The following is a 243,793-nucleotide window of genomic DNA, read 5'->3' on the forward strand; positions in this document are numbered from 1 at the left end:
ATAAAATATGGTGAGAGGTGGGATCTGATAGGATGAAGTCATCCTGTAAACAGCAAATTAGGGTTTGGCAGGGTTCATTTGAATACTGCAACATCTGGCTTCCCCCTGGGCCAGACTTTGTGTGTGTGTGTGTGTGTGTGTGTGTGTGTGTGTGTGTGTGTGTGTGTGTGTGTGTGTGTGTGTGTGTGTGTGTGTGTGTGTGTGTGTGTGTGTCCTACACTGAGGCATGTGAAGCTTTCCATTGCTTAAAATTCACTTTTACTTAAAGAAAAAAACAATACAGATGCCACATGTTCTTTTCCAGCTTCATAACTTTTGTTTAAAGTTTAAACACCAAAGTTTCCGAACACATAGGATCATATCTTTTCTCACTGATGTCAAGCTGTGCAGTTACTGTGCGTGTCTTTCACCTTATTTCAACTCCGAGTTGGTCTCCACCAGCTGATATTAGAACAGAAGTCCAACCAGAAATCATCTGATGTTAAGATTTCACTGACTAGCTCTCCTGTGTCCATTCTCTGCAAATCATCTGTCAAAGGTCAATGTCTGCCCAGTCACATCTCTTCACAGACTTAAAATCTGCCTCTTTATCAAACACAACAACAACATAACCACATTTTTCAGACACTTAACATCCTAACTGTCGTTTATTTGCCACAGCCAAGACCTTCTGCTGACTTCAACCTTATGAAACCGCCATAATGTTTCTATCTGTGGTGGTGAAAGGGGGGCTGGATGTCAAAGGAATTGGCTAAATAATCAACAGCTGTTGGATGAGCGGAAGAATTTCAGTTACGTCCAGCTGGGATCTTATTAAATATATGTCAGAACCATAGACTGCATATAAAGATGGATGGAGCATTTCCACTTTCTCCCATTGTCCAGAAATGACACTGAAATATCCCAGATACAAATGTTGTCATCTTACACATCTGGAGCCAGAGTCTGTGCAGCAGTGATCGGGGGATGGAGCCACGATTGTGAGTTCCCCCACAGCTGTAAAACATGTTGTTTAAACCCATTTTTTATAATAATATATAGGTACTTAAGAACAAACTTACCTGAAACATGACCTAAAGTGCAGCCAGCCACCAGGGGGCGATTGCACTGCTTTGGCTTCAGTTTTGGGGAGCTAATATGTCATCCATCTTTATACACAGCCTGTGGTTGTTGTTGCATGGAACTTTATCGGAAGAAAACTAAAACACAATTCTACTTACTAAATAGTGAGCTTTTGAGGTGCCTATCAGATGACAGATTTATTTATTTTTGTCTTGTCTTGTGTTTATATGAAGCTAAACTAACGGACGTGGATGTTGATCTCTGAGAAACAGAAGAAAACTAAATAAATATCCAACTATAACCCCATAACTTTTTTGATGTCTAAGAAAGTGAACAGGGTATGGAAATATACAGATATTAAGTTGAGTCTCTAAACCGAATGAACTCCTGTTTTGTGCTTTGTTGCTTTGAGTCAACATCCTGTGAATATACGAGATATAAGATGAGACAAATGAACATCTAGTATAATATATCCTCTGTAGTTCACGTCTGCTAAGAGTCTCCATATTTGAACAAACCAAACAACACTGCGAGAAAGAGACTCATTACCAACAGCAGGAGAACATATATAAATCAATGCAGTGCTATTGCTTCAACTCTCTCATGGGCATGAAGTTTGGATCAAAATTATAGGAAACAGATAACTAATCATAGAGTGAATTAGAGACGGGCAGACACCCAGACTGATTTGGCTGTGGAAATGTATTGAGGGGTCGATGTGGATTATGTTTATGAGCTTAAACCGCTGCACTGCGGTGGCCTGGGCGGTCGGCTTCGGACTGAAATCAGAGAGAGCATGCTGCACGCTCATTAGACGGACGGGTGCTCAGACAGCGTGGATGCACTTGAGCACACAGTTCAATAGAGAGGTGATTGGAGCAGGAGACTTTTGTTTTGGGTTTATTAGAGTCGCTAAAAATAAATAATCACAAATAATTAAAATGGTTTTCAATTGAATGTTCTGCCATTGTGGTGTCAAATGACAGATTTTTTTGGGGGAAAGAATTACTCTGCAGTTCATCCTGTCTATGAAAAGTACGATTTGATGTTCTACAATTGATAATTATTATATACACAATCAATCATGATAGTGTCTTGGTGCTTAAAAGCAAACTAGTCATAGAAAATGGAAACCTCGAGGAAGATGACGGAAATTAGCTCCTCCGACCAAATGAGTCACTTAACTGCTGTTTTTATCTTACAAGGGCCCAGCAGCTGCCTCTTGTTAGCTTGTGCTAATGAGCGCATGCAGACATACATTACTGTTAGAGGTATAAGTGTCTGAATCAGGTGCCTTGTGGCGATGACAACAGAGATTTATTTTGACCACTCTGCGATTGAGTGAGAAATTTGAAAGGAGTCAGATTTACCAGCCTTTCGGCTTCATGCCCACTCTGCTCTGTCACTCTCCTGCTTGAAGATCAGTCACATGTTGGGTCTAATCACTGACTTTCTATCTTAATTTTCTACTTCTTTCTTTTTTCTCTGTCTCACTCTGTAAAATCAGCTGTGCCCTCCATTCTTCCCGTGACTCTATAGAGAGGTAAAGTAAAATGATCTGCAGCGCTATGGGAACACGTCAACAGGGATGAATTAGACAGTGAAAAGATGAATTAATGAACCAATTCTCTGCTGGCAGCTCCCGCTTATGTGACAGTGAAGGATGGCTGGTGCTGAAGGGCGGAGACCTGTCCGAGTTTATAGCCCTGTTCCTCACTGCCACCACAAACTGTGCATCTCAAATTCATATCTAAGTGTTACCTTCCACTTATGTTGAACTGTGGACTATAATCTGTCCCTCCAGAGACAATCAGTCCTTCCACGTCTCTGCTGTTTGTCACATGACATCACCCCATTCAAAGTAAATGAGCAGCGTTTCGGTTGAAGCCTCCAATGCATATGTGAGTCCAGTCAGCGTGAATGATCATAAAATCCAGGCCAGCAACGATCTGTTGTTAACACAAGCTGTAAACACAGTTGTTAGTACCCAGAATAAGAATCAGCAGTAAATACTCAGCTTTAAAACCAGTTAAAAATAAAATGTGGACTCTCATATAATGGAAAAAACCCATATCTTTTAAAACCGATTAAAGCGTCCATTATTATATGTTTTACCTGTTGACATGTCTCATAGAAAGACCCAGAGCAGTTTGTCCGTTACTGCAGACTACAGCCTTTTAAATGGGTCACAAGTTTTATTTTCCACAAAAAGTTCAATAAATCAGGCTTTGATACAATAAGAGATCTTAGTTATAAAAATATGTTATATTTATAGACTAATTATTTTGAGTCATTCTACAACAGATACGTTTCCTGTCTAATAAGAATTGAACTGGTGTCGGCTAGAGCTTCACCCAGAGCTGCAGTAGCTGGTTCTACTTATCTCTTCAGAGTGAACAGTGAATGCTACTATTTATTTTTAGCATGATTCAGCATAATTGGCACTAACATTCTATGATTACCAGTTGTTTACAAAAGCCTTATTTAACTTTAATTAATCTGGCACACAAATAAATTCTCATGCACAACTGCTAATTTGTTGCCAGGGGTGCGTTCATCCTGTGAGACCTGAGAGAAACTGTGGGAAATGAAAAAATGGATGTTTCTCTGTCTTAGTTAATACGAAAACAAAAAACTGGTTATGAGCCTGATCGCATGCTGGAGCTGCTGTTTGTAATCACTCCTGTGTTGGAGAAAATTTGGAAGAAATGACTCAATGCTTGTTTGACATCTCAGATGTGTAGTTTTAAGTAACTTCAGCTGTACAACCATTCGGCAAACCCAGTAATTGAACAGGAAATCCAGCAGAGTTAAGCTATGATGCTATTAAAAGTTTTTATGAGGTTTCTACGTAAAGATTGGTGTAGTAATGTCACTCTGAGCAGAGATTTAGGTCACGGTCCGTCTGTGTGCATTTATCAGAGCCTCCCTGGTTCTTGTTTTAGTAACCAGTCCAGGACAATATTGTGTCCGTGCACATTAGTGCATGTGAATCCATGTTGGCCCTCCCCATGTTTATAACTGATACCTCTATAGTTCTGATTGGTAAAAGCATGCCACCCATTTGGACACGCTCAGACAAACATCTATCACCTGTCCACAACCCTCTGGAAGTGTATGTCCCACTTTACTTCCCGAGGCTCAGCTGTTTGTGAGCCAAGGAAGGACCCGTTAACTTTGAGAGTCAATGAAGGAAGCAAATCCAGGATTTTTTCTCTTTTCCCTCAACGTTTTTGTGAATTTATCAAGAAATAATGTGAACATTCTTCATGAAAAAAACCTGGCATGTGAGTAGTGCTAATATCTTTGAACAGGTGTAATTTGGTGCAGATACAAGTGTTTCATTGATATTCACCTTAGATTTTTAAGTTTGTTATTTGGCAGTTTGAATAGAATAAACCATGATGTTCTAATCATTGTTTTTGTTCCTTGCAACATTCAGAGAATGTATATGTTGCTTGTGTTCACTTGCAGTCATTTGCAGAAAATATGTCTGAGATGCTGGTGCTAGTGTGACGTGTGGTGGCAGTGAACAACAAAACTCTTCAGTCCAGTCGTTAGAAAAACATCTCTAACATTTCCCCGGTTTCTCAGCAGATAAACACTCACTAAACAGTGTTTATCCTGTTTGGAGAAAGTCCTTCAAGGCTTTTATCCAATCTAAACACCAGGGTCACACTGTCGTTTTTGGGGCCAATTTTGCCATCATGTCTGGATGGCTCGATTGGGTAAGTGCAGCTGGGGTTGTGATGTTTCCCCACTTTGTGCAGCAGGAATGGACACTGAAGGGGAAATTAAAGAATAAACCCAAATAATGGTGTTATGGGGAAGATAACAGGACAGCGTGGGCGGCCACAGTTTTCAAAGTATTTCCTCAAAATGTGAAAAAGAAGATGTCATTATGTTGAGTCGAGCTTTATGGAACTGTGCATGCAGCTTCACGTACTTCTGTTTTGCCTGTGATGAGACAAATGCTATTTAAAAAATACAGATCAAGTTAATTTCCTTATTTATTAGTTAATATGAGGTTTCAACAATTTAAGTTTGAAGAATCCACTAAGTATCTTCCAAAGTTAGTGTTTTTAAACTCTTTTTATCACTGGGAACTAAAGCACTAAAATAAAGTCAGTCGACTAAACTTCTCAACCTCAGATAAACATTTTAATGTTTTTGCACAGAAGGACGATAATGGAGTTTGACCCCATCACTCACATGAAAAGTGCATTAGTAAGAAGAAGCTCTCTCGGTGTTCACATGCACTCCTGACTGTTGTTTTGAGACTTTTTTATGTGGATTCTCTCAACCACTGAATAACAGCTCGAACCTCCCACTCCCACACCTGACGTTTATGTGGCTGTTTTGTCCCAACAAACACGGACACGTTTGATGACTTCCATCTGAATGTCCCCCCAGGACATTCTGCCATGGTTGAAACATTATCACATGGACTTCTCTGCTAAAGTTTATGGATAGTTAGATTAGATTTACCAGATGAACGCTTTAAAAACAATTCTAAAAGAAGTTTCTCTATGTATCAGAGCTTATTTGAAATAATCAAAATAATACATTCTGATATACAACGTCTAACCAGGGCAAATGAAACAGATGATCTACAACAATCTGCAGCAATTAAATTCTTTAGACCCTGTTCAGACCTGATATTAAAGGGATAGTTCAGAGAAAAATGAAAGTTCACTCATTACCCACTCACTCACTTTCTGTTTTTACATTTTTAGAATCGGTCACCAGTTATTTCAATAACCCATAATCCCATAGTCATCGATAATGAGTGAACTTTAATTTTTCTCTGAGCTATCGCTTAAACAACCATCCTCAGTGAAGTGGACAGCGATACGTAGAAGTCTGAACGCACCTCGATGTATCTTTAATGTATCTTGAGGTCCGATCTCTCAGACCACATTAGGCCACATTCTTCTCACAGTGATAATGCAAATGTGATCTCGGCCACATACAGTACGAAGGACTGACATCCTCTGACATGCTCAGTGCCCCTTAGTTAATTTGTTTGTGGTCACAATATACACATTATTCACCATATAGTAAATAACATTAAATTTTTCTATGGGTAAAATCATATTCCATACTATAGTTGTGTCCTTCCTGACTCTGCTCTCTCTTTGTCTCTCGCTCAAGCTGACACATAGACACACACATCTGTGAACTCAGAGATTATTCAGTCTCTTCAAACAAATGACGTACATTTGTGTTTGCCTATAGAGCAGCAACGTGCGATCCGATCACAAGTGGTCACAAGAGACACATTCAGGACAAATTTCACTGCCAGGTGTGAACAAACAAACTTAGAGCTGACCACTTATGATCGGATCTCTGAGGACGGATGTTAATACCAGGTCTGAACAGGGCCACTGACTCCATCTGATGCACCAGTTTCCACCAAGGGGCTGCAGTCAACAGACTCCAGAACAGCTGCTCTGAGGGAAGCAGGGGCTCTTAATCACTGAACTTTTCATTAGCAGGAGCCCCACAGCGTTATTTCTGCTAGGCCAGCTCTCCGCTCTTCAAGGTGGGATGATGCTCAGCTCGTATCAAACATTAAGGAATGTTGCGAAATGGTTAGAAGCTCATGGCCATGAAATGTTCCCCAAATGAACCAAATCATTTAAGTGAAAGTGTTACCACATGTGAACCACTGGTCTACATACAATATGACAACATTTTCATAGCCATAATAAAAAGCATGAGAAGGTATCAGACCAGATGTTTGTTTTATGTGGAGAGGATGTCTCTTTGCTTGCAGCCATTTCACAAGCAATAAAGACAAAGGTAAAAGTTTTATATGACAAATAAAGAACAGATCCACTGTACGGAGACATTCTTCCAAGTGTTTCAAAAGGTTTTTCAATGTGATCATCTGTTAGCAAATATTTCCAAACCAAACCTACCTGTCCTCACATTAGTTCAATAATGACTTTACCCTATTTTCTCGATTCCAGTGTTGAGAAACATCATCACTGTTCTACTGATGTTTGCTCAGATTTGTCTCAAAAATGTCCTCAGATTTCAAATGATACCTTTTTTTACACTGTCCTTCCAAGTAGATCAGCAGCATTAGGATGCCAAAATTAGTTTTTAAGGCGAATGATATGGTCCGATGTGTTTTCCTTCACTGAACAAAAAACAATGTATTTTATCAGATACTGTGTTCTTATCTAATGCAGTTACCTTTAGTATTTTAAGTTATCTAAAAGAAAACACTTTTAATACTTGGGCCAACAGCTCCAGCGAGATGACCATCTGACTCTAGGAGGAAATTTAAACAATGGAACTTTTTGAGTTCAGCCTTTGTGAGTTATTAAGAAACTGCAGTGCTATCAGCTGCTTTTGCCTCTTTCTTAAGAGGTACATTATCACAACCTCCTCTACCATCGCAAAGTTGTCAGGAACTCTTAACTGTGCTGATCTCTAGTGGATGGTTTGATGAACAATAATGTAAATCCAAATGAAAAGGGCGTACGTGGGTAGTGTAGGTTACATCCTTCAAAACGGAAAAAATGAAATAAAAAAAGTTTTAAGTCTGAAACCTGGTTGACCAGTTACAAGATGAATTGTGGCCATAAAACATTTGAGTCAAAGCAAACAAAATATTGGAAAACAATGAACGGCGAAACTACGCATCCCATGAACCATTATGAATAATCCCTAGAGTGCATTTTAATTCATCCTTGTTCTAGTTATTTTCTTCATTTCTTAAAACACATAAAGGGAAATCATGGTTGCTCTTTGGTAAATGTTATGCAACTATGAACACTCTGATCCTAGCTGACATGATTTTCATGTTTTTTTTATCAACAATCAGAGAAGACGCTAGTACTCCTTAAGAATTGTGGGTAGTGTAGTACTTCTCCATGACATAATGAATTTACCTTGTATTCTTAAAATGAAGTTAATTTCATACAGACTTGTGGCTTCTACAGGAGCAATTAACATTTTTCAGTTTGTGGTAAAATGATGGTTACAACATTATGGCTGATAAAGTCTCTACACAGAAGATGAATGGTGGTGATCCAATCACATGTGGGAACTGGACACACGTGTGTAGAAACATTCTATTGCCTGGTGTGAAGTGACGCACTCAGATCTGTCAACTTGTGACTAGATCACCACAGACATGTTATTGGCAGGTGTGAACAGGCTCAATATTTGAGTCACTCAGGCTTAGAATATTTCCCTGTGACGTCCCCCAACACCTCCTTTGAGAAATGAAGAAAGCTGTGTGACAGTTTGATGAGGCAGCTACTTGATTTAAATGTGTGGTTACTCTATGACTTTCCCAAGTACCATTTTATGGCACGTGATAAAGTTCCCATGACCGGAATTTATCAGAATGTGTGTAAAACATGAGACGCTTGCAGTTTGGACACAGTGGTCACAGATAAACCTGGGTGCGTTACTTACTTATAAAGGACACTCTCTGCAGTTAATACACAGTTTGTATTTCACTCTTAATTTTTCCATTTACTGCTCAGTGTCAACTGGGAAAAACATCTCGCCAGTCATATGCAACTTCAAAGGCCAGCAGGGTGGGTCTGTGATCTGTCTGTAATTTGGGATGGGACCCACTGCACTCCTGCAGCTTGTAGTGATTTAAACTGACACAACCATTTCATGATCAGCTAAACACAGCCATGACTTTGCTCCAAAGTTTATCAGGTTTTGCATGACCTCGTACGGCCTCGAACCCAGTTTGCATCCTTCCGAATGGTGGCTCTAGGAGCTGGTGTCTCGTCTGTCGAATCTTTTTTTCCATCACTGCACCCATCTGTCCTGGTCCTGTGTTTGCGGTCCACATCCTGTTCAAAACTAATGAGCCCAAGGTGCAGACTCCATCGTCTGTTCCAATCTGCTCCGGGTGTGCACTTAAAGAAAAGAAATCCAAGCAGCCATCAACCCAAGAGGACAGAGCAACTTCCTGGGAACGATGCAGCCAGCCGTTCAGCTTATCAGTTGTGCAAATGTCAAAAGTTTCTAGCCTGTTCTGGAAAAGAGAAAAGGACATTTTGCAGAACCAAACCTTTTTTTGGTGTCTGTGCTACCGCTGATATGGCAGTTGACATTTTAGACTAATTGTGAAAATGCTGGAGAGCAGTGGTGCAATGCATCATGCACCAAACATTAATCACAAACTGGTCAGTGACAGATGAACAGACAAACATTTCAAGAGCCAGCTTTCGTTCTTTTTTTTAGCTGAAAGTGAACTCAACCTATTCCTGTGTCTTTTTGCATTATTAGAGGTAAGAAGTAAAGACCAGGAGTGAAGATTAGTTTACACCCTCTGTTCCCACTGATCTCATAGTGCTCTCATGACACCATACACCCACTGAAACCCAGCAGAGAAAAAAAGCATCTCAGTGAAACATCCTGACAAATGGCTCACAGCTGATCACATAAAGCAGGAGGTCATGAGAATTTCTCTGTGTGTGGAGGTGTTTGCTTTTTTTCAGGGAAACCCCTATGAGCTTGGAAAGAGACAATTTAGAATCTTCCGCTGTGGGTGACTCTTTCCCCAGAGTTTTCTTTTCTTTTCTTGTTCCTGTTGCGTCATGTTCAATGTTTAGAAAGCACCGACAACTGACTCGCTCTCTCACCTCACTGTCATGCCAAATTAGAGCTTTGACCCAGGTATCATGTTTCCTACACTGCTGATCGGAGCCAGAGCAGATTTAAACCTGTTTGTGCTACAGAGTCATTTGACCCATGAGTGAATTCTGATTGCATCCATTCCCATTGCAGACAAAAGCCAGATGTTAGTGGGTGTGAGTGAGTTTTTTGACCAGTTGAAAAGAGGATTTAGATTAGCCGCAAACAACAATACAGAACAAAACAATACAGCACCAAGATACAGACATGCAAACATCTGCAATAACACAATAAAACGCCAAAACGAGCTGTTCGTTGTGTAGAGATCAAAGTGCAATTCCTTTGAAAAATACTAGAAGTCATAATAAATTAATAAATAAATCCACATGACTGCAGCTTTGTGTCTGTGTTAGGGCTGTCACTTTTTATTTTGAAATTCAAACCAACAGTAATGACCTGTTCAAATTTAAAATATACAGTCTAGAAGCACATTAGACTGTCTTAAACAGTTTGCCTCGAGATCCAGGACCCTAGCATGCAAAGCCATCCTAATAGGACACTCATAACACCAAAGCATCTAAGAAATGTCATCTGGAAGTGTGTTGGGTGTACATCCAACATAGGAAACAACTGTCAAATTTATTCAAACTTGATTTTCTCGAATCACAGCCTCTCCTGCTGTATAAACATGAACTGATAACCAGCAGATGGAGCTGATTCTTCAGTTGCTGCCATTGATCCACTGTAGAAGAAGAGGTGATAAAAGAGCTACAGGCAGAACTCAGATGATGAAAACCCATGTGGAAAACATGATGGAAATGTTTCATCTGTTAATGTGGGGAAAGTTCCTATCTTCTCATTGCTACACACATATCTGACGTCTTCCCTTCTTCATGCTTCATGGATGCAAGACTTTATTGGAACCATCTGTTTCCATTTCACTACTTTTGTTCCATTTCGTCTGTGATACATCAAACTTTTTCATCTCAACCAGCATTAAAACTTTACTTGGACATTTTTCGTGGAAATTTCAAATGTGACAGGTGGTTGTCTCTGTCAGACTGGTGAAATATTAGCAGCTGGATTTTCAACTGTCTCTCTGAATCTTTTACTGACGTTGTGAACTTGGAAATGTTTTCCTTCATTTGTTAAATTTTTCATCTCTTGTTCTCAAATCCATCATCGTATATTCAGACACGCACAGCTGCACAGTTGTGGACATTATTAGTTCACACAAACACTGGAGACGCGACAGGGTTCCATTTATTATTAAGTGTTAGTAAGCTGAAAATAACCACTGCCACTCATGACTCAAAGTAAGATTCATTATATCTGACGTGTGAGAGCAGCAGACAGTCCTTCTGAATCCTTCATCAAACTGAAGCTGAGGTGATTTCTGCTCCAACTTCCTGTCTAAAAGTCAGATCATTTCAGCTACTTCTGTTACCAACATGACTACCAATACTAAATGTGTCCAGGTGTAGGCAACAGGAAAAAATATCATCTGTAAAGTACATCCTGAAGTCCGAGCTGCAGGCTTAGAGGCAGGAGAGATGGGTCGGCTATGATCGGGATCGTTTTCATTTAAGAGGACTGGACTTGTCTGCTGTAACTGAATGAAGGTTAGGGTGCTTTCACAGCTTCCTTGTTTGGTCCAGTTTCTCAGACTTTTTGGACTTTCAGACCAATTACAGGAAGTTGAGACAGTATTAAACAATAGAAATACATCCTGACTCTGAAGACCTGGAGCAGGGACCCTTTTCTTTGGGACCACCCTTGCTTTTGCAATGAGGTATAAAGACATGAACCTTTATCAGCATATGTCCCCAGTTCCTGATACGTTTAATAAAGTCACTACTTTTCTCTTAAAGTTTTACTTAAAGACATAATCTGGGAGGAGACATGAGTGATTGTGATGCATTCTGCACGGTCAGTGAATAGACGTCAGAGTGTACATTGCTCATTAATACAGTTTCCATTTCACATTCTGACTAAACAGAGCAGCAGCTGCTTATTAATCAGCTCTAAATTACAGGCATACATGTGATGTGTGCTCTGGGACCCAGAAACATGGCGTCTGTGATTGACACCAAGCTAATGGGGTAAAGTCAACACCAGAGTTAATACTGGTTTGTGGTTTGTGGAAATGGCTGAAGTGATTAGTGTATTAATGTGTACACACTTACACAGTTGTCTGTCTGTCACCGTGTGTTGGCAGGCGCATGACATTTAAGGATAGTTTGTAACTCACTGCCAAAAACACAAACCCGCTGTAGCTCAGCTCATTGAACGTCATGGTTACCAAGCAGAGGGGGCTCATAAGGGGCAAGTCATCTTCTCTAATGGCCCAGTAATAGACGGCTATTATTGTGATTATTACCCAGTTTGAGCCCACCTCTGACAGTAATGAGGCCAGTGGAGCTATAATCAGTTCACAATGTAGTGAGGAGCCCTGGCACACAGAGCAACAGTTGGAAAAAGATGGAGGCAGAAGAGAAGAAGGACACAGGCTGCAGGAGGAAATTAATTCATTCCCAGAGGATGTGTCATGTAACACCAGTGTACACACCTCTGCTCAGCCCCTGAGCAGCTCGGTGGGAACAATGCAAAACACCACACAGTACGCAGCGCGTTGTAAGTGTTACCACCTGCATTGCCCGGAGGCATCAGTGACGCTGTATATCAAAGTCGAGCCGTCCAACTTAATCAAAAGACACTGCAACAGGAGGGCAAACCAGAGCCTGGACTGTGTTCATAGGATTAAGGCAGGAGGCATGAACGTGTCTCCATGTTTACATGTAATCCATCAGGCTGCATGTACAGTGTGTACAGTCTGATCCTTAGGTCTGCTCAGTTACAAATCCAACAAAACAATCAGTGAGACCTCCATGTAGGATTGTGTGTGTCCAGTGGACTGACATATCAGTCTGGACATGGGACGCTTTATTCCAATAGTGTGTCCAGTGTTACAATATTCCATGGTGTCTTATTCCAGGACAGTCTGCTCCAGTTTGGAAGCGTGGGAAAGTAGAGCTGCTGTTTGAACCAGGCCAGTCAGGGGACCCCTGAGGTTTGTGTGAGTGTGTCTGTGTGAGAGTGTGTGTTGCAGCACCAGCATCACAGAGAGTCCACTATATCCAGTGACATCATCCAAACCCTAACACAACAAGAGCTGTGTATATCAGGCTTCTGTGTGTGTGTTTGTGTTTATATTGTGTTTTGTGGGGCGGGGGACACTAACCCACGGGGACATAAATTGAGATCCCCAATGCTTTTTTGGGTTAAGAATTGCTTTTACGGTTATGTCAATGACATATTACAGTGACAGTGAAACAGGTGTGTCAGCTTATCCAGGTTTGCTTGGAGTATTGAGAAAGTTAATAAAGTAAGTTTAAAAGTATGGTTGGATGACGTTATTGTTGATGTGTAAAGTGAGCTCAGATCAGTGGGGGAGTGAGGAGGGAGGACCTGCGGCAGGGTAATACAGCACGGTACAAGGTACCCGGGCTGCTGCTGCAAAATGTACACTGCGACATGAAATGGAGAGAACTCTGACTGACTCTTTGCTATATGCCTGTCACTGCTGGACAGGATTTGATTTTGCAAAATAACTACAGCCTATTCATGGTCACTGTTTCTGTAGAAAATACTTTCAACATCTAATTTTAGTCATGAGGGAGCAAGAAACACAATATGAGCTCAAATCTTCAGTGAAGTGGTCAGAATATCTCTCAATCAACATTTGTGTTTCCCCTCACAGCTGTTGAGGGATGTCACTAGGCCTTTTTGTGCAGCCTGGTCGAGGCATAAAATCTTTATTCCACCCTACTATTCTGTGTAAAAGGTAAGAAATGCAGAGTTAAAGTGGTAGTGGCAGCGGAGGTAGCAGATGGGGCAGGATGCTGACTCTGTTGTGTTACATGCCACCTATTGGCTGGCTGCAGTTTAGGTCATAAAGGAAGAGGAGGGGTAAAAGTAAAAAAAAAATCTCCTGCTCCACATTAGACACCACTGACGTCCAAATAGATAGTGGGAGATAGTGTGTGTCGAGTGTCGCCCATCTTTATTTATAGTCTATGGTCATGCCTCTGATTATTGTGCTCCAGCCTGCTAAAATCCTGCTTGGGCCAGCAATATGTTGGCTTTGTTTGGTTCAGTGTAAACTATGAACCTGTTGATGGCCCATTTTTATAAACTCCTCAAACTCATCACGAGGGAGCAGCAACATCTCTTGACTTCTAACAAGTTTCTGTAGTTGGAGCCACTCAACAAAAAGTTCTGTATGTAAGTGTTCTGTGCTCAGGAGTCCGTGGAATGGAGGCTTCATCTTGAGGCTCCAGAGATCCAAAACACTGACCACACCCAGTAATCAGAAAAATGATGGGGTGAAGTTGTGAAATGATTGGCTGTCATTTCTGCAAACACAGGATTTTTGTAATTTTTTGTAATGCAGAAAGAACCAGCATTCAAATAAAAAGGACATTTTTTATTTCAACGATTACAACTTGATTGAAACGTCCCCTTTTGGGACGAATATCTTTTGGGCTCTGAGTCCAGTTTATAGAGTCACAACTTACCATTTAAATAAACTCTGAGGTTTGTCAAACAAGGAGGAGCAGAGAGCAGAGTGAGTCATTGTCCTGCTACTTATGACTGAATGTTGTCACTTTTGGACATTAAGGTATAACTATAACATTATAATTTAAAGTTTGATTTCTGCATGTTCCTATTCAGCTTGTGTTGTTTTTCTCTGGGCAATTAATAAACCAGCCTTCACCAAGATAAAAAGCCAGACATCAAAACATTGCAGAAGCTTATCTCTCTGAGAATAACGATAATGCCGGAGTCTTTGTCTCCAGGAACAAATATACACATGAAAGAAAATACATTTACGATACTGGGCATTTCATTTTAATTGTCACAAAACTATTGCTATGTCCAAACTTCATGTTGTCTCCAGCACTGACATTTACTTCTGACATATTCAGGTATTGTCCCCTGCCTAAAACTTGCTGGCTCTTTAACCTTTAGATGAGGCAGGGTTTTGTTTTCCTTCAGTTTGGCTTTTCTCACAATCATTAAGCGACCACTGTTCACGGGTGATTATCATTTCTGACAAAGAGAAAGCAATTAAGTGAATGTGAGAGAGGGAGAATTGCTGGTATCAACACAGAGACAATCCTGAGATGACAAATGAAAATCCACTGGCTGCTGTCGGCTCTGCTTTGATGCTCTTCGATGGTGACAAATTGATTCAAAAATCGAACCTGGTTTTAACAATGTCAGTGTAATGGAGGTATTTTCATTTGCAGCAGAGCTTCAGCGTGTCTCAACAGGACATGTCGTTTTCACCACAGGTGGAACGAGAAGGGTTTTCTGTGCCGCGAAAGAAAAGCCAAAATGTCATGCATTAATATGGGAACAATGAACTCTGGGTGCTGAATGTATAGAGCATGTTCAGTGCTTTACAGTACAAGTCAAATTTACCCATTCAGAGCATTTACCCCATGCTCTCAGCATCAGAATAAGTTTGAAATATTTTTCAGACTTTTTGACCGAATCGTCTTCTGAGGTGACATTCACTGAAAACTAAAGGTTATATAGTCCACACCCCTCACCAGCTGGTGCCAACCACCGATGAACCTCAAAAGAAGAAGAAGAATGTTGTGCAGCAGAAGTTGGGGTGATTTCTACTGGAGAGAAATCCTAGCTGACAGAACGCAGCTGCTTTTTATAAATATACTTTTCTAGTCTAATGACATCTCGCATGGGAAGGTTTCACAAAGCATCTCCCTGCTGCTGCTTCTGCTGCTGCTTTCACTTGTATGTTTTCTCTAAATTATGGAGAATTTCTCATGGTAGCTTCTCCCACGGCCACTGACGTCAGTGGTGTCAACAATTGGACCAACAGGCAGGTTGGAGCTGAGGAAATGCATGGAACTAATTCCAGATCAGGCACCACGTTGATAGAAAAGAAAATAGTTCTCCAAGTCATGATCAACTCTCACAGGCCACAAAATTCAGTTTAAATGTGAAAACAAAATGTCAGACCTACAAAAGCAGCCAGAAGCACTGTTGGATGGACTGTTACTTATTTTTAGTGCCAAGCTGTAGAAAACTAAAATGCTTTTTAGTTGTCAGTGTTGTATTGTTGTTGTTGTAGCACTTATTGGAACTTGTTTATTTTGTTTGTATTTTACAAAGTGGTTTATTCAAAGGTCCTACACTTTCATCACACAGGCAGCACATAAGAGCAGTAAACACTTTGAGTGAAGAATTTACACACAGCACATCACAATGAGATGCCATCACTCAGGTGTCGGAGAAGAAGAAAGTGACGACCCAGTAGGGTTTTCTTTGTCCTTCTGTTCGAGTGCTGCGTGGTTACATGAACAGCTCGGTCTGACCAAAGCATCATGTGGCTCTCATCAATTATAAGCTAAATGTGTTGCTGATTTAGCTCAGTGGTTTCTAAAGACCCAGAGCCCATAATTTAATCAGCAAATGTAATCATAGCTCATGGAACAATGACTCCCCATTGGAGGAATGACCTTCTCAGCTCGGTCGTTACCACACAGGCAGCAGATCCCTTCGTCTCAGTGCGGACTATAAACACATCTCTTGAGGAGAAGTGTCCAGTCTCACTGTCCATCACTGTCGGATGAAGCTGAAACCACAGCCTCTCCCCGCCTCTTGTGTCATCTGATTGGAGGTATTGAACATTCCTCTCCGTCCGGACGCTCAGTTCCCCTCGACCTCATTTCATCATGTGTGTAACGTAGAGATGTTCCAATTTTTTCACTTCCCAATACCTATTCCGATACGTGGACTTTGCTTATTGGCTTGACACAGAGAACTGTTCTGATAATGGTGCAATTAAAAGACTCTAAGCAGCTGTATGCTACTAACCCTGTATGGAAGTGATGATTGCTATCAGTGACTTTCCACCAGTATTCTGACTTTTGACCTTATTCTTAGTAAGACAATATTTCAATTATAATGTTTACAGGAGCTGCTAAAACAATATTCCATTCATATTCCTGTTTACATGTTACAGAGAATAGCCCAATTATGGCTCATGCCATATAACACCTAATGCTATTCCGTTAGTTTTGAAATCCCAACCTAAAATATTGTATTATATGATGCTATAATTTTGGGTGTTCTCTTCCAAACTTTGCAAAAGCTACAACTCCTTTTTATTCTTCCATCTTGTTTACACCCAGGCCATGTGTCGTCAATGAGACAAATATAGAATACTCCTCATGTCTTAAAGGTTTATTGTGTAAGATATATGTTAAAGGGATCTATTAGCAGAAATTTAATATAATGCAGTGTTTTCACTAGTGTGTTTTATCAAATTGTACAAATGGAAATCTTCTTTACCCTAGAATGGGCCCTTTATATTTAAATACTTTATATTTACATCAGGAGTGGGTCCTCTCTCCAGAGGCTGCCATGTTTTTTTCCAGTAGCCCAAACTGGACAAACCAAACACCTTTTTAGTTTTTATGAAAACTGAAGGCTACCACAGTTTCTCCTCCATGTTTCTAAGGGGAAGGTTGAGGTGAGGGGTGTTCAGCTGCAACATCGTCTTCACCATTAGACCATTGGATTGTAGACCAGGGTCTGCCATTGTTGAATTTATTGCGTTTTTTAATGGAGTTTCTAAAGATTGCTGCTGCAGTTCATTCTTTTGTTCGCCTTTGTAAACTCCTCATGCTCTTTCCTTGAAATGCTTTTTGAGATTGCAGTGTTAAATATTATTCTTTCCGATAGCGGTATCAGCACTACTCCTCTTGTTCATCATGAGTCAGCTGCACAGAGCCTAAAATAAATGTGTAAAAAGCTGATTTTAGGACGAACAAAACAAATCTTTTAAGGCATCATCAGTCAATTGTTGCTACTTCAGTTGTGAAAAGTCACTTCAGAAGCTAAATGGCTGACAGTAGTTGGTAAGTGGTGGAATTCCCTGTGGTGCTTCTCATCTACCACCCGTCCTCTCTGCTTCCTCTGTTTTCCTTTCCTGTATTTTCTTCCTATTTTATGTCTACATCCTCCTCCTCTCGTCACATGGAGGGGCGCCTCGATCGGCCTGATTCAGCCGTCCCTACGTGAGAAAGAGCTTTTCGATGGAGGAGCACAGAGAGTAAATTATAGATGGATGGATAGAGACTGAATAATTAAGAGAACCTGAGGCAGATGGGATTGCTTTTTGGACGAACAGACACCTCTCCTGATGTTCAAGCTCACTTCCTCTTATAGAAAATGTGGTATTGGAACTTTGGGCGCTTTGTGAGTGTGTGCGTGTGTGTGACAGTGAAATTTGCTACATATGCATTAGGCTGTGTGCTCAAACATTTATGTCTAGTAATTGTTCAGGCGTGATCAGGCAGACTGACTGTTTTGCCTCCTGCAGCGACATGTGACAGACACAGCGGCCCGCTCACTTCATGTGTTAACACGACTTTAGCAACTAAAATCAAAAACAGAAAGAACAATAGAATGGATTAGCAATGAAATTAATAATAGAATAAATTATAGATTGATGATGTATGAGTGGTGATTGTGTGTTTTTGTGTCTTCGGTGCGGTTGGCTTTCTCCATCTGCAAAGCAACTGAAATAAAAAACAGAAAGAGCAACACACTGTTCATACACAATAACACACTGCAAATACACACTACACAACCAAACATACAAATACACTGCAAATACACACTACAGCCCTGTGATAAAGTGAGGGTCAGTCTGTTGCAGCCTTTGTAAATATAATTAATTTAATTGAAATATAATTTAATCATACAGTATTCACCATATGAAATCTGAATTAGTCATATTCTTTGTTAAGTGTACAGAATCAGGTTTGATAAATGGCCCAGAGTAAAAGTCTTCTGTTGCAGCGTCTTCCCTCTGCAGGAGGAACAGTGTAAGTGTCCTGACAAAAGACACTCGAGCTGAAGAGTTCTCAGGGAATCCAGCCTGACCTCACATATACTCACCAGACAGATAAACTAGAGATGTAAAGAGAAAAGCTGCCGTCACTGTTTGAGCAAACATCCTACAGTGGAGACAATGGATGACACATCCCATGGCCTGTCAGGAGACGTCCCTCTCTCCCGCACAGCAAATGCTCCAAGGGATTAACTGTAAAAACAACACCTTCTGTTTCGCTGCAGGTTTTCAGTTTGATAAAACCTGATGAAACCTCCAACTTTTACTTTACTTTACAGGGCAAAGTCCCCAGGAAGCTGCTGCTGTTCTATACTGTTCAGATACCTTGGCCACAGTATTTCAGCTTTTAGTCTGTAACATAATGTATGAAAATATTACAAATATATACATGTAAATCCATAAATGGCATATTTGTGTGCGTGTGTGTGGTCCAGGCATCTAGTTCCCATAACGAAAATCATTACATTTTTATTTCATTAAAGACATTATTTTTATGATGACATTATTTAAGGTTAAGTTTAGGTCCAGATTAGGGTCAGACAAGAAGTTACTATAGATTAGGTTAGTGTTAGTCTCTAGGATGTCATGGAGACACAACTGTGTGTGTGTGTGTGTGTGTGTGTGTGTGTGTGTGTGTGTGTGTGTGTGTGTGTGTAATTAGGTTTGCCACGTGGCTTCCTGCTCACAGAATAGGTCAGAGACATGAGTCACAGACAGTGACTGGGAGATTGTTATTGATGTGAGTCTGAGACAGACACAGGGAGAGGGTGTTGTGCGCACTTTTCATTTACTCCCATGGGTGTGTGCTCACACTGTGTAATTACAGAAAGTTGTGTTTGTCCAGTTAAACCATGTATTCACAATGCAGTAAACAAAAACCACATCACACATAACAGCTCTGTCTTCCTCAGATCATCTCAGCCAAACCAAAATATGAGCATCATTCCTGTCTCCATCTTTCTATTCTTGACTCTGAACAAGAGTCAATAACAAGAAGAAAACTTTGTGAATCTAATGTTTAACTGAAAGACTTGACAAATAGCTGTTGCATTACATTCCATGTTGGTCCTTGACTTAGTTTTATTGCCAAATGTGGTTTAATTTGAATCTACAGTATTAAGTAGAAGTTGATCCATCCATCCATCTATTACCCATAACGCTTATCCTTTAAGGGTCATGGGGGGCTATAGCCAATCCCAGCTGACTATGGACAAGAGGTAGGATACACCCTGGACAGGTCATAGAGCATCACATGGGCAACATACAGAGACAAAGAACCATTCACTCCTACAATCAGTTTAGAGTTTTCAATCTTTGGACGCCGAGGTGAGAAAACTGGTATCAATAAAATAGATTGTTCAGAAAATAGAAGAACCATTTGCCCATTTTCTGCAAAGCACCAAATAACCTCCACTGAACATTTTTCTTTCGGTCACAATGACAACTTTTATCTAAGGCTGCAGATTTATATCTTAATCTTTTTGACTTGACCCAGAGTTGATGCTGTCAGCCGCTGGCGTGACTGGTATTGTTTAGCAGGGGGATTATTGACGAGTCACAACACTGTCAATGCTGAGGATGGAGACGTCACGGTCTTGTACATTCATCAGACCAGAGACAGATCCAGAGCAGAGCTGCCAGTTTCACTGGATGCAACAGGATCCGTGGCAGAATGTGTGCAGGTTCACTCCCTCACTCCCGTCCCGTTGAGCAGCTCCATTGATGATCAGACAAAGCGTTGCAGTGTATGAATCGCTTCCTGGTTCTGTGCCTGGCATTTGGAGACTGTATCATGTTCAAATCGAAACACAGCAAAACACATGTGATTTCTACAAGTCTGGAAAAGTAGACAGTTCTGCACAGTATCCATTATAGCCATAGTGGATAAATCCACACCTTATGATCAACCTCCAATGGCAACATTCAGTGCCAACGCAGGAAGTCGTCCACCCTCTTCTTACCACAACCACAGTTCCTCTAAAATTTGCAGAGCAATAACTAGCAGGACACTTGGAGACTATGGACCAGGTTAAAGAGAAAAAAAAACTCCTGGATCCACATGTTTATCCGGATCTGCTCCAAAATGTAAAAAGTAACCCTGCTAAATACAGCAATGAAAATATTATCTTCTTGGCTTCATATAAAAAAGTTATTAGACACAGTGTTGGTGTTTGGACATTAACACTTTATCGTCTGTAGTTTTTCCCTTTCACGAAGTTTCATTGAAATCCGCTCAGTAATCCTGCTGACAAAGAAATAAACAAATAAATGGACATGAACATGCCTCTGTTGAATGGGGTAATAATATATCCTGAAGTAGACAAAACAACAAAGTCCAAATCAGACTATTTCTGACATTCATGAAACCATAAGGTGTCCAAAGTTCTCCAGTATCAGATTCTCTTTCTGATCATCAACATTTATTAAAAGTCAGAGAGCGAGCTATCCTAACCCCCCTGCTAAGCCATGCGTAGCTTTTCAATGACGAATCCTCCAGCACTCTGGACCTGTGTCCTCTCCAGGCCGACTCGTGCATGACTACTGCAGAGCTCTGCCTCGTAGCTCACAGTCTATTTCAGAGGTTCAGTCCTGGACAAGCTCAAAGAGTCTGCATGCTAAATCAATGCTTATACATCTGGTCACACTGAGGCCAGCGTGCAATACAAAACCTGTGGTGTCTGCATTCGATTTCCTTCTTATGTTGCTGTTGCATTGGTGAGCATAACATAATAATGGGTTTAAGGTTATTGCACCTCATGTGAGACAGGATGAGCTGTGTTTGTCAGTGACACTAGAGACTAATGTGTTTATGCTGAGCTGTGCTCTTTGAATTTCTCCAAACCACATCCATGGGACGGGGTTTCCCCCTCTGCTGGAGTCTCAGGGGGACATGTTGTTTTTTTTAATTCCACCAAAATAGAAATAGAAGTGCTCCATGAATTTAATGTTCTTCTCTTTATAATGATCCCATGACGCACTAAAAAGCAGGGGCCCACTGCCCCTACACTGTCATGAATGATCAGTATATGTTGAAAAGGCTTTCATCCCCAAGCAAACAATATAATTAGTCAACATGGGTGGTTCATCTTGGGTAGGAGTTTATATTTATATATGGAGTTTGCATGTTCTCCCTGTGTTTGCCTGGATTTTCTCCCAGTACTCCGGCTTCACCCCACATTCCAAAGACATGCAGATTTGGTTAAGGTTGATTGAAAACTCACATGATTGAAGCTGTGAACAGAGCTGCTCCCTCCTCTACCCACTTAGCATCAGCACATCACTGCATGCTGGGATCTCAGCAGCCACAGACACACCTGGGGCCTGGAACACTGGTCCTGCTGTGAAGACTGTTTTTCTTAGTGGTAAATTAAAATCCAACAGCTGATGAAGACAGGGAATATGTTCCTAAGGCCTCCTTCAAAACAGCATTAGTCACAGCAATTACAGTATTATTGTAGATTAAATGCTGCTCTTTTGTTGCCTTCAAAGTGAGGTCAGGCATGCTAACCCCCCCTCCCCAGTCACAGTGTACTGGCTGTAGATGTATGTACAAACTGAAACCTTCAAAGATGATCGGGTCCGTGCTGAAATAAACTACAAACAAACTGAGAGGCTGCCAGGTCTTCATAAAAGTTGGCAAAGTCACAGAGAGACATCAGAAACGTTAAGTAAAAAAATGTTGCTGTTTAATTAAGAATAATCTGATCTTCTTAAAATGATGGCTGTGTGTTGGTGGCCTTTCACTGTCGGAGACGATAACAGTCATCAGTCTGTCATCATGAATAATCACAGTGATGCTGATTCCTCCTCCACACATCCTGCTCCTCCAGCATCATCATATCAAATGCATTCACGACCAACTCTTGGGGCGTCGAAGTGTTGGATCAAATTAGTTTCAGGTTCGGCCAGGCCCAGAATTTGCTGCGTAGCTTTAAAGCTATCATATCAGAAACAGACCTGCTCTTTTAGCGATCCGGAAAGAGATAGAGCCACTCGGCTTCACCTCACAAAGAGGAAACGCTCCGGCCCCTCCAACATTATCCACTGTCTTGCAGCAGAAAATTGACACTGGAGCAGTCAGTCGATGACATAAGTTGTTGGGATGGGCACTGCTGATAAGAGCTGTCTGACTAAAGTTGGGAAGTGAAAAGTCCTCCTGACAAAACAGTGGGTAAAGTGGAATTAGGGCTGAGTTTTGTTCCAAGTCCATGTGCCACTTTCCCTCCGTCATGACAGCAGGGGTGGGGGCTTTGCCGGCTTATCCGTTGGATCCAGAGACACTGATTGTTTCTGCGATGGCCTCAACTGTTCTCATGTTTTTTTTTTTTCTTGCCGTTGCTGTGATTTTCCTCAGAAAGAACTGGAAGCAGTCAAAGGTCAGTCCTTTTGGGAAAACAAGGCAAACGGTTTCACTATCACAAGCAGGGGACTTGGGAGGATTCTGTAGCCCAGTCATGTCTTTGGGGGATTCTGGGGCAATGAGATTGCTACTAAAGCCATTTAGAGCTTTATCAGCACCAGCCAATCACTGTGGCCAATGTGGAGGACCATCCATCACAGCAAAGAGAGCAGGGCCAGGATGCCTCTGTCACTAGATAATGCCGTGTGAGGAGAAAGAGGAGGGGGTGGCATCTCCAGAGGACAGAGAATGTCCTCCACTGTCCTTAAAGGACCTGTCATTTTTCACTCTGATGAAGTCCTTTACTGTTGGCATGTCTTGTATGGTGCAGCCGACAAAGGAGTAAAGAAATATGTCCATAACAAGCAACAAAAATACACAACCTCAAACCCTTTCATGGAGTGTAGAGGTAGCAGCCTAACGCCAGCAACACCAACAAGGCCTGAGCACCTAGAGACAGAGAGCTGTGTCCACCATCACTACCCAGGTTGAACCAATTCACAACACTCATGTCAGTGCAAACTCTCCCTTCCCTATGAGCAGACAACCGCTCAACACCACCACATAGCTACTTGTTCATCAATTTGAATTTGAGACTGGGACAGTGGCTGATGCGCCCCTCCTTCAATTGGTCACTTTGAACACTTCAGCCCCCGCTGATATACTAACCTCCTATTTTTTTGGAGCAACTGCAAACATTGTAACAAGTTGGAGAACCACCTGGACAAAAACAAATTAACAAGGAGTTGCGAAAAACTCTTTTTTCCATGGCCCTTTTCCAGACAGCAGCAGGAGCTGTCTTTACGCTGGAGGACAGACCTGGCAGCGGGACGGGAGTTTACGGCCCACCACTACCAGAAAGAGTCGAGTCCTGATAAAAAGAAATCTACCTCAGAGATCAGACTGATGAAATTTCAACAGAAAAGGAGGCTCTGCAGCAGCCAATCTGAGTGCAGGGGATGTTTTGTCTGAGTCCAACGCTGATACATCAGGTCTATTACATTGCCTAACAGCCAGGGTACACTTTTTATTATTGGCAATAACATCTGCCCCATATAGTACGAGAAAAGATAAAAAAAATAAATAAAAAAACAAGCCACCCTCAATAAAAGTGTCTATCAGATATCTGTTCTCTCTGATGGGTGTGCAAAGAAACCACAGAGTGTAATCTTCAGCACCGAGGCCTCTGACACCAGAGAGGAAGATAACATTCACTCCGCTGAAGAATATAAGAGATCAGTCCTCCTGATGGGAGCAGACATCAGAATAAACACTGTGACCAGACACGAACACATGATGACAAACAACATCAAACCCCCACATGAGAATATGCCTTCTCTGTCAACAGTAGCATTTTATTATCGCTATTATTAGTTTGTCAGAATAAAATGTAAATAACTTAAAAATCAGAACTAAGGTCTGTGTTGATATAAAAGCTCTGTGAATTACAACTCAACCATATCAGTTTAGTTTAGTTTACTTTAAATCTCACAACATAAATACATTAAATGTTTTGAAATGTTCAAATATGTTAGAGTTGTGGAAGAAACCAGTAATGGCTTATGTTCTAAAAACTCTTGGTCCAGAGCTCAGCACCAGGGGGCGTAATGCTAGTGTTTCAAATGAAAAAATATGAACCTTAATTCATTTCACTGATTGTGTTCAGAGGCAGATGGCGTGTGAACCCTGCAGCCTCACTGTGAGGACAGGATTTCCAAACTTCACTGGCTGTGAATGTTCATCAGTTTATACTTACGCTGCTTTCAGACGTTTTACCCAAATTTTCCAGATGGGCTGTAAGTGAGAACGCAAACGTCTGAGTCAGTTGCTTACCGACATTTTCCAGAACTTTTCCTACCAGCCCCACAGTAAAATGTAAGAATGCATTGGGAAAATGTCTGAGGCAAAACATACCTAGCATGCAATGGACACGAAACCAGAGAAATTGTGATATCTCAGAATGAAAAAGAGACAAAACCGACATAGATGTCAGAATTTATTCATTTGTCCTGCCTCCTGCATCTTCTTCCCAGATGCGACCCCTTGCCTGAATGTTCCGAACATTTTCTTGTCAACACGTCTGACTCTCATGTTACGTTCTGTAAAAGTCCAAGTCTGGAGAGTGACCAGACCCAATGTTTGGACATATTCCTGGAGTTCATGTCTGAAAATGGCTGGGCTGAGTAACTAAAGTAATTTAATGTGTTATGTAATGAAGTACTAGGTCTTTTAAGGAATATAATAATATATATATTATATATATATAATAAAGTACTTTATTGCATAATTTGCTGCTATCAAAGCTACAGGAAATATTTAAAGAAGAGATGATGTCTGCTGTGTACTGGTTAATTAGCTTTTTCATTTTCCTCTTTGATGAGATTATGCTTTGGGAAGTGTTTTGTTAGCTTGAATCAACAGCTGGTTTCAGCCTGGTCACCCCACTAAACATGCGTCGTAAATTGTAAAAGAAGAAAATGAAAACTGGAATGTTCGGTTCCTGAGAAGGACACCACGAGACACGATGCTGTGAGAACCACCACAGTCGTCGTGTTATTTTCCTGACACTGATTGACGTCTAAGTAACGCGGGCCTGGCATCGCATACTGCCGCAAGAGAAAAGTTGTAGATTCACGTGACCGCGCTGTCACATTTAGATTCAGATTTCACCAACTTTGGGTCTCATTTCACTTGTCCTGAGGATTTCTATTTCTTCCTCTCGTTAGGTGACCGAGCCGAGCACCACTCTGTAATTTTCTGTGCCCCGGGGAACTTGGTCTCTCTCATGTTTCACCACCAGACTGGAGGCACTCCACTGGCAATTGCTGAGTGAGGAGTTCATGCACTCGCAACAAATGTCACCGTCGCCTCCTTTGGCCTTTTGCTCAGCACTTAAATGACTTGCTAGCTTAGAAAAAGGAAATGAAAAGCAGTGTGTCTTGCTTGACAATGAAAGCTGTGCAGGGTGCTGGTGCACCTTACCCGTCCTGAAAGACCCTCTACCTTAGCTGACCCTCGGAGCGGAATGGGAATCATTTAGTAGCGCTCCACATGATGACTCATTCCTCCTCTGCCAGAGCCAGATGAGAAGGGAACTTCCCTCCTTTCCTCCTTCAGCGACTCCTGTCTCTCCAGTCCTCTCTCACTGTTGATGTTCCCACAGCATGATGGGCGTCCGTGTGATATTTGTGTCCTGCTTCTCTTTCCACCTCCCGGCACACTGTCAGACATGTTTAAATTAAAAAAAGAGACCTAGAGAAAATCTTAAGGGAAGGGGGGGGGGGGGGGGTTGTAATCTAGAGGGATATTGCATTTCCACCACTGTACGGCTGCAGGAGGCCCTCATCACTGGACTGGCCTCAGTGCTAATACGCTGCTTCCCAGCACCTGTTTCATATTGGAGAGTGACGCTGTGTGTTGTTCACTCCATCAGAGCTGTGGCATGGACGTTATAGTTACCTGCTCCATGTCCTTGGCCGGCACAGCACCTATACACACATCTTCTCGTATGCATATGCTGCTGCCTTACAAGCAGTTCTCCACGGCACACAGGTCGAGCAAGGACAGCCGATGATTTGACGCCCATACCATCTATAAAGGCAGATTCTACTCTGTGAAGACACGCAGCAGATTCAGCTTGCACACAGGCCACATTAACAGAGATGAGGTGGGATGGTTAAATCGTTTGCCCACAAGACACATATGAGTCCCACCCAGAAGTCTGGCAACACATCTTTGGATGGTTGCAGTCTCTGTAAAACACTTGCGTACCTGTGGTCCTTTAGGCCTCTGGTTTCTTGGAAAATTTGGGGAAGACCAGAGCTAAGAGGCAAAACAGAGCATTTGGAAAGATGCATGCCTTTGTATAGGGGTCATAAATAAAGGGTAGTTCTGTTTTTTTTTCGGTTGTTCGGTTCTTATGTTTGTTCTTGTGCTTATTGATCCTATTTGTATTAAAGGCGGAGGGTAGAAGAACACAAACATTTGAATTGAATGGCAAGGAGAAGGAAGGCTCCTGAAACTAAATGAAATTCATCCATCACTCCTTTTATTATGTAAACCTGTGCTTTTCCTACTGAGACATGTCGAATATTCACAGTGGAAAAACAAACCTATGTAACACGTGGTCATTAACAACCTGACCATTGAAATTGTATGGATTTTTTTAGCTGAGTCAACATCTCCCTGTGGTCACTCTGCTTCATGTAGGTCCAGAGTTAAATGTTCTTATTGGAATGTATTACTTTGTCACTCATTGAAATATGCTCTCATGCACCTTTATGATCGCCTGATTAGCATAAACACCTGTGATGGCCCAAAGAATCTGAGCAGTAGTTATTGGAGAATAGAGCCACAGTATCAAGATCCTGCCTATACATCAGCCCGACCTATCGTGGGTCAATGACATTTTATTTTTGTACCATCACATAACTAATTAAAACAACTTGAAGACACATCAGAATAATAAGATCTACCTAGAATGACATAAAACATCTTTCGGAAAAATATTTGTAACATGTTATTTGACTTTTTGGTTTGGTTCATGTCGCCCCTGCTAACATAGAGGAGGCAGAGTTTATGAAATGTGCTGTAGCCAGCCACCAGGGGGTTATCCAGATGTTTTGGCTTCACTTTTGGGAGCTGTTATATCATTGATTGGTCTGTATGTGTGGTTGAATACAGGACTTATCTTCTTTTCTTGTAGATGGTAGTTTGGTTTGTTCTTGAAAGTGATGACTTACATACAAGGTGATTTTTAATACTGTTGTATGCTTTACCCATAATGTAGAAGGTGAATGCATGAGTGCATGCAAAAGAATTCAATCACTTTCACTTCTCAAAAGTGTTCAATAATATTCTGTTGACTTGTTTGTTTCGTGTTTCATCTCAGTTTGATCATTTGTGTCACAATGTTCTCAGATCTCAGCAGTTACTTGACTGAGTCATCATCATAATCATTCAAAACAATGACCAAACAAAACAAACACACTCGGTGGGGAATATATTTTTAAATGTTATATATAATCCTGTGAGGACCAGAGCTCTAAACCACAGTGCAGTAACCAGGCTATAGGAGCCCAGCTTCTAGACCACGAGTCATTGTGTGACTTACTGCATATTGATCACAGCTTCTAGTTGAGTGGACAATCACAGACACAAAGCCAGAGCAGGCTGGCTATTACATTTCCATATCCACTCTAACATGATGGCGCCTATTGATTGTGCTCATGCCTTCGGCTGCTAATAAATAATCTGTTGCTTTAGCTGCTGCAGTTTTTTTCCCAGAGCTTCTCTTACATATGGATCCACGATGCTGTTTCAATCCCCCATTTGCTCTGAGTGGGACCACCTGCCATTACATTTTAATAAAGATGAAATATATGATGTATAAAGATGTAGGATCTTGGATGGTGGTGTCCAGGCAAATAGATGGATAATTATAATGGATGCTTTTAAGAATAGCAGAGCCATTAGCTCGGGCAGGGACACACTAAGGAAATGAATTGCTGCTGTAATTGTGTGTCCTCTGAGTTTGTGTGTATGTGTGTGACAGAGAAACAGACAGAGATCTTACTTTGCCTTGACAGCAGTCAGTCTGGCAGCTCTCCATCTGTTGAATATCTTTTTCTTGTTTTACGCAGCTGACAGCTCCTCTTTCACTCAGAGTTGTGACAAACGACTTTACACGCCGAGCTGCTCTCTTGGTCGTTGTACTTTTGTGTAGATGTCGAATCCATTTTGAAGATCTACTCAGTCATAGTGATCCCAGCACTGATGCATTTCCACGAACAAAAAACCAAAACCTTGCAGAAATTCATTGATAAAGTGGTTTTGATGTTATTTGTGTTGAAATGATGAATTGATGTAGGCACACTTTTTTTCTCTCAATCTTTAACTTGTGCCAGTGGTTGAAATATCTTAGTGACTGACATAAATCCAAATATTAACCAATTATTGTTTCAGTTATTTTAGGTAGTAGTTACCACGGCTCCATCCCCCCAATCACAGAAAAGAATGTGTCTCAAAATACTTTTAATAACCGTAGTAATCGAACTTCTTCTAGCGCCACCTTAATGTCCAAATTAAAACATTTTGACTTTGGTTTATGGCTTAATACCTAATGACATTCACACAAATGGTGGTAACATTGACTTGCTGAATATTAGCACCTGAGTATTGTTATTATGCTGAAATTAGCATTTAGCTGTAACAGTTTTGTCTAAACCTCACAGAGCTGCACACCTGCAGCACATGACTGTAAGGACTGTTCTGGTTGGTATGTCAGAATGCCAAAATGTTGTTGTTTTATTATTATCATACATTGTCTCATGTGTGAAAATGTGCTGCCATAGTAGATGTGGTTAATTGTTTAGGTTTTTCAATTTATAGGTCAATATTTAATTATTCAATTTGTGTATTTCTAAAATTAAGAACACCAAAAAAAATTCCAGTACAGCTACTCTTTAATTTATTTCTTTTCTGTGCTTCAGCAATTACACAGTGATTTCCTAAATTTTTTGAAAATTCATCTTTGACCTGAGAAAACTGCAGTGCTGACACAATAATCACCAGGAGTCTGATATTCTGGGGCTTTCAACCACATCTCACACATCCTGTGTTTTTTAATGAACAAATGGAGCTTCTCACTCAGATGACAACTCCTGAATCAGGTTTATTCACTGATGACTGTGACCCATGGTTAACCACTCACTAAAATCCAGTTAGGATGCAACGGTGAGGGAGAGAAGGAAAGGAAGCAGTGATTTTTCTCTTGGTATCTGACTAACATCCTGATGCCTGACTGTTTGGAAAGAGGAAATGGAAGTGGAAAAAGACACAAAGAGAAGGAGAGGTGAATCATTAAGACACATGAAAACAAATCACACAGAAAATCAGCGTTAAGTGCAGACAAAGAAGATTCTTTGCTGGTGTCATGTCTTTTGTCAGAAAACATCCCTGAGGTTTCGCTAGGATCACACACCCAGAGCCTGTGTACCTCTGGACATTGACAGTGAGCACCGTGTCTGGACACCCGTCCCATGCTGTCCCTGAAAAGACACATCGTCCGCTGTGGTCTGGACAGGTGCTGGGTCCCAGCAGGAGTGCGGTGGGGGCAGGCAATGTATGCAATTCCTGTCTGGCAAGCAGTCAGGCTCTCACGGGAAAGAGGCACAGGAAGTGTGTGTGTGTGTGTGTGTGTGTGTGTGTGTGTGTGTGTGTGTGTGTGTGTGTGTGTGTGTGTGTGTGTGTGTTGGGACTCTTGCCTCTCTGAAAGTGAAAATCTGGTGAGGCAGCAGGTGTAGATGGAAAAAACTGCAATGCTCTTGGATGTGATATAAGGTCAGCAGTACTGTATAGGCACACAAACACACACACACACACATGCCATGAATGCCTTTGAGCAGGTCTGTGGTAAAAGTCAAGTGTTGCATTTGAGCCACACACTGCACCTCCTTCTGCATGAAATGGATTCAGCTCACATACATATTTCAATCAAAACATTCTACAACAATAAACTCTGTTTGTCTCTCCGCTGACATTTCTCCAAACAGTGTAATCTTCTTCTCCAGAAAACCTGCTCATCAGTCAGAGATACAGGCAGTCACATTCATTTCAGCACGTTGAATCCAGGGGGTTACAAGGTTGTAAAGTTCTCTAAATCTCTGCGACTGTAAAAGGCAGCTTATGGCATCAGCTACCTGCCACATGGACAATAGAATTTAAACGACCTGTAAGTAATACAGGCAGCAGTATCTGCCTCCCCTTGGTGTCTGGTTGATTTCAAGTTCTCAGGGCTTCTGATGTTCAGTCTGACCATGACAGTGTGTTTGTAAGGGAGAGGGAAGCAAAGAGTGTCGTGCTCCTGGATTCTGTTTCAAAGGAGATGGCATTCTGCCTCATCTCCCTACAAATGACCTTAAGCTTAAATTTATACTGTAGAGCTGTGTGTGGGCTGGGCAGAGAGAGTTTTCCAACATCTCTGGGTTTTCTCTGGGGGCTCTGGTGTCCTCTCACAGTCCAAAGACATGCAAGTCAGGTGAAATGCAGGTTTAAGTGTGAATAATTGTCCAGCTGTGGTGCTGGACCTGTGATCGTCTGGAGACCTGTGCTTTGTGCTTGATAGGCTGGATTGTATAGTATACATGTCTTTTATAAAAAAAAAAGTAAATGTGTTCTCTGTGATCTTGAATTAATTTGATATCTGTTGCATTTAAATCTGCACCAGGCCTCAGTGTCTCCTTCACAGTCCTGGAGGTGCATACATTAAACTATAGTCTGTGTTGTGGCTCCACCATCTCACTTTGGACTGAAACGATCCTCCGGGGCAGTGGACTAAGTGGAAGATGAAGCGTAGGTGCAGGGTGAAGGAGGAGTACAGAGGATCAGACCTGCTGTCAGTAAAGTAGATCAAGTCGATGCCAAGCGTCACAGGAGCAGGAGGGTCTGTTAAACCTGCTGGCAGTGTTGTGGAGCAGACTCAATAAGAGCTCTGTGGCTGTTCATCACAGGTCAGGTCTTCGGACAGTGTAGCACCAAAGTGGGTTTCAAACAAAGGCATAAAGATGTAACTGGAGTGTCAACTATCACCTTTAATTCCAGCGGTTTTAAAAATAAATCACTTGAATTGTTTAGGAATTGCAGGCGTTTTTATAAATATCCCCCTTTGTTTTCAGAAACTCTACAGTAACTGGACAAATAATCAGGATTATTTTTAACACTGGGATAAAAATACACTCCCTGATAATGACCGCCTGTAGTCGAGAGCCCATGGACAAATGCCAGACTGAGGCTTGTTTGTGGGATTTTCTGTTTTGAAAAGCTGCTCGGTTTGGTCGAGGTCAGCAGACCAGCTTGGTCACTGGGGAATATTCTCTTTGTTTGCTTTTTAGAAGCTCTTGGGTTGCTCTTGCCGTGTTTTTTGGGTCATTATCCATCCGCACTTTAAAGCAAAGTCCTGTCAGTTTTCTTGCATTTGGCTGAATCTCAGCAGATCATTTACAATGGCCCTGTACACTTCAGAATTCATCTTGCATTCACATCATCAGTTGACACCAGTGATCCAGTGTCTGTGCCATAACACTGGCTCCATCATGTTTGACAGATGAAGTGGTAGCTTTGGATCATTACCCATTTGTTTTCCTTCTCCAGACTTCTCCTCCCATCGTGCTGGTACACGTTCATCTTGGTTTCATCTCTCCACAGCTGGACAGTATATTTTCTGGCCAGTGGTTTGCACTTTGTGGTAAACCCTCTCAGTCATAAAGGCTTCCCTTGATTCTAGACTTTGACCATCTAAAGGTTTTTTCTGGCCACAACTGCCATGGAACTGAGAGTCAATTGTCAAATTACTTCTGAGCATGTGAGAATGGAAGGAGTGAGAATAATTGTGATATGTTCAAACATTAGTTAGGATTATTTCCCTCATGAGACCCCGAACTTGGGGCTAGAGCCTATTCCAGCTATCATTAGGTGAGAGGCAGGGTACACCCAGGTCCCTAGCATAACAAAGGGGCAAAAAAAAACAATTCACACTCACTTTATCCACAAGACAAAACCCACACAGAAACGGGTAGAAGTCCACACAGAAAGACCCCGATCACAGGTCATGTGGAGGCAATTTCAAACTGTGTTTAACCACCTCCAGATAAACCATTTGATCACTTATTTTATTGAGATAACACCAAGTGAGGGAAAGAAACATTGTCTTGTCATTGTGGAAATGTTTTCTAAGTGGATTGAAGCGTTTTCCTTCTTAAAACAAGATGCAGCTGCAGTTGCAAAAGCCTATATTTTTTTTTACAATCACTGTAATCTGAAGTCATCGTTACTTAAAATTGGTTACTGTTGTCTTCTCTCTCCCGCTTCAAATCGATGCTACGTGCTGTGACCAAGGTTTCACCTGATAAAAAGCCTTTGAACAAACGCAGTAGTTGACAGGGAGCGACGTGTTCTTGTTCCACGTTTTTGAAGCTGTAGTTGATGGTTACCACGGGTGACAGTCCAAAAGAAACCACCATTTTAGTCGTGAAGTAACACAACCAGTGGTCTCTTGTGCTCTGTGTGCTTTTCATTTGTGCTACTGGTGTCTACACGCACGTCTACAGAGCCAGCGTTGTGTCTTATTGGAAAATATATTATGTATTATTATACATAATGTATTATAAAGAAATACATTTGTCCCTTGTCAGGTAGTTTATGTCAGAATTGTTTTTCAGCACAGTCGCACATGTGAGCACATGAAATATTCAGTATGTGAAAGTAGCACTCAAGTGTTATTTACGCATTTGCCCACTTGAGGTGCACATGCTGCACCACAATAAAAACAAAACAGCATTTTATCAGTCTGCAAGCAGCGGCTGGAGGCACAATATGTATCCTCAAGCTGAGGTCAACTTCCTGTTGTTACTTGCTTTATCACATAAAAGGCTTTTTACAGCACCACTCAATACACTGTTTCACGCACATGCACTCTCACAGGCTACAGTATGAGGCTGTGCTATATTCCTCACAGATAAAACACACACACGCACACAGAGAGAGACCTGACAGATTACAGTTGGCATCCGTAGCCTAGATATGAAGATAGTTGGTGCTGCAGCTCTTATCCAGAGGAAGTGGAGCTCAGCAGCCCGGAGCCAGAATGCAGCTGGAGCTCGGAGAGGAAGAGGGAGGATATTATCATCGTCTCCATCTGTGGAGGGTAGCACAAGACAAAATGAGAGAAGCACCTTTCATTAACCCTCACCTTCCTCCGCTTGTTCTCACGTGTGCATGTGTGCATTTGTGTTTACTTGGTGATAAAACGCTGGTAGAGGGTGTGGGAAGTTACTGAGAGTGAGATGTGTGTGAACTCTGCTCTCAGACATAGAGACACTTGAGATTTACTTGTTACGCTGTCTACCTCCATGATTTTCAGCTCATATGGTTGTAATTACTACTGTAATTTCAACTCTGTTGGTGGGGCTTTTTCTTCCTGTTTAGTGTTGGTGACCATTAAATTTAGCTTTAAGCCATGAATTGAATCCATTCCCAACAATGTAGCACTTGCAATGTTGGAAACTCCTTCACACATTTACAGCAATGTCTAATTATCTTCAGCCAACATTTCCTGGCTCAAACGTGAATCTACATCATTTGAACCAACCTGATAAACCAACTAACCTGTTTTGGAAAAAAATACCAGAACCTGAAAGGACTCATACAACCAGCAGTGTAAGTGATGTCAATGTTATGTTAATCCTCCATAGACTGAAAATGATATTCCACCACGGTTTCATTTCAAGATCAGCGACAGGTGTCACGCGCTACACATTGGTGTGATTCTTTAAGAGTAGCGTGACTCACACGCAGGAGATGCACCTGAGACGCGTGTCTCTCGCAGGCAGTGTAGCCCCTCTTTATATACAGTCTATGGTAACCCCTCTAATCTGACAACATGGGTGACGAATTGCAAAGCACACATCCAGTGTGGCCCGTGCGTCAGTATGGCTGCTTTCTACTGGTTTAGCAGTGAGAGAGGTTTAGTGCTGCTGCTTTTTCACAGGGCTTTAATCTCTTATACACATCAGGGATGTTGCACACTGTTGACGATGAATGTTGTTATTATTGCTGTCATATTGTAAGATAGTTGTAAACTTATATTTATGTCGTCTGCTTCTTCTATATCCTGAGTGTGATTGCGGCTGTACTGTCCACAGCTCCCCACACAATATGTGCTCCAGTCTAATTCAGGAAGCGTTGACCCAGACACTAATACATTTCAGCAACAGTTGACCTTTGTCAGGATGACAGTGTTTTGATAAGGAGACCTGTAGCTTAATGCCGGATGACAGCCTGGTCATGTAAGATGTGATTGCTGCCACAGGGTGTGTCAGAACCTGGTTGAAAAAACAGAAGAAAGAAACTGGGTTGTTAACATTCATGGGAAATGATCATGGTGTTAAAGGCTGAGGCCATGTGTCATCTGTCACACTGGCCTTTCTCTTTATCCCTCTGATGGATGGATAGATTGATGGATGGATGGAGTTTCCTTTCGCCTGTGTCCACTTTTGTCATAAGTGACACAAAAACACATTCACTTGATTATGACTATGATTATCGTTGCAGATCAGATGAGAAATAGTTTTTCAATCAGATCATGAACACAAACAGCTAATAAATGACAAAATAATGCAGTTATACTATTGTTTGATCTGGAGAGATATATCAAGAAACAAATGAGGGTGATTAAAAGTTACATTAGATTTATTTTGAATAAGATAAGAGACTTTGACGATGAGGACCCTTTTACACTTTGGTTTATTTGGACCTTCTGATTTTTCAGTTTAGTTTGAACCAAACAAGTGTGAAAGGTGCCTCTCACCAAGGATCAAATTAAGTATGTTTCAGATCCTCTGCAGTGTGAACAGTTGAAAAGTTCAGACTTTTGGACCAATTGCAGGAAGTCGAGACATCATTAAACAGAAGAAGAAGACAAGAAAGCGGAACCGGCTTACAGGATTTCTTGCAGTCTCCCATTATATAATGTTTGAATGATGAGGAAGTTCATTTGGAGTGTTCGGACAAGGGTTGAGTACTGCGGCTGATGTTGGTGATGCTGGTAGCGTAATGATATTACATCAATATAATGATATGAACCGTCAAACGGACGTCAGACACATGCCTGTCTACAAACCAATCAATGTCAAGTATAGGTAGATGCAGCCCACGTATGTGATGATGACAGGACTTATCTATGTCATACAAAAGTCTTTATTCCAATCTCTAAATAGCAATGTGAAGCCAAAACTGACCAGAATGTAAACACAGTGAACCTTGGTTTTGACCATGGTCTGGACTTTCAGGTGTGAAAACACCCGTAGAAGAAGATCATGTCTGAATAAATAGCTTCCTGGTGGATTTGGCATCATGAAGCAGAGAACTGTTATGTATTAGCATATCCCTGCTCTTCAACCACCTGTCCGTCCCACCTTCTGTTCAGTGGGCGGCCCAAAGCACCTGAGCTGCTGGCCCTCCCCTGCCGCCCTGCCACCCCTCTGTTGTGAATGTGAGCTTTAATGGGCAGCCTAAATCACAGACCTGTCACTTTGTGCCTTCATTCAGATTAATGTGCACTCCAATGGTCCAGGCATTAAGCCCCACAGGGCCTCTCAATGACACACCTCAGTGCTCTGTGGCTCAGCACTCATAACACAAACTCACACACACACACACACACACACAAGAAAAAGCCAATACAGCAGTGCACTGCAACCTTGGGAAGAGAAGAGATGCTATGGAAAGAGTGAAACAATGGGAATCAAATGCATCTGTGGATGTATCCAATAACAACACAGCCATGTCCTCACTCGTTACCTCATCTCACCCTCCTTCAGTCAGCAGCCGATACACACACGACATGTAGAACATCTTATCTTGATTCATAACATCAGTTTTCATTCAACAGTCCAGCAGATTTTAAGTGAATTAGTGATGTGAGACAAAAGTTGTGACAAATAAGAGGATGATTTGCAAAACTACGAACAAAGAAATGCATGTGGTGTTTATTAGTCAAACACAGTGGATGGACACTTGTATATTCAAACATTTTCCTACATTAAAAACTGTTTTTGGAAACATTTATGGAAAATGTTCATGAAATGTGTCTGCTCTGTTTATCCTGAACAATTTAATTATGTGTTGTTGACACCCAGAGTCTCAAAATTCCCATTCATTGTCCAAACACGTCTAACCCAAAAGATTTAGCTGTGACAATGAATTAGTGGCTCTTACTATTTTCTTGGGACAACTTCTGTAGTAAAAACAGATGTTGTTGTGTCTATTAGTCACACTGGTGTCGATTCTTCTTTGTTTTTACTCCTGGAGTGATTCTCAGTGGCACTGGGGTGATTCTATTGAAAATACTGTAGTTTCATCATCTGTTAGAAAGAAGCTGAAGGGGACATATGAAAGGATGTTCTGCCCCCATTTGGTAGGAGGGAGAAGTGCAACTCTCAACATTAAGGGCTGTGACCTGATATAGCACCAATGCTCACTGCCCAGAAAATATTCAATCTTTTTATTTGAGTAATCCAAAACACAACGTATTACACATAGGCTGAGCATTGTCAGAAAGAAACCTATGTAAGATAGTTCTATCTATAGTATTTATTTATTTTTTAAAGGAAGAATATACATGAATCGATGTTGAAATAATTGTAGGCACTGATTATTGTTGATGTGAGGTTCTGAAAGAAAACACAGGATTGACTAAATGCGACGTTTCTGCCATATTTTCTGTAGATGAAGCCAGACTTGATTAGGAGGAAGTAAAACCCAATCTTTTCAACTAGCCAAGCATTTCTGTATTAGATGAGGATTTTGTTGTTTTATTTGTTGTGTTGGTTTGTATAGAGCCAGTGATTTTAAGGCTGTAGACTGTATTATATCTTGTTTGCCAAGACATTAGGTGATTTGAAAAAAAGCCTCTGATTTATTATTTAAGAAAGGTTTGACACTTAATGCTTGTTGAGACCTGTTGTCTTTGTCCTGAATTGAGACTGTCTCAGACTTCATCTGTGTTGTGGCTTTTATAGAAAAACAAACAAAATGTATTTGACACGACCAGTTTCAAACAATATAGATAAGGCCAGAATGTGCCCTGTTGTAACCTCTTCTGCATTTTTTTCATGATTGAAAATGACTGTATCTTAAGCATGTGATGTAAAATTTCCCAGATGCAAAAAGCTAAGCTAATAATTTATGTATATGTTGAACAGGACCTGGGCCCAGTACAGAGCCCTGTGGGACACCTGTGGATTGACACGGAGGGATATGATCCATGAGCCATGATCATTGATTGTGACAAGGTAAGAATGAGAGGTTGGTAAATTTGAAATTCAAAAGTTTATGCATGTTAGGATTAAAAGCCCATTAATCAGATAAACCAAAGCAAAATTATTCAGTCAGCTACAGTCAAGCTCACCCTCTAGGCCTTTTCTCTATACCATCATGTTGCCTCGGGTCATTCACTTTTAGAAGCAGTAGATGTGGGCACAGGACTTGTCTCTAATATTTCAAACACTGGGTTAAGTGCTCTCTTTTCAAGGACAAGAAATAGTCCTTCAAGCAGCCTTTTCTCAGAACAAATCATTTCCGTCCTCCTCTCCACTGAAGAGAGACCCCTTACACAGTACCGAAGTGGTGCTTGATTTTTTTATGGCATTGTTAAAGGTGTAATCATAGTGTCATTTGCCACTGTGAACTGGCCTCCCTTGGTTAGACCTTGTTATAATTTCCAGACCCCTGGTTGAGAGCAAATCTGTATTGCACCAATTAGAGTGGTGAGTCATATGTTAGCGGCCGCAGGAGAATTCAGCCTCTTCCACTTAGAGCTATAAATTCATATCTGGCTGTTACACCATCAAGGTCTATTGTCGCTGTGCTGGTGACTGACAGGTGGTAGTCATCTGTGTGTGTGAGGGACACGGTGAAAGGTCTGAGTTTTTAATTCAGTGTTCACCCTTAAACACTTTCTTTTATTCTGCTTTCTGTGACTAATGTGTAATATGAGAGTAACACACTGAAACTTCTTCAACAAAGCAAGTACGCTTAAGTGTCTCTGCACTTTTCCATCGGTGCACAGTGAGTAAACAACAAAAAGACCAATGTTTCCCCCCTTTGAATATCCATCCAGCTCTATTGGAGTAATGTCAGGGACTCGGCCTGACCCCCAAGGCTTAATTAGATTAATGGAAGAGGAGCAGAGCATCTAATGACCTATCTCTCTGCATCACTGGATGGCGGAAAGATGGGGAACCTGAAAAAGTGCATCAACTCTCACCAGTTCCTCCTCCACTAGCCCTCCCCTCAGCCCCAGACAAGTCAATGATCCTTTAAAACGCTTCAAGATACATTACATGAAGCCCACGGCTGCAGTCGAGCCCCATCTGCATCACTGCAGCATTTCACCACTCGGTCTCCAGTGTGACAAGAGGAGTGGAACAGTGAGGATATGGGATGGGCAATAGAGGCGTAATCAGATTCCAAATGACTCGAGAGAGTCGGGCAAATGTCTCACGGAGATAAGAGATAAACAGAAACAGGAAAATATGCAAAGATAATGAAAACGACAGCAAAGAGAGATTTGTGAGCAGAAATGGCCAAATGTACAGTTTCTCTCTGTATCAGCTGTATCAGTCTATTTCATGTTGCTGAGTCCACATACAATGAGTCATTGCTCAACTATCTGGCAGCCTCATAGGTTTAACAAAGTACATTATCTGACCTAACGAGTAATGAAAAACTAACAAAAAAACTATTTTACCAGAGGAAGAAACACATAGAAACCTCAAAGAGTCACAAGTGCTGGATCCCTCTCCCAGGATGGACCGAAGTGCAATAGATGTCCCGTATGAGAACTTCACACTTTGATAGTGCTGATGCCAGAACTGTAATACTCTAAGGTGTAGTTTCTTTAATGGCCACTAGATGCTAGTACCAAGAAAACTACCTGTGCTGAAGGAAGGGTCTTCTTCATTTGATGAATATTAGCTTTGTGACACTTTTTTCTTCACTGAAATGGTTTTACACAGCAAACTATTTCCATCTACTGTAATTTAAAATCTGATTATCATTTTTATTACAATTAATAATAATGATGATGATAATAAAATAACAATAATAATAATAGTAATAATAATAATATTATTATTATTATTAAACTGACAAATACATTTTATGTCAGACTACATTTAATATAAACCTACAGTCTTTTCTTTACTAAAGGCTGTGCTACTGACACACACACATGCTCAATAAGCAGACATATGTTTTGTTTTGGGCCTGTCACTCAAAACCTTTACAATAGATCTGAACATTGTTTTCTCTGTTTCACTCCAGTGATGAAGAGGTCATCACATAATGTCTGCCTCAAGTCACAGAGATCATTTAGATCATTTAGTCAGGTCGAGTAGTAAAAGTGCCAGGTGCATGGATGCATTTCTTGCTGCAAACTGAATCTAGTAAGACTGCAAACAATCTGTGCTGCAGAGTTGGCAACCAGATGCCGAGCCTCTGTGTGCTCCTCACACATTCACTCACATGCATTTAGTACAGGCGGTGCTTCAGGGCCTCAGCCCAGCTTTAGTGGTCACCCATAAGCCTATTGCGATCTCTTATGAGATGGTGATGTGCTTAGATGTCACTGGTGATGGTGGGGGCTATTCTGCGTGCTAGAGTATTAGTGGTGCTAAAAGCAGTAATACCATCAGGACCAGCATGGTTATGAGGGCGTGGTGCTTTAACAGAGGGAGAGAAGAGGAAGAAGTAGAGGTGGACAGGCAGAAAAGGGAGGGTTAAGCCCGGAGGAGGGGATCTTGTAGGGCAGGAGGAATCCGTGCATTTCCCTCGTACAGGTGGCAGAGAATACAGCAGATGCAACTTTAGGTTTCTAGACATGTTTGGTAAATTCAAGGGTCTCCTCAGTGGCCCACAGGTGCCACCAGCTCCTGGGACCACCAGAGTGGCCCCGGACCCGGACCCGGCTCCGGCTCCGGCTCCGGCTCCAGCTCCGGCTCCAGCTCCAGCTCCGGCCGAGGTAAGACCTGCCTGAAAGAAGGAAAAAGTGTATTTTATATTCAGTTTCACAAGTTACTGATCCTTTCATTTATCCCTGCTGTACTGAGAGCTATTGTATTCTGCAGAGCAGCTTTCATACTGTTCACTTTGTGCCAGTAACAGCAGCAGCAGCTGAAATCACAGCTGTGAAAAATGAAATCCTGCTTCCAGTGTGTAAACCAGAAGGTTTTGTTACATTTGATTCTTGTGGTGAAATCACTCTTTGCCCATTCAAATTCACTTCATCTCGCTCGTTTAAAGAAGTCTCCATCAGGCGAGGCAGTAATTTGTCAAATGCAAAATTCACTTTTCTTAAAAAAACGGCTGTAAATTAAAGTGTCTCTCTAATGATTGTGGTTTGAGCAATGAAGCCGAACATGTTGATCTGTCTCGTAGGATGCGAAGGCAGCCGATAAGGGGAATGAGGCCAAACCGCAGGGTAAGTCATCGTTTATTTGAGAGGCTGAAATGACACAGAGAAGCTGAATTAGTGCACAGATGTTTTTGTTCAACTTTGTGTCACATGGGCTGTCTTCAGCTTTCTGCCTCCTGCTTCCCTGGATGTTTAGTTGTTGTGATGCTTATTCTGGTCATTTTTAGTTGCTGAGTATTGTGAAGCTTCAGATGGCTGTGATTAGCTCTTTCTGCACTTATTGATCAAGAAGACATGTATATTGATTGATTGATTGCCATGAACACACATATATATATATATATATATATATATATATATATAGATTTATCAGATTCATTGAATCACTATGACTTGTTGCTGACTGTGTTGCTTTTGGTTTTGTAGAGTCAAGCACAATAGGTGGGTCATCCAGGATAGCATGAATGTGAAGACTATAAATATACCAACCAAGCCATTAAATTAACTAAAGTCAGGCTATCCCCTGACTGTTGCACATCTGGCTTCATGGACATTGTAAATCATCACATTGATGGTTGTGATGTCTTTGTTACTCTCTCCTCGACAGTTCTCTTCTTCTGTCTCAGGCAGGTAGATAGGTAGGTACTTTATTTGTCCCAAAGGGGAAAAAGCCAAGTCAGCTACTGTCAGGATCATTTCTAAGGTTTTTCAAGATAATGACAAGATACAAAGTGCACGACTGTAAAACAGTCAGAAAAAACAACACAAAACAAATATCAAATATAAAACTACATAAAATGTTCAAATTATGGACTGGAAGGCTTTGAAAACTGAATTTTGAAGTCTTCCTTTAGAATGTGTTGAAAAATTGAGTCGAGGCACCAAGTCTTTGGATGTAGTAGCTAAAGTTACAGAATAAGATGCACTGAATAAAATTAAAGTCTGGTGGAGATTTTAAAAAATCTTTCTGTTGTGCTTTCATAGAGTCAGCTCCGGCCCCGGCCCCCGCTCCCTCTCCTGCACCTGCACCTGCCCCAGCCCCAGCCGCTGCTCCAGCCCCAGCCCCAACCCCTGCTCCAGCACCAGGCCCTACAGCAGCTCCAACCAACCCTAATCAAGCTGGACCTGATGGGTAAGTCCTTTGTGGTCTCTAGAGTTATCAGTTGATTTAACAACACAGTTGTACAAGTGGTTTTCTACCTGAGCTGTTGTGTGGATGCATAAATCTAGGACACAAGTGTAAATTAAATTAAAGAGAGTAGATATAAAGTATTATACTCTCAGATTTAACCTACAAAACACTCCTGGAACAACACTGACCCAACAAACCAGTATCAAATTAATCATCTGTCAGATTCCCTGGCAAGATGGCAGAGAGAGACAGAAACCCTGAGAGATGAACCAGCATGTGAGATCTTTATCCCCTGGTGCTATATGCATGTTAACAGAGGGATGAACAGAAGTGGATTAAAAGCTTTTCAGCTTTTTAGCGTTAAGAAGCTCACCATAGCTACCTTAGGTCCAGCAATAAAAACGATGAAGTGTGACAAGAGATTTGATGCTCACAGTCTTAAACACTTTTTCAAATGAGAAAAACATGTAAATGTTTCGTAAGTGTCAAATAAGGGGGGTGGGGTGTAGGAGCTAGGGGCTCTGCAGTTAGAAACGACGCCTGTAGTCTTAGTGAGGTGTGGAATAGATAGCATGAGAGCGGAGGTAACAGGTGATGTACTGTACACCACAGCAGGGCGAGCCTGGTGTGAGCTCATTATTGACATGTTACAAACAGACCTCATTTATCTGGGATGAACACAATGCAGTGCTTGATGATAAAGATCGCGTGTAATGTTACAAGCAGCAATCTGGTCCAGTGACAGAGTTATGACCTGCACTGGCGACCATCAACATGTCATTTGTTTGTTGTTTGGTTTTCCAACTAATTACAGAATAGACCACATTGGGCTTCTTTCGTGGTGTCTGACTCACAAGTTATACTGCAAACTAAACTTTAATCTTCAAGATGTGTGGTCATGAATTTAGAAGAAAGTAGTGCAGCACAGAACCAGTGAGTAAAATTATTTGACTCCTTTTACTTTGTATTCATAAATAATAATAAAACCCACTTTTCAGCACTGAGTTCAACAGCAGCATTGAGCTCTAATACCCACGTACCCACCTTTTAGGTTCGTGTCTCTTCCCGTGTCACTTGTTGTAATTTAGAATAAGCCTGTTTTAATTGATTTAGGAGCTGGACTCAGACATGTGATAGAGATTGGCTGTGGAGCGATCTGTGCAGTCACTCCAGGCTCCTCTCGTCAGCCAGATGTACTGCTAAAGTTTGCCCACTAGAAGGTGACACATAAACACAGACCTGCTGTCTTTTTTACACAGTCTGAATGTCTTTATTTGACCCTCAAAATGACACCATAGCTTTTGCTTAATGGTGCTTCTCAATAAAACAGCTACAGGGAGGGTTGAGCAGGGATAAGTGAGGAGGGGGAGCAGTTTGGGGTGGAGGGGCAGGTATGTGTGGGAGGTTGATAGCTTTTCTCAGCAGTAAGCAGCTCTGGTGAAAACTGTAGGACAAATTCTTCTAATTCTGTTTCATTTTTAGTGTTACTTAATTCATGAACATTGGCTTTACTGTCTAAATAGATTCATGCCACCAGGGAAAAGCATCAACATTTTCTTGAGTGATCAGGTGATCAGGTGAAGTCAATACTTTTAGTAACCTCTAATAATGTGTCACTGTAAATAAAAATGCTCACCTGTTCACTGTGTAAAAAGCTTAGGTCAGTAAGTCAGATCACATCATGTCACATCAACAGTTTGAAATCATTCATCCTCCCTTTTAGATCTGTACGGTGCTCACATTGGAATTTATAGAAAATACGTTCCTGAATGAGCAAAAACACAAAAAAATGCGTAAAATACTGCAGCCCTGAAATGCAAAATATAGCAGCAAATCACATAAAACAATGAAACACAATGACAAATAAGAAAACATGGCATTCATCTTTAACAGCAAACCAGGTTCATACCTGCTATAAACAAGGCTCATTGCTGATTGGACAGAAGAAACCTATTTTGTGAATTGTTGTGTTTTGATTTGTACTTCAGGGCCTCCGTACAAATCTTAATACAAATTACAGGACCTGCAGAGTCTGTCACACGATTGCACATTTGAAATATTGGTGAAGTAGTAAGAATCGTACCTTAATGCCTGACATCAGACAAAAAGATGGTTTCTCCATCCTCATTACATCAGAAACCATCCTCCACTACATAACTTTATAAAGCAAATGAAAAGTTGTTGTGATCTTTCTGATGTAGGTGGTGTTCTGTATTTTCCTCAGAGCGGAGCAGCCCCCTCCTCCGCCCCTGCCCATCGTCATCAATAGGTACTCAGACGATCAGCTCCGCGCCATCATCAAGCTGATGAGGGAGAGACAGGAGCTGTACAAGGAGAAAGTGGTGGATCAGTACGCTTCTTCCCCTGAGATCACCCCCCCTGTCAGTGAGTACAATCTAGCTTTACTCATTCGGGTGGAGGCCGGGTAGAGCTCCTCTACAGCACCAACCAGATGTTATCTGATTCTTAACATTGCACTCAGTCTTAATATCTCTCTTTTCAGCGCCTCTGCTCCGCAAGGACAACTACGCAAAAGTCATAGAGGAGCGGAAGAGACAAGCTGAGGAGGAGCGGATAAAGAAGGAGGAGGCGGAGAAGAAAAAGAAAGAGGAGGCAGAGAAGAAAAAGAAGGAGAATGAGCAGAAGAAGAAGGAGGAGGAGGAGAAAAAAAAGGCAGAGATGGAAGCTGAGAAGAAGTTGGAGAAGGTGGACATGAAGACCAAGATAAAAGAAACCGCGTGGCGCACTGTGGACACCGTGCTGAAGCCGTTTGAGGACAGTATGGACTCTGTGCTGGGGAACACCATCGACCCTTTCACAGACCGCCGCTACATCGCCTGGCTGAGCCTGGTGACCCTGGCCTTCAACTACAACACCTGGTTCATCACGGCCCGCCAGTGCTTCCCGTACCACACAGCAAGCGCCATCCCATACTGGTTCGCACTGGACCTGCTGGCCGACCTCATCTACCTCACCGACTCCATCATCTTCCAGTCCCGCAAGCAGTTTGTCAAAGGAGGAGACATCATAGTAAGTGGGACTGGTGGCGAAAAGAACATTTATACAAAAGAACATGTCTGACAGAGATGAAGGGAGCAGCAGTGACAGTTGTAATGATAATGGTATTGTCAGTAACAGTAGTATATGCTAGTAGAGATATTGTATAGCCAAGCAATCTAGTTGTAACATGATCCGTGATCTGCTAAGGCACAAGAATTCTGGGGAGGAAGTGGAGTCAGTAGCATGTATTGATGAGATACTGATATGTGATGAAGAGGAGGAAAGAGAAGCTCCTTGTGTCATTGTTTTATTTTCTTCAAGCACTAATAATGATTATAGATCTGTATCATGTGTTGAGTTTTGTTGTTTTCCCTTTACCTCTAAACTCACTGTTCTCCCTTTCAGAAAGACAGAGAGATGACTAAGATGAACTACAGGGAGTCAGATAGATTCAAGGTATTGTAACGTAAATTCTTTGACCTTTGGAGGTGACTGTGAACAAACGCCAGCTACCGTCCTCATCCTGTCTCTTATCGTCAACAGATGGACATGATATGTCTCATACCTTTCGACTTGCTGTACTTGCAGTTTGGATTCAAATCCGTTTTCCGAGCCAATCGTCTGCTGAAGGTGAATTTACTCTTGTATTCACTTTGTGTTTTGAGAGGTTTTAATCCGACAACACTACAAACACACTGAGGTCATTTTGTTTGCTTCGTCATCGACCTTCTCATTATTCTCATCAAGGCGGATACATTCTTTGAGTTCAGTGACCGTCTGGAGAGCATCATGGCCAAGGCATACATCTGGAGGTGAGTCACATGACAGGAAGTCAGAACCTATGATAACACCATTATTGTTGTCATTGTACACACTTCATGCAGCCAGTGATTTATAGAGAGCCCTTAGCCCATGAAGGATGGACCAGTGGAAAGATGGGGGGTTTCACTGGGACTATTTCCTCAGCAGAAAGTAGTTTGGGTGAAAACTGTTGTGTCTGGATTTGGATTGTCCACAGAAAACATGACTCTAATTTCTTTTTGTTCTTTAATGTTCTTCTCAGCACAAATACTCACAAAACCTCTCTGTGTTAATCTACTGTATGATGGTTCATTATGCTGCCATAGTGGTGAAGCAAAGAGGAACCGAGCGCAGTGATAACATCTTTCCTCCTCTGTCAGAGTGATTCGCACCATTGGTTATCTGCTCTTCATGCTCCACCTCAACGCCTGCTTCTACTACGTGGCCTCAGAGTACCAGGGCATCGGCAAAACTAAATGGGTCTACTCCGGCCTCGGCAGCGCGTGAGTACACTGCATCTGTCTTCCTGCTTGTGTTTGACTGTATGGGACTAGTTTGTCTTCCCTGCATAATGAACACTAGTAATAGTAATGTACAGAAATCACCTGTCAGTAAAAAATAAATATAAAATAAACATAAGTAAATTTCCCATTTACATTCAATTCAAAAAACTGAGTTGGACAGAACTAAAAAGATGAGGGGTTTGATGATGTGCCTCATCAAGTAAGTTGTTCAAATTTCCTAGGATTCTGGGTCTTGCATGGGTCAGTGATGCTATTTAAAACACAAATTGTGGAGGACCTTCCTCAGGCAACCACAGAATCAGCTAATCCAAACAGGCTTTAATAAACTTGTTTTTTGACAAAAAAACATTAACTTTTACATGTAGTGATGTAATTATTTTAAGATTACTCTACAGCCACATGGCCTCAGGTTTGTTTTGATGTATCTGTTTCCCTCTTGAAACTGTGCATTAGAGGACTTGACATTATATACAACACAGACCTTATGAGAGTAACTTCAGAGTTGGTTGCACAGTAACAGAGTTTTTAGTTGCAGTTTATAAAACCTCCATCACTGAGGGATCTCAGAGAAAGTGACACGTGTTGTATGTTCCGTCTTTGCTGCCGCTGCAGTTACCTCAGCTGCTTCTTCTATGCTGAGAAGTCCCTGCTGATGATTGCTGAGCTGCCATTTCCAGACACCATGTTCGGACAGATCTTTCAGATGACTAACTACCTTTTTGGGGCATTCTTTATGTCCATCATTCTTGGCCAGGTAGTTTCTTTGTAATGTTTTTCATTTTTAATAATTATTTGGTCATGTTTTGGCATATATAACGTTTTTCTTTTCTTTCTTTCTTTTTTTGGGGGGATTTTCATCTAATCGTCGTAATAATTTTAAATTTCTTTCAAGAAACCTAAGCAACTGTAGGTGTCTTGAAAATTTGGCAGCAAAGACATCAAGAGAATTAAACGTGGAAAAAATCTGAAAACTAACAATAGAAAATGTGCAGAGCTCTTGAAGGCCGAGCTCCCTTCGAATCTCATGCACGCACACACACACTCTTGTTTCTTCGTCGGGCCAGTGACACTGAGCGTAGTTTGTGATGACCCGTCTAACACCTCCACCCCCCCCCTCTCCACAGGTACCTGCGTTGTTACTACCACGCTGTCCGCAGTCTGATCAACATCGGGGGTCTTAACGAGCCCCACACCGTCTTTGAGATTACCTTTCAGATGACTAACTTTTTCACGGGCGTCTTTGTGTTCTCCAGTCTGATCGGACAGGTAACATAGAGACACACTTTGTCCGTAGCATGACTCATCACAGCGTCCTCAGTTCGTCTGAAACCCTGGTAGAAACGAGCGTCACTAAATCAGCTCGTCTTCGTCTCCTCTTCCATTTGTCTCGTTACTATGGTGATGTAGTGATAGATGAAGGAAACCTGTCGTGGTAGAAATGTCGATGATCATTAGTCGTAACACTAACACCTCACCATCCGTTGTTTTCTGTAATGGTTTCCTGTGGAGTCTTACTATCTAAATGTTTGTTATTCATTAATCCAGTTCCACAGAGGTCTTCCTCTGTTCATATATTTGTTGTTTCCGCCTTCTCACTTCAGATGAGAGATGTCATAGGTGCAGCCACAGCCGGTCAGACATACTTCCGAGCCTCCATGGACAACACAGTGGACTACATGGTGAGCAACCGCATCCCATCGATGGTGCAGAACAGAGTCCGCACCTGGTACACGTACACCTGGGACGCTCAGGGCATGCTGGGTCAGTACACAATCAACAAAGCGTTCAGTTTGGTTTTTCTAAAAAGTCACAATGTCTTTAATGACAAACCTCAGCCAGTGGCCAAAGGTATTATGTTTCTGGGTTGTGCATACTTTGGTATGTCTATCCCTTCATCTGTCTCATTCTTGTGAACACTGAAACTGCGCTTGGTTGGTGGAGTAGTTATCAAAACATGGATCTGCTTCCCCTCCCGTGGCTCCAGACTCATGTGACGCCCAGATTGGCCTCAGATTAAACTCTTTCTGTGTCATCTTCCTCCTTTCAGATGAGTCAGAGCTGCTGGACAAAATGCCTCTGGTGATGAGAACCGCCATCGCCGTGGACATCAACCTGGCCACCTTTCAGAAGATTGATCTTTTCAAGGTACAGCCACATGAAAAGACACTGAAACATATTGAAGCAGTGTGTTTGCAGGTTGGACGTCATGTCAGATGTGTTTTTTCCCTCAGGGCTGTGACCAGCAGATGTTGGTGGACATGTTGCTGAGGCTCAAGTCAATCATTTACCTCCCTGGAGACTTTGTGGTGAAGAAAGTGAGTGTGGATAGAAATGACTAGAAATATAGTTGTGAAGTTATTGAATCACTCTTAGAGATGACTTCCTATGCTCAGATTTGGGTTCATTATCTTATTTTGGGTTATTGCTTGTTTGTTAAAATCCTGGTTTCTTCTTCTGCCTGTGCAGGGTGACATCGGTAAAGAGATGTACATCATCAAAGGAGGAGCGGTGCAGGTGGTGGGAGGACCTGACAACAGCATTGTGTTTGTCACACTGAAGGCCGGCTGTGTGTTCGGAGAAATCAGGTCAGATGTGGTCCATACTTTGTTTTAAACATTGTGATAAACATCAACAGTGATGTTTAACATGATGAGGAGATTATTCATTACGAATCACTTCGACACCAAGAAAAAAAAATTCAGTGATGATTTATTGATGTATTTTCTCGTCTCAGCCTGTTGCAGTCTTCCAAAGATGGAGGAAACAGGCGCACAGCTAACGTCAAAGCGTACGGCTTCGCTAACCTCTTTGTCCTGGAGAAGAAGGACCTGTTTGACATCCTCGTCCACTACCCCGAGTCTCAGAAGGTTCTCGCCAGGAAGGGAAGGTGAGTCGGTTTTTATCCTCTGTTATTACAGGTGTTTTTGGTATTCATTTATTTCATTATCAGTTGATCTTTATTTTTGAAATAGGGACACAAGTAAAGTAAAAGTCTCACTCGACACTAATTAACTTTTGGAGTGGATTTGATTAAGGAGCTAGATAGAGGATTTTTAAAATTTTCTTAAACATTGTGAGATTGAAGAAATAATGAAAAATCAGATGCATATTGAAAGTTAATTACTATGAACAAATAAAAATTTGCTGCAGATCCGGGTAATGATCCAGATGTATATGATCTCAATTCAGTGGCCAATCATTGGTAGAGGTATCTGCTCTTCGATTGCCCTTCGTGTTTGTTTATTTTTTTTCACAGAATTACTAAAAAAACTACTTAACCGATCTATTCCAAACATGGGGGAAGGATTGGGTGTGTGGAGAACCAATTCAAGTTTTAAGTTTCTTTAGCAACATGTGATGACAAATCAATCATTTAGGTTTTCAGACCACTTCCTGTTCTTTTTTATATTTCTTAACTAGAAAATGTGCAGGATTTTTTTAAGTAGTAGTCATGCTCTCCACTGAGTGCCATTCTAGTTTTCTAATGGTTATGAGACATTTATTTATTTTAATTGTCTCTGCTCATTAGGTTTTGCAGTTCATATAGTATCAGAAGACATTTTGGTCACAATGTGTGTGTGTGTGTGTGTTGTGTGAGTGTAGGAAGCTAATGAAGGCCAAGGGTCCTGCAGCAGCGAAGGCAGAGGAGGAGAAGAAGAAGGGACTGGCTCTGTTTGGACCCAAACCAGCAACGCCCAAACTGCTGCGAGCTGTCGGAGGAACGTTCAACAGAAATATCATCGAAAGGATGAAGGTAACAACACTTCATTTATCTTTTCCTGCCAAATCAAAGCAGCTACATGTGATTATGGGAATTTATTTAACATAACAAGTAATTCCTTTTGGTTTGGTTTCCTCTGTGTTTCAGGCTGCTTCTGGTGGAAAGTGAACACACACTTATTTCCGTTTCTTATTTTCTCTTTTTTGAGAGTGAATGTACAGCTTTATTTTCAATATCTTACTTTTTTACTGAGTATCTTTTTCTGTTGTAGCACATTCAGAGTAAGTCACATTTTTGGAAAAGAAAATTGTAAATGCCACATAAGACTATATCAGGATAGTCCGACGAATTATTACAATACAAATCCCACAGAAAATACATTTAAACAAAAAGTTCATTTTACATATGTTGAGATATATATGCTAATTTTGAATCCAAAGACTGCTGCCCCTAGTGGATACTGCCACATATACTAAAGGAATATATATTTTTGTTTATGAGCATTTATTGGCTTTGTAATCACAGTAGTTAAATGAAAAGCTAAGCAGAGCACCCTTCATTCTAAATACTTTGATTCATTTTGCTCATACTGATCCCTGTCTGTATCTGCTTCAATAAATGACCCTGCTACTTTACAACAGTTCCCTCCCAGAATGATCATTCCTTCCCTTTTCGCCGGTTGTGTTAGTTGTGTTAGTTGTGTTAGTTGTGCGTCTGTGTCTCTCTGTGCGTTCAGGTCTAATCCTGTTAGCCAGACGGGGACGTTGCAGGGACTAATTAACTAAGTGGTTGTGTTTGTGAAGTCTGCAGCCGGGAGGGACTGAAATAATCTACGTACGGTCTAATTTTACACAGACTACTGAGATTCTGTTCCCACCTTCATCACCACATTCACTGCTCATTCTGTCAATAAACCATGAATGAAAAAAAATTGTTTCATAAAGCTTAATGGCAGAATTAATAACTAGTAAACACACTTTTACCAGCAAATATATTTTTTGTAATTTCATTCATTTTTAATATAATTTTTTATTAACATTATAAATAATTTTTTACAACAAATTGTCCAGTAATCAGGCCCCCTAAATGTTCCTTGTTCTGGACTGGAGTCAGCCCTACAGTTGTGTTGCCTGGTGGTGATTGGCAGCTGAGATACTGTGGCTGATCTGCTGTTGACTCCAGGACGAAGAGGAGTGCCCAGAGGGAATTAATGATTCTAAGAAATTTAATTGCCTCAGTCTGGTGTTCGAACACTTCGTGGTAACAGCAAGAAGTTTGCAGGTCGGCCTGTTCGCTTTAGCCCCACACAGACGCGCACCATGTTCAGCAGGTTGAAAAGACTTATAGGGGCTCCAGAGCCGCCCCCTGCCCCGGTTCCTCCGGCCTCGGCTCCACCAGCTAAGGTAAGGCCCTGCTTTCCTTCTGATACCTCAAATATACAAAGTAAATGAAACAGTAAAATTATGTTGTATTAAAAGTTGTGTGTTTCTTTTACTCCCATCCAGAATAAAAGTTACACGATAAAAATGTGTTGATTAGAATTAAATTAAAATAACTGATCTAAAAATAACTTTGAATGGTTTGAGCTTAATTTGAGCCTTTTATTCAATAAAGAGTGAGTTAAACACATTTTGTGGACAGTTCTTATGTTTAAGCATGAACATTATGATTTGTTTTATATTTATTACCTTAACATGTACACAGTAACTTATGTGTAGAATTATATGGGAACAATATATAATGAAGTTTGATTTGGAAAAAAAATTCACTTTATACAGTTTAGCTTCGATATAATTTACATGTTGCTTCTGTTTTAGTTCATTATCAGTAATCACTTTAAATTAGATTTCAGACATGAGTATGTGTGGCAAGATGCTATTTGATCTGACTTCAGTGATAGTTGAAATCAAACCAGCATTAAAAACGTGTTCACTTCTTTACCTCTGTATTCTAACGTTATATAATTAATGTACAAAATAAAGAGTAGTGGGCCTCATGCTGAGCCCAGAGGAACCTTTATTAACCAAAGTGAATTAAATTGAAAATATAAAGGGTGTAATTAAAAAATATTGTCGACTCTATAAACAGCCTTCATACATGCTCCATTATTAAATATCAAACCAATCAGCCTCTTGCCACCTGCTTGGCACACGGGTTCATAAAGGTTATATTAAGGAGAACCAAGGCAGGTGACTGAGATCGGTGAAAGCCTCTGAAGCAGCTTGGCACTGATGTGGAGAAGATGAAGCACCAGCAGGGAGGGGGAATCTGCAGGGCTGGAATTACTGTTGTTTTTAAATAAACTGCAGGATCTCTCCTAACGTTGAGGGGGAGGATAGTAAGGATGAATTGTGAGGGTCATTTGGTGAATTAGCAGCTATAAAAAAAATTGAATTTGGATTTATTACAGTCGTATTTTTTGGCTTAAGCATTTTTTAATAAATTCTTCACATGAACCAAAATAAATGAGTCTCATCATGTAAGGTTGAGCTTTGTCCTATATTTGTTTTAAGATTGTTTTAAGGTGTTTTACCAGTGTTTCGTGTTTACAGGAAGAAAAACCTCCCGAAAAGAAGGATGAAAAGGAGCAGCCAAAGGAAGAGGAAGAAAAGAAAGAAGAAGAAAAGAAAGAGGACAAAAAAGAAGAGGAGCAAAAAGAAGCAAAGAAAGAGGAGGAGCCAAAGCCAGGTGAAAAAGTATTCAGAGTTTGTTCAGTGTTAAACCAACAATAATGTCATGTTAATAATTACCACATGTTTGTGTTACATTAACCTTTTAACACACGTTGACCAGTGTCATTGTTTCCTAATTCTCCCACTAACACTTCACTGGCTGATCATATCAGCAAAAGAACAGGCAGCAGTGAATTAAAACACATATTTGTACAGCAGCACTTTTTTTCTATGACACTGTTCACTGCCTGCACACAGTCGTCAAGGGCAGTTTGGGTTTAACACACTATCTTGCCCAAGGACACCAGACTGGAGAAACAGGATCGAACCACCAACTTTCTGCTGCTTAGCTGCTCAAAACTAAAATTCCCTTCTCGACTGTGGGGGTTAATTTTGACGTAACTTAACAGTCATCTTTTGGCAGCAACTGTCTTTCACAATTGGACTGATTTTATTATTGCAGAGTCAATTCTGACTGGTCTTTGTCTGATCAGCTGCTGACGACACCTTTTATTTTGTAAATTTTTCAGAAAATGCATGACACATTCTGTTTTCATTTACAGCTGCTCCAGCTCCAGCTCCTGCTGCTCCTGCTCCTCCTGCTGCTGCTGCTGCTGCTCCTTCTGCTGCTCCTGCTCCTGCTGCTGCTGCTGCTCCTCCTGCCGATCCTGCCAATCCAGAGGGTGTTGAGGGGTAAGAATACATCATATATGTTGTGTACCTCACACAATATAATCTCGGGTGGGGTCTGCCTCCCCCAACCAACCGTGGAACATGCTTCGCAGACCTGATTGATGTGGCTGGAGTCACTGGAGCCAACATTCATTTCACATTTTGCACAGTGACATTTGTTTATTATCCCTTCACTCATTGTTCTTGGTGAGTTCACCAATGAAGCAGCTTCTCACATCTGTGTTTGCAAAAATGCAACCGAATTTTGAAGGCAATGACCGGCCAGCATCTAATTTTACAAACAATGGGATGGATTCTGATGCACTGGTGTTTGTTTTTTGAGTTCACTTTGGAAGCAGCTGTAGTTGTGAAACAAGGTTTTGCAAATGCTCGTCAGTGATTAATTGTTAATGTATGGAAGGAAGGGGGACCAGTATTATATAGGTTTCACCACCATGGCACTGATTTAGATGAGGTGACGATAGAACTTTTACCTCAATAGATAAATTATAAATTTAAGGCAAACAAAGGAAACAATTTCAAAGCAATTTGAAGATCATGCAAAATTAGTGCAGAGATACAGAAATACAAGAGGAAAAGAGAAAACATTCAAAACAAGATAAAATTAGATAATAAAATGATCAATATAGTTGAGATTGTTAGTAAGATCAGAATTGAAGAAAGCACACCTATAAAATAGGATGAAGAGTTTTCTAAACGGATCTCCTCAGGGATAGAAAAGATCAGGGCTAGAAGGGCCTTCGCTGAGGATCCCAGGTCAGTACAGGGCCCATATGGTGTCAAAAGACCACTGCAGCTTGATCTCGGTCTGTCACAGGAAACCATTGTGTCCCTATTATCCAGGTTTTAGAATCAGCTTCAGCCAGTTACCATGAGCTGTTACAGGTTAATCTCCATACATTGTGCACAAGTGTTTGAAATGATGACACAGATGGACAGTTTTCGATCTGCTCCACCTCCACCTCCACTTTCATGTTTCCTCACAATAAGCACAGTGTGTGTGGACTGAGTGTTTGCTGCAGTAACAGCAGCCATGACCACACGGTGACTTACAGCCTGTGACTCCCAAAGTAGAAAAGGAGCTTATGGGAGCTTAGTGGTATTTGTGACTGGGAGTGATCAGTGAGAAGAATTTATAAAACAATTTGTTTTGGTCTTTGCAGACCACTTATGTAACTTTTTAGGCAATAATTGAAATTTGCAGGTCTGTATCTCACAACAGGGATTTTATTTCTCACTAAAATGAAAAAATCCTTTTTCCAAAAACTGAAAAGTCTTGCTAATAAAACGCAGAGCTGCTTGTTATTCTGTAACAGCAGGATAATAACATGACACTGCCACACAAGAAGGAACTGTCCAATTTCCAAACCTGCCTGTTTGAATGGGCTGTTAGCTTCTCCTGTGTTAACGCTCCTGAGCTACTTCACGATGTTTCCTTGTCATTAGTGACTCCTCCTCAGACACTTCTATAATATGTCAGAGGTCTGTTAAGTAATCAACACAATCTTCAGACCCAAGGTCACTTTTTAAAATAAAAGCTGACATCAAGGAAATGAACACTATTACCTTGAAGACATCTAAAGGCTAACGTGGAAGGGATTCTATGAATGTTGTTGCCATGACATAAATATTATTTGCTTTTTGCTTTTTATATTTTCAGTGAACAAGCTGAACCTCCTCCTCCACCTGTTGTCTACAACCGCTTCACAGATGACACACTCCGAGATTTGATCAAAAGGTTAAGAGCACGGACAGAGATGCTCAGAGAGAAAGCCATAGATCCTTATGCCACTTCTCCAGAAATCACCCCACCTGTCAGTAAGTACAGAAAATATCCAACAACAAACAAAAACGTTGAGACTGGATAGAAGCTCATAGACATGGAGAAGGGGCCACTTAACCCACCATCACTCCCTTTACTTGTTTAGCACCTATCCTGAAGAAGGAGGACTACATCAGGTTGAAGGAGGAGGAGCGGATAGCGAAAGAAGAAGCGGATAAAAAGAAGGCAGAGGAGGCAGCTAAAAAGGCGGAGGAGAAGAAGAAGAAGGATGAGGAGAAGAGGCTGGAGGCTGAGAAGAAAGCTGAGGAGGAGAGGCTGGCGGAAGAGGCCAGGAAGAAAGCAAGGTTCCTCCCGGAAATCAGCTGCTCCTGCTTTGACGTCCTCTTCCAGCCGATCGAGTACAAGATGGACTCGATTTTAGGAACCACCATAGATCCTTTCACAGGTAGGTGAGGTGCACACAGACGACCTGACGGCTAAGTCCGAATGAAAGACGTAAAAAGAAAAACTGTTCTGTGTTCTGTCTCCAGATCGCCGCTACATCGCCTGGTTGACTGTGGTAGCCGTGGCGTACAATTACAACATTTGGTTTTGCCCGGTCCGGCTGGCGTTCCCTTACAATAACCAAACTACTAACCCTTTCTGGATATTTTTTGATGTTCTCAGTGACCTAATGAATGTGATTGACATTGTCATTTGGCAGCCCCGCCTTCAGTTTGTGAAAGCTGGCGACATCATAGTGAGTCACAATCTCTGTTATTGACCTGTGTCTGTGATTGTTGGCTTTTAGTTGCAGTGTTTTACTGCGTGTAACCAACTAAAATCCTGTCACCTACAGAAAGACAGAGTTATGACAAAGGTTCACTATCGGAAATCACAACGATTTAAGGTAATAAAGCAAAATCACTTCCAACGATGTTGGCTACTCACAGGTTTAACTTATTTGTACTTTGTACAGTTATAATTTGGAGCCCAACCCCCTGGTTGGAAGTCCATCTGTAGTGTAACAGTAAAATATGTTTTCACAGACGATTAAATCATGTGAACTGTAACACTCAAGTATTTTTTCTTTTGTACTTCAGTTAAGTGGAATTGTAAATTAAGTACTTTAACCTCTATTGGATAATTGGCTACACTGTCAAATAAGTGTCTTTTCTAGACAAACACTTCCTGCATCTATATAAATTGATTTTTTATACATATAAATAATCTACAACTCACTGTAACCTCCTAGTGAGAGAAGTTGTGTGAACATAAGTGTTTTTATTCTTATTCCTGTGTCTATATAGATTGATATATTCAGTATCCTCCCCTTCGACCTTCTCTGTCTGTACTTTGACTTCTCTACCATCTACAGACTCAATCGGTTGACGAGGGTAAGCAGGCAACACATGATTTTTACAAATAATGGAAAAATGGGGAAAAAAATCTGTTTTTGTTTGACAAGACTAAAGTTGTCTCTCGGTTTCATTCTGTGTTCTAGATTGACTCATTTTTTGAATTCAGCGATCGTCTTGAGAGCATCATGGCCAAGGCTTACATCTGGAGGTGAATGCTCATGGGTCAATGGAGCAAATTCACACTGTCATTTTTTGACATTTCTTTCAATTTAATACAAATTCCATCGTATAAAAAAATATTATATTATCATATTATAAAAGTAAAGTGACATTAGTCATACTATAAACATTTTAAATTCATAACATCATGATTCATAATAATGTCATAGCGTCACAATTCAGAAAACTGCCACTCTATAGTAAGTAAATGTATATAGAAAGGAATAAAATGGCATTTATCATAAGGCATGACAACAACCTAGTATCAAATCAATTAAAAGTTGTATTATGATAATAAGGCCATTAAAATGTAAGAGAACTGTTGTAGTATAAGACAAATGCAGTAGAATAGACAGTCGTGTTATAATCTTGGTACAATCTCTTGTGTCTTGACATCATTTGCAACAAAAATTCTATTTTAAAATCTAATTGGGTATTCTTCTGTGGTTGCGTGTCTGATGCAGAGTGGCTCGCACCACAGGCTACCTGCTCTTCGTGCTCCATCTCAACGCCTGCATCTTCTACGTCGCCTCAGTTCACCAGGGTCTTGGATCAACTACGTGGGTTTATGACGGAAAGGGCTCGGCGTAGGTTCTTCTCACTTTGTTTAACCGTTCATGATAAAGAGTCATTTTGATGCGAGTGGTGTTGCTGGAGCTGTCCATGGTGCTGAATAACTGAACACCCTGTCCCTGTCCAGGTACCTGCGTTGTTACTACTTTGCTGTCCGCAGTCTGATCAACATCGGGGGTCTTCCAGAGCCTGTGACCACCTTTGAGATCATGTTTCAGATGACAAACTTCTTCATTGGTGTCTTTGTGTTCTCAAGTTTGATTGGACAGGTAGGAGGACAGTTTTTACCTTATTTCTTTACTTATATCTTTCATGCAACACTTGTGTTTTGTTGGTTATTCTTTTTAATACAAGATGTTCTTTGGGTGTCTGTATTGTGTTGTATATTTTAACCTAACTTTCTTTCAGATGAGAGATGTCATTGGAGCAGCAACAGCAGGACAGACATATTTCAGGGCATCGATGGATGGCTGTGTTGCCTACATGAACACATATACAATCTCCAAGATCGTCCAGAACAGAGTCCGCACCTGGTACAACTACACGTGGGCCGCACAGGGCATGCTGGGTAAGTTTAAAAAAACTGACAGAAAAAGTCAAGACCCACAAAGAAGACCTTCAAGTGTGTGTACACAGATTAACCTCCACTCATGAAAACACACTCTCTGTCCTCTCCAGATGAGTCGGAACTTCTAGACAAGATGCCTCTGGTGATGAGAACCGCCATCGCCGTGGATATCAACCTGGCTACTTTTCAGAAGATAGCACTGTTCCAGGTGACGAAGCTTTCACTTTGTCCTCTGTTAGGAGTGTGGTCTTTAGTAAGATCTGGCAGCAATAAGGCCTGTTTGGTCCAAGACAAAACAACCAAAGCTACAATAAAAGGAAAAATACAAAATAGTGACTGAGGTCACGTGAAACCAACCTTTCTGATAATACCATTCATTCATGTCAGTCATTTTAAACAAAACAATTGAGGTTTTGCCATATTGCTATATTGAAAGTTATATCAGTAGTGGTAGGTAAAAAAACACCCTATAAAACAAAGTTTCTTTAGATACTGCATTATTTTGCAACTTCTTTTGTCGTCTGATATGATATACAGTATATGATAAAAAAAAGTCATAGGTTAGCATGTCTTCTGAAATATGATTAAAAAAAAGTCATATGTTAGCATGTCGTCTGAAATATGATAATAAAGTCATAGGTTAGCATATGTTCCAAAATATGATAAAAAAGTCATAGGTTAGCATGTCATCTGAAATATGTTAAAAAAGTCATAGGTTAGCATGTCGTCCGAAGTGTGATAAAAAAGTCATAGGTTAGCATGTGTTCCAAAATATGATAAAAAAGTCATAGTTAGCATGTCGTCTGAAATATGATAAAAAAGTCATAGGTTAGCATGTCGTCTGAAATCTGATAAAAAAGTCACAGGTTAGTATGTCGTCCGAAATATGTTAAAAAAGTCATAGGTTAGCATGTCGTCTGAAATATGATAAAAAAGTCATAGGTTAGTATGTCGTCCAAAATATGATAAAAAAGTCATATGTCTTTATTATGTCATCCAAAATATGATAAAAAAGTCATAGGTTAGCATGTCGTCTGAAATATGATAAAAAAGTCATAGGTTAGTATGTCGTCCAAAATCACCTAAAAAAGTCATAGGTTAGTATGTCGTCTGAAATATGATAAAAAAGTCATAGGTTAGTATGTCGTCTGAAATATGATAAAAAAGTCATAGGTTAGCATGTCGTCTGAAATATGATAAAAAAAAGTCATAGGTTAGCATGTTGTCCAAAATATGATAAAAAAAGTCATAGGTTAGCATGTCGTCTGAAATATGATAAAAAAGTCATAGGTTAGTATGTCGTCCAAAATATGATAAAAAAGTCATAGGTTAGCATGTCGTCCAAAATATGATAAAAAAGTCATAGGTTAGCATGTCGTCCAAAATATGATAAAAAAGTCATAGGTTAGTATGTCGTCCAAAATCACCTAAAAAAGTCATAGGTTAGTATGTCGTCCAAAATATGATATAAAAGTCATAGGTTAGCATGTCGTCCAAAATATGATAAAAAAAAGTCATAGGTTAGTATGTCATCCAAAATATGATAAAAAAGTCATAGGTTAGTATGTCGTCTGAAATATGATGAAAAAGTCATAGGTTAGTATGTCGTCCAAAATATGATATAAAAGTCATAGGTTAGCATGTCGTCCAAAATATGATAAAAAAAAGTCATAGGTTAGTATGTCGTCTGAAATATGATAAAAAAGTCATAGGTTAGTATGTCGTCTGGAATATGATAAAAAAAAGTCATAGGTTAGCATGTCGTTCCAAATATGATAAAAAAGTCATAGGTTAGCATGTCGTCTGAAATCACCTCAAAAAGTCATTGGTTACTATGTCGTTCCAAATATGATAAAAAAGTCACAGGTTAGTATGTCGTCTGAAATCACCTCAAAAAGTCATAGGTTAGTATGTCGTCCAAAATATGATAAAAAAGTCATAGGTTAGTATGTCGTCCGAAATATGATAAAAAAGTCATAGGTTAGTATGTCGTCTGAAATATGATAAAAAAAAGTCATAGGTTAGTATGTCGTCCAAAATATGATAAAAAGGTCATAGGTTACTATGTCGTTCCAAATATGATAAAAAAAGTCATAGGTTAGCATGTCGTCTGAAATCACCTCAAAAAGTCATAGGTTACTATGTCGTTCCAAATATGATAAAAAAGTCATAGGTTAGTATGTCGTCCAAAATATGATAAAAAAGTCATAGGTTAGTATGTCGTCTGAAATATGATGAAAAAGTCATAGGTTAGCATGTCGTCTGAAATATGATAAAAAAAGTCATAGGTTAGTATGTCGTCTGAAATATGATTAAAAAAAAGTCATAGGTTAGTATGTCATCCAAAATATGATAAAAAAGTCATAGGTTAGTATGTCGTCTGAAATATGATAAAAAAGTCATAGGTTAGTATGTCGTCTGAAATATGATTAAAAAAAAGTCATAGGTTAGTATGTCATCCAAAATATGATAAAAAAGTCATAGGTTAGTATGTCGTCTGAAATATGATAAAAAAGTCATAGGTTAGCATGTCGTCCGAAATATGATAAAAAAGTCATAGGTTAGTATGTCGTCCAAAATCACCTAAAAAAGTCATAGGTTAGTATGTCGTCCAAAATATGATAAAAAAGTCATAGGTTAGTATGTCGTCTGGAATATGATAAAAAAAAGTCATAGGTTAGCATGTCGTCCGAAATATGATAAAAAAGTCATAGGTTAGCATGTCGTCCGAAATATGATAAAAAAGTCATAGGTTAGTATGTCGTCCAAAATCACCTAAAAAAGTCATAGGTTAGTATGTCCTTCCAAATATGATAAAAAAGTCATAGGTTAGTATGTCGTCCGAAATATGATAAAAAAGTCATAGGTTAGCATGTCGTTCCAAAATATGATAAAAAAGTCATAGGTTAGCATGTCGTCTGAAATATGATAAAAAAGTCATAGGTTAGCATGTCGTCTGAAATATGATAAAAAAGTCATAGGTTAGTATGTCGTCCGAAATATGATAAAAAAGTCATAGGTTAGCATGTCGTCTGAAATATGATAAAAAAGTCATAGGTTAGTATGTCGTCTGAAATATGATAAAAAAGTCATAGGTTAGCATGTCGTCCGAAATATGATAAAAAAGTCATAGGTTAGTATGTCGTCCAAAATCACCTAAAAAAGTCATAGGTTAGTATGTCGTCTGAAATATGATAAAAAAGTCATAGGTTAGCATGTCGTCTGAAATATGATAAAAAAGCCATAGGTTAGCATGTCGTTCCAAATATGATAAAAAAGTCATAGGTTAGTATGTCGTCTAGAATATGATAAAAAAGTCATAGGTTAGCATGTCGTTCCAAATATGATAAAAAAGTCATAGGTTAGTATGTCGTCTAGAATATGATAAAAAAGTCATAGGTTAGTATGTCGTCCAAAATCCACTAAAAAAGTCATAGGTTAGTATGTCGTCCAAAATATGATAAAAAAGTCATAGGTTAGCATGTCGTCCGAAATATGATAAAAAAGTCATAGGTTAGTATGTCGTCCAAAATATGATAAAAAAGTCATAGGTTAGCATGTCGTCTGAAATATGATAAAAAAGTCATAGGTTAGTATGTCGTCTGAAATATGATAAAAAAAAGTCATAGGTTAGTATGTCGTCCAAAATCACCTAAAAAAGTCATAGGTTAGTATGTCGTCTAGAATATGATAAAAAAGTCATAGGTTAGCATGTCGTTCCAAATATGATAAAAAAGTCATAGGTTAGTATGTCGTCTAGAATATGATAAAAAAGTCATAGGTTAGTATGTCGTCCAAAATCCATTAAAAAAGTCATAGGTTAGTATGTCGTCCAAAATATGATATAAAAGTCATAGGTTAGGATGTCGTCTGGAATATGATAAAAAAAAGTCATAGGTTAGTATGTGGTCTGAAATATGATAAAAAAGTCATAGGTTAGCATGTCGTCCAAAATATGATAAAAAAAAGTCATAGGTTAGCATGTCGTTCCAAATATGATAAAAAAGTCATAGGTTAGCATGTCGTCTGAAATCACCTCAAAAAGTCATTGGTTACTATGTCGTTCCAAATATGATAAAAAAGTCACAGGTTAGTATGTCGTCTGAAATCACCTCAAAAAGTCATAGGTTAGTATGTCGTCCAAAATATGATAAAAAAGTCATAGGTTAGTATGTCGTCCGAAATATGATAAAAAAGTCATAGGTTAGTATGTCGTCTGAAATATGATAAAAAAAAGTCATAGGTTAGTATGTCGTCCAAAATATGATAAAAAGGTCATAGGTTACTATGTCGTTCCAAATATGATAAAAAAAGTCATAGGTTAGCATGTCGTCTGAAATCACCTCAAAAAGTCATAGGTTACTATGTCGTTCCAAATATGATAAAAAAGTCATAGGTTAGTATGTCGTCCAAAATATGATAAAAAAGTCATAGGTTAGTATGTCGTCTGAAATATGATGAAAAAGTCATAGGTTAGCATGTCGTCTGAAATATGATAAAAAAAGTCATAGGTTAGTATGTCGTCTGAAATATGATAAAAAAAGTCATAGGTTAGTATGTCGTCTGAAATATGATTAAAAAAAAGTCATAGGTTAGTATGTCATCCAAAATATGATAAAAAAGTCATAGGTTAGTATGTCGTCTGAAATATGATAAAAAAGTCATAGGTTAGTATGTCGTCTGAAATATGATAAAAAAAAGTCATAGGTTAGTATGTCGTCCAAAATCACCTAAAAAAGTCATAGGTTAGTATGTCGTCCAAAATATGATAAAAAAGTCATAGGTTAGTATGTCGTCTGGAATATGATAAAAAAAAAGTCATAGGTTAGCATGTCGTCCGAAATATGATAAAAAAGTCATAGGTTAGCATGTCGTCCAAAATATGATAAAAAAGTCATAGGTTAGTATGTCGTCCAAAATCACCTAAAAAAGTCATAGGTTAGTATGTCCTTCCAAATATGATAAAAAAGTCATAGGTTAGTATGTCGTCCGAAATATGATAAAAAAGTCATAGGTTAGCATGTCGTTCCAAAATATGATAAAAAAGTCATAGGTTAGCATGTCGTTCCAAAATATGATAAAAAAGTCATAGGTTAGCATGTCGTCTGAAATATGATAAAAAAGTCATAGGTTAGCATGTCGTCTGAAATATGATAAAAAAGTCATAGGTTAGTATGTCGTCCGAAATATGATAAAAAAGTCATAGGTTAGTATGTCGTCTGAAATATGATAAAAAAGTCATAGGTTAGCATGTCGTCCGAAATATGATAAAAAAGTCATAGGTTAGTATGTCGTCCAAAATCACCTAAAAAAGTCATAGGTTAGTATGTCGTCTGAAATATGATAAAAAAGTCATAGGTTAGCATGTCGTCTGAAATATGATAAAAAAGCCATAGGTTAGCATGTCGTTCCAAATATGATAAAAAAGTCATAGGTTAGTATGTCGTCTAGAATATGATAAAAAAGTCATAGGTTAGCATGTCGTTCCAAATATGATAAAAAAGTCATAGGTTAGTATGTCGTCTAGAATATGATAAAAAAGTCATAGGTTAGTATGTCGTCCAAAATCCACTAAAAAAGTCATAGGTTAGTATGTCGTCCAAAATCACCTAAAAAAGTCATAGGTTAGTATGTCGTCTGAAATATGATAAAAAAAAGTCATAGGTTAGTATGTCGTCCAAAATCACCTAAAAAAGTCATAGGTTAGTATGTCGTCTAGAATATGATAAAAAAGTCATAGGTTAGCATGTCGTTCCAAATATGATAAAAAAGTCATAGGTTAGTATGTCGTCTAGAATATGATAAAAAAGTCATAGGTTAGTATGTCGTCCAAAATCCACTAAAATAGTCATAGGTTAGTATGTCGTCCAAAATATGATATAAAAGTCATAGGTTAGGATGTCGTCTGGAATATGATAAAAAAAAAGTCATAGGTTAGTATGTGGTCTGAAATATGATAAAAAAGTCATAGGTTAGCATGTCGTCCAAAATATGATAAAAAAAAGTCATAGGTTAGCATGTCGTTCCAAATATGATAAAAAAGTCATAGGTTAGCATGTCGTCTGAAATCACCTCAAAAAGTCATTGGTTACTATGTCGTTCCAAATATGATAAAAAAGTCACAGGTTAGTATGTCGTCTGAAATCACCTCAAAAAGTCATAGGTTAGTATGTCGTCCAAAATATGATAAAAAAGTCATAGGTTAGTATGTCGTCCGAAATATGATAAAAAAGTCATAGGTTAGTATGTCGTCTGAAATATGATAAAAAAAAGTCATAGGTTAGTATGTCGTCCAAAATATGATAAAAAGGTCATAGGTTACTATGTCGTTCCAAATATGATAAAAAAAGTCATAGGTTAGCATGTCGTCTAAAATCACCTCAAAAAGTCATAGGTTACTATGTCGTTCCAAATATGATAAAAAAGTCATAGGTTAGTATGTCGTCCAAAATATGATAAAAAAGTCATAGGTTAGTATGTCATCCAAAATATGATAAAAAAGTCATAGGTTAGTATGTCGTCTGAAATATGATAAAAAAGTCATAGGTTAGTATGTCGTCTGAAATATGATTAAAAAAAAAGTCATAGGTTAGTATGTCATCCAAAATATGATAAAAAAGTCATAGGTTAGTATGTCGTCTGAAATATGATAAAAAAGTCATAGGTTAGCATGTCGTCCAAAATCACCTAAAAAAGTCATAGGTTAGTATGTCGTCCAAAATCACCTAAAAAAGTCATAGGTTAGTATGTCGTCCAAAATATGATAAAAAAGTCATAGGTTAGTATGTCGTCTGGAATATGATAAAAAAAAGTCATAGGTTAGCATGTCGTCCGAAATATGATAAAAAAGTCATAGGTTAGCATGTCGTCCGAAATATGATAAAAAAGTCATAGGTTAGCATGTCGTTCCAAAATATGATAAAAAAGTCATAGGTTAGCATGTCGTTCCAAAATATGATAAAATAGTCATAGGTTAGCATGTCGTTCCAAAATATGATAAAAAAGTCATAGGTTAGCATGTCGTTCCAAAATATGATAAAAAAGTCATAGGTTAGCATGTCGTCTGAAATATGATAAAAAAGTCATAGGTTAGCATGTCGTCTGAAATATGATAAAAAAGTCATAGGTTAGTATGTCGTCCGAAATATGATAAAAAAGTCATAGGTTAGCATGTCGTCTGAAATATGATAAAAAAGTCATAGGTTAGCATGTCGTTCCAAATATGATAAAAAAGTCATAGGTTAGTATGTCGTCTAGAATATGATAAAAAAGTCATAGGTTAGTATGTCGTCCAAAATCCACTAAAAAAGTCATAGGTTAGTATGTCGTCTGAAATATGATAAAAAAGTCATAGGTTAGCATGTCGTCCGAAATATGATAAAAAAGTCATAGGTTAGTATGTCGTCCAAAATATGATAAAAAAGTCATAGGTTAGCATGTCGTCTGAAATATGATAAAAAAGTCATAGGTTAGTATGTCGTCTGAAATATGATAAAAAAAAGTCATAGGTTAGTATGTCGTCTGAAATATGATTAAAAAAAAATCATAGGTTAGTATGTCGTCCAAAATATGATAAAAAAGTCATAGGTTAGTGTGTCGTCTGAAATATGATAAAAAAGTCATAGGTTAGCATGTCGTCCGAAATATGATAAAAAAGTCATAGGTTAGTATGTCGTCCAAAATCACCTAAAAAAGTCATAGGTTAGTATGTCGTCCAAAATATGATAAAAAAGTCATAGGTTAGTATGTCGTCTGAAATGTGATAAAAAAGTCATAGGTCAGCATGTCCTTCCAAATATGATAAAAAAGTCATAGGTTAGTATGTCGTCCAAAATATGATAAAAAAGTCATAGGTTAGCATGTCGTTCCAAAATATGATAAAAAAGTCATAGGTTAGCATGTCGTCTGAAATATGATAAAAAAGTCATAGGTTAGTATGTCGTCTGAAATATGATAAAAAAGTCATAGGTTAGCATGTCGTCCGAAATATGATAAAAAAGTCATAGGTTAGTATGTCGTCCAAAATCACCTAAAAAAGTCATAGGTTAGTATGTCGTCCAAAATATGATAAAAAAGTCATAGGTTAGTATGTCGTCTGGAATATGATGAAAAAGTCATAGGTTAGCATGTCGTTCCAAATATGATAAAAAAGTCATAGGTTAGTATGTCGTCCAAAATATGATAAAAAAGTCATAGGTTAGCATGTCGTTCCAAAATATGATAAAAAAGTCATAGGTTAGCATGTCGTCTGAAATATGATAAAAAAGTCATAGGTTAGTATGTCGTCTGAAATATGATAAAAAAGTCATAGGTTAGCATGTCGTCCGAAATATGATAAAAAAGTCATAGGTTAGTATGTCGTCCAAAATATGATAAAAAAGTCATAGGTTAGCATGTCGTCTGAAATATGATAAAAAAGTCATAGGTTAGTATGTCGTCTGAAATATGATAAAAAAGTCATAGGTTAGTATGTCGTCTGAAATATGATAAAAAAGTCATAGGTTAGTATGTCGTCTGAAATATGATAAAAAAGTCATAGGTTAGTATGTCGTCCAAAATCACCTAAAAAAGTCATAGGTTAGTATGTCGTCCAAAATATGATAAAAAAGTCATAGGTTAGTATGTCGTCCAAAATATGATAAAAAAGTCATAGGTTAGCATGTCGTCTGAAATATGATAAAAAAGTCATAGGTTAGTATGTTGTCCGAAATATGATAAAAAAGTCATAGGTTAGTATGTCGTCTGAAATATGATAAAAAAGTCATAGGTTAGCATGTCGTCCGAAATATGATAAAAAAGTCATAGGTTAGTATGTCGTCCAACATCACCTAAAAAAGTCATAGGTTAGTATGTCGTCCAACATCACCTAAAAAAGTCATAGGTTAGTATGTCGTCCAACATCACCTAAAAAAGTCATAGGTTAGCATGTCGTCCGAAATATGATAAAAAAGTCATAGGTTAGCATGTCGTCCAACATCACCTAAAAAAGTCATAGGTTAGTATGTCGTCCAACATCACCTAAAAAAGTCATAGGTTAGTATGTCGTCCGAAATATGATAAAAAAGTCATAGGTTAGTATGTCGTCCAAAATATGATAAAAAAGTCATAGGTTAGTATGTCGTCTGAAATATGATAAAAAAAGTCATAGGTTAGCATGTCGTCCGAAATATGATAAAAAAGTCATAGGTTTGTATGTCGTCCAAAATCCACTAAAAAAGTCATAGGTTAGTATGTCGTCTGAAATATGATAAAAAAGTCATAGGTTAGCATGTCGTCTGGAATATGATAAAAAAAGTCATAGGTTAGCATGTCGTCTGAAATATGATAAAAAAGTCATAGGTTAGCATGTCGTCTGGAATATGATAAAAAAAGTCATAGGTTAGCATGTCGTCCAAATTATGATAAAAAAGTCATAGGTTAGTATGTCGTCTGGAATATGATAAAAAAAGTCATAGGTTAGCATGTCGTCCAAAATATGATAAAAAAGTCATAGGTTAGTATGTCGTCTGGAATATGATAAAAAAAGTCATAGGTTAGCATGTCGTCTGAAATATGATAAAAAAGTCATAGGTTAGCATGTCGTCCGAAATATGATAAAAAAGTCATAGGTTAGCATGTCGTCCAACATCACCTAAAAAAGTCATAGGTTAGTATGTCGTCCAAAATATGATAAAAAAGTCATAGGTTAGCATGTCGTCCAACATCACCTAAAAAAGTCATAGGTTAGTATGTCGTCCAACATCACCTAAAAAAGTCATAGGTTAGTATGTCGTCCGAAATATGATAAAAAAGTCATAGGTTAGTATGTCGTCCAAAATATGATAAAAAAGTCATAGGTTAGTATGTCGTCTGAAATATGATAAAAAAAGTCATAGGTTAGCATGTCGTCCGAAATATGATAAAAAAGTCATAGGTTTGTATGTCGTCCAAAATCCACTAAAAAAGTCATAGGTTAGTATGTCGTCTGAAATATGATAAAAAAGTCATAGGTTAGTATGTCGTCCAAAATATGATAAAAAAGTCATAGGTTAGTATGTCGTCTGGAATATGATAAAAAAAGTCATAGGTTAGCATGTCGTCTGAAATATGATAAAAAAGTCATAGGTTAGCATGTCGTCCGAAATATGATAAAAAAGTCATAGGTTAGCATGTCGTCCGAAATATGATAAAAAAGTCATAGGTTAGTATGTCGTCCAAAATCACCTAAAAAAGTCATAGGTTAGTATGTCGTCCAAAATATGATAAAAAAGTCATAGGTTAGTATGTCGTCTGAAATATGATAAAAAAGTCATAGGTTAGCATGTCGTTCCAAATATGATAAAAAAGTCATAGGTTAGTATGTCGTCCAAAATATGATAAAAAAGTCATAGGTTAGTATGTCGTCCAAAATATGATAAAAAAGTCATAGGTTAGCATGTCGTCTGAAATATGATAAAAAAGTCATAGGTTAGCATGTCGTTCCAAATATGATAAAAAAGTCATAGGTTAGTATGTCGTCCAAAATATGATAAAAAAGTCATAGGTTAGCATGTCGTTCCAAAATATGATAAAAAAGTCATAGGTTAGCATGTCGTCTGAAATATGATGAAAAAGTCATAGGTAAGTATGTCGTCTGGAATATGATGAAAAAAAGTCATAGGTTAGCATGTCGTCCGAAATATGATAAAAAAGTCATAGGTTAGTATGTCGTCCAAAATCACCTAAAAAAGTCATAGGTTAGTATGTCGTCTGAAATATGATAAAAAAGTCCAAAATATGATAAAAAAGTCATAGGTTAGCATGTCGTTCCAAATATGATAAAAAAAGTCATAGGTTAGTATGTCGTCTAGAATATGATAAAAAAGTCATAGGTTAGCATGTCGTCCAAAATATGATAAAAAAGTCATAGGTTAGTATGTCGTCCAAAATATGATAAAAAAGTCATAGGTTAGTATGTCGTCCAAAATCACCTAAAAAAGTCATAGGTTAGTATGTCGTCCAAAATATGATAAAAAAGTCATAGGTTAGCATGTCGTCTGAAATATGATAAAAAAGTCATAGGTTAGTATGTCGTCCAAAATATGATAAAAAAGTCATAGGTTAGTATGTCGTCTGAAATATGATAAAAAAGTCATAGGTTAGTATGTCGTCCAAAATATGATAAAAAAGTCATAGGTTAGTATGTCGTCTGAAATATGATAAAAAAGTCATAGGTTAGCATGTCGTTCCAAATATGATAAAAAAGTCATAGGTTAGTATGTCGTCTGAAATATGATGAAAAAGTCATAGGTTAGTATGTCGTCTAGAATATGATAAAAAAGTCATAGGTTAGTATGTCGTCCAAAATATGATAAAAAAGTCATAGGTTAGTATGTCGTCCAAAATATGATAAAAAAGTCATAGGTTAGTATGTCGTCTGGAATATGATAAAAAAGTCATAGGTTAGCATGTCGTTCCAAATATGATAAAAAAGTCATAGGTTAGTATGTCGTCCAAAATATGATAAAAAAGTCATAGGTTAGCATGTCGTCCGAAATATGATAAAAAAGTCATAGGTTAGCATGTCGTCCGAAATATGATAAAAAAGTCATAGGTTAGTATGTCGTCCAAAATCACCTAAAAAAGTCATAGGTTAGCATGTCGTTCCAAATATGATAAAAAAGTCATAGGTTAGTATGTCGTCCAAAATATGATAAAAAAGTCATAGGTTAGTATGTCATTCCAAAATATGATAAAAAAGTCATAGGTTAGCATGTCGTCCGAAATATGATAAAAAAGTCATAGGTTAGCATGTCGTCTGAAATATGATAAAAAAGTCATAGGTTAGTATGTCGTCAAAAATCACCTAAAAAAGTCATAGGTTAGTATGTCGTCCAAAATATGATAAAAAAGTCATAGGTTAGCATGTCGTCTGAAATATGATAAAAAAGTCATAGGTTAGCATGTCGTTCCAAATATGATAAAAAAGTCATAGGTTAGTATGTCGTCTGAAATATGATAAAAAAGTCATAGGTTAGTATGTCGTCTGAAATATGATAAAAAAGTCATAGGTTAGTATGTCGTCCAAAATATGATAAAAAAGTCATAGGTTAGCATGTCGTCCGAAATATGATAAAAAAGTCATAGGTTAGCATGTCGTCTGAAATATGATAAAAAAGTCATAGGTTAGTATGTCGTCCAAAATCACCTAAAAAAGTCATAGGTTAGTATGTCGTCTGAAATATGATAAAAAAGTCAAAGGTTAGCATGTCGTCCGAAATATGATAAAAAAGTCATAGGTTAGTATGTCGTCCAAAATCACCTAAAAAAGTCATAGGTTAGTATGTCGTCCAAAATATGATAAAAAAGTCATAGGTTAGTATGTCGTCTGGAATATGATAAAAAAAAAGTCATAGGTTAGCATGTCGTCCGAAATATGATAAAAAAGTCATAGGTTAGCATGTCGTCCAAAATATGATAAAAAAGTCATAGGTTAGTATGTCGTCCAAAATCACCTAAAAAAGTCATAGGTTAGTATGTCCTTCCAAATATGATAAAAAAGTCATAGGTTAGTATGTCGTCCGAAATATGATAAAAAAGTCATAGGTTAGTATGTCGTCCGAAATATGATAAAAAAGTCATAGGTTAGCATGTCGTTCCAAAATATGATAAAAAAGTCATAGGTTAGCATGTCGTTCCAAAATATGATAAAAAAGTCATAGGTTAGCATGTCGTCCGAAATATGATAAAAAAGTCATAGGTTAGTATGTCGTCTGAAATATGATAAAAAAGTCATAGGTTAGCATGTCGTCCGAAATATGATAAAAAAGTCATAGGTTAGTATGTCGTCCAAAATCACCTAAAAAAGTCATAGGTTAGTATGTCGTCTGAAATATAATAAAAAAGTCATAGGTTAGCATGTCGTCTGAAATATGATAAAAAAGCCATAGGTTAGCATGTCGTTCCAAATATGATAAAAAAGTCATAGGTTAGTATGTCGTCTAGAATATGATAAAAAAGTCATAGGTTAGCATGTCGTTCCAAATATGATAAAAAAGTCATAGGTTAGTATGTCGTCTAGAATATGATAAAAAAGTCATAGGTTAGTATGTCGTCCAAAATCCACTAAAAAAGTCATAGGTTAGTATGTCGTCCAAAATCACCTAAAAAAGTCATAGGTTAGTATGTCGTCTGAAATATGATAAAAAAAAGTCATAGGTTAGTATGTCGTCCAAAATCACCTAAAAAAGTCATAGGTTAGTATGTCGTCTAGAATATGATAAAAAAGTCATAGGTTAGCATGTCGTTCCAAATATGATAAAAAAGTCATAGGTTAGTATGTCGTCTAGAATATGATAAAAAAGTCATAGGTTAGTATGTCGTCCAAAATCCACTAAAAAAGTCATAGGTTAGTATGTCGTCCAAAATATGATATAAAAGTCATAGGTTAGGATGTCGTCTGGAATATGATAAAAAAAAGTCATAGGTTAGTATGTGGTCTGAAATATGATAAAAAAGTCATAGGTTAGCATGTCGTCCAAAATATGATAAAAAAAAGTCATAGGTTAGCATGTCGTTCCAAATATGATAAAAAAGTCATAGGTTAGCATGTCGTCTGAAATCACCTCAAAAAGTCATTGGTTACTATGTCGTTCCAAATATGATAAAAAAGTCACAGGTTAGTATGTCGTCTGAAATCACCTCAAAAAGTCATAGGTTAGTATGTCGTCCAAAATATGATAAAAAAGTCATAGGTTAGTATGTCGTCCGAAATATGATAAAAAAGTCATAGGTTAGTATGTCGTCTGAAATATGATAAAAAAAAGTCATAGGTTAGTATGTCGTCCAAAATATGATAAAAAGGTCATAGGTTACTATGTCGTTCCAAATATGATAAAAAAAGTCATAGGTTAGCATGTCGTCTAAAATCACCTCAAAAAGTCATAGGTTACTATGTCGTTCCAAATATGATAAAAAAGTCATAGGTTAGTATGTCGTCCAAAATATGATAAAAAAGTCATAGGTTAGTATGTCATCCAAAATATGATAAAAAAGTCATAGGTTAGTATGTCGTCTGAAATATGATAAAAAAGTCATAGGTTAGTATGTCGTCTGAAATATGATTAAAAAAAAAGTCATAGGTTAGTATGTCATCCAAAATATGATAAAAAAGTCATAGGTTAGTATGTCGTCTGAAATATGATAAAAAAGTCATAGGTTAGCATGTCGTCCAAAATCACCTAAAAAAGTCATAGGTTAGTATGTCGTCCAAAATATGATAAAAAAGTCATAGGTTAGTATGTCGTCTGGAATATGATAAAAAAAAGTCATAGGTTAGCATGTCGTCCGAAATATGATAAAAAAGTCATAGGTTAGCATGTCGTCCGAAATATGATAAAAAAGTCATAGGTTAGCATGTCGTTCCAAAATATGATAAAAAAGTCATAGGTTAGCATGTCGTTCCAAAATATGATAAAATAGTCATAGGTTAGCATGTCGTTCCAAAATATGATAAAAAAGTCATAGGTTAGCATGTCGTTCCAAAATATGATGAAAAAGTCATAGGTTAGCATGTCGTCTGAAATATGATAAAAAAGTCATAGGTTAGCATGTCGTCTGAAATATGATAAAAAAGTCATAGGTTAGTATGTCGTCCGAAATATGATAAAAAAGTCATAGGTTAGCATGTCGTCTGAAATATGATAAAAAAGTCATAGGTTAGCATGTCGTTCCAAATATGATAAAAAAGTCATAGGTTAGTATGTCGTCTAGAATATGATAAAAAAGTCATAGGTTAGTATGTCGTCCAAAATCCACTAAAAAAGTCATAGGTTAGTATGTCGTCCAAAATATGATAAAAAAGTCATAGGTTAGTATGTCGTCTGAAATATGATAAAAAAGTCATAGGTTAGCATGTCGTCCGAAATATGATAAAAAAGTCATAGGTTAGTATGTCGTCCAAAATATGATAAAAAAGTCATAGGTTAGCATGTCGTCTGAAATATGATAAAAAAGTCATAGGTTAGTATGTCGTCTGAAATATGATAAAAAAAAGTCATAGGTTAGTATGTCGTCTGAAATATGATTAAAAAAAAATCATAGGTTAGTATGTCATCCAAAATATGATAAAAAAGTCATAGGTTAGTGTGTCGTCTGAAATATGATAAAAAAGTCATAGGTTAGCATGTCGTCCGAAATATGATAAAAAAGTCATAGGTTAGTATGTCGTCCAAAATCACCTAAAAAAGTCATAGGTTAGTATGTCGTCCAAAATATGATAAAAAAGTCATAGGTTAGTATGTCGTCTGAAATGTGATAAAAAAGTCATAGGTCAGCATGTCCTTCCAAATATGATAAAAAAGTCATAGGTTAGTATGTCGTCCAAAATATGATAAAAAAGTCATAGGTTAGCATGTCGTTCCAAAATATGATAAAAAAGTCATAGGTTAGCATGTCGTCTGAAATATGATAAAAAAGTCATAGGTTAGTATGTCGTCTGAAATATGATAAAAAAGTCATAGGTTAGCATGTCGTCCGAAATATGATAAAAAAGTCATAGGTTAGTATGTCGTCCAAAATCACCTAAAAAAGTCATAGGTTAGTATGTCGTCCAAAATATGATAAAAAAGTCATAGGTTAGTATGTCGTCTGGAATATGATGAAAAAGTCATAGGTTAGCATGTCGTTCCAAATATGATAAAAAAGTCATAGGTTAGTATGTCGTCCAAAATATGATAAAAAAGTCATAGGTTAGCATGTCGTTCCAAAATATGATAAAAAAGTCATAGGTTAGCATGTCGTCTGAAATATGATAAAAAAGTCATAGGTTAGTATGTCGTCTGAAATATGATAAAAAAGTCATAGGTTAGCATGTCGTCCGAAATATGATAAAAAAGTCATAGGTTAGTATGTCGTCCAAAATATGATAAAAAAGTCATAGGTTAGCATGTCGTCTGAAATATGATAAAAAAGTCATAGGTTAGTATGTCGTCTGAAATATGATAAAAAAGTCATAGGTTAGTATGTCGTCTGAAATATGATAAAAAAGTCATAGGTTAGTATGTCGTCTGAAATATGATAAAAAAGTCATAGGTTAGTATGTCGTCCAAAATCACCTAAAAAAGTCATAGGTTAGTATGTCGTCCAAAATATGATAAAAAAGTCATAGGTTAGTATGTCGTCCAAAATATGATAAAAAAGTCATAGGTTAGCATGTCGTCTGAAATATGATAAAAAAGTCATAGGTTAGTATGTTGTCCGAAATATGATAAAAAAGTCATAGGTTAGTATGTCGTCTGAAATATGATAAAAAAGTCATAGGTTAGCATGTCGTCCAACATCACCTAAAAAAGTCATAGGTTAGTATGTCGTCCAACATCACCTAAAAAAGTCATAGGTTAGTATGTCGTCCGAAATATGATAAAAAAGTCATAGGTTAGTATGTCGTCCAAAATATGATAAAAAAGTCATAGGTTAGTATGTCGTCTGAAATATGATAAAAAAAGTCATAGGTTAGCATGTCGTCCGAAATATGATAAAAAAGTCATAGGTTTGTATGTCGTCCAAAATCCACTAAAAAAGTCATAGGTTAGTATGTCGTCTGAAATATGATAAAAAAGTCATAGGTTAGCATGTCGTCTGGAATATGATAAAAAAAGTCATAGGTTAGCATGTCGTCTGAAATATGATAAAAAAGTCATAGGTTAGCATGTCGTCTGGAATATGATAAAAAAAGTCATAGGTTAGCATGTCGTCCAAATTATGATAAAAAAGTCATAGGTTAGTATGTCGTCTGGAATATGATAAAAAAAGTCATAGGTTAGCATGTCGTCCAAAATATGATAAAAAAGTCATAGGTTAGTATGTCGTCTGGAATATGATAAAAAAAGTCATAGGTTAGCATGTCGTCTGAAATATGATAAAAAAGTCATAGGTTAGCATGTCGTCCGAAATATGATAAAAAAGTCATAGGTTAGCATGTCGTCCAACATCACCTAAAAAAGTCATAGGTTAGTATGTCGTCCAAAATATGATAAAAAAGTCATAGGTTAGCATGTCGTCCAACATCACCTAAAAAAGTCATAGGTTAGTATGTCGTCCAACATCACCTAAAAAAGTCATAGGTTAGTATGTCGTCCGAAATATGATAAAAAAGTCATAGGTTAGTATGTCGTCCAAAATATGATAAAAAAGTCATAGGTTAGTATGTCGTCTGAAATATGATAAAAAAAGTCATAGGTTAGCATGTCGTCCGAAATATGATAAAAAAGTCATAGGTTTGTATGTCGTCCAAAATCCACTAAAAAAGTCATAGGTTAGTATGTCGTCTGAAATATGATAAAAAAGTCATAGGTTAGTATGTCGTCCAAAATATGATAAAAAAGTCATAGGTTAGTATGTCGTCTGGAATATGATAAAAAAAGTCATAGGTTAGCATGTCGTCTGAAATATGATAAAAAAGTCATAGGTTAGCATGTCGTCCGAAATATGATAAAAAAGTCATAGGTTAGCATGTCGTCCGAAATATGATAAAAAAGTCATAGGTTAGTATGTCGTCCAAAATCACCTAAAAAAGTCATAGGTTAGTATGTCGTCCAAAATATGATAAAAAAGTCATAGGTTAGTATGTCGTCTGAAATATGATAAAAAAGTCATAGGTTAGCATGTCGTTCCAAATATGATAAAAAAGTCATAGGTTAGTATGTCGTCCAAAATATGATAAAAAAGTCATAGGTTAGTATGTCGTCCAAAATATGATAAAAAAGTCATAGGTTAGCATGTCGTCTGAAATATGATAAAAAAGTCATAGGTTAGCATGTCGTTCCAAATATGATAAAAAAGTCATAGGTTAGTATGTCGTCCAAAATATGATAAAAAAGTCATAGGTTAGCATGTCGTTCCAAAATATGATAAAAAAGTCATAGGTTAGCATGTCGTCTGAAATATGATGAAAAAGTCATAGGTAAGTATGTCGTCTGGAATATGATGAAAAAAAGTCATAGGTTAGCATGTCGTCCGACATATGATAAAAAAGTCATAGGTTAGCATGTCGTCCGAAATATGATAAAAAAGTCATAGGTTAGTATGTCGTCCAAAATCACCTAAAAAAGTCATAGGTTAGTATGTCGTCTGAAATATGATAAAAAAGTCCAAAATATGATAAAAAAGTCATAGGTTAGCATGTCGTTCCAAATATGATAAAAAAAGTCATAGGTTAGTATGTCGTCTAGAATATGATAAAAAAGTCATAGGTTAGCATGTCGTCCAAAATATGATAAAAAAGTCATAGGTTAGTATGTCGTCCAAAATATGATAAAAAAGTCATAGGTTAGTATGTCGTCCAAAATCACCTAAAAAAGTCATAGGTTAGTATGTCGTCCAAAATATGATAAAAAAGTCATAGGTTAGCATGTCGTCTGAAATATGATAAAAAAGTCATAGGTTAGTATGTCGTCCAAAATATGATAAAAAAGTCATAGGTTAGTATGTCGTCTGAAATATGATAAAAAAGTCATAGGTTAGTATGTCGTCCAAAATATGATAAAAAAGTCATAGGTTAGTATGTCGTCTGAAATATGATAAAAAAGTCATAGGTTAGCATGTCGTTCCAAATATGATAAAAAAGTCATAGGTTAGTATGTCGTCTGAAATATGATGAAAAAGTCATAGGTTAGTATGTCGTCTAGAATATGATAAAAAAGTCATAGGTTAGTATGTCGTCCAAAATATGATAAAAAAGTCATAGGTTAGTATGTCGTCCAAAATATGATAAAAAAGTCATAGGTTAGTATGTCGTCTGGAATATGATAAAAAAGTCATAGGTTAGCATGTCGTTCCAAATATGATAAAAAAGTCATAGGTTAGTATGTCGTCCAAAATATGATAAAAAAGTCATAGGTTAGCATGTCGTCCGAAATATGATAAAAAAGTCATAGGTTAGCATGTCGTCCGAAATATGATAAAAAAGTCATAGGTTAGTATGTCGTCCAAAATCACCTAAAAAAGTCATAGGTTAGCATGTCGTTCCAAATATGATAAAAAAGTCATAGGTTAGTATGTCGTCCAAAATATGATAAAAAAGTCATAGGTTAGTATGTCATTCCAAAATATGATAAAAAAGTCATAGGTTAGCATGTCGTCCGAAATATGATAAAAAAGTCATAGGTTAGTATGTCATTCCAAAATATGATAAAAAAGTCATAGGTTAGCATGTCGTCCGAAATATGATAAAAAAGTCATAGGTTAGCATGTCGTCTGAAATATGATAAAAAAGTCATAGGTTAGTATGTCGTCAAAAATCACCTAAAAAAGTCATAGGTTAGTATGTCGTCCAAAATATGATAAAAAAGTCATAGGTTAGCATGTCGTCTGAAATATGATAAAAAAGTCATAGGTTAGCATGTCGTTCCAAATATGATAAAAAAGTCATAGGTTAGTATGTCGTCTGAAATATGATAAAAAAGTCATAGGTTAGTATGTCGTCTGAAATATGATAAAAAAGTCATAGGTTAGTATGTCGTCCAAAATATGATAAAAAAGTCATAGGTTAGCATGTCGTCCGAAATATGATAAAAAAGTCATAGGTTAGCATGTCGTCTGAAATATGATAAAAAAGTCATAGGTTAGTATGTCGTCCAAAATCACCTAAAAAAGTCATAGGTTAGTATGTCGTCTGAAATATGATAAAAAAGTCATAGGTTAGCATGTCGTCCGAAATATGATAAAAAAGTCATAGGTTAGTATGTCGTCCGAAATATGATAAAAAAGTCATAGGTTAGTATGTCGTCCAAAATATGATAAAAAAGTCATAGGTTAGTATGTCGTCCAAAATATGATAAAAAAGTCATAGGTTAGTATGTCGTCCAAAATATGATAAAAAAGTCATAGGTTAGCATGTCGTCTGAAATATGATAAAAAAGTCATAGGTTAGCATGTCATCCGAAATATGATAAAAAAGTCATAGGTTAGTATGTCGTCCAAAATATGATAAAAAAGTCATAGGTTAGTATGTCGTCTGAAATATGATAAAAAAGTCATAGGTTAGCATGTCGTCCGAAATATGATAAAAAAGTCATAGGTTAGTATGTCGTCCAAAATCACCTAAAAAAGTCATAGGTTAGTATGTCGTCCAAAATCACCTAAAAAAGTCATAGGTTAGTATGTCGTCCAAAATATGATAAAAAAGTCATAGGTTAGTATGTCGTCTGAAATATGATAAAAAAGTCATAGGTTAGCATGTCGTCTGAAATATGATAAAAAAGTCATAGGTTAGCATGTCGTCTGAAATATGATAAAAAAGTCATAGGTTAGTATGTCGTCCAAAATATGATAAAAAAGTCATAGGTTAGCATGTCGTCTGAAATATGATAAAAAAGTCATAGGTTAGTATGTCGTCTGAAATATGATAAAAAAGTCATAGGTTAGTATGTCGTCTGAAATATGATAAAAAAGTCATAGGTTAGTATGTCGTCTGAAATATGATAAAAAAGTCATAGGTTAGCATGTCGTTCCAAATATGATAAAAAAGTCATAGGTTAGTATGTCGTCCAAAATATGATAAAAAAGTCATAGGTTAGCATGTCGTCTGAAATATGATAAAAAAGTCATAGGTTAGCATGTCGTCCGAAATATGATAAAAAAGTCATAGGTTAGTATGTCGTCCAAAATCACCTAAAAAAGTCATAGGTTAGCATGTCGTCTGAAATATGATAAAAAAGTCATAGGTTAGCATGTCGTCCAAAATCACCTAAAAAAGTCATAGGTTAGTATGTCGTCCAAAATATGATAAAAAAGTCATAGGTTAGCATGTCGTCTGAAATATGATAAAAAAGTCATAGGTTAGCATGTCGTCTGAAATATGATAAAAAAGTCATAGGTTAGCATGTCGTCTGGAATATGATAAAAAAAGTCATAGGTTAGCATGTCGTCTGAAATATGATAAAAAAGTCATAGGTTAGCATGTCGTCCGAAATATGATAAAAAAGTCATAGGTTAGTATGTCGTCCAAAATATGATAAAAAAGTCATAGGTTAGTATGTCGTCTGAAATATGATAAAAAAGTCATAGGTTAGTATGTCGTCCAAAATATGATAAAAAAGTCATAGGTTAGTATGTCGTCCAAAATCACCTAAAAAAGTCATAGGTTAGTATGTCGTCTGAAATATGATAAAAAAGTCATAGGTTAGCATGTCGTCTGAAATATGATAAAAAAGTCATAGGTTAGCATGTCGTCCGAAATATGATAAAAAAGTCATAGGTTAGTATGTCGTCCAAAATCACCTAAAAAAGTCATAGGTTAGTATGTCGTCCAAAATATGATAAAAAAGTCATAGGTTAGCATGTCGTCTGAAATATGATAAAAAAGTCATAGGTTAGTATGTCGTCTGAAATATGATAAAAAAGTCATAGGTTAGCATGTCGTTCCAAAATATGATAAAAAAGTCATAGGTTAGCATGTCGTCTGAAATATGATAAAAAAGTCATAGGTTAGTATGTCGTCTGAAATATGATAAAAAAGTCATAGGTTAGCATGTCGTCCGAAATATGATAAAAAAGTCATAGGTTAGCATGTCGTCTGAAATATGATAAAAAAGTCATAGGTTAGTATGTCGTCTGAAATATGATAAAAAAGTCATAGGTTAGTATGTCGTCTGAAATATGATAAAAAAGTCATAGGTTAGTATGTCGTCCAAAATATGATAAAAAAGTCATAGGTTAGTATGTCGTCTGAAATATGATAAAAAAGTCATAGGTTAGCATGTCGTCTGAAATATGATAAAAAAGTCATAGGTTAGTATGTCGTCTGAAATATGATAAAAAAGTCATAGGTTAGTATGTCGTCCAAAATATGATAAAAAAGTCATAGGTTAGTATGTCGTCTGAAATATGATAAAAAAGTCATAGGTTAGTATGTCGTCTGAAATATGATAAAAAAGTCATAGGTTAGTATGTCGTCTGAAATATGATAAAAAAGTCATAGGTTAGTATGTCGTCCAAAATATGATAAAAAAGTCATAGGTTAGTATGTCGTCTGAAATATGATAAAAAAGTCATAGGTTAGCATGTCGTCTGAAATATGATAAAAAAGTCATAGGTTAGTATGTCGTCTGAAATATGATAAAAAAGTCATAGGTTAGTATGTCGTCCAAAATATGATAAAAAAGTCATAGGTTAGTATGTCGTCTGAAATATGATAAAAAAGTCATAGGTTAGCATGTCGTCTGAAATATGATAAAAAAGTCATAGGTTAGTATGTCGTCTGAAATATGATAAAAAAAGTCATAGGTTAGCATGTCTTTTTTAGGTGATTTTAGATGACATACTAACCTCTGACATATATAGAGAATTAGAGATAACAGAGATATTTGAGAAAATAGAGATAATTAGAGATGATAGAGATAATTAGAGATAATAGAGACAATAGAGACAATAGAGACAATAGAGATATTAGAGACAATAGAGATATTAGAGATAATAGAGATATTAGAGATAATTAGAGATAATTAGAGATAATAGAGATAATTAGAGATAATAGAGATATTAGAGATATTTAGATAATTAGAGATAATTAGAGATAATAGAGATATTAGAGATAATAGAGATATTAGAGATATTTAGATAATTAGAGATAATTAGAGATAATAGAGATAATTAGAGATAATAGAGATATTTAGATAATTAGAGATAATTAGAGATAATAGAGATAATAGAGATAATAGAGATATTAGAGATAATAGAGATATTAGAGATATTTAGAGAATTAGAGATAATTAGAGATAATAGAGATATTAGAGAATTAGAGATAATTAGAGATATTAGAGATATTAGAGATATTAGAGATAATTAGAGATAATAGAGATATTAGAGATAATAGAGATATTAGAGATATTTAGATAATTAGAGATAATAGAGATATTAGAGATAATAGAGATATTAGAGATATTTAGATAATTAGAGATAATTAGAGATATTAGAGATAATAGAGATAATTAGAGATAATAGAGATATTAGAGATAATTAGAGATATTAGAGATAATAGAGATAATTAGAGATAATAGAGATATTAGAGATATTTAGAAAATTAGAGATAATTAGAGATAATAGAGATATTAGAGATATTTAGAGAATTAGAGATAATTAGAGATAATAGAGATATTAGAGATAATAGAGATAATTAGAGATAATAGAGATATTAGAGATATTTAGAGAATTAGAGATAATTAGAGATAATAGAGATATTATAGATATTTAGAGAATTAGAGATAATTAGAGATATTAGAGATATTAGAGATAATTAGAGATAATAGAGATATTAGAGATATTTAGATAATTAGAGATAATTAGAGATAATAGAGATATTAGAGATAATAGAGATATTAGAGATATTTAGATAATTAGAGATAATTAGAGATATTAGAGATAATAGAGATAATTAGAGATATTAGAGATATTTAGAAAATTAGAGATAATTAGAGATAATAGAGATAATTAGAGATAATAGAGATATTAGAGATATTAGAGATAATAGAGATAATTAGAGATAATAGAGATATTAGAGATAATAGAGATAATTAGAGATAATAGAGATATTAGAGATAATTGAGATAATTGAGATAATTAGAGATAATAGAGATAATTAGAGATATTAGAGATAATAGAGATAAGAGAGATATTAGAGATAATAGAGATAATTGAGATATTAGAGACAATAGAGATATTAGAGATAATTAGAGATATTAGAGATAATAGAGATAATAGAGATAATTAGAGATAATAGAGATAATAGAGATAATTAGAGATAATAGAGATAATTAGAGATATTAGAGATAATAGAGATAAGAGAGATATTAGAGATAATAGAGATAATTGAGATATTAGAGACAATAGAGATATTAGAGATAATTAGAGATAATAGAGATAATTAGAGATATTAGAGACATTAGAGATAATAGAGATAATTAGAGGAAATACAGATATTACAACATTATGCCTTACTATACTGTATTTCTATGTTATTTTATTATGTTTTTAACTATGACATTTTAAAGAAGTTCTTACCACTGAAAACTTACCTGTGAACATCAATCTGCTCCTTCAGGGCTGTGACCAGCAGATGCTGGTGGACATGTTGCTGAGGCTCAAGTCAATCATTTACCTACCTGGAGACTTTGTGGTGAAGAAAGTGAGTACATGCATGTGTGTCTGTATCTCTCAATGATAAACTTTTGCTGAGTTAAACTTACAAATTGCAGTAAATGAGAACAGTTCCGATGTCTGTGTTCCATCCTGCAGGGTGACATCGGTAAAGAGATGTACATCATCAAAGGTGGAGCAGTGCAGGTGGTGGGAGGACCTGACAACAGCATTGTGTTTGTCACACTGAAGGCTGGCTGCGTGTTCGGAGAAATCAGGTTTGGGGTCAAACGTGTTAGTGGAAAGGATTACAACACTGTCATCAACCAACAATAGCACAGCTTGATATCAGTGAATGACGTGATAAAAACTCATACAAACATCGCAATATATTTGTTTCAGTTAACTGGGATGCAACCATATTTTTCAATTAAACAAAGCACCTTTACATGTCTTTCTTGAGATTGCATTTGTAATAATTATGAACAATGCAACACTCCTCTCGACAGCTTACTGCAGTCTGCTAAAGATGGAGGAAACAGGCGCACCGCTAACGTCAAAGCACACGGCTTCGCTAACCTTTTCGTCCTGGAGAAGAAGGACCTGTTTGACATCCTCGTCCACTACCCAGAGTCTCAGAAAGTGCTGGCCAGGAAGGGAAGGTGAGTCAATTCATCCTCCTAAAAAAACATATGAAAATGAATAAGCAGCTGATTATTGATTGTGTTTGTGACTGCAAAGGCAACTGCTCAAAGCCAAAGGTCCTGCAGCTGCTAAAACCAATGAGGAAAAGCAGAAAGGTCTCACTCTGTTTGGAACCAAACCGCAGACGCCCAAGTTGATCAAAGCGTTTGCCGACATGCGCAAAGGAGGCTTCCTGGACAAACTCAAGGTAAACTCAGCATACATGATCACCAGTCATATTTAGACTGGGTCAGCTTTGAACTTGGAACCGTGATATGATGTGGGTTTTTTGTCCTCTGTCCACAGAAAAATGCAGCAGAGCAGAAGTGAGAACAGGACGTTTGATGCCACAGATCTGCACTTTCTCAAATCTCCTTCATTCAGTAAGATCCACATTCAACCATTCAAAGTTCAAAGTGACAGAATTTCAAGCCAAAATGATTCTCGTTTTCATTTGATGCTCCTCAGCACAAATTAAACCAGGTTGCAGAAGTGAAACAGGACATCTGTAGTTAAACTAAAGATATTCACCTTCTTAACATTGGTTACTTGTCTTTAATAGAGATAGAAATGTCTCTTAAACCACATATTAATGTTTATATTATATTTTAAGTGTGTATATTGTAAATCATGTCATTTTTCCATATAAAGTTAAAAGAATATTTTACTACTAAAGGCTGAGCTCTTTTCTTCAGTCAGAGGTAACTTCTCTAATCATTTAGTTTGGATGTTTTAGATTGAAAGAATTTATTTTTTAGAATGAGCAGCAATGGCACCCATGGCTGAGCAGACAAGGAGCGCCATCTGCTGTTTGACAAAGTCCTGGTTCACACTGACAATGAGATGCAAATTGGTAAATCAGAAATTGAGGTAAAAATAATTATTGAATAACAAAGAAGCACACTACAAACATATTTCATTAATAACTTTTATTTTGGGTCTTTTATTAGAATTACATGGCAATAATCCAGGAACAGAGGGAAAAAAACCCAAAGAAAAGTTATTAATACTCCAAGAACAAGAGCGTGTTTGTGTGAGAGGTGAGATTTTCTGTCTGTCTTTTTCCTCCCTTACTGGATTATTGCCATGTAATTCTAATTATTCACTTGGTTAAATAGCTAATACTGTATATTCATGGTTTGGTGTTAAAGCAGAACAGTTTCTAGTATATCAATAATACCAAATAATTATCTCTTATCTCTTCCTGAAGCGCTAAAGGAAACAAACTGTCTGAATCAGAATCTCTGAGGCTTATGAAAGTGTTTTTTTAGAGGTAAGGAGCAACAACACCTGAGTACCATGAAGCTCTGAAACTTTGAGGCCACATTATAATAATAAAATGCACATTAAGCTAAAGAAACATAGTCACTGATAATTAAAAAATAACAACAGCAGCGTAACATGGTATATAGCAAATGAAAAAATACACATAAAAGTAAAATAGGCTGAAAAATAAGGCATATACACTATATAGTTTTCTCCTCATGCACAAAATTGCAATTGGACATTTTCTCTCAATGTGCAGACAGACCTGGTAAATAACGTGACCTTTAATCCAGTTTTGGATTGAGAACAGTTGAGAGAGACTTGTAACCTACTCCACCTGCTATGTGATACTGTAGATTATCAGTCCAGGTCTGTCATGAGTCTGTTCAGAGTCAGTGAGTCTGCAGGATACCTGGCCTGTGTGTAACGTTGCACAGGAAGTCCTTATCTCCATGATGGATTTGTGTAGAAACACATGGTTTAACTCTGAAGTTTCCAGAAGATCATCTGTCTGTCCTCTCCCCCTGTGATCACCGTGCTGCACAAATCATTTATCCACATCGCCGTGACAGCACCTGGACAAAGAGAGAGCATTTTTACTTTGACATATTACATATTAGAAATCGGTTGACAGTGGATTTTTTTAAAGTCCAAAAGCATAACGGTACCGGCGAAAAAATTATTAATTGTCCGATACCACCCCCCCCCAAACTTTGGAGAAGATTTAAACCAGATGCTATTGTATGTCAGACATGAAAATGATAAACTGCCCTCACAAAAGACATTCCCCTGCATTCCTATTTGTGTGGCCGTGCCCTTAGTGCACAACATAAGCAGAGAGAGAAAACCTCATCTAATGTGTCTGTTTTCAGAAGGGTCACAAGTACTGTAGAGACTGTTGTAACCAGAGATGGGCGGAACTTGTTCAATCTCAACACTGTTACAATTATGCTTTGAGTGCCACTGTAGTCAAATCAAAGGAGCTGTGAAGCATTTGAATAAATAGACAGACTTTTCACCAGGTGAGCTGTTATATCATGAACTGTACCTGAGTGTGCGCCGATCTTCTTGGTGACCGTGTTGCTGAGCAGGTCCCACAGCAGGAGGTCACCTGACTGGCCCCCGCACAGCACTGAGTTCCCATCCCAGCAGAAACACCTGAAAACACCCATACAGTAGAATCAGCAAAAGTCATCTTTCCAAGTTGACATCTTCATCTATGTCTTCTAAGTGTATGGCACCTTTCCTCCTGAGATACAAGTTTTCTTTTTCTTTTTTTTTACGTTGATCACATCATAGACACATCAACACGCTCACTCAACATTTTACTTCTGTTTTCTCACATGGCTCACTCTGACATTTTCCTCAGGGGCTGGAAATAATTCTCACACACAGCTTTTTTGGAAATTTCCAGGAAAATGTTCAGAGTAGGGATGGGCATAATTAATCGACGAATTGATAATTGATCGTTAAGAATTTCGTTGTTCACTTAATTTTTTTATGGATAAAATGCTCGAATAATGCAAATAATGCGCGGAGGTCCCTATGCACCCCGGCAACGTCAGTCCCCTCATGTTTTCTCGGCAGCTGGACTGACGGTCACCAGGCTGCGGTTGCGTCTGACCCCAGAGCACTTTAACATGCTTATCTTTATCAACAAAAATCAGTATTATGTTTTTGGTTAACTTATTGTTTAACATGATTTTTTTTATTATTATTATTTTAAAACAAACGAGGGTCAATTGTGTTTAAGAGCGCCGACTCGCAGCTGCAGGCTCCTCTGCTTTAGAGCACTGCAGCGCACATCTTCAAATTTAACCATTGAGCGTCAGTTTAACTGCCACAAGAGTTGTTCCTCTCGTAATAAAGATCTCATCGAGGAAAAACACGCTGTATTTTCATTACATTTTTAATATATAAAAAGTTAAATAATGTATTTTAATTAATACAATTTTTTAATGATTAATTGAAAATGTATCGTTAATTCTCCCGACAATTGATTAAGAAAATTGAATCGAATGCCCACCCCTAGTTCAGAGCATGTTTGAGAGCAGCTCCACTGTGGTGTTAGTAGTGTGATCTCACCTCTGCTCCTCCTCTGCTTTCACCGTTGAGATCACCATTCCTGTCTGGACATCGATAACCTTCATGCAGGAGTCGGCTCCGATGCTGAGAATGTGTCGACTATCTGAGGATGCAAAATATGTTCATCACTTCAGAGTGAGTCATGGTTTCCAGGTGATTCAGGGTAACTACTGTTAGTTTTTGCTTGTAAAGGCCTGTATGACTCACACAGAAGAAATAATTAAATAGCTGCCAACACTTGAAAGCATCGTGTTAAAGTGCTTTGTAAAACAACACAGCACTTAAAGCCATGCAGAAGCAGTTACTGAGCCCTGTATCCATCTAAAAGGAACATTTTGTTTTCCGCCAACTGCAGCACAGATTCTGAACCCTGCTAAAATAAGAGAAGCCACAAAAAGTTCTGTATGTACCAGGACTGAAGGCAGCACGGTGGATGGTTCCTGTGTGACAGTGAATTTGCTGCAGGGTTTCGTAGCTGCTCGTGTCCCAGATGGTGACGGCGCCGTCTTTACAGCCCGACACCAACAGAGTCCCCGCTGGATTCAGACCTGCGGTGTTTACCTGGACATGGGGACAGATAAAGCAACACAGCAGAGACGTGAATACGTTTTCATCATCTTTTGTGATCTCAGTGTAATGTGTGATATTATTCTCTACTGGGTCTTCAAAATTTATTTTTAATCTTTGAAACACTAAAATATTTTTAAAAATATCTATTTTTCTGCTTAATTAGTTTTTCTGCACTAAACACCAAAGCAAAGACCTCTGTAAAAACGATTTTTTTTAATACAAACTGCCCACACATGAAACCCAGATTTAACAGCCTTACTCACCCCAGTATCGTGTTCCAACTCAGCCAGCAGCTCAAACTGGGATCTCTTGTGACTGGAGGAGGCGTCACACACACACTGCCAAACCTGTCAGAACATAAAAACCCAATTCACTGCACTCACTTAGACGACAATATAAACCATAAAACAAATGGATGCACCACCTAGGGACCTGTATGTAGGAGGCACATTGCGTAATACATACTTTAAGATTTATAGGCCGAAATAGTAATGGTTTTCTTATCATTTCTATTTTTAGATGAGTTTTTATATAATTTTTTTTAACATATTTTACTTGTAGCAACATTTTATCCTATTTGTATCTTATCTATTTTTATCACACTTTGTTTATTTTATTCATTTATAACAATATTACTCTTGAATATTAATATGTCGATGCATGTGGTCATTGCTGCTTCATGGGTTCCTGACTTGGATTTCGAATCTTTTATTTTCACTTGGAAAGTACCTTGTGCTTAACAGAAGTATATATTATAATGTTATTTTACTAAATATGTAATCAATGTCACTGAAACTGTTTTTTTTAACATGTATAAGAAAAATATATGTAAGAAATTCTCCACAGCTCTATTCATGCCACACTAAGAGATGCCCCCTCTTGTTAATGCTGAGAAGTTTAAAACAGCTCAGTCACTGGGAAACAGCAGCTGCCTGATAGTTGATAAATGGATAAAAAGTGGCACATAAGCTGTCAAATAGGATTCAGAATTTTCACAATGAATGGTTAAAATGTTTTCTTTCTAAATTAATTTCACTATTATCATTACTTTCAATGACACATACAATATGCTTTACTACGTGTCTTACTTTTTTTTTCTTCCTCTAATAAATATGAGCTGATGTAACTTATCTTTGTCTTCTCTGATCTCCCAGTACTGCAGTTAACACATGATCCTTGTTCCCACAGAAAATCCTCCAACCTTCATATTTTCTTTTTCACTCACACGTGTGACTAAAATAGCATAAACTGATAAAATGTTATTAATTTCTTACCTTGACAGTGGAGTCCCACGATGCCGTGTACAGTCGGTCGTCATACCAACACATTTCACTGACTGCATCATCATGACCCATCAGCGTGTCCTGCCGCCTGCCGTACGGGATGGAGTAGAAATAACTAGGGGACAGAAACATTTTGGAGTCAGGAAAATATGTTAAAACACCTGCATCATATGCCGATACGAAATTGTACATACACGTTGTTGTCCCATGAAGAACACGCCACAGTTTTACCATCTGCCAGCATCAAACATGACGACAAGGCCTGAAAAACAAACATCGTCCAGAGAATGAGTCAAGGAGGAGCACAAGGAAAAATGGCGAACAGGTAAGTGAGGTAAAAGTGTGTACCATGTTAGAGAAGGACATGCTTCTCTGGAACTCCTTCAGCTCTTTGGAAAACATCTTCAGTGATGAGTCTGGAATGAAGAGTCAAACAGTCAAATGATACAGAGGAATAATATAGAAGTAAGACGTGGAAAACAGCTTTATTCTTCTAATCTATGTGAACATTTCTAAACCAAATCACTGTGTTTGTTCTGACCCTCTACAAAAATCAAATTTTATCTCTGTAGAGAAACAAAGAAAGATTTTTTCTGACCTTGGGATGTGGAGAAAATGGCTGCTCCGTCTCGGGTCACAGCAATGCCCGTCACAGCTCTGCACGTTTACCAGAACATGTGGAAGAATGGAGGATGTTTTAGCAAAGACAAAACTGACAAACATGAGGTTACACAAGGACTTTGAAACGTGAGATGATTTTGTCAGCAGCGACCTGTCCTCAGCAACTTCTGCTCTGAACACTTCCTCAACAATACATTCAGTGTGTTACTATTTTCAAATCACTAGGCAGATGAGAAGCTGCTGCAGCTGCATGTCGGATGTTTGCTTTGCATGAACTTCCTCATATTTCAACCAAAGCTTTCATTTCATATGTAGACCAGCTGTATCTGTGCTTTGTTACCAAGGGGATTATGTTTTCATCCCTGTCTCCCTTCCTCGTTGGTTGGTTTACTGGTTGGATTTACACAAAGTTCAGTAGAAGGATGTGGTATGGATCAGAAAAGAACCCAGATCAGACAGAGGATCAAGTTTTTTTTCTTTCTTTAACATTGTGACATGGGGTGAGTTTTGAAGTTTTGACTGATTTCCCAGGGAATAATTTCATGGATCTTGATAAAAGAAACAATCTGGCTCATGTAGGGGAGTGATATCTTCAAGTGTCTGCAATTTAAGGGGGCTATCGAGCCTTGGCGGAGGTATGCGCTACACTGAGTGCCATTCTAGTTACTACTGCAGCCAACTAGACACCTTTTCACTCACTCTTTATGGATCTTGTGGCTGGAGACCTGGGTCAAGGTGCCCATGTTTGCCCACGCCATCTTCTTGCTCTCCTCAGTCAGGTCCTCGAAGGATGAGTCCTCGCTCTGAGAGGCTGGAAAAACAACACAGGAGTCACTGCTGGAGGAACATGTGGATACCCATGAAAACGTTGAAGAACTGCCACTTCTTTCAGTCATGACTGCACACATGTAGAAAGAAATCCAGTCCTTTGCTGATATATTTATACATCAGTTGTTTCTGTGTTAATCATAATCAACTCGTGAAAAGAAATGACAGCTGTGTAACTCACATGGAGACAGTTCACTGACTGGTGAGTTGATGCTGGAGCTCCGAGTGATGTTGTGAAACCGTGGCGTGATCCTCTGAGGGTGGGGGCTGGTGAACAGCTGCGTGGGCGTCTGACCAAACTCCAGGGTCTGTGTCAGCATGGCGATTCTCTCGTCGGGGTCCTTGATGCTTTGCAGAGAGATGTCGAAGGGAGAAGTTTGGTAAACAATGTAGACAAAGTATTGGTATAATAACTCTTGAGGGATTTCAGCTGGTACCTGTCAAAGTCGATGCCACCTTCATAGGTCAGAGGGTGAAATACTGAAAGTGAATGAGACAGATGTGAGTGTTTGCCAGTTCTGGTGAGTTGGTGAGGTTGACAAACAGCATTTTACCATTATGAGCTGCTACAGCTTCACCGCCTCTCTGTTTGAAGCCAAACACCAGGTCAATCCACTCGTGAAGATGCTCTGACACGTACTGACTCTCCAGTGCCGTCCTGTGCTTCTGGAGAAAATCACCAGCATCTGGATCAAAGCGAAAGAGGATCAAATAAATATGCAGCAGCACACCGAGAAACAATAGTTGAATTATTAATAACCAGCAGCAGGATCAGGTGGATGCGGCATGGGGCTGAGGGGAGTTCAACCCAAAAGGAAGATACCTGAGGCCCACGTAGGAAGAGCGACATCCCCGACTAAGCTTCCATTCTGCCTTCTGCCCAAATCCAGACTCAGCTTGTTTTCCAGAAAGCTGCAGTCGTCCCCGTAAAACTCTGGAATCAGCTGCACGTCAGAGAAAAAACACCCACGTTATGACAAAATGAGACAAGACTTCTCTCATCCCTGTCGGAACTTCCTGTATTCAGACATACTGATGGTATTTTATCATCTATTTTATTTGTTCATGTGTAATATTTCCTAAAACCTTTACTGTTGCCATATGATGGTTTGTACCAGAGTTAACTGAAAGCTCATTTTTATCAGCAACATAAACATCATACAAAGTTACACACAGCAGTAGATCACACATGCAGTGTGTCAATACCAGAGCTACATCAGTGAGAGGGAGACTCAATGACATGAGATGATATTTCACACTGAATCTGTTATTCTGAATGAATAAATGTCTGATTAATAAAAATCTGTTTTACCTCTTTGAAGTCAGTTGCTCCCTCTAAGCAGTTTCTCCATGTTTCACCGATGCTGTGAAGAGGAAATATCATCATTAATTCCAACATGTATGTGGTCTGTTTTTTTTTTGTTTCTTAGTTTCTTTTGCCTGTTTGTACGTTGTTTTGTTTTTTTATACCAGTATTCTTGTTCGATTATGTAGTGATTGTGATATATGCTGAGCATCTCATAAATAAATAAATACATTTGAGACATATTGTAAAGAAACATCTAATGGTAACTTCATTATTTCTTTAGTTGTTCTTAACAGATCATTTACCAGTAAATTCAGTAAAATGTACAATACATCACTGATATCCTACAATTCAAGTCTAGTCAGATGAGAGTTTAAATTACAGTCAACAAACACACAGCATATGTTGGTAAAGGACCTGGACTGATCGTACCTGTTAAACATGCGATCTGCGTGGTCGTAGCGACCGTTCTGGAGACACAGCATGTGCTCTGGAGCTGCAGGCACAAGACATTTCATCAGATTAAAAGAACATCAACATGGAACCACAAGGAAACACAACAGGGAGCTATAAACAGTAACAGTATTATCATAATACCAACACCCATGCTGGCAAAAATGAAACAAGTATAAACTTAACATGTGATATGGACCCGTACATGCTGTGTTAATACAGAAGTGTGCGACGTACCAACTCTGGCCAGGTAGAAGAGGACGTAGCCTGGAGACGAGTAGTGACTGCCGTAAATGAAGCGAGGTTCAGGCATGCCTCTGTAGCGAGCCTGTGGACAAGAGAACATCTCTGGACTTACTGAGGAGCTGAGGACCACAGACGCTCACTGCTCAGAAACAAAGAGACATCAGTGTAGAGACTCACCAGCAGTCGTTCCAGACGCTCTTTGTTCAGAGCTCCCACTGGTTTACTCAGGTCTCTGAATGTGGCGGTGTTCGTCATGTCTGAGACACAGAAACGTGGATGGTTAAAGCTACATTTCAAACACATGACAGACACAAGAGGCCTGACGACTCACCTAACTGTGAGCTGGTGTAGTCGGCGACCACCCAGGGGAAGATGGGATACTGGGAGAGGTCGTTGCAGCTGCGGTCCGCCAGGTTGTTGAGGTGGAGGAGATACTGATAGTTACTGAGATGACCTCTCTGCCACTGCAGCATGTAGCTCTCTGCTGTGTGCTCCGTCATGTGGTTCTCTGAGGGAGACCAACGAGAGCAGCAGGGTTAAGTTGTGTAAATCATGAATTGTTAGGTTTTGCCATTACTAGTTGTTTAGATAGATGTTTATATAGATGTTTATATAAGCACATTGTGAATCATTGGGAATGACCTGATTGTAGGCATTAATCAAACATAGTGATTTTTTCAGAGAGAGCAGCTTCCTCTGTGGTATCATGCTACATGATCTGCATATTGTCGAAGTAAATCAGCTTCAATGATTCCTTAAAGCCTCCAGCTGATTCTCAGAGCTTCCTCTTAACCACACTGATGCTGCTTTGTGCCTTCTGAGTCAACTTAGCTGGACCAATGTGTGACTAGCCACACAACTCAATCCATTTTCCCCACTGTGAACTGACAAATATCTCATTTCTATTATTTGTCTGTTAAAGGTTAATAAAGATTCTGTTTTTTCATTATTGTAACTAAGATGAAGATCTGCTCTTTGAAGACAATTTCAAATATAAATACAGATGATTCCAAAAGTTCATTTTTCTTGCCAGTGTAATAAACTTTGCAACATTAGCTAAATTAACCACAGCAGGAAACATTTTGAAGATTTGAATTCAATCATATTCAGCTGTGTGGATTTTCTCACCCAGGAAAGTGGCGATGTAGTAGTAGATTTCATCTCTGTCAGCGGAGAGGTAAAACTTCAGGTAGATGTCGGAGCAGAAGTCGTTCTCAGTGCAGAATACCTCCAGACCCTTGGTCACACATGGACACACATGTACTCATCATACTGTACATATATATTAGACTGTGACAGTTCATGATATAAACTAACATCATTATGTATGTGCAAGATCCCTCACCAGTGGTCTGAGGCCATGGCGTCTTTTGTAGATTCTCCTGACTCTGTGGAGTTTGATTTGAATCACGTGTTTCTGACATGAGATTAGAAATTCAAATTAACTCAGTTATGAAGAAGTGACTGCTTATTTTACTGAGAGCACTTAAATGTGTACGCTCACCGGAAATCCGTTCAGCGGCTGGAAGTAAAGGTTTTCATCTGTGATGCAGACGTGACCTGGGTTGGACACCAGAGGCGTGACCATCTCCACAGCACACTCCATGTGAGGCTTCTCGGCCACGTTCTGAAAACTTCACAGCAAAGTATCGTCAGTGTCCTGTTCAGCTACGTGATCCAACAGAATAAACACTGCAGAGTCATATATTTGGTTATTGTATTGAATTTATACTCTAAAAACAGCAGTAAAATGTGACTTGAACCAGCAGGTGAAAACACAACATACCAGTTTTTGTCAAACGATGACCTCGCCAATCGTGACTGTAAATTAGCTGCAATCTGGAAAAACACAGGAAGAAAAGTATGTTTGATAATTGACAATAAAAAAGGACAAAATATTTATAAAATGGTCATGAACTGCAAGGAAGAAAAATATATGGAATGAAAGACTGAAAGAATCATTTAAGCTTTTCATTTACTGTATCTCCTCTTTTCTGCTTGTGCACCTGAACATAATGAACTGACTGACTCACCATTGCAGTCTGGTCTCCGAGCTTTTCCAGACACGATGCTCTGTGAAGCTGCAAGAACGGAGAAGAGTCGCAGAATTACAGCAACTCGTACAGTGAGAGTGCACAAAATCAAATTCAGCATAACCCCTACAGATGGACAGATGAAGGGAAATCTGATGGACTGGCGCCCAAACACACTCTGCTCAGTCCTGAGACAGTCACTTACCTGAAGTAACGTTTGAACGACGTCTTCAGTTTTAGTCCAAACCTCCAGTTGAAAATTAATTTTCTTTAATCCCTGTCGAAGACATATGAGAAGTTTATTGCCCAGCCTGTCGACTTGGCTGCACAAGCAGGGTACTGTTTCGTGCGTGTGCGTACAAAATAACCATGTATAACAAGTTTTCATCAAACTTGGTGGGGATACTACTTAGGATGATATCTCCAGACCAGTCAAAGGACAAGGTTAAAAATTAAATGATATGAAACACACTCTTTCCACCATATCTAAATGAATAGTGCAGTAATGCATTAATTTTAGCAACCAACAAGATTTGAGACACAATCTAAAGGTGATTTAGATTCAACAATTATCAACATCCTATGCTAATTATAACGTCAGAATCAAATGGAATTATTACTACAATAAAAACAGGTTAGTATGGCCTTAATGGTGTATATACAGAATACATGTAGGGTAGGCACCACTTCTGCATTGCTTTACGTTTCATATTTGAACACATAAACAAGTCTTGGATTCTTTCAGAGTAACAATGGTCACTGCTGGTTTACCCTCTGAAATGATAAGCTTGGCTCCACTGTAGCATGATAAATGCAGACGTGCTCTTCAGGATATGCATGACCAGATTTTCTTAGAACAGACACACAAAGAGTGTGAAAACTTCAGTGAACACACAAACATCAGAGATTTGGTCGACTCACCCTCTCATTTCTGTAAGGTGAGATAACGTTGCTTTCTTTGATGTAAATGACCTGAAACCAAAGAGAAATTTAAATTTTTTTTTTCACAAATCCAAAATAAGCCACCTGAGCAACAGAAGGATCTATCGCAGGATTTGAGGATCTATCACAAACACACACTATCACATCTCCATGGTAACAATAACTCACCTGTCCACATGAAACAGAGATGGCTGATGGTCGAGGCCTGTGAGGAAAACACAGAAGTGTTTGAGTAACATAAAATAGCGCTGTGCTCCATCACTTGGCAAGAGTTAAAGTTTTAACCAAAAGTTAATCAAAAAATAAAAACAGACTGAATTTAAAAAAGACAATTAAAGTTTGGTATTCTGCATTAAAAAACTAAATAAATTAGAGCCTGGTTAATACGGAGGCGATGCCAACACTATATCAGGAGGTAAAACATTTCTCATGGAGTTATTTTTTGTCGCTGTCAAACCCTTACGACAAAGAAATCAGGCTTTATAGTTTACAGTTAAATCATTAACAATATTATAAATAACTTTAAATCAAAAGTAAGTACAACCAAATATATTGAAGGGGAAATAATGAAATAAAAGTTTTTTTCTTACATCAAATATAAACATAAATGCAAATCTTTGCACTGTAGAATAAAAGATTTCATATCAACAAACAAAATGATGATGATAACAATATGTATGTAGAAGACTCATTTCAGCCAACTCATCTATCTGTTAGTTTCTAAACACCCATAGAACGTTGTATTTAAAAAGCTTAATGTTGGTTTCCAGGTATATTTAACATTCGTGTGTTATTTTGAAGTGACAATGTAAACTCACTCATTGAAAGGGTTGTTCTCTTTCTCCACAAACTCAATCTTCTTACAGTCTCGAAGAGGAATCTGCAGAATCAGAAAATCACAGCTTTCTCCTCATGATTTCTAACAGAACATTTTACTAATAATACTAATATTTCAAATTTATGACACCACTATTATTTAAAAAAAAACATTTCTTTGACAGGAAGAAAACTAACCTTCAGAATTGGCTCTGTGAGATCCTCAGGATCAAATATGATTGATCTGGAACAGACTTTAAATGAGCCTCTGCTTTTTCTGAAAGGAAAACATTATACACATTATAGTCACATTATACAATTACACTATTTATATTACTGCCACTTGTAATAAATGTATACAGGGAAACAGACATAAGGAAGTTATGTTTTTTAACAATTCTTTTTGAAAAGTTTTATTCTAGCAAACAATTTTTTTATAAATGGCTCTGTGTCAATATTCTGTCAAAAAAATATTTTCTTCCTGTAAAACAGATTCAATTCAAATATTACAATAACTAATATTAATTTACCAAGTGCTAATTGGTACTAATTTACATTACTTTACATGCCATATAGCTGATGCTTTTATCTAAAGCGACTTACAATACGTGCATTCATTGTATTCAATTTACTGGCAGTACCATACGGAAACGGTTTTAGAGGAAAAACAATCCCATACTTAATATGTTTCTGAGTTACAAATAATAATTCCATCTGACTTTTTTCATGTCTCAATAATATTGTCCCCTGAAACTTTTTGTAGTTTGTTAAAGGTACAGTGTGTAGAATTTTGTGATATCTAGTGTTGACGTTGCGTGTTGCAGCTGAACACCCCTCACCTCACCCTCTCCTTCCAAACATGAAAAAGAACCTGTGGTCACCTCCAGTTGTTACTCAAAACTCATAAGGTGTTTAGTTTGTCCAGTCTGGACTAATGTAAAGAACATGGCGGCCTCCGTAGAGAGGACCCCCTTGATGTAAATATAAAGTATTTAAATATAAAGGGCCTTTTCTGGGGTAAAGAAAACTACAATTCATATAATTTATATGAAACGAACTAGTGAAAACATCATGAGGATTATTCTACATTCAGTTTGTGCCAATAGATCGCTTTCACCGAAATCTTCCACACTGGACCTTTAAAGTCTTCACAACAGGATGAGATGGTGTTTGAACAGCTGTTTAGTAAAAGCTGCCGAGCTCCACTAACCTTAAACAAATATTAGTACCTGAAGTGTGACTGTAAAACACAGTTTAGAACTGGTTTATTTCTGGTTTTAACTCACGATGACCCTGAGAGGCGTCATTAGTCATAGATGAAGTGCTGCTGTTAATAATCAGAATTACCTCTCCTTTTTTGAAATGTTTGGGACGTGGTAGGCAATGTGCTGTTCAAAATAAAACTCCTCCAAATCCAGCAACAAGAGAGAAAACCTGAGGAGAGAACAGAGGAGAGATGAAGTGAAACAACTGCAGTGTTAAACATGGTGGAAACAACAGTCAAACCAGCACTGAGATAAAAAAAATGGATCACTGCTAAATTTACTGATTGGGGTCGAAAACAACACAACCACTTAATTATTAAATTGACAAACAAGCTGAATAAAACATTGTGTGGCTCCAGAGGGAGCATGTGACAGTTGTCATTTATTGAGACAAATGTTTCAATAACAGATAAGAACTTGGCTCAAGTTTAACTCAGCAAAAAACATAAGACATTTTTAAATATCCATGTTCAGTGTCGAATCTAAAGCTTCCACTGATCTGCAGGTTTGATCACAGTCTGATCACACAATTATCGTCATATAACTTTCTGCTCAGCGCTCCTGCAAGTGATTATTCACTCGAGTCTTTCATCCATCACAACATCCACGATGAGCTGAAAATTTGATTTAGATGAGTTCACATCATAGACTACAAACGACGATGGACGACATGACTGGTCCCCAAAAGTAAAGCCGAAGCCTTTCAATCGCCATCTGGTGGCTGCCTATAGAATAGGTCATAAATCGTGCATCCTCTTATGTTAGTGGATGGGACATGGACAAGGACAAAGTACAAGTCAACTATATATTTCTGAATGATGGTTTCTGTCTTTTTAAGTAGTTCTTATCACATTGATGTTTGTTCAAGAGATCATTTTTCTGGTACGATGTTAAACGGGGTGACATATCATGATTGACAGCTGAGACTGATCCGTGATTGGTCAAGCGCATGTATTATACATGTAAGTAGGACCACGATACTACGGCTCCATTCCTTCAATTGATCCAGATGGCAGTGTTTCTATACGCAGTATTTTGGCTTAGTTTCTTGATAGTGCATGTAAGTGCCGTCAAGCATATGTTAAGAGCAGGAAAGTCCATGACAAGACTCTAATTTTGATATTTGTATAGATTTGTCTGGGGCTCACAGGCAGAAAAGTCTGCAAATTGATGTTTGAACACTGAGCGAAAGGAGGAGATTTAACAAATAGGCAGGTGTTTGGTCACTGCAACACTGACCCAGAAACAGATCTTTACACATCACCAGCTAATCCAGACAGATAATGTGTGTTTACCTTTGTAACTTGACCAAAGAAGTTATGTTGTCATTGATTTCTGTTTGTTTGTCTATTAGGATTAGTCAAAACTGCTGAAACCACTTTATCGAAAACTTGATGAAATGGTTGTGTATGGGTTCATTTTGGAGAAGATTGAGTTCAGAGGACGTCTAGAAATTGTTTGTTTTTTCAATTTTTTTAACAATGCATTTGTTGTATATATAACACTAATAACTGGTAAAAATTTGATGCAGATCTGGAAAATGATCAAGATTCTGCGAATCAAAATAAATATTTTAAGGGGGTGATTTACACAGCTGAAATACATTAAAACATATTTCTTATAACTATATCAGAGGACAGATATTTTACCTGCATTTACTATGAGAAATCTGTAGCTGGTTTACATTGTTTTATATATGATCTCAATACTTTGATTGTATAAAATGTAAAAAGAGCCAAACACAAATCTAAATCCTCTATTTGGAATAGAAAATTACATCTACTTCTTTTCATTTCATTCACTGAAATATCCAGTAATATTTTTTTATGTAACAGTAAACGGATGGACACACAATATGCTACTGACAAAGTCCTTTGTCAGAGTTGTTCACATCCAATCGAATTAACAGTTAGTAAAAAGAAAAACATATTTTTGGTTTTGAGTTCCATGGTGGAGTATTCTGATGGTTTTAAATTATGGAAGAAGACACTGTTATGGGGTCATTACTCGCTACTCTGACCTGAGGTTTCTGAACGCATTTCATGAGAGAAACAAAGAAGTCAGTTATTTCTAAACACCACAGTGGAAACATCAACAGACTGATTTTCATTCAATTTTATCCAATTTATTTTCCTATCTACATATAATCCGAATCAACCCAACCACGGTCTAAAGACAGTTCGTCACAGCTGAGGCCCAAATTTCTTATCATCCGTTATCCGGAAGCGACTTCTCCTCTCATGGCAAGTTGGCTCTGAGTCAAACTGCCCTGACTGTGCACTTTAAACCACTGTCACATGGAAAACCATTTAAAGGCTTTTAGGGAATAAGCAACGTGGTATATCAGGATCATATGTCATTCTCTTCTCACTCAGTATGATGCTACTACTTTCATTTGTTCACAGCAGCTGCCATAGGGTTCACTGTGATGGACACAAAGGCTGTGAGATGAAACTCATCTATTATGAATAAGGCTGGATCACCGTGTGCACAATGCCCCTGAAGTGTTTTAGTGTTTATTTGTTACTAATTTGCTGTCAAGTTGTGTCTCATCAACTTGTTTTAATTTGTTGTGTGTGTCAGTAATGATCAGACAGAAAACCTTAGTGAGGTTTACAGCCTGACTGTAAAAAAAAAACACTGCAATACTGATATATGCCCGCAATATATTTTAAAAACTGGCAATTATTCCTTGTTGTTATCAAAGCCTTATGACACCTGGAAGGACGCACTAAGAACATACGATATATGGACAAACGTATTGGGACAAACCTCTTAATCACTGAATTCAAGTTGTTTCATTCAGTCCCATTGTTATTGATTGAACAAGGCCACTTAGTTCCAGTGAAAGGAAATCTAAATGCTTCAGCTCACCAAGACATTTTGGACGATTCTATGATTCCAACTTGATGGAACCAGCTTGGGGAAGACCCCTTTCTGTTCCAGCATGACTCTGATCCCTACTGTGTTCTCACAACGGAACCTCCTGGGCTTCTACAGACATTACACTAGAAGACCAGGTGAGTTCAATGAGTCTCTGAAAGCAGCCAAAGATGTTGAAGCTACTTTCACAAGAAACTAACAACTTTTCAAATTGTCTGCAGCAAAAAGACTGTTATTTATAACAAGGGTGCGAGGAGGGGCCCAAAGCACACTTTTGCCCCGGGGCCCCCTCAGGAGTTTGGCCTGGCCCTGGTTGTAGCTACATATACAGGAGTTGTGTGTGAGCCTGGTTCTGCGGGTCACTGCTCCCGACCAGCACACACACATTCACTGAGTGGCCCACAATGACGTTACACACAACAACACACACACTGACCAACAATGACGGGGTAACCATGGTGAAGCAGCACTGACCTCTCTTTGGTCCGTTCTTGCATCTTTAGAGAAGCCATCGCCGCTCTCTGCGTTCTTCACTGTTCTCCTCTGTTCTTCTCTGCGTTCTTCACTGTTCTCCTCTGTTCTTCTCTGCGTTCTTCACTGTTCTTCTCTGTTCTCCTCTGCGTTCTTCACTGTTCTTCTCTGTTCTTCACTGTTCTTCTCTGTTCTTCTCTGCGTTCGTCACTGTTCTTCTCTGTTCTTCTCTGTTCTTCTCTGCGTTCTTCACTGTTCTCCTCTGTTCTCCTCTGCGTTCTTCACTGTTCTTCTCTGTTCTTCACTGTTCTTCTCTGTTCTTCTCTGCGTTCTTCACTGTTCTTCTCTGTTCTCCTCTGCGTTCTTCACTGTTCTTCTCTGTTCTTCACTGTTCTTCTCTGCGTTTTTCACTGTTCTCCTCTGCGTTCTTCACTGTTCTTCTCTGTTCTCCTCTGCGTTCTTCACTGTTCTCCTCTGTTCTCCTCTGTTCTCCTCTGCGTTCTTCACTGTTCTTCACTGTTCTTCTCTGCGTTCTTCACTGTTCTCCTCTGCGTTCTTCACTGTTCTTCACTGTTCTTCTCTGTTCTTCACTGTTCGTCTCTGCGTTCTTCACTGTTCTCCTCTCTGTTCTTCACTGTTCGTCTCTGTGTTCTTCACTGTTCGTCTCTGTGTTCGTCTCTGTTCTCCTCTGTGTTCGTCTCTGTGTTCGTCTCTGTGTTCTTCTCTCTGTGTTCTCCTCTGTGTTCTTCTCTCTGTGTTCTCCGTATTCTTCGTTCTCCTCTGTTCTCTGTGTTCTCCTCTGTGTTCTCCTTTCTCGTGTTCTGCACTGCGACCCGACACAGACCAGTAAACACGGAAACCGTCAGGAAACCACGTGACGGCAGATTCTACACAGAGGTCTCACTCTGACTCTGTTTTCCGAGAACCGGCTTCTTCTCCGACTGCTGCCTCTGAGAAAAAAGGAAAAGGTTACATCATTTCCAGTGTGTTAACTCTCACATGTTTCATACCCTGAAGAAGTCCGTCTAATGCTCTTCCACTTCATTAATTCATGGTAAAAAAGGCTTTTTAAGTTCTGATACAGGAGAAAATAAGATTTGATGCAAAAGGGGTCAAGTCATCCTGAATTTTGTTTTTATATGAACTGATCTTGTATAAGAGTTAGTTTTAGTTAGGTTTGATATTATATATTATCATTATTGTCTTTCATGTATTTCAAAGACTTTCTAGCTGCATGTGACTGACGTGGACAGTATGATTAAAAACAATGACATAAATCTTCAGTCGTTATAGATAATCATTGAAATAAATGTCATATTATTATTATTTAATTTAAGTTTAAAGACAGAGATATTTCTCTCCTGAGTGAGGGTTGTGGTTTTAAATTCTCCTTTATGAGCAGAAACACTTGATAAACAGCAAAATATTGATCAATCATGTGTTTTACCTCCTTACTGTGACTTCACAATGCAGAGAAAAACACAGATACATATTGTTACCCTTATAATATTTCTATTAATTCAAATTATATTGCTGCATTTACGGATGTAGTTTTCTTGCCTAGCCCATGTTATATGACAGACCCCCAAAATTTGGTATAAATAAATAAATGAAGGAATAAATAAATACATTTAGAGATAGATAGATAAATAAATACATAATAGACATACTTCCAAGTATAAATAAATTAATGAATAATTACATGTGGGGAAAAATGAATAAATAAATATGTACATGTAGAAATAAATAAATAACTAGAAATACTGAAATAGCTTTTCTCATCACAAATTGTATTTATTTTGTCATTTATGTCTGCGTCTATTAGTTTATTTATACTTATTCCAATGAATCGAATCTGGGGATCAGAAACGATGTGGAGTAAGACCTCGGGCTTCTGATGTGTGAGTATGTGGAGATCTGGGCGGCTGCGGTGCATAGACGATCTTTGTGGTGACGTGTCACAGTGCAGGGAAGTTTGTGTACATGTGTGTGTTGTGTACTTTCAGCGGGACGGACACGCAGGGGATCGGACCATGATCATGACCCTTCACGGGTCAACATGTCGTGGAGACGTCACATCAGCGGCTGCGTCTTCAGCCTCGTCTTCGTTGTGTCTTATTTCACCAACAAGGTGAGAGTCGAGTTCGAACCCCACGCAACATCCCGTCATCACCGCTGTCCCACTTCTTCAGCTCTTCACCGCTGCACAAAGTCTCTTCTCGTGGAAAAAGTCTGCAACCAATCATCAATAATCAATAATCAGCGATCAGCGTCTCCTCAGATCGATTCACGCTGAGAATGTGGCTCATCAGAGCAGCACAGCAACACAAACAGGAAGTGACAAGCAAAAAGTTCAAACAAGAGTTGCTGTTGGTTGATTATTAATAATCAATAATATCTTTATGGCAAAATCAGTCGATGCTCCAATAATTACCAAGATAAATGTTATTGTTAGCTCAGCCAGTGAGGTGTTGTCTCTTTCTTTGTTTGTTAGCAGCTCTGCATGACAACAAGGACTGTTTGGCCTTGGTGGGTGTTTGCTCTCTACTGAGATCTATTCTCGTTTATTTGCAGTTTAAACACTGTTGCTCCTGAGTGAAGGTTGTGGTTTTAAACTCTTCTTTACAAGCAGAGAATGACAAACACTTGTGTTACACCTCCTCACTGTTCTTATACAATACACAGGCAGTATATCAATATATATTAAACTTCTGTTATATTGATTTTAATGCTGATATATATCACGATGATTATTGTTGATTTAATAAGTGATGAAGTGTCACGTCAGCTTTCCTCAGGGTTAGGTTGTGATAACTTGTAAAGATAAAACAATGACTTGAATCTAATTGTTTTTTCCCCTGTTTTCAGTTTGTCCTGTCTGTGTTAAAATTCACATATCCAACGTTATTTCAAGGGTGAGTAGCTCAATCCTGTCACAGTCATTATGGGCTGAAGTGTTAATACACCTGCTGCCGCTGTCATTAAAGGTCAAATGTTTGTGAGAGAAATATCTGTCCAGTTCATTGGCTGCAGTTTGGATATTTTTTATAGCATCAAATAACTAATTAAAACCAAACGTATTGGGAAAATGAACACATGAATAAAAACTTAAATGACAGAAACCATCTTTGAGACTTTTTTTAGTTTGGTTCTTTAAAATAACACGGCAGAGGCAGGACTTATGAACAATACTGCAGCCAGCCACTAGGTGGAGATAGAGACGCTTTGGGGGAACTGTCATGTTGTCCATCTTTATGCACATTCTGTGGACAGTATTGATTATGTTCACTTACCAGACAACGATCATGTCCTCAGATGGCAGACGTTCATCGGGTTTCTTCTTCTTCTGCTCTTCGGGAAGCTGGGATGGGTGGAGATGAGCCGCATCACCAGGTACTGCCTGTGGACTCATGAAGGATTCGTTATGAGGTGCACGCAGACGCTTTCCTTGGTGTGATGTGTTTTAACATTGTGTTACAGATCAGCAGCTCTGCCCTGGCTCCCGGCCTCCCTCCTGTTTGTAGGAAACATATATGCTGGATCTAGAGCCTTAGCACACATTGTACGTCCAAAAACCTCCCCCAGTTAAAATCATGGTATTCTTAAAGGATATGAAAGACTGTGGCCTTGCTCAGGATTGGACGAATCAGGTGACTGCTGCAGTGTTATAAGTGAAGAACGTGTTTTCTCTCCCCCGTGCAGGAAATCCCTTTTTTCTTCACACTCCAGAATTCCTCTCACGTTGTTAGCTACACAATTCTGAAGGTTGCTCATAGAGAGGTAAGAGCCTGCACTTTACATGTGAACCGGAGACTGTACATAAAGATGAACGACGAGAAAGCTCCCCAAAAGTGAAGCTTAGTATCTGGATAGTGAGAGGAAGCGGAGACGCGTCGTCCATCTTTATGTACAGTCTATGATATAAACACGTAGAGCTACACTCAGTAAGCGAGCAGTGCTGTGACACAACACTCATCATCATCATCATCTCTCTTCTCGCTTACAGAAGATGCGCTGGATGACATTCATCAGGTTTGTGCTTCTTTTTTTTTTTTCATCACATGACAGAAGTGTACAAATACTGTCCATTTCAGTCCTCACATAGAAAAAGTTACAAAAAAGCAACAGTGATTACTACAGATACACCATAGATTAGATATTAAAAAAGAAAAAGTAAGTTAATAAAAAGTGCCCTCAAGATTAAAATGTTTTTCTTCTCACAGCATCTGTCTCATGCTGCTTTCAGCCATCAACCTCCCCCTCTATGACCCGCAGGTAAACACACATCAGAATCAAATGATGAATATTTCTTATCAGTCCATCGTCAGTGTTTATCTAGTGTCGTCTTCACGTTTCCACTCTTTGTAGTTTGACAACAGCGGGTACCTGTGGGCCGTTGCTCATCTGTTCTGTGTTGGTGAGTAAAGTCTGTTTGATCTGTTCTGCTGTTGAAAATGGATTGAAAGTCAGACAGCATGTGAAAATGAAAATGGATTTGATTTTCAAAGAACACATCAAAGAACATCTGTTAATTAGATTGAAGACAGTTTCTTATAAAATAAATGATTAACTAAAATAGGTCTAACATGAGTCTGAAGCAGGAGACGTTCTGCTCCATGTTCCAGGTGCATACAGGGTGTTTCAAGTTCATTACAAGCCCAGTAATTTAAGGTAAGTGTGTCCCTGAATCCTTCTCACATCAAGTACAGACTCTACACTTGATTAAAGTTGTCAAACCAGTTCACTGACACTGTCTCACTCGCCACTGATGCTTTTATTTCTTTTAATTTTAGTGACCTTGAAATACAGTGCATTAACTACTTGTGCAGGTAAGAATAAACTACCTGAAGTCTGGTTTCAGACACGCTACGGAACATTTCTAGACGTGCTGTATAAAAACATTAAAGCATCGAAAGCCCAAATAACTCAAATTAAAATGAAACGCCTGAGTACGAGCAGAACATGTCTCCTTTAACATCAGCAGATAAACTGGTAGCTGGTGCAGCTTCAGTTGTTGTCAGTGACTGATATAATCTTTCCCTCAGTGTTCTGCTGCTGGCTGCTGCTGCTCATCCTACAGGTATGAACCACTCTGCTGATGCTCCCCATCATTTCTCATTTTACTTTAATAGTGCAGCACTACACTGTTTCTCTGTAGGCGACCTCATGGCTGCCATGGAGTTCCCCTCCCTTCAGTCCTACACATTTCACTGTGGCTGCTGTGCCAGGTATTTTGTGGCTTTGTGTCTAATTATTTATTATTATTTATTGTCTTGATCAAAATCCTCCAGGAACAATCGCTCTACCAAATAATGTCATTGGTTAAAGTGAACGGCATTTCTGATTTTTTATTTCTAGTCTCTTTTCTTTGGAAAATAATTTAAAAGAAAAAAAAAGACAAAGAATTGAATGTAATAATTATTATAATATAATTTTTGCTTCTTTATAGTTATCATTTGAAAGTCAGTTATAGTCTTTAATTACAGTCTGTGGTCCACAGTGCCCTGCTGGGGTTTTTGCTGCTGTTGGCCACCGTCAAACTAAAGACTGGACTCTCCCTCGAGCACTTTAGGATCTGGTGTTTTTTATCAAAGGTGAATATTGATCACGCTTCTATTCATATTTAATTATTATACTTTGTTTCAGAAGAATCCAAAAATTTGTATTTTTTAAATTAAGACCAAAATCACGGCTGGTTATGTGATTCAGTTCAGATAAAACCAGATTAAACAGATAACCCTAAATACATGTTTTATCTTTTCCTCTCAGGTTACTGCCGTGTGCCTCTCTCCGTTGGTTTTCTCCACGGAAATAACTGCTCCATCTCTGATTTGGTGAGTTGCTCGGCTGCTTTTATTCCCTTCTGGCTGATGTTTAGGTTCTGTGATGAAGTAGTGTCACTACTGAATGTGCACGATCAGAAAAAATATTCTTTCAAATTACTCAAAATAAACTTCACTGTTTAAACTTTTTGTCAGATTATGCTTTAACTCCAACTTCCTGAAACCTACAAACACCAGAACCTCATGGACCCTTATGAACCTGCAGCTGATGTTAACTGCTAATGTTGTGTGGTTTCAGTGTGCTCGTCAGTCATGTCGGGGAGGCCTTGCTGGTGTATTCTGACAGAGAACCTCAGCTTTGACAAACAGCACATTTCACTTCAATGAAGAGAACATGTTTATATTTTTTCACTTTTCTAATCTTTTGTGTTTAACCTGCCGACCAAATAAAATGATCTTTGTAATATGATGTGTCTTAGATTTCATCTGAAAATATTTCATCTGGATTGAAGTTTCATTGTAGAAGTCTGAAATTAGTTTCAACAGAAGAGACATTCTCTAAACATTCTAACGTGTGATTAATGAACTGCGAACTTTTCCTGTCGGCAAAAATATTTGACGACGCTTTAAAGGCACAAAGTAACTTTTATTTATCTAATCACATCACAAGCACACTTATCTACAGTCAGGTGACAGCTCCACTGTGCAGTTTAAATACAGAAACAAACTTCTTATTTCTTTATGTTATTTACTTGCTGTGGACCAAGTCAAACTTCTTCAGCTCTCTTGCTTTGGGGAGAATAAAGCATTCAAGGGTTGTCTCCTCCGTGAGCGAGCCTTAGGATTCTTCTCTTCCTTGATGTAACCTTTGAAAACAAGGGAAAAAGAGTTTCAATTTCCGCCTGACCTGACGTGCTGGACATGTGTGCAAAGTTATCAGCAATGTTGAAGGCCTCAAAAATACATCACAAGACAGAAAGGTTGTTGTTCTGGCCCTAATTATCTCAGTATACCACATAATGCATTGATTTCCATGTATTCTAAAGCACCATGGTGTGAGAGCATGGTTAAAGGTGCTCTTGTCTTAAGGTTAAAATGCATCTTTTAATGCTCCACTACAATACTGTACTGGTTTGTTACATTACCTCTTTCAATGCATGTTTGTGTGGATGGGAATCCAACTTCCCAGAAGTTTTCCGGAGTAGAAGGAGGAATGTAAAGAAAGCGGTGCCTCGAGCAGGCGGACAACTTATTTTGCTTTTCCTCCTCTGGAAGATGAGCGTAATACTGGAAGAAAAATAATCATTCTTAAAAACAAAAAAGGACAACAATTTAAGCATGTTTTATTTTATAATCAAAATACTTACAATTTCACATTCCTTGCAGGTAGCGCCCTTCAGTTTTCTTCTCTCGTCTTTCTTGCGAACTACGGCCACATGTGCAAATGTTGGGTGTCTGAGCCAGAGAAGAAAATTTAGGCTGTGAGAAACTGACAAATTCAGACCGTCTGTTCTTTCGTCCTTTATCTGTTAACCATCAAATATGACAAAGCATGACATTTAGAAATACAAGTGGACATCTGACGGGCTCACCGAGATTTGCTTTGACCTGGAGAGTTTTCAGGAGCATCTTGTTCTGTTTCAGGAAACAAACACAAGTTATGTTCAAGAGCTGGCCTCTTCTGATAAATTACAGGATGACTAACACTGTTCCTATTATATGAAATATATAATATGAAACCAACCATTTTCCTTTTCTTCTTCTTCTTCTTCTTCTTCTTCTTCTTCATCATCATCATCATCATCACCACCACAGTGATGGCTGTGGCCTACATGTGAACTGTTGTAAGACATGTATTCCCCACAAGCTGTGGTATCAAACATCATGTCCAAACTGTCATTGGCCTTCTCACCGAGTCCTGGAGAAGGAGATGAATGAAACGGTGTCTTTGATTTTATTCATTCATTTAAGATAGTTTATAAGAAAGTTGTGCTCACGTGTCAATTAAGAGATTTCTTTCTTCATTTTCTTTAACATTACGTTATGTTTTTCAACAAATCAGACATGTTTAGGGGCCTGACATTTATAAGTATGTGCAATCTGATGCCTGATCCATATAAAAATCCAGATCTAGTGAATTTAAATGTGTTTTCATGTGGGGACCGTTGGTCTTTGGTGGAGGTGTGCACTCTCTGAGTACCATTCTAGTTCTACAAGATTTGGTTTGTATTCTTACCTGAAACGCTGTCCTCTCGGGCCCGGTCATTCTCTCCCTGACGCTGGAGTAAACTGTGACTGACCCAGGTGCAGTCGGTGTCTGGGAGTTCTCCATGACACTCTTTCTCTGTTTGCTAAAATACAAAGAAACCCTGTGTGAGGCTCCATTATCCAGTACATGCAGATCCTGTTTTTCAAGGTTTCATTCAACATTTACTTTTAAACGTTAAGACTTGTGCCGATCACAGAAAACCTTCCTGAACAAACAGGAGCAGCAGTCGCAGGGTGACACACAACTAACCGGATATTTACCTTACAATAAGAACAGAACGAGACCAAGTACAAACAATATGAGGTCATGTGACCGTACCTCATCTCCTCTCCACTCACTGTCGTACATGGACAGGGCGAGCGCAGGGTCAATGCTCCACATTGGTTCCACTTTGCATTTCCTTTCCGCTGCGGTAGATCAAGTCAGCACAGTCACGTTAAATTCAACTGAATGGATACTCAGAACAATCAGAGACAAAGATTTTCATTTTAAACATTTCCACTGCGAAGGACAGCAACTCACCATTCTCTGCTTCATGTCGGTCACGTGACACGTCCTGCAGGGGGGTTCTTTTCCTCCCAGCGCCGTCCCCCGATCCTTTACACCTCACGTCTGGTTTCTTGAAAGCAGGACTTGCAGAAAAAAGACTGGGCTCATTTTGTCCTGAATCAACCTGTTGAACATATGAAACAGAACCGATATGAACATATTGGTAACAGGATATAGAAAACTCGGAACTACATTTTGTTCCTGTACAACACCTGTCTCTCTTTATCCTTGCTGTCCGGCAGCTGCTTCACGAGACTTTGATTTGGTGTTGAGGTGCGTTCGATCAGTTCGGGTTCTGTGTGTTTGCCTTCCTTCTGTGAGTCCACCCGCTCCTGGGTCCCATGTTTGTTGTCCTCTTTCCTCTGAATTTCCTCCTTCTTCCTTTTAGCTTTGTGATTGAAGCTGTCCGCTGAAAACCTCTTGACTCGGGGGAGAAGAGACGGGGAACTTTCCATAGTGGAGTCTGGACTGTGGATCAGTGTGGACGGAGAAGAGGAGCCATGAGGCCTTAAAACAAGAAACCCAACATGTTGATTCAGCACATTTCTAAATCATGTATTATCAGTGAATGTGAAAATTGAGACCAGTCTGTACATAAACTGTAAACAAAAAAATATAAACTGTATAAAACTGTAAATAAACTTAAAGCGAGCTCCTCCAGCTGCAGCTACAACATTAACACGCTCTAATAAAATAATAATAATATATAATCAAATATTATATTATATAAATCATATTGAATATAATATTATTACCAAACCAGAACTTTTCCTTTAATACTACCTATTGCTGATAATACTTAATCTTGATAGTACTTTCACCTTGCTGTAGTAGTGTTTCGAGATAAGCAAAGGATGTGAATATTTCTTTCACCAGCTGTACTTACTTTAAAGAAACGTTATTTTTCCAGAGAGGGTTCGAGCTCCTCGGCTGCACTGCAGCCACGTCACTTTTCTGAGGAGAGGGAAAATAACCAGAGGGAGAAAAAAATAACCAAATGAGTTACACTGTCTAGATTAAGATTCAATCATTGTTTCAAAAAGATACATGATGATTGAGCTCCACCTGTATGAGCCCCACCTACCATGGGATGCTTGACAAGTAGTTCAAAGGCGCATGTTTCTGCGATCACTTCTTCTCTATCAGGACTCGAACCGTCTGAAAGGACACAGAGACGTGTTCAACCTACATCAGTGCCAGGAGTCAATCCCCTGAGCCCAAATCAATGACAGCAGAGGAGTAAAATAAATTATGTCAGTTCAGATAAGTGTTGCGTGGTACAACATAGAATGAACTCATACTTGAGATTTGGGATGCGTCCAGGTCACATGTGTTGTGTACAAGCACTTCTGCTGTTCCAGGATTCTTTGCCGCATCGACAGGCTTCAGCTCTGAAACAAGAACAAAACAAGACTGAAGACATGACACCCTGGGGCGGGGATTCAGAAAACAGATGAGGGCATTACATGTTGAAATGTACGTTAAAGCAGACTGACCACTGAAGAGCGAGTTGTTACTGTGTGTTAAAGGCCGTTCTGTGTATCGAACGCGCCTGCTTTTGTCCACGTTTTTACGTTTCTTCAGTCTGTTCGCCGCGGGCAGCGAGCTCGGCATTACTGGTGAGTCAGGGATGACGCCTTCTTCCTGTTCTGGGGCTGAGACCTGTTGGAGCTCGGAGCTGATGAAGCAACACAGACACAGCAACATCTGACTGGGAACTTAGACTCACAGTGCCGAACAACACAGGTTACAAATGACGAATAATAAACCAGTGCTCCTGCACAAGTGTATGGAAAAGAACTTGACCAGAAATGAAATAACTGCAGGGTTTGTAACCGTTTTACACAACATAGAAAATTGTATTTATTTGAAGATATTTATAATTTCAAAGCAAAAAAATGATTTTAACATGGCTGCGATAAAGTAGAAATCTTACCAAGACATCTTTAAGTTCTGCACTTCAGCTTGTAGTTTTCTGTTCTCATCCTTCAGGACGTTTCTTTCATTCTCTGTGGAACACATTTTCCAGCAGGTGTCAGTGTATTGGACCAATTGATATTTTGTCTAGAGGCACTAGAGGAAAAGGGGGAAATCAGGGGATCTCCGGTCCAATGTTAATCTCTTGGTTAGTCGCTGCTCTATGTGACAGTAGAATAAGAACAATAACAATGAGTTGACTCACTCAGTTCAGCGATGAGACGCAGATTCTGCTCCTGGTCGTTTTTCAGGTTCTCCTCTAAAATGGCACATCGATCACATTCTCCTGCTCGGAGCCTGGAAACAGAAACAGAGTTAACTCTGTTCCATGGTTTCACGTGGTTGGAAGTTAACCTGGACTACAGGTAGTTACCTTTCCTCCAAGAGGCTGATGGCATCCTGCAGGCTTGTGTTCTGCTCCTTCAGCTGCTGGTTGCGACTGTAAAACACCTCAAGCCTCTGAGCATCTCTGTAGAAATCAAACGCAACAACGATTTTAGAGCTGCACTGATTAATAGATCCACAAAACCTATTTTACTCAATGATTAATTGCAGTAAATCTCTCTAGCTCCTCAAATCCAAGGATTTGATGCTGTTGTTTTAAATACATGATTCATTGGACAAAACAAAACAATTTATGGAGAAAATAAACCTAAGTTGCAGCTTAAGTCAGTCTAGATAATAAAGGCAAATATTAATAAATATAAAAACTCATCAAAGACCCACTTGTATTAGTAAAACTGTGATTAAACTGTTTTCTTTTTACACTTTTTCTTTCATGCTTTAATTAAACTGTGAACACAAACTTGTTTCTATTTCAGTCACTTCTAAAACATCTGATGAGCACATATATCTTTCCATGCTTGTATGTGTGTAAACACAAATAAACTGGACATAAATAATTTCATGAGGTCAAAAATGCTCTTGTGTGTATCTTCACCATGTACACCAGTGTACTCACAAACAGCGCTCCTTCTTCAACCTGCCCACTTTTGTCTCCAGTTCTGAAAAAAGGAAAGAAAAATCAAACCTCTAAGTGAATATTAATTCAGCATCTGATAATCAACAGGAGCCAGGAAAGAAAATACACATGTGTGCAGCACATCATGGGGTCAGTCACCTTGAAGTGCATTCTGGTGACACTCTCCGAGCTGCCTCCACAAGTCCTCGAAGAGTTCAGCTGGTCTGTTTGTCCCACTGCTCGGCCCTGGGCTGCTCATCCTCATAACTGGAGAGTATTTCCTAATGAAGGAAGAAAAAACAATGACACTCAAGAAAATATATATTTAAAGTCTTTTAAGTTAATGCTGCGCTCACACTAGAGGATAATCGGAGAGATATCTGGAAGGATTCAGCCCCTCCTAACAAACAGGTTTGACATTCACAATTTGAAGTGGGAGACAATCTGACCCAGTGGTGTAGCATTAGAGGAATGGTGAATGGGTGATATACTACTAGAGTTTAAAATAAGCATTTTAAATTAATTAAGGGATTTTACACAGACATTGTTGTTGTAGGTCATGATCTTGCGACAATGATGCGTATACTGACCCAGAGTCCTAAAGCATTATTCTGTTCACTGAGTCCCTATACAGTGAGTGAGGGTTAGTGGATGAGTGAAGGATTTCAGACAGTCGCTGTTTGTTAAAGTGAGTGAACCCACGTCTCAACTAACTTGTCAAATGTTTCATGATGAAAACATTAAAACTCTGTTACATCTGTCGTCTCCCATGTTTTTCACAAAAGGGTGAAATTTGAAAATGCTTCAAAATAATAAACTTTGAGGCTGAATTTCTTCTAAACGATACAGTAAATAAGCTTGATGCTGAGTGAGTGAACAGTCAGGATGGTCCTGAGGACAACTCCTGAAACCTTTGTCAGAAGTTATGGATTAAAGGGGTTTTACAGTAGCACAAAGATCGGCTCGCTCCGCACCATGGACTGCTCACTTGAGCGCAGTGTAAAAAGTCGGGAGAAAATACGAGGAGCAAACCGAAGCCATGTTTCCAAACCACTTAAATAAACGTCGACTGACGGACACAAACCACATTCACTGTATGTGTCTGTCAAACTTCCCATTCATGGCGCCTCTGCTGCTTCTTGCTGTTAATTCAAACTTTTCATCGGGATCGAAACAAACAAAAGCTACCGACGCTACGCACGCTACACACGCTACAGACGCTATACACGCTACACACGCTACAGAAGCTACCGACGCTACAGACGCTACACACGCTACCGACGCCGCCGACGGTTCGATTAAACGATACTTACAGAATGACGACGTCCTCCGTTTAAACGACTCCCACTCGTAGTTAATCCGTTTTAAATCACACTCGGCGACATGTTGTTGACATGAACTCTTCTTCTTCTTCTTCTTGTTTTCATCTGCTGCTGAATCCAAAACTAGCGCGTCGCGCTGCATGCTGGGAGGACTTCCTCTACCCCCACTTCCGGTATTTGCCCCGCCCACTTTGTCTACGTCATAGTGTTGCGTTCAACACAAGCGGGAAATTCAGGGTTTTTTTGTCAGTGGTTTAACTGGATGCATGTGATTGCACGTGCATGTGTGTATCTCTGTCACTGCTCGCACAGTTTGAATTAAAGAGGAAAAACAGAAAATTCAAGTGCTTGTCAATTACTAACCGGAAATGTTATTTTTAGAAGTTAGTGTTTTCAAGTATGAAACTAAATGTTTAATGTGGAATTATATCATATCATATTTATTTTGGATTCATAATTATTTGCATCTGCATGAATCTCTCTAGGAAAGTTTTTCTTTGAGGACAAAGAAAAAAAACATACAATTATGATACAAAAAAAAACATTTATAATTATATAGATTATATGTCTTATTACACATCCATACATCCGTCTTATTATACATCCATGAACTTCTTAATGCTTCATATCTGCCTGCCAGGTACTGTTTGGTGCCCAAAAATACACACAATAAATGGAAAACACTGTTTATTCTTATATTTGTTTTTATTTTTGGTCTTTCTTTAGAATACAAAACACGAACGAAAATCACAAAAGTAACATTTACAAAACAGATCGTTAAACTGAGGTGACTGAGGCAACATAGGAAAGCATGTCTGAAACAGTGATGTTGGTGGGTCAGCCTGGAACCTTGAGGTAAGCAATGTCAAAAAGGTCAAATATCTTATCAACTGTTTTTAATAATTAGTGCCTTTACTCAGTAGTGCTAATCACAAATTTTATGTGTTTGACCATTATTATCATTATGATTTCCTAACATGTCCACATTTAGCAGCGATTTAAAGATGTAGTGTTTCAGACCTAAGGACTAAATGACTATCATGACATGTAGGTTGAAAATTAATGTTGAGCTGTATGGCACTATTTTAATGGGTTTTATTTTAGTTGTCTAACACACACGTATACACCCACCCTCACACACACACACACACACACACACACACACACACACACACACACACACACACACACACAACTCTGTTTCTACTCATTCAATGGTTGCAAATGATTAAAAAAAACATCCTCTGCTTGCTCCCAAACCCAGAATACTTGTGGCTAAAATAAGTGAGTACTTTGAATCACCCAAAAGCGTTTCAAGCAGGGAACAAAAGCTGCTACAGACTTTGGGAAAAGTTAACGCAGTTTGTCCTTAAACGTGTGACAGGGCAGAAAAAATAAAACATGCGTAAAGCGACTAATTATTGGAATGGCCATCAGTCGAAGGCACAAACTCAAAGTCCCATCTTTCTCTTAAAATACAAAAAAAAGGTAAGACATGACAATGCATACGCCGCATCGCTGAAAGTAACAATAAAAACTAGCGTCACTCACCAAAACACAAAGCAGTGAAAATAGCACAGTTTAGTCTGCACTGGAGTGCGCAGGTATGGTTTTGCATGAACAAACATTTCTCGTCTTTTCTTATTTCACATATAAGACATGGTCACTGGTGATTCAGCATCGGAGATTATTACTTTTCTTTTTAGTTCCTTTGGATGTGTGCCTTTTTGTTGATTTTGCATCTGTCACTGCAGGTAGATTGAGCTAGCATTACTTCATATAGCTATATGTACACATGCATTCAACATCATTGGTGTACCCCAAATAAAAAAAAAACTCCCTTTTCACCACTTAAAAGAGTTGAAGCTATAAAAACCTGCATGACAGTCCACAAAAAAGTTTGCATGGGGGCTGTTTGATGTGAGATATGCAGCAGGTCGTAGAGGTGCTGGCGCTGGGGAGTGGCGTGGGATGCAGCCGTATTCCGTCAAGGGGAAGAGGGGAAGAGGGGAAGAGGATAATGAGGACAGGGCCGATTCTTCACCACCTCCTTGTCTGAATGGCGCCCTCTCTGTATGAAGTTGGGTTTTAAGATTCACATTATGCTGGAAGAGGAGTAACTGGTTGCAAACTCTGGCAGAGCAGGTCTTCACCAAGAGCAGAAAACACTGGAGTAGAGTGTGAATGCATATCTACCATCTCCTGACCTGCAGAGAGAACAGCACGCGCTAATATGATGTTGAAATCCACGTGTGACTCTGGTGAAATGTTTTGGATAAGCACATCATACTCACGCTTCCCTCTCTTCACCACTGCGGCGGCACATAGCTGTAGCTGGGTGTGCCGGGAGTCCGATATGTGGGCATCGTGACCGGGTGGGGGGCAACAGATGCTGGTGATGGAGTTGTCAACAAAGTCCCTGAAGAGCAGAGTGAAACAAAAAGTCGTGTAGTGTGAACTTGGCATTACTTTCAGACAAATTGCACTTAAAGCACATGTTGTCTTCACATTCACAATCTTTCATAAACAATGCCCATGCTGCTTGTATTTGTACTGCTCTATAACTTTCCTTAAATCTGAAATAATGTAAATCCTCATATTTCACTGCAAAACAATAGAGTTGCCAGAATGACTTAAGACAAAACCCTGTAGCTCACCAGCGGACATGGCCATGGTGGTGCCTGCTACCATCCCCATGGTGACGCCGTTGGGGCGGTGATGAGGGATGGTCTGGGCATACATGGCAGGCATCCCGTTCGGCTGGACCACCGTCGTGTGATGGATAACATGAGGCGGTGCAGCGTACAGCGGCTGTGTGTAGTAAGTGCCCTGCTGTTGTGAGGGTATTAATGCCTGGAGCACAGAAGAACAGAACAGCATGTTACAGCTGAAAACACAGAGGTGAAGCTTGGAAACCAGTGTCTGACAACACGACAACAAACTGGAGGCGTACTGACCTGTGCATATGGGTTCTGTTGGGGGTAGGTGCTCCTGACAGGGTAAACAGCAGCAGGGTAGGGGTTGGGCGAGGAGGTGTAGGGTGGGACTGTGCCCGTGTTGGGAGAGCAGGACATTTTGAAAGGAGTGCCCGGGGCGTAACCTGGAGAAGGACGCCTCACATTAGTGCTGCAGGTTTTAAATGTGCTGTCTCTTAAATCTAGTAGTGCTCTGCGTCATCTCCCTCTGATGTGACACGAGCATAATGCAGTTCAAATGACAAATAAGAGCACTTTTGGTTGTAAGGAGATCTTCACTAAAATCTAAAATCATTTGTAGCTCAGAAAACATAAGCGGTGAACTCCAGATATTCTCCTGAAATGACCTGGAGGGGCTGTATGACATTCCCTTCAATCTCTCCTGCCAGACCCCTCCCCTTAAAAATACTGAATAATATCTAGGTGTGTAACCCTCAACTAGTGTGAGAAAAAACTATTCTATGGTATTTTTACAGTTTATTTAGAAATCTTTGGATCAAACATGTAGAATTTGATCAATCTAATGAAGTGCAATAGTGTAAGTATGTATAAAGCATTAATCGCCACAATCTTATTAAACACTCTTTTTACCACTCGGGAAGGCTGCATTTGCTCCTGCGTAGATGTTGGGATTGTACGCTGGAGCAGTTGCGTAGCCAACAGGGAATCCAGCTGCCATGAACAAAGAGAAAGACAGACAGAGTTATGTTTGTTAACGTTTTGATATTTTCCTGGAGTTGAGATATTTTAGTCTTTAAGTTATTACCTGGGTAGCCTAAACCTTTAGTATTGGTAAAGGGGACCCCTGTTGGTGAAGGGCTGTAAACCGGATTCATTTTGGTCTCGTTCTTACAGATGCTGCAGAGAGAAGCACAGCATCATTTTAGAAACATGTTAAATTTAATGCAAGGCAGAGATAGAAAGACGACACTGAAACTCCAGAGCTTCAGCTGTTTCAACACATTGAATCTGCTGAAGAAAACCACACGACTGACGCTTCACCAGTAAGGTAACAACATCATCATTTTATATTCTTGTGTATTTATTCATTATTTACTACAAACGCTGACATGAGACTGCTGCTATGAGTGTGACAGACCACCAGGTGTCACTGCATTTGCTTTGTTTAAAGCTGCACTGATACAGCATTTATGCAATGATCCAGGTGGAATACATGTAAATCCAACACCGATCCATGAGCGGATCTCTACGTTTCCAAAGAAACATTCCCCCTCAAATATCAAGAAGGAAAAATGGTGAGGAAACATAATAAACACAGTCACCTAGTATTACAAATGATATTTCACTTCACATATAACAAATCAGTCTGTGTTGAACCTAATCAGACCTTGAGCTCTTTCTCCACATTGAATCAAACACAACACAGTGTTCATTATTTACAGTTATTTGTGTCATTTGTGTAAATGGCTCCAACAGCCAATGACCTTCGAGACATCTGGAACAAAGCGTGCTGAGCTGCTGTTATGATGAAGAATATTACGCATGGACATTTCTTCTTAAGCCTGATATAAATACTAATCTTACATTTTGCACAGCTCAACCTGAAACCCAGCTTTTCTGGCATTGTCAGCCGACTCTTAAAATTCTGGAACTATGACAGAAAGATTGAGGGAAAAGCTTTTATCATAAATTCATTGACTGTCCATGCCAAACTCTATACAGCCCACATCAATCAAAAGGTTTTGGAGGCAAATGCCCCTTTTTCTGTTTTCCATAAAGAGTACTTAAAAAAGAATAAATCCTGTAACAACATAAAAACAGTACAATATAGTTTATGTGTTGTGTGTAAACTATGTATTTTATGGATTCACAAAATGTGCCCTTTATTCATTTTCACTCACTTCACTCATTATTTACTTGTTTATTTATTTATCTTTCCTCCCTTGTGGTTACCCCTCTGCTTGTTTGTTTGATGATTTATTTAAATAAAAAATAATAATAATACATTGTAGCTCTATGCATAACGCTCTCCAATGGAGAAAATAAAGAACGTCATCACAACCACAGTCATCAGGAGGTAACATACACCCCCCCAAACCCAGAAAACCTTAACAAGCAGATGATTAAATGTCATCACAGTGTGCGTAACCATAGATTAAGTGTCTTCAAATCTGATTTTTCACTTTTAGATCATCTAATACACATTTGTGACCATTTTGAGTCTTTGTTCTCTCCATAAATGAATCCCATCTTATCCACACCCTGTAAACACTGGGAGACATCGCTCTGCTGCTTATTAGTGAAAGCTTTTGAGTTGAGAGCCAACTCTCTGTTTGGCCAAGTCTAAATTGTTGCCATGGAAATGCAGGGGAAATTTGAAAATTTGAAACTTAAAATAACACAAGATATCAGTCCACTCCCTAATTAACATTATAGTGAAGTTCCACAAAGTAAATGATTACAGATGGACAGACGGATGAACGGATATATATGCCCATGCATATTATAAAAAATAATTAAATTATTGTCTGTTGGTCTCATCCTGATCACCAGCTTTGACTTGGCTACCTCAGCTAACTGCTATGTAGCTCCAGCTTTTCCTCTGATACCACTCGTAATACTCGTACGACTGTAGCATTACAAGGTGCATCATAGGTTTACTGTGGAGAAATCTTATTTCATGGCTGCAGACAGGTTTTTATTCATCAGGAGTCCGACGATGGAGATTATCTAAGACATCAGTCGATCACTAGTCCAGGTGCTAAAGGATCCACAGCTCTTACACAGTTAGTCTTATTTCAGTGATGAGACGGTTTAAAAGTGACTGAGCACAAGATATAATTCATAGTGACGGGAACAGTGAGGACTGCCAGGGGCTTGTTTGGGATGACCTTGCCAGGTAACAGTCACTTTGTGCATTTATCTTTCCACACATATTCAGAACTGGAATTACAATGATTACGTGGAAGCTGGTTTGGTGTTTTGTATTTTATGCCTAATTTAACACAGTTCAAGAACAAGGCGTGGCTCTGCACGAGCTCTCACTGCAGAGCTGAGTTTAAAATATAAATACCAGCTCTAATCCATAAACATCTCACTGTTTTTTTGGCATTGTTGAAATGTTTAACTTTCTGTAAAATGCAAAATATCAAAAAAGTTAAATCAACTCTTCATCACATCAGTCATTCACTTTTACGAATTGCATTACACAACTTTCTTTGTACTGTTGCCAGAGGCTACCCTGACATCTGCTGTACACGATGCTCATTAGTAGAAAAGTACTCAGGTAGAATTTTGTCACTGTGCTGCGACATTATTACATCACTTTACCGGGAAATATAAAACATTTAATGAACAGTTCCACAGTGTAGTGAACTGACAGGGACTTGTTTCAGCTAAAAGGAGAGATCACCATACAGCAGAATAGGAGCAGAATAAATTAAGGTTTGGCATCTTAGCTCGGTTGGGCGATACGACCAAAATTATATCAAGATACAAAAATTCACATGAGTCTGTGTGCTTACACAATGCCTAAGCATTATATCGATATAAATTGGAATTTTGTTGTAATGCTTCTGATGAAAATTATATTAAGGAAAGCTGACAACAACAAACTTAAGAAGTTCATACTATCCATGTGTAATATTACTATCCATTTGCAATGCTACTATTCATGTGCAATGCTATTTATCATGTACAATGCTTTTTATCATGTGCAAAAATATTATTCATGTGCAATATTCCTATCCTTATGTAATGCTTCTATTTAAATGCAATATTATTCATGTGAAATATTATTCATGTGCAATGCTACTAATCATGTAAAAATCACTGTTTTCCCATCCGATTATCATTATGCTCAATATCATGTGCAATATTCCGTATCACTTGCTCCACTTATCATCACTATATACTGCCACTTTAGTTTAGTTTCACTGTCTCATGGAACTGACTTATTATATTCTCAATTCTATTGTTATATCTATTAATCAATGGTTCTGCATTTACTCCATATCCACATTTTATTTTTTACTCATAATACACTTTTATCTTTACTTACACTTATATTTTATATACTTAATACTTGCATTGCTTAATTCTGTTGTCTACTGTAAATTGTGATGCTGTAATCCTGGAGGAAGCTGACACAGGATCAATACAGTGTTGTCTTATATTATCTGGGATTATTATTGTTGCTGCCCAGCCTAATCTTGGTTTAAGAGTGATTATCGAATAATCGAAATGTGTCGAGCAATTTATTAATGAATCAGCTCGGATGCTTTAGCTTTCATTTAAAAAACTGCAGCTCAGTGAGCAGCAGATGTTTGACAAGGGGATCAGACCTGTGATGTTTGAGGATGACACACACACACACACACACACACACACACACACACACACACACACACACACACACACACACACACACACACACACACACACACACAGGCTGCTGTTTACAGGTGACGTGATGTTCCTGTACGAATAAAGATGGCAACCTGTCAGTGGGAGAGCTGAGCAGCCGCGGCCGGGGCTTTGTTACCACCAGCGGGCTCTGCTCTCAGTCTGCGGACGCCCTGAGTACATCCACCCCCCGCACGTACATCGGTCCCTGCGTCTACACTGACACCTGTCCGACGGCGGAGACCACCGCGTCCGCCATCCCCCGGGCCAGCAGCGGACAGATGGGGGGCAGCCTGTCCGCAAGGCCGCAGAACAGAGCGCCGACGCCGCTGTGTCCCGCAGACACCGCGGGTCCCCTCCCTCAACAACCACAGGTGAACACGCACCTTGTCCCGCACACATTGACCTCCGGTGAGTTACGGTACCTGTGCGTTTCGCGGCCGAGTGTCCCTCTGTCCTCTGCCGTCAGATGAGACGTAGCTGCCGCTGCTTTGATCCAGATGCTTCGCTCAACTCTTTTGAGCACCGCGCGTCACTTCCGAGTCGCGTCACGTGGTCCGCATATATTTATTTTATTACATTTCTATACAAATACAAACAATAAAAAACAGACACCTTCCTGTTTCCTCAATCAAATAATTCAGTCTCAGGTTGGGTGGAAAAAAAGAAATATAAAAAAAACACAAACACAAAATATAGATTTAATATTGTGCTTTGTTTAAATCCACTGATCAGGTGAATCATTTTTGTTTTTTTGTCTTTACACCTAAAACTTTGTTTTAGTTTCTCAATACAAGCACAATCTGTGTAAGACAGATGTGAAACAAAAATATATATTTTTTAATGTAAATTATATTTTTCAGAGCGGCCAGTGGCTGAACAAGGTTCCAGGTCCTTTGAGCTGTCTGTGCTGCTACACTGCAACACAGTTACACTACAAAAATGCCACAGTGTAATAAAGTAAGAACAGACAGTAACACTACTATATTATAACACACTGCTATTGTTACAGTTGCTACACTGTAATCACAGCTAATTGTCACCATGCTACATTGTAACACTGTATCACTGCTAACTGTCACCATGCTACATTGTAACATTGTAACACTGCTAACTGTCACCATGCTACATTGTGACATTGTTAGATTGTAACACTGTATCACTGCTAGCTGTCACATTGCTACAATGTAACACTGTACCACTGTATCAGTGCTAACTGTCCCCATGCTACATTGTAACACTGTAAAAATGTATCACTGCTACAGTTGCTACACTGTGGCAGCTCTTCCGCAGTGCTGCCCTCTGGTCCTGACAGGAATTAAAATACATTTGATTCGAAAGGGGGGGATCTCTTTATTTGACAGCGTTTCTCCACCGGTTATGACACAGTATGAATAAGTATGATATTTACTGTCGCTTTTTGTGTTTAACTACCACGTTTCTTTGTCAAACCCACAGTGAGTTCTACTGTTCTTCCAGGACCTTGACGCATCGCCTCCATTCAGCCATTGGAGTGGGGGCAGCGGGGTCCTCTCTGTTGTGGTTTAACTGCGATCTACGTGTGATTCCACAGCGAAATGTTGCCATGTAACCCACATTAGGAGCCATTCTGCGGTGTAAGCTCAAGCTGTTCTGTCGGCTGGCGTCGTCGGTGCGGAGCAGGGCTGTAATGTCTGGAGCTGTCGGTGGAGGAGGCTCCTCCTGTCTGGGCGCAGCGGCGGCGGCCAGTTGCAGCTCCGCCGGCTCTTCCTACGCTACCGCAGCCGGAGGAGGCGCGGGGGTGGCCGGGAGGCTGCCGGCCCGGGTCCTGGAGCACGTCTTCTCCTATCTGGAGCTGAACGACTTGATGCGGTGCTCGCTGGTCTGCTGGCACTGGAACAACATTCTGGCGGACGAAAACAGTGAGGTGTGGCGCAGCCTCTGCAGCCGGAGTCTGAACGATGAAGCTCTGCGGTCTGACATCCTGTGCAACCTGCTCACCTACAAGGGGAAAGTAGGTTTTCCCGTGCACCACCTATGTGTCTGGTTGAGAGAATAGTGGATACTCGTGACCTCAAGTCAGATATCTGCCTGTTTAGTGACACCTCTGTTCTGTAAACACCTCCACGGATCGTGGTGGATAATGGCCTGCACACTGCCTCCTGCACGAATCCACAAGCCATAGAACGTCCGAAGACCCCTCACATCCAGCCTTTTAGTTAACAAATACAAAATAATACATTAAATACATCTCTGTGTTTAATTAAAATATGAATGAAATTGGCAGATTTGAATTATGTGCACGGTTGTTTAGTAACAAAATGACAATTGTTGTTGTTAGCAGCATATATTCATAACTATGCACACCACATGCTAGGAAGTGATAGAAAGTAAATTCACAACAATAACTGAACGGGAATATCTGAGGGGAACTGTTTTCATGGGACCATGTGCATCCCCCTTAAGGACTCCTGCAGGTCCCCAGACCTCAATTTGAGCCCTGCTGGTCTGATAATACTGGATCAGATTCTACACCTTAAAATGGCAAAATCCAGCTCTAACCCCAGAGTAAAACCTCATATTTCTGCTTTTTCATGTGAACATATTGATGACCTCAAACTGTAACTAGCACTCATATTCATTGTTCAAGTTTTCCAAATCTCCAGGAATCACAATAATAAAGATAATTGCTGTTTCGAATATTCTGTTAGCAAAAAAAACTGATCAATCTCATGTCTTCTACAGCTCAAGTCTTTTCAACATGCCCTGAGCTCCCACGACTGCTCCCGCAATGTTTATGTGAAGAAGAACGGCTTCACCCTGCACCGCAACCCCATTGCCCAGAGCACGGATGGTGCACGGGGCAAGATTGGCTTTTCGGAAGGGCGGCATGCCTGGGAGATCTGGTGGGAAGGCCCCCTTGGCACCGTCGCAGTGATCGGCATTGCCACGAAGCGGGCGTCGATGCAGTGCCAGGGCTACGTGGCTCTGCTGGGTAGTGACGACCAGAGCTGGGGCTGGAACCTGGTCGACAACAACCTGCTGCATAATGGGGAAGTTAACGGAAACTTTCCACAGTGTAACAATGCACCCAAATATCAGGTGGGTTCTGGAGCCATGTCTGCATGTTGTTTGTGATGTTGTTATTGATCCAAATAGTGAGACATGTTTACTATATTTGTGTAATCCAACACCAACATATGTGATTATGTTTGTCAACAGATCGGGGAGAGAATCCGGGTGATTCTGGACATGGATGACAAGACGTTAGCCTTCGAGAGGGGTTTTGAGTTTCTTGGAATAGCGTTTCGTGGACTGCCCAAAGCCTGCCTATTCCCCGCTGTCTCTGCAGTATACGGCAACACTGAAGTCACCATGGTATACCTAGGAAAACCTCTGGATGGGTAGAAGCAGAACAACACGTGCCACATCGTTCAAACTAACAGGCCGCCAATGAGTGTAGGACTTTTTCCATCAACTGAGTGCCAGCCATGCTCCTTGCACCATGTCAGAAGGTGGTCATGTTTCTTCCAAGCAAAACAACTCAATTCATGTACAGAAAGAGAAGTACAACTGGACATGAAGCCAGAGTCAGGTTCTGGACTAAAGAGACTACAGGAGAAAAGGGAGGTGTGGGAAAACTCATAAACAAGTTTCTGGATCAATGTGGAAGCGTCTTCTTTTACAGTTTAGCTGCTGGACTTTTTTATTTACACGGCAGGGGGGAACATGGATGTTATGTCTGCTTGAATGAGGCCAAAACCATTCTAAACCGTGACAAATACTTTAAGATATTGTTTTAATGAGTGACACAGTAGTTGTTATAAATAGCTCAGATAATGGACTCAGAGCATTATGAATTGACACAGGTGAACTTGAATCAGAGACTGGATTATGATAGATGTATGCCAAATTAATATTACCTATAATGTTGTGTTTTGATAAAGACAACCCGAGGATGTGGGGACCATCTGTCATGCACTTGTATGGACGCTGGAGTGTGGACCGAAACATTTGTCCTTTTCAAAATCTCATCCAGTCTTGGTGGAAAATATACCTGTATCATATTAATGTTTGTCCTTTTTAATGTGCTACTGTAGTATTACACACTATTTATTGGTTTTATCTATGGTACTATTGATACTGTATGTTATAAGGCCTGAAAATAAAGTCTACATGGTGCCACTCTGAGAATAAAGATAGTTTGATGTTTTTTTGTTGCACAGAATATATGGTTTTACAGCACAGCCAGTAAAAGTCAGTTTGTCTGCATGTTCACAGCTGTCCAGTTACACTATGTGTTCCCAGTTAATGCCACATGAATCTAAACTTTAAACATTTGAAGATGCAGACTAAAGATCATCCACATGTTCTCTGACCCTGAAGCGACTTCACTGCATGCAAGGCATGGTGGTTTTATTAATAGAGCACATTTCATATACCCAGAGGTAGATTCAAGATGGTGTACAGGGACATTCAAAACAACACAGTCACTATTTTTGAGTTTTCAAGGCTAAAATCCAGTATCTGTCACTGTCTGACCTGCTGCAGTATCATCAACACTTCAAAACTGTGTACAGTCAGGAAAAAGGCTCAAGATATATATATTAAAAAAAGGAAAAATGCAGTAACAGAGCCAGCAACACTAAGTGCAACACGATATTTGGATGTTTCGTTGAACACAACAAAGCTGGTTTGCCTCGTTTGAAAAACAGTAATTATTATTATATTCTAATTATTCTTCGGCCACACTGCTGATACATTAAATTAAGCTTTCAGTTACAACATGATGTATAGAGGAGACTAATGAATGAGACATGTTACTGTTCTCGTCTCAACCCATGTGGTATATGTCCACTGTATTAATGGTCCTTCCAGGCAGCAGCTACAGCAGCGTTCTTTTTGAATTGGTGACAAAAGCAAAGTGCACCACTTACAGACGCTCAGCCTCCATCAGCAGGAAAAACCACAGTAATGGACACTGAGCTCATAAATTATGATCTATTGAATATGTGCTAAGAGCTTAATAGCCATATATCCAACTACTTCTCTGAGAATTTCCCTGTATATCCTAGCATCTAAAGCTCTCTGGTCTAATCTCAGCATCTTGTTTTGACCATACTGTGTGTCTGTAAATCTAATCAGGGGACTTACACTACCTGTGTCATTCAGATCACATCAAACCTACTGCAGCCGCCTGAGAGTGACTTTCTTAATGCATACTGATCCATCCCGTTCATGGGAAAAGACATAAGCAAGACTGCTGGTGTGATGATGTAGTAACGATAACTGAGTCAGAAGACTCAGTTATCAAACATGTAATATGTCCTATTACCACAAGAGGACAGTGATTATCTTGTGTTACGTGTTGTGCCAACAGATACGAGTCTTACACCACTGAAAGGCCTGATCCTGTGCAGTGTGAAGATAACAAGTCAGAGACTGACATGAGGTTCAGGGCAGAGGATTAACATGAGTTTAAAACTCACTGTCTGGATCCATGAGGTCGAACAAACTGCAGAATGTTCTTTCTCGTTAAACAATTGCAAAGCTACAGTATAGGTCATAAATCCCTACTCCTCTATGTTAAACTACTGGTCAAATCTTTTTTTACCCAAAGATGGCTTCTGTCATTTTAGGTCGTTTTTATCACACTGATGTATGTTCTGATGAGTTCAAGTTTAATTAGTTATTTGATTTGATAAAAATGAGGTGAAACATTGTGACTCTGGCTCCAAATGCATTTGATGGTGGTGTTCACATCCAGGATATTTCAGCTTCATATCTGTGTGAGGATAGGCAGATTTTATGTAATAAGGGGAAAAGGACATGCTGCCCTCAGCCACCAGGGTGCCACCTACATTCTTTTTCTGTGGTGGGTTTTGTTTTAAAGTGGTCATTGTTCTGAAGCATTGCTGCCACACCTGGTCACTGGTGGAACTGTCAGTGTTGCTGAGAGCAAAATGTGCTTATAAAATATATTTTCCAATGGACCCACGGGGAACCTAATGTTTTGGAATTAGATATTTTATTCATGAGTATATAACAGTATAGTATGTAAGAGTGGGGGTCGGAGTGTGACACCGAACAAAGGTCACTTCACAATCAGCTGATGCTCTCTTTCTCTCTCAGATGTTTTACTTTTGCTCAGAGGACATCAAACTCAGCATGGACAATTGTGTTGTCACTCAAAGTTGGAAAAGAATCAGAAGCGAGACCTACAGATGTCCAGTATGAAAACAGGAAGGACTCACCAACAAATCAATTCTCCAAGGACAGGACCATCACTTCCTGTTTCCTAATTCCCTATTCTTGCACCCACGTAGCAAAACGTTCAGAAATGGACTTAACTAAAAGACACAATAGACCTAGAGTTGCATTAAGAAGCTGGACCACAAACACACATAAGGGCAGTGTTTACTAAAGGTACTTGAAGCAGCCATAATATTGAAAATTAAACATTGGAGGACTTCTTTACTCACTTGGTGCATGATACTGTAATATTATTTGTGCCATCCATCAGTCATCCTCACAGTCCAAGAGCATTATGACCCCTCTGTATTTTACTCTATATACACAGAGTTCGCTGACTCTTTGTATGTATACATGTGTTTTGTGCAGCAAGAGGCCGAGAAGCAGGCAGGAAGGGTGTGTGTCGAGCAATTTCCTCTCTTGTAGGTTGACTGATCAGACTGAGGCAAGGGTGTGAAGGGTGTGTTCTCATTGGTTTCTGTGGTGGCAGTTGTGATACCAACTATAGTTGTCTGTTCAACAGCATTTCTGTCATGAGAGTTAAAAAAGAAAAAAAACATCTGCACTGCTGTTTGAAAACTGTTACGCCTGCACTCGCCTTCCTGTGGCCCTTGAGAACTTCTTTATGATTGCAGCTCGTCCATGTGACTTGGTTTCCGCTGCCTGCCTCCTGCTTCCGTGAATAGTAAAAAAAAGAGGCATCAGTGGTTCAGCGAGAGCAGTAGAAAGCAGCTGAACGTCACACACGAGGACGTGCTCTGCAACGACGAGTCAACCAGCGATATGGTCAGGGGATCAACCATCGGTGGCTTGGGAAATCTTCACCTAACCACCAGGGTAAGTACATGCATTGTAAACTCATTTATAGTAGAGCTGCATGCACATGAGCGCTGAAAGAAGCAAACATGCATGCTTTGTCTGAATTAAGAATATAAATGTATATTATCTTTCGTCTCCTTGAGCAAGACACGTGACAGAAGAAAATGTTTATGTCATTTAGTTTTTACACAGCATTTTCTAACTTAATCTTAACTCAGCATTAAAGACTGTTGAAAGAAATTTGCACAGTTATTCCATATTTATATGATGATTTGCTTAGAGGTGCATTGGAATGATGTCACTTGAATTATGTATTTTTTATATTCATGCTTGACTGCTAAATTATTAAGATTAATGACACAATATCACATCAATTTAATAATTCAGTTTTGAACTCTAGAGAATTGAAGACTTGAACGCTATATGCTCTGTCTTTGTGCAATATAACTTTGTGTGTTATTTTTATAGATCATGTGGTTTTCTTATAAGTGAGTTTTAAAAAGTCCAAAAAGACACTAAAAGTAGTGTTCTGTGGAATGTCTCTTCTGTGGTTGACACCCAACATTCTAAAGAACCAGAATTATGCTGATGCCTGTATTGAGCAGAATACTGTTCATCACTTTCAGCCATGTGGATTGGGTGGAAGTGTTTATTTAAGTTCTCAAGAACACAGAGATAAAGTTGTCTTAAACTTTTTCCCCTTTTAATTTGCTAAAATTAAAAAGTGTGAAGTTTGAAAACAGTTAAATAAAGAAACTCCATATTCAGTTTGTGTTGCCAACGGTTTGAGCATCTTCCCACACTGTGTAGGCTCATCTATATTTAACAAACATTACATCTAAATGTTGCCGACACGTCACATTCAGTACAGGACCTCCACCATAAGAGTGAAGTGGACGTATCACTCTCAGGTCATCATTAAAGCCTAAGATATGACAGCGAAACAAATTAGTTTAAAGATACAGAGATGTGTTCGCTATGACCCGACCATGAAACCTTGAAAATAAAGAAACTGACTGAAAATCTCATGTGTAAAAACCATCTCCATTTTGACAGAGATGTTGATTTCCCCAAACTATTCATGCACATACGATACCAGATGATACTTTGAAATTACAATACGCAGGTATTATGAAGTTTTAAATAGGTTAAATTAAAGAATCTAATGTAAAAGAATAATCCATCATTCAGAGTCTAATTTCTCTCTTCCTGTGTCTTGTTGTCAACAGTAAAGATGTTAAAATGCCGGCCCACGGACTCACTCCCATCCTGCTCTGCTTGTTACACGTCTCAATTATTCTGAGCCCAGCAACAAGTCATCCACATCTCAGCGAATGTCGGCTGGTAAGAGGTCTCACCTTTACACGATAGAGAACAAAGTTCCTATGTTAGTTCTTAATAAATATGGTTTGGTCTGAAGGCCCAGCAACAAAGAGTTTAAAGTGTAAATGGTTTAAAAGAAATGAACCCAAAGAAACCATCTTCACTTTGCTGACTTTTATTTGGATCCACACCAAATTGTAGACACTCATAAATATCGGTCCTTTAAACATATCAGATTTTTTTTCCATTTAATGGGCCCTATATTAAATAAAGTTAAAATGATTTACTGAATACTTCTTTGGGTCATTACCCCTCAACAACATTTCATGAAAATCTGATTCAGAATCGTTCTTGCATAATCCTCCTAAATAAAACACAAACAGACAAATGAAAACATAACCTCCTTGGTGAAGGTAAAAATTGGTGTGTTTAGCACATTTTTTGGACGGTCTCTGTGAATTAACAGCCGAGCTCATGGGAAACTATTTCAGATGATTAAAATTTAGAGAATCAAATATCATGAGGGTAATATGAAATCTCACTAACATTTATGTGAGACTATGAAGTGCTGCCTTGTGCTCTTTGTTCCTGAACCTGATAAAATAATGAATTGACAAGACTGACAAACTTCTTGAGCAATAACAATTCCTTAATGCAAAACATGGTAACTACGTGTGGACTTAACACGTAAAAGGCAGATGCTTAATTAAAAAATAAAATACAGTTGTCGTGCCCTGTTCCTGTCGGATTTCTGAAAACATTTTGCTCCCTTAAACAAATAATACAAACACACTGACTTATGTTTGGATTGCATACTTAAAGCTGGGGTTGGTAATCCTGGAAAAGAAAAAATGCAATGCAGAAAATGCAATTGATACATCCATCCTTCTATCATTGTCCATCTCGTCAAAGGTATACCCCTAAAACACAGGAACGCAGACTGTCTGACAACTGATAGAACCTTACCTTTAATTTGTATACTCTCCTTTTCTCTGCAGATACAAAGAACGGCTCTCTGCAACGATGCCAAGCTCAGTTATGTGCCTTCAGGATTACCACGCAACATAGAGGAACTTCAACTCAACTACAATCACATACAAACACTACAGGGCGACTCTCTGTTCCGTTACCCTTCACTAACTAGTCTGAGCTTAGCTTGTAACAGTTTGGAGAAATTAGAATCAAACACTTTTCAAGACTTAAGCTTGTTAAAAAGCCTCAATTTGGCAAATAACAACCTGCATATTGGTTACCCAGAAACCAGCCAGGCATTAAAGAAGCTACCTGGTCTCAAAGTTTTGGATCTTTCAGAGAACAAACTTGACGATGAGATGGCAGCCACTCTTCTCCAAAATCTGACATCCTTAGAGTACCTCAATCTTTCCGGAAACCTCTTGCAGAGATTGGACGAGACTTCATTCAGGGACCTTAACAAGCTAAAAGACCTCAACCTGCAGAGGAACATCATATTCGAGATTGATGATGCCTTCGGCAGCAATCCCAATCTCCAGCGGCTCAACTTGGCATATAATGATCTGCCTTGTCTAACAGACTTCCACATGACCCAACTAGTGGTCCTCAATGCCAGCCACAACTTCATTGACTGGTTCATCTCCAGACAAGACCTAAATGACACTTTCCAGATAGAGACACTTGATCTATCAGATAACAAACTGCTATTCTTTCCTTTCTTGCCCAGCCATAGTCACTTACGCAACCTTTACCTGTCCCACAACAGCCTTAGGTTCTACGAAAACCTGGCAGACAATGCCAAGTTCCCAAACTCAACCACAACTGTTGAGTTCTACAACCTGAGGAGGTATGCAGGCAATGTGACTGTGGACTTGTGGGATGACGGTCTTCATGGTGATGTCTCTTCTCTAGAGATTTTGGATCTAAGAGGAAACCAGGTGGAGTATTTCCCCCATGGATTCATCCAGAAAATGCCTGTTCTGTCAAGACTTCGAATGTGCGACAACTGTCTGGAATCCTTAAATCTAACTTCTGAACAGTTCTCTGGCAGCTTGTATGAGCTGGACATCAGCAACAACAGGCTGAACCAGGTTGTAGCAGATGAAGGGACGCTGACAGTTCTTGGCAATCTGACGTACTTTAACCTGAGCCTGAATGATCTTGAGTGGTTACCCTCAAGATTGTTCGCCTCACTGACAAGCCTCAGGTCGGTGGATCTCAGCTACAACAACATTGACATTTGTCTCTCTGAGGAAGCTGAGATCAGTACAGACCCTGTCTCAGATTGTGTGGATTGGAGAAATGTTGTGTCCCTTTGGCAGCTTTACCTCAAAGGATGCAACCTTAAATTAATTCCATCGTCTGCATTTGCAGGGTTGTCGCTAACACACCTGGAACTGTCCGATAACCCTGGACTTGTCCTACAATCAATACAATGCCTCAGCAGAACTTTGCAGCATCTAGGTTTGGGAAACACACACATACAAGACTTTGACTTCTCCCATTTTAAACATCTGAAGTTTTTAAACATTTCAAAGAACTCTCTCGCACACCTTTCACATTCACTGTTAAATCTTGATCTGAAAGTGCTCGACTTGAGGGACAACAGACTGTCCACTATCCCCCCAGGTCTGGCTAATGCATTAGCTCCAAACCTTCAGATTGTTTTCCTCACAGGAAATCCTTTCAACTGCTGCCAAACAGAATGGTTCAGGACCTTTGAATCAAACACAATCAAAATGGTTGGACTATCAGACATCGAATGTGAAGATCCCTTCGAAATGCAAAAACTGCAGCACTTAGAGTTATCTGTGTGTTTTAACGAAGGTGGGGAATCTATATTCTGGTACATTCTGCTCTTTGTATCCATATGTCTTTCATTTTTTGGCATTTCAGTTGTTGCTCTTCTCACGTTCAAGCCCAAAATGCTAAAACAATCTATTAAAAAGAGGTGTCTGAAGTCTACATCCTACTGAAAACCTAAAATAAAACTGTAATCTCAACAGCATATTACTGAGAAATGTTGACTGAATGTATTTTGGTAATGAATTGAATTATTTGTAAAGTGTCTGCATTAATGAAGGAGTAATTGCAAAGAGTATGTAAATTACATTGTGTTGAGTTTTTTTCCCATGGCTTTGTTTTGTTCATTGAAGTGTGGTCCTATAATCCTGACATCCTTATGTCAAACTGTGGCTGTGTTCTTGTGGGTACATGCGTGTGCTTGTGTGAGTGCATAAGCTTGAGTTTGGGTGTATGTGTGTCAACATATGCAGAAGTAATGTGATGCAATCTGTTGCTATAAGCAGCAGAGGAAACATGAAATTTCCTGTTTTGCTAAGATGTGCAGCAACTGCCCAGTTCTGTATCTCGAGGAGGAGGGGACTGAGGTTTTCCTGCTGGTGGCACTCAGATAAAACATGAAGTTCCAGGGTGTCATTTCTCCTGAGTAGATGGATCCATATTTTGATGTTTGTTAGTATATTCTGCTGTACCCTTGTCAGAAAACACAGTGACCGGCCACTAAGTTGTAACAAATAAGTCCATAGACCACGTGAGCATTAACAGGGGCAGCATTAGCCATGTGTCAGACACAGAGCAAAGACAATGCATGCCTCTCCCTTTGTGTTCATGTGTGCAGTTGCTCAAGAGCAGGAGTAGATCAGCATGTCGCTGTAGCAGAACACCGGAGGCCTAACCAGAGTGTAACCAGAATACCGCTGTGGTGATGCTCAGGGTCATGGTGGTTGGAGCTTTAAAAAAAGAGAAAGCCTCAAATTTTTACATGTTTTTTACAAAACAACATTACCGCTCAGCAGAGGGGGCAAAAGCACTCACATTCTTTACTTAAGTAAAAGTACAGATACAGAAACTTTGGTAAAAGTAGAAGTACTGACTAACTCCTTTATCAAGAAAGAAAGTAAGAAAGTGCAGGCTCTGAAATAAAAAAATGAAAAAAATATAAATTGATCTTTAATTTCAATGATGCACGATGCCTGTTTTGATAACTCTGCAAAATGAAAAAATTGTAGGAAAACAAAATAAGTTGATAGTTTTCCTCTTTTGTTTACAACCTGCACAGAGCTGGTAATGAGAAAACAAGTCACTGGACATAATTCAGTTTTGCAGCCTAATTTCAGACAGAATAATACAGACTGAGCTGAACTGAGGTCCTGCATGTGCACCTGGATCATTTTTTAAAGGGAATAAATGGATGGGGAATGTACTGGCGCTGATTAAGTCCCTGCCCTTTGTACACACCTCCCGTCGCTACTACTGATTACGTCTTTCACGTCATGTCTTCATCCATGGAGGCTGAAACAATTAACAAGCCAGTTTTGGCTTGTAAGGAGTAGAAAGTACAGATATTTGTGTTCAAATGTAGGAAGTAAAAGTAAAAAGTCATCAGAACAATAAATACTTAAGTAAAGTACCTGGAAAATCTACTCCAGTCCAACCTCTGCCACTCAGTCAAAGAGCCAAAATAGATCGGAGTGAGTCTTAGTTGTTATTGAGCAGGGCAGCAATGATTAAGCTTTATCATGCAAATAAGTTCAAATAAGAGAAACACAGTAACTCGGGACTTTTCATTTTCACCATTCACTTACTAATCAATGTGAACCATGGCTTTGTGCACATCTTCTTAATTCATCATGAATCTTGAAAAAGAAAAGATTCATACTGCTGATCTGATAAAACGCATCACGAGCCTTTTCACAGTTGAAGAGCTGCAGTCAAGAAAACATCCTTTGCGGAAGGTACTTTGACTCTGGTGACAAACTGTTGACCAAGAGGAATTTTATTTGATTACTCAACTGTATTAGGTCAGGAGTCAGAGCAGAGATATATGAAATATGTCAGAGAGCAACACTTGCACACACAGCGGCAAGACTTCCATAAGAACTTTGTTGCTAACACGACGTGAGAACGCACTGGATGCAATTACAGGGGACACAGGTGACAACATGCTTACTACATATGAATTACAGAACCACACTTGTGAGTCATTATATGGCTCACACAGTGTTGTTGCTGATCTGTCTTTGTAACACAGCATACATAATAAAGATACTCTCCACCAGCAGTTCAGTGTTTATTCCTTATCTTTTAAGTAGTGGTCACAGTTTCTCAACCATCAGTGCACATGTAAGGGAAGTGAAATTTGGCCTCAAGTGGTCAAATGAGATTCATGTGTGAATATGTGTGAGCTGTGCATATTTAGTATGTGTGGATATTACCACATTATAACAGAAAGTGTCAGGGTCACATGCAGTGGTGGGATGCAATCAAGTACAATAACTTTGTTACTGTACTTGAGTACATTTTTCATGTATCTGTACTTTAACTAGATTTATTTTCACATACCTTTCATGTTTAAACTATTATATATGTATATATTACTGGTACTAATCAATAAAGAGAGGGGAACTGATCTACTGATCCGATCAGAGCAGGCAGGTCACATTAGACCTCGCCTCCTGCAACGACAACATCATTAGTGAAGAAAAAACTGGAATGGATCCAGAACAGACGACAGATGACATTTAAACAAACTCAGTGTTTTTCTGCTATTTTTGAACCTCGCTCATTCTTCTCTCGTCGCTCTCTATGAGAGTTTCCTTGGAGTGTAACAGTCTGTTTTTAGACAGCTGAAGAGACACCACAGAATAGAAACCCTGTTCATCAAGTGAACTTAGAGCGAGTCAGATGCCACACAAGCGTTCTCTATTCTCTTGTGCAACATGGGAAAGAAAATAAGGACGGTGTAACGAGGACAGTTTTATTTCTCAGACATGCTGTCACTCATCTGATGAATTTGTGAATGAATTACTTTATCTGAGTGGGTGGGGTTTTTTGGAGTGATAAAGTGTCGGGACACTGTTCAGCTGTGGTTTCATGACTACAAACCTGTTTGGCTGCTAAGGTCAAAGGTTATCTCTGAATATATCTGACGTGTGCTGGAAAATAAAAAACTTCTCAGCGAGTTTTGCAAAACTCCACTTCCTCTTAACCCTTCCTGCTCTTATGACAGGCTGAGTCACTGGACTTCCTGATTAGGCAGGAAGCACTTCATAGCAGTTGTTCATCTTCTAGATTAAAGTTGCTGCTGGAATCTTGCTGTGGTCAGAGAGGAGCCCCCTCAACATGTTGGCTCAAGTAAAGCCGATACTACAGGATCTACAGTGCAGTATCTACTTAAATAAAGACATGATCAAAACGAGTCAGTCCAGAGTAACACCAGGGCAAATTAAAAAACAACAACACACACACTGCAGAAACAGCTTTGAAATGAGTTCAGAATTATCAGTGAAGACCAGTGTGAAGTCCACAATCAAAAGAATCTTTAATGTTTTCTTCAGAAAAAGAATCTTTCTCTTCCAGGCATTATTCTGTCCATAGCATTTGCTGATATCGTCTTTGTATTACACAATTGGGATGTTTGACCTGGAGCATGGTGCTGCTTGTGTTTACTGATGTCTCTCCTTGTCTCATTTGTTTCCACACACGAAATCCATTTTGTGTCATGAGGTAAATACTGCAAATTTGTTGCAGATCTTTAGCTCATTATTGAGATAAGACATATGCAAACTACCTATATACAAATTTACTTTTCATAATTTTGTAAAGCAACATTGGACTATTTAGGTCCAAATAGTTATTGCATAACTAAAGCGTAGCCATGTTTTGTATGTCATTTGTCTGTTGTGTAATTAACACTGTCATTTTTCCACGGAGCTGTGTCGGCCATGTCAGTCATACGTGAGACATTAGCAGGTGTCACCGTCATTTTTCATTCTCAGTCTCAAGTGATCCTGCCAATTCACACACTGGTTCAAATGAGTCCAATAGTATGTAGAACCAGGTGCACGTCACAGAACAGACACACTGATCGTGTTGCCTGTTCTGCCCCCCAGTGGTTCAGACCATGAACACAAAGGCTCAATGTGAAGCACTGAAAATTAACGGACATTCACAATAAAAAATGAAATCAATCATTTAAGTGATATTTCTTTTATTTAAATGCACAATATTATTTTACAATTGTATGCTTTTTTTTTTTTTCAGTTACACACATAACAAAAAGCAGCTGTATAGTAATATACTTAAATCTCCCAGAATCTAACAGGAGTTTATTTAAATGTGGAGTTGAAATGCTGGTTCAGGGAGAAACTGAGAAATGATATATGATGATGATGATGACAGTCAAAAAAAAAGCTTTGTCTTTGATGCCTTTTCTTCGTTTAGAGTAAACACAGCCTGAGGCACTAAACACAGATTGTGTGTTTATGGGTAATTCACTAATGAGTCATTTGATCAGAGAGCTGATAAATGTTGAACTTTTGGTTTCCAAATACAAAAAGAGGCGACAGGGATGAGTCTCAATACTGCTGGAGGTGCTGCAAAACAAGCAAATGGTTTTAGACTGATTCCCTGTGACAAGACACTTTATATCATGGATGACATTTGACTTTCATTTACTTCCACGTGGCTAAAGGAACAGTGCATTACTCACTGTGCAGTAAGGCTTCATGAGAATAAAGCTGACACACAACACATATGATACTGTTAAAAAAAATCTGTTCATACTTGGGAGATGACCATAAGAGCTACTGCACCATGAGATCATCAAACATAAAATAAGACTTTAAAATAATCAGCATCACTTTCTCCACTTCAAACTGAAGTGCTTTTTTGCCTTTAAAATTGAATCTACTGTTTCACTACTTGAAAAATAATAACCCATCAGATATAAAATATTGTAAACAAGACAAAGAGTTGAAGTTTGGGGGATGCTCTGGTACATATTGCAGATTGCATGGATTCAAACACAAAGGCATGGAAGCAGGTTTTAGAAATGTACTGCAGTTGCATACAAACACATCAGGGAATGGGTCCATTTCCTTTCCCCTCGCTCAGATTTATTCAATCCAGGTCGAGCCGTCTAAAAGCGAGACTCCCATCTTCTTTTCATACAAATAAAACTCATTGTAAAAATGACTGAAATGAAGAGAAGTGAGGCCTGTTCCCCGCATCACAAGATAAATATGGGATCACAATGGGAGCTCAGTTAAGCAGCTCCAGGTAGGTGATCGGCACTTTGCCCTTCTGGTTTCCTCGCTCACCCATCAGCCAGTCTGAATCCATGCCCGGGACGCTACTGACTGTGATCACCTGGACACACGGATACACAATTTAATGTACAGAATTATTATTTTAAATAGAGACTTTTTGATATCAGTATTGGAAACGCCCCCAATACCACCGAGATATAGGTTCTGGCATTGGAGAGTGCACTTCTCTATGTACTGATCTGATACCACGTCTTTTAAAGTATATTTGTTTTAACCAGATGAAACTGCAGTGTTCTTTTCCCTTCCACAGCTGTTGCACTGTGCTGCTGCTGACAAGAGCTGATTTTAGAGGTGATTTCTGGTAGTGTAGCACTAGCCAGAGCTAGCTAAAATGTCAACAATTTGGCAACATTACACGCTGGAAAGTAAGTAAGTAATAAGTAAAACAGTGATGTGAACCTTATGCAAGACTTCAGTCGTATGACAATAAAAGCAATCATCACTTCCATACAGGGTTAGTAGCACACAGCTCCTAAAATACGTCATCTAATACATATTTTACCTCATATTTATCAGGTATACGTAGATTTTTTAAATGCAACACATAAAAAAAAGCCTGAGAAGCTCTCTCAAAAAAATACAAATCACCATTTGTGCACCAATGCCTGGAAGTTCAATGTGCTTCATAACCTCGACAGTATCTAGACCGCCAAATAAAGAACAAGAAATGTGTGTATTTGCCCGGGTGTCATGTTTCCTTCACTGCTGATCGGAGCTGGAGCCGATAAAAAAAGAAACAGAGTTTACCACAGAGTCATTTGTGAACGCAGATTGTGTCCATGCCCATTGAAGACAAATGTGTTAGTGGATATTTTTAACAGTGGAAAAGGGGCTAAAGTTGTTCTTTAAAAAAATGCACTGGTGTCTGAAGAGTTTTTGGTATCGGCCAATATACAAAGTCCAGGTTTCAGAACTGGTAACGAGAGGGGGAAATCGGTATCAGAACATCTGTAATTATACAGTTTCTGTATCATCTGTTATCAATGATAAAGGCAACTGAAAATAAAATTCTTTAATGTGGCAAAGTGGGCTAGTGAAATGTGAGAGTTGACTGGAGAAGTTTTCTGACTGTGTGTATTTCACTGAAGGAGTAATGCTGAATCATTGGTAGTTAACCACAGGCTCGTTGTGGACAGTCGAGAGCTTTTTCCAGGAAAGGAAAAGGCTTATGTTCCACGGTACAGGAACTGCTCCAGTGCTGCAGCAGGGAGACGCTCAGGGAAAACTGACACATATCAGTTTCAGTTTGGGATTAACTTAGACTTCCTAATGTTGGTATCTGAATACTATAACACTAGCCTGTATTTAAAATCTGATTTTACGCTTATATTTTACATTTTGATTTTTCCACTGGATAGTAACTAATAAGCTGTCGTGTCAGACTCACCTCATCAGCCAGCAGGGACAGCTCGCTGCTGCTGGCAGCGTCGTAGTCGTAAAGAACTCTGGCTTTGCGACTCCCGTTCGAGCTACGCAATTCATTGAATCCGCCCGACACCGCAGAGCTGCCGTGGCCCCCAGACACGCTGGGCAAGGAGGCCGACACCGGGATGGTGGGCACCGAGATGCTGGCCCCGCCCGACACAGACGACTGGTTGTTGTTGGAGAATGACGTGGGGAAACTGGTGGAAGGGAGCGGAAGATGAGGAGTGCGGGTTGAAACAGCTGGGTGTTCTTCAGTGTTAACATCAGCAGGTACACTGGACAGTTTCTCTCCCGGTAAATGTTTCATTACAGTAGACTTCTCTGTGGATCATCTTCAGTGGGCATTCATCATTTTCCTCTTAAACTGAAGGATGAATATTTTCTGTATCCCTACATGAACTTACACAGCTTGCGTTTATTAAACAAAAATATTCAAAACATGCTAACACTTTTTCCCTCACAGAGCCTCTAAAGACATGTTGGATATTGAAGCACTTCAGAAGGAAACATAATTTACATCTGTGAACTGAGAGTGTTTGAGTTTCTAATGAATGCAGATTAAGTCTGAGGTTTTCCGGTGAGGTTTGTGTGACCCTGAAATGTCTCCCTCTATATAACATGACCTGTTTTGTGCCAGCTCATGTGCTGTGATAAGTGTCAGGTTGTATTTTACCTGCCCAGCTGCTTTTGGAGATCCACCATGTACTGGTAACACTGTGCGTAGTACGTAGTCTGGGCCTCCACAAAGTCATTCAAGCAGCGTAGTTGGTGTGCCTGGAAATGCGTGAGCAGAGGTGGGAGTTATATTTTGTATCAGTTTTTGTACATGTTTAATCAAAGTACAACTAAAGTACGTATTTAAGAATTTAAGAGATATATTTAGCTTCAGTATTTGAATTCTCAGAGGTTCCATTTTATAAATACATGTAATCAATTTATTAATGAGGGATCAATTTACTTATTATTCACTTATTTTTATTAGTCTAAGTGAACAGTCAAGTCATAACAAATTTCAACCAACCTTGTAGGAATATAAGGACCTTTGTTAGAGGAATAGTTTTAAAACATGAGGTGAACATATAATTATCTTAACTAGGCATAAAGACGGGGAAACTGCAGGCAGATAATACATGGCTGTGACCACATACATGATTTTATTTATAAGATATTTAACTTTTCTTCTATCTGCTGGTAAAAAAAAAGCAAACCTACAGAAAATATAAAAACTATATTATGCTATAATTATAAGTCTGAGAAAAGCTAGGAAACATTTTCTTAAAAAGAAACTCAGCATTGAATATTCTAAGGGTGCAGTTGTTTTTTCATTAAAAACATTTGGTGTTGCCCGAGGTCACACGTCAGGTCTTGCTGCCAAAATGTAACAACATCAATTGGTATAATTTGTTTAATGACTAAATGGCGATTGAGGAGGAATCCTGAGAAACAGCCGATCGTATTTGACACATTATGTGAACCTGGATGCTCTGCCAGGCTGAGATAGAATACGTACGTGGGTGCTGCTGACGCCCTCCAGCAGCAGCCGGGTGATCTCTGCCTGCCGGTCGAACTCACTCTGGGTCATTCTCAACTCCTGCTCGGCCTGGGAGAGATGAAACCACGAAAAAAAAAAGGAATCTCACATAACAAGATCACATTTCTGAGCAGGAGAGATCTTAACACAAAGTAAAATATCTTTAGAACATACAGTATTACTGTAAACAGAGTGATGTACAGACCAGAGACACACATATGGTTGAAAAATCGGAGTAAATAAAAATATTGTTATTAGTATATGATATATTAATATTATATTAAAATATTTCAGGCAAAACGTATCTGAATGCATCATGTTGTAAAAAAAACAGAATATTAACAAAAGATTTAAAAAAATAAAAATGAGCAGTTCATTCAACCACAAAACATAAAGACGCCAGAATTGGTATCTGTGCATCTAGTGAGACATGACATGAAAGTCCAAGCAGCTAAAAACCATAAATAAAAATCTAAATGTAAACTGGCATTACAAGAAACTTTGTGTGGAAAAAACAGGGAGGAGAACACAACAACTGAACATGACATTTCCTTTTCCTCATATTGAGCCAAAGGATCCAATATGAGACCCGGTGGAACAATGGCTTGTTGTGATTTGATAAATATAACGGTCCGGAGCTGAGAGTGACAATGTCCTCACTGTCCTGAGCTCCACTGTGTTTACATTGGAGCCTCAGAGAGAGGTGAGGAGGACGGACTTTCCAGAAGGTGTAGGACATTTTAAATCAGCTCTGACAGTGTGTGTGTGTGTGTGTGTGTGTCATGCAAGAGACAGAGACAGCTGCTGACACTAGCATTAGGGGGGGTGTGGGTGTGTGTGTGTGTTTCAAAGATGGCTCCAACATTCCACTCACCTCTGTCACTTCCTCTGCTCACATCTGCTGCTTTGTGTTTTGAAAACAGTGACACAGTAGTTAAAGCTACAGCTGCTGCATGGCCAACACAACACATCCTTAAACTGTGTGTTTAATTGTGAGTCTGTGTGTAGAAACCACACTTTGGAGGAGGTAGTGGGACTAGAACAATGTCATACATAAAGCATTTGTCAACCTCAGCTTTCACACAATCAAACACCCAAGATCCTTCAACCACAGATTAAGGCAGAAACAACTGTTTACAGGTCCTGAATTCAGGAGACACTTATCTCTTTCATGAGCGTGTGTTTCCTCAGACACTGTTGACTGAACACATTGTCTCGTAGAGTTTAAACACACCGTAAGACTGCAGGGACAACGTGGCTCTTAATGTGCCATACAGTAATAATAGTTCTTCATAGAGGGAAGGAGTTTAAGCTCATTGATTCTCGGCTCTTTTGCTTCTTCCTTCCCACATATGTTCTCAATGGCCCATTGTTGTTATTAGTATTTTAGATTTCTGTCATTTTATAAGTTCATCTGACAAGTTTTATTCTGTTATATATGCAAAAGCACATATTTCCAGAATACAATTTCTATTCTTGTGTTTTGACAAGTGATGTAATTTCACTTGCTATGTTACTGTCGTACCTTTAACTAAAATACAGTGTGTACAAACAGCACTTTGACTGCAGCGAAAAGGGCTTTTCTAGGATAATTTCTCTGTGTTTTCCATCCCCGACACATTCTGAAACAATATACACAAAAAGTATTATACTCAGACATTGATGAAGTTTACGTGGGCACCAATAATCTGACTACTAACCTTATTCAGGATAAGAAATTACTCAGATTATGATGTTTACATTAGTTTTTCCTACTAGAACTTTAAAACCACAACCTTTAATGCACACAGACCTTTAGTGGTTTTCTTTCTCATTTTGTAAAAGCCTCAACTCCTCGTTATTTTCTCATCTTGTTCAAACACAAACCCAGGGCATATGTCATCAAACAGTAAGTAATTGACGTATGTTGATGTCACAAAATGCTGTGAAAACTCCAAAACTGTCATAATGTCTACATACTGCCACTTAAGTCAGAAAAATCCACATGTCCAAATTGGATTATTGCTAATTTTGAGTATGACCTTACTCTGGTTAAGATAATCAGAAAATGCTGTTGGCAGTGTCTTTTTCAGACTATTGTCTTGATCATATTGAAATAGGAAAATTGACTTCGAAGTACATGTGTTTTCTGTCTCACTGGAATACTGTCTCAAATAGAATAAACATACTGCAAACTACCTGCAACTTTTAACAAAGTAAAGCATTTAACAGTATTTAGAGGCAGGTTTTGAGTCTGCATGTGTAACTTTAAACTGACAGAACAGCACAACAAGAAACACTGAGCTCAACATATTGTAACAGAGATAAATATCTTCCTCACACATTAAGACTGGAATAAGACACTGTCACCTTATAAATAATGTTCTGTTTTAAAAACAAAGGCACAAACAACGAGAACTGACACATCACAGCAACTGTCCAGAAAAAGGGAAGTGGCTCATGTGACCGTGTTGAGGTCTCTAGAGATAAAATGGTAGCTTTTATGTTGAATAACTTGGTGTGTCGGATCTGAGACAGAGGGAAGAGGATATGCATGACAGCTTTTCTTCCTCTGAAAACAAGTTGGCTAATGATTTTAGAGAAAGCAGAATTCCCAATGGCTGGTCATTAATAACCACTAAATAAAATCCAGGTGCAAAACAATGACTGTGTTCCATTGATGACGATGCATGTGTGTGTGTGTATACGTACCACAGCTCTTGCGTCAGCCATCCTGGCTTTCTTTAGCCTTGTCTTAGCTGCATCCAGATCCAGGCGTTTGACCTGCAGTAGCTTTCTTTCTTTCTGGACATAAATCACAGCGGAATGAGAAACAACTTCTGCTCCAGGCACCAAACAATGTCAAACTTTTCATGCAGATGAGACCAGACCATGAAAAATGTGATAAACGTGCTTGTGTTCATAATGAACTCATCAACCTAACTGTACAGCATCAGTTATAGAAGGGGATAATCCTGGTGATCTGATGGAGGCTTTGGTTTAAGATACAGCTGTGATCAGTGTTTCTACATATACCACAATAAAGATTAAGACAGCTTTAAGACTCCACAATCATGATATCAGTTTATTGTTGGGAATTATCCAAAGAAAAGTTCAAAGTCCAATGACAAGTGAATCAGATTACAAACATGTCATAAAGGGTCGAACTCACAAGGATGGTTTTGAAGTCGCCCTCTAGAAAGTTTCGGAAAGGTGTCAGGAAGTTGATGGCAGCACTTTGGATGAGCTCCCGCTCAGCTCCACCAATCTGTTTCTCTGTCTCACCACATTTTATCAGAGCATTTCCTGAAATGATGAGCAGCACAAAAGAAACATTACCTCCGGGACAACAACGGACACAAGACTGTTCAGAAGCAAAAGGATTAGTTTAAAAAGCTGCTGTTCAAGGTGAAGCCCCTTGTCTGCTGGTCAAAAACATCCACTAACATCTGTCTTTTGACTGCAGTGGGAATGGACACAATCAGCATTCATTCCCGTATTAAATGACTCTGCAGTAGACATGTTTCTTAGTTGGGTAAATGCAATAATTTCTTCCTCTTTGTCTTTATTTTGGCAGCCTAGATGTTGACGCTGCAGCCTTTATGTAAAGTTATGACGTGCATTGAACTTCAAAGCATGGCGCCTAAACGGCCATGAACTATTGTGTGCTTATTGTTTTTTGTATCTTAGGAACAATAGGCAACAGCAATTTTTCCTTTGTATCATACAAGATGCAACACTGGCGAGACAGCAACGTTTCCAGGGACGTTGATCATGACTCATGAAAAAGGAGTCACTAGAGAAATCACCTTTTTCAGCTGTTTTGCCTGCGTTTAAAGAAAGCCATGTATACCTTCTAGTTTAAGTGTAAATGAGGAAAAAGAAAGAGGCAATGGCCACAACAGTGGAATAACATGATTTACAGATGGAGGGGAAACCATGGCAGGCAATATGCTATTCAAAGTCATAGCACATATTAAAAACATTTTAAAATTTGACAGAGCACTGAGTGTCTCACTCACCGTAGGCAGTTCCAGGACCAAACTCATTTCCCGACTCGATCATAGACTGGCCCAACAGCTCGTGATTGTTCACCCGCGTCGGGGCTTTTTTCTCCAGTTTTTCATACACAAACTCTTCGAGCCGGAGATCTGGGGTTTAACGACAGGAAAACTCAATTAGAAAGTCACAAGACTACAGTGAGGGAGCCAGATGCAGACACTGAATTTGGGACAGTGAGTCTGTAAAAATTAGCTTTAATAATGAACCCAAAGACTTCTCCATCACACCTGATGGGATTTGTTTCACCTTGTCACATCGCATGAAAAGGCAGGGTCGCAGCATATGTGAGGAACGTGGTGTATGAACATGAAAAAGGTCGATTAAAACCAGTTTACTTCATCCAGGATTACTCTCGCCAACAGCTGGTCTGTCTCTGTTTGTTGTACTATGATGTGGCATCATGATGTGAACTGGAGAGGATGCACAGCTGAGCTCACACACTTCACAGACACCCTGCCTCCTGACACAAGTTAAACAAGCACTTGTATGTGGCCCATGCTAAATAGGACACTGAAACGCTCTTCAGTGAACCACCTCCTGTCTAGATGATCTAATTGGTCTCATTTCCCAGAATAGCTCATTTCCACATACTGCATTTGCTGTTGCGATGTGTGGGTGGGTCAATCTTGTGATGCAGTAACTCTGTAAACAGGGTTTGTGCAGCAAAGGGCCTCCATAGTGTCGGCACCTGCCCCGAGGAGTCCAGTATGTCGGGGTGTGTTGTGTCAGAAGTGTGGCTCTTACTCGGGTTGGGCTGTAGAAGGATTTCTGTCTGCTTCATGATCCTCTCCGTCCATTGCTTGGTGCTCTCAGCTCGGACCAGCAGGTTCTCCAGATGAGCGTCCAACTCTGTCTTCTCAGCCTGGCCGAGCTTCTCCTCTGTGAACTGACGCAGAAAAGACTCGGTTACATGGTGAACACGGAGCTAACAGCCTGGAGGGTTAGCTCCAGGACTGACATTACTCGCCCCGGCTGCTGCAGATGCTAATGCTGCTGCTGCTTCCTGCGGCCTGCTCCGGGGTGTGTGGTGAACAACTATAAAACACACTGACATGTAGCGGGAACCATTTACACAACGCGACCCTATGAAGGTGTTAAACCCCGCACGTCACATTCCCTCCCGGCTACACCACAACAGCAAAGTTAACCGTTGAGCTAACAGGCGAGCTAACGCTATCTAAGCTAGCAGCTAATGTTGTTTGGCTGCAACCTCAGCGAACCAAGCGGGCGAACGTACCTGCACCGCCCGGCTCAGGAAAGTACCGGCGTCCGCGGCGAGCCGCTTAACGTTGAAGTCCATGGCACAGCGGGGAAATAAACACTTAACTCCAGCAGCTAGTCTGTCTCACAGCCCGACGGCCATCCCTACATCAGATACCAGTGAAGCAGAGCTTAGACGGAGGTCCACCCAGCTGTTCCCGCAGAGATACTACACCGACAAGATGATGACGTCTCCGCCCAGTTCTGACAATAATCACTGGAATTTAAATAATAAATCACGAATAACGTATTTATTTTTAAGTCTGTCACAATAAAGGTGAACGCGAACTACACAGCATAGGATGTAGCTAAAGTGTCGCCATTTATTCCAGTCGACTGTCCCACAAACAGCTGGTGTTTGGTTTTCACTGACGAAAGTTGGTGGAGATTTCTCTCTTGCTCCACTTTGCTTTCAATAATCTTCTGTTGCGTTCAGTGTCAAATGGAAATATTAAAACATTCTTACCAAATGTGATTTTTATTTATTTACTTCATTTCTACACAGATGTTTATTTTTCTATTATATATGCTTTACATGTGCAGTCCACGTTTTTTCTTATCCCTTTTTATGTTTTTTTTCCAATAAAAATGAATAAAAATAGAAATAGAAAACATCAACAACAACAATAAACCTGATCCAGAAGTAAATGAAGACAAATAAATGTGTTTCTGCAACTGGCCTTTACACTATGGCATCTTTTTTTGTAGCTGGCAATAAGATAAGAAAAAAAAACACAGATCAGTTCTGAATTCAAGGCACACATGCTTTTATTGGTAGACAAAAGAGTATCACACAAATTCAAACCTTCTGTAGAATAAACACTGGTTATAATGGTTTGACCCCACTGACCCTTTATCTGTCATTTCTAAATGTAATGTAAATACACAATGTTAACATAGACCCAACACTAGCAGCTTCCCATTAAAAAAAGGACATGTCACATTTTAGTCTTTTAATAATGCATCACTTCTATGTAGAGAAGGAGATAGGAGGCTCATCTGTCCCAATACTGTCAGCATTTTTTTAAAGGCGGCAGCCATGGATGGATACAGACACAAACTGGTGCAAGCGAGGCAATCATAGATGACAGGAAGAGATAGTTTCAGGCCTCCCCCTGAGAATACCAGCAAGATGCAAGTCTGGTGCCTGCATGTGTGAAACCTGCACAGTGCACAGATTGTCTTATACCTTTCCCATAATAACTGTATAAAACAGTTTGACCTGTAATCTTTTTTGACTCGTCCTGTGCTGATGAGCAACGCTGACACAACTGCAAGATAATATTTCCACACCGTAATATCTTTTGCAACCATCTCCCCTTCCTCTGCAAATGTCTTGAGGAAGTGGACTTTGGCAGATTTTGGAAAAACAAAAACACTCTTCAGGTCTGGTTGTCATTATGCCAGACGGCGGCTTCTACCTGCTGTGTGGGAGGAAGTCAGGCCGAGAGAGAAATCAAATGACTTTCCCTCTGTGAGCTTCTGCAGCCTCTCTGCTCAGTGTTGAGGATGCACAGCTGAAACACAAGTGAATTCTCAATGCACTGCCAAAATGACATGTAAAACCAGTGAAGAAGTTGATCTACAGCCTGAACTTCTTCCTATTCATTATTGTCAATGACTCAAGCTGTAAAAGCAGCTTAGGGACACTGACGGTAGCCTGCACGCTGCACCTTTATAACCAGGCTGTTACAAAGATATTAAGGCTCTGGCTGCTTCACACTTGGCGGACTGTCAGAACTGTTGGGGCGGCTGCTTGAAACACATAAATATGGAAGTCAGCACTTTTCGAGAGGCAGAACAGCTCCTTTGAGGAGGGAATATGTTGCAGGAGTAAATCTGGTGTCTGCTCTTTCGCTTCACAATAACACAAAGTACTCAAGGGGAAGAGAAGAAGGAAACCTGATGAAACCTGACTGCAGAAAACTTAATCTCCCCAAGGCAATGCAGGGAAATCCTTTAAGTCCACTCTGCAGCAAAGAAAAGATAATGGACCCATTCAAAAGTTCTTCATTCATTTTTTAAAATCGCTTTTTCTTACAATGCAGCTGTTTTAGATAAATATGTCTCGTGTCCTCATCACAACACGAATACACATTTTCACTTTCTTGCATGAAGCATCTTTGACAACATAAACAGAAGTTTCGAGTTTCATTCAGTCCAAGACTTTAAAATGAAACTGTCATGGGCTGCCATGTCAAAGTACTGCAATACAACAAGTCTCATGAAAGAAAAATCATCGACAGGATTTGTTTGGGTCGATTTCAAAACTAAACTTCATCTGCCGACTTTTTCTGGATAACGTTTTCAGCCAACTCCAGCAGCAGAGGATATCTGAACGTCCTCTTCCTCCAAGACTCTGGGATTCCCTGGAGACCGGTCTGAAAACACACCAAGATGACAGCTGAAAGCACCACAAAAGTTTTTTTTAACCATATCAGCTCACTGTCAACCTTATCAAACGCACATCGACTGAAGACAACAACGTACAAAAAACATACCAAAAAAACTCACTTCCTGTCTCGACCCAAACTGCAGGGAGGCATGGGTGCACATGTGCCTCCCTGATGTGACTGAATATGATGACAAGTGTGTCACACTGTCAACCTGGTAAACAAAGAGTCAACAGTGGGAATAAGTACAGTACCTGTGCCCCAAAACAGGCTCCAATGAAGGAGGCTCGACTAGCGGTGCATCCCCCGCAGCGCATGGTGTCTCTGACTGCTTCATCCAGCTGGGTCAGCGTCAGAACTCCGTGAAGCGCTCCCTGGAACGCACCGGGCAAAACTTGAAAAGAAGAGTCAGAATCAGCAGAGCAGGGTGGGACAAATGACAAATGATACAGAAACAGATCGGAGGATCCAATCTGTTCAAGTGTGAGTTAGTAGTGTCCCATACAAAACTAGAATTGCACTCTGTAGAGCACATACCTCTGACAAGGCCCAACAGTCCCCTTACATTAAAACAAGCCATATAGCTGGAGCCACATTATGTTCCTCAGCTACACATTCGGGGTAGTTAAAGGTTTCTAGCCCTATTTGTTGATGTACAGGGGCCGAACCAAGTTTCATGGGAATCCATCCTGTAGCTGTTGCGCGATCTTGCTAACCAACAGACAAATGCAGATGAAAACATGACCTCCTCGGCGGAGGTAATAAAACCACCAGGCTGCATTTGAACAGATCTGGAGAGCAGATCTCTTCTTCATGTGCACATTAGGTGTCTCAGGCTTTCGACCCGTAAAACCTGAGACACTAACCTCAGCAGGGGAAGAGGGATGAGGAGGAAAGAGGAGGGGGGCCATTAAGTCAGGAGATCATAAACCCAAAGAATCTACTGTCAGGAAGAGGCCACGAAGGCCTGTGTGCCACGTAAACATGCTGCTACCACTGATGGGACTCACCTCATGTGTTTGAGAACACAGCAGGTATGAGCTGCTGGGATGTCTTCCCCAGGTTGTCCTTCACCTGGTGGAGATGTGCTTTGGCAGAGATACAAGGAGAGAGATTAAGAAAAATACTAACACAGAAAAATACTATATTATACAGTTTTTCCAAGAGGTAGTACAAATACCATAAAAATATAGCAAATTACTTTTATTATCAGTATACATAAAATGAAACAAACAAAAAGATAATAAACAAAAAAAGAAAAGAATAATTCCAGAATTAACATAACTGGATTATTAAATAGGTTAATGGTCTTGAAAGTTAAATTGCATTAAAGTATATATAAAAAATACAATGAAATGCACATCCTTTTGCTGAATATATCTATTTGTATTTCTATCAGTTTTTATTTCTGTAGACTAACATCTTTTACTGTAGTTTGTATGTGTTTGGCAATTTTTGCTGCCAGATTTCCCCCCTATTTTTGAGATGCCTGTCAAAACACACACCAGCTATCTTTTACATCTGAGAAACAGTAGATTTTGATTTCCATAGAACAACTTTAAAAAAAGAACATTTTGAAGATTAATATTTTCCTGCACAGAGCTCTATGTCTTTCTTCCAGTTTTGACCACATTTCCCATAAGACTTTATCACTTTATCACTTTTTTATCACTTATCACTTTTACCTCTTTTAACTTGCACTGCTGTAATGTAATGTTTATCTGTTGTTTATCTGTTGTGCCTGTGCACTTTATATGTTTCACTGTGGGGAGAGTGGGAAACGTTCTTTCGACTGCTTTGTATGTTTACATGTGAAATAGTTGACAATAAAGCTACTTTGACTTTGACTTTGACTTTGATGTGCTGGTTTATGAGCTTTGTGTTTTGCCCACTTCTCCCTCTGTTTGTTATGAGCAACAACACGAGAAGAATAAAAACAAATATATCATAGATCCTGCAAATCATAAGACCTCACACAAAACCCATGGAATACACTCCACTTCAAAAAAGCTTCAGATTTCACTAAGAGATGAGAGGATGGATATCTTTCTCATCAATATTGTTATTATATTAATATATAATTATTATGTATTATATCATTATTATATATCATCATTATTGGACTACAGCAAGGAGTCAATGACCTTCAACTAACCTAACAACTTTTCCTTTCCTGACTAATCTGTGTGAGAGTGACATAACAGCACAGATAAAAGGCTCTTGTTCCATCTCATTTGTTTGTTTGGCAGAAAAACTGAAATGCAGAAACTACAGCTGTCTTTTTTTTTTCGAAGAATGTTTTTGGGGAATTTTTGCATTTATTGATAGGATAGTATGAAATAGGGAGAGAGCGTGAAGAAGACATTCAGCAAAGGTTGGATGGATCAAAGCAGCATTAAAGACACATGATCCTTACCGATGACGGCCCGATCCAGCTCCTGAGGGTTCTGTCTCTTTGGGTCATTCAGCTGAGCCAGAACTACGTCCAGAGCGTTGGCATCTGGACCATTCAGAATGAAATGCTCCAAAACCCTAATAAAGCCAGACGGACCAAAGGTTTGTCTCCCTTCTAAACTGGATCATGTGAGTTCAGCCAGATTCATTTCACGTGTAAATATTGTTTTTATTGTTGAAATATAATTATTATAATGGTAAGTGTGTTAGACAGCTGTCACTCTCACCTCGCTGCTGCCAGAGTCACAGCCACACACATGTCGTTGTTCTGCGTGACCCGTGTGGCTTTCTCCACTTTCTCCAGCATCTCAGGCCGCCCAGCGAACATGGCGACCACTGGGGCCAGCTTAGTGACGCCGTCCATCTGACAGTCCACGTCACAGCCTCAGAAAACACACACATATGCAAACATTATACAACAATCAAAAAGACAATTTTGTGACTGCTCTCTTAAGGATTTTAGTGAGAGGATCATCGGACTATTCATAAGCATGGAGTCAAGTGAGTGACTTATAAGGGAAAAGTTAGGAGAATTTAAATGAACTTGGTTTTGAATTGTAAACAGATTTTTCAAACAATATCTATATGAACTATATTCAGTATATATGCAATCAGATGACTGATGATGATGATAGTCAGTTTTTATATTCCTTAATTGTCAATTGCAACACTGAAGAATTAGTATTTGGCCTGAACCTATATTGATGGACAACACTGGCACTTACAGCCAATAGGAGTTTGCTTCTGTCACAGTGCATCATAGATGTCCTCATGCTAAATTAAACCGAACACAGGGAATTAAATATTTTTCAAATACAGTGGAGTTAAGAGTTTAATTTGTGGTATTTCCTTTGTTTATAATCATGTGCAGTTTCTCCCAATAACCAGGTGGAGGAGCAAGAGAAAAAAAAATAGATTTAATTGAGGAACTGCACACATCTTAATGACTGAACTTCTCTCACATCCAGATGTCAGGGCATGACAGATGTGTTCATACAGTTCTCATGGTCTGTTTTTATGGTCTGTACCAGTTTCCTCTTTGCCAGCGTCCACGTTTCTGAAGAAAGCCTTCAGGCTGCTGTTCTTCCACGGCCCATCGATGGGCAGTACCACTTTGGGACCTGACAAATCGAAACAACAGATAATATGGTGAGTATGGCTGCAGGACCAAACAGGCCAGTGAAGACAGGACAAGTTTCTCTTCTCTTCACTCATGAAGACTTTCACTGTCCATGATGATGACACAGCGCAGACATAAAGCTTCCTGTGGTTTACTGCACCCAAAGGTGTCCTGTGTTGTTATGGTGTTTTATGGCAGCACTGTATTTAATATGATATCCTGACAGCAAAAAACTATCCACAGCACTGGTCAGCAGCTTGGACAAGGAAGTATGGAATATTTTCATGGAGAGGGAGTTTCCCACTGGCAGGAAAATCATTATGTTTCAGACAGAAACAAATGGCTCACATCATTTTAGGCTTTTTTTGTCTTCTTTGCACTGCAAATTTGCCCGTTGTGGGACTAATACAAAATTATCTTCTCTTCTTATCTACTCAACATGTCATGTGGTTAGATGGACAGGTACTGCACCTTCTTTCTTCCTGTAAGGGTCATTGAGAGGCAGGTCGTACACGGTTCCCGCACCAAAGAACTTGTAGATGCGCTTGGTCAAGTCGTCCACGTCGATATCTGCCAACACAGGATGCACTCTGTCAGAAATCAATCACGCAGCTTCACCAGCAGCATCAAACGTCAAACTACTGGTTTTGCAACTGGCCCCAGATTCAGTAAAACATCCATAGAGTGCATTAGGCTCACTAAGATGGACGCTGTAGACGACTGTAACGGCCATAATCAAATAAGAGCAGGAAGACGTCACTTTGTATGATGATGGCTCTAAACATATTGCTTCACAGGAAGAAGACAGGAAGAGTTTTATGGTCTTCCAGGGCATAAAAAGGTTAAAAGTGTCCCAGATAACATGTGGGCCACTTCAGGCAATGATACAACCTAAGTTTGTGGTAAATGAGAAACATGGCCTAAACAGTACAAAACTAATTTGGGAAGCTTGGTCTCTCAGTTTTAGGGTAGGACTGATTTCATGTTCAGATTTTGCAAAGCTTTTTCTCAAACTGCTGCGCTCACACTCAATTAGCCCCTGCTTGTGCTTAGATTACTCTACTTGAGCTGAAACTTTGCGGTATTACTCAGATATTCTGGGGCTTGGACAGGTTTCCTTCACTCCAGCTTCAGCTCTTCTCCTCGCACTCATGCTGCTTCTAAACATGCATGAAAAGTCATTTGTTTGATTTTTTTTTTGCCTCTATGCTTTTTGTGCAACAAGTCAATTTTCCAACCACTAGAATTTTAGGTGTAGAATTGACAAATTATGTTGTCCCACCATTGTTGTGTGAAATCAATAAGTCCTGCTTTCAAATTGAAAGTCCATTCACATCAGTATAAATGCGACTCATAGACTGTATTTAAAGATGGATGACATGACTGCTCCCTTAAAGTAATACCAAAGTATCTAGATCACCATCTAGTTGCTGGCTGCAGTATAGATAAACCTTCCTTCTCTATGTAAGTGGACGGGACATGGATCAAATAAAAAAATCAAATACATGTCAAATAAACGTTTTCTCAAAAATGAATTCTGTCGTTTTAGGCAGTTGCCTAGTTAACCTAGTTACACACTGATCACACTGTTGTCTATGTTGATATACACTCTATGACGCATAGTGTAAAATGTTGCAGTGGTAGATACTGATACTAGATAATGATCTATGCCATGTGTCTAAAATCTATGGATGACACATACAGTCTTTCTGGGTGAATTTCAGTACCTCCACGCTGACTCAGTGATTCGAGCAGGACATACGCCTGGTCTCCATAGCAGGTCTGCTCGCCAGTCGTCCTGCGGTAGAATGGATTCGCTGACTGAGGCCTGAACTCGGGACACGGCTCCAGATCAGACAGAACTTCACTGAGCCTGTCTGGATTGTAGATCCAGTGCATGGGCTGGGCTGTTTGGGCAAGGGGCACAAACACACCCACCCACCCACACACAAACACACACACACACACACACACACACACACACACACACACAAACACACAGGGGGAAATGATGGAACATTCAATAGTTTTCTTTTCCTGATGTATTTGACATGACCTACTGTACATACAGTCTGTCGATAGTAGATAGCATGGAGCGGGGGAGTGGGGGATGGGGGTGACGATTGTGTGTTATACTAGAGCAGAATCATGGCTCCAAACAACAATTACACGTTAAGCTCTGTTTTGAATGAATGAGTGATACAAACATTTATTGTATGAATATGTCTGCGATGGGTAAATGTCACTTGTAGTGTAAAGTACTTTGAGTATTTGTTCATACTAGATAAGTGCTGTATTAAAGCCATCGGTGGGATGTAATGAAGTACATTGATTTCATGATTGTACATTTTCATGTATTTGTACTTTACTCAAGTAGATTTTCAGGTACTTTTCACTTTTACTCCACTATACATATCAGCAAATATCTGTAATTTAAATTCACAAATATTTTAAAAAGTAACAAATAGCATGAGGGAAACTTCATAGCGAGCAGGTAATATTAAACCCTGCCATGACACTATTACTAGTAGAACATTGCATTGGGGAACAGGCTACATTCAGCAAGTACCTTTACTTTTAATACTCTTCACTATATTTAGTAGAAAAGTTAATGTGGTACTTCACTTTACTTGAAAACAATTTTACTACTCTACTCTTACTTCAGTAAAAAGTTTGAGTTCTTCCTCCACTTCTGATAAAAGCAGTCATCTACATAAAACAAACATTCAGCAAGTACCTTTACTTTTAATACTCTTCACTATATTTAGTAGAAAAGTTAATGTGGTACTTCACTTTACTTGAAAACAATTTTACTACTCTACTCTTACTTCAGTAAAAAGTTTGAGTTCTTCCTCCACTTCTGATAAAAGCAGTCATCTACATAAAACAAACGTCAGTGGTCTGGTGAGAATGATGTGTGGAAGTTAAGTAAAAGTTCCTCTTGGTTCATTCATGTTTGTCAGAGCAGCAGCTACAGAAACTCAGCTTTCATAACCTCATGTGGTGTACAAGTTAAAACCCCGCCCTCATGTTTTATCAGCACGTACACATGTTGCTATAATGGTACTGATAATGTTACTGGTCACGACTGAAGAAAACAATAAGCTGCTGTGTAAAATTCATTATGTAAAGTATATGCACTGGATCCTAAATGGAGACTGAATAAGGCAGATTTGTCCGGTTGTTGTAATTAACACAGTATGAGGGTCAGTATTAAATACAGTTTATCTTACCTGCTGCATCTGCCACTGCTGCCCCGATGATGGCCCCCATGGACCTGTCCGACACACTTAAGGCCATCTACTCACACGCACACACACACACACACACACACACACACACACACACACACACACACACACACACACACACACACACACACACACACACACACACACAAACTAATGAGCTAACTCCCAAATAATCATCCCAAATAAAAACCAAAATACTATAATTGCTGTAATTTTCATTAATGAAAACAAAGCTTATAATTGTTGTTGGAAATGGTCTAAAATATTGTTCTCCGTGTTACAATTGATAAAAAACTAATTAGTAATTATGTTTTTCTATTCCATGATGAAATTCTTATTGTGGAGTCATACTTGCCCTCCTCTTGCTCTAAGTCATTTATTTAGTTTCAGCTTGAAATGTTACGCAACACCACAATTCTTCAATGACCTTACATCTGTTAAAAAGATGAGATAATGTATTCTTCTCCTCGCTCTCACAGAGGGAACATTTGGCTGTAATTTCATGCATTCATACCTTGGAAGTCCTCGAAGTCCTCGAGTGCTGTCGAACAAAACAAAGACTTGTTTATCATCAGCTTGGAGCCTCGTCTTCACCTTGTAACAGTCACTTGAAAATGACTTATAAAGTCTTGTCTGTTTCGTTACGGGGTGGAGATGGGGGTGGGCACCATCAGGCCTGTGATAAGCACACGCAGAGCATTTTTGGTGGAGGCCCAGGAGCAGGTGAGAACACTCAACCAATTAGCAAAGTATGTGAAATCATTTCAGTTGTTTTACTCTAATTTAATCACAAACAACAAAATATAAACCAACAAACAAATGGACGTTAGTGGTTCTCCAGCAGGAGCTAATGAGCTGTCAAATATGTTCTTTAACCTCGAAACATCTGCCTCCAGATTTGAACTCTCCATCATCTTGTCAGTAAGGGACTGTGTAATGAAAACAGTTTGTCTGATTCCCTGTGTTTTATAAACTTGAATCATAACAGCACAATCATTATTCTGTTCATAAGAGCATGTGAGGTTCCCCCCTCTAAGCATGATGTAAGGAAGATGGCTGCCATGTGAGGATGATCAATAAAGAATGAATCTCGCACCATCGTGCCGCAGCACCAGAGGGCAAATTACTACACAATGAAGAATTCCCTAGGCCATTTTGATTGTCCGTGTTCTCCCCACTCCACTGCCTCCACCCAGTTAGTTCCCCAGCTGATCCCCTCCAGCTGATGAAACCCTGCAAGACTTGGCCAGCCTCCACTTATCCCCGGCCTCTCATGAGGATCCCAGCCCATTGATTTCTCTTCTGGCCTCCTAATCCAGCAAAATAGCATGCTATAAGGGCAGGGTCAGACAATCAATAGCTGTTAGAAAACAATGAAGAGCAGATGCTATGGTCTTCCACAGTGTTACATCTGGGTTGTTGCTGTGGATTTGATTTTGGGGAAAAGACCGTAGGTATTTATCTAAGTTCTGCTCAAGAAAATCTATTTTACTGAGATGTCACATATGAGAAAATATTATTTGTCTTCATCGGGGCCTGTTGATGAACAAATGGAACACTGAAATAAAATGTCACAAGTACAGCTGAGAGATGATTGTTCCAGAGGCAGGACACAGAGCAGGGAGAAGACATGTCCTTCACAGAGAGGACACATGAGCTGCACAAACAGATCCACCGCCGTCCCCCGGATCAGGTAACACAACGGGCAAAGAGAAGCTCAGTAAATCACAACCCGGCAGAGCTGCAGGGGGGTATTGATGGAGCGATGACAATGTGGCAGTGCCTGTGAATTCTTTCTTTATTTTTTTTACGAGAGGGGAGCTGATGAGCTCTGTGGACTATGGTACAGTTGGAGGGACAAGGAGAAGACGCCACTCTGGTAGCTGCTGCTAAAACCGACAAAGTTCAGGTCACTGAAGCTGAGGAAATCAAACAGAGTGTTATTAACTATAGTGGTGGCGGTTTGATCATTTTTTCAAGCACCATCACCCCAGGGATGGCAAACGTCTTTTGATTTGCTCCAGACTGAAATATCTCACCACCTATTGTAATTAATACGTGTCTAACCATGTCAGTCAAAGTCCCCAGAGGATGAAACACAATTACTTTTCCTCTTGTACCATCAGCTGGTTCTCACATACAGTCTCAGTCTCTCAAAATGTCTCAATAACTATTCAGGTGGACTGATGGACAATATATGGTTCAGACATTCATGTTCCCTTCTTTTTGTTTTTACAGTTTTGCATCTGTCATCAACACATTCAAAAATAAGTTCCATAAAATGTCCGTAGCACCTGACTTGGACATTTGAGCTCTCGCATTCAAACCCTGTGGACAATTTCAGGAAAATGTCCAGACTTCATGCCTGAAAGCAACAATATTCCTTGTGTTGACCTCTTAGAAGTACGTTTGTAACACAGAGTAAAAGCTGAGTGAAAGTCACATGACTTTATCTTTGGATGCACTTTTCCCTTCAGATTTTTTCCTATGATATAAACAGGTTATAGTGATATGATATCAGCCCACAGTCGTCAGTTTTATAATTTTACAATCTGGAATGCAACTATTTACATCAGCGCATCTTCATTTTAAAACAGCTGTTGTTACTTGAAAAAGACAATGTGCAATACATTCATATTTGAAGGTAATATGGCACATATATGAAAACAGGAGAAAAACAGGTGCTTATAAGATCCCAAAGATCCTAATCTTCCATTCTTCTGTTGTAATTATTCACATTTTGTTCCACACACTGGGATAAATTATCACATTCAAATCTGTTGCCCTCTTTTTCAGTCATTGTTTTTCCTTCTCTTCTCTGAACCACTCTTATTTGATCACTGAAGCACTTTAATAATGTGCTTTGGCATCGAATAAGAAAAGAAAAAAATTCTGGCAGTGCCATCACATCTGCCATATGTGCCCAGACATAATCTTGGATGCTCACACGTTGGTCGTTACTTTCCCGTGCTGGTCACATTCCAGATGAAGTAACCCAGATATGCGGCAAATCATTCATCTGTGCATCGATGAGGTCCTGAAGGAGATTACATCAACATTGGATGTGATAGGTTGGGCCAGTTTTGCGTTGATGCTATTTTAAAAAGAATAAGTGAGCAGTCCATGTATGTGTGGCACTGAAATGATGTTGTGATAAAGCATCCTCAGTCCTTGAGATCATACTGTACATGCATGTGTGTGTGTGTGTGTGTGTGTAGTATCAATCGGAGGAATGCTGTTAATTACCATGGCCGTCTTTCCAGTCTGAGAGAGGAAGCTGAAACAGGAGAAGGGTACCGAGAGGTATGCCAGCGTTCGGCCACGAGCCACCTCTCCTGTCATCCACGCTATGCCAGCCATGGCATCCGGTGTGCAGGCAGTGGAGGACAAAGCTGGAGGCTCGCACAGTACCGCACAAACTCAGGCCTTCCATTCTTTCACCACTTTTTGTGTGGACAGACAAAACCCCACTCCTCTGACATCTGTCCAAATCCTCTGCACAAATATGAAGAGGAGAAGATGGAGAGTGAGGAATTCAGGATAACGCGAGTGTTTACAACCGCAAATGCTGGAGAGTAATCTTCACAGTATTGTTTGCACAGGCCTGTGTTCACTCACTGTATGTAAATGTGCTCAGAGTGATTCATTGACATACTTTCTTTGTATGGAGCTTTTTCTTTCCTTCCTCTGCACATCTTAAACTCTGTGGATCTCGTTTCCATGTATTAATCAGAAACGAGTCTGGAAGGTTTACGTCTTGTCTTCCCATCTCTTCTGCTCATTCTTTATTCATACATCTTCATGTGACACTGTTAACGTGATTAGCAGCACTTGGACTGTATATGTAATTATATTCATGTTCACATATTGGATTTCTCCAGCATACATTTCCTGTCTCGTGATGCATGCATTTTGCAATACAGTTAGAATGGCCTGGGTGTATCAGTTCAGTATGTGATGCTGTCATCACTGCTGCTTTTCTACACATCTGTGTTCTTTATATATTTTGTTCTCTTGTGATTGACTGATTTATTAGTTTCTTCCATGTAATTCTTTTATCTTGTCATGTGAAGCACTGTAGGCTGCAATAAGAATGATATTATTATTATTAATAATAACAACAACAACAACAACACTAATAAAAAGACTATATTTCACTGACTCAATGATACTTTATAAATAAAAACTAATAATTTAAGTAAACCAATTGTTTAAATCAGATGGGGAGACAAAAGCTGTTTTCCACAATGACACAGGCATATTAATTCTGTTAAATTTTTGTTTCTGTTGAATCATCAACAAGCGCATTCGCTTGTTGAGGATCTCCAGCTGTGTTCTCACATCGGCTCCATCAGATATTCTGCAGACCTTTTCCTTGGGGACTGGCCAGAGAAAGTCAACAGAAAGTCCAGAGGCTCTCAGTCAGATATTTGTGTTCAGACAGATAGATACATACTTAATTGATCCAGAGGGAGAATGTCTGCAGGATCTCCAGGGTTCAGTTCATGTCTGAAAGCAGCTAAATGAAGTTGATTCTTTCTGTAACCTGTTACCTTTCTGTAATAACAACTGAAATCCAAACTGTCACCTGGTATTGCTGAATCACCCACATTCTCTATTTTTATTGAATTTTGACTTTTACATGTATCACATCACATATACATACATGTTCATACATTTTTCAGAGGGATTTAACATAAACATAAACATCCCTCCCCTCCCACTAGCCACACCTACAAACCATGATTCTTGAGGAGCATTATTCCTGGAGTGTTGTCGGGAACTGCTGGAAGTCAAGTATTGAGTTGCAAGATAAATAAATAGTAAAAATGAAAATAAAATAAGTGAATAAACAAACAAACAGGATGAATAGATAAATAAATAAAGGTAAATATAAGTAGAAAGGTCCCCATACCTTCTGGAACTTCTTGCTGGAGTCACAAACTGAATAACGGATCTTTTCGAGGTCTAGACAGGACATGATATACCTTAACCACTGAGCGTGTGGGCGGGGCAGCATCCCTCCACCTTAATAGAATCGCACACCTAGCCAAAAGCGAAACAAAGGACAGTATGCGGCTTTTGGTTAGATTAAGGCGCACATCATCTTTACCCACATCCTTTCTAATGAAACAAAGTTCCTTGCACAGTTCGTGTTGTCTCTGGGCTCCAGCAGCTCATTCGTTCTTTTCAGACAATCACAGCCTGACACGCTCACCTTGAGCCAATCACCTGTAACCTGTTAGAGCTTAGTTCAGTATCGTATAGTATAGTATCGTACAGTATAGTGTCCCACCTCCATCCCTGCACCACCTCAACGCTTGATACTCAAGTCATCTGTCCTCCAAGTGTCCAATCACAGGCCTTCATGAGACTTCCCAGCTTCATGCTCCATCCCTCGTCACCACCACCAGGGTCAAGCCCAGGAGAAGTCTCCTTTGGTCCAGAGCACCTCATTCATATGTTAGAAATTAGTTAATGCTTGATACTTCGAGAATAAAGTGAATTTTAGCATGTTTGCCTCAGAGTGTGGTGACCTCAGAGAATAAACCAAAAAGTGGCTGAGCAGCTGAGGTCTGACCTGAGTAACTTTGTCTGACGTGCTAAGAAAGAGATTTGCTGAGATGCAGAATAGGTCAAAACAAACTGGTCTGTGTTATCAAATAATTTACAGTAATGATCACATACTATATGTGTTCATGTGTTCCTTATCATTAGACCTGACACTTTCAATTGATGTAAAAACAGAACTCATTTTTTCCCCCTCCTAATCTGACAATGACTGAAACTAGTTTTTAATGGATGAGTTTTTAAAAAATATGCAAACTCTCTGACACTGGTCAACAAAGGAGACTTAACCTTATTGGTCGAAAACATCCAACATCACTTTTTTTTTAAATGAGGAAGCACAACAATTTTAACAGCTAGACTGACAGCCTTCCACAGAACCCGCAAACCCAAATAACAAAGAGGCAAATCAGAAGAGAAGCGTCTTATCATCAGTCCATGACAGGAACATTCAGCTTTTAAACCAGAACTGATACTTCACCAAAACCTCCTGAGGGTGGGCAGATAACACACATCTGCTCTTACACACCATTTCCTCCACAAACTAATAATTCACTCATGCAAATGAAAGGTCAGGAACATCCAAGATGCATCACAGCAACAAGAACATGCAGCCACACGTGAATATATCACCGTGAAAGAAATGACATATTATGTACTAATTAAAAGTGTCAGATTGCCTGTTATGTAATTACACTGTAGCTGATCCAATGTTTCTGAAATAGCAGTAGATTATTAATCCTGCCTCATTATGACTGAGACACAGTGCGACGTGTTTCATGTGCAGTAAACATTTTGTGGAAAACTGAACATAATAATCACAGAAAGATGCACTGACATTATGCTTTCACCCCTGCCAGATTGTTTGTTTGTTTGTGAACCAAATTACACAAAAACTACAGGATGAATTTCCACGAATGTTCGGGGAAGGATATGGAATTGTTAAATTCATACTGCAAACACAAGGAACTATGAAAAATAGATATATGTACGAGGTACACAAAACATGTACGGTTTAACAGTATGGCATGTATATAAGTTTTAATTGCACAGATAAAATATTATTATCACTCCCTTAAATTAGTTGAAAACCAGAGTGAGATATAGTTATGACTGAAACAAAATAAGTTTCTGTCAGATAAGATTACATTTGTTGAATAAGGGTAAATATATATATTTCTTTTTTCCTGCAGTGGAAAGTATTCAGTCGGTGACAGCAGCACTCGTGCAGCCTGTGGGTGGCAGGCGGAAGAGGTGAAGAACAGGGCTAGGGGGAGGGAAGAGAGAGAGAGGAAGGGAGAGAGAGAGGAAGAGAGCAGGGTGCGCTCCATCCATAGCCTCACTACACCGGAGTGTCATCCACAGAGCAGCCGCCTGCCTCTGCTCCTCCACCGGCTTTTTCACAGTGAGCGGAACGGACATGGACTCGGCGTGAAGACGCACCGTTGAGCTCTCGTCCTGCGTAAAAGGAAAAACAAGAAATCCTCCCCCGACGCATGAACTCAGAATAATGATGGAGTACTGGAAGCAATGCGCGCTGTGGCTGATCAACTGCAAGGTGCTCCCCGCCAACCACCGGGTGACATGGGAGTCCGCTCAGGTGTTCGACCTGGCGCAGACGCTCCGGGATGGAGTCCTGCTGTGCCATCTGCTCAACAACCTGAGGGCGCAGGCCATCAACCTGAAGGAGATCAACCTCAGACCGCAGATGTCACAGGTGAGAGATACATACACACACACACAAATCCTCCGCTTCGAAACTACAACCTACAAGCCCGATGCAGTGCGGAACCACACCTCGTTGGGATTATTCCAGTTTGAAGTATATCTTGATTTTCTGCCAACCAGCATTAGTTTAACAACACCAGTGAATGTTTTTTCATGAACTATTATAGTCCTATTTGAATTCGGGATGATAATAGCCACAAATTAGCGATTTGTTTTAAGAAGTTTTCTACTTTTTAAAATCTTGGATCCGCCGCACGCTGCAGCTCCCACCCTCTATTCAGAGGGCGGAAAACCACACTAATAAGGTGTCAACAAATGATAATCTTTGAGATTTTAGTCACTCAAATCCATTGTTGTGTTCGGAATACATGCCGAAGCAGCGTAGTGTTCCTTACCTCTACGTATATGTCTTTATTACTGTTTACTGTCCTATGAATTTCTCATAGTGATCAAGTTAATACAAAACTGCAAAATAATTAAAGGGAGTTTGGTTGCCACCCAACTGGACCTGGTGGTGCTGCGTAAAGTTACACTGTGAGTGAAAATAATATGAATTTTACACATATTCTTTAAGTTACCTTTGTAAAAAAGAGAAAACTAGGATTAACTGTTACTTTTGTGAACACTGGACCGTTATGTACACAGGTCTCCTCAGTCTGCCCCCTATAGGTGATGAAGACACAGTGGATTAAGGTTTAGTGACAATAATAACAGTTTGTTATGGGCTTCCTGAGCAGAGAAGTGGATTCATCTCACAGGATTAATAACATGTATATGCATTGTATTATTATATAGCCTTTTTTATTGAAGTGAAAACATATAAGGTGGATGGATGGATGGATTGGTGGATGGATTGGAGGATGGATGGAGGGATGGAGGGATGGAGGGAGGGCAGTGACCACATGGCTCCTGTTTGTCAGAGACCATCTGCTTCAGTAAGAGGACAGCCGGAGCCACGACCAGATTAATATTCACCTTCATAACAGTGAATCTGCCTCGGTGACAACACAGTGAGGTAGACGCCCGCCCACTGAGCCTGCAGACCTGCTGTAGGAGAATTAATACACACACACACACACACACACACACACACACACACACACACACACACACACACTCACACTGCAGTAATATAATGTAATGGATGCCCTAAACCTTTCATCTGATCCAAAACAGGTGATTAAGGCTTGAATATCAGTCCCATGTTGTACAGGACGGGGGTTGGAGGAGTGGGTCTTGTTTCCTAGAAAAGAAAAAAAAAACACTCAAAACTCAATGTCACTGCCGTGCGGTCAATTTGATGCGCTGTCACCGCTCTAACAGTCGAGGTGGACATTTGAAAAAGAAAAGCAGAGAGGGTTTTAATGTCATCAGTAGGAGTGGAAATCAACCGTCTGAGGATCTGCTTACCCGGAGACCTTGGAGAAAACCAGATTGGGGCTGTAAGAGGAGCTGATCAGTCCATTTACCGTTAGAAGTTATGCTAGAACCAATAGGATTACTAACAGAGAGGCATCAATAGTTCAGTGTTTGCTGTCAGCCGTTGACATAATGACACAATGCGTATAAGGGTGCTCAGTGGCTTGCCTGGGTTATTTATAGGCGCAGTTTGTTTTATGCATGGCTGGTTGGACTTACTCACTCTGAGCTAGTGATGAAAACTCCATTCAGAGACAAATTAGCAGAAGGTTTATGCACAAAACCATATATTTGCAAAGTGCATGTGAGGTTATGCTTTACTCAGGGACTACTTTTATGCTACTGACTTGTCACTACAGTGTTTTTGTACTGCATTTCCCATGGTCCACCTGTCTATTAGAGAGTACCTTGTGGAAAATTATTAATAATGAGTTTTAAAGGTTCAGTGTGTAAAATTAAGGTAAAAGGGATCCATTGGCAGAAATTGAATATAAAATAATCCAGTGATGTTTTCACTAGTGTGTGTCATCTAAACTGTACAAATTGTTGTTGTCTTTACCCTAAAATGGGCCTTTTATATTTAAAATATATTATATTTACATCAGGAGCGAATACTCTCTACAGAGGCCGCCATGTTTTTTACAGTAGCCCAAACTGGACAAACTAAACACCATTTGAGTTCTTATGAAAACTGAAGTTTACCACAGCTTCTCTCTCATGTTCTCTCTCTCACAAGTGAGAGGCTGCAACATGCAACATGCAACTTCATCACTAAATTCTACACACTGACATGCCTGAAAACGCATATCAACTGACCACTCACGCACACTGGGCTTGCGCGTGCTGGGGTTAGGGTTTCTTTGCTTGCGCAACCATGGTGGTTGTGAAAAGCAGCGTCTGTGCTTTGTCTGCTTTTTTTGTGAAAAACCCAGAGTTGTGAAGTATATTGCTTCCTGTTCACCAGAGGAAAACCTAGCACACTGGATGAACACTTGTGACATGCAGGTAGGTTCTAAATAGATGAACTCCACTTCACATGTGTGTCAGTAGATCACGACTCGTGTCTTCCCCCTTTCTCACACATTATCACCACGTGATGCTGGATACCTCCTCCCTCTACTTGCACATCCCTGGATGCAAGAACGCCCCACCTCCCAGCAACTTTCCTGCCTCTGTCTCCCCCAAAGTTACATTTACATAACTAAGGGCGGAGTTGCTTCCCCTCCTGCATAATTCATGAGGACCGTGGCAGCTACTTTATCATTGGCCGGTCTTAACACATGGGACGCCACTGTGGCCTCACCCATGGGACCCATGAGACAGTGAGACAAAGGCAGTGAAAGGATGGGGGGGCTGCAAAGAGCCTGTCTGGTCCCCAGCAGACACATCTCTGAGGACATAAAGGGCCCTGAAGGGTTGGTGCACTGTGCTGCGGTTATAGCTGCGTAATTAAAGCACATTGCATCAGAAGCTCTGGAGGGACCACATGTGTGCTGTTGGCTTCAGAGCGGGCTGCTTCTCATTCTGCAGCAGTAATTGTGTGTATAAGGTGATTTGTACGAAGCTCAGGGAACAAAGAGCGAGCAGACGATGTGGATGCAGGATGTAAAAAGCAGTGATATTAGGCGGAGAAGCTTGGATGAGTCTATTTACTGAGGAAATTAGTTGATCTGTGTAGAAGCATCCTTTCTGGTGACAGATGAGGAAATATCGAAGTGCATGAAACGCAGCCTGAGCTTTTTACTCTGTGCATGTCCGCATGAAATTGTGAAGTTTACGAGGTTGGAGACGAAGATCAGCGTAAAGCAAGATGTTCACCCTCTTTGATCGTCGTTTTAAAGGCCTGTAATGAACCAATTACACAGTCTAGACACAGCCCGACCACAGAAAACTGCTGCTTTCTGCCTCTACTGGAGAAAACGCCACATAATCAGTGGCTGTTTTTGTCCGGCTCTGTGCAAAGACTGGTGGCTCCGCATTAAGAGGAACATGGAGCGCACACTCTCTCCATCCTCTTTCTTGGCACATGTGGGTCAATGTTGCGGTGAAACCTAGTTTGTGTTGAGAGGACTGCACTTTTGGGGTGTGCTAAAATAAACTAAGAGTGATGCATCTATATAAAACACACAGAGCTGCTTGTGTTGTGGGTCCATTTTTTATATAATGGTTAAAATACAAATCATGAAAAGAAAAAAAACCGACTCAGAATGAGGACAGTGGCTGAAAATCTTTCACACACTGCGGCCTCCGACGTGCACAGGAAATCAGGAAATGGAATAGAGGAAGGAAGTGAAACTAAACTCTTGATCAAGCTCAGACCAAAGCACTGAGATGTCAAATGCACTGAAGAGCAAAAGCCTCCTCTCTCTTCACTTTGTGCTTCATGGAGTCGGCTTCAAAGACTCAGAGGCCTGTTCCTCATTTTCGGAAAGTGAAAGTCAGAGCGTTATTAACGAGCGTCGACGGAGCGCTCTGCAGGGAGAAGAGCAGGGAGATGTTACACCAACACAGAGATGCCATGCAAGCTATTGATGCACATATGAATTAATCATCTTTTTATTTTAATGTGATGCACAATACAATAATAGAAGAGGCGACGTATACTGTTTAGTGCACACAGAGAACCACATCATAAGTGGACCTGAACCTATAACCTATAAACACACATACAGACTGGTCACACTTTGACCAATCGTTTTTTTATTTTCACCTGCGCAGCTTTCCTATGCTTTATGGCAGTAGTTAAGTAGCCAAGGTAACTCACAGACCAATTGCATGTGATGTGAATCATCTCATGTGACGTCAAACGAATCTGAGAGTGAGAAGTGAGTCAGAGAAATGTTTGGAAATTAAATCTGTTAAGATGTGTACGATAGTGAACAGGAAGAGGAAAAGAGGAAACTTAATTTCACACATTTTAATTTGTTGATTTTGTCTAAACTGAAGCACTTTATATAAAAGATGCACTTATTTACTCATTTAAAAAACGCTTTTTGACAATAGAGTTTTCTATTTAAGGTCCCTCAAGTTCAATTTAAAAACTGACAATAAATATTCCTAAAATATCACTTCTATATAGTTTCCTTAATTTGTCAGTTGTCGACTACACACAGACGATGATACGTCTCATATTCTAATGTGAGGACACCTCTGAATTTTAATCGAGTACCTCTGGTGTACGGCATATTTTAATCCACGCAGATGAGAAACTGTCATCATGTGAGAAGGCAAGTGCAACATCATAAGTTATAGAACTTTCACTTCTATGTTGATGCCTCACTGATAATAACTGATAGAGGACACAGTCAGACACAGGTTTACAGCAAGTGCGGCGACTCAACACTGACCTGAACTTGACTTTAGGCGAGCGCAAAAAACAAACGTGCTACATTTGTATGTATAGCAAACTCAGAGGAAAGCATTATACATTATACATGGCGTGTATGTATATTTCATCAAGCTGACACTTTTGGTCCTGTGGTGTCAAGCAGCGAAGAGAAAAGCGGCGCTCACACATTGAAGTCTCTGAGCTGCGGGCTTCAAAGGCTCAGCTCGTCGCTCGCAAAGACGAAAAAAGTTAGAGTGAGACAGCGTGGGAGAAAGAGAACGACGGAGAGTTACAAAATCAAATCCAGATACTTTTTATCTCACATGGACTCAGGCTACATAACAGATAGGGATTTTAGAATTTGGGCTCAGATTGGAAGTATTGAAGCCAAATATAAATACAGATTTAAAGACAGATAACTGAAGTTGTAAAAAGTTGTGAATTAGACTCAACCTGTAAAATGATGGTACAGCAGGTGATAAAATACAAGACTAGAAGGGCGGTCTAAGAATGGAATACTGGCTGGAAAAAAAGAAGTTCAAACAAACTTCTCACCACCACAATTCATTTTCCACTTTTATTTATCATTATCGTTTTATTGAAAGTGGTATAGAGATATGATTTTTTTATGCCAATATTGTATCAAAGTCTAAAATGTTGGCATGTTGACAACCCAAATTTGAAATATAATTTTTGTGGAGGTGATAAACCAGCAGACTGATACGTACTAGAACACAGCCTTTGGTAGTTCTCTGTAAAGCCTTCATATCCAACAGATCTGACCTTAATGCCAGAGGATGAAGCTCTTCTGCTTCTCAATAATCATTTATATTATAATAATTAAAAAACTGCACTGGTGCATGATTTTGCTGTTGGTTCCTTTTTTATCATCTGTCCTGTTATTTAGAATATGTACCCTTCGGCCCTTGTTTCTATGGGAACAATGAGGCACAAAGAATTATGGGTCACATTTAATCAGTCACCATAACACTCTCATCTTTATTGTATGCATACTGATACTTCACAGTTTGCATACTAACACTGCACATACTTCACATACTACAAATTGCATGCGACTAGTATGTAGAGTGTTTGGCCGCAGCTCGTGAGGCTTGTGATGACCTCCCCTGGGTTCCTGTCGCCTGGCTGCCCTCGTTGATTCATTGTGAGGAAAGCGTCGCACCTGTCACTGTGCAAATGCCACATTACAGCGGACAGGCAGACCACGTTGGCGCATGGCACCACCGCATAAATTCGCAGGCACAAATTCCAGTGCGGCGTAATGGAGTCGCACTGATTCGTTGCGCTGTGTCACCATGATGACATGCACGTTCATGCAACGCTTTATGTCCGCTGACATGGGCGCAGATACTCGCACAGACAAAATTGTGTTGCGCCTCACTCACGCGCATACGCGTGCACAGCGTGCGCTGACCTTTCAGTCCATCACCAAGGTAACATGCCTGAACCAAAGCCAACCAGTAAAGGGCTCTGCTACAGGGTACAGTAAAGTAAAGATAATGTAAATGCTGATTTTATTAGGTGATATTCAGTGGTGGAGAATATACCTTCAGTCAATGTTTATTATGTTACTCAGTTCTGCTGTTGGGGGTGTGGGGGCCAGTTAATCACTGCTGAGTGCTCTGAAAGCTCAGAGAAAGTCAATACTGTCTATTGTCTTTACTCGGAAACTATCATCATTGAAAGTGACATTTTGTTATCCACATTAGAGGAGATCTCACAGGTTTGTGGAAGAACGAGAGCAGCCAAGAATTGTACATGTTTATACAGATGATACAACCATAGTGGCAGCCAGCAGAAAAGTGTGTGTGTGTTTCTGTGTGTCTGCACGCATCTGTGCATGTGCATCAGTGTGTGTGCATCCTTTAGCTGTCAGATTCACTGTAGTGGAAACCAAGCTCTGTGGTTAAGCCCCAAAGAAAAGTGTAAGACTGCCTAAATAAACATTCATGCTTCTGTGTACATGTCATTTTTGTGTTTGTGCATGTGTAAGGGACACTGTATGGAGATGGATAACGCCCGCATGCTGCAGGGACAGTTATGTATAAGGTGTCTTGTTCTGAGAAACTTTGGGTGGAGGTGAAGGATGGCTGCTGTTGGAAATAGAAATGTCCTTATTTGTGTAATGGAGACAGAGACACTAAGAAACCAGTGAGGACTATTTATTGGCTTATATGGCATGTTGTTGGTATTATAATATAGAAACATAGAAATGTACTGTGTCATGGGATGGAAAATCTGTGGAAACTTTGAGGCAAGGAAATGGTAGATACATTCTGATACCATTTTTTCCCTCCCACAGTATCGCCTGAGTGAGGAGGAGGGGTCTGCTCACCATTAATGCTTCAGTGTGTGTGCATCTATATATTCATGTGTATGTACCATGCATCACTCAATTTATGTGATATTCCATCCCTCTGGGTCTCCCTCTGTATACAACACCTTTACCCCTCACACCCCTACAATGTGCTGCCACGACTGAGAAGATTCACATCTCACACAGTCACAGTAATTCAATTCTGTTGTCTGGTGTGTGTGTGTGTGTGTGTGTGTGTGGGGGGGGGGGGGGGGGTTATATATCTGGAGGTCATTGGGGTTAAAACCAGGATTTAATCGAAAATTGCTACAGAGACACTTATTGGTGTTGTGAGGGAGGTTGGGGTCGGGTATCAAGGGAGCCAGTTTTCTGTATTCTCTGCTCCTTTCATTTTAAATGTCACTACAGCTGATCTCATTAACCTTTAAATTATAACTGTACATACATAAATACATGTTAATGCAGTCAGATGACCTTGAGAACACACAGAAGCAACAGACTGTGTCTGTCTTGGTACCAGATGGCTGTGATGCACTTTTGTTGTTTGCCAACGCAAAGACGAAGAGAATTCAAACTTCTCTTATTGTTGTTTTTCAGAGGTCACTGGTCTTTTTTAGCACTGATCTTGAGCAACATGGTTTGTAAACCAGAACTACTGCCTCCTGTTTCTAACTGGAAATGGAAAACTTCTGAGAGGCTACATCTGTTTGGGCTGGTTGTGTTGCAGGAACAGAGTGTAGCTGCACATGCTGTAATATATATTTCTGGTCATGAAGACTGGACAACGAGCTGCAGCAGACATAGAGCAACATCATTTGTGGGGAAATGTGTTTTCCATCACCTGATTCTCCATTATGTCCCCTCGTTTAGCTGTTTTTGGTCTCCACCACCTCCGGAGGAGAATATCTGGCTCTTCAGATGCTAAATGCTCAACTATGTATGTTCACCAGTTTCTTACCTGCAGTTTGCTGCTGAGCAGTTGTGTGAAATAAAACTTGATGAGAACTTAAAATGAACCCAAAACAGATCTGAGAGGAACTGTAGAGCCAGGTGTGTGTTTGTCATTTTGAGTGACAAACACATTACATTTTGTTTTATTTCACTTCACATTCATGCAGTTTTAGCCAATAACAGCTGTATGATTGTTAATAAGTCACTATTATTCAACACTGTGTGGAAGGAGCTGGAGCAGCACTTGGAAACACAGCGAGCTGACCAGTGAGCCGAAAAAAAGTCATTTCAGGAAATGTGATGAGAGAGGTGATAAAGAGGTTGTCACTGTGCGGCTAACAGGGATTATTCAGAGTCATGAAAGTGAATGGAAAAAGTGACTGGAAACACAATCGGTCTCATCTGCTTTGTCACTGCCTTTCAGGCTGGTGCAGTTTCACATCAAGTGTGTGAGTTATCACACCTTAAACCAGAGGGGGGGGGGGGGGGGGGCAATGAAATCTGATACTGGAGTATGAGGCACTGCTGAACGCTGCGTTATCTGGACAGTATTTGATTAATATAAGAAAGCAGTCTGGCCAGGCTGTCCACGGACCTCAGACTGAGAGAGACTGTTGGTTTTGTCAGTGTCAGCAGGCCTTCGCCTACTACTGTCTCCCATTTCCTGGTGCTGCAGCTGACAAAAGCTCCAACGTGACTTGGATGTGACCCGATCTCTTAAACTGCAATATGTCACCCACTGGATAGGAGCTGGCCTGTGCACATTGATGTAAACCACCAGGGGTTAATTCTGATGTCTCATGAGCATTGTCTCCCTTTACTTCTGCATGGTTTCCTCTCAATAATTTTCCTCTGCCCTCTCCCACACTGGCTTTGTCTGAGCACATGAGAGAGACAGCTTTTAAACACCAAATTAGATTCTTTGCACAGGCCTTGATTCCCTTTGCAAGAGAATCATCTACTTGATTGCCATTAATCGATGCTCAGAAAGGTTTAAGCAGTGAAACTCTGGCTGTGTTTCATAGTGCAGATCTATGAGAGAGCAAGAACAGGATTTCATTAAGCGCCACAATACACACAGGGGCCATAAAAAGCTTCAGCTTGTTGCTATGGAGCTGAGACTTGGATATTTGACTCTTACTATGGATACAGAGCACGACCTGGCTCATATCAAAAGCACAGCAGCAGGATGGCTTGTCTTACAGGGATATTTTGTGCTTTATATTGCAGATGGTGGGTCTTATGAGGATTACTTTTGCGTTACCTTGTAATGATTTTGCGTTATCTTGAAATGCATTTGCTATACCTCACAATAAACGTAGGCTATATGATATGATATAGCGTTACCTGGCAATGCTTTTCTACTTCTATTCCTTCTGAGATAATATTTGGTAGCATAAGTAGGGACATTATTTTTCTGAACTCGTCCAAGCCCAAGAGAAAGCTGACCGAGTCCGACCTGAACCCAACAGGCATTGTGTTTTTTGTATTCAAACCTGACCTGAGCCAGATGCAGTGTCTGTGTTACCCCATCACTGACACACATGGTTGTTGCCTGTTTTCCCTCATAACAGACATGAGCATTAAAAAAAACAACCAACCTGAGCCCACTGGGACCCGGGCTGGACTCTGACAAAAATTGCAAAATGATATTTGGGTTCAGGTTGGGATCTGTCACACTGGCTGGGCTGTCGAGTACCTTTTACCCTGCACATGTAAATCGGTGAAAGTCCCTGACAAACATGTGTCAAGTGTAAGTGATGGGAAATAAATGGGAAAACAACAGTTATATTTAAAGTTAATTGGTTGACTGTGATATTACACACACACACACACACACACACACACACAAGGCTATTCACTTTGTGAGCACCAGAGTCAGTCCCAAATGCAGGAGAGAAACTGACAGCAAAGCAGTTAGTGGTGACTGCCTAATGCTGCTCTGGTTGAAACACGTCTGCCTCCACTGTCTTGAGTTCAGTGCAGCAGAAACTGTCTTTCAAAGATGCTCTGTGAGGCTGCTTCCCTCAGATAATACGCCAAGGTCCTGTGGGACTCTCCAGAGACTCCAGGCAGACAGGATGTGCTCGCGTGATAAAAGAAAGTGATGTGTACAAGTGTAAACACTGAATATTATTCAGTCATTGCTCACTCGCCGCTTTACGCCTTCTCTTATCTGGAGCTCTCTGGCTGCGGGCTGTTCTCATTCTTGTCAGGGCCTCTGTAAAGCCTAATTCAGCCGGAGCATTTGATGCATGGACAAATCTGATCTTGCTCTGGACCGCAAAGGTGGAGGTGTGTCGGGAATAACAAAATGAGTTTGGCTGCTTTGGTTCTTCTGCCCAACCTCTTTGCTCTTCAAGACGATTCCGACCAAATCATTTTGTCACATGTTGCCAAACACAATCCGATACTTGCTAATGGCTTGGAGCGTTGCTCTTTTTAAGGAACAGGAAACAGCTCAGGAAATCCACTTCCTGTAAAAGTTGTCAACCAATTAAAAAAAAAGAAGAAGGAGAGGAGATGGTGATCAGTCATTCTTATGTGGAAACTTATGGGGAATTTAAAAGACGGTCATAGATACAGTAACTGCACTAAACACCATGTTGAGGTGGAGACACATAGACATAGCTCCCATGTAACAAATACTTGTAAATTTCAATGATTCAAATAATGTGATATTTCAAACATCATATTAAAGGTAGGGTCTGTAATTTTTTTCTGAAACACGTTGAAATCCTCTTCAGTAGCCAATATTAACTAAAGTTCAGTCAGACAACTCATGTTGAAATGTCCATAGCAACAGTAGAACAGGTTAGTGTTTGGCGTCTAGGCTCCGACTTAATCACTCCCTCCAATATGATTACATAGATATGATGGGAGTGATGAGAAAATACTTGCTGGTCGTCAGCTGTGATAGTGTGTTCTGACAGTATTGGCGCCGATGTCACTTTTCAACAGTGCTGTCACGCATTACTCACTTGTAACAACCTGCTTGTGACAGGTTTAATTTGAGGAAACGCTGCATCTGTCTAACAATGATCAACTCAAATGCACATTTAAAGGGGATCACTTCAAACACTCTGGTGCTGTGGCAACAAAACATCACTTCCTGAAAATGTCTTTCATCAGTGCCCTCTTTTGTTCCATCCTGTATCAGCTACAGGAAGGCTAATGGGCGTAAGTCACAGATACTGCACATTGGCTAACTGCTATATGTTGACACTGTCCTCTTCCCCCTCCCTGCCTGCAGACAGGACACATCCTCAGAAGTCCTGACTCAATACCGTGGCTTTATTTCTCAGTTGTTTTGTTTTCTCGGGCGACATTCAGCACATAATTTAGATGAATAGTTTCTGGACGAAGCCCTATTAAAGATAATTATCTCAAGGTTTAGGCTGCAGATGTGGCGCTCTCAGTAAACAACCTTGTTTATTAGAGGAGTGACTGTATTGATTGTTGGATTTCTTGGTCATGGTGCACCCCCAGCTGTAATTAAGCCCCCAGTGCTGCCCTGGTGTTCTCTTCTTCCTGAGCATACCTGCATAATGCATAATTGTTCCTGTGTTGGCAACAACCTTGCTACCTAACCTTGTTTATCTCAAGTTAACATCATACAATTTGCAGTTTTGCAGTTCTGGCAATAGCCAGTGGCAGGAGGCATTATGTTTTTGCGTTATCCGCTTATCTGCCTTTCCCATTCTTGTGAACACAACATCTCTAGAATGACTTGAGGAAATGTTAGTTTGGACTCAAAGGTAAATGATAAAAATGTTGTGGTCAAAAGTCAAGGTCACCGTGACCTTGCAGAACACATTTCTGGTCACATCTTGGGAACACCTTGTGAACATTTCTTCAAATTTGGTAAAACATTCACATCCACTAATGCATTAACTGATTAGATTAAGTTGGTCAAAGGTTAAAGGTCAAGGTCATTGTGACCATGGACTTGAACTGCACTGGTCAGCTGTGGCAAACAACTGCAGTGCTGTATTTCTGAACTCATGGACTATAGTAACAAGTGATCTCTGGGATTTGTTGTTCAGTAGCAATGAGCTCTTGGCACCGCACAGAGGAGTTTAATACGTGTTTGTCCCTATGGTCTGTTGTGCTTTCAAGCTGCTAAATCCAGTGTTCGCAGAACACCTGTCTCTGGGCCTGACCAACAGGGAGGTGAGAAACCGGAAGAGATTACTACAGCACTGCGCTGTTAAACTGATAACTCATAACATCAGGAAAGAGCAGATAGTAAAAGGACGACTTCTGTGAAAGTCTATTTGTGATGATCCTGTAAAAAAAGGTGAAACTTTGTTTTAAGTGTAAGATGTGCAGCTTGTGTCATCTAACCTGTTTCCCAGTAAAACCTGGAAGTTGTAAGGACTTGCTGCCACTTTCCTGTCTGTATCCCCCTACATGCACCATGGTAAACTGATATCACAGGTCGCCACCAGTCGCTGCAGTAATCACTCCTCCTGTGCCTTATGTGTTGCCCGAATCTGTTGAAAATGAATGGTTGCATATGATGAACCTAAATGTCATATCTGTCTGTCGACATCCAAAAAGAACAGTGGTCTTGTGGGTAACGCATAACCAGTAGGTAACTTGTGTGAATGTGACCTCCTCCATCAGGTGTTGTGGGAAACGGCTTTCCCTTCAGTGTGTGACAGACACACCGGTACACCGTCCACTCCCATAACCCCCCTGATTTCTGTCATCACGGCTGCTGAAGCCTTTTATAAGCTTCACGAACACACTGGAATACATCTTTGCCTATAATGAGGACTGGATTTTGTCACTAACATTGAAAGCTCGTTACAATGGATGTAGTCATAGATCTGTTTTTGATTACATAACTTGAGTGGTGACATCGTACTGTAACAGTGGGAGTAAATATGATCTCTGCCTCTCTCTCCCTGCTCTGTGGTATTGTCCATTCCTAATTAACCACCAGTCTGCTGGCCTATTTCTGCTGGACATGCATCATCCTAACGAACCGAGATGCTCTCGTGCGGTTTGAAACACTGATTCATCTGTCTGTCACAGCTGAGCTCCTCCAGCGTCCTCCGCCACACGCTACTATTAGACAAACAGAGTGAGCCAGCAGACAAAGAAAAAGAAAAACGAAAGATAACAACACGTCATGTAGTGCTGCATGTTTTTCCTGTGTGAGTCACTGACTGACAAACCTTTCTGTCCCTTCCTAACGCAGTTCCTGTGCCTGAAGAATATCAGGACTTTCCTGGTGGCGTGCTGCGAGACATTCGGTATGAAGAAGAGCGAGCTGTTTGAGGCCTTCGACCTTTTTGACGTCAGGGACTTTGGAAAGGTAAGGCAGGGTTTCTCAGCTGGGCATAGTTCTCGCCTGCGTCCACCTCCACTGAGTACCATCTCTCCCCTGAGACAGAACTGAGTTTGTCGAATGTGCTTTTAAACCTACTCTTGTTTCTGTGTCTACACTATGGAGCTTAGTCAAAGTTATTTATAATGGGTTTTGAATTACAATGAAGGACTTGGTGCATGAAATCCAGCCTTTGTTTGGTTGATCCTGTCATTGCAACAGCACTTTTCTTTGGCCCCTCGGTCACGTCTGCAGCACCATTAGTATGTTCTTCCCGGCATTGGAGGTGCTAATAAAAACAGTGGGAGGACACGTTGCAACTCAGCCCGCGCTCCGAAACTCTGAGCTGCGGCTGAAGTCAGCAACACGACCCGGCAGCTTAATCGCTTCCTCTCATTAGAGTGGAAATGCCTCAGCGTGCAGACTTTACGTGGGGTTAGGAGCCTGGCCTCAGGTTCATTACTTTGATAGTACTCTCAGTCTCTGCTTGTTTGCTGTGAAACTGTCTGCGGCTCTTTGACAGCCCTGCCGGCCTCGCCGAGTCCCCACGAGGTTTAATTAGAAACTGTAGCTTTGAGCAGGGGAGGGCTTTCCTAGATGACAGGGTCGTGTGTGTGTGTGTGTGTGTTGATTGATTAGATTTCATCATCTATATGGAAAGTTTACATCATACCCACAATTACAGCAATGTCAGTATTGTTATTAGAATCTCATGAGATCAAGTGGCACATATACACAGTGTTATGTTAAACAGCCTCATAAAGAGTTGGCGTTAACGGGTGTATCTGATAGTTGTACCTGACTCAAAGTGGGGTTACTCGGTCAGGGGCTTTCTCAGCAGGGCACTCAGCCGGATGCTCAGGCCTGTCCCTCGTTAAAAACATAATTGATGAGTTAAAATGAATTGATAAAAAGCCCCACCATCAAAGCAATAAATATTAAAAAGTCAATTAAATAATTACACAAGGGAAGGTTTAGAAGATCACAGACACAGGCAGGGCAATGGGAGTTTTAGCTCTTAAAAAAATGTTCTGACCTCCAAGGCCTTTTTCCTGGCAGACAATAATAAATGAAATAGAAAAATGATTTTTAGGATAGAATGTTATTCAAACCAATTAATACGATCTGTCATTACGACGTATACATATCTGTACACAATATAAGGATAAAGATGACATTTAGTTGGAATGGAAAAGGTTCGGGTAAGGGTCACTGGGAATGCAAATGAGGTCCTCACTAAGATAGAAGTTAAAGATGTAGGTTTACTAATGACTATAAAACTATCCACTTAATGAAGGCTTTGGCATACAAAACATGTTTTAATACTGACCCTCAGATGAACACATGACAGTGCATCACAGATTATGAAAAATAAATGGTCCTAAGTATAAAGATGGAAAATGAAAAGGGCTTTAGATATGGTCAGCAGCTTATTTCTCTCCCCACTTGAATGTTCAGTTTTGTCAGGATGCTGAGCTGATAGAAGAAGCAGAGAGAATTAAGTCATCTCTTCATTAAGTCATCTTTAATTAAAAACACTTTTGGACCCGCTGGCAAATTACTTTCTTTGGCTGAGAGGGAAAATATTTTCACAGGAAATCCGAGGATGATGATCATTCAAATCTTTGTCCTCACTGTTGCAATATAGAGCAGAGTAAAGGTGGGTGTTTCCCCACATGCTAAGTATATGCCTCAGGTACTGCATACAGGGTTAGCAGCATATGCAGCAACCTCTGAATATTTCACTTTAAAAAGTAATGCTGACAAGTCAAAGATGCACTTAAAATTAATATTTAATTTTTAAAAATTGTATTTATGTTGATTAAGACAGAAGTCTGTTTTAAACATGTGTTGAGTGTGTCTGCTAGGTGCAAAAAAACTTAAGGTTAGGAAACAAAAGATGGAGCCCTGTCTGTTTAAAGGTGTAACAATGATACATTATATAACTTGCTATTCTTTTTTTACGCACTAGTATCAGATCGGTACTTAGCATTGCCCAATACACAAATCAAGCATCAGGAAGGGAAAATGCTATAGGAATGTCTCTAATGCTAAGTTAAGCTAGAGGATGCTGGTTGCCACTTCATATTTAGCAGATATAAACAACAGTCTCAGATGAGATGATCTCATTTCAATCTTGACTCTTTTAATTTTCTCTGATTGTATCCTCATTTCCCCTCTCTGTGATTTCACTTTGACGACTCTCTCGATTGAATCCAACAAAGCCCAGAGTGAACATAACATTTCTGCAATGAGACAGCGAGGCGGGTCCCGTAATCACCGCTCGGCTGGCACTGCAGAGGCTAATGGAGTGAGGAGAGGAGGGGATGGGTGAAGCTGCCACTCACCTACGCTCTCAGTGTTTTAGGGTATTTTTAGCTGCTGGTCTACTGCTGAATAAAACATCAGACATGCCTGTTTATTTTAGAGTTTGTGTGGTAGCCTTGATCAAGTCTGTGTGTGCAAACACAGAGTGGATGTGTCGCTCTGGGCTCCCTTAAGGTATTTTCCCACCTGCTGCTGTACCAGACATGTTTTCAGCTGAACTCATGAGACAGTACAGCCTGGAAGCTCCTCAAACAAACACAGTCAAAAGGTGATGTGAGAGCTTGTGTTACACTTTGTGATAACATTAATGCATCTGTTTGAGTTCCTGGATTTAAAAAGTGGGGCTGCTATATAGGAAAGCACATAGAGGTCTGTCAGCAGCCCTCTCCCCTCCGTGCGGGAACATCTGCTCTGCACATCTGTCTGTACACATGGAGGGTTGTAGGCTCTGCAGGGAGAAGAGAAACTTGGCTGCGCGGGTCATGCACACACACTGACACACACCTGACAGAGAGAGGAAGGTTGAGAGAGCACCAGAGTTAATGGTGTGAGGTATTACGATATTGAGAGCTGTGATATCCTCTTACTGTTTCAGGTGTAATTTTAATATGCAGAAGAACTTTTTTGCTGTTTGGAGGAGGAGAGAAGATCCAGAATTCACCACTTCATCAATACATTACACAAAGGTCACTCTGCCGAGCAAGAGATTCTGAGTGACAGGTACACAGACCAGAGACTGAAAGATCCGTTCTCGTGTGAGAGAAAGAACTCGACTGCAGCTGAAACTATGTCTGCCTGTGTTCTTGGACAGTTTTTAGGGGTTTAAGATAGAAAATGTCTCTTGAATGTCCATCGTAAGTCATTATACTTGTTGAGTGAATTTGAAAATATATTATTGAAATAAAACAGTGAAAGAGAATTGTTTTATATGTCTGTTGTTCGAAACATCCAATAGTTTAACGTACTATCTTAGTTACCAGACTATAAAGCCCATAAAATGTCTCTGCCAACCACCATTGAACAACAACAAAGGAAGAATATGATCACTTCCAGGTGCAGGCGGTAAAACGTGTGTGTGGTGTTGTAAGATTAGATGCTACTGTACCAACAGGAGAATATGTGAAGATGACTACTGTCGTCAAAACGTTCTGTGCGGAACTCAACTTCAATACACAAAGATAAGTGAAGCTTTGCCAGGTAGAGTAGCATAATTGTGTTCACACTGTAGCCTGCGGGTGTGTGTGTGTGTGTGTGTGTGTGTGTGTGTAGGGGGTCTTTGCATAATGGTTAAAGAATTCACAGTTTTTGTGGAATAGTATTTTTGCTTAAAACATCTTTTGGAAATAGACTGTAGCTGTGCATTAGAAAACTGTTTTGTGAATCTAAATAGCACAATGTCATTGTCATACTAACATTGCTGGGAAAAACATAGCATCAAATAACAAACTACTCACCATTAGACTAATTGATATATTCTGTGAGTAAACTGTTGCAGAACTATGAATATGGCTAACATCTGTACACCTTTCTTGGAACCAAGGCTTTAGTGTCAGTAGACCTTTAGAAAATATTAGTTCACGTTTCAGAGACTGCACTTTCTTTTTCTACAGCAGTTTCCTGAGCAGATCACATCGAAACATCAGTTTTATTCGGAAAAGTTCTACATGATCTTGTGTATAAAGGCATTGCGTTATCCTCGGCTTAAAATTTGCTGCCGTCATCATGAATGACTTAACCGCCTCGCTTCTATTTTACTGCTTTGTCTCCCATCAGTTGGTTTGAAAATAGAATCAAAGTGCTGACAGGAACCTTCCACGCTCCAGTCACATGAGGAGCAGTTGCCTAATTCTTGGAAAACATTACTGTCACCGACTGACCTATTAAATAATTCAGCTGCTCACTCGTTCAGCTGTTTGTAGGGAGTCCTCACTGAGCTCACATCTGCCTGTTAAAGTGTCGCCAGCTCACTCACCGTGAAACTGTGAACTCTGAAACCTGCACCATGAATTTACAATGAAGGAAATTAAACTTTATTTAGGTAAAGAGGAACTGCGACCCTCATATGCATTTTTGTTTTCATGCCACTAAACCAAAAACTTTATTTTAACTTTCCAATCATAAATACAGATTTCAATGAGATGGAGTGTTTTCATAATGTTATAAGTGGAATTGCATCTTATTGAAGATTTTGACATTTTGGGAAATAGTGTTAAAAGAACTAGACATCTGTGCAACTGCGCAAACATATAGATTTATGTGTGGCAATAGACGTTGCCACCAGGTCTCCCAAACACAGCCAGAGACAAACGATTCACTTTTCAGCATCTTTATTTCTTTAGCGGCAAATATAAAGTCAACAAACTCAACTGAAAGTGTCCAACAGTCCAACAGCAGCTCAGCTCGTCTCAGTCTCTCATGTGTCGCCGTGTCCCTCCTTGAGTCCCTCATGCGTCTCTGTGCCATGCGTCTCCTCTGGCACTTCTGCTGCTGCCTTTTGAACACGAGGATCGATTGGCTAACAGCCCTCAGCTGGGCTGATTGATCCGCTGTACAGGTGGAGGTGTTCTCTGGGTCACCTTCATGCCCACAATAAGATTTTTTTACAATTAGGTTAAAAATGTTACTTAAACCCTTAATTGTTATAAGTGTTTTACTGATTGTTGAACAAGTGAGTCATGGAATGTCCTATTGTTTTGCAAATAATATAAAAATAGAGTAGAACACATTTTTGCCATATTTCTGGTTAACATATCCATATATCTCTTCACAGCTATCTGGGTATAAATGCAGATACATCACAAAGCTGATAGCTGAAGCACATCTTTGCTCTCCACATAGACAGTTTACATGCGGACAACTAGAACCTGCTGTTACAAGCCAAGCCTGGTGCTTTAAGAAGTTGGCCTTGTGGGTTTTATGTGTGATGTATGGGACTTAGAAGTTGTCAAGTTTTTAAGTGTTGTTGTCAGGTGAAGCCACAGAACAAAAATACCTTTCTCCTTCATTCATGTTCGTAACCTGTGTTATGTACTGTAAGCAGTGAAGCATTGAGGGATAAGGGTGTGCTACAGTAGTGATATAAAGTTCCCCATTTTCTACTCCAGAGTAGGTTGGGACTGTTTCACTGTCACCATCCAATGAGCCACGGTTAAGATAAGTATGCTAGCTGAGAAGCTGGTAAGGTAACAAATGCAATTGGTCAAATGAGAAACAGAAACCAAAGACGTCACTGGCATATGCTGCATATTCACATGCAGAATCTGTTCATAGAGAGCCTACATGTGAAATGAATCACACATGGAGACTATGCAAATTTTAGCTGCTTTGCAACTTCCTCTCAATAGACCCAGAATTGCCACACCTGTCCTGCACATGTTTCATCATTTAATATAAGATAATCTTGCAATAAGAGACGGATGCAGCATGCTCCTGTTGCTGCAGCTGCATCCTTATCTTCTCATTCATCTGTAAATCACCACATGGTTACCACTCTGTGACAGTTTCATCTGTTCCAGTGTTTTTTTAAGTCTTGCCACCACTTGAACCTACACCTTTTTTTAAGTGGTCTACTTTTGTGAAATGGCCTCTGCACACAAACACAGTGTCAGCTCAGGCCTACTCCACTGACACTGGATCTCCTCCACTTTTAGGTGGAAGACGCAGCTCATTATGTTTGTACAGGGGGGAGGGGAAATCAAAGACAGAAGGAGACAGACAGACAGAGAGGATTTATTGATTGGTGTCTTCCTCCTTGGTTGACTGTGATAAATGTGACTGTGGATGCATCTCCTGACTACACCCCCCGCCACCTCCATCATTCCTCCCTGTCTTCCTTTTTCCTTTGTCCTTCAGCCGTGCTCTCTTCTGCAGATCTGTGTGGTCAGATATCAAATGTCTGCTACGTGCTAATGGACACTCCGGGTGTATCTCGGCACTGCAGCGACAGGGCTTTTAAGGTGTTGGGTCGTCAGTATTCTGGGCTCATATTGTTATTTTACTACATCACATATTGCCTGTTTTGACCTTGTGTCTTTGGCTGGGGATACATTGTGCTGCTTTAGAAATGTTGTTGTATTCCACCTCACACTGTTTGAGTAAATCGTTGGAGATGGTACGCCAAAAACTCAGGATTTATGTGCTCGTGAATGTCTGATTGTCTGACACGATTTGACTGCTCCCACTGTACGTTGCGTCGTCTCCTCGGGACAATGCTAATAAGGAAAAAAACGTGCTGCCTTAATCATATGTTTTATATTGTAAATTGATCACCAGCTACAGTCTGATCACTGTACTGTCAGAACCCTTTCTCTCCTTTTTCTTTCTTGCTTTCATAAACTACCTTTACTACCATTGTTTTTTACTATTTCGTGTAGAAGCAGTGAGGGAAAATGTTGTCGGGTACATCTGATTTCTCCCCTCATCCCTTTACACACTGCACAACGAGCAACGCATGACGAGGCAGAAATTCGGTCCAACTCTTAAACTAATAGCATCAAAATCTGTCTCATTGAATGCCCGGGTTTAGAGAGTTTGCAGTTTGAAAAGGAGTCAAATCTGTGTCTTCCTTATTATAATTCAGCACGAGTCCTTATTTCACCTGAGTTCAGTCGGTGCAGTTGTGAACTTATCTGTCTGGTTGCTGTAAAAATGAAAACGCTCCTGTGCCTCACTTGAATGAATTGGGTTAAAGTTGTCGTCTCCAAAACAGTTGGATGGAACCTGCTCTATAACGCTGCAGCACTGGAAGCCTGTGGATTATTCATGGACTCTCGGTGCATGGCAGCTGCTCAGGAATCGCACGTCTCTTATCGGCTGCCTTTTTTTGAGTGTGACTGCACACACACACACACACACACACAACCCCTGGCTCACAGGAGATGGCTCAGCCAGAGAGCGGTCTGCCTGCCTCTCTGCTGTAGAGACGAATGCTTTCTGACTGTTTCACAGTGTTTGAGAGAAATGTCTTTGATGATTGCTGACATCTGTCTGATCCCTGTGTGAGCACAATGGATGTGTTAGCATCAGTAACCATCACCTAAAGGTGAGACGGAGGTTCTGTATTTCATCTCCACCTTTTAACCTCACCAGTCTGCCTGTACTATTGTGTACTCATAGTCCCTGAGGCTGTGTCCACATTGATATGTTTTTATTTTAAAATGAAAAAACGATCTCTATCCAGATGAACTAAATGTGTTAGTGATGTTGTAGCCTGAGATGATTCCACACTAACATACTTTATAGCCTGGAGGACTCTATTCAAAGCCTCAAGAGACTATAAGCGGTTTCTAGAAGTTTCAATAACTCATTTACACTCCACTACAGTTCTGAACGTCATGTGAAATGAGGCAATCACTAAAAGACATCAGACAATCACCAGAATATTATTTTCATTTGATAAAAAAACAACATTTACAGGCATAAACATTAACTTCAGCTCCTTGAATGTGGGATTTAGAAATGACAAGTAATCAGTTACTGTAATTATCAGTTCTCCACATGTAATTATGTCCCACATCAACACCCACGTTGTAATCACCACTGGGAATGTGGCATGTTTCTGAAAGCTGTGATATATCTGACTGCCGAGATCTGCAGTAATGAGTGAGAGGCAGTAAAAGCGCATGAGGACTCGCAGCTGACATGGTGATGATGGAGTCTTTCCCATCATTCCCTTCACTCCCACATGACATGAAGAGGGTGAATGAAGTGTTAGCATGTCTGCACAGACCACCTGTACTGGCCTTAAAGATGCTATGAACAAGCGCCGCAACTACACTGCTCAAAAGGCTGATAAGACCACAAGGATGTTTTCTCTGTTATGTCCATGGATGAAAACTACCCCAGTGTCAAGTATCAAGTATTGACATCAGCATGAGTATCTTGGACATCTTTAGTACCGATGACATCTTTGATTTAAGGCTGTATCTAAATTTTTAATATAAAATTTAAATTTTACTTTACTCTTATTTGATTCCTGCCCGAGGGGTTTTGATCGTGTTTCAACAGCTTTAAGCAAAAGAAAAGATGAAAAACCTCAAGGCAATCTAGATGTGGCAAAATAAAAAAACCTTTAATGGTGTGGCTGATGCAAAGATAAAAATAAATCCACACTGGGCTTTATCATCATCATTTTTATTATTATTATTGGGTAGAGAGATAGATAACCACAGTCATCTCTACCTTGTGTTTCCTGTCATAATACAAAAGGTAAAACAATTCTTCTGACATTTAAAATGTCACAGATGTCTGTGTGTGTGCGTGTGTGCGTGTGTGTGTGTGTGTGTGTGTGTGTGTAAGCAGTGACTCCCCCGATGACTGAGTCATCTCAAGTCTCAGTAAGCAGCAGGAAACAGGAAGAGGAAACGGTAACGACAAAGCCCCTCTGTGGATTCAGACTTAGCTTCAGGTGTAATGGCACATTTTCTTCAGTGTGAACACACACACACACACACAGACACACACACCACTTCCAGGAGCCGTGGCCCGGTCACAGGAATGGTATAGGAACTTGATAGAGTCACTGACAGGACAAGCCAGGGCCAAATTTAGGATATCTGGGCCAAGTCCAATTGTCTTGGTCTCACGCACGCACGCCCCCACACACATACACACACACAAACACTATTGATAGATTTGTTGGTCCCATAAGGCCAACAAACAAGCAGAGACAGTTTTGCTTTTAACCCATTTGTCCAAGTGTGTGTGTGTGTGTGTGTGTGTGTGTGTGTGTGTGTGAAACCCCATAGCAGTTCAAAGGTAGCCTCACACTGAGCGTGTAACACATAACCATAGCAGGTAGCACTGCCGAAAATATGACAACTCATTTTAATAAGAATCAGGACTTTATTGATCCTAGGAGAAGTTGGTTAAAGACTTAAATTGGTTCAACTCATTCGAGAGGGAGGAGAATAAATCAGAAGAATACAGCACAAATATTTCATATGTCTCAATGTCTTCCCTAGCGAAATCATTTGTAGCAGTTTAATATGATGATTGAGTTATTCCTCCATCACCCTGTTTCCCTGCAGAGACAGGTTTCAATAAGCCGTGTGTAGTTATCACGAAGAGAACTGAAGTGTGAGATCTCAGCTTGCTGCCGGGTATCGAGGATACCTGGCCACAGAGACGTGTGTGAGAGAGTATGTGAAGCTAAGCCACCGTGTTCAGGATCAAAGACTAACAGGACTGAAGAGCAGGTCGATGCGTCGGCCCTCCTCCTCTCGCTGTCCTACTTTCTGACAGATCCCCCCAGCTTCACTACTGAGGGCTTTGCTTCTAAGAACTACAGAGGAAAGACTGCACATCTCACTGAGACTAAAGGACACACAACAGGGTTAGACTGATGTGTTGGTTAACAAAGCCGACACTAGACTTTGTGTTAAGTGTTGTGATCAGATTGATCATTGCAGAAATGGTTTGATGTAAGAGTTTAATGAGATGATCAGTTTATTCAGAAACAAATAAATAGTATTTTTACAACATTATTTGTCCATAAGATGATTTTCAGTGTTCAGCATTGCCCTTGATTTGAGCTCAAGAAGGAATGTCTAAATGTCAGTGAACAAGACAGGAAGTATAAAACTTCACACCTGGTTTGGGCCTAACCAAAAAAACAGGTGTGAAATTTAGTGTCTGGTCTCGATCTGGATCAACTAAACTATAGTTTGGTTAGTTTACAGTGTGAAAGCCACTTATTTGGATTGTTTGAACTATCAGACCAAGTGCAGGAAGTTGAGATGGCATTAAACAATAGAAGAGGAAAATGAAGCGGAGGTTGTTTGCAGGATTGCTTTACCGCCAACAATAAAATTATTGATTGATGAGGATGTTTAATTTGCTGGAAGTAATACCATAACGATATTACAGTAGCAACAAAATATAGTTGTTCATTCATTTTCTCCATTCAAAGAGAAGACTACATGTTAGCAAATACAATAGCCAAATTGACAACACTACATCGGACACATGTCCATAGAAACCAATCAATTTCAAGCAAAGAAAGACGCGGCCCACATAAGTGATGACAGGAAGTGTATATGTCATACAGAAGTCTTCAGTCTACTCAAATAACAACATGAAACCAAAACTGACTGGATCAAATATAAACACATGAACCTTGGTTTCAGACCGTGGTCCAGACTTTCAGATGTGAAAACACAACAGAACCTTAATGAAGTTAATGAACATATACAACAAAAATAGAAAAAAATGTACATATTATAATTTGTACAATTAGTAGTATACCACTATATATAATTTTTATTTCTTACATTGTTACATTCACGTTGCTGTAGATTGAAACAGACTCTCATGAGGTCTGTAGTAAACCCACTTGAGGCCCATTGTGGATTTGGACAGCCCCTACTGACTCATCCAATCATCAGGTTTGCAGTTGTGGTAAAGTCCGAACATCTGGATTCGCCCATATTGTTCAGCTTGTTCCCCATCTTAGTTCAGCCTGTGCTGGATGAAAAGTCAGAGGATAAACCAAAGTTATTGAAACGTGTCCTGGAGGGACCTTGCAATATTTGTAATAAATATCACAATAATCCATCAAATGGATAAAGTTATTCTGGAACAAGATGAAAAGGGGGGGGGGGGGGCACTTATGCATGTGGAACTCATCATAAATATGTGTGCACACGTTTTTCTGATGATCCAGGACTAAAATATCTGTTGCAAATTGTGGTCCAGCCAAGATAATTCATCTGAACTACAAATGTCAATCTAAAGGTTGTGTAAAGGTTGCACTAGAGGAAAGGTCAGGGGTTTATCAAAGTCAGGATTCATCCTTTGAAAATATCAAATCAGATTTAGAGATACTTCAGTGTGGACTTAAGAAGTGGATCGACTGACAGAGTCGTGGTACTAGCATGGCTGAAGATGCTCCGTGCAAATATCTTCAGTTCAACTCTTGCTTTGAGAAACACACCAGTTAAACTCCACTCTGCATTTCAGACTCAGAGTGAAGCTGTTAGTCTCTGATCATGCACACAAATGACTGTACAAAGTGCGTTTTGGTTTAGAACATGAAGTGCCCAGGGTAAGTGTCTCTTCCAGATGGACAGCCGCGCTCTGAGATGAAGCAAATATGTAGATTCTGCATGTTTATTTCACTCTCCTCGGTTATTTCACTCTCTATCTCCCTGCTCGGGGGCCAGTTTCCTTTGGGCAACTGCTGGCTCCAACTAAAAAGAAGATAAGTGAAGGAGAGTTAATTTGCAACAAGTGCAACCCCTGTCTCTGACACATCTTTAAAATCTGTCTTCTAAATCTTTGATGAGGAGCCGAAGGCAGCATCTGTCATCTCACCAGCGTCGTCTGAGCGAACTGTAACATTTCAGGATTTCACAGGGACATTTATGCGCTTCTGATCTTGCTGAGATGTTTTTCTGTAATTTAAAAAAAGCTCCTGCAGAAGCTGTGCAGATGACTGTATATGTGTCAACGATGCCTTTTCCAGATGCTCAAGGCTCCAACTCTTTTGGGGGGGGGGGGGGGGGGGGGGGTCTTTTCCTCTGCGTGTCGCTTCCCAGAGGTGGAGGTGGAGTGGGTGGCAATTCTAAAAGCTATAATCTCCATCCTCCACAGAGCTCAGAAAATCTGATCCCACCTCACAATAAACCGCCTGCTGTGTGTTACATAATATCCAAACAGAGGCAGTTTAGCTGTAATCAGAGGGGCAACTGGGGAACAAGTTTGAATGAGATGAAATAATATGTGGTGGTGGAGTGGAGGAAGCTGAAAGAGCTGTGGTTTGGATTCAATTTCTCTGAAATACAGAAAACTACAATATTTATCATGTCTGGTTCAGTTAATGAGGAATAATGAACCAGCATTTCCTGCAGAATTCAATCTTGTGGTAGCTTGGGAGCGTGTACATGCACTCAAACGTCGCTGTCACACGCAACTCGTGATCACAGACTTAAGTGAAAGAGAAGGTGTCATATGAGTCAGAGAACTGCATTGCATTGCCTCTTGCAGGTATGCACACAACTGCAGCTTTATGGACAATCGCACGAGCATGAAGGCGAGAAACGCTGCAAATAATGCTGCACACAGCTATACAATGCATGCATGTTAGAGATCTTGTATGTTATTATAAAAAATTTAAAAAAATATATAGTTTCATTGTGACACTGTGGCAGGAAACATTTTTAAATAGTGCCACAGTCTAGATAATTAAAGAGAAACACTGGACAAAGTGTGTTTTACTGTGAGTGTCGATGTGTAAATAATAAAATGAGAGAATCGAAAACTAATAATACACACTGCAACAAAATACAGCATGTGCAGGCAAGATAAAGATCTACACATGCATTAATAAGAGACTGGAGTGGGGGGCTTGCAATTAGTTTCATGTGCAGACTCGGGAGGAAATGACTTCTTATGTCTCATAGGACACAATCTATAATGGAAGATAATATGTGTGTCCTCAGGGTGGTGTTCATCAATACGTATCTCTTCATCTAATCTAGATGTGTGATGTTGAACCTTATCAAGCAGCACTGTTCTGTGGTATGTTCATGGTTGTGTTAATAGAGGGCAAAGTTTAGGAAACCTTCTTATGTCAGGTAATTAAAAGCCACCATGTATGGAAGCGTTGTTTTTTTTACTAATCTGATACAATTTACGTGCCGCTCTCCTCCCTCATCACAGACACTCAAGGGCACTAAATCAAAACCCCAAAAGATGTTTGGTTTCTGCCTAATCTCACCAGCGTTACTAAACTATGGTTAGTTTATGGTACCTAGAGAGAAGAAAAATACGGTTAAGTTTATAGGCAAGTCAACATTTAGTTCCAGGGGGATTGTGGTAATGGTTAACAAGAACAGCAGAGCTTTCCACAAGCATATGGAGCAGCCAGCTGGGGTGGTGTCAGCACCACAGAGAACATATCTGCCTCTAAACTTTAGTTGTAAACTGATTTCATTTGTGCATTAAATGTGAACATGTAGTGAAGCATTGTGAAATAGCCCACACAGTTGTAGATATGTAAAACCAGGCTTACTTTAGGTTGTTCCCTTATACATCATGTTTGATGCTTCTGTCACAGCTGTGGGCGGAGGGTTCGTGTTTGCAGGTCCGTCCCTTTGTCTTGAATGTGGTATCTCGAAATAATTCCTTCAAATTTGGCCACACCCTTTTTGACTCAAAGATGAACTGATTAGAAGTTGATGGTCAGAGGTCAAGGTCACTGTGGCATCACAAAACATGTTTACGCAAATGTTCTGCACAAACATTCACTCAAGTTACTTATTATTTCCTCTGCGGAGATCACGTGATTTTCTTTACAACACATAGACACCGGTGTTGGGTCTTATTACCACCAACTCTCTTGGACACGTTCGTTGGTGTCTTCTATCCCCTGCTGTTCTCAAATCAGATTCTCCTGACTTTATGTGGACTTTATACATGGAGGCCAGGCAGAAACTACGGAGGCTCTCGCTCGGACATTTGCGTTCACACATCTTATCTTTGGAGTTTAGTGCATGTCTGAATGCAGCTTATGACATTAAATGATTCAAGCGAAAAGTCACTGAGAAGCACCGTAATGAGAAGCACACAGCCGCATGACTAACGTGTAGGATCGGCACAGTGAGACGTGTTTAATTGTTCATGATTAAAACTGCAGCTCCTCAGGCTATGCTAAGTGGAGCTAACCCACTTATGCCATGTAGATATGACACGCCGACTCTTTGTGGCCAGAGATGTGGCGGCACAGCTACAGATTTGTTTCGTGATAACATGACATGGGTTTGACTGTGTTTCATTGATGGAGTGCTTGTGGTTGCTGCTGTTTCAGATTCGGATATATCACTTATGGTCTTGATGTGTCACGTTCTGTAAATCAGAAGGATTTCCACAACTTACATCAGAATTTAACTCGGGGAGTAGACCATCTTTGCTGCTGCAGCTCTGATTAATGTAGCTTTTTGATCCTGTCTATTGCATCTGACATGTCTTAATACAATTTCTCATTTACACTCCCACCAACTACCATTTAGAATGATATCAATGCTTTAATGGTTATTCAAATTTAACAAGGACAAGTCAAAGACTAATCCCTATTTTTTCCTGATTCTGAAACTGTTAATCTCTGGATACATAACATCCTCTGCGTGTTAGAGTGTTTCTAACACAGAGGAAGCTTTACTCAATGGAATTAGTTCCAGACCCTCGTCTTAGTCCCTCAAAAGCAATTGGAAGTTAGTGCCTCCACCATGCAGGTTATGTCTTTGTCTGCGTCCATCAGGCATTAGTAGGATTACGCAAACACTACCAGACAGAACCACAGAAAAAGGTGTAGAGATGTAGTATGGGTCAGAAAAGAATCCATCAAAGTTTGGTATGGATCAGAGGGTGGATCCATTAGTTGTTTTTAAACTTTCTTTAACTCTGCATTTTTCAACAATTTAATCGAGAGAGAGAATAAATCATGGTTCTTGATGAAGAAAACAAATTTACAAATAACCACCCTTTCCCATCCCTGCGCACCTGTATGAACACTACACCCATCTGCTCCTCACTCCGCCTCCAGGCTTTGCACCATGATTGACAGGGCCTTCACTGTAGCTGGCACTGACCTATGGAAATTTCTCCCCCAGGGTCCACACCACCGCACATCTGTTGCTTCTTTTATGATATCAGAAACTCACCTGTTAAGATCTGCCTCTCCTGGTAATTCACTAAGGCTATGTTATTTATGTCTTTGTATATATGTTTGTGTGTGTATTTTATTGTTATTTCTGTTTTTCTATCTTGTTTTATTGACTTAATATCTTTTTGGATTAAAGTGTCCTTGGCTGTCTTGAAAGGCATTTATGAATAAAACATATTACTTAACCAGAAAACAAAAACAGACCAATAAAAGTCAACAAAGATGTCCTCAAATTTAAAAACAGCCCATCCAGACCCAATAGCCAGGAGTGAAATGATACTGAAATATGTGAATTCTTCATTTACTTTCCAGACTTTTAACATCTTGAGCCAGTAATACAGAAGTCTCTATGTTTGTACCGTTCTCCATGGAGATGTGGATTAATGGCACTGTCTCAGTGAGTATTCGCCTGTTATGGCTGTGGTCAAAACTAGAATCCTAGAAGGTGATAAAATGGCTGACATGTAAACTACCATGATGAATAGTGGAATGAGGTGCAACAAGATGGATAACCCCGCTTCAGCCAATTGTTTACCCACAGCTAGTGTGGTTGTAAATCAAGCAGAGCGCAGCCAAAGATACTCCATGTGTCTTCTCTTGGCCAGAAAAACTATATTGCTGCTGCCGGATCTCATAAATCATGAGGCACTTTGCTACCTGTAAGGGTTTTTTATCTAAATGTTTCTCCCTCATTTAAACAAGAAGTCTAACTGACAGAAACCATGACAGACTGTGATGTCCTCAATTTTATATCAAAACCAGTGCCTCATTAATTCTCATGGACGAGACGCATGTTGCCTTCTGACTGAATGCTTCTCAGGTTTGGCTCTCGAGAATCACAGAGCTGCTGCCTTTTCTATTCTTCCAACGAGATAACTACGCTCACCTTGAGTCTCAGGTGGAACTGATCCTGATAAGGTGTCTGCAGTAACGACCAGCATGACACATTTAAACCCACCAACTGTTGGAAAGAAATTATTTTAATCCTTTAGTAGCATTTTTGCATTTCTCCTTGCAGTCACGGATCCATGAGGCCGAGGCGTTTGCTGTTTTTATATCTTAAACCTGCCAAAGAAAATAAATAGGTTAAAGAAAAAAGAGAAACCATCGGAAGTTGCCTGGGAGTTTTAATAACAAATATCCATCCATCATCTATACCGCTTGTCCTTTTGGAGGTTATGGGGGGAACTGGAGCCAGCTGACTCTGGGTGAGAGGCGGGGTACACCCTGCACAGGTCGCCAGTCCATCACGGGGCCAGAAAAACCCAGACTGACCGAGATTTGACCTGGGATCCTTCTTACCACGAGACAGCAGTGCTACCATCAACCACACACAACAGCATTTCAGCCTAAATCAATAATGAAAAACAAAATAAAAAATAAAAATTGTGTTTCTATGACCTTCATATAGAACATTAAGTGTCCTTCATTAATGTCCCTGCTTAAGAGGATTAATGTCTCTGCAGAATTCACCTTTATTGGCAGAAGTATTGTCACTCACATTAAGCTGCAGAACAACTTCCCTGCTCAACAGTTTCCTCAGTTTCTGTGGCCTCCTTTGAATCTTCACGTCCCACGGGTTGCGGGGGGAGTAGGGTTGAGTAAAACTGAAGCGTGGGGGTCCATGACTGACGCAGCGGGATCAAAGGCTCAGGGAGGGAAAAGAAATCCTGAGGAATGTCCATATGGATTTTCACTGACCGCCTCGGGACATCGTTTACAGCGCACACAGCCCTCTCAAAGTTGTTCTTACACTTAGTTATGGTTTTGGCCTGTCTTTCAAGTGTTTGGCTCCCTACACAGGTCCACAAGGAGCTGAAATCTGCAGCTTTTAAAACGGTATCCTGGTAACTTCACTAGAGCTGTTGAGACTCTTAAATGCAGAGTTTATATTTTGGGCTAAAAGACCCCTTGGGGAGGACTAGTTTTTCCCCATTTGCTTCATTTCATCCTCAGTTAACTGCGGGATAGTGTTTCGGCAGAGAGCGAATGAGATCGTCATGTCAACGTGATGAAACAATGGAGATTGTGTGCAGTGTAGATTGGCTCACGAGTGGGTGGACAGAGGCGGTTATGTCTTTAGCATGGCTAAAGTGGATTCGATGATAATAACAGCAGTGAACCGCCGCTCTGGGATGCTTCATGCTATGTCTGCATGGAGGATTGCGCTCAGTTATCAGCAAACTCAATTTAAGGTTGGTTCCGCCTTAAATATACTTCTACCATGCTGTATTAACTCCTTTCTGTTCACATGCTATTGTACAGTACAATCTTCATCATACACCACTCGTATAGAATTACTCTTGGACCATTCTTTAACTTATTAATTGTACTCATTCACAACTGTATGTCCATTTATATGTAAGTTTACTGAGAGCAATACAAAAGCATGTAAGGGATCCACATCAGTCTGTGACTACTGTAAAATGCTGAGCTTCTCTTGAGACATGTATGTTGCAGCAGCTGCTTTTCAATATGATAATACAGAAGTAAGGGGAAACTGTTAGTAATGCAAACATCTTGGTGAAAATTGTATTATAAATACGCCATTTACGGTAGAAAAATAATTTGACCATTACATATTGTTTGGCTTAATTACTTGGAGCAACTAATGTGCAACATAATCAGCTTCTTTTTGCAGAAATTTAGGTTATCATGAAAGGTCACCAGTCCATCACAGGGACTAACAATCATCAACTATACTATTGAAATGACAAATGAAAGCCACAATGGTTAATTCTGACTTAATGCGTCACATATACGTTTATGAGGCTATTATCTGTACGTGTGTGGGTGTCTATGTATGTATGTGTGAGTGTATGTGTGTATGACTGGTCAGTCGTGAGCAGCCTGTGAAATTCAGCTGCAGTTACCTCACCTGTCAGGAAAGTGAGGACTTGGCAGATCAGATTTGTTTGTGCATCAAGGCCTCGAGCTGTGTGGGAACATCAGTATGCTGGTTGCCTGTGTGTGTGTGTGTATGTGTTTCTGTCAGTGTGTGAAAATCAAGCAAGTGTGTGATCACTTGGCTGAGTGATATGCTCGCCTATTAATGTGAACATAAAACTCGCAGGAGTAAAGGCTTTTGAGGATCAGCAGTGGTGAGGGTTTTTGTGTGTGTGTGTGTGTGTGTGTGTGTGTGTGTGTGTTGTCCTGAAGGGCTGCAGTCTGTCGGGGTTGATTTACCTGGACAGGGAGGATGACCTCGCTTTTGACCTCATGCTGCTCAGTTATTAGAAGGAGGAGAAAATGAAGATCAACTTTTCCTATACTCTTCAACAGATGGAATAAGAGAGTTGTAGTAGTAGTAGTAGTTTGAGACACATTTCTCCAGTCATGATAAATGACTTCTAATAGAAATGGTTTGATTGTCTAATTGTCACAACATCATAATTTCCAGAGAAGAAGGAATTTCTCTATAACACATATTAATATAATCATCTGTAAAATATTCAAAACACAGTGAGAAAGACAAAACAAATTGGAGTTTAGTTTTATGAAGGCCCAGCTTCTATTCAGAGAATTCAGGTGATATGTGATATTGACAGTTTCCTGTGGCATTTTATATCTTAGATTACATTTTTTGCTGTCTTATACACAAATGTGGAAGTTATTCCAGATGCTCAGCTGACATCTTGCTGTGTAGTTGTTTTGACTTCTGTAAAGTCTGTCATGTGGTCATGAAGTCATGTGGTCACGTGCAAATGACCCATCATCAGTGCTGGTAACATTAAACTGTGATGACTCAATGAATAATAAAGAGTTAAAATAATTTTTGTGGTATTGCATTTGTATGTAAAGATAATGATTATGACCACAAATGCAGCATTCAAATACTGATTTGGATGCTGATTACCATGGCAACAGTGGAAGATTCAAAGCATTTGGGTCAGTCCTAGTACCTTCAGTTTTAGCTCTCCTAGGGCCTGGTGTCTTTGCTAGAATCACCCTGACACAGTATCATTTTATCATCCAGCATCCACATGCACTTGTGCCCATCTGAGCACCCACTAGTGTGTTGGTCTTAAAATGATCTATCACTGAACTGATTCATTGTAAGTTATTATATGACCAAAACACACCCATGATTCATTAAGACACTAAGTATGACCCTTTTTAATCCTACACCTGGAGCAGAGAGCATTATCTTCTTCTGTTAAACCAACTCTGTGTATTTGTTAACACGCCAAATCAACATGCTCCATGAGAGGCTTCAACAGAGCCATTTACACTGTATTTTCTATTTAGTCTGCTGTCTTTACCATATGACTGTAGGATGAATGCATGTAAAGCAGTGCTCGTCTGCGCTCGAGTAAATGATGCAAGCGATGAAGATTGAGGACAAATGGAAAACGTGTTCCTCATTCCAATCAGCTCCACGTCTGTATATCCAAACATACTAATTATGTATTATGGCCGTTAATGAGCCGTGGCAGTGATTGCCAAACATTAGCTCGTCACTCTCTGTGAGCCTATCAGGGTTTATCTGGCTCCTCTGTGCCGACTGAATTTAATACACATCCGTCAGACAGACGTGCTCACACACATGCTTACGCACCAATCCATGTGTGTATGCATGTATTCAGAAGTCATTTGTTGATGCAATGACATAAAACAATTGCGGGCAGAGATTTTAATCCCTAACAAACATTTGCAGCTTTCAAACTTCAGTAGAACAGTAGCCAAAAGAGCTTTTTGTTCTTCTTCTTGTGCAGCAGAGTTAAATTAAATGGAACGTCTTCAGTTTCACACCATCTGACTCATCCTCTAAGAGACAGTCGTCTTTGTGCAGGAGGAGTAAATATAAACTGTTCCAAATATAGTGTGAAGACTGAGATATTAAAGAAGTGCTCAAAGCAGTCGGGAGGGAATCACACTGAGGCTGTGGGTGATGGTAACAGTGTCTGAAGATGCTTTCACACTTGCTTGTTCTCTGAGGTCGGGTCAACCCCCTCGGGTGTTTTCCTCCTGGTTTACCTCGTATGTGTTGGGGTGAGAAGGCGGTGTGAGCCCAACAGCTGATCCCTGGTCAGTCTGGTGTCATCTCTTCATGTAAAACTCAGCAGGAGTGCTTTATTGAGTGTGAGGAGTGATGCAGTGATCAGATACTGGGACTCTAGGCAACTAAATGTCCTACATCTCTATAGAAAACATCATGATATCTAAAATCACATGTACAAAATGTACTAAAAAAATGCATAAAGTCTTATCTTAGTGGCTTTTTAGTCTTTAACAAATACACTGGAACTTTTCAATGTCCAAACATTAGTTACAGAACACGACTTATGTCTACAAGACCATTTCAAAGTTGTTTTATTCCCTCCCCTTTAAACATGGCACCATTTCCATCACTGATTTCAGTGTAAACTGAAATAAATGTTCTCTGTGGTGGTTTAGAGGGTGCAGTCTTTCAACAAATGAAATAAAAATATTGTATGTGTTCCACTGGGTCATTTCCCTGATCTATTTTTAGCTGAAAATCAGTCATTTAGAATAGAAAAAGAAAAGAGAGAAAAGAACACGAGCCAAAGAAAACGAGGAGTAAAAGCAGAGAGCATGAAAACTGGGACAGCACGCCGGCTTGTGTGTGAAACCAATAAATCTTTTGGCACGTTACACATCTAAAATGCATCGGCCATTTTCCTGAGGTGAAGGACATCTCAGTATAAATTGAGAGGAGGTAATCAGTGGGTTTGGATGTTGACCGCAGGGATGCTGTGTCCTCTCTGTGTCCTGACCTGCTGTATACCACCATTAAACCAAGATCATCCCAGTCTGATCATGTCGAGCCTCCATCTGCAAGCGTGTGTGAAGCCAAAGCGTCTTCATTACCCTTGGTGGCTGACTGCATTATAGGTCATAAATCCCGCCTCATCCATGTTATCAAATGGAACATGGATGAGAATTAAAGCACATGCCAAACATTGTGTAAAAGATGGTTTCTGTTATATATGTTAGTTGTGATGTATGATATCTGTTTACGGATCAAAGCTCTGGTATTGTCGAGATGCTGCAGTGCTTGCTGTAAATGTGGTGCAGCATCCATCATTAGAACGATTGGTTCAGATTTATCAACCTCCATCAATGGTCCCGTCCCCCCTGCAACTCCCCCTGTCCTCTGCTGACCCTTTGACCTCAGCTTTACATGCATGTAAACCTTCTCATTTTATCTTCTCGCCCTAACCCTAAACTTTGGTCTCAGACACAGTAACTCAGCGCAGCTTTAAAGAACAGATACCGTGCAGGTCAAGCTCCAGAGCCCTTGTGACAACTGAATCATGATGTATTTTTAAGTCTTACATAAAGCAGCTCTGAGAACAGTGGTAATCATCTATATTTTTCTGCTGACTAATGGAGTTGTGCAGCTAAACTTAAGTACATCTCAACCACTCATTTCCTTTGTGCATATTTTTCTCAACATTTCTATTATTAGTGGTGCCACCGCTGATGGTTGGATGGATGGATGCGAGCTGTCGGAAAGTCTTCTCGGCCGTGTGCACGTGGTCACTTTTGTTGCAATCGTGTGTGACTCATGTATCCGCTGAAGCCAAAAGGGCTCAATGCAACACGACTCGGCCACGAAAGCGGACTGCCAGCTACAAGTGGAAAAGCTCTAAATGCTGTGTTCAGCCTTCAGTGGATCTTCCGCTTTCAGACGTGGTGTACCTGCCAGCTGGCCTCCGAATGTCATGGCCTCCATTCATGACTGGAGAGGGTGAACCACAGACTGTGTCTAACAGCTGTGTGACGGTTAATAACTAGAGCGAGAACGATGCTCTGGGAAATATCGGAGGATTCACTCAGAAACAAGATGTGACATTTTTTATGCATCTGTGTTTGGACTTGTTAATATTTCAACACCAGAGACAATGAGCACATACTGTATGTTGAGTTAATAGTGGAGGGTTGACATGATGTTGTACAAGCATTTTTTTAATGTGTCTAATGTCTGATTTAATCTGCTTCAAAAAATAGAGCACATTAATACATTTTTCAAGCTAAAGCACACAATTGTTTTAGTAGCATTTGTTTTTTGTGGATTGATGTGTATAGTTTTATATCAAAATCTATCAAAATAATCATAAAAAAGAAAAAAAAAACACTATATAATATCGATAATTATCGCAATAAATGTCACATTATTAATTGTTTTTAGTTTGAAGGCTGATTTTTGCTCCTGAGTGGTGATGACAATTATATTTCAATAAGTATCGATGTTGCCTTTCTGCCTTTCTGCCTTTCTGCCAGCTGCCTCCTTTACCCCCCCACTCCCACCCCCGTGTGTTCAGCCGCTCACCACTCATGTTTCCCTTTGATTTAACTTGACGCCTTTGTTTGTGCTTCGAGGTGTCAGTAGACACGTCTGATATCAGCGATGATGAAATGCTTTGCCAGATTTATGAAAGTTAAATTTCAGTCAGTGTTAGAGAGTTTACAACCATCAGATGATGTCTGGTCCCCTTCCACAGTCTGTGAGGACGTTAACATTTACTGGCTGTTTCCTGTACATCATAACCATCTGTATGAGTTGTTGTGACTTACACGAGACCTAAACCTCTGGATTTATGATACCCGTGCAGGAAGATGCCATGTCAGTGTGTGTAAGGCAAACCTTGAGAGTCTGTGGGGGGGCCGAGGTGATGCAGGAGAAAATCTTTTTTTCTTCTCGAGAGTATAATACTGTGAAGCATCTGCTTTTTGGTTTGACTATCTGCATGTTCATCAGACCAGGAATCTTCTCTGTCAACAGATCCATTTCAGAGCACACTTTATTCAGCCATCGTCAGCACCATCATCATCAGACAACTGTGCAGAAGATATTTCTTCATCAGTCAGTGTCGTCCTCTGTCTTTTTGATGGATGTAACGCGGGATGACTGATTACATGTGGCTCGATTGATCGATACCGCTCTCCTCATCAAAAGAGACCCTTCAAATCAGAGACCCTCCTGGTTAAACACTCTGAATACTGATACAGATAAAGCCCGTCAATCATCAGCATCAATCCGATGCTGGGCAAACATGAATTGTATGTCAGTGGCAAGCTGTGCGTCGCGTTATCAGTCCCAGTGGTGCACCGTGGCACAGTGTGGACTTTAAAGGGTGTCAGCAGAAACAGCTTGTCCCTGCTCTGTCTGTGTGCGGCTGTTCGTTCTGTGTAGTCTTGGGGGAAGGGGGAGGGCCCAGTTGTGTGATCAGTATTGATCTCTGAGAGCTGAAGCTCCGGGGCAGATGTATCTATGTTTTTTAAATCAGTGATGCGCTTGTGTGAGTGTGCAGGCGTGTTGTCGTGACAGCCGCTGCAGACGGTGACCCACAAAACAAAACATAGAGGCCTGTGAGTCCGGTGCTTGGTCGCGGGACGCGGATGAGGAGAGAGAGCTCCCTGCTGAGCGTCCACTGGGATCATAAAGCTGTGTGTGAGCAGGTGACCTCAGCTGTGAATAGTCAAGCAGGTCACACGTGCACTCCAAGGGTCAAGTGCTCCGGCTAACACTGTTACTCTCATCATGAAGTGAATGTGAGTGTGTGAGGATTTTCTGCAGCTCAGTAAAATATTACTTGGTGTTATTTTCTTTTTCTTCTATTCTATATCTTATTATTTTTATTCTTGATGATTTTGTGAGTTCAATGAACATGACTTTGTGCAGCACTGTTACTGTAAATAATAGTGGCTGGCAGAGTGTTTGAGAATGCTGCCCTCTTGTGTCTCCTTTGAGTATTGCAGTGTATGTTTATATAGTGCAGACATTATATGAGAATAAATGGTAAATAAACTGTATTTATATTGTACTTTTCTAATCAACCACTCAAAGCATTAAACAGTTGCACTTCTTTTTAATCACACACTGTTGGCACAGACGTCAGGGGCAGTTTGGGTCTCAGTATCTTGCCCTAGAGCACTTCAGCATGCTGACTGTAGGAGCTGGGGATGGAAACCACCAACCTCTGTTTAGTGGCAACCTGCTCTACCACACGGCCATCCCCTAACACAAATTGTTTTCCTTTGCAGGTGATGGACACACTTTCCAAACTGTCCCACACAATCATTGCACAACAAACTGGAATCAGGTGGGTTTCGCCTTGTTACAAAGGAAACACATAATTGAAACAAAGGTTATATTTTGCAGTATTTTCACATATGAATAGAATTAACACAAATTTTTTTCTGTTTTCTCTCTAAAGGCCTTTTCCAACGGAGGAGAGTGTTGAAGATGAGGATATTTACAACCACCTGGTGGATCTGATAGAGTATGTGTACCTCTCTCTCTGTTTTCTCTCCTCCAGCTTCATTTTTTAAGGTCATTTTATTATTTAGTCTCTTTTTTCTCCACCATTTAAAAATGTACAAGATGCTGTGGGCTGCAGGTGACATTTGTTCTCTGGGTGTTGTCTGGAAGGCGGCCAACACCTCCAAGGCTACCAGCATGCGCCCGCCCCGCTCACAAGCGTTGTGGGCATGTGGCTGCATCATTTTTTAACACCCTCTTCCCACACACTCATGAAAGGGCTGCCAGTTTAAATAACAGATTTTCATGTAAATCATTAACCCGTTCAAACTTGAGCAAACTGTTCAAACAACGGTAATTTACTGGTGATTTAAAGACCCTGCGTTCAACAAATCATGACAGCTGGGTTTTAATTTCAGTTTCGGTTCATCAGGATCAGGGACTTTTCTTAAGACTGCAGCCGTCATTCACCATTTCTTATCAAAACATTACACTGAAGTTCAGGTTAAACACCTTTCCATCTGTTCGGGCAGCGAGTCTGCAGAGGCTGGACCGGCCGTCAGCTCCCAGCTATAGTTCAGGACGTTCAGCAGCGTCTCCACAAGCTGCTTGGTTTCAGACTGAAAACTTCATAGTGAACCAGACCACGAGGACTGTGATCCTCATAAGACTTTTCCTCCCGTCCTGCCTTGTTGGATCATGAGTAGGAAGACAAGGAAGAAAAGAATAAATTAGATCCTGACCACGCTGTTCTGAAAATGTAAACAGCCCCAAGATCCAAACACACATCTCCTGCTATTATACAACTACTGCAACCTACAAGATGCTGTAACAGCCAAGTGTGGTTTCATATATGAAGGGCGGTTTTAGCAAGTCGCTCCAAATCGACGAGGAGGGGTAGGTGTGTTATCGTAGCTCCACTTGTACAATAACTGCAGTTACACACACTGGAGTTTTTATTATTATTATTATTTCCTATTCTCTTACTTCAGTGCAGGAACATGCATTTCTTTGCACACACTCGACATACCTGCACACTGCACAATCCACTACCCCCATATGAGCCTGGGAGCCTCCTTAGATCAGTTGATCGAGGCCTCCTGGACTCTGGTCATTGAGGGTTGTTGTGCTTTTTACAGTTCAGGTCTCTCAACTCTCAGATTATGTCTTTTTGATCTGTCACTGATTTTAGATCTCTTCTTAAAAATCACTTTCACTTATGTCAGGATTTTGTTTTATTGTTGTGTTGACTGTTTTTAAAACCTTTAACCATATTGTGTGTGTGTGTTCTTGAGCCACTTTCAGAGTTTTCTTCCTGACTAACATGCGTGTGTGTGAACATTTCATGTGCTTGAGATGTCACATACTGTAATCCTGTCCTGTGTGCTGCAGTGAGAACGGATTGGAGGATGAGGAGGATCTGTATGACTGCGTGTATGATGATGAAGATGGCGGCGAGATCTACGAGGACCTAATGAAGACAGAAGCCCTCCCTCCTCCGGTCAGTCAGACGTCCTCTCTAGTTTGTCCACTGAGTCATTGATGTGAATATCAAAGGGTTGTGGGGTTTGTCAGCCCACAGCGCTGACACTAACAGGCGCATGTGTGTGTTTGTGTTTGTTTGTGTGTGTAGGCGTTTCACAAGCAGGCGGAGACTGACATCAGGAGCTGCTGTTTAACAGAGATCAAGCAGACAGAGGAGAAATACACTGAGACCCTGGAGTCTATAGAGAAGGTAATTACTCAGCTCTGGGACGTATTGGGTCATTTTAATTATAGTTAAATGTGTAAGTTTTTAAAATGTCAGGTGATGATTTTCTGTGTTGTTATCCACTGATGTTAACGTATCAGAGTTTTATTGTAATAGCACCTGCATCCATTAAAGTGCCCATTAAGAGCAGAACAGTTGTCTTAGCAATGAAGACACATTCGATAACCACTCCACCAAGTCCACTGTATAGTCAGTTTCCCATTTTCAAGTGGTGCCCGAATGTTTAGTTAATCTTCCCTATATAATGCACTCATTATTTCCCATAATGCATCACGAAAATATTGTACAACCGATGGTCACTAACCAAGCACTATATACCATCATGCAGTGCGCTTGCGGCAGAGCGATGAGAGGATATGATCAGAGCAGCTCATCACAGCACGAGCAAACAAGTTTATTTCTACAACCATCCGGCCCTTTACTCTATCTTCCCCAACCCCTCCCCCTTTCACACTTACCTCTGTTATTATCAATAAAGGCTTAATACCCAAAAATTCATTTAAAAATAAGTTTGTTTGAAAAACATCCTCTGGAATGATATATTTAGAGTTCATCAGTCAAAATGGCAGCTAACCTGCACCATCAATACTATGTGAGCAGAGACGAATGACAACATACCCACAATTATCACAACGAGTCCACATCCAACTACTGCGGGTTAACAAAGAAAGAAGATATTGATCACACTACTGATCATAATAGTGATCAATGTATAAAACTCTTTGACATTAGTGTTGCGCAATACCAGAACAAACTGCATCGAAAGACCACACATTGTGAGGAAAGCCCCTTCTCCACCGCCTCGTGCCCCCCCAGCCACGGCTACTTACCTTCTCCCTCTTGTGCACGGTCACGTCTGGAAAAGAGCTCGGCTGATTTCCCAGGGGAGCACCTCACTAGATGACTTTGGATGTGAAGTGGATGGTGGAATGTGGTTTGTGTTCGCCCGCTCCTCTGAGACGTCGAGGTGACTATGCGGCGGCGGCTCTCTGAGAGGAAATCATTAAATTGCAAACTCTGAAAATGAGATTATTGTCGTGACCCAGACGGTCCTCCTTGTTTTTGCTGACTGTAGCTTTTTCACAACTCTAATATAATAACTTGTCGCAAAATGACTTTCCCACTCTGACTCCAGAGGGACGAGCTTCACTCCCTGACATTCTCTCTCTTTTTCTCATGCAGCACTTTATGACGCCGCTCACCATGTTTTTAACCATGGTGGAGATGGAGAGGGTGTTTGTGAACATCCCGGTGAGTCACTGTCTGACACTAGACACTGTAATCATCCAGCGAGCTGGTCAACTGGGGGTCACAGACATTTTTACTGAACCTGAATGTGTTTTTAATTCACAGCTTTAAATATACATTCACTGATATCAGCAGAAAATATATGTTATTATGTTCTCCCCAGGTTTTATCTGTGATTGTTAAGTTTCAAATTAACGCAAGGTTGGAATTAATTGTCTTTTCATCAGTTAATAATTGCCATCAGACATTTTAGAGTAAAAATCAACAAAATATTTCAATTTCTTCTCACATGTTGATTCTTTTTTAACATGATTATCAGCTGAATATCTTTGTTTTTCTTGGCTGCTGGTCGGACAGAACACAAACACACACTGTGTATTTATTTGCATCATCTGGAATTTTTAGGAATGTTTTATTAGTTTCTCATTAAAGGACAGGTTCATTTTCCATATGAAACATATTTGCCTTGCTGTAATCATCCCTCCTGTTCACACTTCACATTAAAAAACTTATGGTTCTCTTTATGTGCAAGAATACAATCAATTCCAGTTTATAAAGTGCGTCTCTACTTTCTTCTTACTAATTGTCCTTTGGTCATTAAAGTAAGAGTAGTGATGCAGTTACTGCTGTCGTTTCAGGACCTTGTGAAAGTTCACAAAAGTTTACTGCTGGAAATCCAAGACTCAGTCCACCACAGAAGTGCCCAGAACCTTTACCAGATCTTCATCACTTTCAAAGAGAGGTACATCATCGTCATCCTCTTCCAGCATACACACACACAATGCCTTAAACAAACAATCACCCAGCTCCTTGATTGTACAGCGCCACGACTGTATCACTGCTGCATCAGCTCTTTCAGATCCGACTTTGAGCCTCTATTTATATTCTTACATTAGTTAACTGTTATTCGCATATGAGCCGGTACGTAGGCTGAGACCCTCTAGTCCAGAGACCTAGCTGAGGGTTTAAAGTCTGAGGAAATAAGCTGAGTCAGTGACAACTTTTAAATCCTTCCTTCAAATATACTTTTATCAGAGTCTGTCCTGATCTTGTTAGACTTTTTACTTTATTGTATTTGTCTTTGTATTCAGTTTAAATCCTTGTTTTAATGTATTTTATCTTCTATCACTGAACTGGTTTGAACTTTTAGGATTTTGCTGTAACTGCACGTTTTAGCCAACAAGAAAAATTCTTCTTCCTCTTCTTCTTCTTCTTCTTCTAATTATGTATATGTAAGACATTGTTATTTGTGCTTTACTATGAGATTAATAAACACAACAATTTTTTATTATGCTCTTTAACTTGTGTCTTCACAATTTGTATGTTAACTTTAGTAATAATGTGTCTTGCCGTCTCCTCCAGGTTGTTGATTTATGGGAAATACTGCAGCCACGTGGAGACAGCCATTGCCTCCCTGGATGACATCAGCAAAGACAGAGAGGACGTACGCATGAAGCTGGAGGTAAACTTTCATCACTGTTCATAATAAATGCTAAAATTAATTTGTCAACAGGTTAGAGTGGTCAGAGGACGCCCTCAAGTGGTGACCTGAGGCACTGTAGGTGACAACAGTCTGCTTTACAGTACTGTCTATGTAGCTTTAGTAGTTTGCACCTTCAAACTTTTATTGCCACTGTCGTAAAAATGTTATAAAATAAAAATGTATAATGATTATCTTAAACACGCCCTCAGACTGACTGCTTCTCTTCACACACACACACACACGTGTCTACATATAAACTTAGTAAATCATTGTTTTGTGTCTGCACAGGAGTGTTCTAAAAGAGCTAACTATGGCAAGTTCACACTAAGGGATCTGCTGGTGGTTCCAATGCAGCGAGTCCTGAAGTACCACCTCCTCCTGCAGGTATGATCTCATATCGTCAGTGTTTTATTTTTCACACCCTTAGTGAAAAAGCCAAGGTGAGAAACGAAACATGAAAACAGGCCATTAGTTTTTTTCACACGTCTTTCTGCTCTGTTTGTGTGAATAAGAAGCAAAACAATGTTTTGCATGTTTTAACTGTTCAACAGGAACATTTTGAGTGACTGTCAGTAAAGAGACACGTTTGTGTGTGTGTGTGTGCGTGTGTGTTTGTCTATGATACAAAGTCCAGGAGCCCAAATCCACAAAAGAATCAAAGTGATGAGTCAAAAGAATTACACCGTGCGTGTGTGGCCTGACGATTTTAAAAAGGTTCTAAATGAAAATGAAGAGACAGAACTTCAGTCTGAAACTCTGATCAAAATCAAAAAATAAAAATGACCTTAATCCCTCATCACTGCAGTTTAGTGCTCAACCAGTGGTGGAAAGTTACCTCACATATGTATGTCCTGTACTTATGTACAATTTTTAAGTTATTTCCTTGAGTATTTCCATTCGATAATACTTTTTACTTTTACTCCACTACAATTAAATATTGTTCTTATTCCCTAATGTGACAGCTTTGGTTACAAGAACAATATTTTACATCAGTAAAAACATTTGAACCATGTACTTCCAATCAGCTACACACTGGCCAGCAACATTAAAAGGCTGTATACTTTTCAATACATAAATAATAATAAGGAAATTCTAATGATTATATATGCTACATGCTTTTACTTGACTTCTTTTACCTAAAATAAAGGATCTCAGTACTTCTTCCACCTGCTGTGTAATGAGCTGTGTGTGCTCATCTATCTTCATCCTCACAAAGTTCAGTTTAAAGGTCATCACTGAGTTTCTGGACGACTCTCAGATATTAAAGGCTCCGTCATCTGACTGGAGGAGCAAAAGGCAGCAATCCCTGTGACTACCCCACAGCTCCACCAGAGGCGCTGTTGTCCGTGTTTAATTCCCCTCTCTGGCTCTGTCCTTCAGGCTGTGAGACTCTTTCTAAATGACTGTGAGACATGACTGAGGAGGATGAGGAGGCATGTAGAGACAAAGAGGGGACAATAGATGAAGATAACTATTTTATATTAATTATAATAATGAAAATAACTTCTCTGATTCACACTGATGCAAACAAATAACACATACAGAATACAGAAACATGTAAAAGCAGTAACCACAAATAAAAACAACAGGAACAATATAAAAAAGAAGACATTACATAAAAGCAGATAAATAAAAATAAAAATAAATAAAAGCAATAAAATATAAAAAATATTTTCTTCCATTAAATCAAACCCTGTGATCACCACCTAACATTTTTGCACGTAACACGAGTGTATAAGTTTCTTGTGCGAGCAAAGTGATTCTGTTGTGTCAACATGGTCCGAGTTCCCTGCAGCACAGGCTGGTGATAGTGAGCTGCACTGAATAAACCCTCCGCTGGGTCACTCTCCCACACTGTGACAGAGAGAATGTGTACAACTAATGTCTTGTCACATCCTCTCTCTGCCCGACTTTCTCTCTTTCGCTGTCTCTTTCTTCCTATCTTTTTTTTGTCATCAATCTTCCTCTCTTTCTTCCTGGCTGCCACTCATCATTTCTCCTACCCCCACTTCTCCCGAAGCCTCAGTTTCCCAGGATGAGTCCATCATGTATGGTCCCAGCGAATGCCGTGACCACTCCCCTCCTCTGTATCTCTGGATGTGTGGGGGTGCAGGAGCGAGCTTTGAAAAAGAGGACTCTGTCGTCTTGCTAGTGATAATAATGTCCGGGTTGAGCTTGACTGACACCAGGGATTTGAGCAGTACCAGAAGACATATATATCTCCCTTAGGGGCTAAGTGTGTGTGTGTGTGCATGTGTGTGTGGGCCCTCAATACGGACCTGTATGAAGGACATGCATGGCATCCTTCCTCATCCTCCACTGCTGAGGTCTAGATGTCTTGTTTACACTGCAGCCAGGCATCGGCAAGCAATTTCAGACACACACACACACACACACACACACACACACACACACAATATGATTGACTTCAGAACAGGATTTTTTTTCGCAGTCACCTGTTTCGCTCCCACGTGTGTGGAATTTGGATGTCATGTCAGAGCAGAAAGAAAATCTAAGGATTTCATGGTTGTTTTTCATGCTTTGCCGAGAAATCACATGCGTATGAGTAAGGCGCAAAAGCAGATACGTTTTGAAGAAAATGCAAACAACAGGATTAACATAATGAGGAAAAGTTTATCATGTTGTCAAAGTTACTAACGAGTTGTTCAGCAAACTGTTCACTGACATTGTGTTTGTTTTCAGGAGTATTACACTTCTGGTTTAATACAGTAAATGTTCACACTGACTCGGTTTGTTTTGAACATCTAACACATTATTTACCACAGTAAAGAAAACATGGAAGATTTTCTTTGCTCGGGAAAAGTTGATGTTCTGGAGATACATGAATTTCAGTTCATTTTTATTCCTCCTTGTAGGTAACAGCCAGTAGCCGGAGGATAATGGTTGGTGTTTCAGTCCGTCCCATTCTTGTGAACATGATATCTCAAGAACACCTTATGCGAATCTCCTCGACTTTAATAGAAAAGTTAACTTGGACTCAAGGATGAATTGATTAGATCATAGGTCAAAGGTCAAGGTCACTGTGACTCATAAAGGCCTTCTGAACGTGGTGAGTCCGCCCTGAGGGACTGCCTTTTCCACCAGGTTTCAAACCCGTTGTCACTTGGACTCAAGGATGAACTGATTAGATTTCAGTGGTCAAAGTGACCTCATGAGAAAAATAATTTATGTTGACCTAAACTGTAAAACAGGTTGCTGGAGACATGGAACTGCAGGGCACACATTCTACTTTTTTATCCAGTGTGTGGTAGAGCAGCTCAATTTTACTGTACAGCATGAAAGAGATGTAACTATGAGAAGTGAGAGGACTTATATACTGTGATTTGTTTCTGTCCAACAGGAGCTTGTGAAACACACTCATGATGCCACAGACAAGAGCAACCTGCGGACGGCACTGGACGCCATGAAGGTACATTTTACATTCAGCAACAATACAAATTGTATGTGACATCATTTCAACAGTTTTCGATCAAACTGGACTGTTGTAGCAGATGCATCCAGAAATAAAGTTTCATTGTCATTTGTCTTCACACTGCTTAAGAAAGTTGGGTTGAGGTGGTGGAGGCAGCATCACAAATGTATTTCCTTTGGGGAAACAGGGATTCTGTTCTGCTGGATAATGTTGACTGATTAAATTATAGCACTTATTAATTAGTAGAAAAAATATTTTTTTCATCAGGTGCCTCAGGATGTCTCCTAGTTAATTTTATTTCCACACACCCTCCTCAGAATCACTTTTGCAGCAGTCGCAAAGAGATTATGGCTTTTGGCTTGTTGTTATGTTCAATTTATCATTTCTTTTATATGCAGTTTATTAATATTCATCTCAGTCATGAACATTTGTGTTATTTTCCCATGTGTATAAAAAATGTAATCGTCCACTAAACACAGCATTTAGAAGTCACCTGAAAAATTATTATTTTTTGGAGTCCAGTCAGATTTATTAGAAAAGCCCAATGTCACGTAGAGACAGATGAGGTTTGGAAGCCTGAATCAGCAGTTTTTACTTCAGTAGAGGACAAATCTGCTGAAGGGGAACTTAATGTATGTTATGGATAAAATGCAGAAATACGGTGCTTCTTCGAATTGATGATGATTCTATTTGATAGTATTTGTCTTGTGATCTTTCCACATTTTTTGTATTAATTTAACCACAGAGGCTTAACATAACTTACAAAATAACACAGATACACATGTTATCACAACCTTATAAACAGGCCCGACAACCTAAGAAGATAACAAAGGGAAAACTAATATGATAAATATCATAGTATCTATGAAAGAATGCATAGATCATTTTCTGATGTTTTGTGATTTCTTTACAGGACTTGGCTCAGTACGTCAATGAAGTCAAGCGAGACAATGAGACGCTGAGAGAAATAGACCAGTATCAGAAATCCATCGAAAACCTGGTATGAAGCACGATTCGTCCGCTGATTTCAACTGTCCGCTCTCTTTTTTTCACTGTCTTCATGTTTCTCTGCAGAATCAGTCTCTGAGGAACTACGGGAGACCCAAAGGAGACGGGGAGGTACGGGTGGCCTCGGTGGACAAACGGGCCAAACAGGACAGGTAAGATGTCACATTGACATGCTGGTTGACTGAGTGACTGCAGCTTTGACTCCATTCAGGTGCTGTGGCAGATAAACTGTGTGTCTGAAGCAGTAACATCCAAAACAGAACGTGTTTCTGCTGTGTTTTATTTCTGTATCTTACCAATAGATTAAACTGCATCTGCAAACATTGTTGTGTTTTCAGGGACAAGTTTATCTTTTTAGAAGCTACACTGCAATTTTTCCCTAAGACACAAAATGGGGTCTCTTGGGGTCCCGGCCTGTACAGGGGTCACAAGATTATTCCTGGGGGTGGCATATGGTTATAGAGAAAAAAGCCATAATATAACAAATATTAAAAATAAATATTTTATACTTGGTCTTTCTGTGTTTTCACCAAGTACTCCGCCTTCTTCGCAGACATTGAGCTGCGGTTAACTGGAGACTCTAAATTGGCTGTATAGGTGTGAATGTGAGAGAAACCACTGGTCTACTGTATCTTAAAATGCCTTTTTAAGACCTTGAGATAGAGTCAAATATCTGTAAATTGAACACATCCAACTAGAGGAGCAGACGTATAAACAGAATTCAAAACAGGCAAACACCAACTCGTCATGTATAACAAATGAGTTCTGCAGTGTCAGAGATAATGCGTAGTGTATGTTTGAAGTTTAACAGGATGCACCTGAGATAATTTTCAGTAGGTGAGAACTCATCAACATTATGGTCTTTGAACCACAGGCACATCTTCCTGTTCGACGCTGCAGTGATCGTCTGTAAGCGGCGCGGAGACAACTACGAGATGAAAGAAGTGATCGACCTGCACCTCTTCAAGGTCACCAACAACCCCACATCTGACAAGGAGAACCGAAAGGTCTGTGCATAGGCACACACACACACACACACACACACACACACACACACACACACACACTCACACAAATACGTGGTTTCCATGGGGACACAGTTAGTCAGGGTTCCCACACATCCTGAAACAATTTGAAAACCTGAAAATGTATTAAAAAAATATCCTGGAAATAATAAATAAAAAAAGTTCTACATTTTATTTTAGCCCCTTGAATAGATTGTGTCCTTCAGTGTATATTTTGTTGGAAATTCAACTGTTCATCAGTTTGCTTCTCCTGTAACACTCCACAGTCCCACTTGAAAAAAGGTCTGCAGTTTAAATGATTGTCTATTCCTGGTGTACATGATTGTAGAACCTTAAGAACCTCCGCTAAATTCAGGGAATTTAATTACATGTCTGGGAAAGTCACGGAATATGTGTTCAAATGTGTAAATGTGTTAAAATATCTTTGCAGGTCTCACTACAGTACAACCCACTGGTGGGTCTTGGATATGTTTAAGTCATGAATATTCACAGGACAGTAAAACGTCCAGGTGAACTCCCCCTCCAACACGTGCCTGCCAACTTTCAGATGTGGCCGTCACCTTGGAAAAGATGTTGGCACATCCGTCATTCTCTTCCTGTTATTTTTGGCAGTGTCACATCTCTGTGAAATCAGTGTCTTCAACATTTAGTTTTTACTTTAATGGTGTGTAATCACCACCATCTCCTTTACGCTGTGGCTGATAGTGACTTTAAAAAAGCTAAAACAGCTTTTGATTTGACGCTAATTTTGACCCAGGGCTGTATCATGATACGCGGAGTCCATCCAAGCTGGATTGGAGCGAGGTGCTGAGAATGTTCTGCTTTCTAACCTCAGTGTTTCATCACTACTTTCATATGTGGCTTGTAGACATGAACAATATAAGTGTTTTAAAATGATGGCTGATTAAATGATGATTACTGACATGCTGTGAAATACAAAGGAACAAAACAAGCATCTCGTATAATCATCCAATCAGTTACGAAGGAGGGAAGTCTTTATGACAGAGTCAGCAAAGCTGTGCAGCCACGTTGGACTCCTGACAAACCAATTAACAGCACTACTTCAGCTTAATGGGCAGCCATAACAATTTATCATAGATGCAGGTTCATAAAATTCAGTTAACCACCCACCTCCCCTCCCGCTCTCTACTCTCTCTAATCTGCTGATAAAATGAAGCACATGCATATTTAAAAATCTGCCCCGCAAACAACGACGACGTAATCAACGCAAAAGAGTCTTAAATAATTTGGTACGAGCTTCTTCCAGCACATGTTTTACGGTGTCTTGTTCATTCACCAGCATCATAGTGAAACAGTGGCAGAGGAGAACAGTCTGTCTCCTCCCAGATGGTGTTATCATTAAACTGAATACACACACACACACACACACACACACACACACACACACACACACACACACACACACAAAGAATACTAAGTGCCAAGTGCTGGAAAATATTGCCAATCATAAAGAGTAATGCTATCTCAGGCGTGCCAGGGAAACAATGATTTGGGTAATAATGATGTTGTAAATAGCAGCATTAGTAGACCTAAACCCATAAGCTCACACACTCAGTTTTTCATGAAGGCCCCGTCCGCCGCAGTGTCACCCTCCTGATGTGATGGATATGACGCAGCTCGCTTGACGACATATTTATTATTGGAACGCCAAAGATGACGGCGGTCGACTGAAGGGAGCGGTAAAACGAGACCCCCATCACACACACAGAGGCAGAATAATCACATTTCCACACAAGTCATCAGGAGGTAAAAGCACATTGTTTCTATAGTGCAGGACACGTGCACGCAGCAGTGGGAGACTTTAGTCTGACTATTCTCTTTAAAGCCTGCTTTTCTTACTGAAGGTGTTAGAGCCTTTCAGCTGCAGGTGACGTTTGAAAGCTTGTCGTGTTTTTCTGTATTGGTTTAAAGCTGATACATTGTTATAGTAAGAAAAGATTAAAATACCGTCATTTGCTTGTGGTGATAAACCCGCAGAGAATCATCCCCTGACTCTGCAGCTCCACAGAGCATTTCAGCCCCTTTCAGCTCATTGTTTTGGTTTTCCTCTCAACACGGATTAACACAGCTCTAATAAAGTCTAATACACGACCTGCACTGTGCCAGACTGCAGAAGGACAAAGCTAGCAAACGCCTCACTGAACATGTGGAGTCTAAGCAGCTGAAGAGCCCGATATTGACCACTGATCAATTTGTAGCTGCCAACAGAGGTAAACAGTGGTTTGTCAGAGGCATGACTCCAAATTAATGTGTAAATAGATTGCTGCATGCTAACAAGCTCACCACATAGACATGTATGTAAAGATGCATTTGCAGCTTCCTCCATTAGATGAAGCCAAAATTATCCAGATACATGGAAATCTTTGTTCGTTTACATCAACACCGGCATGAGCTGTCCGTGTTGACAACTTTGTCGGCATCTTCTGTGTGAACAACACTTTTTTTCGTATTATTCATCAACATGCCCTCAATCAGTTTACCAGGGGGCCGGCAAGAAACTGTATGGAATATGTCTCTTGTACGTGCGTTCTCACAAACAGCTCTTACGGCAAATTTTAGGAAAATGTATGAAATTCAAGGCATGTCTGAATGCAGCTTAAATAGAAACCAAATTCAAGGGAACATATTACCATAGCGTGCAATCGTCATTTCATGAATTTATTCGACGTGTATGTAGACTTTTTAGTTTGGTCCATGTCCCATCCGCTAACATGGAGGGGGCAGGGTTCATGACCTATACAGCAACCCACCAAGGGGCAATCAAGACGCTTTGGCTTCACTGTTATTGAGTTTTTATTTCGTCCATCTATTAAGATCTTTATATGCTGTGGCTCAGCATCATTGACCTAAAAGGGGAAATTAAGTCAGTGCTATGTTCACAGATTGTTTTTACTTTTGCCAGATTTCAGATTTGATGTGCAGTTATGTGTGACTCAGGTGAATTGATCCACACGGCGAAAGATAAAGTGCATTTTAGGAAGATCACCACAGGAATATGTTTCGTTTTCAGTCTGGACATGTGATCCCCTTGTATTCTGGGAGGTAAACTGACACAAACACAGACAAACACCTCCTCGTCCTCTGTACAAATTGGTAGCTAGACGATATCCTTGCTAAGCGGAAGCCTCTGTGTCCACTGGGAATGCCTCTGGAGCGAAGCTTTCCTTTTCTCTCCTTTCTCAACAGAAAAAATGAGCCGCTACGCTTCCCTGACAGCACTGTGAACTCGGCATGTTTTCAGCCTCCGGAGCGGAGTGCTAGAAGTTCAAAACCACAACTAGGAGCCATAAACAAGTGCGGCTCACAAGTATCCGTTTAGCAAAGCGTTCGGGAAAAAACAGAGGCATGTGTTGACGCAGAGGCTAAGAGACTGCTATTTAGCCTTTGACGTGGGTGATGGGAGCTGATTACAGGCTCGCTGCTCGGGACTGTGCACGCTGTCTGATGCCCAGCAGATATATGGCAGAGCAACCTCACACTCGTTTCCTCTCTGTTCTGTCTGTCAGCTCCTCCACCCTCCAACCCTTCAGCCTTCGTGTTTACTCTCCCCGAGGCGTGCCTTTTTTATTTTGCATCTCTTTGTCCCCATCTGTCTCGCTTTGCTCCTTCCCACCTCCTGCTCGCTTTGTCTTCCACTCAGTCGTTGATGTATTTTCTGTTTTAAAAATGTGTGCTTTTCTCTTTTTTCCTGTTGCAGTGGTCCTACGGATTCTACCTCACTCACAACCAGGGCCAGAGCGGCTTCGAGTTCTTCTTCAAGACCAAAGAGCTGAAAAAGAAGTGGTTGGAGCAGTTTGGCATGGCCATGTGAGTGTGTGGGTTTGTGTGTATGTCATTGTGTGACAGGGTGATTAGAGCACGTTTCCCTGTCACAGCATCAAAGCCGCAACACATGGCCGTCCTGTTCTTCAGGTCTGGCCGCTTGATGATGAGACACACGAACGTAAAAACAGTGGAATGCACACGGAGACATAAGTACACCATTAAAATTCATGCATGAGGAGCGTCACTGCAGCAGCCAAGATTTCAACTTTTATCTTATTTTTTAAGCCTTCAGTTCTGTAGTTGTCATCCTGAACTCCATCCAAATTCACCTGAAGTTACAAATGGAACCATAATATGTCACCAGGGAAGACACTGTACAGGATGCAGTTTAAGTAGTTCTTACTATATAGTAGCAGACTTTCAGTTGTATTTCATTAGAAAAAAGTTTGCAAAATAAATAGAAATGGGCATAAAAACCTCAGGCAGTGCTCCGTTTTAGGTTCTGAACACAACATGTCAGGAACACCTTCTTGGAAGTTCTTTTGATTTGGCGCAGACATTCACTCAAAGATGTACTGATTGGATTTTGGGTGGTCAGAGGTCAAGGTCACTGTTTCTGTTTCCTTTCAAATCAATATCTTTGGCCTTTTGATCATGATATATCAAGTCTTCATATGTTTACCAGTTGTCACATGACTGAGATTTCAATGGTTAAAAGGTCACAGTGACATCATATGAGTCTGGAAAAAAATATGCACGTAGACTGAAACTACAGTGGGTGGCGGAGGCATTAAACCGCAGAGTTTTTAGTCATGAAATTAAGCAGAATTTCAGTGAATCACTTTTATTCATCAAGACCAAGGAGTGCACAGGAATCTGAATTGTGAAACTGGCACCGTGAGACGTTGATGATCATTGTTAAAATGTCATGGTTTTCTTCTTGCACATAAAGAAAGTGAAAGTGTGTGAATGTTCATAGTGAAGTGATCGTTGAAACGACCACACTACTGTACATGGTTACCAGTTTATCCTGTTAGGCTGCACAATAACAGCCTTTTCCACACACTGCTTTAATGCCTGTATCATTCACATTAATTACTCGTCAGGTATCTGATTGAAACACAAAGCAAAGCGTCACATTTCTTATGTCTGTAGCTCAGTGAGGCGCCATCTGATCAGGAGAGGACGAACTACAAAACTGCGCTCCAAAGAAAAGTGCTGGAGTGATCCCCACAAAACGTATGGGTCAGAAAAGACCCCAATACATTTCGCTGTGGATCCAGATCAGGGGGTGGAATTGTTTTGACCTTTCTTCAACACTGTTAAATGGAGTAATGGAATAATGCATGGACGTAGATGAAGGAAAAAAACTGATTTAATTTAAGGTGACTATTGGGCCTCGGCAGAGGTAGATGTGCTCTTCTGGTTTAGAAATGAAATATAACATTTTAAGCATAGAACTTATACATCAGCGCCCCATTCCCACACCCACTCAGATCACTCTGAAGCATTTCCATTCATTTGAACATAGTTATTGATGAAGAGCAGGAGTTCAAATATAACAGGCCACATGTGAGATGATTTTATAACTTAATTAAGAATTAGTAGGAAAGCCACCTCCGCCTCTTTATTTTCCAGAGAAGACGCTTTGGTTTAAATATGAGAAACCTCAGAAGTAGCACCTGTGCATTTTAAACAAAAAGCTCATGTAACTCTTTCATCACGTGTCACTATTAAAGCACCGAAAACAATGGAGGAAATTTGTAATAAACAAGCTGCTGTGTTGTGCTGTGCTGTGTACACACACGCACACACACACACACACACACACACACACACACACACACACAGAAACACCAATGTCCTAAGGGCTCACAAACACCTCTTGTATTCTCCTCAAGCAGACCTTGCCTGTCTTCTTGAAGTTATCTCCCTCCCACTTCAAAGAAGCGTAACAATGAAATGTTACTGAGTCGCTGTTCTACTCTGCAGGTTTTTTTCAGTTATAAGCGCACATTACAACTTTGAAATGAATGTTTTCAAAGAATTAAAGATGTTTTCAATTGAAACAAAGCACAGAACCTGCACAAATTAATTTTTGTCCATTAATTTTGAATTTCAAATATTAAAGTACAACCAACAATTCAATCAGGAGAGACTCACAAAGAAACACATGAGAATGAGTCGATTCAATGAAAGTAAATTCACTGTGAACCAGAGGAGTAGACTTTGGCGCTTCGACCCAATCAGGGAGTAGAACACAATGGAAGAAGTCCTATGAATTAGGTGCTTCTGGTCAAAGGAGACTTTCCACTGGTGGTGGTGACGAGGGATGGGGCACTAAGTTAAGACGTATCACGATGGCCTCTGATTGGTTGAAGGGATATGACAGATAATCCAGACAATTAAAGGCTACCACAGGTTCTTCTTCATGTTTGGAAGGAGAGGTGAGGGGTGTTTAGCTGCAACATGCAACTTCAACACTAGATATCACAAAACTCTACACACTGTACCTTTAAATGAATGTGCGATGCAAAGGATTGAGATTTGTTAGATATGTAATATTTGTTGTGTGTGTGTGTCCTGTTTAGATCCAACATTCGACCCGAGAACGGCAGCACCAACTTCCACGAGTTTTGCATGCACACCTTCGACAAAATAACCTCCTGCAACTACTGCCACATGCTGCTGAGGTAAGAGGACAGTTATTACACACACACACACACACACACACACACACACACACACACTCAACTCTTTCCCTTCAAACTTCTGTCAGGACTAGAAAGACCTCCACCCCTCCTCTTTCTCTCCAGCAGATCTCAATAATCTATTTGTATTTTTGCTTCACTCTTCTTTCCCTGTGCACATGTGCCTCAGTTACACAAAAAGCTTCTTTTGAATTTTCTGAATGGTACCAGCACCCGGAGGACCATGCCTCATGGTCTTTCTCGCAGCGGGAACGACTGAGTGGTTTCACCTCCTGACGCCAGTGGAGAAAAAACGTCTGTCACACTTCAGCACTTCCTCAAGGCGACGGATTGACTGGATTATTGTGCTGTGAATACACAGAGACAGGCACCAAGTTCACCAGCGTTTTCTCAGGATAAGATTTGACAAAAGCAAGAATAAAGTGAGGACGTTGACAAGAAGCTTTTGAAGTACAAGGTTTCATTATCTCATTAAGGCTGTTGCTATTTTCTTGATTATTTCTTTCTCTCTTAAGTCTTTAGTCTAACAGCCATTGTTCATTTGGATGATTTCGTTAAGTCTATTCTTGTACTGCTCTTTGTTTGCAGTACTTGTACCTAACTCTCAAGAGCCCAGGGTTAATATTTGATATCTTTTTTTTTTTCAACACATTATCTATATGACCAGTAATATTTTTTATTTATGTGGTATTTTTAACTATAAAAACCACAAACATGCTGAACAAAGCTATTTCAAAGTCTAGGCTTTTAATAAAAAATGAAAATGCAGGTTGTAAATGTGAAGATATAATTTAAAGCTAACATTACATCAAACAAAATCGCTAAATGTGCATTACAGCTTTACATGTTAGTAACGTACACAGGTTCACCTCAGTAAAATGTGAGATGCAGTAATATCTCATGTGATTCAAACACATTTTGTCTGACTCATGCAACACACTCTACAATAACAATAGCAAAGCTGCAAGTTTTCTCTGAGGTTAAATGGACAATTAGCTGGGGAGCAGAACAAAGCAGCTTTACTTTCATTTCATTTTAATAAGGGCCTTTGAGATGGCTCATGTAAATGAGAATGAAAGCAGAGCCACACACGGCTGCGTGCACACCAAGAACTGTTCGGTTTTTTCTTTTTGCCTATAATTTGAGCTCATGCAGATTTTTGTCTCAAATGCATGAAGGTGAGTCACCCATTGACCCACCATGTAATTTTTGCTTTGGTAGAAAGTAGAGCCTGAACAATGTCTCAGTAATAATATTGGCCGATATGAAAACTTTTATTCAACAGAAAAAAAAGTGCTGTGCATTGAACACTGAAATAATGCAACCGATATATCACAGCTTTGCCCCCAAAACATATGAACATGCAACTGCATGACGACTGCCAGAAGAGGACATTTTTTTTATAAGGGGTTGATAATGGCATGTCAGGAATCATTTCCAATTGTTATTTTAAATTCAGGTGATGTATTGTTATTGGAACATTTGACTTCGCACTATGGTTCATCATCTGCCACCAACAAATCCATATCAGTCCGGCTCGTGTAGAAAGGAAAGGAAGTCTGTCCTACTGGCGATAAAGTAGAAAATCCTGAATTTGAATTCAGTCTGGGACCTCAGGGATTGACTGAAATTAACTAAACTCAATCTTAGTCCTTGTGAGGACAAACCACAAATGTCAGCATCAACATGATGTTATGGTGGTTACAGAAAAACAACCTGCAAACAATCACTGACTGTGGTTTACCTTCACCGAACTAAACCTTAGGACTGCTGCAACATGCAGCTGTTTCTGTACATTACAGTAGCTTTGTATATGTTTGTGTATCTGTTTCTACTACTGTCCATGTGATGAATTCCCTGCTGTTCTGTCTGCAGGGGCATCTTTAACCAGGGCTACCTGTGCTCCAAGTGTGGTCTTGGTGCCCATAAAGAATGCCTGGGCCGCTTTGGCTGCTGCGGAAAAACAGGTAACACACCCACTGCTACGCACACAAATATAACACAGTTTACTCTCCAAAGTTATAACACTCTGTCACTTTATTGCTCAGCCTCATATCAGTCACATCCAATGTGCAACAAAGCTGCACGCAAGAGTTTCTCACAGCCAGACATTAAATCAAATTGTACCAACGCAACTGCTCGTTTACGGCCGTGTGAACGTGATGACAGACGACGACTAATGGCTCATAAACGCTGATGTATGAGCGTCTTATGTGACTAATTGTGGGTTTGCTGCGCTGCGATTGGTGACTTTCTGAAAAGTAAGTAGGGGGAAAAAAGAGAATGGAATGAGTTTTGCTCTTAATAGATACGAGCTGCATATTTGCGCTTATTTGTCAAGACCAAGGTGGCCCTAGTGTTCGATCACACACATTCGTTTAAAAGCTCCCCCTGCTTCCCTGGGTGGTTCTCACACTTCAAATCACCTAAAAGGCAAAGTCGCTCCGCACCATTGCACAGATCCCAAAGTTTAATAGTAGCTTTACTGAGGAGTTTTAAGAAACTACTGAATTTTTATTTTTTTACGATGCCCCTGCTGTGTACCTGTCACTCAGCTCCCTGTGCAGGAGCACTGACAGCTCTGAAAGAAATGGAAGGGAAACTTCAGACTTGTGGAATGAAACCCGCTTAGCATGTCCTCTGCGCGCGTGTGTGTGTGTGTGTGAGAGAGAAAGAGCAGGAGGAGGTGAGAATCCAAATTTACACTTTTTGTTTGTGGAACTTCTTCTAGGTCTTGAAAGTGCATGCTTGTGTTCTTGCAGCACAGTGCTTTTAAAACGAAGCAAGTGTGCAGGTTTTTTACTGTCACAGCCTGCACACACTGTACCTGTGACACTGCATGGCATAGTTGCATACGTGTGTCTGAGTGTGTCTGAGTGTGTCTGTGTGTGTGTGTGTGTGTGTGTGTGTGTGTGTGTGTGTGTGTGTGTGTGTGTGTATATTTTCCCCGTGGCAAACTGCCAGCTCTGGTTGGACCTGGCATCTGTCACAGTGATGTCAGGTCGCAGAGGCAATAATGCCAATGCCAAGCCCACCTGGGCACAGAGTGTACCTGAGTAGATTTGGGCGACACCGGCAGCGGGAGAGGGCCGTGGTGTCGGTTTGAATTCCCCCTCTCATTACTCCACACAGTATTCATCCTCCGCAGGGGTAAGGCCTGAATAGTAAAGTAACAGACTTGAGTAGAAGTATTTTAAAAGTAGAAGCTGAAACTTTACAAAATGTGCGTGTGAATCATTCAGGTGAAAACTTTAGATCAGATAGAGTGTGTTTGTGAGTGTGTGTGTGTGCGTCAGAGATAAGCCATTGTTTACCAGTATTTGTGTCTGTTATCAGCTGACTTGCTGTATGTTTGTGCAACAGGTCAAAGTTCACTTGGGGAACAACATGCCTGCTGAGGTTTGTGTGTATGTGTGTGTGAGAGTGAGTGAGTGAGTGAGTGAGTAAGTGAGTGTTTGTGTTTGTGTGTGTGTGTGTGTGTGTGTGTGTGTGTGTGTGTGTGCAGGTACTGTATGTACCGTGCATGCATTTGTGGCACTCTGCCAACTTGTGCGAATGTGCAGGTGTGTGTGTGTGTGTGTGTGTGTGTGTGTGTGTGTTTATGTAATTATTCTGTTTGCACAGGTAGAGGAGTATGCGTGTCTGTGTGTGTTTGTGTGCATGTTAGGGGGTGTAACCCGTCCCTCAGGGAGCCAATGAAAGAAATTGGTGGAGCAAAAACCTGAGGTCTGCCACCCCCCTCTCCCTCTCCACCTCCCCGCCTTGTTACCTCCTCTCCTCCCGCTGTCAGGTAGTGGCAGCGCAGCAAAACAAAGCAAGCCACGGTCAGACACGAGCGTCCACCGTCTCCACTAATGAGGGATTGTTGCCTTGTACCGACGAGTTTGTGCAAGTGTTTGCGTGCACCCGCTAACCCGCCATTCACCATGCCTGTTCTCAAACTTCTTTCAGATCCCTGCTCCGTCAGAACTCAGGTGAGCTGCTCCATTGTCTGTTTGTGTCTGTTTGTTGATGTGTATACTGTCTGTCTGTGTCTTCTGTTTACTTCTTCTCCAAAGCTGTGCTGCACTTTGAAAACTGCTCTCTCCTGCAGCTATTTACCAAGGAGACTCCAATTGACTTTACTTGCTGCAGCACACCTGATGCAAGGAATTATATATTTTTTTGCAGATTCACCCTGAGATGTCTCTGCTGCTCTGTTTAGATGCTACATTATCCCCAAATCTGTAAATGAGACTGGTATCAAACTGTTTGCCAATAATTTCAGCTGAAACTGCAGTATGTGTGTAACATTGTCATGCAAATTGACATGAGGTCAACACAACAAGAAGCACTGACCTGTTATGTTTGTTTCAACTATTGGAGTGTGATACTCAAATATTAATACTTCGGATATTGATATGTTCTAGGTTTGATTCTCATATTAAAAGCTTCACTAATTTAGGGTAAATGTATCGAACGTTACTACGATATGAACTTGCTGGTTGTTAGGAACTACTGTCACTGACTAATGACATTCAGGTACTGAGCCTACTTTTTTCCCTTTGAGGAAACGTTTAGCTTTTGCACAGAATATCAATATCATTTTGGCATCAGCATCACCACGCTTCGTTTTATTTGGTGTTGGATCAGAAAAAAACATCTGCGGTATTGCACATCACTCATTTGAGCCATGCTCCACATGTGCACATCTGTTTTGATCGTGCATGCCTATGCATTTGTCTGACTGTCACTTTCTCTGTGGATTTTCCCAGGGCAAAGATCGAGATCCAGGTGAGAAATTCAGAACACAACACCACACCACGTCTCCTCCCTCCTTGCACACGTCATCCCCTCCTCCTTCCTTCTGTTGCCTCTCTTCTCTCTCTGGTCATTTTGATGTACAGATGTACTTTCCTAAGACTAATTAGCTCAGACTATATATGGATTTGATGATCTTGAAAGTACTTTAAAACTTGAAGCTATTATAATGTAAAAACTGTAACAATTTAATAAGACTCCAAAGAGTCCAAAACACAAAGCAGTTCATTATGAACTGATATGAAATAGGAAAACAGCAACATTAATTTGGTCGTTTTGTCTTTTAGTCCCAAACCTTTTACATGTTGTGATCCATCTATTGCAATACGTTACTTAGATATTAGATATTAATTAATGTCTCCTCATCTTAGCAAGAACAAGCAGGAAATTGGCAGTAGGTTTTTCTTACCTTGTTCAGTCAGAGAGGAAAGTGAACCTGTTTGCCATTAACTGGTTATATCATTGCAGCAAAGAGTTAAATGAAATCTCCAGTGCACAAAATGGCCAAGTAACAGCATTTCTGCTTCTCTCCCTCTGTTGTGATCTGTCTCTTAATTTGTCTGCACGGCTACACCACACCATGGGCCTTTAATCTCTCATAAACCTGGCTTCAGAACTCATTTTTCAACCCCTCCATCCATTATGCTGCAGAAAATCATGTCTGACTGAAGATGCATTAAAATCAATAGGCGTTTGATTGCCCAAGGTCCGGGCGTCTCATAATATTTCGACGCTGCTCTCTTTGTCTGTTTTCAAAGGTGCGTTAACACATGGCTCATCCTTGTGCTGGTAGGAATGCATTGCACGCTCCTGGGACTCAATTCTCCAGGGCCCTGTGTCTTAAGAAGTCCTATTTAGGCAGGCCAGCACATGTCAGTGCTGGAACAGACCCTGAAAGAGAAGCGGCTGAAGATGTGCTAGCTTTCAGTACAATGCTGTTGACTTGTCTATTATTTGCCTTCAGCTGCAGCCCTTGCTTGAATTTCTTTCTCTCTCATTGTGTTCCTGCACAACACTGTCGCCATGCAGCTCAGAGAAAGATATGCACACTTCACTTTGTTGAACTGTGAACCGAGGGCTTGTTTGGCAGGGGCGGGTGCTTCAAGCAGATGTATGATAATTCAATTTGAGTGATTTCTCTGTAAATAATAGGAAGTTGAATAATCAGAGCAGGTCGAGGTCATTCCAGCAAACAGGTTCAGCTTGAATAAAATGTTCTTCCTCTAGAGTCAGTGTAAACCTTTACAGCAGTGTGACATTATCTGTGGAGCAGTAGATTTACATTAGTACATTGAGAGAAAGGAGGATGACATTTCTCCATGTATCCAAAGACATTATCAAATACTGAATGACATCAGAAATTATTTTTCTATAATTTTTGTACATGTTTACATCAAACATCAGCTATGTTGTTGACTGAGCTCATTTTGCAGCAGTAAACAGATTCCACACTGTAACTCACCCTGGTGCTTATGTTTTATCTACGAGCCTGATAATCAGATAAACTGCTATCTGTAACATGTTAATCATAAAATGATACATCGGCGTGTGTGTGTGTGCGTGCGAGCATGTACACGTTTACTCCCTCTCATTAACATCTATTTTGGGGCCATAAATAGTTAAGCAGAACAGAGACGCATGTTTAGAATGAGAAGCATGCACATTTATACCTCATTTCACACACACACACACACAGAAACATCTTGTCTAGATGCTGTTTTTTTTGTATAAATACAAATACTTTGACAGAAATTGTGATAACAATACAAAACTCATATGATAAAAGATAAAACATTAAATAAAAAGAAAATAATGATAAAAAAAAATCCACCAATGACACACAAAACTGTCAGCACCACTTCTTCCTTTAACTTTTTAATAATTTTATTATTAAAAAAAAAAAGTGTCTGTTAAATTATGTTTTAAAGTTTGCATGACACTGACCCTGTCCTTCTTCCAGGTCTGCCCAAGATGCTGGTGATCAGGAACTACTTTGGCGTGCCGTGCCCCACGTCTGGTCCAGCTCTCAGCATCCAGACGGGTGACATCATTGAATTAATCTGCGCCGACCTTCACAGTCCCTGGTGGCAGGTCAGACGTCACACTCTCTCTTCATTACTCGTTTTACATTAGGAACAAATGGACCTAGATCCTCATTTATGCTGCATTTATCTCTGAAGTGATTGTATGTGAATGTAATGTATTGCTCCATTTTGTGTGTATGCTTTTGAAAATACAGACAAAATTAACACAGAGTCTGGACACAAGGCTCCATCTCCATGTATACGTATCTAATGTTGAGTATAAGTCAATACCGACTTTCTGTCACATGGATGTTGCTCTAGTGTCCTTTGTATGAACGTCCTCAGGAAGCAGAAGTAACTTTATATACTGTAAGTGTGTTAGTTCTAAATAACAAGCTGCATGTGAAAATAAAATTCCCAGTAACCTGAATACACCCACAGACAGCTCAGCACTATAAGGAAGTAAAACTCCCACACTCTAGAGAGGTTTGTTTTAGCAGGCAAATATAATCTGAGAAAATACATGCTCCAAGAGACATGAAGAAATGTGATGCATCTCTGTGTAGAGGTCACTTCCTGTGTGTGTGAAAGAATATGAAAGTCATCTCAATAATTAGAATGTGATTTAACCAGAGGCCTGAAGAGGTGACACTACTACTAACATGAACGTCTGCTGTACTTTGTGTGGACATATAATAAGGAGACCAACAAATCTCACATTTCTTAATACAAAAGAGATAAAATTGGAAGAAAAAAAATTCAATTACCGCTGTGTAAAAGCTTAACTGGAGGCAGCTACAGCTCCGCAGTCAGCAAACATTCAATATCCATCTCTTTTGTAGCCAGCAGAGCGTAATCATTTCTGTTCTGGGCGTGCGTGACAAATAGAATCGATCACTGTAATTTCATTTCATTCAACAGCAGCCATCTGTTCACTCTGTCAGTGTTACCGGCTATAATCATTATCACGCTCTTAGCGAGGATGCGGCAGAAAGCGCGACTTTCCAGCGGCACTGATTACGAGTCCTGAGGAGGCAGGGGTGTGATAGGTGTGTTGCCACAAAAGCAGCGAAACAGGCTTAGAACCAAGTCATGGCACTTTCTAAGAACACATCACTCAACCTATAGTTTAGTATTTCCTGCAATGTAAAACCTGTTCCCTGTGTTCAAAGGAACATCTCAAATCCCTGCCAGACACTGGCAGACAACACTGAGCATATCTGCATATGCTGCTGGATAGTCGTACAATGGCACTCAGTAGAAAGCAAACCTCCGACAAGGCCAAACAGTCACCTTCAACTCAGTCAAGCTGCACCACATTTCACACACTCATAGATATCAGTGCCCTTAATGGGGCTGAATGTTTCCCTCGGAAAGTAGTGAACATTTCGAACAGCCTATTTTGCAATGTTAAAAAAAGTGGGGGGAAAAAAGATCCTGGATCCACCCTCTGATTCAGAATTCAATGGGTACTTCCCTAATGCATAGCACATCCTTCCAATAACTTTTGTGGAAAACTGTTTGGTTGTTCTTGTGAAACCTCATTCACAAACCAACCAACCCACCAACCGACAAACAGTGGTGAAAACTACAACGTAAATCTCTTCTTTCGGCTCTCTTCATTTATATGGATTCATTTTGTGTTATTTATTCATGCTAGAGGCTGTGCTCCCCTACACAGCCTGCATGCGGCACATCTGGACTAGCCTCAGGGCCTGAGTCCTGTATTAAGGGAACAGTTCAGGTCCTGTCAGGAACAGTTCTTCCTGTTTGCAGCTTGTAGGTAGTTTGCCCTAAAGCTTTGCAAATGAATTTATTACTGCATGTAGGATGAGTAAATGTGGATGTGGATGAATTACACATACAGTTGATCTAAATGCATAACGGCTCCCTCATTAAATGACAGAAAGTCAATAGAGTGGAGTGAAATGTTTATGGACACAAACCACGTAAAAGGGAAATCCCGATATTTTTCAACTTGTGCCCTAAGTGTATATAAATGTGGGTGTAACTGAATGGTACATAAGATATTTTGAAATCGATTTAGTAGATCACTTGTAATCTTATGGGGCAACTGCAACAGTTGACAAAATGTTCACTAATTGTGATTTCTTTTGCCATTAAAAGGCTTAAATTGTTCTGGGTGTTTGTCAAAAGACTTCTTTTCATGGACTGACGCTGTTACATTACATTGTAGATTACATTGTAGCCACTGATGCAGTCTACTGGACTGGAATTCACATATAACAGACACTGTAAAAATGTAATACATTTGTGTATTTTATAATTTTATGCTGGACAAAATGCATAGCCAAACTTTAATATATCATTTTACACAGCTGTCAAAGCTCTTTTATTACAAAGTCTTCTCGGATTTGGAGATTCAAGCTGTGGAACCCATGACTGAATTACTGTCCCATAGAAATTAAACATTTTGCTAGTTCATGGAACAAAATCAGCATCATCAACCTGTCAGTGCCTGAGCCTCCTTCAGTAACTACACTGAGAAACCCCTGTTTATGTGGACTGAGTCTCTCCAGTGTTGATAAATCACGGCGCCAAGCTTCACCCAGGGAGGAATAAGGATCTCATCGTCCTTCTCTCTTCCTGCCAGCATTTATTTCAACAACCGTTAACCAGGGCCGTACATTTTGCACCGCTCTGCATTCATTGCAGGCTAATTGTTCCTGAATTATAGAGACAGAGTCGGCCAGATGTACATAACACAATTATCTCTCTGTGGTTTCAGGGCAAAATCCTGTCAACGAAAGAGATCGGCTTCTTTCCAAGCGATGCTGTGAAGCCTTGTCCATGCGTAAGCAGCATTTCCTTCTTGTCCTTCCTACAGTAGCAGCAAGTACTGGGCAACATGTATTTACTCGCTGTATGGTGAGGTGATAATGATTGGGAATTTTTGAGCAGGGGTGAGCCAACTTGCCTTGCACAAGAAGAGAGACAGCCAAAATGATTTGTTTTTTGTTCTGAGGACAAGGAACTTGGCAGGTTCTATAAGATAAAGGTCTTTTATACTCTAATTTGCTCTATCGATAAGAGGCAAAGAACAAAAGCATATCATCAGGTAATACTTCCAATTGTGCGACCTGAAGTGGAGAAATGTGAGTGTCACCTTTAAATACATTAAATCTTCTCCCTTCCACTGGTTGTCATGTTCCATTTGATGAAATGAAAACAGCTGCTCCAGAAACGTGAGGCCACCAATAGACAACAACTTGTTATCACCATGTCTACAATGTCGTAAAGATAAGAAGAGCACTTAGTTCAGTTTTATTGTTTGGTGTAAAAGTGCCAAACAGGGTTGTGCTGCAGAGCTGGCACCAAGTACACAATGTTACTGCAGTGACAAGTCATATTGATGTCAGATGAGTGATCATGTCTTGGAAAAACAATATCACATGATCACTTTTGCTCTTTTCTCCAGGTCCCGAAGCCCGTCGATTACTCCTCTCAACCCTGGTACGTTCACCAACAAACGTTTTTACCCTGAATGTCTGAGTGAGAAGGTGAATGATAATGGCTGTAATAAAAAGCTCATTAAACACAGTTGTCAGTTCACCCAACTTATACTGCAGATCAGAGTTGAAGTAGAAATCTAGCACATAGATTTTACAAGCAAAATGTGATCAGCAGTGCAGAGACAGTGACTTCAGTCATGTTCCATTGTGAGTCTTCAGGTGGTCAGGGCTTTTTCTCTTCTCCTTTTTCTTCTCAATGCTCCTTTTGTCTGCTGGGTCGTAGGTTTGCGGGGCCCATGGAGAGGTTGCAGGCAGAGACAGAGCTCATCAACAGGGTCAACAGCACCTATCTGGTCCGCCATCGCAGCAAAGAGTACACAGAGTACGCCATCAGCATTAAGTAAGTCTGCTCTTTCTAGCAACTCCTTCAGTCCAAATCCGAACTCGGCCACAAAAAAGTGCAAAACAAACTTTCATCAGCACGGATTAAAAGTGACATGAAGTTTGTCTCAGGTTTTCTTTCCTCCAGAGAGCTGTATAGCTTTTTTGGAGTAAAAGGTTCTGCAAACTTAAAAAGTCTGCACCATAGGGAGCTCCTCTCCCCCACAGAAAATACTGCTTCTAAAGCTCCTGAAATGCCCCACATTTGCTTAAAACATGCTTGCAGTTAGTCTGGCAAGGTCAACATTACCCACACCCATATCAGGAGAGGTGGGCCTTGATGAGTCAGGAGCTGAAGCCAAGTGTTTCAGACGGTGGCTGATAAGAGGGCCTGCAGCAATGAACAGTACGAGGAACAATGATGAACCAGAATATGAGTTTTTGTCATCTCTAACTTATGTTGTCATACATAATACAGTTGCTCTTAGACCAAACTCTTTAAAGGATGAGTTTCCCTAAACACGAAATATGTAAACGCCAGAGTAACAAGAGTCTGAACATCCTCAATTGTCCGTGTAGAAATAAAACATGAGTATATGATAAAATATTTTTATATAGTTTTATTGTCTTTTAAAGTAAATTAAATAAACGCTACAGTAAGTGGTAACCAGAAAAATAAACATTCAATACTACTATATAATTATGCACGTCTTCAGGTTTAGCTATTGAGCTATCATCACATTTTATTGTTCTTCCTTTTCTGTCTGGTGCCTTCAGCCAAACCACAGTATTGACCAGATATAACTCCCAGATATATGACAATCATTGACTGAGCCAGTTATTTTTCCTTTTCAGAACCTTTCCTCTGAGTCTGTGGTTAACCACAGTGATGTGTAGGACACTGACCAAACCAAGATGCTTATCATAGAGCAGGGCCTCGGTGGAAACACATGTAACAGTATTCATTATGGTCTGACCTCAGAAGGATAGCCATTTCAACCTTTACAATGAGGAACTTACAAATTGGATATTTTCACCATAACTTCTCTCTGTACTCAAGATGAATGGCAACGGTGTAAGTGCAGGCAGGGAAAGGAAACCAGTTGAGCCTCTGAGCTGAAACAATTTCCCTCCATAAGGAGCAAGTGGACTTCACTGACCGATACAAACACTCTTTTAAACTTCATTTAATTCTTTTGGCCCTTTTTTTCCCCACACAGAAAGGACGACTGCCTTTATAGTTTTTAAAACCGCCCCATGAAAGAGAGAAGCTGAGTGGAAAGAGAGCCTTTGTAGCTCTGGGAACAACATTCAAAAAGTATTACTCACAAAGAGAAATGTCCTCTCACACATCGCCTGTTTCACTCAGCAGAGCAGGCAGAGGACTTTTGAGGATTGTGTTCAAAAAGCCAAGAGACCACAGTTCTGTGCAAAGTCGAGGCAGCTTCCTGTGTAGCTCTGGCCACACACAGGAGAGAGTATAAAAAACAAAGCACTCTATAAATCCTGAAAACTTCAAACTAGTTTAGTCTCAATACTGTCACATCATTAGAGACCTGTACATGTAAAACTGTAAAAGTTTAGTGTTTAAGGAAATATGTGCATTTGCTGTCTTGCCAAGAGTGAGATTAGTAGGTTTATAAAACTACTGTCACAGCTACAGTACATTAATACGAAGCTACAGCCGTGAGACCGTGTTGTCTGTGAAGATCAAAACACAGTTAACATGTCCTACAAAATGCTTTAATATTTATATATAGTCCAGCTCTGCTCCTAATAAACAAGACCTGAGCCAGAACCAGGGTCAGGCTGGGTGTCCAAACATATTCATGATAACTGGGTTGGGTAGAGCCTGGAGATGTAGAAGTGATACACCTGCATCTTCTTAGTAATTGATTGTGTGATATGCTGCCCCCTGTTTGTCACCTCTGTGCAGGTCAGCTGCAGTTTTGAACAGTGTCTAATTATCTTCAGGTCTTGTTTGGATTTGTTTTAAATCTTTTGCAAATACATTTACTGACATTTGAGTGTGAGAGGATTTTAAGACCTTTGTAACCCCCCAGAGACAATATCAAAAAAGACAGAACTAAACCTGGGACGCTGACAATGACGTGATTAAAACAACATATATATACTTCATCTATTATCCCATGGGGGGTGTTGTTTTTCCCGAACTATCAAAATTACTTAATAACGACATTAAAACATCGCAGACTCAGTCACATAATAAAAGCTCAGGAACCAGCTGACTGGTGCAGTTGGCACAGTTAATCAAACATTTACTGATAAGCACGAAATGGCAGATTTCTGCACATCTGCACAGCTTTACGACGGCTTTTACTCCTCTAGTCCCATCAGCCACCCTGCTAATGCAAACGCAAGTGTGGGAGCTTGGTTGTTGCGGGGTGGGGTCGCGGGTTTATACACTCGGGCACATTTTCTGCTGACAACCCATCATTCACGTGTCTCAAACCTTTGGGACTCCATGCATTACACCAACCACCGCGCACTCCACAGGAGCCAGGGGCCGAGCCAACCGATCGATGGCGGTGATCAGAGAAGGAAATTACACTCATAACTTATTCAATGGTTTGCAGGTACAACAACGACGTGAAGCACATAAAGATCCTGACCAAGGATGGCTGCTTCTACATCGCAGAGAACAAGAAGTTCAGGAGCATATTTGTGAGTTTTTTCCTCCTGTTTTCTTTTTTTTTTCAAATTCCACCACTGCAGTTCATAAATAAATCATCGGGTTCACTTAATGAAGTGTCAAAACCTGAATTTTATTTTAGCTGTGTGCACAAAAATAGCCATGATTAGAGATGTGTTTATACTGGCCTGAGGGCTCGAGCATTACAGATAAGTCCAGTGCATATTGGAAAGGTTCACCAGTCTTATTTATGCCAGGACTGTATTTTCTGTATCTCAGATTGGCTAGAAAACATGTTTGTGAGGAAAATATTTGAATACCAATGTGTGTCAATACGGGATCTTTATAACATGTTAGTTTTAAATGTATTTTTTAGGGTCAGATAATGTTATAAATGAACTAACACCTATGCTTTGATAAGATGATGATTGTTTAATACCTGCAGCAACTGGTAATACGATTCATTTGTGAAGCAAGAGCTGAAAAAAACATTCATAAATATGCATTTATTGTATTTCTGTTTTTTCAGGATAAATGTGACATCTATTAAACACAAATTCAAATAACTTCCTGTGCTTGTGTGTGCGTGTGTGTGTCCAGGAGCTGATCGAATACTACAAACACCACTCCCTGAGAGAAGGTTTTAGGAGTCTGGACACCACGCTGCAGTTTCCTTACCAGGAAGCGGAGAACGCTGCTTTGCACCGTATCAACCGGTCAAGTGGCAACAGTGAGTAGACCTGAAGGGTTTTTAAAAATAGAAACAATCCACCGCCCAGACCTTTTAGGATTAAAAGCAGTTTGGAGCTAAATAAAACCCCTTTAAAGTGATACATTGCTTGAATTTTGCAGATACTGCAAGTTTGATGTTGTTTGTATGGTTTGACTAAATTAGGTTTTCGGACTCATGTCCTCATGTCCACTGAATTTGAATATCATTAGCTCAGTTTACCAGAAAATGTAACCTGTTATGTCCTCATATTCTCTTCACTTCAGAAGCTGCATCTTCTGTTTTCTGTCCCTCCGACTTTCACTCTTCATGATTCTCTAGGGAGCGTCTTCACAGCCTTAAAAGAGCTGCCTCCATATCTGTTGTTAAAAACGGTTCAGGCTCCTCTGATATTAATTGTTTAAGACTCAGCTGTCAAACGGAGGTTGGAGGAATCCACTAAGCGTGTTATTAGATTTGATAACTCTCTATGGACTCTGCTGACTGAGGATCAGATTGATCCGATTTTCTGGGGAGCGACATTATCTGGTGGAACCTTCAATGAGTTAAGATAAATTGTAATCAGACTTGTATTCTATTGCATCTAAAAGATGGTAAAGCAAATTCAAATTCATTATTATGTGATTTATTAATTCAACAACATTAATATTTAAAGGTGAGGTCTAATTTCATTTAAATTAAAATACAGTTAGTATGAGGGTTAAGCTTCCAAGGGTTTTATGAGTCTGTTATTTAACATTTTATAATCGTCTCTAAATTACAACTTTATTCTTTTAATAATTATTAATAATTTATGACTTTTTACACTTTAGAGAATAATTTTCAGTGAATATGCTGCACAAAGTTGTTGGAGAACTTTGTTGTGGTGTTTTTTTTACCCTTTGTAAGCAGCTGTTGCCAACACTTTCTGAGCAGCACAACTTTTTGTGTGTCTTTGTAGCTGCGGTACACTGATGGTTATTTATTTGTGCAGCTGTTGCTCCTTCTTTAAGCTGCAGGTTTGTAATTCACTCCTGCAGCTCACCTGGCTCCTCTCAGTTCTCAGCGGTTAGACTGAAACGCTGCGTTCAGTGACGTGGCAGTGAACAGGTGTGGGATGTGTAACTTTGAAATGAGACTTTAAAGAGATGTAAGACGATGGAGCAACAGATCAAACTGCAGAATATTGTCAAACTGGACAGTTGGTGATGACAGCTTGGACCTATTCGGTATTTACTCCTTTGTTTTATTGGCTCGGCTGATAATGTCACGTGGGAACGACTTTCAAAAAACGCTGTCAGAGTGAAGCGGAATATGCTCACATAGGCTGAATGTTTCAAGTAATGCCAGGAGAAAAAACAAGGTATTAAAGCCGGTGTGGGAGCCAAGCAAAGCAGCACTGCCCATCAGTCGCTTAATGGAAAGTCTTTGAGTTACAACAATCAGTGGAAAAATGGGGTTTCATTTGAACCTTGTGTGCCACTGTGTGTAAGAGAAGAAAAAAAAGGCCCTGGCTTGTTGACAATCACATTCCTGGTGGGAGAGGAGTGAACAGATTGTACAGAGATGTGTGGTTGTTGTAGACGAGGCCCGTTGTTCAAACTCTGCCTCACAATACGAGTCAACGCGGCTCCGGTCCAAATCTGTTTTGTTCCGGTGCGTTCCGCTGTCCTGTGGGCAGCCCCCTCCCGCTTTGCAGACTTGGTTTTCTCTCTTTCGCTCTTGAAAAAGACTGTTATGTTTTGATTTCCGTCCTCCTCGAGCACTGCTGGAAGACCGCTAATTGATGTTTAGGCTTTTGTTTTGTGTTCTGCAGAAGGTGAAAGCTGTTCAGACAGATCGTGTTTAACCGATGCGGCAGCTACAATAACCCCAAATATAAATGATTACGTGCCCGTGGAGCAGTCTCACCTAAAAACATGTTGTGTCATTTTACAGTTCACGACCAATCAACAACAACAATGGGAGTGTACGTGTGTGTGTACTCCTCCTGTATTACCAGCTCACATTGTGTATTCTGGTGAGGTTCACAAATCAGATTTAGCAAAAATGAAGCATGTAAAATGCAGCTGGTGTTTTGGTGGCTGTTTGAAGTGGAGGGCGATCCCTCTTCATATTGCTCATACCTAGACACCATTAGAGGTTGCTGAGCTGTCTCTCAGTGCGCTGATTAGAATTCATTTTAAAAACCGCTGGAGCCCTGCTCCCCCGTACAGCATATCAATAACCCTGGCCTGTTAACTTGCCAGCAGCATTGTTGGGAGCGGCACATTTTTCACAAAGTTTGGGCATTTATCTGCCTTTGTGGGGATTAGATTTTCTATTCCCGCTGGCTGAAATATAGGCTCCTGTGCAGGGGCAGGTTCAGGAACCTGTGAATGGGCTGCTGGACTGAGACACAGGTTTTGGGGGTGATAATGTGTTAAAACTCACATTTAAAGTGCTGTTTGTTGTCTATAATAAACTGTATTTTATTATTATTAATTACATAGACTTCAATTCAACACATTACTTCCTTTGCTGTAGGTCATTTTTCAGTTTGTACCTCTGTCATGTGTTTATTGGTTGTTTTGTTTGTAAGCGATATTACACAAACATACTGAAGGGATTTCTACGAAACCTGGTGCAAGGATGCAGTATCAGTCAGGAGAGAATTTTGGTGCGGATCCAGGACCTGTTTCACTTTCTTCAACTTTGAGAGGTTGGCTGGTTTAATATTTCATGGATCTTAATGAAATACAAATAAGACATTTTTACGGGACTGATATTAGTGTCTGCAATTTGGTGCAGATCCAAATAAAAATAAAAATTTGGATCAAGTGAATTTAAACGTTTCATAAGGGGACTGTTGAGCCTTGGCAGAGGTATGTGCTCTCTGAGTGCCAGTCTACTTAGGATATTTTATTCCTAATGGTGACTGCAGATAGGAAATGTGTACAAAAGCATGCAGTCAATAGTCTATGATCTATCAGGTCACCCCTTGCCTTTTTGGGGTCATTTTCTTAGTTGATTGATTGACTTGCCAGCAAGAAAGACAAAGTTGTTAACCACCCCATTTTCTTGCATTTGCCTATTTAGTTGATTTTTCTCCATCGTCTAGATAAAAACTGTAAGTTTGAGCATTTTAATTCCTACATCAGCTTTTCATTTACACAGTTTGTCTTAGTTTAACTTTGCTGCCACCTATTAAGCCTTCAGCATCGTCTCACAACTGTACTTGTGCCATATTGGCCACGTTGACATTCCAAAATAAAGTAATGCAGTCAAATGTATCCATTAAGGCTGAGGTACTGATACCATCAGGGTTAGAGGTTCTGTTCCCGGGAGCAAGGCACTAACTCTGGTGACTCCTAGACATTGCTGGGATCAGTGCTTGTAGCTTTTGCCAGAAGAAATACTGGAAGAAAAATAAAAATACAAATGCAGTCGTTGACTTGATGTGGGTTATTTCTCAAGCTGCTTGTGTAACCCTGAAGGCTCGGTTTCTGTTTAAAGTCGAGAAATCTGCAGCGTTGATGCCGTGACTATCAGTCGTGGCTGTATTACAGCTGGATGATTGTCTTTATGAATATGCAAACAGACGTTTATTCCCTCTGCAGTAATTGTGAGCACGCTGCATGTTCCCACCAATTAAATACAGAAGTGAAGATGTTGCCCTCCATTAATGATGTAGACATCCTGTTGGTAAATTGGAGTCAATGTTTGTCGTCGCTGCATGTTTCAACTGAATAATAGCAGTGGTGTTGGTTTGTTCAGCAGCCACGATGATCTTTCATTTCAGAACAGGAATCTAAAAAATGTACATATGTAAATGAGACAAATGTAATATATCACAATTATAGCACCACTCTATGCCCACTCCATGCCTGCAAGTATCATTTTATGCCTCCACACTGGCAACAGCCATTGGCGTTATGTTTTGGGGTTTTCCGTCCATCCCATTGTGAACAGGATATCCCAAGAATGCCTTGAGAGAAATAGTTCAAATGTGGTACATATGTTCACTAAGACCCAAGGATAAACTGATAAGATATTGGTGGTCAAAGGTTAGGGTCACTCTGACCTTACAAATCATGTTGTTGGTCTTGAGAATGCAGCATCTCAGGTACACCTTGGGAATATCTTTAAAGTTGTTACAAATGTTCACATGGACTCAAAGAGTAACTCATTCAGTGATCTCAGGTTCTTATGAATGTGACAACGTCATCAGGAACCCCCACAGGGAATTTATTTTCATCACTCCAGCCTAAACAAAAAACTTTTTGGCTTTGTGAACACGTTATCGTAAAATAATCCCTTTCAATTTGGCTCAAATGTTATTTAGACTCACAGATTATCTCATTAAATTTTGTTGGTCGAAGGCCAATTTTTGACCAGTTTTCATTCGTTGAGGAGGCTGGACCGTGTGGTATTAGCTTGAAAACCAACAGATTATATAAGTATGACTCTAACAACAACTGCTTTAAGGTTAGAATTCCCAGTATTGACAAACTGTTCTAAATCAGACATCTGATCCCTCATGTCTGAGTTAAAAATGTTGATTTCAAATCACAGTGTTCACATCGGGCTGATCAGTGTAAATACAGAATAATTATCCACTGAACATCAGTGGAGTAGCTGCTACTCGATCTCCTCCTGTGACTGTTGTCATTTATTCTTCATCAAACTGTGACTCTGTTCTTTGTGCCTTTTGTAAAAAACTAAAAGCTGCGAATTGGGATTTAAAAAAAAACCTGTTTATTTTTTCTCCCTTGCTTTTCTCTTCTGCCACCCACAACCATCCCTGGCCTCCCCCCACTCTCGCACCTCTCCGCCCCCTGCCTGGCCTGCCCTGCCCTGCCATAGCCCCATTGCTCTGCGGCCTCTCTTTTGTAACTCCTGCCGGCTACAGCTTTGTACCTCCTTCCTCTGCTCCCTTCTGGTCAGGTACAGGTATCGCTTCGCTCTCTCTGCCTGCTCGCTGTCACTGTATTTCTTTCTCTCTTCTCTTTCATGTGGAAGGCTGCTTAGCATGCTGGCTGCAGCTCAGTGCTCTCACATCATTGTCTGAATCTCTGCCTTTACATCCACCATCTCACCTCTTGCATAATGACATACTGTACATGTCATCACATGTGGAAAGTAGGGACTATTTGTTTAAGTCATGCATGTACTGTATGTGAGTTTGTGCATGTACATTTGTTTCATGTCGCTGCCAATGTGTTAAAGATGTTTTCAGAGAGGTTTGTGAGTTTGGTATCTGTTCCCTTGTGTGTGTGTGTGTGTCTGTCCCTCACAGTAAACATGGACTTGTACGTACACATCGAGCTTCTCTATAGGAGATATTCTATCCTCACAGACAGGTTGTACAGGTCTGACATTTCCACCCGTGAGCGTAGGCCGAGCCTATGTGAGCCCCAATGAGGTTGAGTCTGAACACTCACACAAGAAAAATAGTAAACTGGTTTGCACAAACTACACTTTTTCTAAATCTGTTACTAGATTTAGTGCATTGACACCACTCACATCAAGAGTCAATTAATAGAAACCTGAAGCTTAACTTCCAAAACAGATCATTTTAGTTGTCCAACAGTACAACCTGTCTTGTATTATTCAGTTGTACTCATACAAACCCAACAGGCATGCGGTTTTTTCTGCCGAATCCAACCCCAACCCAATGTTTTCCCCAATTACAGGCACGAGCAGTGTCAAAAAAGAAAAAAGTAAATAGCCCAGTTAACATGATTACACCTGACCTAAACACTGTAATGTAGATACACAGAGGAATTGTTTTACTTTCATGCAATTGAGTATGAGAACAAGCTAACATTAGTTTGGTCAGTTCACGCAGTTACATTTGCTGCATAACTGTGAAAATAAAATATATATAAGTCGCAACGAGTTAGTGCAATCTGTTTGAAATAAATGACGTGGAGATAACAGATGTGTGGCCCATTCATGTAATCATTGACTCATATTTGAGAATTTACAGTATGGGAATGACCAATCTTAATGAAGCTGTCTTAATTAAATCTTGTATCTAAATCTAAACCCATATTATAGATCAATGGTATTCCATCTCCATATCTGTGTTTAAAGTGCTGATGCTAAAAGTTATTTTTTGTCTGTTAGACAAAAGATTAACTCTCTTATCTCCTTCTTCACCACTCTCTCCCTCTCCAGTGTTTACTCCCAAAGTGATCGGTGTGGCTATCGCACGTTACGACTTCAGCTCACGTGACACCCGGGAGCTGTCGCTGCAGGAGGGCGACGTGGTGAAGATCTACACCAAGTCAGGGGCCAACGGGTGGTGGAGAGGCGAGGTCAACAGCAGGGTGAGTGGCGGCCTTAGGAAGCAAACACAGCCTCCAACTCATCCACTTTAAATAAGCCTATAATAAGAATATACGTGGCTTTATGCTTATATAGTTGTGATCTCCTTTTGGCTGAACTGGAATGAAAGATTTGGCTGCATTCTATCATGTACTCGGTTTCCACATATCCTCACTTGGAAGAGTTTGCGTGCTGCTGGGACTTAAATGCAAAAATTTCCCCATCCCTTACCAAGAGCCCTCTATAATCAGGCATACAGCTCTGAGACGATCCTGGTTCTGAACGCAGGGAAGTATTCTGACTCCAACTCAGAGCCTGGATGTGTGTGTGTGTGTGTGTGTGTGTGTGTGTGTTGCAGCCCTCAGTAATGCGTCTCAGTGTGTTTTGTGAACAGCTGTGGTGAATGAAGAGGTTTTTCTCTATTATTGAGGCTGATGTGTGTGTTGATGCGGCTCTGGAGAAAACCAAACGCTCTGTGTAGAGGTGGTGAAGTGCTGTTTGTGTCTCTTTAGCGCCTCTGACCAGGAAAAACAACTGGCACGACTGGCTGGAAAAACTCAGTCGGCTCAGTCGATGTTTTCGATTGGGTAACACCACGTCTCAGTGAAATGAAATACTAGGTTCTCAACTTTCCTTGAGCAGAGAATGACAAATACTTGATAAATAGCAAAAACATTTTATAAATCTTATTATATCTATATATGTTGAACCTGTTATATGGTGAGTGATTACCATTTTCTTCATAATTCTTCATATTATTTTATTGATTTTTTAAAGTTATTATTTGTGATAAACATGATGCTTCTGGATTTGTTTTGACCAAGTTAAATCCTTAGAATTAAAGCTAAAGGGAATCTGAGGGAAAATTGGAAATGGGTTCACTATAAATTGTGACTGATGCTCAGTAAAAGCCTGTATAACGACTCACCCCCACCTCTCTCTCTTCAGGTGGGCTGGTTTCCATCCACATACGTAGAGGAGGGTGAGGAGTGAAATGTCTGCCGTGGGAGTAAAAATAAGATAGAAGAAGAAGAATGTCGGCGGTGGAGTCACTGCACTGAGCACATAACAGTGACAGACAGTAAGCGTCTGCACCGCTGCTTGCTCCAGTTGTCATGGCTTTACTCTCCTCCTGCCCTGCTGCCTGCAACCATCCCAGAGGCCTCTGGGAGAGAGAGAAAAGGGCTGCAGCTCACTACGGACGCGCAGAGGCCCGATTGCCTCTGGTCGACTCGGCGAGGCTAAGTGACTCCATCAACTAGCAGCTTGCCTGTCAGCGGGACACAAGCCCTCGCCAGACACCCCCATCCCCTCCCTTACTTCATTCGTCCATCCATAATTCACCCTTAGCTCTCTTTGTCTCTCTGCTCCAGCAACAGCCCCCAGCTCCCACCTGTTTCTGCTCGCCAAGTCGGTCGTCGCCACTCCGTCTAGTCGACAATGTTCAAATGCCACTTTTCCATTCATGTGCTCATCCATCCATCCATCCATCCATCCCACCACTCCAATGTGGAAATAGACTGATCAGAGTTGGACAGGCAGACACTGTACATTTTCCCCTCAGTTCTGACCTTGCCTGTGTGTATATTCTATTAATACAGGTGGTTATCGATGACTTGATGACCCAGATTGACACATCCACCCCTCCACATCATCACCACACACACACACACACACTTACAGGAGATTTAAGAGGGGGATGGTTTCGGATAGCATTGCTGCACACTGCCAGTAATTGATCGCTGTTGTTTCTATTTTCCTCCTCCCACCTCCTCCATTCTTTATCTGCAGCCCAGCATCTCATGTTTTCAGTTGTCTTGGGCGTTAGCGATCCGCCGCTCTTATCAGTGGCAGCTCTGTCAACAGGAGAATGTTCGCTGAGGGTTTATCTTAGTGGAGCCATTAGTGTCGGGGAACAAGCCACCTGCTCCGGTAACATAAAACAGAGGAAAAGAGATGAGGCACAAAAAAGGCCAATCTCTATACTTCTTTTTGTCTTTTTCCTGTCTTTGCTTTTTCAGTATGACTTGAGTTTTGTTTCAGTTTCATCATGTGCAGATATGATGGATACAGATACTGTACGTCTGCACCCAAATTTCTACTTTTACTACATCAGAATGTTTCTCTTCCTTAGTTTCTTTTCCTCTGCAGAACATAACTTTGGCAGAAACTGAGCATCTGCAATGTTGAGAACTTCTTTTGACCAGAAATATATAAAATTTTCAAAGGTGAAGTCTCAACACTCGAACTCAAAGGAAGTTTGAGTTTTCAGAACCACCTTTTCCCTCTCACCTCCCTCCTCTGTGCTTCACCCTTGTATATACATAACGCACCCGTCTTCTTAATCCACAGTGAACAGAGGCTTTTCCTGCATTTGAGGGAATGAATACCTTAAAACACGCTGCACAATGCACTTATAATGTCAATACATGGCAACATATAGTCAGACAGAATAAGGCGGCAGAGGACATAGATATAAAGAAGTGATCAAATTACATCTGGAGGTGAGACTGAGGAATCAGGAACAGCTGGCACTGTGCAGCGATGGTTCTTTTATTGCAGAACAAACGTCACTCCTTTGTTTCAATTATGTACATATTAGGTTTTTTATTTAATTCATGGTCGGTGATTTCTGTATGGAGGCAGCAGTTACTCTCCAAATGTCCACACTCCCTTTCTGTCGTCGTCTGACATTTCCCTCCTCCCTCCTTGCCTCTTACAGCACTTTCACACATCTCTGCATGACGTATTAAAAATCATCCCTGTCTTAATTTAAAATGGAAAACTTTTAATATCATGAGAGGGGAGGGAGCCTCTGGAAACAGTCCTCAGGACACTGTTTCAGTTCAGAGACGTCATCCCCCCATCCCCCATCACATATACGTCCTCAATGTCTCCAGTGGACAGAAATGTCTTTTTTCAATGTCAGTAAGAATTTATGGTTAAGACTTTTGCATTAACTCAATGGAGCCATTATGTTTGGAAATGATTAATAACCCCCTGCCACTCCATCCCTTTACGATATGTGACAAAATATTTTTGCTCTCAGTCAAAAAAGAAGGATCACATTAATGTTTGTTTTTTAATTGCCTCCCATTTCCTATTTGGTTCCATCAACAGTGTCATTAAGTGACCACTAGATGGAGGCATCCTAAACACATCTCTTCCTCTCTGACCAGTCACCCTCAACTTGGTGAAGTTTGGAGATGACATCATCTGATTAGGAGGCGAACAGTGTATGGAAGGAGAGTAGTAGTGTTAGAAAACTTAAAGTATCACAAAATTCTGATTTATCTGGATATAAACCTGAAGTAGTTGGGAAACAATTAATGAAATATTATGAGAAATAATTTTGTTCATCAAGACTTTACTGATATTCCAGAATCAGAAGGAACCTTCGTTTCTTCAAACCTCCCTGATCAGTCAAACACTAGATGTAGATGTAGCATCTTCAGGAAGTCTGAGAGAGTGGCGGCGGCACAAATGTGATCCAGCACACGTCTCTCTCCTGTCCTGGGAGAACCGGCGAGGCAGAGCAGGCTCCTCTAATCCACTCCCTCCTCCGCCCAGATGAACCCTGACAGCGGGGCCATTTACAACTGCAGGCCTTCATCCCCTCCGAGTGAGCTCCCAGATTTTTGTTCCTGTGTGCAGGAGGGACGGGAGGAAGGCTCAAGGGTATCTGCGATCTAATCATTACACCATCTCCTCACCTCCGCGACCCGCCTGCATCCATCTCTCTGTCAGCTCCCCTCTCCCACTATGTCACTTCCCTTCCCTCTTTCTTTCTCTATCGCTCTCTTTCACCAGCATCTATCTTTCATCCAGTCTCCCGTCTTCCTGGTTTCTCTCTGTATGTCGATGCTCTGTAGGCTGCAACAGCCGACGCCATATTTTGGCGGGAGAAGAGTAGATGATTCAGTATTATGAGGAGAGGAGGGAGAGAGAGAGGGGGGGGACTCTATAAACAACCAAAGCAAAATGAGGCCTAGTTTAATTTTACCACAAATTAATAGACTGAGAGAAATGATGCCAATTAGAGGATGAATTAGGATTTGCTCACACCACTGTTATCTTCTCATGTACAGTGTGTGCACAGATCATTTCGGTATGCGGAGACACACACTGCGTACGTGAGGAGAAGCGTTTTGACAGGATTCCGGGCTGAGCAAGTCTTAGCCCAGCAGGGGTTTTAGGAAACAATCTCCTGAACCAACACGTGAAGACATGTTCCGTACCAACCTGAGCAGAAACATACCAGTCACACATGAACGAATTATACTTTATATCTCCTCCACCCTCCTGTCATGTAGTTTGCCCTCAGTGACCCTGTATTGTGTGAGCTTTGCATCCAAACCCATGTGTTGTTGTCCCAATGAAGCCAAAGATTAACGCTGTTCCTACTGTACATTCAGTATTATGTCTCCATGGTACCCGACCGCTGTGGCCTAACTCTAAAAACCGTGCAATCCTGACTGTGAAGTATTACCGTGTATTGTTGCTGTATTATACTGTAAAATATGTACAGAGCGTATAATAAAGATACATATTGCTTCTTCTAATGTGTCGCTTCATGTCCTTCAAATTAAGTATCACCATTAGTTTACTTCATTATAACAACCAGTGTGAGCTGGTCCTGCTCTCTCGAGGCAGATGGTCGCCCACATAGAATCTGGTTCCAGACGTTTCTTCCTTTTCTAAGTCAGGGGCCATAAAGGCGCCACTATTTACACAGAGAGGCCACTAATGCCCCGTCCAACATGAAAATATCCTGATTTAGTAAAGTGCACATTTAAGTCATTTTTCTTTGATCAAGCCACAAACTGAAAACTGAATATAGTTTGAAAATTGTTTCTTAGCGCTGTAAATTATTTTTAAAAAAAAGACACTGACGAGACAGGGGCACTTCAGAGGCCAATCAGAATTTAGCTGGAGCCAGTGGCCCCCCCGGCCCCGCCCCTTGCACTATACAATTAAAATTGGAATGAATTGAGAGTGTTAAACAGATCAAATGTGCAGGAGGAGCGTCATAGATGGACGCACAGTGATGAAGTAGAAGAAGGATTACAGTTGATGAATGACATGAACCTGAGGGCTCTGCTTTCACAATCTAAGCTCATGGCACCGAATGCATTTAGGTCCACATCAACTTTGATTATTTTAGCTGAAGAAAATCAAGGCACTGCAGCAGTGAACAGTGAGAGTGTTTTCCAGTTGTTTGTACCTTGGAGGGTTGATATTATAATGGCAGGTTTTCCAGGTAATAAAAGAGAGGAAACACACGAGCAGATCATCTGCGTGTGAGAAGCAGCGTGAACACATGTCGTGCGTCTGCCTATGTAAGTGCATGTTACTATTTTGACAATGAGCATTAAAATAATTGTGAAATACTGAACCACTGCACCACGGTACATTTCATTAAAGGTGGTGGAACTAATTCACTGCCCTGTCCTGTATATCTGAATAGTTGAGTTCTTCTCCCAAAGCAAAGCTGATGACAACATATGGAATAACTCATTAAAGAAAATAGCATGATCCATGCTTAGAATCAATATTTATGATTTATTTATTGATGACATTATTAAAGAAACACCATAATATTCTCCATTATTATTCAATAAATGCACAGCCTCCATGACAAACTGCAGAAACATACCTAATGAGTCAGAATAATTATAATTTTTTTCTAACCTTAAAATATCCCATTATAACAAATAAAATGGATATGTATGATTTAACAGGCATTTTTTTAAAGCTGAAAGCACTTTAACAGTTCTTTTGTCAACAATTTTTACATGTTGAATTCATCAGTGATTAAACTAAAGTGCTGTAACTCTGCTTTAAAAAGGTTGTGCCACACTTATCTCATAAATGTCCATAAATCAAACAGAAGAGAGAGTAACACAGACGCTGGGCTTCGTCGTGGCCAGTCTCGTCTCTCCTCGCTCTGCTGGCTCAGAAGTGACTCTGGCTGAAATTAGGATCTGGTCCTTAAAGTATAGTTGGGCTCATTAAATGGCTGTCATGGTGTTACTGCCGTGTTTTGTTGCCATTCCCTCCACAGGACTTAAATAACCTGCAGCCGGCAGGGGGCTGTTTCTCACCATCTTATTGGCTACTAGGTGTGAATAAATGTGGGGGTAAACGGAGGGTCTTGTTGCTTTCATCATGCTGATAATAATGAACCCAGTTAGCCAAAGTTCTAAATATAACCAGTTCGAATGAGAAAAAGGTGAATGCTAACAGTGCTGTGGGTGTGTGAAATGAATAGTTGTACAACTGTGGAAAAGCTGCAAACCATATGTTGATGCTGTCCATAGCTTCTCTCTAAAAGTGCACGTGTGTGCAGGTCTTGTGTGTGGGCCCATGTGTGGGTTTTGGTCTCCTCTGCCATCTGCTGCCCGGTTCTACCTGCCGTGGCCGGAGCCAAACCGAGACTCGGACACCAAAAAAAGGATCAGTGGTGTCGGGGTTGTAGCAGCCAGAGCTGCTGGCACCGCAGGAGGCGGGAGAGAGACCCACCAAGCGGGCTCAGCCTCGGCCAGGCCGGTGTGGATCACGCCAGCCGGCGTCCAGCTGAGGCTGGACCACTGGTGTGACAGATGGCTGGTGAGAGTGTGACGTCAGGGTTCTTCATGACGCTGAGAGACTGAGAGGCCCAATTCTCTGGTCTGCTGATGTGAGAAGACATCTGAGACCAACAGGACCAGACACTTCTGTCATCGAGAGCAAAATTGGCAGGTACTGCAGGTTTAGAAGTTACTGTTCACAGAATAAAAACAGGTTTTATTCCACTAATTCATGAATTTATTTCTGATTTATTGTACTGTGTACTTGGGTATCTACAAAGGGGCAGTGACACAAACAATTATTATTATTACGGTCACTATTATCATTATTATGAGGGCATGGACATTGGAACAATTTTCTGTGAGGGAGTGCCTCACCTGCGTCACATTACAGACTCTACCTGCTGCCCAGTGTTGTGTTTCTCCTCGTTCCAATAATAAAGAATGTACATCAGCTCACTGGTTTATCAAATAGTTTGGGAAAACTCTGTCTGTCAAATCCTGAAAATCGTTCATCCTATAGTCCCCACTTAGTACTGTTATGGGCTCAGTGAAGTGCAGAGGAGAATTTGGTGCGACAACAACTGTCTCCCCAGTCCGGGGTTGTGCGTACTGAGTCGAGCTTCACTGAACTTCACTGAAGCCAAGCAATCAGCAAATTCCAAACAAGCAGGTTTAGAATGAGCACTGAACTAGTGTTTCAAATTCATGAAAATATACTTTGCAATAAAACACAAAAATGGCTGTAAAACACTGTTATCACATGCAGCATCTAATATTCTAATAAAACAAGTACATTCTAAAGTCATTAAGTAAATCATAGGCCGTTGAAGGTACTAATATTCACTGAATGTAGGCTGACTGTTCATGTACTTATACATCTCAAAATAAACTGTGTGAAAGTGTGAAATTAAAGAAAAGAGGCTACAACAGAAGAACCTGCAGTTATCTAAGCTGCTGCACTGAACCCCATCATCTTTTCACATCTGTACTTTTACTCCAGTTTACATCGTCTCTAACAAGGTTCATATTTGCTCATTTATTTTTTCCATCACCTTTACTGTTCTTCAGAGATTTGTGCCGAGTGTGTTATCTGCACTTTCTCCTATCCAGAAAAAAAATGGTTGCACAGTTAAAGCATCACAAACATCACAACAAAAAGGTTTTGCAGGTAGAAATTCAGTCGAGTTTAATAGAATAAGTGAAAATCGAAAAGTGTCCAGTCTTCGTGTGTAAACGTGATGTGGAGTTTGATGTGCAAAACAAGCAAAAACACTGAAACGAAAAGACGTGCACAGCCGATGGAACTGTGTCATGCTGCAGTCGTTTGTCTATTTCCCCTCCATCTTCTTTCTGAATGCCCACATCTCATAACATCTGCCATGTTTTGACTCCTTCCACTGCAAGTACCGCATATCCCAGCATCTATTTCTCACTCCGTCTCGCTCCTGATTTTCTCTGGGTTTATTTCTGTCTTTCGGAGCCATGAGGGA

The 243,793-nt window shown here is 40.0% G+C and overlaps 10 protein-coding genes and 1 pseudogene across 14 annotated transcripts; 6 read left to right on the plus strand and 5 right to left on the minus strand.

Annotated features, from left to right (window-relative positions):
* Nucleotides 1-39,944: 39,944 nt before the first annotated feature.
* On the plus strand, nt 39,945-50,773 carry LOC109629526 (cyclic nucleotide-gated channel beta-3-like). 2 transcript variants are annotated; one of them, XM_069512811.1, is made up of 17 exons: nt 39,945-40,611; nt 41,028-41,070; nt 41,989-42,136; nt 44,361-44,521; nt 44,640-45,166; nt 45,542-45,592; nt 45,680-45,766; nt 45,884-45,948; nt 46,318-46,440; nt 47,074-47,215; nt 48,063-48,222; nt 48,509-48,606; nt 48,693-48,776; nt 48,928-49,046; nt 49,196-49,348; nt 50,065-50,215; nt 50,330-50,773. In XM_069512811.1, the coding sequence occupies exons 1-17, from the start codon at nt 40,471-40,473 to the stop codon at nt 50,348-50,350; spliced, it is 2,274 nt and encodes a 757-aa protein (XP_069368912.1). In that variant the 5' UTR covers nt 39,945-40,470; the 3' UTR covers nt 50,351-50,773. The 2 variants fall into 2 exon arrangements, with proteins under 2 accessions (XP_069368912.1, XP_069368911.1); XM_069512810.1 differs by lacking the exon at nt 47,074-47,215 and adding an exon at nt 47,586-47,727 and having other exon boundaries at nt 39,963-40,611.
* Nucleotides 50,774-51,452: 679 nt separating this feature from the next.
* On the plus strand, nt 51,453-83,267 carry cngb3.1 (cyclic nucleotide gated channel subunit beta 3, tandem duplicate 1). The gene is made up of 18 exons (XM_069512812.1): nt 51,453-51,585; nt 52,735-52,870; nt 53,418-53,547; nt 55,208-55,365; nt 55,476-55,775; nt 55,861-56,069; nt 56,169-56,219; nt 56,620-56,706; nt 56,814-56,878; nt 57,354-57,476; nt 57,590-57,731; nt 57,871-58,030; nt 58,141-58,238; nt 82,086-82,169; nt 82,280-82,398; nt 82,630-82,782; nt 82,862-83,012; nt 83,111-83,267. The coding sequence occupies exons 1-18, from the start codon at nt 51,502-51,504 to the stop codon at nt 83,132-83,134; spliced, it is 2,274 nt and encodes a 757-aa protein (XP_069368913.1). The 5' UTR covers nt 51,453-51,501; the 3' UTR covers nt 83,135-83,267.
* nsmaf (neutral sphingomyelinase (N-SMase) activation associated factor) lies at nt 53,350-100,756 on the minus strand. 2 transcript variants are annotated; one of them, XR_011238987.1, is made up of 35 exons: nt 99,876-100,756; nt 96,601-96,687; nt 95,452-95,530; nt 95,256-95,317; nt 94,606-94,642; nt 94,417-94,467; nt 93,701-93,772; nt 93,496-93,543; nt 93,249-93,301; nt 92,967-93,096; nt 92,808-92,879; nt 92,591-92,699; nt 91,794-91,970; nt 91,640-91,719; nt 91,454-91,544; nt 91,196-91,259; nt 90,770-90,821; nt 90,281-90,401; nt 90,012-90,143; nt 89,895-89,937; nt 89,639-89,805; nt 89,329-89,440; nt 88,607-88,665; nt 88,357-88,424; nt 88,203-88,270; nt 88,000-88,123; nt 86,989-87,072; nt 86,566-86,716; nt 86,156-86,258; nt 85,119-85,228; nt 84,483-84,645; nt 82,700-82,800; nt 82,231-82,377; nt 82,060-82,153; nt 53,350-53,522 (listed from the first exon to the last, which is right to left on the minus strand). XR_011238987.1 is itself a non-coding variant. In XM_069512809.1 (31 exons), exons 1-31 carry the CDS (start codon nt 99,911-99,913, stop codon nt 84,551-84,553), a joined length of 2,739 nt encoding a protein of 912 aa, XP_069368910.1. In that variant the 5' UTR covers nt 99,914-100,756; the 3' UTR covers nt 83,719-84,550. The 2 variants fall into 2 exon arrangements, 1 of the variants encoding a protein (XP_069368910.1); XM_069512809.1 differs by lacking the exons at nt 53,350-53,522; nt 82,060-82,153; nt 82,231-82,377; nt 82,700-82,800 and having other exon boundaries at nt 83,719-84,645.
* Nucleotides 100,757-101,806: 1,050 nt separating this feature from the next.
* LOC109629617 (UDP-N-acetylglucosamine transporter TMEM241 homolog) lies at nt 101,807-106,121 on the plus strand. The gene is made up of 15 exons (XM_020087383.2): nt 101,807-102,003; nt 102,741-102,787; nt 103,188-103,265; nt 103,353-103,434; nt 103,575-103,652; nt 103,879-103,904; nt 104,096-104,147; nt 104,241-104,289; nt 104,498-104,543; nt 104,666-104,701; nt 104,918-104,952; nt 105,031-105,100; nt 105,373-105,466; nt 105,642-105,706; nt 105,954-106,121. The coding sequence occupies exons 1-15, from the start codon at nt 101,932-101,934 to the stop codon at nt 106,015-106,017; spliced, it is 894 nt and encodes a 297-aa protein (XP_019942942.2). The 5' UTR covers nt 101,807-101,931; the 3' UTR covers nt 106,018-106,121.
* A 159-nt stretch (nt 106,122-106,280) lies between these two features.
* rbbp8 (retinoblastoma binding protein 8) lies at nt 106,281-112,900 on the minus strand. 2 transcript variants are annotated; one of them, XM_020087214.2, is made up of 19 exons: nt 112,725-112,900; nt 111,571-111,692; nt 111,412-111,454; nt 110,824-110,919; nt 110,656-110,747; nt 110,410-110,482; nt 109,970-110,151; nt 109,775-109,864; nt 109,558-109,631; nt 109,360-109,427; nt 108,686-108,980; nt 108,447-108,597; nt 108,243-108,331; nt 107,892-108,006; nt 107,400-107,573; nt 107,248-107,290; nt 107,023-107,110; nt 106,801-106,942; nt 106,281-106,521 (listed from the first exon to the last, which is right to left on the minus strand). In XM_020087214.2, exons 2-19 carry the CDS (start codon nt 111,674-111,676, stop codon nt 106,433-106,435), a joined length of 2,010 nt encoding a protein of 669 aa, XP_019942773.2. In that variant the 5' UTR covers nt 111,677-111,692; nt 112,725-112,900; the 3' UTR covers nt 106,281-106,432. The 2 variants fall into 2 exon arrangements, with proteins under 2 accessions (XP_019942773.2, XP_069368914.1); XM_069512813.1 differs by having other exon boundaries at nt 108,686-108,941; nt 112,725-112,891.
* Nucleotides 112,901-113,419: 519 nt separating this feature from the next.
* On the minus strand, nt 113,420-120,628 carry fam168b (family with sequence similarity 168 member B). The gene is made up of 7 exons (XM_020087678.2): nt 120,499-120,628; nt 116,475-116,566; nt 116,300-116,380; nt 115,691-115,833; nt 115,391-115,586; nt 115,028-115,152; nt 113,420-114,940 (listed from the first exon to the last, which is right to left on the minus strand). Exons 2-6 carry the CDS (start codon nt 116,542-116,544, stop codon nt 115,040-115,042), a joined length of 603 nt encoding a protein of 200 aa, XP_019943237.1. The 5' UTR covers nt 116,545-116,566; nt 120,499-120,628; the 3' UTR covers nt 113,420-114,940; nt 115,028-115,039.
* Nucleotides 120,147-124,250, plus strand: fbxo45 (F-box protein 45). Its single transcript, XM_020087677.2, has 5 exons — nt 120,147-120,447; nt 120,937-121,033; nt 121,532-122,066; nt 122,798-123,154; nt 123,275-124,250. The coding sequence occupies exons 3-5, from the start codon at nt 121,743-121,745 to the stop codon at nt 123,458-123,460; spliced, it is 867 nt and encodes a 288-aa protein (XP_019943236.2). The 5' UTR covers nt 120,147-120,447; nt 120,937-121,033; nt 121,532-121,742; the 3' UTR covers nt 123,461-124,250.
* Nucleotides 124,251-126,709: 2,459 nt separating this feature from the next.
* On the plus strand, nt 126,710-131,553 carry nrros (negative regulator of reactive oxygen species). Its single transcript, XM_020087241.2, has 3 exons — nt 126,710-127,141; nt 128,353-128,467; nt 129,445-131,553. Exons 2-3 carry the CDS (start codon nt 128,366-128,368, stop codon nt 131,392-131,394), a joined length of 2,052 nt encoding a protein of 683 aa, XP_019942800.2. The 5' UTR covers nt 126,710-127,141; nt 128,353-128,365; the 3' UTR covers nt 131,395-131,553.
* A 3,861-nt stretch (nt 131,554-135,414) lies between these two features.
* On the minus strand, nt 135,415-145,222 carry sh3glb1a (SH3-domain GRB2-like endophilin B1a). The gene is made up of 9 exons (XM_020087798.2): nt 144,786-145,222; nt 144,293-144,434; nt 143,509-143,637; nt 142,659-142,792; nt 142,199-142,291; nt 139,487-139,576; nt 138,650-138,750; nt 137,939-138,173; nt 135,415-136,591 (listed from the first exon to the last, which is right to left on the minus strand). The coding sequence occupies exons 1-9, from the start codon at nt 144,846-144,848 to the stop codon at nt 136,484-136,486; spliced, it is 1,095 nt and encodes a 364-aa protein (XP_019943357.1). The 5' UTR covers nt 144,849-145,222; the 3' UTR covers nt 135,415-136,483.
* A 336-nt stretch (nt 145,223-145,558) lies between these two features.
* On the minus strand, nt 145,559-154,702 carry LOC109629513 (crystallin J1B-like; annotated as a pseudogene).
* Nucleotides 154,703-160,877: 6,175 nt separating this feature from the next.
* On the plus strand, nt 160,878-240,293 carry LOC109629448 (guanine nucleotide exchange factor VAV3). Of its 2 annotated transcripts, XM_020087163.2 has the most exons (28): nt 160,878-161,311; nt 174,568-174,684; nt 198,698-198,756; nt 198,871-198,936; nt 200,307-200,415; nt 200,548-200,649; nt 201,868-201,936; nt 202,572-202,675; nt 203,296-203,395; nt 203,705-203,800; nt 206,778-206,846; nt 207,763-207,849; nt 207,924-208,009; nt 208,732-208,864; nt 212,601-212,710; nt 215,260-215,361; nt 217,255-217,346; nt 219,331-219,353; nt 220,134-220,152; nt 222,140-222,270; nt 224,953-225,018; nt 225,643-225,677; nt 225,960-226,076; nt 228,655-228,742; nt 229,311-229,440; nt 234,265-234,345; nt 235,582-235,733; nt 236,680-240,293. In XM_020087163.2, exons 1-28 carry the CDS (start codon nt 161,105-161,107, stop codon nt 236,722-236,724), a joined length of 2,595 nt encoding a protein of 864 aa, XP_019942722.2. In that variant the 5' UTR covers nt 160,878-161,104; the 3' UTR covers nt 236,725-240,293. The 2 variants fall into 2 exon arrangements, with proteins under 2 accessions (XP_019942722.2, XP_069368678.1); XM_069512577.1 differs by lacking the exon at nt 234,265-234,345.
* Nucleotides 240,294-243,793: the final 3,500 nt, after the last annotated feature.

The sequence above is a fragment of the Paralichthys olivaceus genome, chromosome 17, assembly GCF_024713975.1.
Source record: "Paralichthys olivaceus isolate ysfri-2021 chromosome 17, ASM2471397v2, whole genome shotgun sequence".
NCBI lineage: Eukaryota > Metazoa > Chordata > Actinopteri > Pleuronectiformes > Paralichthyidae > Paralichthys > Paralichthys olivaceus.

Excerpts from the sequence above, each read along its gene's own strand:
- rbbp8 (XM_020087214.2), bottom strand. The coding sequence starts at position 111,676 with ATGAGGATGAGCAGCCCAGGGCCGAGCAGTGGGACAAACAGACCAGCT. Across the intron at positions 110,483-110,655 it reads GCGTCTCATCGCTGAACTGA|AGAATGAAAGAAACGTCCTG; the intron begins GTGAGTCAACTC and ends TGTGTTCCACAG. Across the intron at positions 109,428-109,557 it reads TACTTGTCAAGCATCCCATG|AAAAGTGACGTGGCTGCAGT; the intron begins GTAGGTGGGGCT and ends CCCTCTCCTCAG.
- LOC109629448 (XM_020087163.2), top strand. The coding sequence starts at position 161,105 with ATGATGGAGTACTGGAAGCAATGCGCGCTGTGGCTGATCAACTGCAAG. Across the intron at positions 161,312-174,567 it reads TCAGACCGCAGATGTCACAG|TTCCTGTGCCTGAAGAATAT; the intron begins GTGAGAGATACA and ends TTCCTAACGCAG. Across the intron at positions 207,850-207,923 it reads AGAAATCCATCGAAAACCTG|AATCAGTCTCTGAGGAACTA; the intron begins GTATGAAGCACG and ends GTTTCTCTGCAG.
- fbxo45 (XM_020087677.2), top strand. The coding sequence starts at position 121,743 with ATGTCTGGAGCTGTCGGTGGAGGAGGCTCCTCCTGTCTGGGCGCAGCG. Across the intron at positions 122,067-122,797 it reads TGCTCACCTACAAGGGGAAA|CTCAAGTCTTTTCAACATGC; the intron begins GTAGGTTTTCCC and ends TGTCTTCTACAG. Across the intron at positions 123,155-123,274 it reads ACAATGCACCCAAATATCAG|ATCGGGGAGAGAATCCGGGT; the intron begins GTGGGTTCTGGA and ends GTTTGTCAACAG.
- nrros (XM_020087241.2), top strand. The coding sequence starts at position 128,366 with ATGCCGGCCCACGGACTCACTCCCATCCTGCTCTGCTTGTTACACGTC. Across the intron at positions 128,468-129,444 it reads ATCTCAGCGAATGTCGGCTG|ATACAAAGAACGGCTCTCTG; the intron begins GTAAGAGGTCTC and ends TTTTCTCTGCAG.
- nsmaf (XM_069512809.1), bottom strand. The coding sequence starts at position 99,913 with ATGGCTTCTCTAAAGATGCAAGAACGGACCAAAGAGAG. Across the intron at positions 91,720-91,793 it reads CTACACCAGCTCACAGTTAG|ACATGACGAACACCGCCACA; the intron begins GTGAGTCGTCAG and ends TCTGTGTCTCAG. Across the intron at positions 90,822-91,195 it reads GCAGATCGCATGTTTAACAG|CATCGGTGAAACATGGAGAA; the intron begins GTACGATCAGTC and ends TCCTCTTCACAG.
- fam168b (XM_020087678.2), bottom strand. The coding sequence starts at position 116,544 with ATGAATCCGGTTTACAGCCCTTCACCAACAGGGGTCCCCTTTACCAAT. Across the intron at positions 116,381-116,474 it reads TAAAGGTTTAGGCTACCCAG|CTGGATTCCCTGTTGGCTAC; the intron begins GTAATAACTTAA and ends TGTTCATGGCAG. Across the intron at positions 115,153-115,390 it reads CACCATGGCCATGTCCGCTG|GGACTTTGTTGACAACTCCA; the intron begins GTGAGCTACAGG and ends TCTGCTCTTCAG.
- LOC109629526 (XM_069512811.1), top strand. The coding sequence starts at position 40,471 with ATGTTTGGTAAATTCAAGGGTCTCCTCAGTGGCCCACAGGTGCCACCA. Across the intron at positions 45,767-45,883 it reads GAGCCAATCGTCTGCTGAAG|GCGGATACATTCTTTGAGTT; the intron begins GTGAATTTACTC and ends ATTCTCATCAAG. Across the intron at positions 48,777-48,927 it reads GAGACTTTGTGGTGAAGAAA|GGTGACATCGGTAAAGAGAT; the intron begins GTGAGTGTGGAT and ends CTGCCTGTGCAG.
- cngb3.1 (XM_069512812.1), top strand. The coding sequence starts at position 51,502 with ATGTTCAGCAGGTTGAAAAGACTTATAGGGGCTCCAGAGCCGCCCCCT. Across the intron at positions 52,871-53,417 it reads AGAGGAGGAGCCAAAGCCAG|CTGCTCCAGCTCCAGCTCCT; the intron begins GTGAAAAAGTAT and ends TTTCATTTACAG. Across the intron at positions 57,477-57,589 it reads TATGACGGAAAGGGCTCGGC|GTACCTGCGTTGTTACTACT; the intron begins GTAGGTTCTTCT and ends GTCCCTGTCCAG.
- LOC109629617 (XM_020087383.2), top strand. The coding sequence starts at position 101,932 with ATGTCGTGGAGACGTCACATCAGCGGCTGCGTCTTCAGCCTCGTCTTC. Across the intron at positions 104,544-104,665 it reads TACAAGCCCAGTAATTTAAG|TGACCTTGAAATACAGTGCA; the intron begins GTAAGTGTGTCC and ends TTTTAATTTTAG. Across the intron at positions 104,953-105,030 it reads TGCTGCTGCTCATCCTACAG|GCGACCTCATGGCTGCCATG; the intron begins GTATGAACCACT and ends GTTTCTCTGTAG.
- sh3glb1a (XM_020087798.2), bottom strand. The coding sequence starts at position 144,848 with ATGGACTTCAACGTTAAGCGGCTCGCCGCGGACGCCGGTACTTTCCTG. Across the intron at positions 143,638-144,292 it reads CCTTCTACAGCCCAACCCGA|ATCTCCGGCTCGAAGAGTTT; the intron begins GTAAGAGCCACA and ends GTTAAACCCCAG. Across the intron at positions 142,793-143,508 it reads TGGTCCTGGAACTGCCTACG|GAAATGCTCTGATAAAATGT; the intron begins GTGAGTGAGACA and ends TCATCATTTCAG.